At 37.6% G+C, this 281,271-nt stretch overlaps 2 protein-coding genes across 16 annotated transcripts; both read left to right on the forward strand.

Annotated features, from left to right (window-relative positions):
• The first annotated feature begins 16,149 nt into the window (after window positions 1-16,149).
• On the forward strand, window positions 16,150-178,433 carry ZNF385B (zinc finger protein 385B). Of its 11 annotated transcripts, none has more exons than XM_064660707.1 (9): window positions 16,150-16,254; window positions 47,759-48,061; window positions 126,842-126,972; window positions 143,245-143,355; window positions 155,798-155,960; window positions 172,848-173,093; window positions 174,161-174,339; window positions 175,434-175,535; window positions 176,962-178,433. In XM_064660707.1, the coding sequence occupies exons 2-9, from the start codon at window positions 47,761-47,763 to the stop codon at window positions 177,178-177,180; spliced, it is 1,452 nt and encodes a 483-aa protein (XP_064516777.1). In that variant the 5' UTR covers window positions 16,150-16,254; window positions 47,759-47,760; the 3' UTR covers window positions 177,181-178,433. The 11 variants fall into 11 exon arrangements, with proteins under 11 accessions (XP_064516777.1, XP_064516776.1, XP_064516778.1 ...); XM_064660706.1 differs by lacking the exon at window positions 16,150-16,254 and adding an exon at window positions 16,513-16,792; XM_064660708.1 differs by lacking the exons at window positions 16,150-16,254; window positions 47,759-48,061 and adding exons at window positions 55,707-56,193; window positions 56,370-56,438.
• Window positions 178,434-226,025: 47,592 nt separating this feature from the next.
• On the forward strand, window positions 226,026-280,433 carry SESTD1 (SEC14 and spectrin domain containing 1). Of its 5 annotated transcripts, none has more exons than XM_064660718.1 (20): window positions 226,026-226,157; window positions 229,317-229,376; window positions 230,037-230,139; window positions 238,239-238,318; window positions 241,688-241,796; window positions 245,393-245,483; window positions 247,513-247,626; window positions 256,838-256,951; window positions 259,111-259,208; window positions 259,563-259,618; window positions 262,085-262,296; window positions 265,956-266,078; window positions 269,416-269,610; window positions 270,232-270,346; window positions 271,422-271,581; window positions 274,198-274,279; window positions 274,607-274,729; window positions 275,603-275,794; window positions 277,612-277,733; window positions 280,197-280,433. In XM_064660718.1, the coding sequence occupies exons 4-20, from the start codon at window positions 238,264-238,266 to the stop codon at window positions 280,324-280,326; spliced, it is 2,091 nt and encodes a 696-aa protein (XP_064516788.1). In that variant the 5' UTR covers window positions 226,026-226,157; window positions 229,317-229,376; window positions 230,037-230,139; window positions 238,239-238,263; the 3' UTR covers window positions 280,327-280,433. The 5 variants fall into 5 exon arrangements, with proteins under 5 accessions (XP_064516788.1, XP_064516792.1, XP_064516790.1 ...); XM_064660722.1 differs by having other exon boundaries at window positions 262,085-262,287; XM_064660719.1 differs by lacking the exon at window positions 226,026-226,157 and adding an exon at window positions 226,387-226,467.
• The last annotated feature ends 838 nt before the right edge of the window (window positions 280,434-281,271 follow it).

A 281,271-nucleotide genomic window follows, 5' to 3' on the forward strand; every position in this document is an offset into this window, starting at 1 on the left:
TCTTCAGCATCGGGTGCCCGTGACAGGTAAGGAGGTGTGGTGAAGGCTGTTCTCACAGGGGGCTGCTGGCACAGGGGTGTGCTGCAATGCTGGTTGTATTTAACTTGGTCACTGGTATTGCTCCTTAATTACTTAACTGAAATGTGCTTTCTCCCTTTAAAATTGGAGGTCCCATGGCTTTTTTTCCAGTTCCTTACCTATTGCTTTTGGAGGTACTTTATGCCTCAGTCACAGCGGTGAAATCTCTTGTCAGAGATTCTAGGCTTTTTCTATAATAAAAAGCTGTGTAAAAAATTCCTTTGGTACTACCTTACCTAAAGCTTAGTATAACTTGAAGAAGATTCCTTTTATTTTCAAGTCTCCATGGATAAGCTCATTCCATCCCATAAAAACTGGAAATTTTCAGCACCCTTTTTTTTGCCCTGCGGTAGTACTTTAGATAATTGGAGAGATACTCATTGATTTAAAAAGGAGAAGAAGAGTAAGATGGTTCATATAGTCACTTAGAGATTCTGCTCCTATATTGCCTGTATTTATTCTGCTCAGTACTTAGTCTCATTAGGCTTTTTTTCTTTTTCGCCTGCTCTAGTTACAGGTTTTTCATTTTTTTTCTCTGGCACTTCTGAACTTCATTGTTTATCACATGTGGTGTTAACCATTTAGAAAAGTATAATGTCAAAAATACATCAAAAATTTACTTTATATCTCTTGCATAATGCATCAAAAATAATCTTTAAAGGTAGCTTGGCTGAAGGAACAATGTGCATACCTACAATAAAGAACAAGCGTGCAGCATGCTGCTTGCCTTCTTCCTACCTTGGAATAATGAGTTACAGGACAATTGCAAATTTAATGAGGTTAATCAGTGTTAGATTTGTTAACATTTCTTTCTGATTGCCTTTATTTTGTACTGCCTTTGCTAGGAAGAAGCCTCGGTGGAGTTTTACAGGTCTCTGAATTTAGATAAGGAGATCTCGTGTATGCCAGTGTGCCCTCAGAGGAGCCACAGTGGTACTATTAACAACAGAAAAGGTAAAGAGGGTTCAGCATACAGCACAGAGTTGGATCCCATAGGCCTCTGTGTGCCTGTAGGGAATACCAAGAGTTGGTATCTTCTTACTACATAATCAGCCTGAGTCTTTTGACCGTAAAGATGCTCATGGAGAGAGATGTGCCCTGCTCAGCCAGTTTATCCGTCACCTACAGCTGGGCAAGGCTATGAGGAGAGAGATGCATCTTCCTGTCCCGTCCCTTTCACCCGTCATTGCACAAGTTCAGAGCTGGGTGTGTTATATTGATGTCCATTTTGGTGATCATTGCTCACCATATTTCAAGCAAGGTAAACAGTAGGTCTGGTCAGCTGTTCCTGCATACAATGGCTGGCTTGAACCCTGTGTGTCTAACCTGCTATGGATACTTTGTGAGTCATAAGCAAAGAAAACCTGCAGCATACAATGAACTAAAAGAGCCTCTCTTGGCTATAAAGAGAGCCCAGAGGGAATAGCTTCATTATACCAAGGTTAGCTTTTGCAAATACTTTCTTCCTTTCCTCCTCAGTCTTCTTCCTGATTTTCAGTTATGTGTGAATGTCTTTATGTGAAACTGTGAAGTGTCCCAGTTTTTCATTTTGTAAACTAGAGACACAATGAGAAATGCCCAAATAGTCAATGTGGAAGTTCCCCTGGAAAAATAATGTAGGCCAGTGGTGTTGAAGGAAGAAAGATTCCACTGACAGGTGGCTGAAAGCAGCCTTTTATTTTGCTGCTTCAGTCTTAATGAGAATGCCCTCCTCCCTTTCTTACCACCACTGCTGGGACCGTTAAACTTTTTCAAGGGAATGCATGCCAACAGAACTCTCTCAAACTGTCCTCCCCTTCTCATCTCCTGTGTGTCCCTCCTAAAGGAAAATATGGCCACCTTCTTCTGATTCCTATTTCTGTTCCCTTTTAAAAATGGCATCTCATGCCCTAATTCTGGTGTGTATATATACACTTTGAGAAGCAGGCTTAAGTAACCGACAGGTTTCATGTGACCTTTTCTAGGTCTCCTTTGTTGACCTGTATTAACAGACTTCAGGGGACATTTATGGTGAACAGAACGTTGTGTTAATTTGGGGACTGAAATAACCAATTGGAAAGTTGATTATATTAGATCATATTATGCTGGTGGTGCAGACAGCCTTTGTGGCCTCCCATGAGGAAGGAATACTTAAGTGATGACTACCTGGAAGGGAATGCACACTCTTAATGAATATGCTTCCTTTGTTCAGGCCTTGAGGTTGGATATCTGTTTCCGTAGGCTCTGGTTCTTTGATTAGATTCACAAAGTCTGCTGCTTCTTCTGCTGTACACTTTATTATGACTCACCAGAGATGGGACACAAAAATGCTTAAGAAAAAATTGAAGCCAGGTGACTTACTTGATCAGTGATTGAAATGAGAAACTGAAAATACACGTTTTGGGGGGGGAAAAGTCCCTTTGCAGCTCTGTTCCTTCCTGTCCTCTCTTCTCTGCACAGAAAAAAACCTTGTTATACCTCTTTGTAGAAGAGAGATGGTGCATCAGGCTGTTTTGATCACTGTACCTGTTTGAACTGGGAATTCTTTGAGATGTCATCCACAAGTGCTTTGCAGGCATCATTTTGTGCAGATTATGTGCATTTTATGATTATGGCTGTGAAGAGGAACTGTAAGAACAACCTCCTTGCTACATCCATGGCAGGGAAGGACATGCTCTTTGCAGAAGGACCCTCAGGATAAGTTCATCCCCATGCACGCAGAGTAGGTTTGTTTGGTTCATTTTGCAAAGTAATTCTTTCCTCCCATTTCATTTTTAGCTCTCTATTTTTAGGTGCAGATGTGCTGGAGAAGTGCATTTCAGTTTTCCACGTATGTATAAACACATACTTGCATGCAGTCTTCTATTTTCATTGTCTTGTTAAGCAAGAGTTTAAGATTAGTTGTATTTGTGAATTAATATAGTTCATTGGAATAAATTTCAGCTATTTATACTCTGTAGTGACCTTTATTAATATGCTTTCTGAATAGCTCCCAAAAATTATTTTTTCCTCTATGCACTGTTAACAGTACAAAATATTCGAAGTCTTGATGATGTGAAATCTAGCTGAGAGAAAAAACAGTGTGTGGTAAAATAACTGAGATTATGTGCTAATATATGGTGTGATATAATGCCACCGAAGTGGAAAAATGCCTTTTTATTGATACTACCTCATGACAAGCACTTCAAAAGGTGGGATTGCAAATACCAGCATTGCTAGTGTATATTTTGGTGTCACGTTCTGAGGTTTTATACACATGCAATTCTACTTTCCAGCAGTAATTGAAGCTGAAGCTTCACTAGAACAGTATGCATGTCAAGATGAGGCTTTGCCTTGGGATGCCAGGAAGATGGGTGGAGCATCCTGTGGTCAGTGTGCCTGTGATTACCAGTGTGTGGTAAGGAGCACTGACTGGATTTAGTGCACAGGATTTCTACCCAAGACTCAAGGTCTGCCTCATTTTGGTTGTATATATAATCAAAACCTTTCTTTGTTTCACAGTATTTATAGGAAGGCTTTATTTCCTTAATTGCAGTTTCACTGTAGTTTATAAAGAAAATATAGCATGAAGACCCATTGTTTTCATGATCTGTATATCATGTATTAGTTGTGTGAGAGTGAGTTTCAAGGTTAGTTCCATGGCAGTTGTCATCAGTCTCTGAAATTCTCGTTTTGAATGACAGCTTTAATTTGCACTTTAACCCTAGTGATGGTTTTAACTTACTGTTATGCCTTGTTCCTAGTAAGTCCAGTCCCTCCTTTTTCTGTGAAGACCATTTTCCTGGGTTACACAAAAATTCTGGTATCCACCTTTTCTTTTCTCCAAATATGCCTTTTTGGCTTTTTGGTGTTTTGTCTTCTTTAAAGAGACTGAACTGCTGGTGGTTAATGACTCAAACATTCAACCACCTGCCCAGATGCTGTAAGAGACTGGTCTATTGGTGCTCATGGCTCAACCAGCATTGTGCTTTGCTAAAAATGTGCAGAGTGGCCACCCAGGCCAGGGCCTGAAGGTGTGCACAGCCAACACCTCAGGCTACAAGCTGGGTCTTAAACAAGGTAAGGAAAGAGGCAAATCCTGCGAGTTGGGATAGTGTTTCTTTTTCCTTACACAGATGACTCAGCTGTGATAACTCCCTGGAACACTCACACCTAGCCTGAAGGTTTTCATCTCTTGTTGAAGAGCCATAATGGGTCATAACAGACTCGGCTGCACTGATGTAAGAGACAGCTGCAACATTTTAGAAGGTATCAAAGACTCCCGAAGTATCCCGTAACTCACTGTATTACACCATCCAGTGCGAAACTCCCCTCCCCAGGGAAGGTACCAGAGACATTCCCACCTGAACCTGAGTGCATATAACTGAGTTTTAGGGCTTCCCTCACCACCCAAGGCTTCCACCACCGCCTTGATGGATCCAGACTGCAACCACCACTTTGATCAATGAACAGAAAAGAATTTAAAGGGGGAGGGGGAAGCCTTATATCTCTAGGAGGCCCCTTTTATTTTCTTATTAAAGCTTTCTGCTCCCCCTGATTGTTTTGAATTATATGTGAAATATTTAGTTCCTTATCAGTCAGTGTTTCAGAAGAAGATGTCACAAATCTTACAGACTACTGTTGTGGAATTGTCTACAACATTAAAAGAAAAAAGGCTGTAATATGTTTTAAATGTGTTGTTTTCATTTTCACTGAATGTCTCTCCTGTTACAAAATAGAATAAGAAGTGCTCATTTTTTCTTCCATGTAAAATTCATTATTGCCCATGTCCAGGACTAAGTGCTTTTCTATTCATCTCTTCTGTAAACACTTCTTCAGAGTTTCACTTCAGAAGAAAAGCCTTCACAGCCTATAATCATATTTATTGCCTTTCCTTTCTCTCTCACACTGTCTCTGTGATTCTTTGCTGTTCTCTGGGGCCATCAAACACAGCATCCCAGTTGATGGGACCATACCACTAATTTTCAAACTGACATTGTATTTTCTGTTTTGTTATAGTGGTTTGGTTTTTTTTTTTTTTTTTTTTGTTTTTGTTTTTGTTTTTGTTTTTGTTTTTGTTTTTTTGTTTTTTTTGTTTTTGCTTTTCCATATGCTTTGGACCAGTCTGTATGTTTGCTTCTTGATAGCCACTGAATGGTGATCAGGGAGACTGAGCTGTCCACAGTGATGCACTGGTCCTTCTTCCACAACTAGCAGATGAAACTTGTATGAATAATTTACAAGATTTCATCTAACGCCAATTACCATGTTCTTGTCAACAAAGACTTTCAGCTGTCAGTGTGTTGTGCTTTCAACCAATTCAAGTTCTGTAGTTTCCTGTCACTTTTGTTTCAAGTAAGCTGAACGATAACTCGCTGTACTATATGACGTTAGAATGTGAGTTTTGGACTGTTTCACTGTTAATCTATTGCCATACAGAGTATCAACCATGTCTTTATATTCTTTATATATATATATATATATATATTTTCTTTATATATATCAACCATGTCTTTATATAAGCTTTATATTCTAGCACCATGTCTCAAATCACTGATCTCTTACCTCACAACTGGCTGATTTCCTTAATAGCCTGTTGTGCAGAAAGGCTTACTAAAGGCTTTTTAAAAGTCCAGAAGAATCAGATTATTCCAAGTAGGTTCCCTCCTATATCTTCTCATGGTTGCTATAATTCTAATTGCATTTAAGTTAATACTTTTACTTTTTACTGAATATCTATCATTTAACTAAAAATTAGGTCAGTAATTTCCCTAAAGACCTTTGATATACAATTGACTACTTGAATTAAAGGATTAAATTACTGAAGAAAAGATGAAAACCTTTTCAATGGGGTAATTCAAGGACTTTAGTTCAAAATCATTTAAAAAGGTATTTAAAAGGAAAGGTATTTAAATCATTAAGATAAAGAGACTGGGTGTGAAAAATCCTCTCCCTTGTTGTGAATCCAGGTGGTTGAGCAGCTTGGTTTGAAACTACTTCAAGAACAGCTTAATTTGTTTCATACCAAGGACCAAAAAAAGGTAGTGAACTAAAATATTCTTCTTAGTGAAAACTATCTTAATCCCTTGAACTGTTTAGTTCAATCACAAGTAGACAGTACAGAGCTGCTGTGTCCCTGACTTGCTACAGCAGGTGATAAGAGCAGGAGGAAGTGCGAAGACAACATTACTCCCTCTGGATTTATTAATCCACTGTCAGGCCACGTGTTACCACAGACACAGAGATGCAGCAGCCTGGTATGCAGCATAGGGAGAATGTCACATGCAAAAAGGCTTGAGAGCAAGGCTGAGGACAGCACTGCCACATCTCCTTTGCCTGCTCTCTGCCCTTCTCTGGGCCCTCCAGCCAGATGAAGCTGATGGCAGGTTGAGGGGACTGGCAGCTTATGGAAGCAGACTGCTGGGAGGGAGAGCAGTGTGGGAACCCCCGGGGAGACTGACACAAGCTCATACAGGCACAGGAAACCATCTCCTGGGCTATAAACTCCCATATTGTAGACAACACTGCATACAATGGGCTCTCTTTGGGTTACACAAATGCTTTTCAAGCACTCAGTCTATGCCAGAGGAGCTTAAAGCTGGACCAGGGTTGGCTGCATCTTCCCAATTTGTTCTACATATTCCTTGCTCTCTTTTCTGTGCAGAGCTGTAAGCAGCAAGTGACAAAGCTGCAGAGAGTTCTTGAGAATTTTTTTGTTTTTCCCCATTTAGTGTTCCTCATTGTACTGCAAAGAGAGAATGAATGCAGGTTCCTAGGAGGAGTCCATCTTCCCACTGCAGTTGCTGTCCTGAAGATTTTAAGCTCCAAAGGGAATTGGTGGACATTGTATGGTTTTGTGGGTTGATGGTTGGCAGTGGAGGCAGTAATGTCATATGTCATTTCCTTTGCTGAGACACAACAACCTGTCTCTGCCATGCAGTTGCCAGACTGTCACATATTTTCAAAAGAGGTGATTTCCTGTGCCTACTGGGAAAAAATTTGAAAATTTGTCCTTAATGAGCTAAAAATTGTGAGAGATAGGGACTTTGTGTAGGTGTAGATCTGAGCAGCGCATCACTTAGTCTTCCTCTCAGTCTGAACCCAGAATTAATTAATTTGTTTCTATGGTTCTTTCCAATAGGGATTTCTTGTTACAAAAAAGTGAAACTACCCAGCGCCTTGATTCTTTTTTATTTGCCCATGCTGTACAAATGTAAAAAAAAAAAAAAAAAAAAAAAAATCCTACTGTTTTGATATATGTGCATAGTTTACTGTAAGGAAGGTTGTTTTCGTTTCTGCTGAATGCTGCTGCAGCCATGATTGCTGATGGCTGCTGATCAACTTAGTCATTCATTTCACCTTTATAATGAAGTGAGAAGGAAAAAGGGAAAGACTGAATGCACATGAATCATTTGGTGAAAGATCCTGTAGGTTAATAGCTCATTTAGGTTAAATCATTCAAATTGCATCCAATTCATTTCTCAGCATAATTACAGAGTGGCCCAACTTTGATAAAAGCTCCCTAATATATAAACTGCATTTGTTGTTTCATAGATAAGTATGCATCTGCACACTGAAGCATTCTATTATCTATGCGGAGTGCAGAATACTCATTAGTGTTCCCCTTGGAGCTTCTATCAAATGGACACGGTAGGAGCTCAGGGGGAATTTCCTTCCCCTTTCTGGCACAGGCAGTAAATCTGGTACCAAAATGTGCACATCCTCCAAAACCTACAGTAGACCTTAAAAAGCCCACAGAGATCCCTCTACCTTATTGTTATCCCTGGGACTGCTGTTGTACTTCCTTACAGCCTGTTGCTGGTACTCACAACACCCAGGAGAGAAACTTGTTCTACAGCAAACAGAGGCTTCATGAAGTAGAAATATCCTGATATATTTTTCACTAGTTCTGAGGAAGCACAGTGCCTGGCACAGCTTATAAAGAGTGCCTCCAGCCTGTCTGCCCTGCAGAGATCCTGGCTCAGCCCCATGTCTGACTAAGTTATGGGAAGGGTCTCACAGAGACCACCTTCCCTCTGCTCTGAAGAAGCTGTTGCTCTGTGAGGGGCTTGGCACGGTAAGAAACCCACCAGTACAGGATTAAGTACAGCCTGTTTTTTCAACTGTAGCCTAAGCAATTTTCTTCTGAGATTTGAGAGCTTCCCATTCTGCTTTCTCTTTTGACAGTGCTGAAGCTACGCTTTTTCTGGCCATGCTAACCCTCCTCTGAGAGAGAAGGCAGATCTCACACTAGTGCACATTTTACATTGCACATGAGGCTTGATTTGCTGTTCTGTGGTTACACCAGATGCAGTTTGGTTTGGTGGATACTATTTTAGTGACTGTTCTTTTTCTGGGACTGTGTAATCATATGGAAGAAGGTTTTGGTCTGTTTAGTATATAATTAAGCTGCATCTATTGCTGTCTTTTTTCTACAGAATGAGCGAGTAAATGAATGAATGAAAATGTGCTGAAAAAAAAAAAGAACTATTTTTTCAGTTGAGTTATAAACCCCAAGAAAATCAGGTATAGAATTGAAATGTTGATATAATTTCCATTAATATCCTACTACAGGATCCATCCGTATAATCTAAGGAAAGAATAAATGTTTAAAAATTGTTGTGGACCTTAGTGGAAAATACGGTAATTCTAGGGCTGTAATTTTGTAAGACTGTGGGGTTGTATGTTTAATAAGCAGCGATTTAATTATACATTGTCTTAGGTCTTTAAAGTATATAATGTAATTACAAAGCTGCATATTAAAATTAATCTTTAAAATGAGTAAGACATCTTAAGTTTCCCAAAGTTACTTTACTGTGTTATCAGCCAACTAAAATTCAGTAATCAAAATATCACTCTTTAACCAATAGAACAACTCAGTCTCAACACTATGCATGAAATCCCTGTGTATTTTAAAAATGGTATGCCCACATAATATATCAATCCCTCCTACTAGTTAAGCAGAATTAACTTTCTGCCAATTAAATGAATGCGGTATAAAACCCCCATGAAAGTAAGAAATCAGAATAATCTAATTCTTGTTCCTGTTCATATTTTGTTTCTCTTTCTGTGCTGTTCCTATGGCACAAGGCTGCTCTTGGAGGTGTCCAATTACTGTGCCCTGTAGACTGATTCATATGACTCATTCAGTGTGTCAAGAGGCATCCACCCTATTGATGCAATTTCTCACATTTCTGCTGAAATTAAACAAGCACAGCTGCAGCTTGTCCTTTAAATATTCTTAGAACTGGTCTCCATTTGGATTTTGTATGGATGTAACTATTTAAGTTGGTTTGCATTTTGTTCTGTATTTTTCTGCAAGAGCTATCTTTTGATAAAAAAAGGAAAAGGGGGAAAAAAAGAAGCTTTAATATGGAAAAGTTCTACATGAGAGAGAAGTCTTGATATGCTGTCTGTTTGCTGGTGGGGGGAAAAAACCAAACCAACCAGCCAGTAGCCAATTACTTGTAAATTTTCAGAAAGGATAGTATGGTACACCGTGTGCAATAACACAGGTAATGCTAGCACAGATTCTTAGTTTGGATCTTTGTACCAGTAAAGCTGATGTGTACACATATATCCTGGTATAGAAATGCTCTGGTACCGCCTTCCTATACTGGAATATGCTGCAATACCAGCATAAAGCATCTAATGGATGTGTCTGCTTCCATACATAGAGTTTTATGGCATGCTATACCAGCTCAGTGAAGTAGCTAAGTAGTGTCACCTGTGTTGCCAAATCTGCACTTGTTTAAGGGAGAGCTGCACCTGGAATCAAATCCTATTCTGCTGTCACTGGAGTAATTCCCCTTGGGGATTAATTAGAAGGACTATTATTTATTTTATGATTCTGGATGATGCATTGAGATTTCACACTGAATAGCATTCATTCAAATACTTGCAATCAAGGATACAATGCATTTTTGTAATACTTTCTTTTATTCTCATTTTCCAGAGAAGGTCCTGAGGCTCTTGTAAAGAAAAGTCTGTCTTCCACCTACATCCTTCTTGTTTTACTCTACACTAACTTTTACAAGGTAAGCTCTGGCTATGTGAAAAATAAAAGATTATGCTTATCCTTGGTACCTTTTTCAATCCACAACCCAAGACAGAAGATTACTAGTTTCCCATATGCTCTAAACCACTAGCACTTATATTGGATTTTGTATTTCATAGTTTCCTATCGGGAAAAAGTGGCAAAATTATGCTGCATATGCTTGGCTTCTTGCCTCTCCTTGAAGTGATAAATCCCTTGGAAAGAGACCATCCTTAGACAAAGAATGATCTTTTCAAATCAGATTTTCATGGAATCGTAGTTAGTTGCACTACTTTTATATTAATAGAAAAATTTTCAATATATAGGCATATGTGATACATCATCCTTTTTACTCTGTGACACCAAATAACAAATTCAATAGTTCAAATGCCTTATACTACCCTTTTCACAGTTCTTCATCTCTTATGCTGTGCAGGTAGTATTATTTTTAAAAACAGATGAGAACTCAGGAAGTGATTGACTTTTCACCTGTACTGCAGAAAAGATACTGCATAGTTCTTACCTGGAAAACCCTGGATTTTTAATGGATTCTGGTTTAGGAACACTGAGGGAAGGAAATATTCTAATTGGTTTTGGTTTTCAGCTGAAGAACAGTTTGTTTCTATGTTAAATGAAGTAGTGAAAACAAATAGCATGCCATCTGGCTAGCCTACCTGGGTACTTTACCAGGAGGTTTTCAGATGTTCTCTCTGCCAGTTTTCAACTTCTTAGGTTCTATTTTACTAACATGCTTTCTCTACCTGATTGTTCTTTCCTATCTAGGAATTATCTTATTCCTTGGACTGAAATAGAATTTTAAAAATCTTACACTCTTTTGCAAAGATTTTCCCTGTCTGTTTTTGAATTATTTATCTTCTAATTTACAAAATCTCTAGTGTTTCCAGTATTCACAGTAAATTAGTTATACAGAGAAATAGTCCTCCATGTTATCTGTGAAGCTGATATTCTCAAGGGACAGGATAAAAATGAGCAGTCTTAATATGTACCAGTGAGCTCTCATTCTTAGAACAGATTGTGACTGAAAGGAAGGGTTTAGCAGTTTTCAAGTGCTTGGAAAGATGTCATATGTTTTTCTTTAGATCACTTTTTCTGCTTCAGTTTCTCAGAAGCAAGAACATCCTGAAAAAAATAAAAACATTAAACATAGCTGAGAAAGTAATGAAATACAGGCAACAATAATTTCATAAACCCAAAATATTTATTGCTGACTGCAACTTTTAATTTTTTTTTTTTACTTAGTAGAAAACAAACATGTTCACAAATATTTTTGAAAATAACTGTGAGTATATAAATAACAGCATATTTGGGAAGAAGCATTCATATGTGTATCTGATTAATCTGTTATTTATATTGAAGGTGCACATACAACTCTAATCATGACTTAGAGATGTGTTTTTTTGAGCATGATGTAGACAGATAATAAAGAGACTTCCTTGTGCCAAACAGCCTAAAGTTTAAATCCATGTAATTTTCCTCAACGTGCAATCAGGAAATGGAAATGCTATCATGGACCCGTCACACAGTACAAGTAGCATAGTTATGTAAGATTGAATGGTTGGCAGATAGCTCATAAAGTGTATTCATAAAAAGAACTTATCAAATAATTTGAAATAAGGCAGATAATGTGCAGGCACCCTCCCCATCTGATACCGAGCATTCTAGCTATAGCTAGCAGACACAACTTTAAAAAAGGGGTAACTTTGAGTCATTAATAAGACAAGTGGGACAGTTAGACACACTGTAAAAACTCTATGAAACTGGAAATTTATGGAAAAAAATAGAGAGCAGTAAAGAGTTAATAGCAAATTGCAAAAAGCATCTCAAGTAACAAGAACTCCATCAAATATAGATGCAAGGTAAAAAAAAAAAAGAACAAAAAATCAATCATTGTGCTACTTAAAAAATAAAGATAGATTGGTTAGCAAGTAGCAGGGTGGCTAAGTAGCTCCTTTGTTTGTTTCTACATGGGAAGCAGATGGAGATCTGCTTAATCTGGGATTGTTTCCCCAGAGGCAGTAACAGGGAAGCTAGAAAATGTACAGGCATATAAGATACCTGGTTATAAAATGTCAGATTCCCTTAGAGGAACCGCAACTCAAGACGTGCATACAGCTGTGAATTTTAAGCTGAGTAAGAAAATCAATGAAGTTACAAAAGTCTTAGAAAATATGACTTGATCCAGAAACGACTCTAAAGAACTCCTTTATTGTAAAAAAAACCCCCAACATTGAACAGGTGACAAACAAGGAACTGCATACCAGTGGGAAAAACTCTTACAAAGTCTTTGGAAGCAATGTTGTGAGAAAATATCAAAATCTCAGTTTGATTAGGGACAGGGACATGGATTCAGGCATGGAAGATCATACTTTGGTCATTAGAGGGACTTTCTTTCCCCCATTTTTCCATGCATGTAAGTAATCGGTTAATTTCAAGCTGTGTTTTATTAAAACTCTGTTTATCAGGCCTTCATTTTGAAGATATGGAAATGAGTGGATATTTTCAGGGAAAAAAACCAAACCAAAACACCTTTCAAATTTTTTCTCATCTCATGGTGACAAGGCTGTTACTGTCTTAGAATGCGTAGAGTGCAAAGCAAACACAGAAGGCTGTCCCTATTCGGTTAAAATCAAGCAAATATGAGTTTAGAGAATCTGGGCCAACTACCCTGGGAAAGAAGACATGATGAGGTAATCACTTAGAATCATCTCCTATTATAGGAAATATTGGTACTCAATGGAGGGGAAATATTGAAGTTACTCTACCTGCAGTTTCTGTGTCTAAATCTGGTCTCCCAATTTCTGAAATGTCTTTTACCAACACACTTCTCAACAAGGCTAAGATTTAATAGGTACTACTGGAGAAGCCAGGTGAAAGGAGTACTGGAAACACCTAGGTTTATTTCCACAGAGGGACACCTGTGTAACATGCCTTGAAACTATTTATTCTTGTTGTTATTCCTTGCATTATTGGCCATATGGGATCACCAAAAAGGCAAATCAACATTTGGAGCATTAGGACACTAATTTCATATTTTGTATAGACTACAAACAAACAAACAAAAAGCCTATAGTCATACCTCAAATGCCCTGTGGTACTTAGAGGCAGCTTATTTTTGAAATGGATGATAATAAAACATTATTGAGCCTTAATTCTGAAAAAAGTACAACAGTCAAATAAAGGAAGACTTTCTCAAAATAAGTGGCAGGTCTCCCATATGTATTAGAAAAATAGCTTACTGTGGAGAACTCAGCAGTTTCCTTGTTTTCTAGGGACAGAGAAAGAGTTAGATTTCTTGCACTATGTCTCTTGTAGGATGAATCATGTCTGTGAGGGTTTCTTGAGGCCTCCCAGTGGTGACCTCTCCTCATAATGTGATACAAAATGTCACCCAGCTGTAATATTATGGTTCCCTTTGGTAGAAAAAACTTCTTGGCTCTTGGGACATCCCAAACTGATTTTGGGTTGCAGGCATCACTAAGAGGTTTGTTTGCATGCACTGTTCTGCATGGATCTATTTCTTTCAACGACAAACTCATGTCACACTGAACCTATGTTCGGTGACAGATGTTTTAGAAAACTAAAGCCATCTAATTTTGTTTAGGTAGAGCCAAATTTAAAGTTCTGAAAAAACTGAAATGATAAAATGGAATTCTAATTCACACTCAGCATGTCTTCTTCCTACTCTACATATTCTTACTTTACTCAGGGTAGGATTCCACCTCTGTCTGCTTTTATGTGTTGGTTTATGCAGATTTTAAGTGGGAATGCAGCAACTAGCAGCCTCTGCTTTCCATGAGGTTCCTCTGAATTTACAGACCTGTTACTTCCTTATAAGGTCTTTCTGTTGGTCACACCACTTTTACAGTTGTTTTCATATTCTACAACAATTCTATGATTTCATAACTGCTAGTGTGCTTTCAGCATTTGGTAGAGATGAAATATGACACTTTGATAATACAGATCACAAGGCATTTAAAATTTTCCACCTTTCACCCCCATACCATTTTCTAGACCACAGGATTTGATAGGGAGCTGGAGTTGCACAGTGGAAGACTTAACTGCAATGCATCATAAAAGTGTTTACAATTATGGATTAAATGCTATTGTTTCTGATGAGAACAAGTTTTTCAAAGGCAGGTCCAAGACATACTTTGACATCAAGTGTTCAAAACCATATACGATTATCTAGCTGCCATTACGTCTCTCTGTTGGAAGCTGATGGGTAGCATTCACTGAATTTTTTGGGGGTAAAAAGTAATTAATGAGCCTACTCAGAACAGAATGTGTATTTGTTCTGAAGAATGTTATAGCATTCGCAGGGGTTCTTAAACATTTTTATCTTAACGGCAAATATGGTGCATGGTCATTTGTAGACCACCTTTCAATCTGAGATTGAGTAACATCTCTATGGCAACTACAACAGCTGCTTACATAGGAAAATAATATTGCCTGAATATAACATTCTTAGTTCTTAACAATAGGACTTTAACAGCTGGATATGGAGAGAAAAATAGCTGATTATTTTTTCCAGTCCTCAAAGATATTTTGAGATTTCTGAATGTATTTTGGATACCATTGTTCTAGCTTACTGCAAGTTTGTCTTGAAAAGTGCTAAAAGATAGACAAAAGATAATCAAATATGAAAATATTGGATATTGCTAATGAGCAATCACACATAGATGTTCCTTTTCAAGATAATCAGTTTGATGTCTGATTGATCCCAAATCCTGTCAGCCTGGGTAATTTTTTCCTTTGTTTTTTGGTGAGTTACTGAAGGAGTTGTGTACATTCAAAATCCTCTACCATTGGTCCAATGTTCCCAGTTTCAGTAGTGGATTTTTCCTACCATGCCATCTATTCTGCTGCTACAAGTTCAGAAAAATTCAGGATTTGGGGGGAAAAAGAAACGTGTCCTGTTTTCAGCTTCTTTTTCTCTCTGTAGAAGACCAGCAAATCTTTCAACAAAACCTAGTGATACCTTAGAGTTCATATTTCTTCTGAGCATGAAGTTTGTGGTAGGTAAAGCATCGGAAGACGGGCTATATTCATGTTTTTATGGGATGATTAATTCAAACTCTCAAAATTTCCTGTCCCGAATTCTAAAAGAACTTACTGAACATAAAACTGTAAACAAGGTATGATGCAATTCTTAACAGTATTAAGTAGCACTACTCTTCTCCAAAAGTTGAAATTAAAGTAAAGCAAGAAGTTTTTCTCCAGTGTTAAATGTTCTTGTTTTCCTTTCTGCAGGGGAATAACAAATTAAGTACTGTAGGATTTCCCCTGTTTGCATCACATTCTACATGAGAAATATTTGACTGATGCTATAATTAATATAATAATGCTATATTTATACTTAAGTTTGCATTGATTTTAATGTTTCTGCCATTTATATTACTATTTTTCTCTTAAGTACATTCAAAATCTTTTTGAAAAAAAAAAACATTTTTCTCTTAAAACCTGCTGTCTTCTAGTGTAATGATTATGTTTGGGATACAGTTTATTACAGTTGACAAAGCAGAACTGACGAGTAGTGGTTATTGTTTTGAAGCCCTCGCAGGTGGGCTGGCAAAGCCAAAGGGCCGGGAGTCCTGCTAGCGGTTTGTTTAAATTTAGGAAACACAGAGAAACTCCTGACGACGAGAAACCGAAGGGGGGCAAGGAAAGCGGGAGACGCGGTGGTTTTCCAGCTGGTTGTTTTTTGACAGCTGTTGCCTCTGGGACGCAGAAGTCTGGCACGGGAAGTCCCAGAGGGATCGGGAAACACTGAGGTAAGCGCGCTGGGGTTTGCCCAGGGAAAACAAACACGCTCCGCTGGCACAGGCTCCCTCCAGCAGCCGCTCTCCCCCCGCTCCCGGGGCGCGTCCCCTCAGCCGGGGACACCCGCACGGGCCCGCCGGCCCCGCCCCGCCCCACGCGCGAGCGCGCAGGCTCCGCCCGCGCGGGCGACCCCGGCCCGCGCGCGCCCCACCTGTGCCGGGCGGGGCGGGGGCGCGGGCAAGGACGGACGGACGGACGGACGGACGGACGGAGAGAGGGGCCGGGACGGCGGCGGCGGAGCTGAGACGCGGCCGCCTCGGTCCGGCCGGAGCGGGGCTGCGGCGCTCGCCAGCCGGTGCCGCGCTGCGTCCCTCTTTCCTCCTGTCCGGGAGGCAGCCGAGGTAAGGGCGGGCGGCGCCCCGCGGCTCGGCAGGTGCCGGCGGGGACCTTGCTCAATGTCACGGCACCGGGAATGCCCGGGCTGCCAGAGCCGGAGCCCCCGGTCCAGCTCGCCCGCTCCACGCCCGCCGCCGGGCGAACTTTGCCGTGTCGGAGCCGCAGGTAGCGGGGTCCCCGCCGCGCCCGCCCGCCCGGGCGGGATGGGTGGGTGGGGTTTGTCGGCGTCTCCGCAGCCTCGTCTGTTTCCAGAAGGGATAAAGCGCGTCTCTAAATAGGTCAGGGGCTTCGACAGCGCGGGGGATTTGCGTAACGATTTGTGTTACGTGGGAAAGGTGCGGGGCTGCTTCTCCCGGGCTCCGAGGCTGGACGGAGCGCTGCTTTCCTGGCATACCGAGGGACTTCTAAGAAAAATAGTTGCATGAGCATAGCTCGGCTTTGTTGTGTTACAAATCCGTAGGACTTCGGCAAAGTTAAATTTCTTCAGCAAAGGAGGAATTAACCTACATGGAGGAGTTATCCTTGATGAGCTAATTACCCATGGTGAGTGTAAGTGCTTGGCATCGCAAGCCCGTTGACGGTGATGACGTGCTTAAAATGTTAAAGTTTGCGTCCTGGTGACATTGTTTCAAAACGTGAAGGAGAGGTAGGTCCAAGATTGGGTTTTCTGTGGCTATAGGCACGAAATTTCCTTGTTTCAGAGGAATTGTTAGAATATTCATGCTTGTGTGAAGGCTTGTGTTTATTTTTCTTATTTTTGACTCCTGAATAAACTTTGGAACTCTCTTCATGGGTTTTAAATCTTGTGGGCTTGGCACTAGGTCTTTATTGTTATGTTTGAGTCAAAAAGTCTGTAAATGGAAAAGTTAGAGAAGCGTGGCACTGTGAGCGCTCAGAAGTTTAAATAAATCTCCAAAACAAACATTTAACTGCAGCTAACTACTACTTATAAGAGGAGGGAGATGATAATTTTATTTCCCATACTCTCTGCTGCTGTTTTAGTGATGTCTTTGTCAAAGTATAAAAATGAGGTGCAAAACAAGTCCTCTGTTGCTGTCAAGAACCTGTATGGTTTTTTATCTGAATTAAATGTAATGTGAAACAGTAGTGTAAAAACCTGAAGTCACTGGGGAGACATCTGTGTGATTGCAAGTAGATGTAGACAAAGCACTGCTGCTGCGGGTCCAGAACAAGAGGCAGTGGCAGGATACCGGTGAGATGCTCAGGCTGGTGGATGGAGGGAGAACATGCTTTTTGAAGCTTCTGCCTCTCATGGCAGCATTGTGCTCGGCCGTGGATGCAGCCACCCCCTGCCCTGTTATTGCAGTTCTGAAAAGGGGAAAAAGGCGTCTCTTTGCGTAGTCCAGAGCTGACACTAGATTGGTTCGAATGGGTTATGCCGCTTCTCCTTTCACAAAGAAGTAATTTGGCTGCTCCTTTCAACTGACCAGATCAGTAGACGGCTTAGAGGGATGAGGTTTTCCTTCTCCTTTGTTTCTAAGGCGTTCCTCCGTAGTTGCAAACTTTTTTCTGGTGTTCTGTCTTGCCAGATGGGTTTTCTGTACCTCACACCTTTTGCAGTGAATGGGAATTGACAGGCCTGTGGGAACCTTGAAAGCAGAAATAAGCTGGGTGTTGTGAAATTGATCACATTACTAATGTTTCTTTCAATTGTTTGGTTTAGTAATCCATAAGGAAGTAAGAAATTAGAAAGGAAACAATCCTCTAACATGATATTTTCACTAAGTTACCAAGTTCTTGTATATTTTTCCCCCCAATTAATTATGTAATGGATGCTTGGTTAAATTTAGCAGTTTTAACAAAAACTAGCAGGTGTCAAGATCCTGTGTTGTTTTTGCCTCTTCCTGCACTAGCGGGAGCTGTCCATCCCTCTGTGCTCCCTCTGCACTGCACACATTCTCACAATAGATCAACATACATCAGCACCAATTTCTCTTAACCAACTGTTTTTCACTGTCTGCATGTTTTTTGGTTTTTTTTTTAATTGTTTGGATTTCTCAGTTAAGTTTTAATTGAGACAGTATCTTCCTACTTGAGTACAGTTGCTCAGGGATAAGGCAGTATAAAAGCAGGAAAAAGCCTTGTGGAAGATAATCTTTTGGGGGAGTGTAGGCTTGTTAGTTAATTAGCTCTGGAAGTCCTAAGATTTTGAACAGCAATGAGGATTACTGCATAAAACGTAACAGATGCTTTACAGTTGTTGCAGTTTTTTCTCTTCAGGTTACCACAAGGGATTGTGGTTTGAGAATATTTGCTCTTAAGAGTTTGAGAATTTATGAAATGGGACATCCACATTGCTTTCAAAATAAGCATATGGTACAGCTGTGGTAGTCTCCAATCTTGAAGCATTCATCAGGCTGTGTTGGGATGTAACTGAGTATGGAAGTGGAGTGCAAGGTTCTCTCTAGTGTACTGAAATACTCTGCAAAGCTTAGGTCATCTGTAGTTAATGGGAAGAAAAGATGACTTTGCAGTCTGAATAGCTTGCTTTCTGAAATTCTGCTATCACTTTGTGTTATGCTTTAAACCCTTTGGAATTCCTTGAATGACAACTTAGGTAAATATTTTGTTTCTGTAACTTTTGTCTTACATTCGAAAATTGTGGTACTTAATATATGTCACCCATTAAGATACAAGTGTGAATATTGTATCTTATGTGATCCTGAATCACCTCTGATGCAGGGAATGTAGAGGCAGATGTTAAATGCCATAATATTCCAGCTAACAAAGGGGAAATTTACCCAAATCCGTAGAATGCACTTGACATCTTTTATCCTCAGGCTGATGAATGCACAGAGAGTTGAAGGAATTACAGGAGCTTCACTCTCCTGTGTGACTGTAATAACCCTCTAGCTGCGTAGGTTCCTAGATTTTCACCACATGCTTGCTTGCCTAACTACAGATGCAGCTCAAATGTTGGTTGAAGGGCTATTTTCTATTGTCATTTTGCCCACAAGTGCAAAATGTACAGGTTCTTTTCAAAGGTAAAATTTCTCTTTTTACTGCAGTTTCACAAAGCATGCATAATCTTACAATAGGAAGTTTATGGTTTTCATTATTGAACAAAGGCCAGTGTTTTTAAAACAAAACATTTAAGACATTTTGAAAATTTGTGTCCTAAGGATTTGTTAATTTTTTTTTTTCCACAAAATTAGTATGTTTTCTGATTTTATGTAATGCACAGAGTGAGCAGGGTAATTATGACAAAAATCGTATCTGCACCATGCAGTCATTTGACATCATTCTGTATTGTTGGAGAAAGTGCTGCAAAACAGTAGCTAGTACTCTAATACAGTAACATTCATTAGAATCTATTAAGTAAGCATTGCTTAATTTATGGCATCAATATTGTGTTGGTAAAAATAACAAAATATTTGATAATTTGGTTTGGTATAATGTGTCTTTTAGTGATAGGAGGTGAGGGTCTTACTCTGCCATGAATAAAGCCTTTTTTTTTGATGTTCTGTAATACATCACATTTCATGAAGTTGAGCTAATATTTTGAAGAGTGATGGATCATGCCCATGAACTTTCACATTTTTGTTATTTCCTTTCTAAGTGATTGTTTTTCTCAGATCATTTGCAATAATTCTTTTGAATTTCTTAAATGTGAAGCTTAGTCTTAACATGCTGTACATTTTGCGTGCAACTGTGATTTTTCTTATATATTTGCTAAAGTTGACATTGCTTTCTATAAACATATTAACTGACATGTTAAAAATTCATTAGACAACCTGATCTTCCAAGGCTTGTAAAAATAGAAGCCTTGTAAACCAATCTAACTATATCAGTGCAGTCCCAGTCCTTTGCTTATCAGTATTGGTACCTTAACAATTTGCTCCTGCTGAACTGCCAGACAGATCTTTTAATGACAGATGGTGCAAATACACATCTAGGCATGTTAGAACTGTGCGGTTTACACTACTGAGGATTATTTGAATATGAGCAAGTTAGGCTGTTAGGAAAACACTGTTAATGCTTCCTTCCTCAGTGAAATTATTCAATAAAATTTTGTTTATTGACAACAACTTTTTTTTTGTTATCAAACATTTAGAGTAAGGAATTTAAGAGGGCAGTAGCTAAACATGAGTACAAGCAGAAGCTTTAGACAGCTGAAGTCCTTCTTTCCTCACTTTATATACCTAAAGTCGTTTTGATTACATAGCCTTCTGTTTAAGTTTCACAGGTTTTAAAATGTTGTAGGTTTGCCTTGAACACAGAGATAGCATTAAATAGGTTTCAGTTTACAAACAGGTGAAAAGCATTTTCTTCTGCAGCAGAATGCAGGCTCTGCATAACTATCTTGATTCATAGTTTTCCAGGCTTTTCCCTGGTGATTTTGCTGTGTGACAGGATGATGGGTTGTGGTATTGGTAAAGTGCTATGATTTTGAAATAAACTGGACAGCATTTCATTACTCTTGGCTTTCTACTGGCAAACTGTTCAGTGCAGTCATGCCAGTGCTGAAAGTATGGTGAACTTGGTGCACACCTGCAGCTAAGTCAGTCATTCTGCGTGTGAGGTAGGGTAATCTTGTCTCCTAGAGCACACTGATTCACTCCGAGAGATGTCTCACAAAGTCTCCACTTGAAAACAAACCACAGAACTTAAAGCCAGTGTGCTCTGTTATAGTATCCATTACTTGCCCTTGCATGGCAGGGAAGGTGATCCTTAAGAGTGAGGTAGGTCTTGTGTATAGAGGAAGACTATGTAACTACTTACTACAGGCACTGAAGAACAGTAACTGAAATGATAGTGTTGATGTCAGGAGAGCAAAGTAAAATTAACTTGAGGTGAAACTTGAATTATATTGTGACTTCAAAAAGAACTTTTTTTTTGTTTGTTTGGTTTGTTTGTTTTGGGGTTTTTTGTTTGGTTTTTTTGGGATTTTTTTGGGGTTTTTTGTTTGTTTGTTTGTTTTCTTTTTTGTGTGTGTGTATGTGTGTGTGTTTTGTTTGGTTGGTTTTTTTCTGTGCCATGGTATTTTTAAGTTTTATGAGGCTTTTGGTGCATCACAGCAGCCAATATGCTGCCATTCTACAACCAGTGCAGTCTCATACTGAGTGGTTCCTAATCAAGTTATTTCATGGTGGCTGGTGTAGTGCTGATTCCCAGCAGAGGATGTCCCCTGCTGAATCTTTAACACTTCTCAGTGTTACTGAACTTGTAAGATCTAATGAGTTTATAGCATAAATGATTATGGCTGTAGGCCCTGTTGTTCTCTCTATAAATACTTGTGCAGGTACCAGAAAGTTAAACATATGGTAGGAGGTTCTGTTTAATAACACAGCCTGTTTTGTTTTAATTTGACACTTCTCAGTACATCCCATCTAAATAGAGTAGACTGTCAGGTCACCTTAGTCCTATTATAATTTGATATAATTTCAAAGATTAATTAGTTTAAGGATCAGTGATGTGACAGGCGCTGTTAGTATAGTATGCATTAAAGTGGGAGGGGGGAAAAAAGTTTCATGTGATTTGCATGTCATTTAGTTTATACCTTACAGTGTTTATTTGTATCTCTCATAATTTCGAGCTTTAAAAAGAACCTTGTTTTCCTAAGCCAGAAAAAAAAAATGAGCAGAGACTCATTATCAAGGTGTATTCCAGAGAAGATGAGTTTGTGTAAGATATTAAGTAAACACTCTAAAAGCTTTTACTCTGCCCTGTGCAGCAAGATTTTCAAAGAAGATATAGGAACATCCTAATAGGATTTTATAATAAAAATGCTAATAAAAGCTAGCAGAGGAGTAGCTAGTCTCTTTCTTTGCATGACTGCATATGACAAAAAAACCCATAAAATTACATAGTCTTTCTTCCTTTGGCCACCTGATAATATTAGGATGGTAAGTCTTTGCCTTTAAGTTGTGAATGCACATAAGTGCCTAGGTGCACTGCAATTTTCTTTTAAAATGAGATTATTTAATACATGTTACAATTAAGAAAACCCCTTATAAGTCTGCATCAAAGCTTATGGAAAAAGATTCTGCCTTTGTCTACTTGTGCGGTCTGTTATCTGCAATGCAGGTGCACTCTATGCCAGACATGCATATTTGGTAGATTGTGGGACCTGTGCATAGTCAGTACCGTGTTTGATGCTCATCTGGGTTCCTTGTTAATCAGAGAAACAAGAATACCCATATTATAGACCTCAAACAGCATTAAAAGTTGCAAAGTTAGGAATTTGAAAATTATGAAATGCCAGAAAGTGTTGCCTTTACAACCATAGCTGAACTCGTTGGTGTGTATAATTAAGAGTAATTTTTGTTTTGTTTTGCTTTTTCTTGTAAGACTCTCATCAGGCTTTGTGCGCAGGATAGGTAGTGTATGCTTCAACAACAGTAAAAAAAATAATCTTTGCAACACTTTCATGACATGAATAAATGTAGGGGAAACTTCAGTGCAGAGATGGGTCTTCAGCAATGTCAGATGCTCAGTTTGAGTAGTGGGGACTGGTATGTCAACACTTTGAATGATGCAGTGCATTCTCACAGCTGAGCTTCTGTTGTCTTGAATGGCAGCATGAGCATTCAGTGCTTCTATCAACTAGAGTTTGCAGTTACCGAGTTAGGCTTCCAGGAAAGGTGTATGCAATTAGTGATTGTGGAAGGATTGATTTAAGCAATTTGCCCAGCATTACTTGCAGCTCTGTGGTAGAGCCCAGGTTGTGGATAGATTGTGCACTGCAGCATTTAAATGCCCTAACCTTGAGAGAGTCTTTTTCTCTTGCAGTCTCCTGCTTTTCTTCCAACTTCTACAGCATAGGACACAGGGGTTTTTTTTCGGGAGATAGCTGTTCTTATGACTTACGTTTTTTGTCTTGACTACTCTCCTCTGTGAGGAGAGGGAAAATACGATCTTGTAATTTAGAGAGCCTATTACTTGGGTTTTGTAAAAAAGCAAGCTGTTCTGCCCTAAGGAATCATGGTAAATCTTGAATTTTTCATCAGTGAGTGCTTTTCAAATGGTTAAAACTAGAGCCTACCTTCTTGAGCTTATGGAGTGACTAAAGAAATAGATTTCATGCTACTGTGTGGCATAGTGTTAGAGGCTTGATGTGCTTTGTGTTTCACTGGTACTTGCTCAGGTATTGTCAGATCCCACTTTGAAGAACTTCAGCACATTCTTTTAGACAGGTGACATCAGAAGCAGCAGAATCTTATTGTCAAGTTTGACAGCCACAATGGGGTTATGACACTCCTAAGTCCCATAAGTAATATGAAAATTATTAAGTACTGTAACATATGGGTTGGGATATTTGGTCCTATTGCCTTATTCTATATAGACTTAAACTGCTGAAAATGAATATATATTGTTTGTAAATATATACCATAAATTTTGAAGATGGAAATTACTCTTTTTTAGAAGTATATGACAGTCTTGAAGCTTCAGAGAGTAAGTCCTATGAGGAGCACTGGAGGAAGCTGGGGTTGTTTAGCCTGGAGCAAAGGAGGCTCAGGGGTGACCTTATTGCTCTCTACAACTATGTGAAGGGAGGTGGGGCTGGTCCTTTTCTCCCAGACAGCTACTGCCAGGACAAGAGGAATTGACCTTAAGCTATGGCAGAGGAGGTTCAGATTAGACATCAGGGAGAATTTCTTCACTGAAAGGTTGGTTAAGCATTGGAATGGGCTGCCTGGGGAAGTGATGGAGTAAGCATCCCTGGAGGTGTTCAAGAAACAACTGGACATGGCACTTAGTGCTATGGTTTAGTTGACAAGGTGGCGTGTGGTCAAAGGTTGGACTTGATGATCTTGAAGGTCTTTTCCAACCTAAACGATGCTGCGTTTCTATGATTTTTACTGATCAAGATTTGAATAAGACTAAATCCACTATACTCAGGGACCCCTTCTTTACTGCAGGCAGGTTACAGATGCTCTGGAACAAGTGAAATACCTGAAAGACTAGACAAGACCCACCTACACTGCATTTTCTTTCTCTTTCAAACAGGTTTGAGAAAACATTTCAAGGAAATTCTTTGTCTCTCCTCAGCATATGGGTTAGTCTCACCAACTCGTGAATGTTACAAAAATAGCTTGAGAAACCAGACAATGGAACTTTACAAACTTCAGCAAGTATCAGAGAAATGTGCATTGCTGATCAGTAATAACAAATGCTGACAGAACTAATGTCAGAATCCGATTATGTTGTCAATTTCCTAGTTTGGCTATATTGTCAGCTATGTTGCAATGCCTTATATTAACTCTGTAAATTTGTTGAGTCTCAGTTGTCCCCTCATAATTACAATGTATCATGTAACTCAAATAGGATAGGGTAATGAGAGGTAGACAAACCAGGAATGGTGTAACGCTTGTTTTTAACTGAGTGATTTTGCATCAGCCAATATTTCTGCATAGAACTTGGTGGTGGCTTGTTGTTGCAGTGTAAAAGATCTGGAAAAATCATGCCCTTAAAGGACCTCTCTTAAGTGTTATTTGTAGTTCTCAGAAGCTTTTCAGCTTTTTTCTTAACTGTAAATTAGAATGTTAATCAAGTTTCTGTATCATAGTTTTGTAAGACAGGATGTGAATTTTTTTTCTCCATTTGTACAGCGGACATCTAGATCTTGAGCAAGGATAGGAAAACTTCCTTCTTGTTGAAAGGAAAAGATTTATACTAACCTGATTTGGTGAATGTTTAGAAAAAAGAAAGGAAGTACGTGCTGGCGTTAAACCCCAGATGCCATGACACGGAAGGACTGAAGGAGTCTGTGGCTGACAGGAACATGTGGGGTTTGTAATCTCCACATGCAGCACCACGACCACTTCCTTCCTCATGCTGTATGCAGCTGATCGGAGGTTGTTTTACCATGTGGTTGTGATGACTGTGGGAACTGTCATGGAGAGTCAGGAGTCAACATCACATTTCATACTGAGCATGGGGGGCTTGGCAGATTTGCCGTTGTACGCTACTACCGTAAAAACGTTCTTGTAATATTAACATGATGGAGCAGCTCTTGTTTTTAAAGAGCTGGAGATTCACATTTTGTGAATCACAGTGTGACACTGCATCAAAGTTTTGACTGTTTCTGATTGTGTATTTTTTTACTAAATACATATATTCTTGAATCTGTTCCTGTCATTTATTGTTGTGTGGCTTCTTCCATCTTATGAGAACTCTCAAATTCCTTTTATGTCAATTTGTTGCAAAAAGCTGGTTTATTTTAAAATTTCTTATAAGGTTGAAGTAGCTGGATTTGGGCTACAGAAGTATTTTATGTTGTTTAAAGGGATCATTTCAGCTTGCATTTCCGAATGGACTAGTTTCCAAAAGTGAGCATTGCTGGTTTTTTTAAGAACTGTCAGAATCTCTCTAAAATGCTTGTTACTAGGATTTGTATTTCATGTTTTTCCATAAAGCCATAGGCAGAACTTAATTCACTTATCAGAGTACTGCCAAATGCTTCTTGGAATTAGTAGGATAGCATGAAGATTTCAAACTTCCTCAAGATTGCTTTGAATTTTTCAAGTTGCAGGGGAGTAATGAGCTGTGGCTTTTGTAGGCTGACTGCAGACAGCCCTGCCTGGTCCTTGCTGCTTCTAAACATCCTCTACACCTTCCTCTTTGTTGTCCCCTCAGGCAGATTTAATGTCTTGGTCTTTGGCCTTTCCTTCAGCAGCTGTATTTCTTGGCTATTCTAATTTCTTGACCCCTGTGTTGGCTTGGTGAGCTTAGTATCTGACCTAGTTGTGTATTTTATCCATGTCCCCCTTCCTGATTACAGCCTAGCTCAACAAATTGCAAGAGTGGCCAGCAACTCACTGGGTTTCTTGAAATACCTCAGTAAAATATGGATGCTGCCCCATTTTTAATAAAAATTATTTTGAGCCCCTTTTCCGGTCAGTGAAGCCTGAAATAAAAGTGTATTTTTAAAAATTTCACATACCCTTCTTTTTTTTCTTCAGTAGAAAAAAAGAATGCCCTTTAAAAATATTAATTGTCAAAGTTATGTATTCATTTAGAGTGGAAAAATATTTGTTCTTCCTTGTTTTAAGATATTTAGTGGGAAACCACAGTTAGGAAAATGGAGTATAAGACTATCATATAAGCACTTGACTATTTCTTGCAGTTACACGTTGAGACTGATGCCTGTGTATATTTTGAGAAAATAAATATAGGTAGTAATTACTTTGAGATTCATTTTCTTGTGTTTGATGAATTGCTTCAGTAGCTCCAATTATTAGATCACTTAGAAGAAGTTGAAGAAGGAATAAAAATTTTACATGTATCCATAACTAAAAATCCTTTAGAGAAAAAGTTCTTGGACTTAGAGGATCATCCTTGTGTTATTTTTATAGGGCCTTGGTATAAAAAGTTTCTCACCTACTTATGTATACTCTCAGTATCACAGTAATATTATGCATACTTAAAAGCCTTCTTGGGTTGTGAGATATATATATATAAATTTCAGTTAACATGTCTGCATCAAATTTACCTCTAACCCTTCAATGAAGATCTTTTTTAAGACATAATTGCATTGACTGAGAAATCTAGTATAAGTAAAAAGATTGTTTTTTCTCAAGTGAGGATTATCTTATTGACAAAGAAATTCTGTAAATAGCCTGAAGTTTAGCACTTAAGTTTAACTGCTAAATCTAGGTACATTTGTAGAGCATATAGAGATTTCTTGGGTCGTGAATGTCTGTCTTCAGAAGCACAGGAGTTTGTTCTAATTAGAAAACAATTGACTAAGTTCAAAGACTGTATATGAGACTGCACTGCAGCACATGTGTGCAAGGCAGAATGGTCTCTTATTAAAAAGAAAGAAAGGGTGAGTCAGGGTTTCATGGTGCTTCCCTGCCAGGAAATTAAATATTGATATTTTTCAGATAGTGATGCTCAACTCTTAGAGAAAATACCTATCTACTTGAAATGTCTTTTAATATTTTACAATATATTATACAAAATATGGCCAATTTTAGAGTTGTCTGATATGCAACAATGCAAAATTTTACGCTTACCTGACTCTTTAATTAGCTCTCATTCTGTCTCACGTGATTTATAGCTCCATGACTCCTACGTAAAAGTGATATATAACTTAATGAAGCGGAAAGCCAGAGTGGGCTCACACCTCTAGTTGTGTAATGGTTTCCTGTAGCTTGGTAAATGGTGTGCTGGAGGAGAAGCAGCCGTAAGCATCTTCTCATTTATTATGGCAAGGATGTAAAAGTCCATGTTGCTGTGACTTGTGGTTGTTTGCTTCCTTGTCACATACACAATTCATTGGAGTGAGGAGGGAATGTGGCTCTTTCATAAAGCATAAAAATAGCAGGTAAGAAAAGAAATGCAGATGTAATCTTTCTTGCTCAAACTTAGTTTAATGCAGCTGTTTGACATATTTGGAATCTAACCTTTTCTTGATACTAGAGAAATAGTGTTACAGCATGATTTAATTTCAGTTACAGGCTGTAAAATCCTTACCCAACTGTTTTTCTTAGTTAAGGGGTTTTGGGGAGGTTTTTTCCAAATGGCTACTTTGACTGTTTATGTAAGTTTTTTGAAGAAGAGGTAATTTTTTGCTGTCTTACTCTTACACTTGAAGTTTCTCTAGTTATGTTTCTGTTAGTTTCAGGATATTTGTCATTACAGCATCTTTGATATGGTGGTTCTGATATATTTAATTACAATACTGTAAAGTCAAATTAATTAATTCTGGATTCTTAATAGTTTAAGTGGTCTAAGCATGTCTTCTGGAATGGAAAAGGGAAAAAAATCAGGAATATCAGAGAAATGAGCTGACTTCAGCCTTGTTTGGATCTCCAGAAATAATTTGATTTCTATTTGGGGCAGCAGCTTTCAGGAATTACTGTGGGGAGTCATCTGAAATACAAGGACTGGAATGAGACCCTTTTTATTTTACTGTACAGCTGCATAGCTTAAAGAATTACCACCTTCTGCCAAAAGTGCAGTAACATTACAGGTATGTTTCTGGCACCTGTGTGGGACAGAAACACACACACTTATTTCTGAATCTGTTGTGATCTACAGCCATTTTCCTACATATTCCAGGAAGTGGCCATTCCTTATTTAGTCTGTGGTCATGTCTCTATGGAGCCACAAAGGCTAGAGTCTTTCCTGGCTCTCATCTGAGGGTTGTGGTTTGCCCTTAGAGATTTGTAGTTTGTAGATCCATCTTCACACACCCAGCCCCCCGCCTTGTGAAGTTTGGACTTACTGCTATGAATCTGCAAAGAACTGTGTGGTATCTTTTTAGATTACACATGAACTACTGAGTTTGTAAGTGAAGACCGTTGCCTGCTCCCATGACGGGAGAGACGGTTTCTGACAAATTCTGGAGTTCAGAGGTGGTAATGTTTTGCTATTGCCAGGTGTTTCTAGGTATCTGGGGAAAAAAATAACAACAACATCCCGTCTTCCAAGTGTTCTCTAAGCACTGGCAGTGGGTCTAATTGGGCAAGTGGGTTGTGTGAGTCATTGTTGCATTTGAATCCCTGGCTTTTGGGTTCTCATCGTTCTTTTAAATGTCTGTAGAAGAGAAACTCTGCTTTGCCATTTTACAATTGCAGTTTGTGCTTACTTCATATTTGCAGTTAAACAGAAATACAGTATTCAAGGAAATATGCAACCTTATGAGATTGTGGTAGAACTTTAGAAATTAGTGAAAAGCGAAGATTACTGCTCTTGGAAAGGTAGATCAGTTCTCTGTATTTGGTGATGTGTTAAGTTGTAATTCCAGAAGTGAATTACAGAAGCTTTCCCAGCATTTTTGAAATGCTTGCAACTTTTCAAACAAGCTGTAGTTTCTGTTAGACCTTTGAAGGAAGATGTTTTGTAATGCATAATAGGGGTCTTGCTCAAAGTACAAGGAATATCAAAAGGGCAATTTAGAGAGCAAGGAGTGTACATGGCATTCACTGAATAATCCTGGAAGTACTCACTGCCAGAATGGCAAACTTCATAGTGCAATCCCCCTCATGCCCTATGTGCTGCTTTGTAAGATGATATGCCTCACTCCTGTCAAATCTGGATGGAGGCTTTTTAAATGTTTATGTGACAGGTGTGTGTCTGTTGTGACAGTTGTGATTCCTGATTCTCTGTGTGTGTGTAAGCTCACGCATCACTATGAGGTAGGCTGAGGACACCAGCTGAGAGCAGTGCTGCATGTGAATGAGGGTACCTTAAGAAAGTGGACTTTTTCCTAGTTGATGACCTGAACTAGAAAGATTTTTACTTAACATGAAATATGAGCACCCGTGTTGAGGTATTTTAAGTAAGCTTGTTTCTATTTGTGTAAGTTAATAGCTACAGATGCTATTAAGATCATCCAACATCTTCATTTCATTTGGTAATGTTTTATCCAACTCTGAGTAAGCTTGTCCTAGCTTAACTTGGGATATAATAAGTTATATTTTACAAAGTGATATGTTTTGTAGGGAGTTGGCATTTTTCTACGTAAGAAATATACATGTTGGTGAATATAAAAGAGTGACACTGATAAGACCTTTATATACAAAGGTGTTTGCAGACTCGCTGTTATTACTGAAGTATTCAATTGTTTCTATTCCCAACTCTGACATTTTTTGAGATACAGATATACTCAAAAGAGTACTCGAGATGTACTCGGCTCCAATCATGCAACTGTATTTGCGTTTACTTCTCTCATTTTCTAGGGACACTACTGCATGCTCACTGATCCACCTGTGCAGAAGCATTTGTGAGATCAGAGCCTAAGCATATTACTGCTAAACGTAATTAGGTGCTAGACTTGTGCTGTAGTGCAGTTTCTTCCAAGCGAAGATTAACTGAAGAACAGGAATGACTGAGGACACTTTAAGTGCTGAATCCTTGGAAAACCATTCTGAAGAGGCAGATTTTAAAATTGGTAACTGAGAACTGTGAGCTGTTACAATGTGTAACTCCTTACTGAACAATGACTTTTAAAATGTTCCTCTTTGCTCAGTCTTATTTTAAAGAATAAATAAGATTTCCTGTGAAATAATTTGATCAAACAGTAGTATCTGTGTATTAGTAAATTGGCTATTTGCTGCTAGTTTTGCTGACAAATCTTTCTTCTTTGTTTGTATAAGAAATTTGAAATGACTATGTAAAAGGCAGGGTCAGTATGATCAAATCAAGTATTTTGCAACTTGAATGGAATATTTTATTAAAATGGCAAACAGTAGATGCCAGTATTGGCACTGTTTAGGCTTCTTTTAGGAACCTTGGGATTAGTGTTCATCTGTCCCATAAAGGACACAAATCATTTAGATTAGAAGTAATCTGATTGCATTGAAGTACAAATTATAGCACAAAGGCCATTCAAGTGGGTTAAGTGACCAGGGTTGGTAAACACCATATGACTGCTGATTGGTCGATGAAAGAGTATTAACTGAAAGATAATGATGGATTTTAATCCAAATCTCTAAAGCGCAACAGCTGTAGTTCCCAAATGAGTTCACTCATAGACAGACTTTTAGTACACCGATTTATTTGTTCCTATTTCTCTTACACAAGAATTAATTTGAAATATAATTCATTTTTCCTATATAGAATATAGCTATTCCACACAGCTTGCTTTGATTAGATTTCTAATCTACTTTCAGTTAGTGGGTTCACTGTGATTTTTGTGTGCATTGGAGAAATTGCAGTGTTTTTATTTCAGTGTTCTGCAATATGGTGAGGTAAATTGTTAATGTGACTTGGTTTAGGAAATTCAGCTGCTGTTTTTCCTTGTTCATGTCTCTTATGAACATAGTATGAAATCTAGTTAAGTATTTAAAAAAAAAGATAAAGGCAAACTGGATAACTGGTATTCCATATGAACTTGTTTCCAGAATGCTTACTAGTAATGCCTAAGAATGGCAACTAAATGCTTATCACTGATAATAAATTATGTGAATCTGTGTAGTGTGTTTTATTTCAGTGCCTATATGTAGTTTAAAAATGGAAATTGCATTGTATAACAATTAATTTATGATAGCCCGGGAGCAAGGAGTGGCAGCTCTTTAGGACTGCAGTGTAACATTGTTTAAGATGTGAAATGAAAAATGTAGGCAGGCTGTATTTATCTGTATTTATTAATGATTTCAGTGCTGAAGTTGCTATTGCAATAAGAATTTTGGCTGGAGAGTTTCAGGTTAAGTTTTCCCTGAAAATTTGTACTTACTCTGAAATAAGCACTTTCATTAAAGGAATCAGATGAATGTCTGCAAAAAAAAAGTAATTTAACTTTGTGGTTTGCTGGTCCATCTCTCTATTTGATTTTGAAGGCTCAACAAGAGACCAGATGAAGTGATCCTTAATTATTGTTTACAGTCCAAGTAGTCAGACACAGGAAAAGTAAAGTCTTTCAAAATTATACTGTTTCATCTTATTTGTCTTTGTATCTAAAAAATGTGCATGATAAAACCATTCCTCTCTTGTTATTCAGGATTTATTCAGATAATCTAGATAAGATATACCCTGCTGCCAAGAGCAGGCATTAGATCTGCCTGTGTACTATACCTACAGATTGTTTTGATAGCAAAAACGGAGTCATTAGTGCCTAGGTCATGTTTTGTCCTTTTGATGCAGACACACCTAATGCTGTAGCACATGTAAGTAACTATGGAACTTCTCCTTTGTATTTACAGTTAATTCAAAATTCAGTTAGAGAAACTTTGTCTGGTAAAAAAGTTAAGACCTTTGCAAAATTGGGAGGATATTGGTCACTGCGTGTTGAAAGGAGACCTTGAATGCAGTTATGTTGCAGAAATGCCTTTAGAAAATCATGACAAAAAATGTATGACCTACCTCTGCTTGGTTTTGGAGCCTATGAGGTCTTTTATTTTAATTTGCTTTCTTATCAATGTAATAGATACTTCTTAGTTATTAAAACATAATATTTTCTCCCTGAAAAGCTGGATAAAAGAGACTTCCAGTAAATGGTAAATATACTGCAGGTGCTACCTCGAGAGTTAAAACTATTTAAGTATGTGTAAGCATTTGGATAACTACTACTACTTCATGGAAAGGGTAAAGCGAGAGAATCTGACAAGGTGCCCAGAATATATTTTACATGTGTGCATGTGTCTTGTGTGTATATGCTTGGCCCAGCAGAAGCAATGGAAAATAATGGTGTCACGTATCATATTTGCTCAAGCAGTTGCCCAAGAACTTTGGTCTGCCCAAAGTTAGCATAGGAGATAAAATGTAACAGGTTATTCTATCCTGTTTCATGTGTTGACAGACTAAACATGTCTTACAGTTTTTGAAATTTTGATTGTGGTTAATCGTTAGATGATTACCTGTGTGATTTTTTTGGTTATTGGAGTTTATGAAGCTGGGCAAATTAAATCTAAAGGTAGTGGGAATGAGATTCCTCCCCTTCTTTGTACCAGTCATCTTTTGGAAACTTTGCAGCGCGAGGAATGTAAGGCTGAGCCACAAGTATGCAGTGAGAAACTCAATAAAATGCAAATGGTGATTGTTCCATGAATTTCTCCTAAGAATTTTTCATGATCCAATGTAAACCTTGAATATCTTTAGAGAAAAAGATCAAGATGGATCAGTCCTAGGATATAGTAATACTGGCTGAAGGTTCTACTACAGTGTCTGTGGTTGCACTGAGCTAGAGAGATAGCCTTTAAGAGGCTTCTTTCTCCCTATTGCCTTTTTTTTCTTGTGTTTTGGGTTTTTTTGCTTATTTTTCAAGAGATATTTTTCATATCTCAAAGGAGGAGAGCAGGGATTAGGATACAGCCCCATTTCCTGAAGAATATTTGTTGATCATCTCTAGCACAGCTACACCTGCCACCCAAGCCATGCCCGAGTTCAAAACATGAGCAGGATTGTGGAGACTGTCACAGTATCAGCCTGGTTCACAAAGAATCTCTGTGTTGAAAGACCTTATTAGTTAAAAGTGTTTGAAAACCAAAGCTGCTACCTCACTTCTCAGTTTGATTCCTACCCTGAATTTATGGAAAAATTTCTGTTAAACAGAAACAAACAAAAAACACTTTGAAAGTTGCTTCTGTAAAATTCTGAGTTCTTAGGTTTTCAATTTTTCCATTTTTGATGCCTGTTTGACAGTGCTGAAACAGATGCTCTTGATACTGTTTAATGACTATGCAATTTCTGAAAATAACATTTTGACAAAATTGATTATTTTCTAGAGAAAACTTTGGCTACAAACCAGAATTTTACATAGGGAAGTAGAAAATGTAATTGGAAAATTTTTTGCTATATATATTTGGAAATTTCTTCTGGAAACTAAGTCCTTAATATCCATTCCTTTATAAGGATATTTTGTGATATCATTGAACTCTGCTTGCTTTCCTGTGTGGTCCACTGTGGCAGATGAGTCTGTTTCTGCTGACAATTGAACTGGGCTTTTTTGGTTCATTTCTTAGCTAAGGACTGATAAATATTTAAAAACAATAAAGTGACATTTAATTGACAGTTTGGATTACTGATTGAATAGGCCATTTAGCATAAACAGAATGAATTACAATAGCTGAGAACTCTCACTTAATTGCTATGACTAATGAAGCATGATTAAACAAATAAAAAAATTGACTTGTATATGGTTTAGAAGTATTTTGTAAAATGAACTAGTGATTCCTAACCTCCCTGCTTTTCAGGAAGCATTAAATGCTGCAATTGCAAAACTGATGAGTCTCCATCTGGTATTCAGGAAGCTGATTTGATTACTGCTTGTGATGAGTTCCAGCTGAGATGGGTGTAGAGAAGGGTTCTGGTCAGGGAAAAGGAGATCCTGTTTTTCCTCAGTTTTGGAAAATAAAGGCTAAAGGAATCATATAATCATAGATTAGTTTGGGTTGGAGGGGACCTTAAAGGTCATCTAGTGCAAACCCTGCCGTGGGCAGGGACACCTTCCTCTAGATGAGGTTGCTCAAAGCCCCATCCAGCTTGGCCTTAAATACTGCCAGGAATACGGCATCCAAAACTTGTCTGGGCAACCCGTTTCGGAGTAAACTACACTCTTTCAGTTTGAAGCCATTACCGTGTGTTCTGTCACTATATGCCCTTGTGAAAAGGGGGAAGTTGTGGGAACATGGGGGAAGAGAAAACACCTGCCTTCTGATGCATTTATGGACTGCACACAGCAGAGAAAGAGAAACTAAACTAGCAGCCAGCGTTTAGTTGGCTGGAGATCACTCTGAAAAACCTTCTCTGACCAAATACACGCCTGATTATTCAGAGTTTATCCTGGCTGAAGTACATGAGGACTTAAAGGTCTTTTATTTTAAGTCTTAAGATTCTTACAATGATAAAGCAAAGCAGCAGTCCAGAACTTGTTCAAGTGTGTGGCTGAAAGAATATTAATGCTCCTGCCTAAACATGGTCAGCTCTGAACATTCAAAAATCTTATCAGATCTAGAAGACATGGAAATTGGTTTCTCTTTAGTTCTCTTCAGGGTTCATGTTTTCAGTCAGCTCTTCAAGGATTAGAAGGGTATTTAAAAGGCTAGAGATCCTGGGGATTTTTGACTGCATGACCCAGGCTTAAGAAAAATGCCTAATACTTCAAGATACAATTCTGAGAGCTAGCAGCCTTGAATTGGTGAGAGGAGTGTTATAAGTAAAAGTGACATCAGATTGATAAATTGTTTTTTTCCTAAGTGAACCTTTCTAAATGTTTCATGTTTCAAAATCTCACGTTTGTGATGTCAGCACAGGAGGCCTGTTAAACCTGCTGGGTCTATTAAGGCAGTAAGTGTGTTTAAAATTGTGTTTTAGCAGAAATTGTGTTCAGTTACCAACTATTCAGCAAAGTATAACTTGAGCACAGGCCAACCAGATAAGCTAGTATGAGAGAGCAAGATCTTCATTAATTGGAGAATTTATGAGAGGAATTGTTTATCATAAGGATGTTTTGCGTTATGAAGTCAACTGTCTGATTATTGCAAAAGGAATGTGGGGTTTTTTTTATTTCTTTATTAATAAAATATTTAGGAATTTGAAAACCACCAAATGTATCCAAGGAATGCGACAGCTCTGACACGGGAGGGAGCTCTACTGAAATAAGGTATAAAAGTCAGCTTTATTGCAATCTTAAAGTTGCAAAGGGCTTTGAAAAGTGAATGACTGGAGAAAAATATCTTATGAGAGTAAAGTGGGCTTCTGAGGGATAACTTCAGCTGAGAATGCTGAAGTAAAAGCTTCTTGTTGTGCATCTCAGCATTTTCAAGTGCAAAAAATATATATTCTGCTCACATTGTCATCTTTCTGGGGGTTATATTTATTCAGAGGAGATTAACAGGCAATTTTCAGTGTGACTGCCTTCATCAAAAGTTTATCCCTTTGCAAAATGACGTGGTTTTTTACTTTTTATAGAAGCAGTATGCTTGAATGTCTGTGAAGACTTCAGAGTCATAGTTGTAAAATGAAAGGTGGAATAATGGTTATATTCCTAAGGAAATGCCAGTTTTATGCAGGATGGCAGTACAAGACTAACTGTGACGTGTATAATTTTGTTTGTCAGATCTTTTTGTCTTAAATAAATTTATTGTGATATTGAGTTTTAAATACATTTATGATTACATGGCCATTCGATAAAGCCATGTGTTCTGCAGATACCTGCACTAGGATGCATAGATTAGTTTTTGTGGTTTCTGCAGTAGAGGAAGCAGTCTGGGATGACTTAAAAACAACCTACACTTTGTTCTGTTTTTGGCTGGGGTAGAGTTTACTTTCTTCACAGTGGCTGGTATGGGGCTTTGGTTTGCATTTGTGCTGAACACAGGGTTTATAGTATAGAGATGTTTTTGCTATTTCAGCACAAATCCAAAACACAGCCCCATACCAGCCACTGTGAAGAAAGTAAACTCTACCCCAGCCAAAATCAGCACGCAATTTTGCTAAGTCATTTAAAGAATAGTAAGGAAACGTGCTTAAGGAGAATGGAGAAGCTCTACCTCATGCCTCATATTGTCTCTGGTTGCTTGTGAGGGGAGAAAGGAATTTTATGTTGTTTGAGTGCTTAATAGTCTGGATTGGATTCACTGTATTTTCTATTAACCATCTATAAATGGATATGACAGATGAAGCAAGTAAGAGGGAGTTTATGCTGTTTGTGAGGCACTCAGAAGATATCACACTAGTTCTCTTTTCAACTGACTTTTTATGTATATATAGTATGAGCAGGAGGATAAGAAGACTCTACAGAGACACAGAAGTAGGAAAAGAATTGGGGTGGGCTAGAATTAATATGGAGACCAGCTATCAAAATGATAGCAGTAGATATATTGCAAGATAAGGAGGCAGAAAAAAACATCCTCTCGGCAAGAAAGAAAATTCTTAGAATTTTTTTTCGGGTCAAGGAAAACTGTAGATTCTGCAGAATTTCATCTTGCTTTGTGGTCTCAGGTTCCCTCTGAGCTCGTGGGCTGTATGTGCCTTTTGCCACTGATCACAGTGAGAAACCTTAGCTGCTCTCAGGGTGTTAGGTGGGCCCAGCAGAACAGTGTAACTTGTTCTTGATTGACTGCATGTCTTCTACAGTGCAAATTACCCTTCTTTTACTGGACATTTAGAGAGCTACAGCCTCCTGATTTGTCTGATTTTAAAATAAACCTAAACTAACCTTGTAGGTCTCAACAAATCTTATAAACTTGACAGCAGATGGTCCATGCTTTTTGTTTAGCCCTGCATATACTATCTTGGTGGGTGGTAACTGCCTTAGGACAAAATCAGCATCCCACCAGTCACCATCTGGGATGGCAGATGATATGTGGGACTGTCATGAATAAGCATTCTGATGTTTGTAAATGTCTGAAGGAAGATACTGCTCGTTAACATGGCAGTTGGTATGCAGTCGCCACCATGAGAAACTCACTTTATGCAGTAATCAGCAAAAGCTGAATTGTGTGCCTTGGGTCCACCTCCTTAACATGGGTGGGTGGGATTCCCCCATAGTTTGTTCATTTTGATGGTCAGCTTGAATGGCTCTTGTTTTGGCAGATCTTTAGTCTTTGTCAGTGCTTTTGTGCTAAAAAAATTTCTTCTCTGAGGTACTGTGCCAGCAGTGATATTTAGATGCCTCATATTGGATTATACCTGATGCTGATAGTGAGCACAAATGCATGCTATGAAATGTGCCCTTGCTTTAACAGTGTAGCCTGAGCTGATGGGGAAAGGGAGGAGACAATTTGGAGACAAAGGTGTAAAATTGCTTGCAAAAGAATACCCCATAGTTTTGTTCCAGATGCAGGAATGGAAATACTCATCTCTTCTACTTCTGTTTTCCCTTGTCCCGTAGTGGGGATGCACAGACAGAACACTGAACCACGAGGATATCCACAGACCACTTCCCTTCTCCTCTCTGTTCCTGGCTCTATGCACTAAACCTCTCTTCCAAACATAAGTGCTTTGAGAAACACTATTTAAACTAGTTTTGTTTGAAAGGGTTGCTTGCCATTCATGTGGCAGGTTCTTTATTTAGAGTATTTTAGACAGTAAAGCTGGTCTTGTAGGAAACTCTGAGTTGTATCACGTACAAATATCTTTGAAAGGAAGAAATCTGTGCATCTGTCATGCAATTTGATTCCTACTGCAGTTAGAACATCCATTTTGGTTTGTGTTAAAGCATTCACACTTAGCTGATCTGTGTACCTGCTGAAACAGGTATTGTAGAATGACAGAATGGTTTGGGTTGGAAGGGACCTTAAAGTTCATCTAGTTCCAAATCCACTGCCACAGATAGGGGAACTTTCCACTAGTCTGGGTTGTTCAGGGCCCCATCCAATCTGACCTTGAACAATTCCAGGAATGGGAAATCCACCACTTCTTTGGGCAAACTGATCCAGTGGCTCACCATCCTCATAGTGAATAATTCTTCCTATTATCTAATCTAGACCTACCCTCTTTCAGTTTGAAGCTGGCTTCCCCTTGTCCTATCACTCCATGCCCTTGTGAAAAGCCCCTCTCCAGCTCTTTCGTAGCCCCTTGAGATGCTGGAAGGTGCTCTAAGGTCTCCCCAGGGACTTCTCCAGGCTGAACAACCCCAACTTTCTTAGCCTGGTATCATAGGAAAGGTGCTCCAGTCTTCTAATCATCTTGTGACCCTCCTCTGGACTTTCTCCACCAGGTTCATGTCCTTCTTATGTTGGGGGCCTCAGAGCTGTATGAAACAATAGTTTAATGAAGTGCCATCTACAAGCTGACTTGACTATTAATTTCTTCAGGGCTTCCAGGATAGTTGGTGTAGAATATCTATGAAAGTGCAGGGCTTAAAATGTTTATGCAGTTGAATGCTGTTGGAATTGCCAGTGGACCTTTGGTATGAATGTTTTGGGATGCTGAGTGTCTTCAAGTGTTTTTTCTTATTAAGTATGATATGCAAATAGTATACTGATTTTATACAAATGAATAATAAAAGGGAATAAACCCAAACAACCTCTCACATGAATTTTTAATTCAGGTACTACTGTTCAGCTTAACTCTAACCTTTACATTTTATGTCTAAAAGTTTATAAAAGCTGAATTAGATTAATGCAATAGTATGGTTGCACTGGCTGGAATGCACAGAAATGAGAAGCGTTTGTCAGCCAGATTTGTATGAGCAAATGCACTCACTCTAATAGGCTCATAATTGAGGGGAGAGCAGTGTGGATTATTTACAGCATGAAAGCAAATGCATAGGCTATTTCTGGATCAGGGTGTAAAATGTCAGCAAAACTAGCAAAAGGCTGGCTTTTTTTTTTTTTAATGAATGGAAGGGTGTATTTTTTTATGGAATAAGACAGGTATTCAGAATGGATTTTGCAGGCAGGAGTCACTTCAAGCTTGAGGTGAGTGGCAGCTCGAGTTTAGGAGAGGTCTGTGCAGGTCTCTGTATGGGCAGGAGGAATTAGGGAGTGGCTGTATCTTCAATTTCACCAGAGGCCTCTCTGAATTCATTATCAGAACAAAATATGCTTAGTCGTGGTTCCTTTAAACACGGAAAAGGGGAGAAATGAAAGGTTAAATTCAGGTCAATGCTGACTTTAACCTCGTCTGTTCCTCCAGGTGACTTCAAACTAGGTGATGCACTTGCCTATTCTTATGGGCTGTCACTACCAGTTGGATGATTCTCTTATAACTGGATCATAAATCTTAAGTAGTTAATAACAGAAAGCAGGAGTGATGTCCCTTTACGTTGTACTATAAGGGAACATTGGTTTCAATATCTCTTCTGTTCCAAAAGAGAATCAGTAGTGTACATGGACATTGACAGCCTCTTACAAATGACTAATTGGGGACCATCTTTTTAGGAGCACTTTAGGAGTGACATTGACTGCCACTGATTATGCTTGCAGTTTTCTGTTCTTTATATTCTTAGTGCTGCCAATCAAGCCGATATATCTGGATCTCACACTGTTTCTGAATGTAGCTAGTTCTTTGTTCATGCCCAGCTATTATTTTCACACAATCCTCACACTTCTTGTCCTTGTATCCAAGAGCACTTTCACAGCATTACCAGGCTTTACGCTGAACTAATGGTTTCCGGTGCAACTTATATTCATCTCCTACTATTGTCAGACTTACGAACAAGACAGCTGTCTACCAGGCCTGACTTTCTGTTGTGACTTCCTTTTATGCTCAGGTGAATTCTTGATATTTTTAAGAAAGGTAGGAAATGATTTTTGCTTCCTGAGACCAACCAAATATTTATTTACTCTTCAAATGTGATTATGCTCAAGCAAGATAAAACAATAGCTAGGTACAAATACCCTGGAGGAACCTCACATTACATCAGTGGGTTTTGATCTTTATTTGTACAAGTTCATGCCCTGAACAGGGTTTTTTTTATACAAAATTAAAATAGATGCTTCACTAGAAGTATATTACATCTTGAACCACTTCTCCAGTTAGTTAAAACCCATTTGCTAAGCAGTTGGTCTTAGGTTATCTTAGGTTTTAAGATATGATTATTAAATGTAGAAAAATAATTTGTTTTTTTTAAAAAATCCTATTTTTTGTAGTCCTTTTATTGTTGAAGGCAGGTTGAGACTATATTCTCTACATTATTTTCCCTTTATAGGTCTATTTTCAGCCCTTCTAAGTTGTAAAATCTGGTGAAGATCCATCTAATTAAAGTTTTGTGTTATTTAATGTTTTTCTGTGGAGAAATACAAGGAATCCTTTGATTTAAAAGAGTATTTGGATCTAATATTTTGAAAGATAAAAGTAAAAATCCCAGTCTGGAAACTTTGTAGAACTCTAGAGATTTAAGAATAGTCTTAGAAAATTATCTTAGAAGCGGTATAATTCAATTTATTTATAGACGGTTCCCTGGTCTCAAGGAAGCAGATTGTGAAAGTGGGCAAAGATGGGAATACACATAAGAAAACTCACTTTGCTCCTTTCTACTTTGAAAAATTTAGCTTTTTAAAATTTTGAGGATTTGCTGTTAAAATGCTTCGTAATTTTCACATGTTCAACCTATTAAAAGTATCCTATCTATTTTTTTAACTCTTTTTTTGATGACTGCTCGACATTTTGGCATGTGTGATGTTTTAATCCTGCCTTTTTCCAGCAAAGAACTCATTTAAGTCTGTCTATTTTTGTGGTGTGGTTTGGTTTTTTTGTTTTTCTTCTTCCTGGGTGTTGCTTTAGAAACACAGTGTATTTGGGATTTAGGTCTTTAACAGAAAACTAGAATTCCTGGATGAAATAGGATGTAAATATGACCAGATACTGACAATCAGTGATGGTTGGCATGAAATGGACTTTTTTTTTTTTTTTTTTTTTTGATGAGGACACTAGAACACAGACTGGAGCATGTAGTACAGGATTGAATATGCTGCAGATAGCATACTAGGGGTAGCAAATGTGGATATTGGGAATGTTGTGTGGATTTATTCAACAGACTTGATGTTAGATAAAGCTAAGGGAGCTGAGTGCCATTTTTCTGGAAGGTCTGTTGTCTCTAATAGGCTTATGTATGTGTAGGGGAGGACAAATGTCTAAAATGACATAAAAAGCCATGTGTTGGACACCTTGGGCATTTAGATATTCTTCTACAATTAGCTAAGAGTACTTAGAGTGCTAGTTCACTTGGAGGTAAGTAGTGACTTAATGACAGACTGCTGAGTAGAAGGCACCAACTTGTCAAATGGTTCATCAAGCAAAATCATATTATGATAATTCTGGAAAACTATCTGTTCCTCTTGAAGCATAATCCAAGATAGCTGTCTGGACTCCAAACTTGATTAACCTGCTTGGCAGAAGTCTGGTATGTCAGGTGAGGATCTATCTCTTTGGCATATAAGTTGATGTGTAAATAGATTCTTGTATTTTTGTTAATATTAAGATGCCAGATATCTGTAAGTATGGGGGCAGGAAAGGACCAACCTTATAATCAGAGCTAGCTACAAACATCGACACGTGCCAATGCAGTCAGTGATAATCTACGTTGAGAGTGATTTTATTTACTCCAGTTCAGCTGAGCTCACAGTCTAGTACAGTAGGTCTAATTTTAGGTTTCTTTAACATGGAAAATTTCAAGGCTAGTGTAAAGCAAAGCAAAATACTAGCTACTTGAATGTTTTCAGTTTTCTGAATTACCTTGTACTGAACAGCTAATGTTTGTGTTGTGAAACAACCATCTGTTTTTATAGTTTAAAGAGAGTCTCCTTCAAATGTTAAATACTCTAAAATGTGTTAGTGAAGAGGCTGTCAGCCATTTGTCATACTACACCATTCAAAACTTTTCATGCACAGTGATAGCAAGCTGACTTTCTATTCCTCTTCGTATTGATAAACTAGCAGCAAAATAAAAGCTAAAAAATTACTTAGCCTGGTTTGGTCAGTGTACCATGACTGACTGATTATTCTTTACCTGTTCTAAGGAATAAAAATGTGTTTAGTTTCCTGAACCATCCGGTTTTTACTGTAACTTTGAATTAAAACATTCCATGTATTTTGGGAGCAGAGATGAAAGACGTAACACGTAACAAAGAGTTCATCAAATGTGTATGGATGGGTAATAAATACTTTGACAGGTAGAGATGTTGCTGAATATGATGCCTCCTTGAGGAATTTCAGAACAAGATGAAGATTAAACAAGGCAGTTCTCTGTTTTAGTTTGTACTGAAAGAGAGGGGAACACATCTTCTGAAAGAAACAGGTCCCTTAAACATATGGGGGTTTTTCAAGGTTGGCTTCAAAATAGTCTCTAGTGCTTTTTTAACACTGTAGGATACTGCACACAAGGCACTATGCATATGCTGTTCACCACAGTATCCCAATAGAACTTGTTGCCCAGATGGTGCAAACCATATGCCTCTTGATAGTTTATCTGTGTTTGGGAAATACTGCCTAAAAATATAAGAAAGGTCATAAGACTTCTGAAAAGCAGCTCTAGGGAGTTTCTTTTAGTTTCTTTTAAATAATGCTCTGGAGGTATTCAAGCTGGTTGTTTCCTCTGTTTTTTTTTTCCTCTCCTTTCTTTTTTTGGGGCCGGGGGGAGGAGGGTGTGCATAAATGTTTTATGATAGAGATATGAGGAACTAGGGAATCATACTTGCTCCAGTGCAAGGCTACAGCTCTTAAGGCATGTCTGCAGACTTCACTAGTCCACCTTTCTCCATAGGAGTTGCTTAAGAGGAGTACAGCACTTTTTCTGTCCTTCCCCTCCAGATGTCTCAATGAACCTTTTTGGAAATGTAACAATCTAGAAAGCCACTTGATTTTTATATTTGTTCCTATGTCTTTTGTAACTCATTTTGACTGTTTCCAAAGGCTAAAGGAGAAAATTCTTCTTGCCTATATGCAAGTTGTTAAAATACAGTTTCTATTTTGCTTACCTGGCAAAGATCCACAGAGGAAAGGCAGTCTAATAACATTTCCAGCATCATGGTTCTTTGAAGTATCAACTAATTAGGAATGTGCATTGCAAAAGTTTAGATCAGCACTCAGGAAAAGAATGCATTGTGTAACAATCGCTAATTCATCAGGATAACCAAAGCTTATTTCCTTTGAGTAAAGATTTGCATATTCTCACCTACAGCAGTGTACCATATATAATACTTCTTTGCAGCTCCTCTGAAAACACAACTCTGTTTAAAAGTAAATTAGCCAAATTGAAAGGCTAATTTCCTTGAGCTTCAAGTACAAAGATATCCATGCTTAGATTTCTTTGCCAGCTGGAAGAGGCTGAGAAGATGTGGTTTCTGAAATCCTAGGTATCTCATGACACCTAAGAATTTTAATGTGGTGTCATAAATCACTAACTTATTCTTGCTCCAGTGTTGTTTGCGGAATCTATTCAGATAGATCAGTTCTGTGTACTGTGGAGGAAATGTGATGGGGGGGACAGCCTGTTTAGTCTGGTCACAGCTTATATCAAATACCTGAAAAGGTCTTATGCTTGCTTTGCTTCCTCTTACGATTTTGATCAGAATAAAAATGAGTATATCTGGTTTGAATCAGAACTTACTTTTGCAAGAGAAGGATTGATATGGCATAAAATCCCTCTACAGGCTTACATTTTTCTGTATCATTCCAGCTGGATATGTGGATGCTCTTCTGCATTTCTTACTTTTTCCCCCTTTTTTTCACATTCTCACCTTTTAATTTTTAATTGGGTCTAATCCTCTTAGTCATTGAGTAAATATAGCTACAGTGATATAGCGTTACCTGTGTACTGTGTGTGTCACTGCAGTGTGATTCACAGAATCATGTCCTTTTTGTATGGGACATTTTAATTTGTGGATATTGTTATGTATGAGCTGCTGCAAAGACTTGGCTTACACTGTGCTGCGTTCAGGTTATACAGAAGTGGGAGCTTACCGGGTTGATCAACTGTATTTTATCCATATGATGCTTTCTATCCTTTCTCCCTTTTAATGAACTCATATTATTGTTTTTAGTCTCAAATCTACTTCTAAATACTTCACAATCTGATCTGTAACTATTACTCTAAATTACTTTTTGGTTTTGCAGAATATAATGATCGTGTAACTTCTCTTTATTCTCAGTTCACTGACTGTAGTCTCAAGTAGCTGCTTCTGTTACATGATAATGTTATTGAGCTATGTGTAAACCTGTGGGATGAAATGGCCCTGTTTCATATCTGACTCCTGGCGAGTGAGAACAAGTATCCAGAACTCTTCAAAATTTGTCTGCAGGGAAAAGCTCTTTTTGAAAGAAAAAGAAAAAGACACTTGACAGATGTTTGCTTGCATAAATTTGAGAGAATAAGAAAAAGCTCAAGCATTTTGGTTTGTGTGTGGTTTTTTTTTTTTTTTTTTGTTGTACTTGTTCTGTACATTCTAGAAACAGGACATTTCAGTGGAGATTTTCAAAGGTGTATTTTTCCAACCTAAACTTTAAAGAAGAAAGGATGAAGACAAAGTTTTGAAAATAATGGAAACTTCCCTTGCATGCAATAACATTATTTTTTGAACAAATACATACACCACAAGAAGCGATCAGTTATAGTAAAAACTGTGTTACTGTGTGCAAGATGGGCATACTTTAAAATCTCAGTGCCTGTTTGCCACCAACGTTTTCTTTTAAAAAGCCTTTAGAAGGGACTGAACAAAGCTTTTCAACACAAATCATTTGCTTTACCAAATGTTCAGGTCTCCAGATCCCAGGAAGATGAGGGCTGGGATTTCTCTGTAGGAACAGGCAGACATCTGAGGGCTGGCATGGTTGGGTCTCTGGCTGCACATACAGGTTCTCCCCAGGGTTGGACCAGTCAGAGTATGTTGCCGCAAGCCCTCCTATGCCCAGGGTAGGTATTTTTTCAGACATGCTTTGCATCTGCTGCTCCCATCAGTTGTTGGGAAGCCATTGCTGCTTATAATCAGGCCACCTTTTAATTTAGATGCAGAGCTTTAGGCAATGAGGGTTATTTTAAAATTTCAGCTCAGGTTTTCTTAATTCTTAAATTAGTAGCAAGAGATTGCTTCAAGGACTCCTTTGTCCTGTGTATGCAACTAAGACAGCACTTTGTAGTAAAAGTGAGTTTATAATTATTTCGTTTGTTAAAACAAAAATGAAACTTGGGCAGTGATTTCTTTTTATTTGTTTGAAGGTTAATTTCCTTTCTAGACTGGCAGCTGGGATGCCTAAGGGTGCAGGCGCAGTGTGTGAGTCCTTGCTGCGCTCAGTTGTTCCTTCTGGGTGTGTCCATACTAAAAACAATTGTGGTGACGTCAGGAGTACACTTTTGAGGCAGATGTTCTGATTTTCCACACTTCCCCTGCTTTGGTTCATATTTGAACAGTCTCAGACTTTACCAAGGTTTCTTTCCTTTGGAAGACAGTGAACCAAATCATACAGTCCAGGAGTGTCTGTATCTCATGCTGCAGTGATAATGTTCTAATGCAGTACCAGGCTGGTGCTTTCCAAAATAAGCCCCCTTGGAAAGGCTTTGGTGCTGTTTCAGGTACTCAACAGCAGCTGTCTGCTCCAGCAGTCTGCCTTCTGGTCCACACAGCTTCCTAATGCAGATGTTTGCCTCTGCCAATTTTAAATGTACCCAAATCAGCTGAGTTTCATTAAGAACTTTTAGATAATTGAAATAATTACTGAATTATATTTTGAATTAGTTTTCTTCTGCAATAAAACTTAAGAGGTTTCTGACAAGCCAGGATTCTTTAATGTTACCTATTTTATCATTATATAATTATGTTTGTATGTACAACTTGTAAAATCATGTAATATGAAAATACTTTTGTTTCAAAATCTTTTACTTCAGAGAACAAAACCTATAACAGTGCTGTTGAAATAAAAATTTACAGAAAACAAAGGCAGTAGGAGAGGTTGTTTATGGTATAAAAATACATTAAAAAGTAACAAATACCAAAGCCCTAAGCAGATTAAATTTTCAGATGAAAATGTCATCTTAGCTCAGCTGAGTCAAGGATCTTGGTTGCTGGCCTTGAAATATGATACTTAAGCTTAAATGATTTAGTGCGACAGTCTCTAGCTTAGGTTTTCAGGATCACCAGTATTTTGTTTTTAAAAGCAATTAGGTACCTGTACTCTACAATTATTTTTAATAATTATTTTTATTTGATGTGTTGTATATCTTAATGTATTGTTTATATTTTTTTTGTTTGTTTGATGACAGAGCTGTCAGGTGTGTGAAACAAATACATGACTATGAACTCAGAATACTTGGTCAGTGAATTGTATTTGAGGAGGAATCTGTACAAATACTAAAATGTTAAACATGGGTTAGAGTTAGGAAGGTGATGAGATGCTCTATCCCACCATATAAATGACTTGAACTTATTTCTGAAGTTTTTTCCATTTACATACCTGTGCCAGAGAACGAAGCAGACTTTCTCTTGGTAATATACTTACCTAGATAATGAGAGGAGTGTTCAAGTGTTGCTTGTGAATACTACAGTTGTTTTGGGGAGGATTGCTAGCACTGCTTGTGGTTTCATTGTTTGCATCTCTCATTGTTCCTGCCTAACAGGGTGGTAGGTGTACACAAAGTTCTGTGCTGCTCTGGTTCCCAGGCTGAAAAAGGGGCCTTGTGTTTGAAGGCTTTTGCTTTTGAAAGCTGAATATGTGTGCACTCTTGCCTGGAAAGAGCTGCTCTTCTGCGCAGCTCCCTGAGACAGCCTTTGGCCCTCCAGAGTATTTGGGTAGTAGAGGAAAAGAAAAAAGTGTAGACAGCAAGTTGTATATCTAAGAAAACAGAAATATTTTCTATATGAGTTACCCTGGACCCCTTTATAAAGAGCCGTGCCTCTCCCCTCCTCCCCACCTTTCCTTATCTGCAGATTTAGCAGCATACCTTAAATGGAATACACACCTTCCCCACATTTATATAAAACTGTTCTTTTTGCAGCTTGATTCATTTATCACGATGAGGTTTTTATTCTCTAGGGTAAGTTAATATTTCAGGCTCTTGGATTGTTGTTCAGGGACTGTCATTTACCGTGTATTTATGTAGCTCCCACAAAACTAACTTCTAGCTGGTGTTTCTCTGTACAGTAGTTTGAATTGTGAAGGTATTGATGGACTCCTATAGATAATACACAATGCTTGTATGAGGGCTGAAGATTTGGGTATATGTAAAAGTGGAAAGCATTCACTGGTCTCATTAAAACAGTCTGCTGTCTTCCACTGTTTCTGTAACGTCTCTTGTTGGCATCCTTTTTGCTGAATAGTTGTATTTAAGGCAGTGGGTACTGCTATGGGCACTGGAAAGTAAAAAGCTCTGGAACCAGTGTTTAGTAAAGCGGAAGAAATGTATTTGAAAATAATCTTAACCTCTGCTAGAGATGCAATAATAAATCTGCTTTAAAATAGAGAGCTTGCAGAACAAAATAATGAGTTGTTGCAAGATGCTGTGCACAGACTGTGATATATTGCCAACTTATTATTTCTGAGCTCTGTGGTGTGTCAAAAATGCGTGTATTTCTATATTAAGCAACACCTCTGCAGTTTGGAAGCTTATTTGTTAGAACTGGTCTTTGGCTCATGCTGTGTAGCATTTTAAAAAAGAAAACACAGTTTTAATAGTAAGGATTAGTTGTCTTCTAGTAACACTTTAGTCTCTTTCCTCTGTAGGTATGAAGCATCCATTAACTTCTGACCACGTCTTTGAAGATGGGATTATGAATCAACCAGCTGTTCTACGGGTCTTGGAAGAAAAAGGACTGAGGAACGACAGACAGGATTATCAATTAAGTAAAGAAAAAAAGAAGATACTGTTTTCCTTCTGTGAAGTGTGCAATATACAGCTGAACTCTGCGGCTCAAGCTCAAGTTCATTACAATGGGAAGTCTCACCTGAAAAGAGTGAAGCAGCTAAATAATGGAAAACTCCCTACAAGTACAGCTCCTGGCACTTTGTTTGCAAGTACAAGCACAGGTACATAATTAGTTTGAGATGTTGGATTTTGGTCCAGAATTCTGAGGAAGCTTTTAAGATCTACCTTCCCCACCCAACATAAGCATTAAACTTAATATAGATTAATACTAGTAGTTAATAATATTTTACCATGTTCAGAATTGCTGGTGTATTTCTCTTCCTGTGAGGCCAGTTGTATTGAGGCAATATTGCACTAATGTGTGATTAATTACTGTGTTGTACCCTGAGATATGATCTATTTAAAAGTAACTGTTGTGGATCCAAATAGTTACAAATTTTATCATCTGCTTTTGTTCCCAAAATAATGTTCTGGAGGGATGCTGTGTGTAGAAGAGAAACTTTTAAAAGAAATCTAGTAGTAGGAAGATGGAGGAGGAGAGCTGGAATTTACAGGCCTGGCCCTTTCATTATTCCTACTTTCAGTTGTCAGGGTTTTAATTACTCTTATTCACGAAATCATTTAGGTTGGAAAAGACCTCTAAGTGAGAAGTAATTTAAAATAAGACTTTTTACTTACTGGGCAAAACAAAGGTCCCAAATGCTTGGTCAAAATGCATTTAGCATGCATAATGTAAAGTGAAAAAGCACATAATGTGTTTTTCTGGGTTTTATTTATTTATTTATTTTATTTCACATAGCTATTCTGAGAAAAATATAATGGATCTCAAATCTTCATAGAAGAGTTTTCTGTATTGTATTAAAGCTTTTTAATTATTAGTCACATGAGGGCATTTGCCTTGGGTTCTTTTGTTTTGTATAGAAACAGTCAAACTGCATTAAAGGATTTAGCTTTTTGTTATTTCTGATTTTGATTCTTGTTAACTGAATTTGACTTATTTTGATGTCTGTAGTATTGTTTTGTTTGATTTAGAACTCAGTAGTGTAAGGGTATCACTAGTGTAAAGCCTGTGGTCCATAAGATTAAATTCCTATTGAATAACATCTAGATCAATTAACTGTGTGCATTCTTAAAATAGATTAATTAAGATTCCTCTGTGTGCTGATAGAAAACATTTTCAATGTTTGCATTATATATTTTTGTTGCTTTTTGTTAGCTGAATCTCCTCATCTGATGTCTTTGGTGTCATTCCTGGGGATCACAGCTGATGCTCTGGCACCACTGCTTAAAGAAAGCTCAGAATACGTTTGTGTTTGCTGAAGCACATGCTTTGGAGTTACTGTATAGCTTAGGAGTTGAAATTCATGTTTCTTTGTGCTTTGTTCACCTATCTCTATAGTAGGCTATATCCTAGTTATGTCCTAGTTACGCTGGTCTATCCAGTGCATGTTGAAATAGGCCTTCTCTTTTCTTCATAGCTGAAGGATGGTGTGTTCATAGCATTTAAAAGAAAGAAATACCTTGTATAAACAGTTTATTATTATTATGATTATGTAGATGATTTAATATACTGCTTAAGAACTAGTAGGAGAATAAGATTTACTGAAATGTAGTTCTCAAAGAACACTTCACAAAAATAAGTAGAAATTAATTTTCTTATAAATTGACATTATCCAGGCTCAGTTTTAATCCATGTCCTCTGGAGTGTTATTACTGCTTGTAATGGAAGCCTTCCTTCCCCATTTCTTCAGCTACCATTGTGAACAGAGGTAATTGTGCAGATGGTAAGAGAGCAATTATATTAATCTCACCTCACCAGTGAACAGACTTTATTCTACATACCAAGGAAGTAAATAGCCCCCCTCAGACTTCACTGTTATAACTACCTACCCTTTTAACAAACCAACTAATGAACAGCTCAGCACACCTCAGGAAACTTTTTGCAAAGGTTCCTGCTAATGTAAGGTTGGAGTTTTCCTCTGTGTTCATAAGATGAATGTGAAATTAATAATATTCCCACTGGCAGATAAGGTGACTGTAAAATACACATGACTTAAATTTTCATTGCCAGTACAGAAACCAAGATTACAGACCTGCCAGAACTATCTTGATCCTGTGTGACAGAATTGATCTGTGCACCATCCCTGACACCAGACTCCTTGACTCTTGGTGGACTTTTTTCTAAATGGAGATGACACAAAGGAGTCATGAGACATATTTTCATATTCATTCTCTTTGGAGGTCCTCTCTGGGACAGGTGGCCCCAGGTTGTTATAAAATATCCTTTTAATTCTTGACTACCACTATGTTTTACAGCTATAACCTCGATTTGTTGCTCATAACTTTCAGTAATTGGTAACAGTCATTGTTGTACCACTACTGGAGTGTGTCGTGGGTTGACCTTTATTAAGATTTGATAATGGTGTAATTCCAGGTCCTGGCAATAATACTCTACAGTGTATAGATGAGGGGCTTTTATATATTTAAAGTCTAAATATCTTTTTAGAGATAAGTTTAAAGTTACTTCTCTATATTTAGAGTAAGGGTACAATGGTCACAGGATTTAAAAAGATATTTAGCAAAATATTTTTCTGAAAAACTTACTCTATTTTTAGTTTATTTTGGCTCACTACATGGTTACTGAAATACAGTAATTGCTATTGTATCTCTACCTTCAATTTAAATTACTTCATAGCAAATAAAATGAAGTTCTAGAGCTGCTTTCCTTTATGTTGCCAAATCCAAGAAATTAATTGACTACATTAGGCGACTTTGGTGATTTGATCCATTCATTGAACTCCTCCTTTTCTTTACATCGGTGTTGAAAATTATGTGTTTGAAAAAGAGTATTCTGCTTAGAGAGTATATTGCACATGGTGTTAAAGCCTTCACTATTGCTTATGTTAGCGACTGTTCATTACCAGTCATATGCATCATGCCTTACTGCAGCCCAGGCTGAAGTTTGTCAGCAATGCCATTTCCAGGGATCATCCCTACCCTTGTGACAGGCATAAGTGATGTATGGACGGGCTGTTGCCAGAAAAAAAGGGAATGTAAGAGAGAATGTGTGTTTGCAGCTTAAATTGGTATTTTTTTCAGTTATTTCCTATAAGGAAAAAGGAAAATAAAGGATGGTTTCCTGCAGCCTTGGGGAAATGTATTTTGGAGTGAGATTGTTTAAAACTTTTCATCAGCAGGTCTTGCTGGAGCCTGAAGCGGCAATCTCGTGGAGCAGGTTACAGGTGTGTGGGGTACCTGAAACCCCACCTGCCACAGCTAAAAACAGGGGCTCAAGTATCCGCTCCTCAGAGGGGCCGGAACCACTTTGGAGAATGTGGTACGAACTTGGCTAATTGCTAAATCAAGACTGCTCGCTTCCCTTCTTCTGAGACACAGCTAATGAATTAATTGTTCAGGAAATGAAGACAGGAGGGAGGCAGTATTTTGGAGGCTGGGAAGGCAGCGGGAGTGCGGGATCGCAAGGCTTCCACGAGATGGTGCTGGAGCCCGGGCCATGGAGCGACGAGCCGCGGCTGCTGCCTCTGGGGCTCGCTTGAGCCTTGTTTGTTAACCGAGGTATTGATAGGGATAACTGCGAGTGATTTGCTGATATATGCAAATATATGTGGGCACTTTTGTGGATGACTTCGTTTTATTCCTTCCAGTTCTCCTTTGGAGGTGACACCGATTTTGCTCCACGAATTCTCTTTGCTTGTTCCCTGGTATCTCCTGGTGAATCTCCTGATTCTCTCTCCTTTGCCCCCGTGCTAACATGGGGATGGTTGGTGTAGTTTTAAGTGGACTAGAAATAACCTATTGAAGTCCAAATTTTACACATCCTGGAAACGGGTAGTTTCATTTTTGCTGCGTAAGGTGTCCAAATTTACAAGTGGGCACAGCAGAATCACTTTTTCCTGGGTCCTGGGCTATTTTAAAGACCAGATGTGCTTTAGAGCCCAGGTGGCACTCCTTTAATGCCAGTGTGAAGGTCTTGCTGGCGGTTTGGCTGGAGGTGTGATTGGGATGTCAGTGCATTGTGGTAGCAGCTCTGTGTTTTTGCTCTTGCAATCTCTGCCCTTGCAGGACAGTTTTGGAAATGCAGTACCCAATACCATTCTTTGTAGGGAATAGTCCTACAAGTTAATGTGTTAACCCTGCAGTACTGAGGAAACAAGTGCAGGATGATTTCCTGGGAGATAATAAACACACAGTTGTGTGATCTAGTTCACAGCAGTGACAGCCAGAGATTTGTTAATATAGCCAAGCAAATAAATAAGTAAATAAATAAATGAATGAATAGACTTCAGTTGTGTTTGTGAATTAAATCGTGTCTCAAAAAGGGCCTGGTAGTGGAATGGAGAAGGTAAAACAGTAGTCTTGGCCATGGGAGGAGAATGAGGGAGAACAGAGAAGGCAGGATTTCTTTCCCTTTTGGCAATAGAAATTAGAATTTCTTTGCCTCCTTGTGCAATACCATATAATAATAATACCATTTGGAAGTCTAGGCACCCTAGCAAGTCAACAGAGGCAGGGAGGCTTACAATTGATAGCTCAGAATTATATTTCATAGGATCCATGGACTGTATAGCTAACTTGCATATTAGCTTTCCAAATTAAATATATAGAGATAGAAAGTGTGAATAGTGTCTTCAGCCAAAAGGTAAAAATGAGTATTGGTAGATGTTGAGAAATTATACTGAAAATATTCCAGATAGCTTTAAATCTACATCCCCACTTTTGGCCTCGTGCGTACAAGGAAGACTTTTTTTAAAATGAAACTGTAAAAGAAATTAGCTTGCCAGATGACTAGGTCAGTGCAGGATTAAATGATGGGTGGTCATAACAGAACAAAACTGCAGTGCATTGTTCTGATTTCAGTGGAGCTTTTTCTTGGTTATTGAAAGAAGAATCTAATCCTAAATGCAGATCTTTGTATATAGGTTTGAATCCTTAACTGATCCAAGACTAGCTTTCTGACAGGTAGCTTAGTTGTCATCTAAGACTGCTTTGTGCCAATGTGATGGGGAACAGAATTTTTTCTTAGTTTGATCTAGGTCCTCAATTCCTTCTCAATGTTTATCTTTCATTAATCTAAAACAAGAACAAGAATAATCTGATTTTTATTGCAGATCTTTATGAACTATTCTACCACGTGCTCAGAGGGAGGGTAAGCAGCAATCAAAAGTATCTTGAAAATGTTTGTGAGCTGAGTCCTATTAAATGCAGGCATTCATAGCTATGGAATTAGTGCACAACTCTGTAGAGAAGAGGAGAAGAAGGATAGTAGAAAGCACTGTGGTCTTACTCTTTTTTCTGTGTTATGCCAAAACCTTAGGCTTGTAGGTCAGCACTTGTTCTGCCCTCCATGTCTGCTGCCTACAGCCCAACCTTTTGGAAAGCAGTTTCAAGGCACTGTTGTGAGGGCACAAAGTGGAGCAAGTCCTCATCACTTCTGCTCTCTTTACCCCTTAGAGAGGGAGGTTGCTCCACACTTTGCTATTCTACTCTAAGTAAAATCCATTTTTCTGTTGTAAAAGATTAGACTCTTGCTAAAAAGCGAAACTGTTACTTTCTCCAATATAATACCAATGATAACAAAAAGAGTTATGTGCATGGAATGCAACTTAGCTTAGTGGGCTATTGAGAAACTATTAGTATTTCACTTCTCTCTACAGGGTATGTTGACTTCTCTTCTTATTCAGTGGTTTGTTGAACAGGATTGGATTTGGTAGATTGTACCACGTTGTTTGTGTCATTTGAGTCTCTTTCCCCTTTTACATAAGAAATAGGTGATGCTACATAAGTTAACATTTTTCTTACAATATGAAATGTATTTATAAGTGAATGCTATTTTTCTTTCACGGAAGTCATGATAGAATCATAGAGTATGCTGAGTTCAAAAGGGACCCATCAGGATCATTATTAGCTGCTCTGAAATTAAGGGGATTTATTATATTTTGATGTGCTTGGTACTCCTTACAAAATGTTGACGATGAGAGTTAATATCAAGGGCCAGAGCTGATATTAAAGTTGTTTTCTTATTTGTCAGTTATTACACACTGTATCCATAATACTTGGTTCTACATTTGAGTAGTTGCACTGAGAAAGTAATGGTAAAATTATTAAAAATAGTAAGTAGATGGTATGTGCACTCACTGGTAGTCTTCAGGAGAAAAGATGGGAAAATTACAGTTTCACTGAGGTTGGTTGTTTTTAAGTAATTGGTAAGTTGCATTAGAGCAAAACATTCAAAAATTCCCTAATGGCAAATAGAAAACCCTAACTTTTTTGAATATGGTAAAGGCTATCAAACCAATTATTCATTTGTAGCCTCCACTTGGTGGAGAGCACATGAATGACATTTGTAAGCAAACAAACAGTATATAACTAGTATGGAAAAAAAGTTGTTTATGGGGGTGGTACTTTGGGTGAAGTGTGAAAGGATTTCAAAATAAAATTGGCTAATACATTTGGCATTCTTTGCCACTACTTTGCATAAATATATTCTTGTAGCAAAATTCCTTCCTGGAGAGTTTAATCTCACTTTAAGGGCAATTATGCTGTGGTAAAGAACCCGCATTTAAGACATCAGATAATCAGGTGTTCTAGAGTCTAGGACCAAAAATACAGCTGTTCACCAGCCATGGTTTCAAGCTGAGAATGGCTGCAGGAGTGGTAATGATACAACTTCTGCTCCAGTTGGAGCATCTCCCTTGTCATTTAAACAGTTTGGGAAATGGCCTGGAGAGCTTCTTAAATCAGTTGAGTTCATGTTGCTGCAAGGATTTCTTCACTGTCTCATGGAAGGATGTGATCCACAGTTTATGGGTGTAGATAGACAGCTGAGATGAAAATGGATCTGTAAATGCAGACTTTTTTATTCATGTGCATTTGTAACCATGATTTCTATGTTAAAACTACTGAAAAATTAAAATAATACAGTCAGATTTGTTTATTATTTTTATCCCACAAAAGGAAAAACTGATACTCTCTCTGTATGGTGAGTTTCCCCATCTGGGATCAGATCCTGTCAAAATTTCTTTCATAGTTGTCTCATGACACAGCAGTATATTTGGATAACTGTACAGGTATTATAATAAAAAACTCCCGTGTTTTTCCATTTCTTTTAAAAACTAAACCTAGTTATGATTACATCTGATTCTTATACTGCGTGTCTCTCTGTGACACGTGTCCTCTTACCTTTTCTTGGGAAAGAAAGCCTATGAAGTACCTGAAAAGACAAAAAGATTTACACAGTGAGAAGTCTATGTGGGAGTAGGAAGAGCATGAATTTAATAAGCCATGGACATTTTTCATACTAAGTAATAAAAAATTACTGTTTTTTTTAAAGACAAAGGCATTTCTTCATGTAATGTCATGCTTTTAGTGTTTTTTTTGTTTTGATTTTTTTGGGGTTTTTTTGTTGATTTTGTTTGTTGGGTTTTTTTTGTGCAGGTACTTAATCTGATAGACCATACAGGTCTTAGCTGGGTCAGTATTCAGAATTTTTCATCCAAATATTTATTCTTCTTTTTAATAGATATCCTATTTTTTAATGTAGAATAGAGTTTGTCTGTTATGTGGTTAAAAAGTACTTATTTGTTCATTTGCATAACTGTGAATTAATCTTATTTTAAAAAGCTGTAAGAAGTAATTAATTTTTACTGCTGAATTTTTTTTTCCTAATCACGAACCTCATCACAATACAGGCTGCTGATTCTCCTCTGTCTTGTGCTCATTGTAGGAAAGACAGAGCTATTTTTAACATTTACACAGTCTAGATAGATGATTCCTCATTCTGTGTGGTTTGGAGCTGAATCTGTAGAGCCTTTCATAATCATATTCTTTTATTTTTTTGTGGTTTGTTTGAATTTGATCACTGTAGCTGATTCCATGCATTGATAATGACGGCTTGGGTTGCCTGATTCTCAGCATAAATTCACGCAGACTTCTACTTTGACAGTGCTCTGTGTTTCGGCACGCATGAAGATACAGAACTGAAATTGCTTTGCTTTCTTTACAAATGACTCAGAGCGTGCTTGTCCTTCCCTAAAATGTTGCCAGCGTGTGAAGGATTTTCAATGAGCAATGCAATAAGCCGGCATCTGGGAAGGTTTGAGGCTGCACTGGTATAACAGTGTACTGTCACACAGATGATCAGGGCTGGAGCCAAGACTCTGTAGCACCGTAGATCATATTGGTCACATATTGGAAGTTTTGTTTATGTAACTTGGTTGCTGTTTAACCTGCATAAATAGTATTGCCATAATGTGGAGTGGACTTCCCAGTAGAGGTGAGTCTCTTTTTTATTATTAAACTTCACTGAATTGCTTTGTGCTACGACATTAAGTGTTACATGTTTGGCATTATTTCTGTGTGCATGTCATTTCTGTTTTAGTTATTCCAGTGGAAAGGGTAACAAAAATGGCAATGCATATAATGCATCTTTTTCTTTTCTTCTTATTTCAGTATTAAAAGTAACTAAATATGTGGCAAGCTCCCTTTCCTTGCTTGCTGTTTGCAGAGGGCATCTTTCCAGTAGGTGACTTCCTATGCATTTTAAATTTTTTTTGAATGTCAGTGATGCTGTGTTATTGTTGTAAAAAGAAGCTTATTAGCAGTGTGACTAAATATCTCTTACCATAACTTGCATTCTGGCTTGTTAATTCTCAAAGTGTAGTTACAATGATGTGTGAAACACAAGAGCTGTCGGATTCTCCAGATAAACTAAGTACAGAATGAAATAAATTGTATGCTGGATTTGACGTCTTAGATATGTCTGTCATTGTTAATATTAAAAGTTATGACCTGTCATGCCCAGGATAGCTTCCAGTAATTCATTTGCACTGACAACTTGCTTTGAGAGGGGTATAAAATTAGTGTCGCTTCTCCCTAACCAGTTAAATTTGAGATTTAGTGCAGCAAGTTTTATTTAAGGGAACAGATAGTGTGTTAAAGGTAGTCCGTGAAGTTCTAGTAGTAAATCTTTAAGCTTGAAAGAAGCATTATCATAAACTAAACAGACTTTGTACCTATGTGTTTAAAAAAAGGTTTTTTATTGAGAATTTCACCTATAGCAGAACACAAAAAATTAGTTCAGCTGAGTTACTTATTAAGCATTGCTGTTCTGCTAATATGTTTAGTTTGTGAGGTGAGACCTGCTATGATTATATTTGCATATGCTGACAGTAATTTTTTTAAATAAAACAGGGAAAAATGTTGAAAAATATTATTTAAATGTTTTTCTTTCTTGCTGTAGAAATGTCTGTGCTTACTATGTAAAGACTGCTGTGCGTTTTTTTGGGTTTTTTTTATGAGGAACTAGGACAGCTCATGCTTTTTCCTGCTAAATATATTTATGAGGCAGCTGTTTTATAGCTTTCAGCTCCAAAGTTATAGATAAGTGTGTATTTGTTTGACAGAAGATTCGAGAATTTCCATTTACTGCCAGTACATGTAAAGCTTGGCTAAGCAGACTGCATCAGGAGCACACACCATTTGTATTAGCCAATCTGTCTTTGCAAGTCCCAGGGCCACTATCTTGCTAGAAGCCACTGTGTGCTTTTGAAAGCATGAAATTAGTTTTATACTGAGCACATAGCTTCTCATTTAGCAGTTCTTTTTATGGTAATGGTCAATTTATGGTTCAGTGCCAGAATTTTGGTGTTCTGTCAAAGCTGATAGCTTCTGCTAAGGTGTTCTTTGGAGATAAAGACAAGCAAACAAAATCCAAAACAACACCCCTCCACTCCCAAAAAATCCCAACAAAAATGCAGTTTGTCGTGGGTATCCTAAGGAGATGGTAATAAAGTTCTCCACAATGAGCTAACTACTGACATTTCTGATAGCATTTTGGAGTTAGTTTGTTGTAGTCTTTCAGATAACATTTGTCATTCATCAGGTAAAATTATTAAATTCATTGTCACTTTTTTAGACTTCATGAGTTTGGAGGGGAGGTTATGACATGGAAAATTGCTCTCTCGATGCTAATTTGCTCTATGTGCTTATTTACTGATCAAGGATAAAATACACTTGAAAAATGTACATGAACCACCCTAAACATTCAGGAGAGATAATTTTTAGATAGCAACTTTAGAATACATTGCAAACTTTGCTCTTTCTTAAAATCTGTTATTATTTGTAAGTAACTTTGTAAAATGGTCTTTAATACGTATAACTCATGATAAGCCACCTTTCTCACCTGTGTTTTGTTCTTGGAAGAGTTTCATTATTTTTTTAACTCTGCCAGATTTCTGACTGCTCCCTCACTAGCAGCTACGTTTAATGAAAGATTGTGCACTATTAGGCTTCTCTTGGGTTACTTTGTCCAGCCTACCTTAATCTCTCTCGTATAGTAGGCAATTTAAAATTGCTTTGCTTTTAATCTAGGACATCACAATTCTGACTTGATCCTGTAATAACCACTTCTAATGATCTACTTCCTTGCTCAGTTCTGTCTGCAAGGGGCAAAATTTGACATGGCATTTTGTGTGGAAAATGTGGTGGGCTCTAGATCTGGTGATGTTTCTTCTGTTAAGTGTTGAGGAGAGATCCTGATCAGCTACTGATATGCCTTCCTGGGAAAAGAAGAAGCTGCAGGTCATAGCTTCCAGAATTTTACTTAAGAAGCAAATGTAAGCTGGTGTACCAGTCTTTCATTATTGCATCATCATGGAGGAGAAAGAGAAGTAGAAGCTATGGAGACTACTGCCTTTTGTCACACGTGCTTGGAAGGTGCAGCAGAATATCACCAACAAAGTTCCTTTTTTGAAGCCATGTTGTTTGGATCCTCCTGTAGTCACACAATAGATGCAGACTGACAGCTTTAAACAAGTATATTGCTGTCATTTTAGGACCTTTGAATAAATTTTCTTGCTGTTCTTCAGTGTGTGTTTAAAGGCTACCAGGCCAAAAATACTGTTATGAACATTTGGAAAACAATGTGTGACATGTCACTACCATGACATACAAAACATGTTTTATTTCTCTAAGTACTTGAGCTGGAATGCCTTTCTTTGTCCTTTTATTCTTTTGGGGATTCTTTTTATGCATACTTTTTGTCTCTATGAATTGTGATTGTCACATTTCAGTCTGGTTAGTTCTTTGTTCCAAGATGATGTTGTTTGCAAGGTGCTTCCAGCTTCAAAGATCTTGCATCCTCTTCCAAGTCTTTCTTGCTGCGTATTTTCTCTCCTGCCATTTCATATTGGCAGTTAAAGTGAGAGGCAAGATCTGGTGTGCTTGTTATGCTGGACAAAACTACTTCACTTCCTGGTATGGAGCTTTACTCTTTCTGTATCCATTCTATAGCCATTTCTGTATCAAATTGCCAGTTATCACATTTCTTCTCCTTTTGATGTCTAAAAGAAAATTCAGGGGAGAAAAAAACTCCGAGACAATTTAGTTTCAAAGGTGATATAAGGAAAGGGTTTTAATTTGTGCCTGGGCATAAGATTCCAAGACGTGGGCACAAGTCCCTCTGTACAGATGCTACAATTTATAATATTGTCTGTCCAATCCCAGATGTTTCCACCCCATGGCTTTTGCCCTGATCCACCCTCGGTCACATCCCTTGGGAATTGGGGCTAGGGTCTCTGAGACCCTCTCTTCATCAATCATCTTTTCAGGGTACAGGGGGCATACAGTTACCCAGAGTTTGACTGTACTCTGCGGTTTAGGCCAAGGTACAAGTGTTCTCTAAACAGAATAGGCCTATCTTAAATAGACTAAACATTTCTATTGGAATTCAGGGGGTAGAATTGATATGAGGAGCATAGAATGGGGTAATAGTGTTGGAGAGTTTCTGTGCTAAGGGTAAAGGAATGAAATGCTGCTGCTTCTAAATCTACTTCTACTATATAGCTACTTATAAAGCTTATAAAAATTAGAAAAATCAAAAAACCAGATGGACCTTAAGGCATCATTTAGAAGACATCACTGTTAATGTATGGTGATCTTTTGCACTTTGAGAGTGTTTGGGGGCAGCAGCCTCCCTACTACCAAGGTTACTTTACAAGGAGATTCTGAAGGAGAAGAGGACTCTGTAAGCTAAATGGAAAAAAAAGTACTGGGGAAGTGGTAGTTTGTGAGCAATTCCATGTTGATCACTTGACTTTCAGATCCAAGTCTAGCCAAGGTCTTTGTGGAAATCTTGAATTTGCTTTTTTTTTTTTAGTGAAGGTCACTGATGAATCCTGCCAGAGAAGCTGAGTACACTGAGAACTGTATTTCACTGTGGAGGTCCTATTGCTGAAACTTTTCCCTGTCTCTAAGTTAAAGAGGCAGAGGTGTTCTGGAGGTCTCACCCAGAATGTTCAGCCAAGAAATTATATCCTTTTTTTTTAATATGCTTTCTGTTCTGTTGGATTCTGAGCAGTGCTCATAACATGACTTTGGAGGGAAAATTAACTAACTTTCCTATTTCACATACGCTTTTTGTTCCTGTAAGGATTTTTTTAAATTATTTTTTATTTGGAAGTGAGGAAACCTGTGTACTTTTTCATCTCTGCAGGTGTAAGGAGAGTGCTTTTGTGTTGACACCAGCAGCCCGGGCAGATGAAAGGCTAAATTCCTTGGCCTTGCATACACTAAAAATTTCTTTTGCCTGTGATTGGGCAATACAGATCTTGGGATGAGATGAGGTCTTTTTAATACTCTGTGAATAGAGAAACACAGCTTCTTTAGGGACAGATTTTAAAATTCATATAGTGTGTTATAGGAGCTAACTTAGGGAAAGGATATGAAAGCTCAGTGGACAAAACTTTTCCCAGCAGGGAACTTGTGAAACTGTCAGACTTTGGGCAGGAATTTCTGGCATGATGGATTTGGTGACACCATTTGTTAGTTTATTGTGGTTGCTCTGGATGGTGTATAAAATCTGTGTTCAGATCACCTATGTCAGGGTGCTTAAAGGATATTTCCATGTCAAGGGACTTCCGAGGTTATTGTGGTATGTTCAGTTTTGGAGTTTTTGGTTTTGTTAGCTGTTCACATTGGTACTGTTTATACCTTTGCTGAGCTAGAGGAAGAGACAGAGCAGGTCTCTGGTGTGCAGGTTTCACTTTTACTTGCTTCAAGCATTCTGTAAAGGCAGAAGTCAGAGCATAGCTCCTGGAAGTTTGTAACTTCCACCCAGGGGCCTCTATTTTCTTTCTTCAGGATATTTCAGAGTAGGGGGTGGAGACAGGAAGGGGAGGTAAGAAATCCATGTGGGAAGTTCTTAAAATTGTCTGTCTTTCTTCTCAAACTGGATAAAAAATTTTCACATATTTGCATCTCCTCTTGCTCAAACTGGGGTATTTGCAATGATGACATCCTGAAATGTTTTGTGACTGAGCATTTAAATGTGAGCAGAAAGAGAGGCTTTTTTTTATCAGCTGACCAAACTTAAATGGAACATACAGAAAATAAAGAGGTGAGGAAGATTTATAGGCTTTAGAGTGGCACATCTGGATAAAGAGTCACAGAAATCACTTCATCAAGAAAAAGCAGACTAGCTGGAAAGAACTGAAGATTATTGTTAGGAATTGCAATTAGTGTATTGTGGCCAGCTCTGTTAGTGGTACCATTTAAGCCTGATGCACCTCTAGTAAGGTTGAATAGTAAAAATCGATCTATTAAGTAATCATTGTAACAAGTGCTTTTTAGCAAACATAAATAGCACTTGGCACCTGTGAACCCAGGTTATTTTTGAAAATAAGATTTAAGTTTTTCAGTCACTTTGGCTGCTGAGCAGGGCAGAGACTTTCAGAAGATTCAAAACTGGTACACCAGAATATTACTTGCTGGGGATTAAATTTTTGTGAAAACATCCTGAGGTTTTTTTTTTTTTGAAACATGATTATAAAGAATGCTTATATGAAAGTGGTGTAGTACCAGATTTGTTCTTGGTAACTATTGACAGAAACAAGGACAAATCTGGCAGAAACAAGTAAAAATATTGTTGTGCTTTTATTTTGTTTGTCAGTTGCAAACACTTGCTCATTTTAATACTTCATCCTCTCTAACGAGTATTTGTCCTTCAAGGGGAAATTTTTTTTTTCTTTCATCCTTCCTCAAAACAAACAGCTTTGTTTTACAAATTACTTCAGATTACCTTTGCAAAAAAAAATATTTAAGTTGACATTGTTCTGATAATTGTGTACTAGACTTCTACTCTGGATGTTAATTTTACTGCATGGTATCTATGCTATTGATATTCTGTAGTTGAGAAAAAACTGGAAAATCAATGAAACTTAAAATCCAAATCAATAAAGTAATAATTTATCAACAACTAATTCATTAAATTTGTAACCTATACATGCCTTGCAAGAAAATACCCATGATTATTTGGGTGACAAAACTATTTACTTAAATACTGTATAAATTCTCAAATTTTAAGAGATTTTCGTTGCAAATAGTCAGTTTTTGGTATTTAAAGTGTTTCATGTTGTTTTGTTAATCATTTCATTAGAGACAGGAACAGGCTGTTGCTTATGAGTATACCTGAATACCCACTAGCAAAGAATTAGTAAACATAAGAAGAGTATCATTTATTGAAAGATGAGTCTGGAATGTGTATCCAACTATTCAGTAATTATGAACAAATCTTTGAATTGATGTGATTTCATGTGTGATTTCCTGAGCAAGGCTATATAATTTAAAATTTATAAAACAGATCCTTGATTTGTAAACATCTGTCAGATAGTTTGACCAGCTTTTATGCAAGACTCATGTTGTTCACAACATGATATTTATTCATTGATCAAGCCCAGGTTTAAAGGAGTCTTCTGAGAAATGGCACAAGAATGAGATAGTGCAGTAATGGATAAAAGCTCCTGGGGATTTCCATGCTCTGAAGGTGCTCTGCAACTTAAACATATGGCTGCTCCCCCTGCTCTTTCATGCTCGTGCTCACTTGTTGGAAAGATGTTAATAGGCTTGGTGGTGAAGAGGGAGAGATTTGGTTTGGTGCTTAAAAATGGTGTACCAATTAACTCAAGAAGTAAATTAAAATAAGAGGAAAGAATTTGTGAGAGGAGAAGGCATTGTTGCATCCTGATGCATGAAATGAAACAGTGGCATGGCTGCAGTCAGGGTGTTCCAGACTTTTCAAGGGCCAGCTACCCTCACAAGTGCTTTATCTGAGACTTTAGTGATGCTTAATCATGCGCCTGATCATGAGGTAAAACATTTGTGTAGGTGTTCGCAGATTGGGTATTGTTCATCAATAGGAGTTTGAATTGGAGCAGAAGCAAATACAATTTCTGGCCATTGAAAATTCCATCCTAAAAACAGTTGTGTTAAATCAAGAGTAAAAGTAACACATATTTTTGGGGGATAGGCCTAAAAAAATTGAGGAGATGCGCACTGGATTTTGATAATTTTTTGTTCTGATTTTCACTTTCTGGCTGCTATTTTGATCAATTCCCTTGTTTTCCTGTCTGCTGAACATGAAGCTAATGAGAGGTGTGCAGTGGTGCAGTACTCTGCCCCAGAAGGTGGGGGATGCTGAAGCATCATAGGGTTTTGCCCCCCATCAGCTGTGCTTGTAAACTAGAATTGAAGTTGATCACAACCGAAGAGGCAAATCATTAGGCAGCATGAATTCTGTGGTGTATTTCAGAGGTTCTGTTCTGCTTTTAATTAAAAAAATTTTTTGAAATCTAAGAAGCCTTATGGATAAAAATTGAGGAAGTGTACAATTCTGAAGAAATGTACAAATGTTAATTTTTTAAATATTAACAGGAGACTGCTATTTGAATAAATACGGTATACTGTCTTTATATCTGTGTTTAGAAACACAATTTAATATACCAAAGTAAATTTTTTCATCAGAAGTCCATTTTATGTATAACAGGCATGTTATTAAATAAAAAACCAAAAGGCTAAAAGTAGATTTATAAACAATACTTTTGTCAGATTATTTGATTTTCATTATTGTTTCAAGTAAAGGTTCCAGCCACCTTTACTGAAGCCACTTTGAAGAGATGCTTTGTTAGTTCTTTAATTACTAATGTAGGTTTCTTTGAGTGGTGGCCTTGTTTATACAAGAAATACATTTGAAGGGCTGTTAATTTATTGAATACCTTGAATACCAAGCATCACTGAAATTTAAAGACCTGTTTGAAACTGAAATTATAGATTTCAATAGCATTTTATGTCAAGACTCCAATACCAAGAGGAGAGAGCAGGTTTTAGTGGACAATGATCCTGTCTGCATACTATTGTAGTGGACATCCAGCCTGGCCAAGACAAGATATGTTTGCAATCATAACATGCTTATTTTTTGCTTAAATTCTTGGGAGGTGACGGAATGACAGACACATACTTTCTGTCTTAGACTAAATACAATTATCTTTTCATCTTTTTACAGTTTTGCTTCAGAAATACTTGTTATGATTATCCAGACTTGAAATCAGTGGGTGAATTGGGTAAATAAGGCTATCTATACTTTTAAAGTATTTCTACTTTATACTGCTTTCCTCATTTGAAAGCCTTGTGTTGCTTTGACAGATTGTGAACACACTACCCTGGCTGCTTCAAGTCATCCCTTTGCGAGGTTGATGCAGTGAATCAAAATTATTTTAACTGCTTTAAATAACTAAGATAAGAATCCTAATCACAGAAATTGTCATTCATTAATTGAGTATCTACAGAGCGGAGAGCAGGAGTGTGTTGTTTCTGCTGGTTGCAGATTAGCAGTCTGTTCAACTGCTCAGTCTCATCCATCCCATACACAGGGTTATCATTCCCAGAACCGACAGCTGTGCCCCGTGCAGAGGGAGCTGATCCAGCCCCTCTGACAGAGCATGTGCCTTGTTTGATCAACAGTGATCCCTCTGTGGCAAATGCATACTGCTGGAAAAACATTAGGAGTTGAGAAAGACTGGATGTAAAAGACAGAGAGTGTGCATGGAATCTGGATGAAAAATGGCAGGTTTTACTCTGTCTTGAGCAGTCAAAAACATGTAGCTAGAAATTACATATCCTAAAATATGTCGAAATAGCAGCTTTTACTAGGCAGCTGAGCGATGATAAACTGCGAGAAACTGATGTACTGCTGTAAATATGCTACTTATCCTGAGATTGAAATCCCTTTACTCACTACATTATTTTCTAGGCCATCTATTGCATTAAAATGTTTTTTATTGCTTCCCTCTAATAGAGTTCTAGGGTCAGTAGAAATTGTTATGCAAACTCAAGGTTTCAGAAGTTATATAGTTGTTAGAACAACAACCAGTAACAGTGCAGACACACAGTAGAGGAGGCTTCGAGGAACTATAACCTTGTAGAAACTTTTTTTTTTCCTTCCTTTCTTCTTTTCCCTTTGATCTTGTTGCTGAATGCTAGTGGAACATGACTGTACTGTTGTGGTGTGGAGCAATCAGCTGCCAGAGCCAAGTGAAGTCTGAAGGGACATCTACCAATTAACTGAAAATAATGAGAAAAATATTATTGTTACACTAATCAAAGCAAACTTGTTACCAAGAAATTTGGAAGTCAACAAATTTGTAAGCTATGTATGGTCTAGTCTGACACTTCTGGTATAAAGATGCACTTTATACCATAAGTATATGGTACCACACTTATGGTATAAACCCCCATCCACAGGGGTTTATAGACTCTGAGGAGTAAAGGAATCACCAAGCCTTATCTCTTCTACAGTACTGGACAAAATAATCTCAAGCATTAATTCCTTTAGTAGAAGAAATTGCTTTACTAAATATGCCAGTGTTTGCTGCGATTAAGCTAGAACACATTATTTAGAGACACATCCAAGTTCGATTTAAAGACTTCAGGATGTGATGAATTTACTTGTTACACTGTTGAACTGTTTAAATAAACCTTTACTTTTGCAGTTAAGAACTGCACCTAACTGCCAATTTGAATTTTCTAATTATGAGCCAGGAGGTGCCTTTTCTTCCCTACTGTTAAGGAACCCCTATTATTAGATGTATTCTTACTTTAAAATGGCAAGGAATCTTGACTTGAAGTCCAGCACGGTTTGTATTATGTCTGCAATTACAAACAGATTGTGTAACATTTGAAAAGGTTATGTGTTACTTTCTTAATAACATGATTTGCATCTGTGGCCTCAGTGACTCTCTGATGAATGAGAACAGTAACTTTGCCTCCTCGATAGTGGACTGTTGGGTCCTGGTTTTTAAAGTCTGCACAACATACTCTTAAACTGTAACAAATACTCTTTCAGACAGGTCCAAGTTCATAAAGCTCTCTTTCTTTGCATCAAGTTAGAAGAGTGATACCAATACTTGTCAAGATTTTTCTGGACCTCTACTGTCTTTTCCTCTCCTCCAGTTATTTTCAGCTGGCAGGATGAAGATTTTCTCTGAGTACTTGTGAAGCGAGAGTAATTTTCCAGGTCAAATTCCTTGCTTATGGTATGGACTGCTTGTTTTGCTCCTCTGTGGAGGCTGGCCTTCATTTCTAAAACTGTATTTTAAATACTGAAAGGCAGCTATGTAGCAGCTACTTGTCTGCTTCTTGGTACCATCTGGGATGTGCAGTGAACTTTGCACTCAAGGTATTTTAGCAATTCTTTAAAAACATAATATCTTAAATTAGCTTAATACCTATGAAGAGATTCAATTGACAGTTTTAGTCTGATTTTCTTTACATAATGTATACTTATTATGTCCCCTAATTTTCTTGGATTAGTTTCAAAGACTTTCATTTATCTAAAGCATACCTTCAGTGAAGACTTAGAAAATGGGGAATACAGAATCTTCTATTTCCTAATCAGCTTGTAATGACACTGCATATATGATTTACCTGACAAGCTGTTTCCTTACAGTTTTACCTAAGTTTTGGGGCAAGAATATCTGTAATCTAACCATGTAAATAATTTTGTCAAGTCTGTATATTTTTCAGTACGCTTGTACTGGTATCTGATAGGCATGCTCATTAGCTATTGTGTTTTTTCCACTTCATTGGTATTGTTTGGAGACAATATCATACAGTGTTATATTCAGACTATTATCCTTGGGATGTTTTTAACTCCTCTGGAGCATGTCCTCAGCACCTACATCCATGTATTCACAAAGACTTCTTTCTGTAGTTTGTGGAAAGAGTGGAAAGCACAGCATAATAATTTAGTTGGATGACCAATTCCTTCCTGTTTTAGCATTTTACTTATGGTAAAATGCTTACATTTTAGTTGCACAAAACTGTCTTGACAAAATGTACTGTTAACAGGCTTGCTCTTAAGCCTGTGACTGTAATACATAATACTAATCTTTCTAATACCTTGCAAGCTTGTGTTCTGACTGCAAAGAGTGTGCTGCCAGAGTACAGCTTTTTTTTTTTTTTTTATGCTAAACTTTCTTCCACAGAAGTGGAAATGTAAAAGCGCTATGAATTTAAGTATTGTTTTGAATTTATTTCTGCAATTTGCTTGAAACTTGACCTTTATCTAAGCTCCTCTCACTTCTGCATTGGGATAACTCCTGATCCATATGCGTACCTGTATTCAGGATTGTGAGAGTGTTATCTGTGAATAAATCCAAAAATATGTTGCAATTTGGGGGTTTTTTTGAGAACTGAAAGTCACAGCATGGTTTGAATTAAAGAAGATTATACATTATATTGTAGCAGTATCTAAAGTGGGAATGCTCGAACTAAAACAGGAGTTCTTCTGTTCTGCACATCACTGAATGTCTAGGAAGGCTGGTCACTCCTGAATCCCCTGCTTTTTTCCCTGATGTGTAAGCCTTCCCTCTACTTCCCCCTACTAAAGTTGTTACCTCAGGTCAGTTACTTATTTCTTCTGAAACATCATCTTACATTCTTTTAGTTGAAATTTTATGTAATCACGTGGTAGTATTTTCTCCCTTTCTCTTAGATTTTTCTTTTAGAGTCAGAGTTTATAATTGATTTTTCTCTATAGCGAAGTAAAAAGGTGGTGTGCCTTCCTGTGATTTATGTTCCTTTAGCTGCAAAGTTAACTAATGTGTATAAAGGTTCAAGATTTTTTTAATAAATAACTGTTATTTTTTGTGGACCTTTTGTTACAGAAGTTGCTAGTAACTGCTGAGCAAAGAGACTTTTTTTGTAAATAAAACGTTTATAGAACGTGAGAAGTTGGAAGGAAAATATTTTCATCTAATTTAGTGAGCTTGGATTGGTTTCTCTAAAATGACAACACCTGGAAGTGTTTTTCCTCTTTTGTTATCCATCAGACATGTACATCTGAGGTTTCTGATCTTTGGCTTAAACTACTGTTAAGTTTTCATTATAAATGTACCACCTACTGGAGCAAAAGGCCCATCAGCAAATATTTATTAATGTTATCTTCTCCCAGACACATTTGCATAGTAATTTCTTGCTAGATTCCTGTGCTTCTGGTTGTCAAATCTACACTGCTTCTTGTCAGCCTCACCATAGGGTATAAAAATGGTAATAAGAATTGGAGGGGATGTGGAGCATGAAGGCTTAATAAAATTACTTTAAAAAAAAGAAAGAAGAATTGATATACTGAATTGTAATGAAAAATACCTGCCTGGAATGAATGCCCAATAAGGGAATCTTACATTCATAGGTACTCTAAGCCTTGATTTCATGATGAAAAAAAATCACATAATTGTTCAATATAGCCTTGTAGCAAAAAGAAATTTTAAACAAGATTTTAGATTATGCTGTGGTTCTCAGTTGTTTTTAAAAGAAATCTTCAGCCTCGTCTTGGCATAGGATTAGTCATGATCATCTTTACAAATGAGAGGCATTGTCCTTGGAGCTTCTTGTCTTTTATGTTATAGTAATTAAATGAATGATTAATTGTATTGCAGATATGTCTTAAGAGTTCTATTGTGCTAGCCTTGTACAGAATTAGCAAAAGACTTATCACCAAAATTTTTAAGTCTGCTTTGAAACACAGGGAATGAAGACAGTAGAGCAAATGGGAAGGATAGGATTATCTAGAAAATATCGCTCTGCGAAGCTCAAATGATTTTCTTGATGTTCCTCATGAAAGTGAATGCTTGTTTTGGCAACACTTGATTATATCATAGTAGAAAAATATATAATATATATTTTAATATATAATTAAAATATAATATATGAACAAGAACAAGCATAATGGCTTCCTGAAGATCTGAAGATCAGTCTGTTTTGCCTTATGTTAAATCTGTGTGTTCCATTAGGACAATCATTGGTTTGGTCAGGGTTGTCCTTTTTTTTTTTAATTGGGGTAAACATGATCTAGCCGATATGTTAATGAGACAGCTATAAAAATTTGGTGTTTTTCCTTACACAAGTTGCTAGTTTCTTGCAAGTAAAGCTGAGCCATGAGGGCATTTGCTTTTGAAAAGAAAGAATGAATCAATGAACCACCCTCAGAAAATGAGTCTGGCAAGCTATGAAGAAGGAGATAGGAAGAGATCAAAGACCTCCTAAGTCCCTAACTCAGGTTGTGGTGCACAAGCCCAGGTTTTCAGCAACCCAGTACCAGCTCCTCAGTGTTAAATGCAGGGAATCCAAATTTTATCCCTGTTAAATCTGCTATACTTATATATAAATATAAACATGCAGTTGCATAAATTTGGAGTTTTTAACACAGATTCGTAAGCTGCTCACCATAACCAGTGTCCTTGTACACTGCCTGTTCATTCTTTTCATCTGTCAAATGCTGTTAAACTATATTTGGATCTGGACATGTTGGGATAGTGTTAAATAAATGTTTAATTTATCATAGATAACTACAATGTAAGTATCTACAATAAACTGTAAAGGAAGTTGGAGCGACCACTGATGGGCCTACATGACATGTCTGGGATGACACAGTAATTGGAAGGAGGTAATAGCAGGATGTTTTTCTTCAAATTTGGCACTTATTTATCTGTTCTTAAGGGAGAAGATTGAATTTCTTAGTCTTAGATATTTGTTGCATAAATTCTCTTTTCAGTTCTTTATTTGGTAATTGAATGACCAATTTCATATTGCTGGGTGAAGGAAATTTAGGCTTTATGTTGAGTAGTTCTGCTTAGGAAAAATATAAATTACTTCTTTTTCTTTGGTAAGCAACGGACTGTAGTCTTCTATGATTTTCTGGAACAGGCCAGTGTATATGTCTGGCATCACTCCAGGTGGTGAGCACTTGGAGTGAGCTGGGACTGTGCTTCAGGAAACATGCTGCTTGCAGGAACAGTGCTCACATTTCCATTGGCTGGAAAAGTAGGAACATCAGCTGGAGTCATTAATACTGTTGTCTTTAGGGGTGACTGTAGCTGATCTGCCTGCTTTCCCAGAATGGGACACTGAAGCCAGTAAATAAGGCAATAAAATATTTCACACCTAATAAATTTCATAAACCAAGAGAAAATAAAATCCAAACAGTTCTAAGAAGAACACAGTTGTTCCAAAAGTTAAGAGATTGAGGTCATATAGAAAGCAAAAGGATAAGAAAAACCCCTACTATATATATAGGAGGAGGTAAAGATTCTGTCTCAGGAAACTTCTGAAATGCTTTTAAACACTTCAATAATGAAAAAAGCAGAAAAGGGAAGTAAATTCTAAGCAATGTCCAAGAGTGAAAACACTTAAAGTACATGAATGTAACTCAGGGAAATAACTGGCTACAAGAACATATCCCAAGGAGATACTCAAAATAAGCACAGTACAGCATTACAGAACAGAAATGTAAAAAAAATCAAGTTCTCCTTGCAGTTTTATGGGCATATGGAACTGATTCAAGGCCCATTTCTTCATAACTAGGCTTTAAGGATAAAATAACTTTATCTGTTACTAAAACTTATTCAAAACATGATTTTTTTTTTTTTTCAGAATGATTTGGTTATTAGTCTTTCGTCTAATGGGTTAAATCAGCTGTGTTTCATTTTATAATCTTGTACGGGGACATATATGCTTCTGTGTAGTATACACACATGTAGAATTATAAAATAACTCAAGAAGATTCCAGAGTACAAAACTGAGGTGGGCGAAGTGCTATACTTGTCATCTAAGCAGTGATAAATTATTTCAGTGGATTGCAATTAATTTAGAGTTGTGTGTATTCATGATGACAGCATAAATTATTCGGTTCTTATTTCAGTTTATTTTCTGTTATGCCTAAGGGGAGGAAATGTGCTTTGGGATATGAGAAATTCAGGACTACAGAATCTAGCCAGAGTGGAAAAGAAAAGCTAGTTGAAGTAATTGAGAGACTTGCAATACCTGGATGTCTTTCATAAAATATTGTGGCATCTTAATTACAGCTGTTAAAAATATGGCAATATTTTTGTAACATTAGCATAAACTACTAAAAAAATTAAAATTTCTGGAGGAACATCTGGAAGTGTTTTGATAGTCAAAGGCCCAAACTTTTGACTCCCACAAATAATGATGCTTTTCTAGAGTTACCTCAAAATAAGCAGGTTTGTTTCCCAATTGTATGTTATAGCCATAGATAAAACTGTAATTTTATTTGTCTGCCCACTAAGAAGAATTGTTTGATAGCTATTTTTGGTTGTTCATATGTAAGCTAAACAAGTGTGCATAAAATTAAAATATGGCATTATATGCTCCTTATCACTGTCATAGCAAATGACCTTAGAATTACTTGGAGATATTTGGAGAATTTTTTTGTTTGCAGTTCTTCCCTCCTATGTATGGGAGGAAATTGCAATGAAGGTTTTAAGTAATAAAACCATAAAGGTATGGAATGTATTTTAGTGTGGGGGCCTTAAATATAACAAATTTGAGTGAAGTGTGTCTGTGTCTTGTGCTTGTGGCATTGTGGTGGTTTTGGGTTGTTTGGTTTTTTTCAGCCTCGTAAAATTTATGGCTCTCATCAACCACTGAAATCACTTCCACTTTTGTCAGCTGAGAATGATGACTTGGCTGTGGTTGTCAGCACCTTGGCAGAGGTTCAGACTCTTATGCCATTAGAAAAACTCCTTCCAGATAATATTCCTTGTGAACGAAGATGGCTTCAGCTGTGGTAATGGATATTGCTGATCATTTTTGTGGTGTCTTTATATGCTGAAGAACTAGGATGGTCCTTAGCTGCATTTGTAAAGGAAGTGACTGCCTTAGTTGTTTAGTATGTTAAAGGCTTTCCACATCTGTTCAAATGCAATAAACTGCAAAATTTCTCTCCTTATGTGAAATGACCTGTACCTAGATGATAACCCTGGATTTCCCATGCTGCTAAATGAAACCTGTATATCCAGTCCTGTGAGTTCAATCTTCTGTCTAGATTATTTATTTTGAATAGGTATTTTAACATTCTGCATTGTTCACAAACAACCTTTTTTTTTTCTTTTCTTTTGTCTTTTTCAAATGTAGCAGTTAAGCACCGTAGCGTGTAAAATAGAAGCTAGGTAGGTCAATTTGCATCCATGGTAGGTGTTGGTGTCTACCCCTCAAATGTTTTTTCTGGTATATCATCAAGCTCAGCCCAGCAGTATCTGTTTAAGGGTGTGCACATGATAAGCATGCATGCTCTGCTGGCATTGCTGGTACTTAGTCCCTTTATAGGGAGTACTACTGTTCTGAGTTTATTAAAGATAAGCTGCTCTTGTTCACATAGCTTGTTTGTATTTTGAACATGTCCCGTATAGTTGCCTTCAGATATTCACTGTTCCTCAATTATTTTCTCAATTTAGATCTTAGCAAAGAATCACCACTTGCAAAATTAGATCTGTGATGCGATGTTTCAGTGTAGCTGTGATCAAGCTGCCCTTCACGAACCCCGAGCTGAATCACTGCATTTATCATATGAAAGTATTGTGCACAGCTAAGTGTTTAGACAAGAACAAACTGCCGTTGTTAATTAGTTTCTAAATTCTGTCTCTCTGAGGTGAACTTGCAAATCATCATGCCCCACATCTAGAATCCTGCATTTCAGCCTCTCAGATTTCTGAAAGGTTTGCAAAACTGCCTGTTGCCAATCTGATTTCTACTGAGCATACCTCTCGGAAGATTTCTGTGTCTCTCTTCTTTTATCCAGTAGAGTCTTGAAACAGTTTCTACTGTTTCAAGTAATTTCAACGGTTTATACTCCAGATTTCCCTGTTCAAGATGGTAGTCTGCAAAGAATTGAGTTGAAGAGCTTGAAACTTCTACTTTTGGCCAGACTGGACTGTCTACAAACACCTGTGGAAAACATTATGGTTGAATTGGGTCCTGAATTTTGAGTCAACTGGTATATTCATTTGTGATAGACTACAATAGCTACTAATATGATAATCTTATCTGATAAATGTGATGCCACAGGGCATGTTGGCTTACCATATGTGTTTAAAAACTCCTGAGTTTCTTGCATTTCATCTGTTAACATGCAGTATGCTTCTTTGATTTTTTGTTCTAAATGCTGTGCTTCAAGTTACAGTTGGGGTAAAAAATAGTTTCACTGTAAACTTTATGAAGATTCATATCCACAGTATATTAAAATTAACAAAACCAGGAAAACTCAAGGTAAACTTGTATGATAGTTCATTTTATGCCTAATGGCTTAGTGGTTAAAGACATTGGGATACATTTGGGTTTCAGCAAGGACTTAGTCTGGCAAGGTGTTGTTTGCAATCCAACAGAGCACTTGAGAACTTAAAATTAAGTTTTTAAGTAAGTGTCCTGAAGATTTGTGATTAAATATGGGTTCTTCTTCAGTGAGTTTGCCAAGAACACCAGTGCAATGTCATGTGCTCTGGAGCTTCACTGGTACCGGGTACCACTGGGGTTCTACATCAGAGCAAGGTCAAACACTGAAACAAATTCTGTGAGCAAAGTGTGGTACTCCAGTTTTTATTGGCAAATTCTCAGTAAGATGTGGAAAATTTGGTGTGTTCAATTTGTCATGCTTGGTAGTACCCACATCAGTTAGCTAATTCTCTTGATTTGTGACTGTTTGTATGAGTTGCTTTCTTCGATAGACTGCTTATGCTGTTTTGAGTAATGCTCTGACATGCAATATCATTGAAACATGCTGCCATCAATAACCACATGAAGAGGCACTGATATGATTAAGCTCTATATAGTTGAAGGAAAATGACTTAATATGTTTCTAGATTCTATTTATTTTTATTAACCACAGTTGCTTAAATAAATAAAGGCTAAAGTAGTAGACTGAATTTCTACAGGAACATAGAAGATTTTTGATTTTTAATATTTAACAAACCTTGACTTGTATTAGTGTCTAAATGTATTGGCAGTATACTCCAGGCAATATTTTCTCTCTTCAGTTACTTTCCAGTTTTGAAATGAGGTGACAAAACTTTTAGCTTTTATCACCTAATTGGTTTCTAAACCTAAAGGTTTCTTTATCCTCACTGTATCCAATCTTATTACATTGAATAATTTTCAAAAGAAAGAATGGAAGTTCAGTGCTGAAGTTTGCATTTTATATTGAAATAACAAGTGTTATGTTTGCTCTGGTTGATATGAGTGAAGTATGTAGCATTGCTACATGCTGCTTTTATCATTGCACCTACAAAAAGATATACCAAAATCTACAAAGTGTGAGAAATTGTTTCCACACTTTCTAGACTATTTCCTAGTCATCCTCTTTTATCAATAAGTAGCATTCACATTTATTAAAACTATACATTTGTTAGAGTAACAGCTTTTTGCCCCCTGTTCCTTTGAACTATCAACCTTTATAAGGCCTTGAATCCTTACAATACAAGGTGCACCTTTTTGAGGGAGATTTCATTTAGTTAATGAAAATTTGCTGGCTTTATGATTATGATATGAAATTTAACTCATTATTTCTGTAATATTAATGTAGTCGGTTAAGGCATGGCTGATGAGAATTACATAGCATTTAGAAACTTTCTTTGCTCTTATTCCTAAAAAAGTCTATAACAACACACGAATCCAGATTAAAATTGGTGTACTACACCTATTAATGGGTTATGGAATAATCTTTTCAAATTATAGGGGTTTTTTAGTTAAAGGTCATATCCAGGCAGTTTGTGTTAAAATGTGAGTAATTCATGATAATCTGTTGCAGTGTTTTTTAGTATTTTACTACTTGGGAGCTAAAAGGTTCTCATAGTGCTAATCTACTTAATTATCACCTACGTTTGAGGTACAAATATCAATAGGATATTTCCATTCATTTAACATATTGATAACTCTAAGATTGAGAGTTTCAGAAATCATAGGTTTGTCATTTTCCCCAGACGGTGTATGTAATATGTGCATGTCTCTCTGAATCAGAACAAATAGCTGAATTACTTCCATAATTATTTATGAAACAAATTCGTAACATAATCTTTTATACAATTTCTGTGGTGTTCAAATGGGTTTTGGGGGATTTTTCCCCCTGCAGTTGATGAAAGTCAGTTTCTTCCTGCATAAAACATGACTGTTGCTTTTATCACGTTTTGTTTATATAGGAATGTATATAATGGGAATTTATTCATATCCTTTATTCTATGATTTAATTTGAATGTCCAGAGATCATTGGTATACTTTGTGTAACACATTTTCTGAATTCTTTTACAAGCACTTAAGTAAATGAGATTAAATTAAGCAGGCACACCCTTTTTACAGCTTATATGGTAGGGGTGGGAAAGGATGGGAGGAATCCTCAAAGCAAAAAATCAACAAACAACTTTGAGTTAAACAATGCAAATACATCTGACTATTTCTGTTAAATTGTCCTAATTTTTTTTCCAAATTCTTACTTTTGGTATCTTATGTTCATGGCACTAACTTTAATATCCTGTTATAAAAACATTGTGTGTCATTTTTGCATTTGGGCAGTCAGAGTTGTGTTGTGGTAGAGGGCACAAGACGGTACTGACTTACAGCATGCTTTAAAACCAGGCTCAGGAAGTATGGAATCCCAGGTATAAGGAAGGAATATGGTTATAGGCCAAAATACAGAAGGTTATTTAGAAAACATCTGATGTTTGTATAGCTTTGATACATAGCACTGTTGCCTTTTCACAAGCTGTACAGTTTTAATTGGTTAATTATTAATTCCCTCATGAACCATCTACCTAGCTACTGGGAGGTGACAGTTTCTTTAAAATAATCCATTAAAAGGTTTATGATGGTAAACAGGGTGTCCATTAGACAGAAATTTCCACTGTCAGGAGTGCCATAAGGAGCGATCTACAGGTGAGAAATTAATCAGTTGATGCTCACATTAGTGGCAGAAGGATTGACAAAGGGGAGTAGAGAGCTTGATTTGCAAAGAGCCTTGAAAGTTACTGTTCAACATCTAAACATAAGCTATGCTAGTGCTCATCATCGTCTGAGGAGAACTCTCCCACCACTAGTTCATACATGCAAGTTTTGGTGGTGTTCAGAGTGCATCCCTTCCTTCAAGTGTGCAGTAGGGCTCCTCACTGGCTGCAGTTCAAGAGAGTTCAATATCTGTGTTTAATGAATTAATGTGAAGCCTAATGTAGATTTTCATTCTGACTTATAATTGTTGGTCATAACTATAATATCCAGATGCTATCTTCCATTATCTGAGCATTATTTTTCCATTCTCATCAGCAAGCCGTGCATCACACAGGCTTGATTGGGATGTTATGTATACTGAACATGGTCTTACAGCAGTATGGTCCCACCAGATGCAAGAAGTGGTGCTATAGTCAAAACCAGAACACTGATACCTTACAAAGCAAACCAGAAGTTACATTGCAACCAGGGTAAATATTTGATTAAAAATGAACCAGTATTTTTACTGTTCTGTAAAACTGTGCTGTAGAGACGATTTATCTGTATCTGAAAAGAGCCCAGAAGGACAATCCTATTGATTTTATTCATATCTTGATGACCCTCTAGGTTGAGTTAATGGTTTCTAAACTCAACTGAAGAGTTTGCAGGACAGTCCTGTTTGTCTCCAGTCAAGGAGAAAGAAAAATAGTGTAGAGCTGAAAGATGGACTCTTTAAGATTTTGTTCATTCTCTAAATCTTTAATATGTATTTTAATTTGTATGGGTGTAGAGTCAGTGAAAACATTGTGTAATCTAGACAAAACTGAAATGTAGTTCATCTGTGTTAAATTATGTATTTCTCTTATTTGGAAGTCATCTAGAATTACAGTTGGCATCCTTATGTGTTCTCGTACCTTGCTGGAAGAGAAGAGAGCGAGCTCTCTTATCTATCACATTATGATAGAAATTGCCTGATAGAAATTCTCAAAGAAGCTGCAGTATGATGAGGATGGGGAAAAAGCGAGTTGGATTTAACTGATATAAAAGCCAGGCAGTTTCTCACTGTGGCACTCATGGTGTGGCTTCTAAGGCAGCATATGTTTATGCATATCTTTGGATACATGCATCTAGTGAGGAAGCTGTTCTTTTGGGAAAGCAGGGCTGCAGAATCATCTGAGGATCATCTTTTGTGCCAGATCATTAATTGATTTTAAAATTGTCACAGCTTCTGTAAATCCAGACATAAAAGAAAATATGCAGCATTTCACGTAGCTAACGCTAAGATACATCCTGATTTTCATTCCCAGATGGCATAGTGAACTTCACCTCCATACATAATGTTTTTAAAACTTGGATGCTCACTGTTTTATAGATGAAGAGGTGGTTGCTCTCTCATAAATGTTAACTGTGAGAGCAGTCTGCATCAGATCAAGAGGCATCAAGGGATAATGTAATTGCAATTTTCCAAACAACTGGATCTGAATGAAGATTCATTATAGAAAAAAATAAGACGAAATAGATCTCACAGTTTCAGCATAATTAAGATTTTTGCCAGTGACTGTTATGGGAAAGGTTTCTTAAATATTTTACCCTTAAACCTTTGAAAGATGTGATGTTAGATGAGCAAGATTTTAATTCTGCAGCCACTTTATTAAGCAAAAGCAGCTCTGATTCCCAAACTTGTAACTGACAAAGAGGACCAGAACTGTAATTACCATATTTAATTACCTTTTTTGTTTGGCTTTCCTAGTGGAAAGCTTCTTAAGTCAATCAAGATGAGGAGAAATTATGTTAAAGTGTAAAGTGTTTTGTTCTTACTAAAAAGTAAGAGAGAGGAAAAAAACCCAGAAACTGCTCCTACTAATACATAATTATATAAAATATATATGAAAAAGTAAAATTAGGTTTGAGCATTGCTTTTTATTGGATATGGATTTAAATTATGCAAATAAGTCTGCTCTTGGGAAATCACACATTAGTATTCTCTTCAGCAAGGTGGTTAAGCATGCCTAAGCATGTCCTCTGCTTTGCACAGGCAAGGAACAAAAAGGAAAACAACCCAGCAAACTTATAGAGGGTATAAAGGGGAAATAGGGCTTGCATTTTTAGTTATTTTTGGTTTAGTTCAAGAAAGTTTAATGATAAGTGTAGAGGCTTCTCTATAAAATTTCTGTTTATTGTAAGCAGTATTAAAGCTCTAATTTAACAATGTTAACAAGTAAACATGTTACTGAGTAGAGATCTTTTTCTGAAAGAGTCTTAGCAACACCCACTTGGTTAATTTCTGAGCAGCAAGCTATGTCTGTGTTTTAAGGTAGATTCTTGTATTAGTGAGCTAGTCTCTCATTTCCTGAAGCAGTATCTTCTAGCACAAGTTTTTTTTAATGCCTTTTTTTTTGGTTATTTCATTTAAGTGCCAGTGCTAGCTCTCAACTGCACAATAAAGAGCTAAACCCAATTGTAGACGTCTTGGAGAGTTGACTGTGATTTTATTATGGTGTGTCTTATTATGATGTTACTTTATCTTAACATGTAACAGAGAGGAAATGATTTAAGTAAATCAGTAACTGATATTGCATAATGAAGTTCACATGAAGTAAGGTAGGGAAGAGGAAAGAACTCATGTCAGAATAGTGCAATAGACTGAAAATTGATAATAGTTTTTTTCTGGTGAGTTAGATTTCTTCTGGATAGACAATACAAAAATGGGAGCTACAAGATGACTAAAACATTTGGGTTTTGATCTTCTGTTTCTAAAACTAAAGACCACCACCATTAGTGTCATAATAAGACACTAATCTTATACAGAGTAATAATGAGGCCATTCCCAGGTGAGTATTACTGTCTATTCTGCTGCAAAAAGTACTTTGTCTGAGGAAGACGAGCACAGAGCATACAATGTGAAGTGCTAGCACAGCTAGTTATAATACAAGAGTACTTTCTTGTCAATATTATATGAGAGAAAGTAAAACCTGACAAATTACAGTGGGTTTTTTTGTGTTTCCCCTTATGTTTCAGCATATGAAGACATGAAATTCCCGTTTTATATTCACCTTTCCAAACCCTGATGATATGTGTAATAATTTTATTTTAATACAGAAATGGATTTCCTATGTCACTTTCATACTGCAGCTTCAGAGACTACATGGAGCGATGCAAGTCTTTAAAAAGCCTCTTAGCTGAATCACTCTTGAAATTTTTATACCTTGAGAATTTTGTCACAGCATTTTGCGTTATGATCATTTAGTAATAAGAACAATAGTTTTTCCATCTCTCAGAATTCTCTACGAAGAATGAACTCATTTCACATACTCTACAGGGTAGCTGGCCATTAGCAGTATAGATGGCTACTTTTCCTTATAGATTGATTTTATGAGTATAGATTTAATGAGATTTCTTAATGTTATTTTTATGCTCTAGAATTGTATATATAGATCTCCTATCTATTATTAGATAAATCTGTTGATCTTTGGTGGACTGTGCTATATATAGTGTCTGTGATCTGGAACTGGCTTAAGCAACAAACACTGCACAAGCGGAATTGCAGAAATCATCACCGAATTTCAGTGGCTATTTTGAAAAAGGGTGAACAAGAGAGAAGTTCTCTGATATTATTGTGTTATGTTAATTTAACATTCTTGTAACACACTTTTTTACTACATCTTTTTATTGTGAGTCTTTTGACATCATCAGCATATATGTGCATACTTATAGCCTTTATCACAATATATTCTTGCAAAGCTGGTAAATTGTAGTATTGGAGAACAGTCCAGGTTGTAAGGGATCTTGAAAGACCATCTAGTCCAAGCTTTCCTGGGAAGGGGAGCCTAGATGAGATTGTCTAGCATCTTGTCCAGACCTTGAAAACCCCCATTGATGAGGACTCCACCATGTCCCTAGGGAGGTTGTTCCACTGAATGATTTATCTCACTAATTTTTTCTCATGCCAAGATGACACTTCTCCCAGTGTGGGTTGTACTCCTTGCACCTTGTCTTCTCCATGTGGTTCCTCATGAAGAGAGAGCCTCCATCCTCTTTGTGACTGCCCTTTAAGTACTGAAATTCTGTGATTAGTTCCCCCCAAAGGGGAACTCATCTTTTCCAGGGAGAAAGGGCCCGAGTCCTTCAGTTTTTCCTCATAAGGCAGATTCTCCAGGCATTTGATCACTTTCAAGGGCTTTATTTGGACCTCTCCAGTCTGTCCCCATCTTTGTTGATTTGTTGGGTCCAGAACTGTAGACAGTAGTCTGGGTGCAGCCTAACAAGCACTAAGTAGATTGGGATGATCATCTTTCTCTCTCTGCTTATAAAGACCCTGTGGATCAAGGATTAAAGATTAATCTTAATTAAGATTAAAATTATTTTTGTTTCATACTGAGATTTTGAAGTGATTGAAATGACCAGGGTTTGTTATGTTGTTTGTATGTCACGTTTGTTATGCAATCTCTCTGTGTTTGGATTCATGGCCAGTAGTGTCAGACATGTTTCCTATTTTATTCTGTTCTTTATATGTGAATATAAATATATATGAATATATTTGTGAATATAATGAATATGTGAAGTTGCAAAAGATATATTTCGGTGCTAGTCTTCATGTCACTGGTCAGCCTTCATAAATTAAAGTAGAAGGTTATATGAAGGATTGTGACAAAGATGCTCTGGCTCTTCTTTGCCTCTCAAGTTTCAGTCTAGATCCAAATCTGGCTCTGGTAAGGAACACTTGTCTCATTAGTCAGTTTTTCTCTTGTCAGGAGCCAGCAATGCTGACTGAAACAAATTAACAGGAACTGTTTGAAAGGGACAGACAGAAAAGTGCTTGTGTGACTGTTCAGAGATGTCCAAGAAAAAAATTGAGTTACATTTCTGCTCATTTCTTAATGTGGAAATATTAATATTTCATGGTTCTGTTGCTGACAATCTTTCATGTTTATTTACATTGATGGCAGACAATTACTTGGCTGAAGGTTCAGTTTATTGCCAAAGACACTAGAAATTTTCTGTAAGGGTCCTTTTCTAGATTCAGGAGGTACATCTTTCTCATGATGTATTTGAGAATGGCTGCCCTGTGCAGGTTAAACCACTAAAGAGAGAATATGGTCTGGGACAAGATGGATTTTGGTCTGTATTCTTCACATTGGTTTTGAATGATGTAAAATTCCTGTCTTGTAGTATTTGACATTAAGTTAATTACACGGGGCTTTTCCTTTCTGTGAGTTACCTTTTATGTGAAACTTATACTTCTTTCTAAAGCAGTTATTTTCTCATATATAACATATATTTGATGATTTGAGATGCCAAAGGAATCACTCATTTACCTGTATGTGTGGTGTTTTCTGTAGAAGTCCAGTCGGTTTTACTCTTTCTCAAAATTCCTTCTAAGGAGTAAATTTTTTGAAGAAAATTCTTAAAGATGTTATTTTTTAGCTAAATAATATGAAGTGGAGAAGAGGAAACCTAAGGTTAAGTTATTCTAAGATCAGCCATTTCTTTTCCTCTTCTACTGAGTCTGCTTAACCACCTTGTACCCATTAAATTTTCCTCTGAAACTTGTGAAATGAAAGAAGATATCTGACATGCTCAGTAGACCAGTGGGTGTGGAGACGTAGAAATATGTGCAAATACAGAAATAGTAAAATAATACCCTAATTAAATTATTGCAGACATGTTGGGAGTGGGCGAGATTGTTTCTCACCCTGCCTCCTCCCTAAGTGAAGACACTTGTTAAGGTTGTTTTAACCAGCAATACTGTAGTGCAGGCAACAAACTCAAGCTACCCCATTAATCTACCCAGACAATACAGATATTTCTGTATATTGCAGGAGGAGGTCAAAATGACATTAAAATACAGTCCCCCATTATTCATCTGCCTTTAAAATGAGACAGTGTGATCCAGCCTTGCAGGCTGCTCTGTGCAGCTGTATTTCTAGATGCTCATCATGTCTGCAGAGCACCTGAGGGGAACATCCCAGGTAAGTAGAAACCCAGCAAAGTAGTGAACTGGAGCAGTGCAGATCATTAAGTTGCAGGTAGCTGCTACACCAGTCAGCTGGTTTGGAGAAACAAGAAGCAGATGACTTTTCTATCCCAAGTTCATTGACTAAAACCACGCTTAACTTCTTCACGAGCCTGACCTGAAGGAAGATGTGAAGACATGTGAATGAAGGGCTTTAATGTCACTCAGTTGGATTTGCAGGCAGGTGTTGGCTTCATCTGCTGCCTGGTAGGTCTTTTACAGGTCATGTAGTCTCATTTTCACTAACGTGATGGTCCTAATATGTGGTAATTGATTTCCACTGGAGCACCGGGGGTGGGTGTAAAAGCATTTTTCTCCACTGTGATCCTATCAAATGATTGCTGCTACCCTGAGGATTTTTGGAATGGTTTATAAGAACATTATGGACATAAGTCTGTATTAAAAAAAAAAAGAAAAAGAGAAGGGAAAGGAATTATATAATTTATGTAATTTAATATTTTATTTATACAATCAATTATTATATAATTTGTTGCTAAAGGATACATAGAAGTGATCTTATTGTAATTTTAAATATATTGATAGTCATTATGATATAACTTACCTTTCCCAGATGTTTAGTATGATTCTACAGCTGTCAAAATGAGCACACGTCAAAAACTGACTCGTTTACAGAAAGTGGTCTCTTGCTTAATTAAAACTGCTTTTCTAAACTTTCAGCTTTCTATTTAAGAACACAACTATTGGGATTTTATTAAACTGGAAAATATTGAGTGATGTCCACCACTTTTTTTTACTGAGCCCATGAGGCCAGATATAACTTTGAAAAGTGAGAGACTTGGGAATAATTTGGTACAGTGGCAGAGATGACAAATCTTGAGATGAAATTTTGATTTATCTGGAGTACTTTTTCAAGGAAAGCGTAAAAAAAACTTTTATGTGTTTAAAAGACAAAGTAAATAGTTTCTGATTTCCATTAAATCATGTTTAAGTGCTGTTAGTTGCCAAAATGCTCAGTGGCTAAAGGGGATACTGGCTGTACTGCAAAGTTCATCTCATTTAGCTGCTTTTAGTTCGTCTTTTCCTGAATGCTTGTTATTCGTGTTTCATTGTGTACCAATGCACAAAGCTTCCCTAGTGAACTGGCTTGCTTAATAAAATCTGTCTTGCAAGCAGGACAGATGTAAGCCTCATTCACTGGAGTAGGTCTTGCCTGTATTTTTTTTTAGGAAACGAGCCTATCAGGGCAGACTGAATTAGTACTGTATAAGCAGGTGTGATTGCAGTCGTGGTTCTGTACCAGTCATTTAAAGAGAGCTTGGGTTGTAATTTCTTTTAAGGGTTTCTCAGACTTAAACTTGAGGTAAAGCTGAAGAATTGCAAGTCCCAGAAAGACAGCTGGCCTAGTTTCCCAAGGACACACTATCTGCAGTTTCTTTTGGCTTCTGTACAATTTCAGAGGCTCAGTGCTTTGAGAAACTGGGTTGAGTGACAGATAATAGTGAAATAGCCCTCAGGAATAATCATCAGATTAGGCTTAGTCAAATGGCTTTACACTTCTGATATTTTTATTTAGTTAAGAATGCAATTAAAATAACCTAATTCGAATAAGATTTTTAAATGAAAAATGCCCATGCATGTCTGTTTAAAAAAAATACATTGTGAAGCTTATCTGTTTTCTGTATGACAATTAAAAACTCATTTATGTTTTTATGGGCATAAATCTGCATCCTGTCATGCAGTGCAATATGTTGGTACTTTGCCAAAAAGATGGCACACTGCAGTGCTATGAATCTGTTGAAGTCCAAACAAATTTGTCTCAAGAAAATCATTGAAAATACATGCCATTCTGATAGAACAAATCAAAATTACTTCAATCTATTATTAATTAAATTAGGTTGCTTCAAAATTCATAGCAGATGCCTGGAATGACCTTACTTAATGCTCTCAGGGCTTTAAGTATCTTCAGAGAACTTGGATTAGCTGAGTACACTGTTAAAGAAAGAATGTCCTATGTGAGCAAGTTGTCCCGAAGGGATAAAACTGGTACATCTCAAATGCCCTGAAGGAAATACATACCTAAATGCATGTGATAAAAGGCAGCTAAGGTATCAGATAAGAATCTTAGAGATTCAAATTTCAAGATTAGTATTTTATCCAGATTGAGAAGTAGAGGATGTCATGCATACATTGCAAACATAACCTGTAAGGAATGCTTATAAAATATAACGTGGTTCAGAGTTAATATTTCAAGATGAAGTAATTGATTTGAGATGTCACTGTGATTTTTGAGCTGTAGCAACATAACCTACACAATTCCTGTGATGCTTTTAGAACTGCTAGCTTTGGAAGCTGCAGAGCGAACTGATGGAATTTTCCATCAAAATGGTATAGGTGGAGGTCTGAGAGTGAAGCCACTGCTGCAGCACTGTTCCTGGAGTCGAGATGGATTGTTTTTCTTCTATCCAATGCCTGGAAATTTTCAACCAAGCTTCTGTATATCTTGCACTTGTTCACACACAGCTTTGGGAGCATATGCTTATGTTTATAGTAGATATAAATACTTATGGAGTCTTAGAAATATTTGAATGACTGTGTGCATCTGTGAACCTGCAAACCTTTAGGGATGGATTTTAACAGGTGTAAATCTGCTTCTAATTCTGATGTGTCTGAACACATGCCATCTCTGCAAAGCCCATGTACACAATTCGATGACTTTGTAGAAAGAGAAGGCTGGCTGCCAAGAAAAATTAACCCTGTGTCTTGTGTCACTTAAGCAGTTTAATTGGCTTTCATACCTAAGGCTGAAATAAAAATGAGCTACTGCTTGTCACCATGCTCTGAGAGACTGGTCTCATTGTAGAGTAACAACATTCATCTGCTTCAGAAGAAATATATTATAGCAGACTGTGCCCTACTACACTGGAATTCAACTGCCTGACCACAGAAACAAGCCCCCTGGTGGAGTGCAGAGCCCTGGATCAGCTTCTCACATGCATCTTCCATGTCCAAAATAACCCTGACGAGGATTCTTGTATGCTGGGTGGTTCCATTCCTTACAGCTTTCTTCCTTTCCATGGTCTGCAACATAGTTACGGTGATGCAAGAGTGTACTTTCTTTCCAGCTGGCTCTGAAGTGGGTGTCACTGATCTGATGTTTTGCAGAAATACTGAAACCGAGACTCCAGGATTAGGTATTGTGCAAACCTGGGGGGAGGAGAAAATGAAAAACAAAAAAAACAAACAACAAAAGAAGCAACTGAAAACCCCCCAGGTGCTAACTGAAGCAACACCAAAAATGAAAAGGATTCGGTGTGCAAGAAGAAAGAACAAAAGAGGAGAGGCCAGTATGATCATAATTATCATGCACAGTGGAGTGTGAATCAAATAAAGAAAGGATAGATGGAAAGACCAAGAAAAGAAAAACAGAGAAAGTGGTAAACAGAGGAAGGACTGAAGGGTAGGCAGCCTGGGGAATGTGCAATTCCTCTCCAACTTGAAGAGGCTGTGTGGGAGAAGACTGGAGCCAATACAGTCCACAGAAGAACAGACATCTCACTTCACATTTACAGAGTGTGGGTATAAATCATGTTTCTTGGATTGTGCCAATTAAGCAACTCAGCCCCCGAAGGCAGGAGACTTTCCTCAGCCTCAGTTTTATGGCTCTGTTTGAACACTGTTTTATTCTTGAGTCCAGTTGAAAACCCTGGGTTAGAGCTAGGCTGTACAGGCTTCCAGCCCTGAGTTTTATAAGAAGTGATTTCATCTGTAGGAGCTTCCTGTTGTGCCCTGCCATTAAATGAGAATGTCCATTCAGGGAGGGAGAAGGATGGTGGGGGATGTACCAAGTTAAAATATGAACAGAAAGAGGTATTAATATCTCAGATAAGTCTGCCAATAAGAGCTCCCTTATTAGCGAGCCTGTGAGTCAGGGATGGTGTTTCTTGATATGGTTTAATTTCTTTTCCTGTTTTTTCTTGCATCAGGATGCTACTCTTTTTGTAACCAAAAACTCAGACATCAGAAGGTAATTTGGGGCCATCACTAGGACAAATTTTAACAAGTCGCTGGCTCAGTGTTGTCATCAACTCTGAGTACTATTTACAAAAAAGGCTTGTCCTGCCAAAAATGTGAGCTTCAGTTGATCAATGTATCATTATCTCCTTAAAAAGGAAAATGAAACAAATCAGTTCATCAGATGTTTTTTGTCTTTTCTATGTTGCTGTTTCTAATTTAGAAATTTGTTCTGAAACACTCCAGGGAGAGGGAGAAGGATAAAGGAATAATTTTTATGAGATGGCTCTTAAAATAGGGGATTAATGAAGTTTGAGATGTGAGCCCATATTATGATATACCTGGATGTGTCACTTATTTCTTAGGGCTCCATTTTCTGGAGCCATAAAAGTAAAACTGTCTTGATGCTTCCTGCCTACTTTTTGGATATTAGTCCTTGCAAAGAGTATGTATGTTTGCTGTTGGCTTTTATTTTTTTTTTTTAATCAGTTCCTGAGGCTTTTAGTCATTTGAGGGATTTGAATATGTTTTCAAACTAAATAATGTCTCAGAAGGCTGTCTTAAAGTTGCTTTTTCACATTGGTGCTAATGCCTTTCTCATTTTTGTATCATTAATCTAACATTTTTGTGACTGTGACCTACTCTGCTTCCATTTATGTCATTTGAATTGACTTGCTAATGCCTATTATCCCTTAACAACAGAGAGAAGCATGCCGATTAAAAAAAAAAGTTATCTACGTGGAACTTATTGCTCCTCTCCCACAGCCTTTATTGTATTTTCATACTTCTGGTGTCAAAAGAGTGGATTTCAAGTTAAAGACTTTTTTTCAAGGTATTCATGACATTGAAGTCAAATACTATCAGACAGTAGCTCTTACTGGTATAAACATATGCCACAATGTGCTCCCCTGCCCAAGCTGTAGACACTTCTTTCAGCAGCCTGAATCTGTGTCCTCTGCTCCCGTTTCCTCTTCCCTTTTTCTCTGAAAGCACTTATGCTTTTGTTTAAGCCCAAAAGTTTCCCTAGCCTGACCATGCAATACTTTGCACTAGAATTGGGGAATTTCTGGAGCATGTGTTGCCTCTTCCTCAGTGACAAAGTGCTTTGCAAATGGCATTGGACTGTTGAGCTTTGAGGGATTTTTTTGTGTGTTTGGATTTTTTTTAATGGTCTGTCATGACTTTCAAAAAAAAAAAAAAAATTTATATTTCAGGAGTAATGTCACTGGGATTTATCTGTTCTGATGGAATAACAGTTTTTCAGCTCCAGTTAAGATGTCTGAACTAAGAAAGATGATCAGAATAGAACATGCTTAGTAGAGAAATTTGTCATTATGAAGCAGGACATATCGCATACTTTCTTTTTAACTTCAGGAAATTCACAGATGCTTTTATTTACTTTACATAAAACTTGATGTACTTGCCATATGTATCTCTTTCTGGTATTGCTTACTTGAACTATAGTCTCCTAGGTCAAGGATTCTTTCTTAACTTGTGTATGTTGAGCTCTTGGTACTGTGGAGCTTGATGTCATTTGACACCTCTCACCATTACTGTAATACACGCAGTCAGAAATAATCAGGGATCTTTTATATGTTTTTTAGACAAGCTTGCAGCTGCTTAAGCTCTCTGATTTCCCATTGTTCACATTATTTAGGAACCCTTTGTTGTTAATATTATGACAAATGTACATGTATTTGAACTTTGGAAGCAAAAGCTGGCAGAGATACATATATATGTTTGTTAAGCTTTTGCCATTTCCAAATATATCATTTTTTCAATTATAAATTTATGTGAAGGCTATATAGAAATGCAATGAAAATGGCGTTTAAGAACTGAAAAGTTATGAGTCTTCCAGAATCTGTACTCATGATAAAGAGAAAGGGTTAAAGGTGCCTGATATACTGCCTGCGAAACATTCCTGTTCTCCAGTGTTTGGAGAAAACGGAAAAGTAAGGTTGTTCTCTTTTTTCCAACTGCAGTGAAGTAGCTACTCACTGGGATGAATCCTAAAACACTTGCTGTCATCTAGACCTTATAATGACAAATTCTTGGATCAAAATAGCAAGTGAGTTGGGACAATGGTGATTAATGGCTTGAACAAAAATAGGTTTTGCTGTGCATTTATAGCTGGCATGTCATGCCTTTGATATTTGTTAGGACATTGAAGACTGCATACCTGTAGGACCTGTTGTGGTCCTTGAGGCTGCAGAAAGATTTAAGAATTTGTCTGTGAAGATCTGTGTTCAGGGGGAGAATTAAACTGACACTAAGTTCTTACAGCTGCCCCATTCCTTACAATGACAAAGGTGCATGTCTTAAATGGCATGACATCTGGTTGCTGAGTATGTGCTCCATGAAAGGGGAATACATTTGTCATCTCACCTGTGTCCTGAGAGGAGTTGTTTAAGTTAAAATGTCATCTTTGCGGGTGCAACGTAGGTCACCTCTCATGATGGAGTGTCACACCGAAGATCTAAGGAGCTGAAATGTAATGACATAATTATGTTTTCTTTTTCTGAACACCATAAACTGGAAGAGGAATACTGTTTTATTATTTCATTTGGCATGCAACAGAATACGGAGTGCTAAGTTTAATGAGATGTATAGGCCCGTGTGAATATATGCATGTAAGTTTGATGCATCTGGGTGTAGATATACAGGCAAGTAGCAATAAGCGGAATTTGCTTCATGTAAGCACAAGTAACAAGATACCAGCATGAGCTGGTAGTTTCTAATAGTCCTTTTATTTGCATTTCAAGTACATGTTTACCATGAGAGATCTGCCTTATCCATAAACCGGGGCAGAATGAAATGTTGCTTTTCTAAATCCTCTTAGAGCAAAACTTAACAGTGAGGGCTGGATGACAGGAAAAAGAAGAGGTGTAATACATATATGTGCTTATGTGCTGGTGGGAGTTATGATTTAAGAGTTTGGGAGACTACAGTTGCTTGCCTCTGCTTTGAATCTGTGTCTGTATGTATTACAATTCACTGTAATTAACTTGATAAGCGGAAAAGACTCAGAGGAGAATAATTGAACTGCTTTGATTCAATGTTTTTCTATTCTGAGAAATTTCTAGAAAGCTCTGGGAGTTTGTCATGTTTTGTGAAATTTATCTACTGAGAAAGGGATTTGACTGTTACTCACTGGTCATATGCTTGACCACATCTTTTGCCTGTTCCTGTATGCCTGTATAGTAGGATCAGGTTGTTCTACCTCACTTCTAACTTGTTTTTCCCCTTCAAACTGGGATGATTCTTAGGGATTGTATTAAGTGTTTTGTATTAAAATACCGTGGCCAGCAGATTCCCCAGCATGTTTGACATGTATTCAGAGGCTTCAGTATTCTCCTGACAAAGTAACCTCACCTTGGCTTTGATTACTGCCTTGAATTTTAGAAGTAAAGTGTGGGATTTGGCACTACCTGCGCTTCATAAAATGTGGATTACTGGTGCTGATCCTTTATGACAAGAGGTAGGGAGGGTAGTTGTGTTTTTTATTGAAAAAAGGTCCTTCCTTTCACTTACTGGTCATTGGTTTAAGTCAATGTCTTGGAGGGTGCTTGTAGTTCATTAGTGTGATATTACACATATCGTTATAAATTCATTGAGATATTAGTGATCTTCATTCTAGCTGCGATTTTAAGCAGCAAAATGCTACTGTTACAACATATATGCAAAAATATTTAGTGAGAAAAGCTGAGGATTAAAAATCACAATGGGTAGTACAATAACAATAAGGTCAAACCTTGGCTACTAAGTTTTGTCTTTTTCTTAACTTTATGTTTTTACTAGATGTAGCCCGTTTGTTTTCTAGAGTTGTTTGTGCACAAAAAGCAAAGGACAAAACCTAAAGGATCCAAGCATGGCTGTGCAGAGAAGCCTTTTATGAATTTGACAGTAGAATGCTATTATTGCTGATTGACACTAATCTCTACAGAAGTCCAAACTGCTAAATTTTGGACTTCTTGGAAAGATGATTTTTCTTGCTGATCAAGCTGAAAATACACCACATCTACATACACAGTCCATTTTTCTTCAGTGACATCCAAACAGTACAATTCTCCAAGTTTCTAAACATCAGCCAGAATATAAGCATGTCATACCTCAGTCTACTAGGGAGAGTTATATCAAAGCAATGTGGGAGGAGAGCATGAACATAGGAAGAATCTAAGTGTAAACACTGTGTTTTTTGTATAAGTTGATGAATTCTGGCTGACTTCAGTTTGTTATTAGAAGTTGTTAGCTAGAGATAGTAAATAATGTATTACAAGTGCTCAAAATGTCGCTTCTCCAGCCTCCAGATACAAGAGAGAAGATACGGGGAGGGCGGGGAATTTAAAACATGAAAAAAAAGCCACAATCTCAGCATCTTAGCAGTTGAGCTGTATGTCAGCTTTTCTTTCTTTGACTACAGGAGCTGCTTGTGAATGAGACCTGAGTGCATTTACCTTCAGATAATCTCTTCAAGAGGTCTTTCTTTTGTCATTGCTCTGTGGTTCTAGTGTGCCTGCTTTTGTGCTCTCTCTCCTCCCTTTATTTAGATGTGTGGTGGTAGGTATGACACAGTGAACATTGTACCACTCTATTATTCTGGAAGGTCAGCACCTGATAGCTTCTTGGAAAAAAATGCATTCACTTTTATGTCTAATTTACCATTGTTCCTTGCCTTGTTCCTTGTTCCACTTTCATCTTAATGTTTTTGCTTTCTTTTCATCTCTCCTTCTGTTATAATAACATTCGCCCTTTCATTACTTTCCTCTCATACATATTACTGTCTGTAAGCCTTTCCTGTTAACCACCTTCCTCTTCTGTATTCCACTGTTTCTTCCAGCCACCTCTCCTTACCCTTGTGACTTCCTTAGCTCTTTAGCACCATCTATAATGCTGAAGCTGTGTGATCACCTCAGACTAGTGTTCCAAGAGGAGGTGCTGTCACCCTGCTTTCCTCCTCACCCACAGCACCTCTGTTCTGTGCTTGCACAAGTGCATTGTGTGCCCTCATACCTAGAAAGACCATCATGCTAGTAGTGTGAAGGGGCATTCTGTGCTTTTATGGATCTCTGAAGAGGCCTTCTTGGACGAACATGGAAGTCAGGGTGTCTCCAAAACCTTGGGACAGTGGGTGTTAGTCAAGTAGATGGGAGTTAGCAGTTGTTTTAAAGAGAGGGGGAGGAATTAAAACTGTGACTGTTTGTGCACTGAAGATCCCACTTTAGATATGAGCTAGATGGCAGGCAAAAATATTAAATCTGTGATTAGTGTGTCCTAAGGCCTTCTGCTGCAACAAGGGTCTGGTCTTCTGTGAGACAGGATATTATATGCTGTTGAGAGGGAAATAGAAAGGATCTACAATGCGTTGAACTAGATAAATGGTTAAAACTGAGCATGCTAGTGCACTGTAATGGTTTTAGCCAGGAACTGTCAAACATTGCCAACAAAGAGACATTACAGTCATTGAACAAGTGGTGGGAATGAGGGAAGTATGCCTCCCGGTTTGAGGGAGAAACAGTCCTTGCTGTTTTGTCTTGCTGCAATGCATAAACCTACTACTACATGCTTATGGACCATGTGAGACACTTCTGCAGTTAATAGAGAAATTTAAAAAAAATAAATTCCTCCGGTCCTCACAGAACATACAATTATTAATATTATTATCAGCATGAGACAACGTAGTATTTATTGAGAATACTAGTCATCTTGTGAAGTCATCAGACTCTATATAAAACCCAAATAAAGTTTCATAGAAGTTTGGTGTTGCCAATCCCAAGTGTGCAATGAGAATGAGTCACATCTTCCAAGATTTGCTTTAAAAATCAGAGGTTTATTTTTAATTGGGTTTCATTTTTATTTGCCTTTTTATTTCAAAGCTGATTCATTTTTTCCACTGTTACCAATGCCCACACCCCTCCCTTTTTTTTTTTTTTTTTTTTTTTTTTTTTTAAGAAGGAGACTCTTAACAAGAGTACCAAATATTTCTGGACATGTAACAAAGTTATGTAATTGCTGCCAAGTCATGTTGGCAGGCAATTATCGGAGTAATCCCCCTTTAGTGGAAGGGAGGAGTGGGAGGTTGTAGAATAAAATAAGATTAAGCTAAAGTTTCATGTGTGCTGTTTTGAGTAACCAACAATCACATACAAGAGAAGAGTGTTGTCACTGGAACAATATGCTTTATTCAGAACTGGGTACAAAATTAACCTTGTCACAAAAAATTTGTCTAGTATTTCTAGATATGTGGAAATTTGTTCAAACTAGTTTACTTTTCGGTGTTGTCTTTTACCCATCCTCTCATCCCTTCACTTTTGTAAAAAACAAATTAGGAGATCAAGTAAGTCTTAACTCTATATATTTAACACAAAGCACTAAAGTGGAAGAATTATATAGATTACTAAACTTTAGTTCTCCATGAGGAATTATCTGACATAACTGCAAATTTCATCAGATAAAAATCTGTTCCTAATGATCCTGGATGTATTTTTTTTCCCCTGAATAAAACTCTTTCTCTCGAGTATCCTTACTAGGATGTGCTTGAAAAAAGTCTGTTAGACTCAGAAGTTCTGTGCAGACCCCAGTTGTGGCATACTGACACACCATATCCCAAAGTGAGGGGCTGCAGGTTAGGAAGGTTCCTCTTTCAGTTAGAAGCTTTCAGATTATGGACATTTTTTCTCTTCATAGGGAGGTTAATTTAAATTTTGAGCAAATAGTCTGTGGTAGATTTTAGTGGACCATAGGTACTTGACGTGGTAGCAGCAGCATTCTAAATGTTTTTATTCCATGTCCAGTTTGGTCTTTGAGCTAAATAAGAAGTCCCAAACTATCTCCCTATTTGGATGTCTTTAAAAAAAGTCTTTTGTATCAGAGCAAATACAGCTGTGATGAAATCAAGCATTATGGAAAGATGGGACACTTACTTTTGCAAAACTTAAATTTAGCCTACCATTTAGATTTTCCCTGATACACTGTGTTAGTTCTGTGGGGAGTATTTCTCTTGGTCAAAGATAAACAACTAGTTTAAAACCAATTTCCGGACAGATAAATTAAAATATGTTAGACTTTCTGTGAATTGATGACTTTCCCTTTTTTTTTGTGGTTTTGTTACCTCAAGTTAAGGTGGCACAAGCTACCGCCCGTTTGCATCACTTCTGCATAGCCTGGAGAGGTATCGTTCACCAATGGGAGTGAAGTAGCTTTATGGGACAAGACATATTTCTAAGCAGCTCGAGTTCAAACTCAGACCTTGCACCAAGTCAAAAAGGAGCTTGTGAGAACATTCCCTTTGCTAGATCTATTGTGCAGAACTTGCTATTCTGCTGAACTAACTGTAGAAGAGAAACATGCTTTTGGGTAAGTAATTCCATGTGGAGGTTGAAATCTGTCTTTCAACCAGCTGCATAATAGAACGCTGTATGCTTGCTCCAGCTGTACGGAAGGAGAAATACAGACAATGTTTAGCTGATTTATTTTTAATAGCAATCCATTAGTGAAAGCTGTGCTCATATGCTGTAGTTTAGGAACTGAGCAGTCAAATTAGGAAGTATTAGCACTGTAGGTGACTGTGATCTGGTTTTTTTAGATACTTTTTATCTTTAGGTAAACTGCGACAGAGAAATACAAATGCCAAAATCAGCATTTGAACTTTATCTTTTTTTTCCTTGCTCAGATGGTAATTGTGACATTTTCAGAAGGAAGGCTATAAATAAAACTCCTTGTTAGTAAGCCCATTGGAAGAATATATTTCTTAAATATGAAAATAAATTTTTCTTATTTGTGAGCATACTGATGGTTCACTGTAGAAAATTAATGCGGGATTATTATATGTCTTTAATTTCCTTTTATCATTTTGCTGCTAAATCCTGTTGACTGATATTATGTTATGTAATAGTTTCAATAAGCATAAACAGTAGTAGCATTTGAAACAGGGAATGCTTTCATGTGCATTTTAAAGAACAACTTCAAATTTTTAAGCTTCTGAAATGTTAATGTGTTGCAGATTATACTGTATATTGCTTAGCTGCAATGTTAAAAGTGTGCATGATGCATTCAAAAAGTTCCTCTTAGGATGCCTTGCTAGGTCAAAAACATAAATGCTGTCTGTTTATATTTAGATGATTAGCTTGGAGAAAACATTTTAAATTACCTTTTTTTTTCCATGCAAGGCAACCTTAACTGGAGGAATGTCATTGGTAATTTTTTCAGATGATGAAATAAATAATAATAGAGTGCTCATTTGCTATGAATTGAATGTTATACTTTCTGCTATATGCAACTATGATCATCCTTGGACTGTGGTAAATTCCATTTCATAGGATTCCATTGCTTTTAAAATTACTATGTTTTTCTCTCTCTTTTTTTAACTAAAACTGATGTGTATCCACTGACCATAATTTCTGGTTACTGTCACCTTATTTAACTTTCTAAAGACAAGAAAGTGGCCTAGAGAGGTGTTTTTGTAAGGCAGAGTTTAAGATTAGTGCAGTATTTAGCTTAGTCTAGCTGAATGGATTAGATTTCAGCAAATTAGGTTGCATGTTTGTATATGCTTCAGGACAGCAAATAGAGCTACTTCATAAGCATTTATCCCTTGTTCTGTTCTCTCATTATATGTGTCTGTGACACTGTTTCTGTGTTATGTTTGGTGATCATAATTTTACACCTTGGGTGCTGTGTTCTTTGTGGTAGGGAAATGCTTTCTGATTTTTCTAGGCTTTACTTCTCTTTGTCATTTTGTATGTTCAGGTATAGTCACCATAATAATTTGCTGTGCTGCACAGAAATACATGTTGTAGAAGGTTTTAACAGAGAAGCCTGGAAGAAATCTGGTGACTTGGTTATTCCTGTTTCTCATTTACTTGATTTGCAGCAATCTGTACTTAGAAATATTAATTCTATCTGAAGTTGGAGCAGTGCACACCTTCCCTGCTGCCTTCAGGATGCTTTGTTAAACATCACTAGACATAATTTCCCTGTGCTGCCATTATCATGGTAATGTTTAGATTCACATTTGTCTTTCCTTTTCCAGTGTGGTTCATCTGACAACCCATGTAAAGGGCCACTCTGCTGTGCATTGTCTGCAGCAAATGGCTACTGGGCAGTGCACACAGCCTAAAAATCTTGGGCTGTTCCTGACTCCTAGGGAACATGGCATAGGCAATGGGCAGTCCATGCTGGCCAGGCATCATCTGTCTGCAGCTCTTGGCTAGCAGATAGCAAGTCAAGCTGGCACAATTCTGGCAAAATGGTTTACAAGCTGAGAGAGAGAAGTGAGAGTCCAAAAACTGGTATCAAGCCTTTGGAGACAGTTGCAATGCGATGAAAACAAAAGAGAAAATTCTGTCTATTCAGAAAGTGGAAAAAACCTGACAAAAACAAACAAACAAAGCAAAAAGAAAAATCCAACCAACCAAAGAAAAAACAAACCTGCCAAACTCAACCAAAAAAACCCCAGTTTTAACCCATCAAACTGCTTTATGCAGAACATGCAGCTCTGTTACACCAAGAGAGACAATGTGCTGAGATGGGAAACCCAATAAAACTTGGAAACTTGTGCACCAAGTATGGTACAAATTTTGGCAAGAGCTGAGCAACACAAATGCTGGCAGATGAGTGACTACCTGTGACCCTGCTTTTGAGGAAGCAGGCACAGGGCTCTGAGTCATAGGGACAAGAGGCAGCAGTGGGGGTCAGAAAGGGTCCTGGAAAGGGGGTGTTTGAACAGGACTCTGAATTTGTAGTAAGTGTCTTGGTAAAGAAGGGTAGTCCATAAGTACAGAAGTACCCTGCCATCGCTTTCCCAATGATATCTCCTAAAGACAGTAATTTAAAAAGGAAAGATGAAATCAGCTTTACAGGTAAGCAAGAATTTCTGTGGTGGGCACTGGTAATGAACAGTGTGCCAATAAAATTTATGTCAAAGGTTTGCATTTACATAGGTGAATATTCCAGATGCATGTACAGATTTCTTGATTTTGCAAACAGATATTTGGGTTTAGTCAGTACTTGAAAATTTGGCCTTTGGGGAAAAAATGCTTTTATGTTCTGTAATACTAAAATGCTTTGAGCAAAGTTTAAAATTATTATATTCTATAGCTGAGGGAACATTGAGATCTTTTGGAATGACTTATTCAAATATCCTTATGGTTGATGGTGTATTTGTATTTGAATAAATTCAGGAAAGATTCGTCCTAAGCTGTTTCTATCCAGAACTGCTTTAAAGAAACAGGAAAATATAATCATTTCATCACTTAAAGCTGCTTAAACCTTCAGGGGGAAAAGGGTTACTACTTAAATTTCAGATGAAAGGAGTGTTTTGTGAATTCATCTGTGTCATGTATTCATACCTGAATTAAAATGAGCCATGATGTACTGCACTTTCTCAGGAACATTACATAAACTTCCTTGTTCTAAACCATGCACAAGTTGGAAATGTGCATACAGAACTGAAAGAAACTTTGCAGTAGTTTCTCCCCAAGCAGGAAGCCTAATATTTACACAACAATCAATAGAGTAAAGAACACGGAGACAAGCAGCACTCTCTCCTACGAAACTTGGTTTAACTGGTAAAAGAAGGTAGGATCTATATGAACAACAAGTTTCTTTTTAGTAAGACCTGTACAGTTGGGGATGGGTTTGGCTTGAATTCTGCGGAACCTTGTTGGCCAACGTTTGGAGTTGTGCAATTAAAACAAGGGATTGTTTTTAAGTATGTTATATTTGGAACAGTTTTCTCCTGCTTTAGTTTCTGGGATTTTGATCCCAGAAAACTACTTTCAGTAGTGTTTTGGTGAGACTCTAAAGAAGATTAGTTGAGGAAAAATCTGATCCTGATACAGCTTGCTTTGCAATAGATAAGGAGTTTCTTTGTGTATGATTAACTTATATCTTCCTCTGATTGTTTCCTGTCATTTTTATTTGTTTGTCTTGTGTGCTTTTAGGGAGAATTTTCCTCACTGTGGGCAAATAAGTAAAGGGAAGCAAGAATGCCTTGACCTCAGTGCAATTAGAAAGGGACAAGAGGTGACAGGGACAGTATACTTGTTATTTCTTGTTATTGTCTGATCTACGGGGCTAATAGTATTATCTGACAATAAAAGTTGGCAGTTTTCAATTGAAGCAAAAAGTTTCAGGAACTTTTTCAACATCCTTCCTGTGAGGATTCAGGAAAATATTGTTTTTCCCTAAGTTCTGTGGTTAGTCACATATGCTACCTACAAAGAATGGTTGACAGAAGGACCTGCCTGTCCTCATACCCCTGGAAGAAACTTGTCCATTGGAAGGGAGCTGGAGTATTGAGACTGTGCTAAATGTTTTGGTTTTGAGAGCAGACATTTTGCTCTTTTACCCTGCCTGTCTTTTTCACTGCTCTAGTGTTGTAGGAGACCAGGTGTGTGTAGGTGGCAGGTATGGCATGAGCTTTAGACGTAGCATGCTCCTTTCCCAGGCTCGTCAAGAGTTTCTGGTAGGTTGTTGAAATCTCGCTGAGGATAAGGACTGATGATTTGCAACACTTAAGAAGGGTACATTAATAAATCAAAGATTAGGTGGATTGGCTTAGGAGATTCTTCCATACACAAAGAGTATATGAAAATATCAGAAATTCCCTCAAAATTTTAAGAATTCTTCAGAGTGGATAGCATCAGGTAACCTTAATTGGGTTTTTCTTCATTCAAGCGTATATGCCCTCAAGTTACTCATAATAGCTCTTTGCAGAAGTGACTTGAAATTTAAAACAATAATAAAAATTTAAAGTAGGCAAGAAATACTTCAGCTAATAGACTGACAAATTAAAAGTTACTGAGGAATGTGGTCTTGCAGTAAGATGTAGTGTGCAAACCTGTTGCTTTTTGTAGTAATGCAACCCAGACAGTGAAGTTCAGCTTATACTATGAAACCAAATTTAATTTTGTAGTCTTAGTGATTGAAATCTGTTTTATTAGGTAATTTCATTAACAGTTATTACCAGAGAGAAATGTCTTTCACGTTTCAAAGGGCAGTGTTCCCCAAAGAACTTATATACACCCTGCAGGCATAAATCCAAACCAATGTCCAGTGTTCCTTGATAAAGTAAATTGCTTTGTTTGAAGAGGTAATGGCTGGTACAACAGCGATAAGTGCAGTTATCCACAAGTGATGAAGCATCTCACCAGCATTAACAAAGGGTACTTCCTGTATGTTATTTTCAAAGCCCACCTGCTGGCCATCTGGATCTTCATGTCCATGCAGAACTTCATTTGATACTGCTTTCTTTTTTAGCACCCTGCTTGTATGGGTGTGCTTGTGTGGTGGTAATATAAAAAGAGAGACTTTGATATGTAGCTAAACTACTACTTCCAAAGTGATTTTTAATCTTTTCCTCTGATTTTAGCAGGTATTTACACAGTAACTAAAATATATGTCCCTGGTGATGTTGTGCTTTGTGCTAAAATGAAGTTGATAACTAGAGAATCAGATTGTTCTTTCTATATTTTTATGACGAATCTGAGGAAAGACAGAGCTTTCAGAATAGAGGACAGAAAATTTCTTTTTGAACTCTTCCCCTTTGTCAGTGTACAACAATTCATGCATTGTTAAATGTCAAGACATTTGCTCAATGCAATGCCCAAGTTTGTCTCACCGTATCTTGCTCCTTCTTACCTGTTTTTCTTGTTCTTGCTCGGTAAAGCACACAGTCCTTTCACCTTATTACACAAAACCACAATATTGCTTAACAACTTGGAGTGGTGTGCTCCTTAAGCCTGTAGAATAGTCTGTTTTGATTGATTGAGAAAAGGCTAATACAATTAAAACCCCAAAACAAAACACTGCCCCCTGAAAACCCTAAACTTGTCATATACTTCTGTTGCATTCAATTTAGAGTACTTTTTGTTTATGCTTGTAAATAAGCCAAATTATAATATATCCTTGGATATAATATGTAAATTTAAAAATAGAATTATAACTATTGCAGAGTCTGGAGAATTAAATTACTTTTATGTTGCTTAAGATTACTTAGGGATACAGTCCTACTGTGTTCTTAGGAAAGTAGTTCTTGCTGACGTACCAGGAGGCCTTCATGAAACTAGACTTAAAGGGCAGAATGCAACAGTTACAGCAAGAGGCTAATGAGTCAGCCGCAGGTCAGCTTTTCCTTTAAGAAGTGTGATATATTTATAAAGCAACATCCAATGATTACTTTAAAATAAAGATGTGTAAGGATACAGTTTTGGCTAAATTCCTTGGCTTTTTTAGTTTGGGAGGTTTTTTTTGTTTTTTTTTTTTTTTTTGCTAGCTCGTGTCCTCAGTGTAGATACCAAATTAGAAGAATTCTCAAAAGGTAGCTAATTCGTAATCTTAGTAGTGTTTGGCAATGCTTCTGGGCCTTGCTATTGGGTTGATTAATGTGCTTTGTCTCCAGTGTAAAAATTAATCAGGTTTTTTTTGTATTAACAATAGCTCTTTAGGGACTTGAGATACCATATATTGTATCTGTCTGTCATGATGTTGTGGTGGCACAGCTGAAAGAGGTAGAAATGTCAATAATAGGTCTTAAAAAACAGTTCTGAAGTGGTCTTTGAAAAGCTAGTGCCAACTTCCTGAAATGACAAGTAGTAGCACAGCAGAACAAGAAAGCACATGAAAAGAGAGTAATTCAAAGTGTTTAAAGCTTTTGAAAAGATTGAGGAATAAGGATAGATTCAATCCTATGGTTTAACTGAAAAAGCAATTTATATGCTTATGTGATTTTGATGGCACTGAAAGAGTAGCTGTTCAGCCAGTAAAAGATGTAGGGAATACTGGGAGTAGGGTGTCCATCTCTCTTTTCCAGTCTTTTTATAGCTTATGGCGTGTGCTAAGCTATAAAGCTGAGTGACCAGGTTTTACAAGGTTCCCTGTGAATATTGTTCTTTACCTTTAAATTTTTATCTTATAATTCCATTTTTGTTAGAAACTTTGCTACTTGGTGCACTGGAATGAGGAGTTGGCCTCTGAAGTGATATATTGTATTTCTGACATGCTTTTAAACAAAAGGCTGATCACCATCTCCACTGCCTATCAGTTGCATAATGTGCTGTAGGTCACACTCTGTCACAGGCACATGCTTCAGCTCAAAGTGCCATGGCTGGCTTGCTCAGTCTTTATTTTTTACTTGTGTGGTTCCTCTGAGGCTGGTGAAATTAATCTAGTGGACAAGACCATATGTGAGAAATAGGTTCAGCAATCCACAAAGTCTGGTCTTTGTCCAATTTAAATGAAAGATAAGTCTTAGAAGGGGGGGCATTTTCATTTTAGTTCTGCATCTTGAGTGCAAAGGAGTCCATGGGGAGTGATGTGCATTTCTGATTAAATAGAACTCCAGCTATTGAACAAAATTAATCAGCTTTTCACTGAGCATACTCAATAGTAAAGGTATACTTTAAGATCAGCACTGTTAGAGACTATATGATTACTCTGTGGCTCTTTGCTCTTTAGATTTTTAAATTATCATAATTATCATATTTAAAATACATTTTATAAGTTTTAATATTAAAGTACTATTGAAAAACAAATGAAACTGATATTGAACACATGAAAATAGGCTGCACTCAGTTATTTCATTACTTTCTGATCTTCCTTTAAAAGTCCTAAGCCATTTGGTCTTCCTGACTTTCCGTTTGCTTTATTGAATAGAATGCTTTGGTTATTGGTTTTCCCAATATTAAACCTTTGGAATACCATTCATTTCTTCCATCTTATCATTCCTAACTATAACTCCAGTGTATCAAACTAAGGGACACACTTAGCTTGCAGTATTTATGCCTCAAACATTTGTAGTGCAGTGAGGGCTTCAGATATAAATTTCCTTTTAAATTAGTCTTAGCAGTAGCAGTAGGAATGGTGTTCTATGGTTGTGTCTAAGGGTCTTAACAACCTCATTAGAATGTTTATTTCAAAATTGTCTATATCAAGTCAACTCACAGATACCTTTCAAGCAAGGCTTTCCCTGCAGTGGAGTTAGTCAGTGGTTCTGTGTCACCTGGTCACCAGGTGACATTGGGTATTCTGCTGTTTGGTTGTTGCTGTTCCTTTGCGTGCAGTAACCTTGGAGCTACTTTTAGTGACATACTTTGTGCATGTGTGGTGCTTTGAAACACATTTCATTACATGAAAGGTCTTTAAGCCAAATGCTTACTTCCAGCAGCTGTAAATGGTATCACTTTACTGTTTTAGCAGTCTGCTCTTGGGACATTAAGAGCAGTATCATTTTACTTTTTGAGTCGCTGTTCAAGTTTGGCCATTGAGAAATAATATCAGATAATGAAAGGGATGGGGTCCTATTACAGCTTAATAATAGTAAAACAAGCAGATAAAACCAGCTAAATAACCCTTTTTCTTCTCCTTATGAAGCCAATTAAATTAAAAGTAAAGACTTCCTATACTATGGTGTGATACTTAAGAGGCTACTAATAGTCTTAATGTTTCAATAATACATTACCAGGATCCGAATAGCTCTTTGAGTTAAAAGGAATGAGCAGTTTTTGTGGACTGGGAAGGTGAGCTGATTACAGAAAAACTAACCACAGAACAAACATTAGAACTTTCTAATACTTGGTCTAAATAGGAAAGATCCATCCAGATACATTTAACATGCAAAGTCCATAAACCTGGGGATTTATTTTGCTAATAGTTGGAGGGCTAGTTGTAAGATTTGGGAAATCCTTCTGTTACAGCTGTTTGAGAAGTACTTCGAGTTGTAGTTATGCAAGTCTAACAAAAGGAGGATCTCAGCACCGTATTTGCTTTTTCAAATTAAACAAAGACTTCTATTGGAAAGAGAGGAATTGTTTCTTGTAAATCCAGACATCAGGGATTGAAATCCTAGACCCTTACAACAGGGAACGTATAAGAAATATTAGGAAGCATGACAAAGTTTCTATGAAGTCAGTATTTTGTATCCAGTTGTGAGTCATTCTGTGCTTAAAAATGATATAATTCCATCAATTGAGAATACAAATCCAGGGGGAATTTTAAGGCCTTTCATCAGAATTTTAAAACCATGATACCCTAAGGATTACTTCCCAATGGAAACATGAATGTAAATAACGATGAATCTGATAATGACCTCTGCAAAATTACACAAACTCCTATTAAATTGCATCTGGAACAAATTGCTCACACCAAAAGGATCAAAAAGCTGAAAGATGGACTTACTGGAAAAGCAGCAAAGTTTCTTAATTTGAGCTATTACATGGACATTATATGGTGGCTGTAACAGCTTTGCCATGCTCTGTCCAGAGCCCTTTGCTCCCAGCAGCAGTGCAGCTTCTCTCTGCCAGACTCCTTGAGGGAAGGCTTCCTGCATCTGTGCCTTCACACCAAGGAAGTCCTTTTCTCACTGACTAAAGTGCAGCTAGGAAGTATTAAGCTGGTATAGCAAGCTAAACCAGTTAAGTCTCTGGTTTTTGTGTTTATTGCTAGAAGTTGCTAGATAATCTGTGGGCGTGTTTACCAGTTTCTGCATCATTTTTCATAACTTGATTGAATACCTTCTAAAATTTTGTTAGAACTCTATTTACCCTTTGTCTTAAATGCAGTTCTTCCTTTGCACTTGTGTATTCTGGGTACCCTACTCCTTCACCCTCAGTTTATCTAGATATTGTTCTTCTTTATAATTATTTCAAGGCATTATTTTTTTTTTTTAATCTTGTCACATGAAAGACAGACTCATATTTTGTCTGAGGAAGTTGTATGTCTGGGTTGTAATCAGGTTTCCTTAAATGGATTAAACTGGATGCCAGTACAGTGCATCTCACAATTTTGTGTGGATAGCTATTAAGTTATAAATGCACACCCTTTCATATTCCTCATATTTTCTGAATGTGTTAATCTTCAAATACAACTTGTCCTTGATGTTATCAGTTTTTTGCATTATTTCTTTTTGAGTTTCATCTGAGATATTTTTCGTTGAAAATTCTTTTCTAAAAGTCTTTCCCCTATAAAATGATCTTTCCATAACCTTTTAAATTGAAGCCTTTTATTTCCTGCCCCATCACATCTTTTTTTTAGATTGTGTTTCAGAGGAGATTCTTCTCTCCCAAGGTGGGAGCAATTCCAAACATATTTGATAAAAGTGTCACTGGGACTGAGTCTGAGGCTGCCACTCAACTGTTTTCCTTTTCCCTTTGAGTTTTACCTCATTTCATTGTGTGTGGACTTCTTTCCCTTCCACTCAGGCTTGACTGAGTGGAGATCTCATTGCAGTTACAACTTCCTCGTGAGGGGAAGAGGAGGGGGGCAGGCAACTGATCTCCTCTCTGTTGTGACCAGTGACAGGACCCCAGGAAATGGCCTGAAGTTGTGTCAGGGGAGGTTTGATTGGATATTAGAAAAAGGTTCTTCACCCAGAGGGTGATTGGACACTGCAACAGGCTCCCCAGGGAAGTGGTCACAGCACCAAGCGTGACAGAGTTCAAAAAGGATTTGAATGATACTCTCAGGCACATGGTGTGACTCTTGGGGATGGTCCTGTGCAGGGCTAAGGGCTGGAGTCAATGATCCTTGTGGGTCCCTTCCAACTTGGCATATTCTGTGATTCTGTGACTATGGGGGCACAAAGATCAGAAACTTGATTTTGTTCGCAGATTTGTCTTTTCCCTTCATGCCCATCTTTGAGAGATGTGGAATTGGACTTGGCAATCTGTCAGAGGGGATGTGCCAGACTGCATTTTTCTGTCTGTAGCTGGAGATCAGTGTGTTTGGTGGCTCATGCTCCCTGAATCCAGCAGTTGCTGCAGTACTGGTGGGGTGGTGCCCAAGTCCTAGCCTTCCACTGCCCCTGATGGATGCTTTTCCAACAGGGATGTTGTGTCCTATTATCGGGCATCTCTGTTAGAGGCTGTTGATGCCTCTGAATAAGACTCATGAGAGGAGAGCACTCTCTCTTTTTGAAATGAGCTCCTGTCTTGCTGGGCATCTGCCCAGGTCATTTGCTTAAGCTGTGCAATCTCTGTGTGATTGAAAAAGTCCGGAGCAGGACTTGTTGAGGCAAAGCTGAGGTTGGAATAATGAAACTTCGTGAGAGTGGGGAAGTAGCTTATTTAAAATATTGTCATGCCCTCTTTTTGATGAAATTGAAAATTTGAGGAAATATTTGATTAATATTTTGATAAAATATTCCCACTCTTGTTGTTTGTTGTGATTGTTTGCATAATGTCCTTTAGTAACTGTAGATGAGTGATGGCTGAGGTGCTGAATTAAATAATTGTAATAAAAACTTTTTTTCATCCTTGTCTCTCTTCTTCTCCCTTAAGCCATGGAAAAGTATTTGCTCAAAAGAACAAAAAAGTAGTGTTTTTTAAGAATTTTTTTTCCACTTTAAGCATCTTTGCTATAGATCATTGAATTTGTAAAATTAGAATGAATCTGTTTTTAATTTCAGCTTATCATTAGAATGTTCTCACTCAGCTGGAAACTTCCAAGCTAGAGGAACAGACCTCCGCTATTACAGCCTGCCTGTTCTTTCGTATGTTAACATTTAATATTTTTGCTTCTGTGTGAGCTCCAAAGTCAATTCAAGGCTTCTTAGCAAAAGCAGATTTTGTCCAATGTGAGTAAAAGATCATAATCCTCGGTGTAAAGTGTTCTTTCTGAAGTGTCAACAAAATGTATTTTGGCATAGAGGCCAGGTTGTTGAAAGCTGAGGGTTTGCAAGAGGCTACTGTAGAGGTAAAAGCAGCCTCAAGTGGGATGTCGGGGCTGTGGGGAGCAAAGGCAGGGGGACGAGACAATTCAGTGAGTGGGAAAGGGCATGCAGGAGTCTTTCAGCAGGGAAATCTGGTGAGGAGGAGGAAGAATCATCTTTCTCAGTCTTCCTTCCCCTCCTGTCCCTTATCCCCTTTCACTTGCTCTCTTGCTAGAACATTTCCTCCTGACTGTATTATCCTGCCCCATGGGAACAGACAAGTCAGGGGCTGCTCATGGGGCAGGAAATTAAGGGGCTAAAGCTACTCCTGCTGCTGGGGGAGGATCAGGCAGCAGCCCATGGGAATAGGTTTTGTGTTCATGCTGCCACTAAGGTGTTGGGAGCAAGGCAGCAGTGTCAAGTGGAGGGTGAGGGGAAGGCTCTTGGATAGGAAAATATTCCTTCAGCTGTCCCTGACAGCTGCATACTTTGTCTGCTAGTTGGCTTTGCAAGACAAGACTCTGCTTTACTGCATTTTGTTTGTACCAAACCAGGGATAATCTGCTATTTATAATCATCTTTATAAATTCTCTAACTCACCAACAACAGAATTTAAGATAGAAAATGTAATACTTACTTTGATCCCATGTGTTCTGTCCAGTCAGGAGGGAGCTGTGGGAACATGGAAGGATTTAAACATCTAGGACTGGAATCTGAAAGGTGCCAAGTATCCCAGGGCTGAGTGCCCTCAATTCCCATCAGTTGCGAGTTACACTGTAATGTGAGTTAATGGATTATGAGCAGAGAGCAGTGGGATTCAGCTGTTAGTCTGAGCTTCTGCACATAGTCTGTGTAGGAAGGGTTATACTAGGGAGAAAACAGATCTGTGTGGCTAGAGGAAAAAGTTCAAGGAGAGGATCCTCAGTTTTTTTCCTAAGTTGTGTTGTGTTCCTGTCATTGGAGCAGCACTTTACTTGAGGTGGTGAAGCACTTGGTGAGGAAGATGAAGCATGGAACTTCCTTATTCCTTCCCACTTTGAGTGTTTTTGCAAATATGAAGAGATAATAAGGTAAGCACCTTGGTGTGACAACTGTATCTGGGATATGGGACTGGAGTCAACTTCTGTGTTTATTTCTTGTGCCACAGCAGGCAGACAGTCTCCTCTGCCTCTGTTCATTGCCAGCAGGACTAGGGTGGGCAGGAGGAAACACAACCCTTTTGTATTTGTCTTTATTTTTGAGCAAGGCTTTGATTCAAAACTTACTATATAAAATAACTTCCATTAAACCCATAGATTCCATACCAGCAAGTACCATTCAATTACTAAAGAATAACCATTTCTCAAGCATTAAAATTGCTTTTCAGCTGTTCTTTTGTCTCCATGGCTACTTGAAGTGTAACAACAAAGCAGTAGGTGATGTTGTCAGCCAAAAAAATCTGTAACGTTCAAGTGACTGTTGATAGCAACAAAATGGATGCCAGTGCAATGTCACTTAGAGCCAGTAATAGATACTGCACTTATGCTGTAGAATAACAGCATGGGACATTTTGAAGGAGAAAATATACCGGAAAAAGTAAGGTTGATACAATTGGCAGCTTTTATAAATTATACATGAAGTACTGCTTTAAAATTCAGCAGGAAACTGTAGTTTACCATCTCTAATGGAATGAATTGCATGAAAAGTGAAGAGCTCCTTGTATGTACAATATGTGCCACCTGGAGAGGAGCTCAAGCTTTTTTCTCAGTTTCTTGATGGAACAGAGAGCAAGAGTCGCTTTAGAAAAGTGAGATCCATTCCTAAAGGGGATAAAAGTTAAAGTTCTCATCTGGCTTTGGTGCTCATCTGAAAAGGAAATATGTTTTAACAAAGAAAGGGCAGTGCTTTTCTTACAAATAATAAAATAAAAATCGATTTGGGAGGAATTATCATCGGGTTTAGATATCAATCCCATGGTGGCCAGGGGTTTGGATATTTTACATGTAAAATTGAAAATAATTCATGGAGAAAAAGCTGTGAGAAAAATCAGACTGAACGCTGCTGAGACTAGTGCTAGAAACCAACTATGAGAGAAAAATTTCAAAAAAGGATGATTGATGTTAAAGCAGGGAGAATAGAAATTATAGTAGGTTTTATGTAGTTGAGACATGCTAAATGAGGAAATTCATTCTTAAAAGTAGTGACAGATTATTTAAGGGAAATAAAACTATTATTTTAAGTAATTAGTGTCTGATATTTGACAAATCTATATGAACTGTTGGTGCTGGATGTACTGTGGGAATTCTGCCTCTTAATATGTATGTATGCATGCTGTCAGTGCAGCGTGTACCAAGACACCTTTTGGAATCTTAAATTAGCTGAATTGGAGTGCCACTTTCTCCAGTTAATGTATCATGTTATTGCTCCACATTTTGTAAAAGTGTCACCTCATTTATTGAATATGAAGTTCTTGAGTGTTTGAACTGTCTGTTATCAAAGAAGGCTTTTCTCCTCTATGAGAAAGATGGAGAATGGAAAGTGCAACCAGTTGTTCTTCAGAGTCTGACTTGACAGCATCACACAAACCCTCTCTTAATGCAGGCAAACAGAACAGCTTCATTCACTGACAACAGCACAGGGTACCATCTGATGTCTGTTTTAGACTTCAGAGAACTGGACAGATACCCATGTGGTGGTTGGTTACTCGTGGATCCAGTTATACCTGTTTGTGTCCTTCCTTAATGAAGATAACGTTAGTGTATTTTATTTGTTTTATTCCAATAATTTAACTGCTTGCACTTTGAAACACATCCACCACTTGATGAAAGTTAATTTCCATTTTTATTTTAATTTTTTTTCAGATATAAAAGCTTTCCGAGCAGTCTTTTGGTTTTCAAAGTCTGTAGATGAACCCAAAGCATCCATGTAATTCAAATAAAATAAGAGAGTTATTGACACTCCCAGTTAATTAGACTTAAAACTCTTAGTGAAACTGAAATTCTAACCTACATCATCCTCAACCTTTCATATGTTGACTTCTTGTGTGACAGAACTTAAGCTGAGATCTTACAGCATTTATTCCTTTGTTTGCTTATGACTTCTGCTGTACAGTTGGAGAGCAGATCCTGCTTAAGGGAGCAATGCAGCCACTGCTCTGATTAACATTGGAACATTTCAAATAGCACTCTTACCATATATTTCTTACTTGGTGTTAACAGTTTCATAGCTGTCCTGTGAAAAGTTCAGTATTAGTTTGAATGAACTAATGACATTTTTGTCTCAGATATTTTCTCCTATATTTTTTAAAAGCTTATTCAAATATGTACCTTTCAAAATATGGACTACTTCAGGAAGCTCTATGTGGGAAGCACTCATGTGGCTCTCTGCAAGGGGTGTCTTCCAGATCAGTGCTTGAACTTATTTTGTGTTAAGCTGCAATGATGCAATGTGTAATGATTACAGGAGCAGGGTCTCGGGACAGCAAGTCACCGTGGGTGGGGTGGGGCCCCTCAAGGCAGGGTCTCCTGCTGTGCTGAGAGTTACCAACACCAGTAGGCACGTGGTGCTGAGGAGAGATACCAGTCAGATGGGGAAGAGTTACTCATCTTGCACACTCTTAGCAATTCTGCCGGCAGCACATTGGTGTGATGTCAGGGCAAGCAGCTGAGAATACAGTACGTGCTTGACTGTCAGCTGAAAGGCACTGCAGAGAAATTCACAAATATCAAGATTTCTGTCATATTTACTTTTAACCTGCTCATTCACTTGTCAGATATATTCAACTATCTGTAAATCAGTAAAAGAAGAGAGAATAGTGGAAATGTATGTGAGACTGAAACAAACCTGGGCAAATAAATGTTCTTGATGAGGTTAATTGGTATGGGTCACTAGAAGTGTGGGACTGTAGTTGCCAGGTCACTTAATGAAATAAATTTATTTTTTTCATTAGAGACAGGCTAACAGCAGCACTTTGGACTGACAGGCTCCTTTTTGCACAGTGGTTATAATACAAGTGCTGAAGGCTTCTCTGTACCTACGTGCTCTCCTGAGGACAGGTACATATGTAATAGTGCCAAATGTGACTGTATGTCACTGAAGGCCACCAGGTAACTCCAGACTGGCCTCAAACTGAGCAGTATCTGCTTAAGTCAGTATCCTCTCAGGCTCGATTCTGGGAAATCAAATCTGCTCACTCAATCGGTGAAATTTTATATCCTATTTCAGCCCTCTTCCCTTTACTTGAATCTTTTGGGAAGTGTTTCCATTCTGACATGTTGTGTGTGTTTAATGTCACTGTGCCAAAGTTGTTCAACCTACAAGCAAAGCTATTAGTGCCCTTAAGTCCAGTCCTATAAACTCTTCTGACAACTGAAATTTATGTACAATTCTTTTTTTTTTGCTGTGATTTAGCACCAGTGACAATTTTCTTTGCAAGCCAAGTATATGTTTATACTTTTGTAATGTAAAATTTCCATTATGATTGAAACTTGAAGCAGTGGGATTCCAGAACTTCAGGGAAAGGTGGGCCGTAGTTCTATATTGTTCTCACCACTATTAGACAGAACAGTTCTTTCAACATCTAGTTGCTGTTGAAGGATGAGCTTTGAAATGCCTCAGCAATTGTTATAACTCCATCAATTAGTCTGCACAATTAACAACTATGATCTTTCTAGTTATTTTCCTCTATATTTTCTCTCAAGTAATTAAAGTTCCAGACTATAAGCAAGTTCTTGACACTTGTCATTATTTGCTATTTACTCTGCAAATATCACATAATTTTCCTTACCTTTCTTTTAACTAGGAGCTGTATTAGGAATTTTTGTAGTTTCTAGTCAATAGATCTGTTTAAAGATGTGATTTTCTTTTTGAGATACACACATATACAGAAAATACGCCAAATTCCATGGAGCCATGAGCAGTCTTTTTTTTAACTTCTCCTGCCAGCTTTTCACTTTACCTTTACTTATTTTCCCTCTGTTCTGAGTGCTATTTATAGTAAAGCAATTTTCAAATAATGTGGAGTTTGACTGACACTGTAGATTTAAGGTAAAATTCTTGTTTTATTTCATGTAGATGGATTGGGTGATTTGAGATTGGCTGTCCTTACTTTCCATGATTCAGTGATCAGCTTTTAATCAAAATGTTTTGATGTGTCCAGTAATAATGGCTGAAAGTTGCCTTCACTCTAGAAAAAGTAAATATAAGTCCTTTGATAGATATCTTGCTTTGTTGCAACTTGCACAAATCCTAATGTCCTTAAATGAAAGCTCTTTCTGCTTTTTGTTGATTCAGCTCACAGTGCTTTCCATGCAAGCAAATTCTTACAGTAGGTGTAAGGGGCATGGCAACTGGCAGCTGTGTTCAGGGTGTTTTATCATGAACTTTGCTGGGAATGCATTATGGAAAATTAGCATTTAAAATCAGATACCACTGATATTTAGGAATAAAAATGTAAATCTTGTATTTACTGCAAAGATTAGCAACACTTCTCTTGACTATGATGCATGTTTGTCCTTAATATGAAAATATAAGTGTACCCTGAGCAAAAGTGCCCAGTTTCATTACAACTATGGATCTTCCCATTTCATGGGCAGTGGTAGCATGACTGTAGAAAATGCTTTGACAAAAATAGTATTTATATAAAGTGGAAAATTCCACTTGCAGGATGGGAGGGAGTCTTAGCAACCTTTTTGTCCCAGAATTTACAACTGCTGCTGTATTGAGAACTACTAAACTGTTCAATTGTCAACAACCAAATCTCTGCAGGATTAGGTATATAATTCCAGAGTAATTTTGTTAGTGTTTATATTGTTTTCTGCACTTCAAATGCAAAAAACTGCAAGTACCATCAGAAAATAAAAATGCAAATTTCAGACAGTAATAAGTGATCTTGTTTCTTAAACTAAAGCCTTTTACTACTTTATACAAAGAAATATTGAGCTATTTCTATGTTATAATGTTAAGCTTTTGACAACTTTGTGGAGGAAGGACCTAGTTTTGTGCTGTAGAATGGACCCAATAAAATACACTGCTCTGGGAACATCACTGATGTTAGCTTGTAACATATGTTTGTGGTTTTGTTTGCATCTGATAACTTTTTTTTTAAATTGATCTCTTGACCAAAATGATAAAACTCTTTGTGAAAGACATAGCCTCCTTGAAATCAAGCAAGACCTAGCTTGTACATCATAAAATAAAAGTTTGACGCTGACTATAAATACCTTATTGCAAATCATGGTACCCATTGCTGGTCATCTAATCCTCTCCTCGTCAGTGTGGAATTGCTTCTCTTGGATATACAGCACCATTTTATTCAGTCTTGATACAAATACAGGTGTGACTGACAATCTCAAATTCCCTTGGGAGATTATTTCCACAATTTGATTCATCTAAAAAAGGCTGCCACCGTGAACATTAGATATCACCCAGAATAATCTTGATGTCAAGAAACTTTTTCAAAATGTTCAGACCTGTTTTTCTCACTTATATCCTTTAATTTCAGTTCTCTCTATTCTCCAAAGCTTTTGGAATTCTGCACCTCAGAAGTCTTTTAAATAACTGTACCCCTCTTGCCTCTACATCTGTCATGTATTGTTCCAAGAGTGTCCATATTTAACTTTTTGTATTTTCTAGACTTCCCAGAGCGTGCTTTACCTCAGTCTCTTTTCAATTTGTAAATCCTTTTCCAGTTAAAAGATACCTACTGCTCAACACAATAAGGTTTATCAGAGAGGGACTGATAAGTCCTTCCTTCATGTAAGGGGTACATTAATACTTTGAGATTTGTCCCTCATGCTGTGGCCAGATTATTAGGCTTCTATCAAATGGGCTTTTTCCTCCTTCACCTTAGTTGCTACTCTGGCAGGTCAATCCCTCATTCTTGCAACTCAAATACTATTTGGAAACACATCAAACGTTTTTATTATTTATGCCTTTTTCATTTTTCTCACTGCATGACCAAGGGCACTAAAGATTTTTCAGACAAAATGTTCAGATATTTTTTTTATTTTCTGTAGTTTTTGTCTAAGTCTTTTTAACTCTGCACCACTACCTGATGGGGGGATTTATCAATCTATAACTAGCCCAATATATAAAGACCAGGTGGTTTTAGATTGATTTACAGATTTTCCCCACTGTTTTATTTGAATATGTACATACACAAATAGAAATACTGGGCAATGATCATCTTGTCCAAACCACTGTTCTTGTCGGCACAGAAATTTACAATCTCAAAATTAGCTGAGTTTTCTAAAGCTTGCCACACTGGAATCCAGTTGCTTTTATGATTTCCTCTTATTCCCATTTAAAGTTAATTTTTCCTATCCTTCATCATACCAAGAATTAAATACTGTGCTGCTGATGAGATCTCATGCCACAGGATGACTGCTTCTCAGTTTGTGTTGAAGAAATATTTCCTCTATTTTTTTTCATGTTGAAAGATTGCTCTTCTGGAGTCCTTTGTTGCAATCAGTGATGTTAAATGTGGGGAACAAAAGGAAAACGTTTATAGTTATTTTCTATTCTGGCTCCAGTGTTGTCTAAAGACATACCTATCTCTTTTTTTTTTTAATTGAAGTGTCAGTCATGGTACTCAATTCAAATGTGCATTCTGTAAAGCATTTGAAATATGTGACATACATTTCCATTCTTTAATAATAGAAAAGACATCTGAGGATTAAATTTCACTTCGTATGACTTTTGTTTTTTAGTGTAACTTTTAGAAGTGTTTAATAGATGATGTTTGAATTGGGGAAAAGGAGTTGTACAAGCCTGAATTTCTGTGTTGGCAGAAAGATGTAAGATTAAAAACTGTCTTTGCAAAACTTATTGTGAAATGGAACTTAAATTAAAAACAAACAAAAAAACCAAACAAAAAACAAACCCAAAATTTAATACATGTCAGATCTTTGAAGTAGATTTAGAATAAGTTACATTTTCCTCATCAATCTAAACATTCTACTACTGGCAAATGGACTTATTCTTGTATTTCCTCCACTCTGACTATACTTTTTCAAATGTCTAAGAATCTTTTCCTTTGGAACCAGCTGAGGTCATCATGCATTTTCCTGATCAAAGTCCATAAAAGCAAGTTAATGGTAAGTTCAGTTGTCTGATCTCCTGTGCTGACAGGCATATACTATAGCGATGGAGAAGTTTCACCCAGATTCTTATATCGAATACTTCCATAGCACTGTGTTGAAAATTCTGGAAAAAGGGCACAGAAGTTCCAAGGGTATAGGTACTGCCAGTGGAGTGGAGGGGGATCACTTATGCTGTCTCTTGAAGGTGACCATGTTAAAAAAATTTGGGCTCCTGTTGGTGGTTGAACTGCAACTGCAAAATGCAAGTTCAGAGCTGCCTACTTAATCAGCTGCTTAAGGAGCTTCAGCTCCTGAATTAGGGACTTTGGTTAGAATCCTTAGGTTATACGGCAGTGAGGGTATTCTGGGGTATGGTTTCACTCTGAAAGACCGTATCTTTGGGGAAATGTGTCCTATTTTAAACCCATTCTGGAATGCATGCTTAACGTGAAACTGTGTCTGGTGTATCCACCGGAACGTATAAGCCTTGACCTTAACTAAGGAGCCAGTCTTTCATCCCTATCTTTGCAACCTTCTCTTGCCAAATTTAGTATGCTGCTGTAGCAGATACTTATGCATGATGTTATAATACAGACATCTGTATAGAAATGGATGGAGAGCTGCAAAGTGTAGTACAGTATATGTGGTAATAAATAGAGGAGCGGGTAACCTGCGGTGCTGTTCCTGCACAAGTCATTCTACATGACTTGCTTGCTGCGTTCCTCCTACTACAAATGCTGCTATCTGTGTAACATTGTAGTTGTTCCCCTCTTCCCATTCAGTGTTTGTACATTTCACATCCTCACTAAGTTTCTCTGTGCAGCAGTTTGAGAACTATTAGTCAACAAAGAGCCTGTGGCAATTTCTGTTGATGCAGTATCAAAATGAGTGACTGCCAACAAGTACCTTGGTATCATCCTCTTACCATTGCTTTGCATTGGGAAAGGTTAGCTATAGTGTCTGACCTGGCAGCTGCTGCTTCTACACAGACCTCCTCCTGCTGAAGTTAATCAGCCAAATTTCACACTTGTCCTGCTCCTAATCCTTGTGATTCTGTCAACTTAAAAGGAATCATGGCAGATTTGCACCAAGGTAATAGATTCAAGTTTTTGCTGGAGTTTTGTACATCACACGTTGTACCTCCATGTTGTAAGTTTATAAAAGCAATCTTGCTTCCCTTGGTTTCACAAATAAACCAATTATCAGGGAAAAGCAGAGGTTTATTATAGAGTCTTTTTTAAGATTTCTTTATGTCTAAAAGTATACTCATTGAATGCCTTCATCTGTGATTTCAAAATCTTACGCAAATAATTCTCTCCTCAATATTCTGGGTTGCATTTCAGAGTTTTTGCTCTCCCTGTTGCAGTGAGTGGCATTATAGCTACTAGAAATGTCACTAGGGGGAGGAAGCCATGCCTTTGCATGAGCAGTATTTTTCTTCCTTGATGACTTTTGCCAGTTCTTCCCACTTCACAAAACGAAAACATCCTTTCTTTGAATTACATAGTTTCAACTATCATTGTTAAGTTTTGAATTGTTTAGATATAGGAAGTCACATTTCAAACCATAAACTTCCTGTAAAATTGGCATTGCCTTTCAGTCAGAAAAGCCTCTCTTACTACAGAGAGCTGATGAGGTCACAGTAATTTTAAAAGAGAGGAATGAACAGACTGACTTTAAGAACTAATAGATGGTCTTCTCTTTGAAGAACAGGACAAATGAATTATGCCAAAGTATACAAAGGAGAACGGGAACTGACTGCAGTGCAGCACAAACAGGAATCACTATTCTGTGAATGCAGGACAGGATTTCTCTGTTCATAAGGTGAACTCGAGTTAACGCTACCATGTTGTCAGTTCAAACAGATACCATCCTGAGAGACATAACCAGAAACACAGTGTGGCAGGTATGAAATTTGTCTGCATGAAAGATGCAGGCTAGTTCAGATGAGCCTGGATGAGAATACAAAACATCGGTGCTCACAAAATTTTTCCTTTCAGCTGCCCCATCTTGGTACTCTCTATTTCACAGCCATGACATCAGCTCAACCTGATCTGGTTGAAGGAAAGTTTCTCTTCCATTGGCTTGTGCCAGTTTGTTTACAACTAGTCTGACTCCCTGCGCTGCCTCAAGGGGAGTGTGGGGGTGGCAGGGATGCCCAGCCTGCTCCTGGTGTCAGGAGTCGTAATGGAAAGTAGATGCAGGCTTCATGGCATGTGTCTTAAAAATGCTTTCATTCTTTTTTTACATTGAATTTCGCCTTCTGTTTATTTGCCTTTATTTTCAGTATACTGTTTGATTACATTTAATTTGTGCAATAAATCATATTAAAGTGATATTAATTAGTCTCTGGGAAACTAGAGGTGACTTTTTTTAAAAGGCTTGTATCAGCTGAAATCCTGTTAAAAGTCAGTTTGAATGTTTTGTTAAAAAGATTTCCCCTTTCGTCCAATGTCAATTCAATTTAACAGAAACATTCTGCTACATATTTCTTTTGTTTTTTCTCTTTCTGAATGTAACTGAGAGTAGAATTGCTGAAATTCATGTCGTGCATTCTTTGAAAACATAACAGCATCAAAAGGGCTGGTGCACTGTGGTTCCCAAAAGTAGAATAAGGTTTCTAGTCAGATACAAGTGTTTAATTAATGTTCAGTAACATCACAAATGTGGCTATCTGTGCTAACAGATCTGTTAATTTGAAATCTATTGTCTTCATTCTCCCTCAATAATAGAGGGTTGATAGCATATGTTATAGTTTTGTCAGTTTTCAAGTTCTTACTTATTCATCAATGCTGACTTTGAGAATAAGTAAAGCAGTGCAGCTTAATTCAGGAGAGCCGAGATTCATGGACTTTGATCTTCTGAATGTCATGACCCCATGCTGTCAGTAACCCTGTACTCTGAGGTCCTCTTTTATGAACTCTTCAAAAAATTCAAGCAGACACCATTTCTTCTCATTTTTTCTTTTTTTTTTTCCCCAGAAGTTACCTAAAATGCAGCTCTACAGCAGCCAGCTAGCTAGTAACCCTTTTAAGTTAAATTCGAAGAAAATTCCACTGAAATAGAGTTTTATCAGTGTTTTAGGTTATATTTGATCTGGTGATGTCAATAGCAGGCTGCCCTCCCTCTGGGGTGAAGTTGAAAACCCCTCTAAAATCACAAAATCACAGATTATTCTGAGTAGGAAGGAACCCACAAGGATCATTAAAGTCCAACTCCTGGCCCTGCACAGGACAGCCCCAAGAATCAGGGGTACATTTCAGACACATGGCGTATTCTTCTCAAGGATAATTAAAGCTAAGCACACAACTACAACAGTCCAGATTTGTTCAGGCTTGCTGGTTGCTTGCTGTCCCATAGCACCCAAAGTCACAAAAGCACCTTATTGAAATGAGTTATTTACTTCTAAGTCTTAAGCTGTGTTTAAGTGCTGCAGGGGAGGTGCGTTATAACCTTAGGGACTAAGGTAAGCATCATGGCATTGTTTAATAGTGGGAAGCCTTTATGGGACTACATGGGGTGTAGTGTTTCATTATGCTTTTGGTTTGCTAAAATGATTTGTGATTGTGTGGTCACAGCAAAAACCTATGCAGCTTCTAAATATTGTAAGGCACTGGTGAACTTGTAGTGTCTGTCTTCAATTTTTAAATGGCCTTAACTTCAGTCAGAAAGGCAACTCTTGTGCTCTTTTCACTGGCAGGTTAAAGTACCTTTATTTGTATTTTTAGTTGATAGAAGTGCTGAGTCTGGCTCCTACTTTCTTGCGTAGGGTGAGGTCTCTGCACTTTTTGTGTTTCCAGGTACAGTGGTACAGAGTGCTCTGGTAACTTGTCAAGCTTGAGAAACAGAGCTCTGAGTTGTCCCTTGCTGTGGCTATTCAGAGAGTGTGGGCTCTGAAAAGAAAATGTAGTATAGCATCTGATTAGGAGAAAGTTGAAATCCTCCAGGATATCCTATGAAGATGTTCATATGGCTTTAGTGAGGGGCATCAGTTAGAGCAAACCTTTACATGTTTGATTTCTTTTGAACAGGTGCTTGTATGCTGCATGCCCTGTGCCATGGCAGAGCAGTTAAATTCCAGGTGGAATGTAGGCTACATGGACTATATTATGAAGGTTTTTAAATCTGCCTGGCTTCCCTGTCTCATAGTTTTTTATTTCTAAACAGAGAGATTGTGTTTCTTCTAAAAGCATGTACTTAGCTATGGAAAAGATAGCAAGTAAGGAGAAGATCGTGACTGGTATTGTGACTTTTTGCATAGAAAAAGGGTGGACTGAATGTTCAAACTTCTTTTGACATTTCTGAAAATTTGAAAATTTTCATTGGAAGGAAAATGGATTTCATTCAGTGGAGGTCTGGATTTCCATTGCCGATATTTTGAGACCTTTTTAAACAACCTAAATTAGTTGTTGTTGCAATCTTTTATCTGAAGGATATTTAGGGAGTGATACCAATAGAAGAAGTTACCAAAAGAAAAGCAACTTGGGTAACTGTATTTTTTAAAGGAGATTGTGTATTATGTGGGAAAAGCAAATGAGGCATGAAATTCTCTGAGCTATGACTTTTATGAGCATTGGAAATCATCTAATGTGGTTAAGTGATTAGATACATCTGTGAGGGTGCATATGTGTCTAGACCTCTGTTGCCTTTGTGTGTAGCATTGCTGAGCTAGTGGGTTGGCATATTGAAGCGGAATAAGGAGAAAGAAGACAACTGCAGACATAAATCACCTAAATTTAAAAGTTAAGTATGATGGTTTTGACTGACTAATAACAAAACCGTCACCGAGCAGCATTCCCAGTGACAGACTTGTTTGGTTTTAATGGATAGCAGCTCAGTACCTCCTGAATGAAAGTCTATGCTGAGACTCACTGAGGGTTAGATGATGAGCTCAGTGGTGACAGAATTCAGAATAAGAGATGGATTCTGAGAAACATCAGGTTATATGAGAGTTGAAGTGATAAGACTCTCTAAAAAGCTAACTGCAACTAAATCCCGTCTTCAAAATTGTGAAACTTTCAAGGTAATGTAAAGTGGGCTTTTTTGCTCTGTTTTTCTTTTATCAGTGAAGCTTCAGTTTGTAAGAAAACTTGTGTTAATTCACAATCCTGAACCAAGAGGGAAGGGAGTGCAGTGCTTCATCCTGGGACACTCGCGTGCGTGATGCGCAGCACCTCAGAATGTGCACTGAGGAGAAAAATGGAGACTGTTCAAGAAGTTGCACCATGCTCTGGACAAATTATGACTTCAGTAGGCATTAGGTGATGTCATGTTTTCAGTTAAGGCTGACAGCAGAAAAGCAAACACTTTCTCTTACCGTGCCTTTTTATTGGTAGAGGGAAAAGGCAAGGCAGGGGGTGAACTGGTTTAAGTAAATCAAGAAGAAGGATCCTAAGGATTTCAGAAAGTTCTCCATTAGTCCAGATGGCAAGAGAATAAAGAGCTGAAAAAAATGCAGCTGTTTTTTCTGTCATACTTGGAAAACTTCAAAGTGAAAACAACTCCAAAGCAGTGTTTCCTAGAAGCAGATAAGAACAGAGCAGGGAGCAGAGCTGCTCAGTCAGAAGGAGAAGCTTGAGCCAGCCAAGAGATTCTGAGAAAAAAAACAACAGGAATAGACTGCAAAACTCCAGCTGACCTAAATGCAGGCAGGGTTAGGGTTAGGGTTATTAATAGTTGTTTTTGTTTTATTAGAATAAAATCCAACTTACTGAGCTCGATAGTGTTAAGCTGTAACACAGCAGTCTTTCGCAGTCAAACAAATAGTCTTGGTTGCTTAAAAGTCTAGAGAATTATCTCTTTTAAGAAACTAATGACTAATACTTCCATACTATCTATAGATAATAGCAAATTGCAGTTGTACTGCAGCCAGCGTGTTTCTTCTAAATATAGTAAAGGATGTTCCATAATTTATTTAATTGCTTAGACTTGACAAGGAGCCAGTGCTAACAAACATTAGATACTAGTATAGTACTTCTGGAGATCACTTGATTTGGGAATATAAATACTGAAAAAAAAATGTGTGGAACAGTGTAGCACAATAGCTGAAAAATCTTGGCTGTTGGTTGTGCAGGTGTGCAAGTCCTTTCTCAGCTGCAAGAACACAAAATAGATGAGAAAGAAGACAGGAGTGTGAGTCACATGTTCTGCAAATCCAGGGCTCTTCCAAATGTTGTGATCAGGCAATTATTTAAGGAAAAGGCAAGATAATCTGTTCCACTTCTAATTATTGGACTTCTCTTCCCACTTCATCTGTTCTGGTATCTTCTATACAAAACCTATGGGGATTCCTGTTTTTATTGCAAACTGTTAAAAAGGCAGTACAACTACAAGGAGAATGAGAATTTTCTTGATTAATTTTCTGATGTATTTGTCTCTAAAATACTGAAATTCCAGTTTCCTATTGTTATGTCTCTACCCTCCCGCTCCTCACCCTTCCCCCCTCCCTGGAGGACATCATTATTTGTCCACCTACATGATTTTGATATACTAAATGTAGAGATGAAGGCAATAAATATTGACACATTTCTTTTTAATATTAATATTCAAAATAATAATATTATCATAGCAGAGGTATTCAATATCAGTTGACTATATACATATCAAGTATATGCCTAATATTTATGATCTATAGTCTATATAGTTGACTTTTTTTTTTTTAAATTATAATCCTTCAGTCATAAGGCATTGGAGGTAGAAAACAATTAACTAAGCAGAGGAATATTAACAAATGATGGAAGTTAAAGTAATTCCAAATCAGCACCAAATATTTCAATGAGGAAGGATCTGATCTAATGAAGATATACTGACTTGTAAGAACAAGTAGGTTTATCTTTTTATTTTTAGAATTCTTATGTGAAATACATGTAATATATAGCTATACTAGTTTTCTGATTGTAAATGAGTTATAAATAATCATCAGTATTAGGTAAGTAAGTGATGGTTGACTTTTTGGATTGAGCTTCCATTCATTTCAGCAGCACCAGATTTCAATTTATTTTTGGTGTTGACCTATTTGGTTCAATCCTACATGTATTTGAAAAATAGAAATACCTCATTTCACGGTATCTGGTTTTATACAAAAGGAGATTATGGAAATCTGTTAGTAGACCTTTCTAGAACATTCATTTCTCTATGGATAATAATGAAAATATTAACTTCATGGTCAACCATGCTAGAAATAATGTTTTAATTTGTAGGGAGAGAATTGTTTTCATAATCTGCCATATTTTTTGGATAAGTCATTCTTGAGCGCAAAGAGCTTAAACTGTACAATACGTCCGTAATCTGTACGTTGCAGTGAAGTTGTATCAAATGCCTCTGGGCTTGCTGAAATATCTACTGAAAAAATAAACTCTGAATGGAGAGCAAAATATTTGGCATATCATTTTGTATCCGTATGTTGCTATGGAAGGCTGGACCTGGACCAGTGCTTTCTTATCACTTGCCTTCTGAGTGTTCCACGGAGGGATTCTTCCTTTGTGCTGTTGAGTAGCTGTAACTTCTACACCAGTTACTGTTGCTTTTCCTTGTAGCTTCTGGGGAAAAAAAAGACAGGCAGCGCATCTTTTAAGGATTTACCTGTTTTTTATATGCCAAAACGGATGGATGTGTGTGTTTTGTGCTTTTTAAATTCATTAATAAGCCAATGGAAGGTCTGACTGTTCCATTGATATCTTAATAAGGTTTACACCTCCAAGTTTTGAAAGACATGTATCAGTAGCTCTGGTGGTAATCATATCAACTCCCAAAGCAGCTGCACCCACATTCATTAGTGTGTTAGTTTGTGTGGTACTCAGGGGGCAGAGAATTTGTTAGCATTTTTCCTATTGTCTACTGTGTGAGACAGAGGCTGTACCGTGTCTCATATATGCTGGGCTTCTGCTTCAAGTTATCTTTAAAAATAAATTGCCTGGATAGTAGGTTATCTCTTAGGATTATGTTAAATTGCCATTTGGGAAAAATTTTGAAGTGTAATGGTCTTATCTTTCCATGACTTCTTTTGACAGACTGGAATCCCTATGAGTGCTATAAGTCTCTTATCATACCACCGTATTATAAGGAAGAAATGTTGGTTCTGCTGAGTGAAACATGAAGAAATCTACTAAAATGCTGTATTTATTAACTTTTTTTATTTAAGAAGGGCGAATATGTTAATATTCACATCTATGAGTCTTATTAATGGGATACTTCTAGAGTAGATTTTTTCCTTAAACGTTTTGATATCAGCACCTGCTGTTCAGAAACTCTGAATTATTTTACTTGCACTTAACTGTTTTTTATCAGTTTATCTTAGGCATAAACAGAAACAGACGACACCCTCTAATACCCATGTAGAGCTGTAAGTAAAAAAGTTAAATTAAAAAATTTCTAAATCCTGATCATACTGAAAAGGAAAAAAGGCTAATATTAAAAATTGTGAAATATCGGGGGGGTTAGTGTCAAATGCCTAAACAACAAAATGTAGTGACTTGCAAGTGATTGGTTTTTACTTGTCACATATGGGAAAAAAAAACTGTGGTGGGAGCAGATACATCTTGGTCTTGGCACAATGGGGGCATCAAATAAAAGGGGAGGAAACCCTATTCATTTTTTATGGTGTAGTTAGGTGGAGATTTTTTTATAAACATTTTTTTTTGTGGCTATCTTCCCATAAAGCTCCATATAAGCAAGTGTAGGAGATTCTTGTGCAAGTTGGGGTTTTTTAGCAATGGTGGGGTTTTTGGGGGTTTTTTGCAAGTCATAGGAAATAGAGCTGAAGAGATAATTTTATTTGGTATGAAAGCCCTAGGTACTACCTCTGGCTCTAAACTGTTTATAAACTGGATTTTTGAACCACATGCTGAAGTAAATATTTCTGACAATGTTCAAAATTTTGACTGGCAAATTAATAGACTGTACAGAAACTGTAGGATCCCAGAAAAAGCTCATAGATGAACACATGCAGAATTGTCTCAGAATCCTTCCAGAGAGCTGCTTCCACCTTCTGGAGCTCTGAAGGAAAGCGCTGTAAATGGAGATGGCAGTGTGAAGGCAGGGTGACTGTGCACACTCTGGTTGCAGCCCATAACTAATTCAGCCAATATGCACAAAAAAGGGGCAATTTGTCATCCACCCTCAAAGGCATACTGTTGGCTCAAGCAGTGTCTGAAAAAAAAACACTTCTAAAAAGGTCAAGGGAGAAGAAAGCCCAGAACTTATCCCTCATATCCGTTGTGTTGCTACTGTTCTGTGGCTGGATCAGACTACTCAACATTACTATGGAAAATAAAGTGATCAGGCAATTCAGGGATGAAAAAAGGCAACACAGCCTGTCAATAAACTGAAAACTTGCAGTGTAATGCACATAAGTAGTGATGGGTATGAATATCTCAATGTCCCTTTGAAATTTTCCCAGATACTCTCCATGGCACAAGTTAAAACAAATGCAACCCTGTGCAATCTGAGGTAGATGTAGATTGTCTGGTTCACAGAAATTTGTACACAGAGTACTTTTATTCAGTCCTGATAGTGCTTCAGTTACTCTTCCACTGCTCTTGTTCTGAGTGTGAATTGCTTCCTTGGATGGGAGGATTTAAACATTGTAGTAACATCTTTTAGGAAATAGAAAAAATGGAGAGACTTGAGTATGGTTTCAGATTTCTCTATAGTTGCCTGTAATGAAGACTTTGGAAGAGCAAACATTTAAGTCTGGAAGGTATTTCATTTCCTTAAGCTGAAATAGTTCACAAAATGTGTTTTAAATGAGTAAGTTTTGTGATGGAATTGGGTTTTTTTGTGTAATGGTCTAATACTGATGAAAATCAGAGGAGTTAATGAGCAGACATTACACCTTTTTGTGTGTTTTTCAGTGACAAAGAAAAGCAGTTAGGGAGGAAATCACAGAAGTAGTACTGTCACAAATAGTTTTCAGGAGGTACAAAGAGAGAAATTGCTTTGATTGAACTTGTCACCACTCTTACTTGAAAAAGAGGATCAGTGACTGTTAACCATGGCCAGAGTTAATTGTGATTGTCTCTGCCAAAACTGCAGTCTTGGTAGTTTTTCCTGTGAGGCTGCAAAAGAGCTGTGGGGGGATTGTTGGCAGAGATTCTTCAAGACCCTGTGTTGTCTGCCTCCTTTCTGGCACCTGACTAAGGGTCGTCTTACTGGCCCTGGGGACATGTCTTGCACAGGAGTGGCAGATGCAAGACTTTCTAACTGCTCCCCAAAAATATCACTTTCACTGCTTAATCTATTTGTTAGAGACAGATTAAAGTTGGGTAAAGATTACCACCTTTCATAACTTCTGTAAAAATGTAAGTTCCCCAGTGTGTTGCAGTGTACGTGAGGCCAGATGTACGTGGTTGGAGAGGAGCAGCACCTGTTACACAGGGACTTGTTTTTTAGATAAATATGTGTAGGAGGAAGAAAAACTTTTAATAAAATGAGACATTTTGGATCATCTGATGGATGAAAACCTGTTTTCCCCTCTTCTTAGACAAGGGTAAAAGGGACCAGTGAGGATCAGTGCCTTTTGGCAAAGTCTGTCTGCGGCTTGCGTTTCCAGTACGTAGATGACTCCTGCTGTCTGTGGGGATAGGTGCAGTCATGCAAGAATGTGTAACAGAAAGCTAGAACTTGTTTCACTTAGAAAAACTGCAAAATGCCTTTTCAAATGTGTTAGATGGGTTTTTCCCTTCCTTCTGCATTTCAGAGAAACTTGCAGGGAGAAGCTGTGAGCAAGATACCTCTCTCCGTGTGATGCAGAGAGAGAACATGTTTGCAGACATGCGCAAGGCCTCCTTCTCCTTGGGCCAGAGAGAGTAGGGGAGGAGAGAGAGAAGATACAAAAAGCCTAGGAGGAGGTGGAGCATGGGCTTTTGCCCCTGAAAGGTCTGGTGTTCTGCATTGTGAAAAAGTGGTCCTTGCATCTGAAATAAGACTTTTGGATTTTTTAATCCTTCCACTGCCTCGGCATTCTTGGGAAGAATACCTTACACTATGGGAGTCAAAACTGAAGTTATGAATATAATATACTGTTTAATAATTATGAAGCTGAAGTAAGCAAATGAATTTACAAGAAAGTTCAGTTTTCTTTATTCCAAAGATTTACAAGTAGTTTAAAACAATGTGTTTGACATGAGAAGTTGTCCCTATCATTAAAATGCTAATGAAACAGTAAACATCTGTTAAATTTATGAAGATAATGAAGATTTTTAGCGACATCTTTGTTATGTCAGTATTCCTGCTTAGCTCAGGCCTGCATACAGATTTAGTGGAGTTGTGGTTGTGAGAATTTATTTGGCCTTTGGGAGCAATGCCAGTGCAAAATTGTCCTATTGCATTTGTTTTGATGATTTTGTCGTGAAGTGCTTCTACTTGTAGTTTAGGTCACCTTCATCTAATAATTCTTTCAGAGGCTTTCAGAGGTGGATCTGAAAGTCAAACTTCAGTCCAACAGGGTCATTGATATTGGATTGGCAATTGTTGAGTTAGTAAACTGGGAAACAGAAGTGAACAAATTTCGTATGATTAATGCCTTTAGCAATCAGTCTGGTAGGTATGTATATTTTCTGTTCTATATAGACTCTGAATGTGTCCTAGTTTCCTGGTCATAAATTACTCTGGCAGCAGAAACACCATGAACTGCAAAACTAGAGAGATATTTCAAATGTGTTTTCCACGTGAAAGGATCTGTACTCACCCAAGGGGCACAAAGAAGGTTGCATTGTTTTCAGGAGTATGCTAATTGTTTTTTAATTTTAAGGATTTTATGCCAAATGATTTCTATACATTGAATAAAGACAACATCAGAAACCTAACAACTCTGATTTTTAAATGTCAGTCACAATTTAAGTCTATTCTGTTATATTGTTTTTCTGTAAAATTGATTAAAATATGTAACCATAGCTTCATTGAAGTATGTACATGTAAAGAGAAAACAGGTCTTATTTAACTTCACGGATCTTTAATTGCGTATGAACTTCAAAGAGAAACTTGTGGAAGTTAGATTGATGATGGCGCTTTAGGTAATTGAATGCAACATCGCTCCTCTTTGAATGCAACTCTGAAATCCAAATTATGTAAATCTACTGTTTCAGAACCAGTAGTAGAAACAATCATCATTTTTGCAGTTGAAGATACTTTCTTTGGATAAATACTCTGACACACTTCTTTCCTATTGATGCATCTTTTCCATTATGGATATGAATAAGAAACTGTAGGCATGTTAGCCTTTAGCTTGTTGACGTTTGTGACTCCACTTGAATAAGCTTTGACTTACAGTTAATTAGGCACAACTGTCAATGAGTTTCATGAGCTTATGCAGAAACAAACCTGACATTTATGAAAGTGTTTGGATAGAAGAAGGGAGAAAATATTCTGGGAAAGTTTCTCAAGCATATTTTTCCTTTCAAGTTGTGCAGCTCATTTGGGGTGGTGTGAAACAGTTTTCTCTCCATTGCTGTCAATGGCCCATCATTGTGAAATCATCATGTTTTTCCTATGGAAGAAACAGAGAACAGATTATAGCCTGCTATTTATCTGCTAGACCATAATATAATATTTACTGTGTTGCAGCTGTGATCAAAATGACTGTCTCTCCAACATCTACAAAATTTGAGCTCAGGGCTAGTTATAAGTGTTTGGTCATCCAAAAACTCCATGCAGCCCCATCTGGCTTCTGAACTTAGCTTTCCTCTTGGATACCACAAGATGGGTTTGAAATTGTGCCTATGGAGGCAGAATAGTTAAAAGAAAAGGATGAAAATATCTACTCTGCCTTCAGCTTTGCTGTTTATCCTTAACAGGCAGGAAGGGAGATCCATTAATGGAAGACTGGTACTCAGGCAGCCCATATGGATTGCCTTGCTACTTTTTGCAAGTAGATTGAAATGATTTGATGGCAGAAGAGAGGGAATATTGCTTGATTTCTTTTCTAAACCCCTTCTTTTAGCCCCCTCTCTCTTCCCCTCTCCCTCTCCCATATCCCCTTCCTGACCAAGTTAAAAAAGCTCAGATGAATTCTATGAAAAAAAGCTCAAGCTCTGCCTGAGACCAGGGAAACTCCTAAGAGACCTGTTATGCTGCCAGCTCCTGGCCACTAGTGAGTGGGAGAAGGAGGTAGTTATGAAGAAATTGTGACAAAGGTAGGAGAGACAGAGAGTGACTCATGCTCCTTTAGAGGTGTGGGACACTTGTGTTCCACTGCCTGCTCCAATTGGTGTTGAATTATTTATTCAACCCAGGAAGGAGAAACTGAGTTTAGGGGTTTGTGGTCTTTTGGGGGTCTTTTTATTTCAATGAGAGAAATTTTATTTGAATCTCTTTTGTATAATTTCAGGAAAAAAAATACTCCCACAGGCATAGCTGGAAGCTGTGTACTATGGACACTTATTGCATGAAGAGGGCAGATAACTCATTAAAAATGAATATTTGGACATCTGTACCTCCCCATTCCTTCAGGATCTTGCTGGGCAGTGATTCATAGGCATATACAGAAAGTGTTTCAGCATATAGATTTCTGAAAAAATTTTGTTTGTAGGGAAATATCTGGGCTCCAATTTAGAAAATGCTAGTTTGCATTGCATGTAAAGAGTTGTGTTCATTTATATGCTAGCTGATTATTTAATTGTTGGCTATTTTCTAATATTTGTCTTGCACTGTAAAAGAGGCATTTTTACACATTAGTTGAAATGGTGTTTGTGCAACACCTGATAGTTACTCAGAAGAGGGGAAAAAATAAGATGCAGCTCACTATTTGGAAACAAACCTCTGGATTTCAGCTTACATGTATTGTCTGTGCTGGCTGATTTAGTAGGCAACCATTAGTTGCAAAAGCATCTTACTTTCATGGGCACTCATCCTGGCCTTTTTGGCACAGAAGAATTTTTCGGCTGTAGAAAGGATTTATTCTACCTGCCAGTGTGATTTATATACCATATGTCTCCTCTTCAGCGTCTGAGTATCCATGGCCATAGGGAAGTGCTCTGCCTCATCTGTACTGTGGGTAAATAGGTTTCTTTTAATGATATTGACTCCTACAGAGCCTCTTTATCACCTCCCTGTATTATTTTTTCTTGGCAGCTGTGTCAGCTATACTGTGTGTGTTGTGGAAAGGAGAATACTATGAATTCCTGGTTTTGTTTGCTCTTGGCAGGCACTACTACACTTCCCACCCTTGTGCGCACACCTACCTTGATGATGCAGCCTTCCCTGGATATCAAACCCTTTATGTCCTTCCCTGTGGACAGCAGCTCTGCTGTTGGATTCTTCCCAAATTTTAACACAGTAAGTAAAGGTGTTTCCACATTTGGTTTCAGTGTATGCTTTCCAATCTGGTTCTAGTATCCAATATTGAAGCTGCCTTAAAACAGTGCATCACTGACACAGTTCTAGGGAACCCTTTTTGTCTGTGCCATCATGGTTGCTTTTCCCTTGTACTAAAGGCTTGGAATGGTATCCAGCCTTTGCACTGTGAATGGGGCTGATTGTTTTTTAGCTTGGTCTATTGAGGTGGTGTTTGCACGTTGAGAAAAACAATCCCATGATGGAGATTTGAGAAGCGGTAGAATTATTTTGAGAGTTAGTCTGGGCATGTGTGTTTCCATATGCTGTCAAAGAGGAAGAGACAAAAGCAGTGGAAAGACAGGTAAGACCTAGATCCTCCAGTGACATGAATCAAGCTAAGTCTAATAGGGCCAGTAAATCAACTGGAGGTTATTGTTAATTCTGTGTAATTACAACTTTAAAGTGTAAAATTGTACAGCCAGCCAACGTGAAAAATGTGAATCTGTTATTTTTGCGTTATGGTAAAGCATCTTGGTTAAAAAAAAAAGTACTGCCAAAATAATGCTTCTGTAGTTCTTCATGTTTATCAGAGCAACAATAACAAAAATAATCTCTTCTGTAGTTCTCGCTTTTTTAACAGCTCATAAAATAGCACTGAGTGTTACCAAAATGCTTTTTTTGCCATCACACTTTATCATTAGCTTAAATGTTTAGGCTAATGGCAACAGGAAGGAAACTGCTCTGAGTCATTGCTGCCAAGTCAGCGAGTACAGTCTGTTCATATGTGACCGTCACCTGAACTGTAGAGCATCACGCTTGTCACTGTATTTGCAGGGGGAATGGAAAGGGAAGCACTGTCATCACCACCAGACAGGGATCAGCTGAACCACTGCCAAGTGTTTCCTTTCACAGACTAACCTTCTGTCTGAAATTAAAACAGCAAGAGTATTCTTTTTTCTTCATGACTTGCAAATACATCTTGCTGACAGGCCTTGTGCTACAGCACACAGTGATGTGGGGTGGTTATGAGGTGACATATCAGTCAGCTTCTTTCACATGTCAGCAGCCCAACATGTGGGCTGCTATAAACAGTAGCAAATATTACTAATTGATTGCAAAACATGTATGTGAAATTGTGCATTGATGAGGGAGATGTGGGAATGTGCATGTGTACAAAGAGATAAAAGATCAAAAAAAAATCCCTGTATGTTTAAAGCGCAGGCCCAAAACTCAATACAGTGTTAAGAAAGCAGTGTGTTGTTTGCATCTTCTAGGTGTGATGCAATTCAGATTAATTTTCCATATTATTTGTTACTGATTTGTCTGCTTTTCAGTTGCACAGGTTTTATAGATGATCTTTTTCACAGAACTGGTCATTAAGGTTCAGAGAAACTTTTCTTCAGAGATGCAGTAGTTTCAGAGTCAACCAACATTATTTGCTTACTGGTGGTATTACTGAATTTCTGAGTCACAGTAGCCTCTAGAGACAGATTAATTTGGATATTTACACTGATTTTTTCTAGCTTATATTTTTCTGGGTTACATTTAATTTGCCTTATTCCTGGAGTGTTTATCCTTCACTCTTGTCATTCCTCTCCAAACTTCTATGGATTTTATTTAAAAAAAAAAAAAAGAGAGACCTAGGGTAATCAGCAAATATTGTCAACTCAGTGTCTACTTCCTCCCTTGGAATTCTTGATAATTATTTAAAATTATGCTACTACACACCACCAACACTGCATGTTTAAACCGTCTATTTTGAGGAACAGTGGTTCAGTACTTCTCTATTTCTAATTCACAGACTTTGCCATTTATCTTGCAGGTATTGATTTTCCCTAAGAGTCTTTCACAATGGACTTCAAAAGCTCATTGGAAACTAAATCATTCATGATTATCTACTGACAGGCACAGTGAATGCCAACTGTTATGGGCTTCCTTTCTTTCTAACTTAGCACAAACTTTACATATGTATACTTCTAGGTTTGTATATATTTTTTTCCTTTTTCACTCTAAAATGGTGGCAGAAGTACGTAAAAGCGTTTAAAAACTTTTTTTCCTGAAGAAATTTTGAGCTATAAAAGCTAAATCCAGTTGACGCATAACATGCATCATCTAAAGTGCCACAATCTTTTATCTTGGGCAGGAAGTGAATATTAGAAGAGCCAAAAAAAGCCATCATTTGCCTTATGGATCAGTTAGGAAATCTAGACATTTCATTTGAGGGAAAACTTGTCAAGGACTGCAGACAGTAAAACTTCTAGTGTGCAGCCCTTCATCTCTGAGGACTGAGGGGACCCTGCCAGGGTGCTGTTCATGCTTTCATGTGTTCACTGAAGGTGGCAAAAAGAAATGGGGTCTGAAGAGAAAACTTCTTTGGATCCACCTGTTCATTTTCAATGGCAGTCAGATACAGAACATTTTTCTAAACCTTGCCAGGAGGTGGTTTCTACCTTAGTATCAGTTGCCTGAAAAAAGAAGTTTCTGCATGGGAGCTTAATACAGTAACTACCAGGGAAGAAAAAACAAAGTAAAATGTATTAACTACAAACATCTTTGAAGGAACACTCCCTACAGTTTTTTCCCAAAAGAACTTCTCTTATTTATGGAAATATATTTAAAATCTGGGGTAAACCCTTTCTTATATAGTTAATTTTGACAGTTTTCAATTCTGAAACCATCTGTGATGCTCCAGATAAAAAAATCAGTGTTCCCATTTTGTTCATGGAAGTGTTCTGATCACTAGCTTCTCTCCACATGTGGTACTTTCAACTGAAGCACTGAGCAGACCCTGATTTTTTAAAAGAAATTTACAATTATATCTTATTTTCTTGATGGAATTGTGGGATATAGTTTCAACTGTCGCCCTTCTGTTTCTCTTAAAAACATTAATAGTTCTAAATATGCTGTGGATGTATGTGTAGTAATTGTAAATTCATGCCCCAATTAAATTAGTCTTTGTTCATTAGGACTTGTTCATTATATAGGAAAAATTAATTGGGGAATGATTGCACTAACTCCTTGGATACCTGTCTGTATTTCTCAGTATGGGGAATAAAGCTTCAACAGATCAGCCAGAAAGGGATCTTCTAAAGACAGAATGAAGCAAAGAGGTGTTGTAGGTGCTGTCCTTCCTGGTCTTTTCACAGCAGCAGCACACATTCTTGTCAGAACAGGACAAGCATGCTCAGATTGTCAGAACCTGAACCTGAGTTGCTGCATGGAAGGACAAACCCTCTCTCGGAAATGCTGCAGCAGCGGATCCAAAGGTGACATCATGTTGTCCTGGCATCAAGTTCTTCATGCTCTTGCTCAGTTACTCATATCCCTCTGTCTGAAACACAGAGCTTGAATCAAATTATTAGCTGTTATTACTTAAAATGTTCTTGTTTATAAAAGAACAGGAGACATCATTATAGGAACTTTCCAAATTGGTACCTGCAGTTTGGAATGGATGTGTACCAAAAAGTATTGTCTAAGCAGAGTTCTTTTACAGCACACTAAAATGACTCTTAAGGTTTTTTTAACAGGTAACACCTTACATATTGATTACATTTAAAAATCTGTAAGTTAAGTACATAGTCAGAGGAAATCAAAATTAAGATTACTGTCATCCCCATTGTGTTTATTATAATGTAATCTTTCTAGCTTCCACCATACAGCTTTACCTTCTGTACCATTCTCTCCCTACATCTCCCTGATTCTTTGTCTCCTGTCATCCATCTTGTGTACTGAATGAAGAAAGGATGCTTTGTGATCACAACATGGGAGGTCATCAAGATGCATGTACTAAAGTGGCTGAAAGCCAGGATTTATCACGGAAGGCAAGCTTCATGTTCACCATCTGCATCTCCCTATGAAGATTTTATACTCCTAAAAAAAAAAGAAATCTCAAAATTCCAGCATATTCTACCTTGTTCTGAATTGAGAGCAGCACTGCATGACTCATATTTAGTTGAAGTGGTAAAGCCAGGGACCCGTCAATCTGCACAAAAGCATTATCAGCAACTTCTCAGATTCTATCATCATAGAAAATAATCAGCAATTCATATGCTTCCTTCTGAGTTTGTTATGGCCTCAGGGGTAATCAAAGATTAGAGCATCTCTTGTAGCTTTCACATTAGTGAAACATTTTCCATCGAACTACACCATGATTGGTTTCTAAATGCTAGTTCATACCTTTGTGTTTTAGAGGACACATGGGTTAATGTGGCCTAGTTACTGCTTCAGTATCTATTTCTCTTCAAGTAGGTTTATGCTGATTCTTTATATTAGAGTTCTCTCAGTCCCCTTGCAAAGTGGACCAGAAATATTTTACATCTGCAAGTGAAGGTGAGCCAGCTGGAATGGGCTACAGGAAAGGAAGAGGATCTGAGTAGTAACTTGGAAATTTTTTACTCTTCTCCAGCATTAACCCTGCCTGGACTAAGTATCCCTCGCCTACCCCCAAGACAACTACTGGGAGGGACTGATTTGCCCTTTCCTCTTGTGCATTTTCAATTATGACCCACATTTTTATCTGCTGCCTATCTAGTTCTCATTTGAAGGGCCCAGCAGTCAGTCAAGGCGAGAAGCCGAGTTCAGCAGATAAGAGCACAAGGCACTCGTATCGCTGGCTTCACTCACCCCTCTGTGCCAAGTGCCTCTTCTGCCTTTGGCAGGACACTGTGGCTTGGGAGCTTTCTCTTTCCTTAGCAGGGTCTGAATTCAGCCACTTAACACCCTGCTACATTGCCAAAGTACTCTCTGGAGCACAGCATTGTATATGGCAGGAGCAGATTACAAATGCAGCCAACAGGATGTTGCCAGCCCTTTATCTATGGTCCTCTTTATCTAAGTAGCCTGTCCCTGTGCTCTGATTTCCCTTTTCCCTTTTATGGAGTGCTGAACTGAAGTGACCTGTTCTGGTTCTTTCCATCTGACTCCAGAGAGCAGGTGAAGCTTTGTAAAAGCCATACTTTTGCACTTATTAACAGCACAGAAAGGAAATTTCAGCAATTGACTTAGGAGAGGTTTTTTTGTAGTGTAGGTGGATATTATGCTTGAGGATTTTTATTGGTTGTTTGTTTTTTTTAATCAAGAAATGGTAAGTTATTTCTTTCCTTGTAAACGTTTTATACCCTTTCTTATAGCCGTGCAGGCACAAGAGGTACTCCAGGTTTCCCTTTTATTCCTGTTTCAAACACTTAAAAACATTCCAATTTGATTTTTATTTATTATGGATACAGTAGTTTGTGTTTTCCAAGTCCTAGCCAGAATCATCCAAATGACACCATGAAGAGTCAGCCTGTGTACCTTTTATTAAGGGAGTAAAAGAAAGTAACTGGTATTTTTTCTCGAAGAGGAATTGGATGGATTAACTTCCTTCTGTCAGTTGGCAGATCAGCAGGCAGATAGGAAACCCTGTCTTTCAGGAGTAAGTGCACTGACATGCACTGGTGAAGAACAGAAGTCCCCAGGTGCAGTAACCTTTCTCTACCACTTTACAGGAGTCTGTCATCCACAGTGTGCATTTTGAAAAATGGTTCCTAAATTGTTGCAAAACATCCATTATTATGTGTAAAAGTAATTAGGTCATCAGCCTAATTCTTTAAGGAAATACAGTTTCTGTGTACAAATCCTGCCATTTGCTGAGTCCTCCAGAAAATCTGTTCCTTGGCTATGTGTTTTTTCTCTGTCTTTACAGAAAGCTTGGAGTTAGTCTTTCCAACACTTCAGCATTATTTATTTCTTTTACTAGTCAGCACAGGAAAGCTCAGAAGCCTTTATCTTCATTGAATTGCTTTCTTTTCAAGTTAATAGTATGTTCCTGACACAAGGAAGCTGTTTAAAGGGAGAGGGTTGTTAACCATAAATATTTTAGGCATTAGGCAACTGAAGGATGTTTTACAAATAGACTGTGATAAAAACATCTCCCCTCAAAGCAAGCAGTTGCAGAATCGTAGTTTAAGACAAGGGACATGTGTTGCACCACTCTGCTTACAAAGATTTTGCTAGTTTTTGATTATAAACCTTGTCCTAAGGAAGATTCTAGAGCAGCTTCAGAGAACAGTATTTCTCCATGTGTCTGATGAATACAGAAGTGGTTGCTTTTACAGCATCTTGACTGTACGTGTCTGGCTTTCCTGCCTTCCCTTAGACCTTTGTCACGTTGTTCTGTGAGAAACTGAGAATTGCTGCAATAATTATTAATTAAGAAATTATAAAAATGTACCTAAAAGGTAATTCTTGTCATACTCATTCTTTCTGAATGTGGGCATACCTAGTGGTCTTTTAATCTAGTTACAGCCAATTTTATGACAACCTAAAGGGACTGCATGGCAGTTTACATTCAAAGCATGAAACTTGTCATTCTTTTGCATACCTGAAAACCAACAATACACAGGTCTGAAGCATCAACCAGCTCATTTCAAGTAACAGAGCAAGGCTGATTTGAAGATCTGTGCCTTTCAGACCAGTCTTCTCTATATTCAACCTGTCTGGTTTCTCCACAGACTTCAGCTACTTCCCCAAGTTAACACTAGGGAAAGCCTATCACATTTCTTGCTCATGTATTTGTTAGATGAGACAAGTTTCTGTCTTGTTTTGTGTCTTGTTTACTTAGATTTAAAGAAAAAATCCCCTCTAAACATAAAAAAAACCCCAAAACAACAGTCTTTTATACTACATTAAGTTTCAGAATAGGCTTAATTAGAAGAATCCTATAAAGATTCATATCTAAATACATTGCTTTTAATCAAAAGCATTTTGAAGATTGTATAGTATGTGGTATTGATAAAAGACCAAAAACATAAAACAAAACAAAAAAAACCCCCATCCAACCAAACAAAAAACAACAAACAAACCAACTAAAACAAACAAAAACCCCAACCCCAAATCAGAAACATCATTATTGATTTTTAAGTGAAGAAGGCTTTATTTCTTACATACTGTGAAGGGCAGAAGACAGCTGTCAAAACACTTAGCAATTCTCGGTTCTGATTTGCTTCTCACATTCAGCCATCTATATGTTTATATTCAAATCTATATATAACACTTAAAATTTATCCTCGTTTTAGATATTTCTTTTCAGTATGTGAAAAGTAATGATACTAATTCATTTCAGAAGACTAGATTTCTTGTGTCTTTATTCTCTCCTGGTCACAGAATTAATCAAAAGCTCTGAATTTGTCCCTAACCTCTCTTTTACAGTTCAGAACTGTAAAAGGAGATGCAAGTCTGTGTAACGGTATAACTTCATCTTTGTGTTTTGGTGTTCTTGAGCAGCCTGGGAGCAAGAAAACTTGAAACTTAGAGCAGACTCTTAAGAAGAAAAGGGTCATATCTAAGGACCATCTCAAAGATGAAAGTAAAAATCAGGAATCTTATTTATCCTGTGTGCTGTCTAAGCTCCTTTTCTGACTACAAACTCCTAGGCTTGAATCTTTTGGCAGGATTCTGCTGAAAGGTAATTTTTCATGTTATTTTACTTATTTATATTATTTTACTGTCAGTTGGTAATATGTAGTGTAACAAGAATAGTTTTGCTCTTAAAGTACATTATTGGTTTGCTTTTCATTAAGTCTCAAACTGTAGTATGTTTTTATTTTTTACTGGATTTGGAGGCAAGATGATAGTGGTTTTTTTCTAGCTGAGCACAGCTGAGTGCTCTGAATAACAGCAGTTTTAATAATAAATAGCAGTTATATAGCACCTTCTGTTAGATGATGTCGAAGAGTTATAACGTTATTTAGACCTGTCAGCTTTTTTGTGAGGTTGCAAATATTTTTATCTCCATTTTACAAATGAACAATATAAGGCTCAGGTGAAATGACTCATGTACAGCTAAACTTGTGAGCCAGCATAGCCACAGAAGGAAAGTAAATTGTCATATATAAGCATTAGCGTAACCACTGGGTTTGCACTTTGTTCTTTTTCTCAGGTTTGGTCTGTCATGGTCCTAAAAGTTCATTCTTTAGATACAAAGTATTGCAATATGGCAGAGGAGTAATCAGGATGGATTAAAAAAGAAGCTGCCAAATACTTAAAGCTGGTTCAGTTTAGTATAAGAAAAAGCATTGAGCCTCAGATACTTATTTTTTACTTATTCTCCTTTTCTTGATGGGGAGTTCTCTTTTATCCCAAACCATTCTCAGCAGCTTTCTGTTTCTTTATTTCACCCTCAAAAGTCTCCAGTCTTGTATGGAGCAGAAAATTTGACAATTTTTACCATAAAGGTTAAAATATATTCTTGGTGTTCTCATAGCAAACTCAATCCTTTAATGTATTTATATCCTTATTTATAAGCCTTAGAAAAAGCATAGACCAGACTGAGAATTATTTTTTTTCTGTGATGTCTCATCAATTCTTTCTTTGCTTCAAGTATTTCTACAGGAATCAAATGTTAAATTTTCATAATCTTTTACACAAAAATTTCTAAAACAGCAGTGGTATTTAATTTTCAGAACACTCTTTCTAAGACTATCCTAGTTATGGTTTTCTAACCCAGAAAATGTTTTTAACAGTCAATAAATATATACAAGGATGAAGGGAAGGAAGGGCAGAGGAAATATTCCCAGCATGGGAAAAATAGTAATAAACAATAATTAAAGGTGTTTTCTCAATTATCTTTTGATCTTTGTGCTTAATCATAGCATGTTATATGGAGAGAAGAGATGTAGGAATAGTTTAGAGTTATTTACCAGATTTTCATTTTTATTTTTAGTACCAGAGTCACTTGATTTAAGCTGGAGCAGTGCAAAGACAGAGGAGGACAGAAAAGCAACAGATTAGGAAGTCCCTGATTTTGTTTCAGTTGTTCATTTTGCTTATGTTGGTATAAACCATGATTTTGGACTGGTTTAGGAGAAAGAAAATTCTGCTGAGAAGGCTGAGTTTCATCACTGTTCTCCTGAGCTTGGTCCAACAACATTTTACCAATTAGACTTCCTGAGTGTAAACCCTACCTGAAAGCAGTCTCTGCTTCAGCATAAGATTCCCAGTGTGGTGCTATTTCAGCCCTCTCTCAGGCTGGGATATCTCTCAGATAACATTCTAAGACAGAGAAGGACGTGTGGTGGTTAAATTACCTGCATTACACAGGATGGATGAATGAGCATGTCAGTAAAGATTTAGGGCTGTGCTTCCCAAGTCAATGCTGAGGCAAGATGATGAATGCATTTCTTGTTAAAACAGAAAGGATCTAATTAAGCAGGTAGAGGGAAAGTATATTTGAACATGTTCTGACTTCTAGTACCTGTGTTTCAATGGCATACTGAAAATCTGAGAAGGAGTCAGAGGAAAGCTACCAAATGAATCACAGTTTTTATAGTGAGAGGCTTAAGGAGCTTGGTTTATCAAAGAAAAGGTTAAGAGCTGATATGATTGCAGTGTGTGAGTGCCTGCACTATTCAAAAGGTATTTGAGGTTAGGGTGACCTTGAAAGCACAACTAGATTGAGTGGCTTATAATAGACTTGGTAAGCATTGCTTCCACAGTGATGTAAATTAGCTTATTTCAAAACTTTTAAATCAAGCTGTTGAGGTGGGTTTTTTCCCTAAACCTCAGGCTTTGGTTGACCACAAATTATTGGCCTTTGTAATAGGAAGGGCTGAAGCATTTCAGTGAATGAAATTTTCATAAATTTTTCAGGAAATTAGATGTAATGGTTCCCTCTGGCCTAAACCAAATCTGTAAATGACTGCAGACATCGCTTGCAGTATTGTCTGTGATTGTGAATGCAGACATGCAAAGAGAATCAGCCCCTTCTTCATTTTTCCGTACAAACTTGACTTTAAAAGGGGAACATACAGGAGGGTAGCACACCAAGTGGCTCTGCATTATGCCATAAGACTGGACATAAAAATGTAGGGAGAGAAATCTAACTTCTAGTGTCTGGAGATAGAAAATTCGTCTCCCAGGTCTAAGGCACCAGCCCTGCAACTCTGTTAACAGAAATAACATGGAATTTACCAAAAGAAAATTAGCTCAACCTTAATCTCTATAAGGGAAATGAGGAAGCTGAAATTATTAGTATTTCACTTCTTTTAAGACACAAAAGCTTGTTCCCAGCTCTAGTTGTCCTTTTAGTTGTCTTGTACTAAAAATGAAGAAGTGTAGACTCCAAAAGTGTCTCTTTCCTAGGCAGTCACTCTTATTTCAGCAATGACATGTTAGCAAGTGAATTACAGCAAGATTTTTGGTTTGCTTTAAAATGCCTCCAGGCTGATTTCACTGATTAGTAGTAGTGTGTGGAGGTCACAGCTATCACAGAGACTTTTTTCCTCAGGGAACTTGGAGCTTGCTGCCAAATTGATCAGAGCAGGAGAGACAAACACAGTGAGAAGTTGCATTCACTGAGATTTGCCTTCAGAGTACAATGTTCTTATTGTGTTTTGGGAACCTTGTGTAAAAGAAGGGAGATACTAACCCCTGTGGTCCAAATGTTTCTTAGTGGATGCTTATGTCTTTCTACAACTGGGGAAAGACATATACTCAGAATTTTAAAAAGGGAAAGAAAAAAAATCATTAGCTTGTTTCTAGCTGAGTGTGGTTGGACTTGATTTGAGTGAGATCCAGATTTCCTGCTCTATGCAAATGTCTAAGTACATTAAGAGAGCCTGTTAAACAACAAAAAGTGTGATTAAAGCAACCCTCAGACCACAGGATTATGGTAAAAACCCTATAATGTTATAAATTAATTTTTATTTTTATTCTAAATAATCATTTGCACAAGTCTTCAAATCAGTTGCTGGGAATATGACAGAATTGCACTCCTGACTTGGTTGTTGACCATTTACATCTGGCTGTTTTTTTCCAAACCCCAAAATGTTGTGAAGAGCGTAGAGACAGAGGTGCGGGGAGATAGTATTTAGAGAACTGCAGGCTCACTGTACAGAAATACATCTCTGTGGGCACACTCTGTGTTACTCAAGGAGAATTGATACACAGAGAATATCGATGGCATTCCCACAAGAAAAGAAAGTTGTTTGCATCATAGAGTCTTTAGGTTGGAGAAGACCCTTAAGATCATTGAGTTCAACCATTAATGCAGCGCTGCCAAGTCCACCACTAAACCATGTCCCTCAGTGCCACGTGCTAATCCTTTACATGCCTCCAGGGATGGTGACTCCACTACCTCCCTGGTGGTCTGTTCCAGTGCTTGATAACCCTCTCAGTAATAAATTTCTACTTATATCCAACCTAAGCCTCCCCTGGGTATGACTTGAGGCCGTTTCCTCTTGTCCTGTCACTTGTTACCTGGGAAAAAGATACTGACATTCACCTTGCTGCAACCTCCTTTCAGGTAGAGTTACATCAGTAGAGCTGACTCAAGTGTTCCTGGGGATGCAAAATAAGCAAGGAAATCACAGAACCACAGAATATACCAAGTTGGAAGTGACCCACAAGGATCACTGAGTCCAACTCCTGGCCCTGCAGAGGACCATCCCTAAGAGTCACACCGTGTGCCTGAGAGTATTGTCCAAATGCTTCTTGAACTCTGTCAGGCTTGATGCTGTGACCACTTCCCTGGGGAGCCTGTTCCAGTGCCCAACCAACCTCTGGTTGAAAAACCTCTTTCTAATGTCCAACCTAAACCTCCCCTGCCACAATTTCAGGCCATTCCCTTGTTCCCATCACTGGTCACCACAGAGAAGAGATCAGTGCCTGCCCCTCCTCTTTCCTCTCATGAAGCCATGGTAGCCGTGACCAATGACTGCATTGTCTTTCAGGTGTTTTTCAGAATCTTCTTAATGCCTGCTGGTTAAGTGATAGTCAGTTAAATCTCTTATACCCACTTATTAATATTCTGTTTACAAAAGCTTGTCTAACAGGCAACTCTATATTTGACCAGAATGATGAGAGTTAACTGAACCGAGGGTGTACATTGCCAGACACAATTTTAAAACCTTACTCAGATTTAAGGTTATGCTGCTTTTAGGAAAAGACAGACCTTACCTCTTCACAGGCTCAGTGCAATTTATTTCCGAGGCTTACAAGTTGGTGTTTGTACTGTCTGCTGTGTATAGAGGTTTTTTTAAAATAGCCAGAACTTCAGTTTCACTGAACAAGTTCTCCTGATGCACTTGCCTTTTTTTTTTTTTTTCTCCCTCCTCTTTCCTTCTGATGCCTGCTTTCATGTCTCTTTGTAGTCTGGTTCATTTCCCGGAAGGCACCAGAAGAATCTGTGGTACCATGACATACAGCAGGGCAGGAAGAGCTTCTGGTAGCATTTGACTGAATTTTTTAAATTTTGGTAGAGTGGAGGTGGGCAACAAGGATGTGGAAAGGAATGGAATGACTCCATACACAGAATGACTGAGCAAGGCAAAGATAACTTGGGCTGTGGTACAGGTCTTATAAAATTGCATGAAAATATGTTTAAGCAAAAGGAATTGTTTCTTGGTGCAGCAGACTGTAGGCATTGGAACTCCATGCTAAGAGTGCAAAGTGTTTTACATCAGTGTCGGGGGTAGCTGTGCAAGAAAAAGTCACTGAAATTTACCAAATACACAGAAAACACCTAGCTCTGGAAAATTTTAGGTGGAAAAATATGAAAAAAAGCAGCAGAAAATACAATGCCTGTCCTGCTCTTGTTCTGTCCTTTGTGTTGCCACATTCACATTTTTAATGTGTTTTGAAAGTTACTGTTGCAACTTTTAGTAGTTGTAGAGTATTTCTTACATTTGCATGTTCTGAGATTGGAAAGTCACAGAATCACAGGCTGGTTGTAGTTGGAAGGGACCTCTGGAGATCATCTGGTCCACCCTTCCTGCTAAAGCAGGTTCACCTAGAGCAGGTTGCACAGAATCGTGTCCAGGCAGGTTTTGAGTATCTCCAGGGAAGGAGACTTCACAGCCTCTCTGGCAACTTAATCAAGTGCCCTGTCACCCTGAAAGTATGGAAGATTTTAATTGTATTCAGATGAAATGTCCTGTATTTCCATTTGTGCCCGTTGCCTCTTGGCCTGGGCACCACACTTGAGATATTTGTGTGCATTGATAAGATCCCCTCTCACCCGTCAGTCCTCCAGGCTAGAGAAGAAGTAGTAGCAGACTACTGCTGAAACCTGTCTGAATTCTCTCAGTCTTTTCTCACTTCAGTAGTTTGGGTGATTTTAAGGAGACTCATTGCAAAAAGATAGTATCTTCTACTTTGTTGGAAAGACATTTTTAAATTTAACTTTTTATTAAACCAATTGAAATAGGAGATCAAGACTTAAAGGTTGTTAAACTTAGTTATGACTACTAGAGCACTGTGAATTGCTTTGTTAATCCCCCCTGTAGCATAAACAGCATAGTGCAGATTTTTATTTGCATTTGTGGTAGCTGTTGGCTTCTGTTATTATTTTGTTTTATAGAACTGATTCTTAAATACTGGTGCTCCCCACTGGGCAAAGTATGCTGCGTCATTTCCTAATGTATACCTCAACAAATAACTCCCTCCCTCTTTCCTACTCCATTCCCCCCTTCTCTCCCTCCCTCTCTCCCTCACTGTATTGAAGAGGATAATTTTGTGTAATGATCTGAGATCAGTTTACTCTGCAACATTAATCTTCTAACAGAGAGATACTATTTTATTTTTCCAGCATGCTGTAATCCATCCCAGTTTCTGATATATTTAAAACCTATTAATTGTTAATGTACACTTCTTGAATTCTAATCATGACCAGACTGCATGCAGGGCTCTGTTTTGGGAAGGATCATTAACCGTTCCCCTGGGGATCCCAAGTGGTACTTTCTGGAGGCAGTGTGAGCTGTATTATTTGTGTAGATTTTGTCCTTGTGCTGCTACATCTGTTTGAAACTGGGACTTTGTGCATAGTCTGCATTGTGTGGTTTTGAACTGCCTTGCCTAGCACTGGCACTGTGGATTGTTATCTGGAATGCACAGAGGAATCATTGATCATTGCTTCTTCTTCTCTTTTTATTTTTTTAAACGGGACTGCAGACGCTAGTGGGTATTTTTGCTGTTTCTTTTCACCGATCTCAGACACTTCAAATGGTTGAGGTACTTTTCAGCATTACTCTTTTCTTCTAGATTAACTGATCTAATGATTAGTAACTACTAATTGTTGAAAAGTAGTTACCAGCAGGTTGAAAACTAAAACGTATCTTCCATTTAAGGAAAACTCCAACCATTTCCTAATAATACAACAGTTTTTTAACATGTATTATAAACGTAATAATGTATATATCTATATATTTATAATACAATAAATGTATTGACTGTCGTATCTATATGCTCATAAAACTTCTAATCTGCATGTATAATTGTGATATATTACGCAGGGCAGTACAATAAATGGTACAAGTCAGAAACAGAAATTTTTTTTATGTTTTAAGCTTTTAAACTTTGGACTGTCGCTATATTCTAGAAACAGAGGAACAATAAAACAAGGATATTTATTTTAGGTTTTTCTTAGGTTTATCACATTCATTGTGACAACACTGCATCATTTAAAAATGCAGTAGTTTATTTTAGATGAGGTGCTTTTACTTCTGTAGTTGTCTTAATATGGTACCCCTATGGCAGTGAAATATACTATTTAATGGCAAAAGCTGATAAAATTTAAATCAGCTCTCCAGAAAATTTGCTTCTAATGCCATTTACGAAGTCATGCATTTGATTTAAAATGAATTCAACAAGAAACCTATGCAGCCATCATCAAAAAAATTTGGGCGTTTAATGCTAGGTAATAGATTCAGAGAATGTTTTCTTTGGCAGATACAGTGCAATATGTTTTCCTTGTATTTGTTTTTGTGTGTGTGTGCATATATGCGAAGAAAATCCTCATTAGTACAAGCTTCTCTGGAAGCTTAAAATTTGTACTAAGGAGAAATTACAATCTTTATCCTGATGTTTGGAAAGTCTGGAAGCAGCTAATTTACTGTTCTAATTCTTTAATGAATCAGTTGCTTTAACTTTTATCTCTTCCTTTTGTAAGTCAGCTTAGCATCAAGTATGTGATGTGTGCCACCTGAGATTAAACATTCAGGTTTGGTTTCTTCAAATAGTACTGTAAAGGAAAAAAACCCCATCACTGTGACTACAAAGGAAACTTCAAAAAAATGTAACTTTTTAGCAAATCAAACTATTTTCTTCTGAGCTGGTTTTAAAACAAAATGGTGAATGAGCATTCATCTTATGTTATAAACTGCCATTTTTTACCCTCTCCAGGATCCATTTCTCATCTTAGATAAGGATGGAGGGCCACATCTGCGCAGATGCTCATAGGATAACTTGGGTTGGAAGAGATCTCAGAGGTCATCTGGTCCAACCTCCTGCTCAGAGCAGGATCAGTCATTAGAGCAGAGCAGATACTTTGGGTTTTTTTAATTAGAAAAAATAAATTTGAATATTTTTGCATCAGGAAATTAATTTTAATCTGTATTCATGTCACATCAGGAAGAATGACAAATTATGATTAATTGAGGCCTCGACACACACTGTTTTCTGAACATCCTGTGTTATTCCCCAGCTCCTGCAGTGTTAACAGCAGAGCACTCTGTGATCCTGAGGATATTCTAAACTGGTGACCAACAGGTATTTAGCAAAGATGTAATCAGTTCTGAGTTCCTGAAAAGGTTCAGTCAAATTTAGGATTAATATATTCAGGTTTTCACTTATCTCACATTTTTCAGAGTGTTGAAATGTTTTCTGAAGCTTGGTAGTTTTCCTGGTACAGACACTCACTACATGTTCTTCTGAACCTAAGCGTTCCCATGGGCTCCATCACTCATCACTTCTGCATGGAAATGTTTGGGGATTGCAGCCTCTTTTCCCAGCAAGTGGTATTTCTAATGGAGACTGCAAAGGACCTCCTCTCACAAAAATGTCTCCAGGAGAGAATATTTTACCAAATAAGTGCTAATATTTGTCACTGAAGGAAAAACATGTAGAAATAAATGACAGTGACTAGTCAGGGTGCAAAAGTGGTTCCTGTAATGTGTCACTTGGATCATCAGATGACGGGGGAGGGCTTTCAGGAGGCTTTTTGCAATTCAGATGTGGTAGTGGGGCCCTGCAGCCCAGAGGATGTGCAGGTTTGGGGAAGGAACTATTTAGTAGCCTGGGGATGGCAGCAACAATGAAGTTGCCTTTTCTTCATAAGCTCTGGTGTGCTACCGATTCCCTAACCTGTGTTAAATCTCATTTTTATGAGGGTTGGAATCTTGTTTCTCCTGTTTATCTCAAAAAAAGAAAAATCTTCCAGCAGAAAGTTGTGGTTTTTTTTTTCTTCTGTACTGTTTATTGTCCTGAAAAGTTGTAAATTGATTATTGTTTGTTCTCCAGATGGATCCTGTGCAAAAAGCAGTCATAAACCATACATTTGGAGTGTCCATTCCCCCAAAGAAGAAACAAGTCATTTCCTGTAATGTCTGCCAGCTTCGCTTTAACTCTGATGTAAGTATGGCCTATTTTCTTTTTTTTTTTCTTAGTACATTAGGTATAATTAATCTAAACTTCTTTTTTCTGAAATAAATCATTCCAGTTCTGTCTACATTCTGCTCAGCCTGCTGGGTTAGTATTTTGTTCACTCAGAGGTGGAAGTCCATAGAGGACGGACTCTTGATTTTCTTGCGTAGGTCTGCCTTGATATCCAGTTTCCTGTCCATTGATGATACACCATTTGATGATGCAGTAACCTTCAAGAGGTATTGCAAATAGAAATGCTTGTTTGCTTGGTTTTTTTTAAAAAAGGAGATGAAGCAGACAGAAAAGCTTCCCCATGAGTTCTCCATGTCATATTTGCCCTTCTTCCAGAAGAAACAGCTTTTTCTTGTTGTTCATACATTCTTGGTGATATGTCTTTAGATTTCTTAATAAATTCACTCTTCCAATAACTTTCATTTGTAACAAATATGAACACTTCTTACTGTCTTCTTGAGTATGATAAGGTTCAAGGAAACTGTTTTCTGAAGTTTAATTAAAAAAAAAAGCATTGCCAAAGAGTACCTTAAGTGATATGATTAAAAAATATATACCTAATTAATGTTTTTCCTGAATGGCTTGAAAATTAAAGAAATTCAAGAAAACTGTGTATAAGAAAATTATGAGCTTTGACACTCTAAGAATATGTACTTTTCTGTTATAATTTCAGTCTCAGAATTAGTTTGCAGACACCTCCTCAAAACCTTCAAGATCTTGGTGCTCCCAGAGATTTACAGTAAAGCACCCATACCTATTACCCTGTTTTTCTCTGCCTTTAACATCCCACTTTGAAAAGTGTCTTGTAAAGTGTTTTTCCCAGTTTGGCTTTCTTGTCTAGGCTGGTAAGGATTTTGAAGTAGTGCTATGTTAGCTTCAAATTGATTTCTAAATTTGTCATCTTTTGACAAGCTTATTAAACTTTCTTTGAAGTGGCAATATGTGCTTAGTTAACTGATCTCAAAAGTCATTATTTTAAATTTAGTTGCCTTTCTTCTTTAAGGTTAAGATTTAAGGGGGAAAAAAAAAATCTTTCTGCTCTTATACTTGGTCCAGCTATCTACTTTTACTGATTAAATCAAGGAAGCAATAAAAGTTTTTAAAGTTTCCTAGGACTTCCTGGATCTGAATCTTGCTCCTGAACTGTACGTTACTCCATCACCAGGGAGGCAGTTCAGCCTGTCCCTGCTCTTCCCTCTCCTCATGAGGTCAGGATCCCTCTGGTGATGGGTCCTGACCCTAGAGGAGTCGCTCTGTCTGCACTGACATTCAGGTGGACAAACAGCACTTCAGGCAGACAAACTGAGTCACAACTGAGTGACTTGAAATAAACAAACAAAGAAATACAGCTGAAATGTTATAGCATTTCATGCATCTGTCAACCAAGCAATTTTTCCTATCTAGCCTTACAAAGTAGAACAAAGAGTGCATATCATATTCTGCTTTCATAGTGGCACCACAAAAGCACAGCCAATTATAGGCACGTTGCTTCTTCTGGGCTGGGTATATTCAATATGGTGTCATGCTCTTTCTAAATGCGATCAATACACTCAGTTACAGTTGCTAGAAAATATCATCATCCTTTTGTAATGAATAGTTTTTAAGAAAGGATGAAGCGCTATGACTGTGCTGAAATGCAGCTCCTTACTTTCCACAGCAGTTTAGTTTACCAGAACATTATTAAACAAGATGGAAATTTGGTTTTAGAATGCGCGAAGGTTATAGCAGTGTTACTAATACCAGAAGACACTTAAATATAAATGTAAGTTTCACAAATATTTCATAACCACAATGTACAGGAATATTTGAAAAATGAGTCTTCATAGTGTAGCACTTCTATTATAAAAGCTATCTAGCCATTCATTGGATTATTCAGCCTCTCCTGAGTAGCTTTTTATAAGATTTTAAATCTTTCATCCAGGTTCAGTCATTTGACCTTAACAATTATTTATATGAGCACGTGTTGCCTTTTCTGAGAGAGTGAGATCTTATTTTATTTGGATATTATTCTCACCTATATACACAGACACACATACCCCATAATCTGCACTGTTATAATTTGACTGAGGTAATACTCATGGGGTTTCAACTAAGCTCTGCAGACCCTTTTAGTTCTTTCTTAGCTTCTTAAAACTTCTTCACACAAACAAAAATGTGGACTCTTTGCTTGTATTTTTCTTTTTGGTCCCTTTATAGTGTGAAATTGTGCTTAGTGGGTGGAATGGTCTTTACAATCCATCCTGTGTTTGCTGACTGGGGAAAAAGGAGGTCAGATATGTGTGAACCTTGTAATTGCTGAATCTTTCAGAGAATTGGTTCTATGATGTGACATCTTAAGAATGTCACAAAGTTATTGAATGCCTTTTGAGTGGCATCAAATTGTCTTAACTTGCATTAAAGCTTCAACATAGCACATTGCAGAATGAGATTCGTAGTACAGCCACTTTACACTTGTAGTTTCTTCTAGCTCTACAAGGCTGACATGCTCTTTGTTGATGATAGGCATTTCATTTCTTTGAACTTTCTTTGACCTAAATTATGCAAGTAAATTAAATAAAAATGACAAAAATAAGTAGTTTTGGTGATTTTTTTTTTTTTTTTACTTTTGTTCTCCCAAATGAATTTCATTTTCATGGTGTTTGAGGACTCTGACCTCATTCTAGTACTATTTTATGTATTGCATGAGTAGCATACAGACCAGTGGATATTCATCGGTGAGAATAAAATTGGTTTCTTTGCCTGTAATCTTTTCCTTGTGCTATGGACAGTCACTGATCTGGATCAATAGACAAAAAAAAAATCAGACTAGTCAATTTATATTTGTCAAACCTCCCTCTAAATTAATGCAGTAAGTTGCAAAGGTTTCAGGTTTCTTTTGCTTATGTTTAACTCTGCAGGTTTAGCTTTAGTGAGTGTGTTCTGCCATCAGATTTGGAGGCAGGGATCTACAGCAATCTGCAGGAAGAGAAAGTCTGATATCAGGGGTGGAAGGAAATTTTAAAATAGGTTTCCTTGAATGTGGGAGTAACTCATATTGAAGTGATACCTTCTATATTTTGAAAAATTAAGTTGCTAGGATGATGCCATTTTTTTCTACCGTATTATAATTTGAACAGTGTTTCCTAACTGTTTCCTCCAAGTCTTCTGTACTTTAAAAACAATTTTTAAAAGTACAACATGAGGAAAACCTTTGTCTATAGATCCCAAATTTGGTCTAGTTTTAGGCTGATATGTCTAGCCTTTTCCAAAAAAGAAGTGATGGGTTTTGACTCATGCTCCCAGACATTCACTGTCACACTCTGTCTGTCCTTTTCTAAAGTTCTTTAGCTGCAATTTGGTCAAGTTGTATTTTTCTGCTAATAAATTCTGGCACAGCTAGCTTGAGCACCCCTTCCTATCTCAACTCTCAAAGAAACTGTAGTATAGTGTAGTACAGTATAGTATAGATGATCCAAAGTCTTGAGAAACAGAAAAATAAAATGCCATCTCTGTGAAGTAAAACCAAACTAAAGTTGTCCTTATAACCTGCATAAATTGATTCTTTTTCTTACTCCTTTTGTTATTAATGTTATTGCTGTTACTGTTCATTTTCTGATCTCATTGATGTTTCCAGTAAATTGTTCTTATCTCAACCCATGATAAGGCCTTTTATACCTTCAGTGCCGGGGGGAGGGGAAGCGGCGCATGGTTTTAGCCAGAGTAGTAAATTGGAGAATACCATTCGTAGACCACAACAGGGAATTTGCCGAATCCTACTGGTATCAGTAAGAGGGTCCAGTAGCAAGAGGGCAAGGGGAAGAATGGCTGTTTTCTATCCCATATAGACTCTTTCTCTTGGCTCGTTCTTTCTCATTCCTTCTGGCCACTAGATGAGTATGGAGCATTTTCAGCTGCTGCTGTGTTGCAACAAGTCTTCCAGCAGCTGTGGAGCTTTGGTCAGACTGTCCCAGAGATGTCTATTCTGTTATGGCATCTGACACTGTAGCTTGCAGCCATAAGAGAAGAGTGATTTTTGATTGCAAGGATACCTGTTTGGCTTCTGCAGAATTGCTCTTTTCTCTGTATCTATGAATCATCATCTTGTGTTCAAGTAGTTTCTCTGCTTTTCTCCCTCATTATTTATATTTTATTGTTTACTATGGAGGTTTTGGGGGTTGTTTAGCCTGGAGAAAAGGAGGCTTAGGGGAGACCTTATCTCACTCTATGCCTGCCCGGAAGGAAGTTGTAACAAGGTGAGTGTCAGTCTCTTCTCTCAGGTAGCAAGCAATAGGATGAGAGAAAATGGCCTTGAGTTGTGCCAGAGGAGGCTTAGATTGGATATTAGGAAAAATTTTTTCACCAAGGAAGGTTTTCAAACATTGAAACAGACTGCCTAGGGAAGTAGTAGAGTCACTGTCCCTGAAGGTATGTAAAAGATGTGTAGATGTGGGGCTTAGGGACATTTTAGTGGTGAACATGGAAGTGCAGAGTTAATGATTGAACTCAATCTTAGAGGTCTTTTCCAACCCAAATGATTCTGTGATTCTCTTGATAGTCCACAGAGTTTTTGGAGCTTGGGCACTAGACAATGATGTCAGTGCTAAACCAGTCCCTTTTCTCAGCAGACAGACTTCTCTATAGTCCAAACATGCAAATATATTATGCCAACAGTCCATATGTGTTATTGTTCTGATTTTTGGTAGTCGGGTTGTTTTGAAAACAGATTTTGTCATCTGTTGATCATGTCTAAAATAAGTATCTGCTTCCTTCTGCATGCTTTTTGTTTCTTATAGAAAGGTCTTTGACTGGTAGGGCCTGGTAGGTACCATCTTGTTAATAGGATGTAATTCAATTGAAATAAACTTGTGTTTGCACAGTGTGTTGCTCTGTGGTTAAAAACCACAAGTCAATTCTGCCTTTGGTGTCACTTGCATAGACTCAAAAATCAAGAGAGAACACCTTGTAGGCAGATAAGAAAAAGCAGACGTAACAGTTTGGCATTAAGAGATGCTGAAGGTCATCTTATTGTTGAATGCATTTAAAGCTAATAAAAATGATGTGGTGATAGACCATCATTTTAAAGAGCCAGAAGGCAAATTTTTGAAGTTTAGGTAAATATTACAGAAAGTTGACTTTGCAAATTTCAATGAATCACTCATGCTGTCAAAAAGACAATAAACAAAATAATCAATAGCATCAAATAAAAATCTACAGAACTGTCATTGTCTTTTGTCAAACATTTTACATTTTCCTTATAAATAAGACTATATTGATTCTTTGGGTATGGAGGGTAGTGAAGCGGAGAGGAGGTAATTAAAAGCATAAATCTCAGGAACTTGTGAAGGTAATTTTCTGTTTTGTAGACAGAACTGACAAAATGATGAAAGTTGTTAGCTCCAACATGACAGAAATATTGCATGATTATAGAGTACAGGGTTATAACATGATGAAAGTTCTGTTCAAATAACAGCTATTTAACAGAGCTTTTAACTAAGTTTGATAAGGTATTTAAAATACATGGCTGATCTTCACAGTTTTTTGGTTTTTCTATGTTCATTTCAATAGTAATCTGCCTTGCTATTTTGAGCAATTAGTTTTTAGAAATTCATAAGGACTGAATTGAAAAAATAATGCATAGCTTTGGTGTAAAAAATGTATGAAGATTTTGCAGATATCTTCAATTACATCTATTATTAATAAGAAATGAGATATAACTATATTTTTCAACACTACTTCCTAATTTATAATTTCATGTAATTTTTATTGGAGTTATGATTCTAGTCTAAATTCTTCTTAATTTATACAGGATGGTTCTAACAGGTAAAATATGTGATCAAATATTCAGTAGATATCTTACTATTAAGAAAGGGAGCTTTATAGTTTAAGATCTGCTGTGAATATAAATGCTAACAGGTTATAAACATAAATACCTCTCTGTTCCTCCTATCTTGCACACTTAGTTGCTTTCTCTAACAGGACCACTGCTATTGTAATCAGCTTGATGTATAAAAGTGGGCAGGAACACAGGTGTTGAGAGGTGATCTTTCTACAGTTATATTTATGACATGTTATTTTTTTAGCTGGAATTTATGTAAAACTTTTTTATGGTATGCAGGAAAAATTAATCTTTATGGTTACTCCGTTACAGAATAGAAGTTTTCAGGATTATTATATCTGTTCAGTCTTTCAGTTGGAAATTTTCTATGTGGTTGAACTCTTACTGGCAGAAGCTTTTGTGGTATTTTCAACAAAATATTTTTCATTAGAGATCACCTCTGTATTAACACCAAATGAATTTATTATTTGAGATAGAATCATAGAATCTATGATTAAGATTGGGAAAGACCTCTAAGATAATCAAGTCCAACCGTTAACCCAGCACCACCGTGTTCATCGCTAAACCATATCCCCAAGTGCCACACCCAGATGGTTTTTTGATGCTTCCAGGGATAGTTCTGCCACTTCGCTAAGCAGCATGTTAGAGATACAATTGCTGTTGAGAATACTTCCCATCCAGGGTGAAATTCCTGCTTTAAAAAGGTGCAGTATCAAATGAGAAGGAATAGGAGCTACAGGCCACCATGTTCACTTCCATTTAGTTGTGGCACTCACCTAGCATTGCACTGCTTAGGGCATGAACCCAGATTTCCCACGTGGATACTTCAAATTGTCCCTTTATTTCTGTACTTCTCCTTCTTAATGCCATGCAGCTCTACATATATTTAATTTTATATGTTAATTGCCAGACTGAATAATGTGGTACCAGATTCAAACATTTAGCCAAAGAGTTGATGTTACAATTGTTTGATTTCCATGAAGACCTGTTGAAGGGCTACTTCAACTGATCTTGAAGAAACCTGTAAAAAATCTTGGTCTCACACACATATGCACTGAACCTTTAGACTTAGTCAAGCCTTGCATAGGTTAATATTTCATCTCTTTGTATAGTAATAAATTCAGTTAATTAGACATTCACAAATCAAGTAGATTCTAAAACTCAGTCACTTGTCAACTGTCAAAATGAATAGTGCTGGTTTCAAATACATTGTCAGTCATCGCTCCTGACAGGGGTAATATTCTGATATCCTTTGTACTACAGTCTGGCCTTTATTTCAAAGTTTTATTAAAGGCAGTACCTCTATCAATGAATCCATATGATCTGTATGTTTCCTGGTTATCTGTATCTATCTAAATATGCATATCTGTACGTATATATAACTTTAGGCAAAGTAAAGCTACTGAGGTTATTTTAAGCATTATAATATGCTAACAATATGCACATTTGTTCTCAAAACCACATTTACATGTAGAAGATGATTTGAATTGCTGATCTCTTATTAGATGCACTCTAGTATATAAGGTTATTGTATATGTATTATATGTAGTCTCAGAGTTTAACATCCTGATTCTTAGATTTTTAAACTTAATAATTTGTAGTTGAAAGTAGCAATTAAATTAAGATTTTAAATAAAATACAAAACTTGGATCATTTTTAAGAGTGGAAAAAATTATCCTTTCTTACAACCAAGTCATTAATCCTTATAACCTAGAGGCTTTCTTAAAAATTAAAAAAAAAAGTTCATAAGCTTTGATTGATGGGGGTTTTTAATTAATACTAAAAGACTAGGAATGGAACTAAAAATCTAGTTTGCTTAAAGAGAGAATGGGAGTCCTGCCACCATTTTAAGGTGTAGAAATTTGAAAAATTATGGGAGAAAATTGCATAATTATCTGTCTGTCAATTATATTATTATTTGCAACTTAATTAAAATACAGCTTTTCATGATCTAGCAAAGATGCAGACATATTTTTAGTGTAATAAAATATTCATCCTGTTGACCAAAAAATACTGCCAGACAAATGCATGAACACTTGTGTGGAATTTGGCCTGTCAGTACAAAGGTATTTTTTGCATTCTGATACATAGTGTCACATTTATAGCAGTTTAAAGTTTTTCCTGTTCATTGAATCTTAGTAGTCAGTACTTGACAACTTTCTGGGCTGCCTAATGACTAAGGGGTTTCTATTTTAAAATGTACAATGTATGTGTATCAGGTTAGTAGACCACAGTCACTTTAAGAACCATGTGGAAATAAGATTTTCCTTTCAGTTGGTGAATTCTTTCATAGAAATATTTTATTTCACTTTTTCAGAAGTGTCCTCCTTAATGAAGTATGCATTTTTTTTTAAAATTTTAATAATGTTAGTTCCATTATGACATTTAATGTTGATTATATAAGCAACAAATTTAACTTAATATTTTTGAAAAAAAAAATTAAGTATTTAAATAATATTGATTTGTGAGAGAGTTAAATTATTTTACTGTAGAGTGTATTAAACCCTACAGTAAATGCAGCCATATACACTGGAATAAAATAGTGTACCATTAAAATCATAGTACATGAGTACAGAGAGATTTCTTCATTTTGGCTTTTCCTAACTTTTTTATTTTCTCAAATATTGTTTTACTGATACAGAATTTGCATGCATTAGTTGTACTTAATGATGATCAAAAAGTACATTCAGTGTCCATTTAAAATATTGCACCCCGAAGAGATTTACTCTTAATTTCATTTTATATTTTATTGGGGTTTTATATTGAAACTGGTAAATTATTTTTTATGTGTACAGAACTTCCCCTGGACTATCAGAGCAAATGAAAATAAATGTTCAGCTTCTTGCCTTAACTAAAAGTGAAAATTTTATATGTCATAGCTTATTTCAAAGATATGTTTAGTATCTCAATGATATATTCTACAAAGTTCATAAACTGTGCTCTATTGCTGTATTTGTGTCACCAGTAAGTTTTAAGGAGGACTTGGAACAAGTATCATAGAATATTCTGAGTTGGAAGGGACCCCCAAAGATCATCAAAGTCCGACTCTTAGGTGGATGGTTTGAACCTTGGTGTTACTAGTACCAGTCTCTAACCAACTGAGCTAATCTCAGGGTCAAATATGTTTGCCTTTAATGTGGTACTTGTGCAAATATTTTATTAAATTAGGGTTAGTAATGATCAGGAAATTAATAATCAGAAAAGTCGGTACCAGTAATAACCAGAACTTACATTCTAATTTCAGATTTCCTCGGCTGCCCTTTTTTATTTTGCTTCCTGTGACTCCACACAACTCCAAAGGCTTATGTAATGTAGGGACACTGCATTTCAATTACCAAAAGGCAGCCAAATCAAATTATTTATCCCACAATGGATAAAAAGTAAACTCTGAACTTCAGGTGTATCTGCAAAGACTAGAAAATAGAGCTTATGTGGGTAGAAAACATTGCTTTGACACCTCGAGGAACAGTCCTCCAGCTTCATGCTTAAAAAGAGTATCTGCATTTCTACTCACAGAACAGAGATGAGTTGAAAGCACCTAAAATTCCAAGATTTAACAAAATCCAGCCCCTAGAATTGAAACTATACAAATAGTTTCAATTTCTATAAATTGCAAAAATAAATATTATGTACTTAACTGACAAAGTGAACCAGCAAAATCATTTTCCAAAGGTAGATTTTGCATCCATAGCTACTTTCAAATCAAAACTGGACAATTGCTTTTTTTCCCTTCGAAGGCAAATGGGCTAGTTTGAACAGTATTGGAAAGGGCTGGCATTTTCAAAAACCCTAGTTAGATGGTCATAGCAATACTTTCTGGCCTTATAATGTACAACTATGAATTTAAGAGATTGTAATAATTACAAAACTTAAATAAGAAGTTAGTCCATTGACCATGTTTCCATGAAGCTTTGCTTGTGTTTACGGAAATCTGAATTTTAATTGTGCCTGGACTTGTTTGTTCTCAACAGGTCTCATATACACTGTATGAAGGATTGAATGAAGGGAATCAAAGACTGTAGTAGGTTATTACTGATATTGCAGGCATTATTATTGCAAATATCAGCAGAAAGGCTTATTATCAAGGAATTGACTTACTAAGTCTTTCTCTTGAGTGCATTTATGTCTCTTATGTTATAGCTTTGGCCTCAGGCAGCATATGATCCTATCGACAGCAAACATATGCGCAGTGCATAGAGTTCAAATATTTAAAGGGACATCATCAACTTGAGGATGCTTGAGTGAAAAATCTTATACTTGGTATTATTTAAATTTAAAAGTATTGGAATGGAAAGGGTATATATACACCTCAATTTTTAGCTTCACTTTTTGTACGCTGTAATGTTTGAATAGTTTATTTAATTTCGGTGATGGAAAGCATTCCTTCCAGTGCATCATTTAGCAACAGCAAAGCCTAAGAGAAATGGAAAAAACCCAGCAAAGGTGGAGAGAGACAGGGCGAGACTGCTGTGCCTGCATAAGGCCCATTGACATAACAGGGCACAAACAGAACTGTGCTCCTCTGCCCACATTCAGACTGAAGAGGTCCAACTCAGAAGTTGACAAGTGTCCCTTTAAGTAGTGCACGTAGTACTAGTGGTATAGCTCATTAGTTGTTTCTTTATAATCCTTAAATTGTGTTTTGTATGCGTGTTAATATTTCAAAGGTTTTAAAATCAATAAAAAGTTTAATAGTAATTGATGAGTAAACTCTACTGGTTTTGTAATAAAGTTTTTTAAAAATATCTCAATTTCAAAGGAATTCAATGTAAAACTAATCTGGCAGCCTTTCTTACTGAATGCTTGCTAACTGAAATAAAAGTAGATGCAGCCACAGCGTCACATACACTATCCTTTTGAGGTGGAAAGCACAGTGTTTCATGGGGTGTGTAATTGCAATGAGAAGCTTTGTTGTATAAGAACTTCACTCCTCTATTTTAGCAACAGTTCTCCATCAGTTTTATAACTTGTGTGAGGACTCCAACATGCTCTCTATTCTCTTGTCTGGTCCAGCTGTTTCTACTCTTCACTTCCACTCTACCATATGATAACGCTGTTATTACATGCTGTCCCAAGGTGACTGTATTGTAATGCCTACTTCTGCTGATCTTAAAGCAATTTTCCTCATTATAGCAGCACTCTTTATGGAATTCAAGCATCTTAGTTATTCTAGTTGCTCTTTATAAAAAGCATGTGACTTGTTTCATGGCTCGCTTCATTTAACACAGTGAACTAAATAAAATAGTCCTAATCAATTAAAGAGAGAGAATCAATGTGTTTTTGCATGAACGTAGTAAAAGTTTATTTGCACTGATGTTTTTATATGCCAGGTGCCAAGATGTGGTTACATGAAGCATGCTTTCTCTGAGTGTTTTAATTTTAAGTAAATGACAATATTAACTTCTTCAGTTAATATATAACCTTCAATAGAGGCACCTAGTGGTATATCTGAAATAATTTTTTTTTAAACTGTGTTTGGAAATATTAATAATGCAAAACTGTTGCTGAATAGTACAGTGTTATGAAAATAGACTGTTTTGGATAGGTTTGTTTCTTACTCACTATTTGGTAAATTCATGTGTTAAAAAGTCAAGAAAAAAATTTAAATTCATTAGCTGAAATTTCCAAGCTCTAGAGTTCGTATTAAGCATGTAGTTCCTTAATTTTGCTCCAAACAAAGAGGTCTGATTTGTCAAGGTCAATGATTATATAGAGTCAGGAATGATAAAGAGAACTCAAAACCACTGAAAAAATGGGCGTTTATTTATGTGTCTAGCTTTAGCCTAGCAACTTCAAAAACACTGACCAAGTTTCTGAAGATAGTTTTAAGACAACGGTGAAGTAAACATTGCATCTCAGTACATATTTCTACTGCTCTGTTTGGCCAGATTAAGAAGAGTACATTATATGTAAAGTACTTCAACCAAAATAAATAATAATAATTAAAACAAGCTCCTCTCCTTCCTATCCTTAAGGTTCCAATTTTCTTAGTCTTTAATAAAAAATATTCACGGCAATTTATAAAGCAATCAAGGCTGATAAATATTTAGTTTTTGTGTTGTACTTGATGTTTTTTCATTTTAACCTTTCTTTCTTGAAGTCATAATTTTTCAAGTTTCAATTGCTGTTAGTGTAAAGATGAAAATACTTTATGACATTTGTACGAGATCAAACAGAAAGTAAAATGGATTATTTAATCTTGTCACAGCATGGTACATCTTTCTAACTACAAGCAATAAAGTCTAAGGAACAGTACATGCAAATCGAGTAGTATCTTTCTGAATTGGATGTGTTTACATTTGTATAGTGCTTTAAATCTTTAAGCACCAAGGAAGAAAAGAATTACATTAGGAGTGGCAGAGCTTTATGTAATCTCAAAGCCTCTTTTACCAAGTTGCTGAAAACATGCAACTTTCATTAAAATCCTATTATTTGAATATATAAGAACTTACATCCAGGAAAACTGTTAGGATAAATCTATGAAAATTTTTTACGTGGAATATAATGGTGCCTACTATTGAAAGTGTCACTTTTCTGCCTTGTCATCCATTGTATTATATACCAGTACAGAAAAAAGTGAGCCTGATTTGTTCTCCTTTGTAGAGCCAGGCCGAGGCCCACTACAAAGGAAGTAAACATGCCAAGAAGGTCAAAGCACTAGAGGCAACGAAAAATAAACCCAAAGTTGGTTCTTCCAAGGACAGCGCAAAGGCTAGCCCAAGCTGCTCCACCACGCCAGTCACAGCCAACATCTCTGACAAATCAGGTCAATGAAAACTTTTTGTTCTATACATTCTTTACTTTCTCCTTTTTTTGTGTTTGTGTGAGAGAATTTGGTTGCATGATAGTGATCGGTGACTTGTCTTTTCTGAAATATGTACTGTGCTTTCTTGTACAGAATTTGTTTTGATATTATCAAAGTGCTTTTCATATCTGTGAAACATCTGGTGCCCCTGAATACTAAAGTCAATTTTAAAAAAACTGTCAAATTTACTCTTTTAAAGTATGGATGTTGTTCATATGACAATAGTAATTGATGGATTGGGTGGAGGGTTAAGTCTGAGATGTATATATTTAGCTAAAGCTCAAGACACCTTTGTAAGAATTTTTTCTTTTCTGAAGAGGATAATATTGCTTGAATAGGGAAACACACCTACAGAATTATGAAACCTTGTGGCTTGGGTATTTTCTGACTTTCACAGCTCATTAGTGCTTCAACATCACTTCTTTTTTCTTACCCCTCCTCTCTTCCCCCTCCAGATTAGTAAACTGAGGAAGATCAGCAACACTAATAGCAGTGGAACTGCTTGAGTCTCTGTTCTGTCAGTGTTGTGTTACTGAATGAAACAGGAGAATTCCATGAACTCGCTGACAATCTGAAATACTGTTATGTATTGTCCAGGAGAGGGCACCTACTGTGGGTTACCCAACTGTCAGTTCAATAGACTGCTGCTGAAAGATTTGCTTCTGCCTTGGTAGCCATTTAGTATCCTCTTCACCAGAGCTGATCTTGACTCAGGTGCCATGAGGTGAATGACACATTTTTTGACATGCACACACACACAAAAAACCTCACAAACCAACTCAAAAAAAGTATCGGTGATTATTTGTCATCCCAACTATCTTTGGGTCCTTAGCAATGACAACGGGTCCCAAATTTTGCCTTGATTTACCTACCAAATCACATTTTAGGTTTGAGAGAGATAACATAAATCCAAGGAGCATCTTCAGGTGAACAAACCATGCTACTATTAAACAGTAACAAGCTACCATTGATCTAAATATAAGGTGGACTGTTGAATGGAAAAAGATTTAAAATATTTCATAAGTATCTTAACGCTCTGAAAAAATATCTTTGGTTAAAATACCTTACTGCTCCAGGTATGCATGGTGAGAACTCAGTCAACTGCTTAAGATATCAGTTAAAACTTTAAAGGATTTAACATGTTGAGTGTGTCTGATAACGTAGTTGTTTAATGCTGTCCCTCTCCTATACCAAAGGTTGAGGTCCAAATAACAAAAATTTCATCATCTTTTTACAAACTCCATCATCTGTCTGGAGCTGTCTCTTGTTTCCTTTGCCTAACTGTGAGTTCTGAATTGAATTAATTTTTTCTTTTCTGTACAATGTATCTAAAATCTACATTCAGTTTTTGATTAATATAACCAATCAGAAGGGGAACCTTCTCTTGATTTTTTAATTGCCCTGCTTTGACAGTGTATTGTTTTATACTATTAATTGCTCTCTACTAATTAGACAGATTACCATCTGTGTCTGTTGGATTTTACCACTGCAAGTGTTTCTACACTAAAAATTAATCACAGTGGCAGTTTAGTTAAACACTTTCTTCCCATTAGGAGAACAGTGGGATTCTCTGTGGAGAGGAGGCTCCTCGGAGCCTGTTACTGCTGTACAGGAGATTACAGATGGGATGTTTGTGAGGAGAAAAACTTGAACCTGGAACAGCAAATTCTCTGTATATGTAGGGAAAGTTGGTCCCAGAGGTGGGGAATGGCTTGAAGACTGGAGGTTTTACCAGGCTGTGGACTTGAAACAAACCATAATTTTGTTCAACTGCACTTTCCCTTACAGAGGCTATTGTTCATCTATTCTTTAGGATATGTTTAGCTGCTTAACACAATGCTTATTGCAACAAGAGCAATCGTCGTGTTTCTTCTGGGACTTGGTGGGATTTTGGGTTTTTTGCCGTGGAGCAAATTAACTGATGCAATTTTTTTCTGAATATTTTAATACAACTTTCATTCTCTGAGAAATGGATTATTACAATGTATTAACTGTTCAGGAATATTTTCATTTTCCTTAAAAGATATTTAATACTGAGAGTTTCAGTTCATGTGTGTATTTGTAGTCTTGGTTTTTTTATCCTGATTTCCAGAGGAAATGAGACTTACAATCACATCATCTATCCTTGTCTTTGTTTTCTATGGCTCTGTCTTCACAACTTTGACTATATTGCCTAGTGTCAAAAGAAGAGAAAAAAAAAGACATTAGGAGATTTTAATGAAGGTCCTATAAGTTTGATGAAAATTGGCACATAAGTAAAAGAGAAGCCCTAACTTATGGTCCATCCTGAACGATGCTGCAGTTTTGCTTGGCCTGCTGGCTGGCCAGGGACTCTGCCTTCAAGGCAGAGGATTTAAGAGTGTGTGTGGTGTAAGTCTGAAAAAAATTGCATTAGAAGTGCATAAGATAAATGAAATTAAGGAAGAGAATTTAACTCCACCACTTGTGGAGCTGTTGTTTAGCCACTGTACTCTGGAGATTTTCTGAGACATGTTCATCAAGCAGTAAATAATTTCTGCTGTCCTTTTCTTGTGTATGGAAGAGTAGAAAGAGAAACTAAACAGAGAAGACAGTTTTAAGTTCTTGTGTTCTTTTCTATCTGCTGTACTTCCATGGGTATTAGTGCAGAATGGGTAGGAAATATTATAGTAAACTGATAAAACTACAATTACTTTTCTCTTATTTAAATCTACTAATAAAGAACACAACAAGCATGACTTTGATGTGCTGCCATTTTGAGTGAGGTAACGAATGATTTGGAGCTCTCCAGACATAACAGTTCTTATATATTGAAATAAAATGTCAAGTTAAGTTTGCTACAGAGCCATATGGGTTCTATGGGTCAGACATAGCATGAGATCCAAAACAATTACTGGTCAGAAGTCACCACCATAGAACTTACAGAAAAAATAGTTGTTAGCTCAGCTCATGTGAGGAATCCATCAAAGGCAAAACCCAGATTCATCCAGTTCTTATCTTTCAAAATTTTTGATGCAGTGGTCTCTCTACAGCTGTTCTTTTCAGCTTGAGAAATGTGACTGCTGGTAGTGCTATGAGAGTTATATTAATTTTTAAGGTCTTTTGGGATGTTTCCAGAAGAACGTAGTTTCCTGCAGACAAAAATTACCTCAGCCCAATGGAAAGGGGTGACGGTGGGACTTGATCTGAGCATGACAATGCCCACATTGTGAGAGAGTGATCTTCCCTGATAATATTAATAATACAGTAAAATGGCATTGGCATTTGTAAATTTGCCATCAGGAAATATGTAATGATAAAGCATTGTACAGGAGTGGTACAGGTGGCCTGCAACCTCAGGTAAGTGGATATTGATGGGTTGAATTGCACAAGTTTGCATTCTAACGTGGTTAGGCTACTATGTGATTTTGTTTTCCAAGTTCACAACTCTTTGCTATTTAGAAAATACTTGTTTATTGGTAATTGTAAATACCACCATCCTATCCTGTTCACTCTGCAGACAGGAAGAAAATGCCACAGATTATGTGAAAAGGTTGTTGTTATCCCACTTCTTGTTGGGTCATCTCTGCTTGTCCAGATGGGTATTTGCAGATTAGAGGTGGCCATAGGGGACCCTTACGTAGTATGTCTCCCACACAGTTTCTCAAACCACACAGGAAAAGTCTGGTGATGCCTATAAAGTAATTTCATATGCTAGAAAATCATTACTGTGACACTGCAAGCCTTTTTTGTAGCTGCTTTGAGATGTGGTTACAGAACAGCTGTGTTAAGAGCACTGGGAGCTGCTCTTTCCTGTGGGTCTGTGCTCGGTTGATCCTGGATGATGGTGCATTCTGGATCCTGGTGGCCTGGATGCCAAGTGCCCCCCAAAGCCACTCTGTCACTCCCCTCCTCGGCTGGGCAGGGGAGAGAATATATAACCTAAGGTTCATGGGTTGAGCTCTGTCAAACATAAGGGAAGTTTCTGGCAGCTTCTCACAGAAGCCACCCCTGTAGCCCTCCCACTACCAAAGCTTAGCCACACAAACTCAGTACAGTGGCAAAGATTCCCTTCCCTCACTGTGAGGGGAATTTTCTGGATGGCTACACAGAAGTATATGTATATATATGGCATTGCTTTAGAAAAGGGCAGGGCTAATAACCAGTACATAGCGTAGTTTAGAATATTTAAAGTGTGGTTTAAATATAGCTCTAAAAATGCAATAGAAGATGGTGTCTGTGATCCCAGGTTAGCATAGTCTAGGTGCTTGCAGTGATGAGTCCTTTAGGAATGCATATAATAATAAATGGATTTAAGTATCACTGTTTACTTATCAAGCAAAGAGGAATTCTTTGATCATACTTCCAAATCAAAATAAATAATTCAAAATGAAGCAGACAGATGATGTGGTATCACCTTTTTTGCATTTTGCTTTGATATGAAAATCAGGGAGTAACTCTTACTTTTAAACTACTCAAGAGTCAAAACCATATTTCAGATTATAAAAGGGTTGTTTTTTTTTTTCTGTCTTTGATCGATTCACTGAATGCTCTGTCTGCCCTGTGCCTGTTTGTGAAATGATAGGTATTGGCATTTCAAGTTCAGTCCTTGTTCAAATAAGAGCAGAAGGCTCTGCTTCTTGGGACTTAGTAGGTACAGATAGACCCTTTGGATGCTCTATGAAACCCCCTTTTTGTTCAGCTGGTACAGGAACAGGCAACCTTACCCTCCTAACTAGGCCAAATACTAGAACCTGTTTCAAATCCTGACCCTTCAAGACAGCTGCAACAAGCAGCGCACAGGGTCATGGTGATGATATTTCATATATGGGCAGTCCTATCTTCACCTGCTGTGTGTGGCAAGGATGGCAGGAAAGGGATGGGACTGGAAAGTTTTTTGCCAGCTTCTTGATCCTAAGCAGGTCCTGTAAGAGTTTTTCCAATCCTTACAGCTGCATAACTAAAGCTAACACTGTCATGCTGGAATGTGGTACAGTATCTGACACTGAGTGAGCTAGCTCATGGTTTGAAAATAACCTAGAGATATTGATGGACCTAATAAATGCCACTTGATGTCATGTAACATATGGTAATTAGTTGGCCTATTAGACAGGACTGGCAACTCCAAGCTTTAGCAGACTTAGAAAAGTTGATCTTGAGGTCTTGTCTGTGGGTTTTAGTTCACCAAGGGCTTTCTGTGGATGTTTTGACAACAAAACTGAGTGGATTTTCCATTTATTCCTAAAGGAGCAGGCAACATGTTGAATCACATTTGCTGGGAAAATGTATGATGGGTTGGATTTCTCCAGCATCCCAATTGCCAATGCTGTTTATTCATCAGCTACCAATGATGTGTAATGTCCCAGGGAAGGGCTCAGTTTGTATTTCACAAGTCCACTGTCAGGACACTCCCTTAGTCATCTTGCTTTCATTGCTTATTTTAGAAAGCTTTCTGCCAATGCTTAAGTTCTAAACTTTTCCATATGCATCTCTCTAGTTGGTATCATCCTAAGAATGATACTAATCTCTTAACAAAATCCCTTTTCATCTTAACATTTGTTTCCATTTGTCACCTTGTTTTCTACTCATTTTAAAGGAATGGCTTGTTTACATAGTTCTAATAAACTGTTTTTTAGATAATCCTTCAGAAGGAGCTAAGAGCCAGAAACACAGAGGTTCCACAGCTAACCTGTTGTCTTACCTGTTCTGGGAAATTCTAGGTTATTTGTCATACAGATACCATTATAAGAATCTCAAAGTTTAGGGGGTTTCTAAGGCAATTATTCTTCAATTTTTTCATTCTATATAATGTACCAAAGTCCTCCAGACCTCAAAATATGTTGTGACAAAGGTGTCAATTTTGAGGGTGGGGCAGGGATAGGGAGAGGCTCTAGGAGAGGAACACCACGAGGTGTTTGGCTTGCTATACCCAGTGTCAACATGCCCTCTTTAGAGGTTCTATCTTATGCCCTTGAAAGATGCTTGTGCTTTATGTCTAACCTTCATCAAAAGCTACTGATGAGCCTCATCAGTTCTTCACATTTTTGCTTACATAAAGAGTTCTGCTGAAGTTATACTCTATAAAATAACCATGTGTCTGTGTTTATGTGCATTCAGATAGTGCCTGCTAAGCACAGGCATATTTCTGTTAGATAAAGGTATTAGTTTACGGTCAACTAAGTAGTAAATTCAATCTGAGTCAGCTACCACAGAGAGTCATTTCAAGGGCATTTTTCATTACATGCTCTGAGGATCGTAAGTTTTGTTCCCTTTTCATTCAGTGTTTCACAGCCATATGAAGACCACTCTGTATTGCTGTCTGTTGAAACTCTGCCCCCAAAATAGAGGTAAAGTCGCAGTATAGGGTTTGCTGTTTGACCACAGTGCCTTTATAGTTGATAATATAAAATATGATTAATAAATGCTCATAAATTCACCACAGATACACTGTTCCGAGTACCATATGTGTATTTACATCTGTGGCACATGTAATGCCTGTATTTGATTTAATAGTAAGTAACTTCTGGGCATTTGGTACTCACCAAAGCTGCTCTATCATTTGCCTCGTCCTGGACAGAGGAGAGAAAATACAGCAAAAGACTCATGAGTTGAGATAAGGACAGGGAGAGACCACTCACACATTATTGTCACAGACAAAACAAACTTGACTTGGGGAAGTTAGTTGAATTTAATACCAATCAAATCAGAGTAGGATAATGAGAGGTAAATCCAAATATTAAAAAAGAACACCTCCCCCCGCTCTATAATGAACAATTATAGATGTCATTTAACCAAAATGAAGATGAGTGTTTCATAGCTGACTTCAGTGGCAGTTCTGCTTGGGCAAGTACTGAGTAAGTAGTTCAGCCCATGAGACTGTACTTGCCTACAGTTTGTCAGTTCTCCTTGACTCTGTTATTCAGAGACCCATAAATTTTGTATTGAGTTCCAACACACTTCAGCATCTGTGGGTAGAGTTTTAAGTTTTTTGGTTTGTACAAACAGCAAGTGAAATATGTTTCTAGTAGTGTATTTCAGATTCATAAATGGATGAGCCAATGTTATAGTTGAGAAGATGAACCAAGACTATATAGAAGTGAAGGATGTCTGGGCAGAATACAGTATGTTTGTTGAAAGTTATTTTTCTAAGCATTCCTACATTATTAAAAAGTTTAAAAGACAATGCAATAGTATAGAAAGTTTGCATTCCAGGACCTCTAAAAAAAATGTAGCAGAGTCTGGAATGCGAGTATAAAATATTTTCAAAATAATAGATGTCTGGTGTCAGAAAGAGATAAGTGTATAACTAGCAAAAATAATTTACTCTTACCCAGAGGAGAGTCACATTTCATAATAGCAGATCTTATACTGTATTTCAAGCTTGGCCCACGCTGTATTATAATTTTCCAACTTGCAGATTTTTCCATTTCAGCCAAAACAGACTGGCATAGCTCAGAAAAGATGAAAGTAAATTTACCTAGCTATACAGCAATGGGACCCAGGAAGACTAAGCTTTTGGGTGGTCTCACATTATGGATATTCTTTAAATTAACATTCACACTTGCTAGCTGTGTTTTAGATCCACCTTGTTTCCAGCACCATAGTGCTCCTGATCTTGATGAGTTTTATGAACAAACTTCTAGTGAGAGTTTTCTCAACCTATCAATGTGTCACTGAGAAAGTAGATGTTGGTACTATACACTAGGAAATTGCTCTGAATTGGTGTTTGTAGACAAGTTGATTTTCTCTGGAAGTAACATGCTGCATTCACCATAGTTATCTGTTCACCCTATTAAGTCTTAAAACTGGGGTGGGAGAAGGGGAAGGAGGGGACAGAGAAGCTGGGACTTGTAATAATCTCTTTTCAGATGAGGAAAAGACAAGTCTGATATAACCTGCATTCTGTAAAAAATGGTTGAAGACAAGCAGGTAACATGGAGATGCTACACAAATTGCCTTAAGCGAGTGTTAGAAGTTAGTTTGTTTTCTCCAGACATACTACATACACTCCTGCATTTTGGCTAACAGTGCAAAATCAACCCTTCTTATTCTTCTTGCTTTTGCAGAGAGAAATTACATTATGTTGAAATATTAAATAAGAGGCTTTTTGAAATGTGAATGCCCTTTGTCGATACATAACAATTTTTGCATAGTTATTTTGCTATATGCTTTTTATGTGCATGCCAAAATACCTCTTTTTTGTTGTTTTTTTCGTCCGCCCTGGTGAGTGCATACAGATTTTTCTTGATCTTAGTCTGTAAAACAGATCTAAAACACCAGCCAGCCAACCTAAACCAATCCCCTAAGAATCTCAAACTGTGCAAGGAATTGATTAAAAATCATAGGCAATACAGCAGGATCATCTCAGACACTCTGGTAATTGGAGCAGCAGGCATTCTCAGTTTGGGAAGGTGTACAAATAGGTACAGAAATATATTTTGCAGGGCAAGGTTTCACACTTGCAGAACTATGTGTACTTCTGAATATTTTCTAGTTCTCATCAATCCACTTTCATAAAAATTAAAACCATTCAAAATTGCAAACCTTTGTAACATTACATCTTTAATCTGATCAGTTACAAACATTTTTGTACTCTGAAAAAAACACAACTTCCTTTGTAAGAGTCTTTGGTACACCAGATCAGAAATAAAGTACCAAAAAAATTGTCAACATCACTGCTGTACCGTAGCCATACAAGCAATACTTCTGAAGTGAAAAAAGATAGCTTTGGCTCAGCCTGTTGAAGAGAAGTGATGCAGTTAATCAAATAATCAGTGTAGCTACCAAGTTCACCTCTTATTGCACAGCCATCCAGACATTTCCTGATGTAGCTTCAGTATCTTGAGAAAATATGTTGTAGCTTACTTCAGGGTACATTTGTGTTTGAGATGAAAAGCTGTATATTTATAGTTTCTATTTGTTTCTCATCTTTGTATAGAGAGAAAATTAGTTCTTTTTAGAATGTGACAAACAGATTTATTTCATTATGTAAAACTTAGCTGGTTTTCGCACAGCCTGAAGTGCAAGAAAAAAGATTTTACAAAAAGTAAAGGTTACCAAAGGGTTAATAGATGAACTGTGCTGTCTGATTTGAATGTAGGTTTGCAGTGGAATTTTTCTAGAACAGAGCCCTACGGGTTTTTCAGCTTCATTTCTCAGTAGACTGCACAACTGGTGAGAAAGTAGGTATTTTGTCTGACAGCCATTAGAGACTCATTATTCAGCAAGTGTGGAGATAAAACAAAAAAGATTTTAAAATACCTTATCAAACTTAGCTAACTCTGTCTTAATGAGTGTCAAGAAATAACCTAATGCTCTTTGTTATTTGTTTTATTGGGGTTTTTTTTGAGTGATGCTGAGATGCAGGCCAGAGTACTTAAAATGCTGTAAAGGTTGTGACCATTAATGACTTAATTGCTCTCCTGCTATTGTCTTTATGGCATATATTACTCATAGTGTTCATCTTCTTCATAAGAAGTAATTGTGTGTGTGCTTTATTCCTCTATAGTAGTGTGAACCAGAATAAGATAAGACTTTCTGTGAAGCACAACATTTTGAAACTTGCTTTTCTTACTGGAGCTATTGTCTGACTTTCTATTCAGTAGCTTTTCTGCTAATAGATTGAAGGAGGCCCTTCTTGTCATCTTATTAATTCACTCATTGATCATCTTCTCCCTCCATATCTTATTTCAGGGCAAAGAGATGTAGAGCAGCTCTTGTTTCCAGTATAATGACTTGAGGATGTTCTCTGTTCCCCGACCTGTGTCCCAGGGTAGATCCTAAGGTTTGGTTAGGCAGTACTACAAGTACAGTGTGACTAAATAAGTTTTCCCCACCTTGATTTTATTTTGGTTTGGTTTCTTAATGTCTCCCTTAATTCATTCAACCAGGCTTGTGACCTCTTTGACTGTGATCTCTTTACTTTTAATGTTTTTGTTTTGAATGCTGCAAATTTTGTTATAATATTTCTATGGTACGGGTAAAGCTACTGATTTTTTCCCTCCAAATTTATGTCCTTCACTTTCAAAGCTCTCCATACCTTTGTATGTCTTCTGTAATATATTTCAAAATGCTGTCTTGCACCTACCACCCATCAACCATTAAAAACAGCTTCCAGAACAGCTTCCCGCTTTTCCTGGGCCTATTTGTGAAGAGTTCTCTGCAATTAGCTGCCAAACTTCCTTCTGTTATTCTCAACTCTGAAAATTTCTCTTTCACTGTGATGGACTGAAAAACAGAAAAAAACTTGTGAGAAGTTTGACTGCCACACCAGTGCCCGTGTTAGTTGTTCTGTCTCTGTGATTTCATACCTGTCTGTCTGCAGCTGTCATCTCTGCTCTTAAACTGAACATCACTTGGTCTGGGGGCCACCTTCTTGTTTTGTGTGCAGAAAGCTTAGAACAGAGAGGTCAAACACTACATTTGAGTAATATCAAGTAACTCGCCTCTCTTCAGCATCGTCATAAAGAAATGTAGGAAAAAGAATGTAGTAGGAAATGTGTCACTTTTTAGATTTGTGTCAGATGTGCCAAGTATTTCACATGTTAAATTTAAACTGAGAATTTTATTTTTCAATAGACACACTTTTACTTTGTGTTTATTGATGCCAGTTTAGCTACAGTGATAAGCTTTTCAGCAAAATTTCTTGGATTGTCTACCACTGTAATTAATGCAACTGATTTTACCTTTCCCACACAGTCGATCAGGGAAAGAGCATGTAATAAAATCGGCTGGCAATCTCATTGATTTCCTTGTCCCATTCTGTGATCACGGTGGGCTTCAAAGGTTGTTTAATGCAGCCCAATATTCACAAGCATATTTGGAGCTGTTGAAATTATAGGGAGAACCTGAAAATCTGTTTTACTCACAGCTTTACCAGTTTTGGAGATATGTTTGTTTTATTCTCTAAAATCAACACTTCAAACTAATGGTAGGTCCCTGTAGCACAATTTATGTGAACTCAAGGCTATCATAAGACAATCTTCGCACCACACTTTCAATATCCCATAAGTAAAACATGAATGTCTCCTTTCAGAAATCCCTTTTGGTTTTAGTTACCATAGGAAGTGACAGAGTCAGAAGTTAATTGAAAGTGTTTAGAAACATCAGGTTGCTCATGTTTTTAAAAAGTTCTTTCAGTAGTGATGTGGTATTGTAACATACCAGCATAAACAAGGCTGATTGAAACAAAGGCTTTTCACCTAACTGTGCATCATTTCTGCTCACCAGTTGTATAGCCTTGATGACCATGCTGTGATTGAGTTACACAGTAAATTATTTTGTTGCTGTGTTTCCCTAGCACAGCAACAAAATTACGTGGCTGTTTTAGGTTGGAAATTGCACTGAAAATTGCATGGCTCTTTCCTTCGTGTTTTTCAAGAAGAAAAGAAGCACAAGTGTTTACTACTTCCTTACCTCTGCGACAGAGAATAATAAATATCTTACTGCCAAAAATAATTTGTCCATTATGCTCTCTTCTAACTTGGCAATGTGTTCTGTTGTGTGAGCAGGTAAAAGAAATATAAAACCAGATTTCTATATCTAGGATGGCAAATGAGCAAATCTCTCAAAAGAGCCTCAGTGTAGGGTTGTAGAGCAGCCATGGCCACTTTGCAGTGTCTGTGCTGCCCTTTTGCTGTACTTTGTGTACGGCTGCCATTCAGTGCCTGAAGCTGGGGCACGCAGAAAAGGACCTGGCACAAGGAAAGGTGGGAAGCTGAAGCCTGGCGGTGGGTGGTGATAAGCATGGCATGGTCTCTTCCTGGTGGGGAGCCTCCTCCATTGCAATCAGGGCTGTGCTGGGCAGCTGTTCTCTATCCCAGGATCCTTTACTGTCTGCGTGCTCAGCTTTCAGCACAAGTCATGGGCAATGGTCCCAGTTTCTGGTGGAGAAGAGAAGCAGGCAGGTGCAAAGCTATACTTTTCATCACATGCAGATGCACACACAATATTTTCAGTAATTGAAATATTATTTCTTCTGTTACTGTTACAGTAAGAGCAAGTTTATTTATTTATTATATACTGGCAGAAAATTTACATAACAGTTTTGTAAGGGTTATTAGGACCATAGCCAAATTTCATATCTAAAAGATTTTAGAATACGTATTGGAAAGGGTTCTTGCAAGTGTGTCACGTATCATGTGTACCTTGGATAATCTTTTAATTCCAGCTGCTATTTGAATAAGCTGTTGTGGAACAGAAGTTTATTGCAAAGTTGTTTTGTATATCATCAGTGATAACTGTGCAGATAGGCGTGTTGTGGGGTGTTAGTAGCAATGGATATTATTGATACAGAAAAACTTGTTCCATTGACATTCTAGATTTATTAATGAGATTTAGAATTCTCATTGTTTTTATTTTTATCAAGAATGTAAATTCTGAGTTAAGGATTTGAATTTTAAGTAACTTTTTTGTTGAAAATAGCATGTATGATATCGTCAGGAAGTCCAAATTAGAACTTCTTCCTAACAGGCACCAAATCATCACTCTCACTCGAAAAGGTCTATTTCCTGGCTATAGAAATCAATGCCTATAGGCACAATTTAGTATGGTATGAGATAATTGTAAAATATATATTTATAACATGTAAATATATATATGTTATAAAATTGTAAACACTTCACACAAATCACAAAGTAAAATAAGTACAGTCTCTTAAAGGTGCCTTATAAACCAAACTGCTTAATGGAATGGTTAGTAAGATTAAAAAATATCTATTTGCTTTCTTCATGGCTTGCATTGATCACTGAACTGTGAGCTGGGGCAGAGTGCTCATATTCATTTTTTTGCCAGGAAAGAAAATAATTGAATAGAGGAGACAGAGGTTGTTTGTCATTGGGAAGAAGTTTTACAGTAACATTTTTGCCCCTTTTTGGGCTAGGAAGTAAAACCCCTTCACTTAGCTGGACTAGGACTTCAGCATTAATAGGTAGGTCCTATGAATTGTGCCATAGCAGCTATAGTGAGAGTCGTGTGACCTGCAAAGGTTGGTAAGTCAGTCCAGCTGGTCTTCTATTGTGAGGTAGAACTTGTAGATTTGAACCTGTCAGGTGTTATCATGCAGTGTCCTGACCTTGGTACATATGGTCAAAGTGACTGGTCAGATTGAATTTTAACATGGAGCTGACACAAGCATGAGTCAAACAAGCAGAAATACATGAAATAAACTTCAAAGCAGAATTAAAACAATGTAATGGGTGACAAAAGCATGATATTACTGAGCCCAAAGCAATACTTAATTAGCTTGCTTTAGTTTTTTTTCCCTGGGCTCTACTTCAAAATAAATTCAGGCTTCAGTAAGAACCTGCGTCATCAATTTACTTTTCTGGAATCTTGAAGAAAAGGAAGACTTAATTTAAAGACAAGAATTTAACACAGATGAAGTATGGCTTTTTTTAAATGGAAAAGGAACGTAGTCAGATACAGTGCAACAGTACAAATTAGATTTTAAATTAACCTCTTGCACATGAGTTTTGATGTGAGCATTTCAACCTGACCTGATGCAGATTGAATCACAGCTACTGCTTTCAGGGAAGAGACTTCTATTGCCATGGTCTAATGCTTCCAGCTGTGCTCATGCAGCAGAAGCTGCTGTGTCAGTGGTCTGGGGCAGGATGGACTCACTTCTGCACTCATTTGGGCTCTTGCTCTGTTGGTCTCAGCCCAGGTGGAGATCAGAGCAAGTTTGAGCCTATTCTCAATAATACTTGCCTTCAGAAATAGCAAGAGGACTATAATCCTACAGCTGTATTTCACCATCCACATGTATTTTATAAGGTGATTATCGTTTGGAAATATGGCATGCAGCCATTAACAGTTACATTTTTTGATTTCTGAGTGCAGATATTATTTTTTAGCTCTGTGCTATAAGTAGAAAAAAAAAGAATAATCTTCTTTGTGGTTTGTATATACATGCAATTTGCATTTCCTGTGCTTTGCATGATTGAATACTTGGCATTTATGTCTCACACATAAAACTTTAAGTAATGGTGTTTTGAATTCTGTGGATTGAAAACAATAAGCTGTTATCAAAAGCCCATTTGGAGAAGTGCAATTTTCTGATTTTAGAAGCCAGGAAAACCCAGTTCTGGCCCCACTGCAGTGACAAATATGCACTTAGCTCTATGTACTTTCTGTGGGAGTTAAACTGTATAATAACCTTACAATTATGATCTTTGAAGATGTTCTGCATTAAACATTTAGAATGATGGAAGGAAACATTAATTCATAGAGGGGTGTATGTCTCTCCTTATACATCCCCATCGATGAAGAGCTTATTTGCTTCAGGAAGCTTTCCAAATGATGGAGTTATTATGTGAACTGAGGTTCATTCCAAAAGCTGCAATACTGGCGGAATTGAGCCCAGCTGGATGCTGGTAACTTATCTCTAGTTTTCTGGAAGTTTCTTGTTAGTTTGTTACACATTGTATACTCTAGAATTGCTTTGTATTATAAATAGTGAAAACACTGTAAATCTAGGGAATATAAAACCCTACATACTACATCAGCTGGTGGCCAGCTAGGTGAGAAGTGAAATCTGTAATTTTTCAATCAGCTGTTAAATTCAACATTGGAAAACCATCAGTCTGTGATGGTAATTGGTGACCTGCATAAAATGGATCTTCTGTGTCTTGGGATCTCACTCTGCAGACACTCGATGGCAAAACAAAGAAATAAAAATCTGCTCCCTCTTCTTGTGGTCAGTGAGAACAGTGCAGGCAGGGGCTGCAGGCAGGAGTGTGAGCGTGTGCTCACAATGCGGGGTTGTCTCTCAGGCCAGGGGTCCGCCTTGCGCCCATCATCTGCTGTTCCTGCTGCCCCCTGCCACCTCCTCTCTCACTCACTGCAGGAGACGACTTCTACCTCTAGGAGATGTTTCAAAAGCACTGAGTTTTTATGCTTACATTAAAAAAAATATATGGGAAACAACATAAAAATCCAAACCCAAACTAGAAGGGTAGTCAGTAGTGTAGCATACAGCTTGCAGTTCTGCAGGTGTATTTTTCTTTTAAGGCCTGAAATGCAAAATACTGAGGAACGTTCCTTTATTCCACTCAGGTTTGCATATGTCCTGGTGTTGTGCCTTTTGCAGTCTGGCATAATATTGCATACAACAACAACAAGAAGTCTATTTTTCTGTAATGTGAATTCGCAAATGGCAACTGTTCAGTGTGTTTCATTTGTAGATATTAGCACCTCTGAGAATTTTCCATATTGAAAACTCTTTAATTTAAAATGCTAGCAAATGCTATTTATTAAAACTATATTTTATGAAGACTCATGGCTCACATAAAGTGTTCTAGATTTTTGCAGATGTGACTTATTACTATAGAGACTTTAAAACTGAATAGCCTATGAAGTACAATTTAACATCAGTTTCTTTTGTCATACTTTATCCATCAAAATACCTTCAGAATCTGGTTTTAACATTAATTTGGTCCTAATCGTAGTCTTTGTACTTGACCATTTTCAGTGCTTAGTACTGTTCATATTGTGTAATTTCAAAGTATTTTTATTGCTATTTTAAAAAATAATTGTTGTTTTATTAGAATTTTTTTTCTCCTCATTTATAACAATCTAAAATTGATGTACTACAATGCTCTTCTGGGAAATACGCCAACAACTGTGGGTTTTAGTTTCAGAATGGCTGTTCATAGATCATACACGCTCTCAAGTGTTTGTTTGAGTGGGTACAATCCTGTTTTCAGAATTCTTGGTAGCAACATTGGCCTGATACACAGAATCATGTTAAAACAGAGTCTTGTAGCTGTAAACATAAAGTGCAAGTATCCATGTTTAAAAATAAATTCTCAAAATAGAACCTAGTTTTTAAAGACAGTTTAACTCTATTTAAAACTATGCCAGGGGTTTCAAATGGGATATAAGTAGTTTTTAAGAGGTTGCTCTTATATAGATGTTGTACTTGCTTAGATAATAAAATTTGATTCCTGTTGTTCAGAGTGACAGCTCAATCATTTCTCATGTCCATTTTGGCAGGGTTGCTCATACCATCACCACTGCACTGTCCCCCTCTCATCCCATGTTTTTTATAGGTGGAGCTTGTCTTACTGCTGGCAACTAATACGGCTTGTGGTCACAAGGCCTGCAATTGAATAGCTTAAAATGCAATGAGCTCTTGTGGGCAGCACTTTTAGGGAGCATTTGAATACTGGCTCTGGCACAAAGTTCCTCTTTAGGCCCTGTTGGGACATTTAATATCTTGCTTTGTGATTGCCATCTGCAAAATGAAGTAATACCTGCCTGTCTCATAGGAGCACAGATGATTGACTCATGCTTGTGAAGTGATATGGGAATGCATTGAAGGCACATGAAGCCATCTGATCTACAGATATATGGGGAATTTTCTTGGAAAAACTTAAAAATATTAGCAGCCATGTTCATGTGTGTTGTGTAGTTACCATAATCAATTCCTGTAACTGAAATGAGGGATATCATGTCAAAATGGTGCTGGAGCCTTTCAGTGTCCGCCCAGTGACTTTGAGAAACTTGACCCCTTCAAAAGGCAAATATATTGTTCTTGAGAAATATTTTTGTAATACCCAGTGCAAAGCCTTGCATGTTTTTCTGAGTGCTATCCAGTCCCTAAGCCTGTCTGCCTTTGGGCTTTCTTGGGCTTCTTTCAACTGGCAATACCTGCAGCATGACAGCAACAACAGTGGCATGAATTTTTTGAAGTCATTAGTATTCACTGGTAACATTAAAAACAGGAAAATCACCCCTTTTGTCAGATTACACAAAGGGGCTGCTCTCTTTTATAAAATGAAATGAATTAGGCCCCTGTTGTGTTAGGTTCACTAAATCCACAGGACTATTACTGTATGATTTTTTTGTTTGTGGCATATTATTACATATGTATTTTGCTTCTTTTAGAAGATAAAGGCAAAGCAAAACCCAATAGTGCAAGTCAGCAGTCCAATACAGAAGCGGGTCCTTTTCTTCCCAAACCTGGAGTGGCAGCAGTGGCACCTTTAGCACCTGCCTCATCCACCAAGAGCACGAATGGAGCTGCTAACACAGTTACTGAGTCAGAAGAGGAAAAAGCCAAAAAACTACTTTACTGTTCATTATGCAAAGTGGCTGTGAATTCTCTTTCACAGCTAGAAGCCCACAATACAGGTGAGTATCTGTATTGTACAAGTCAGTTGTGTGTTAAAATTTTTAAAATTCAGTGTAATAAGCTGGTAGCCACACTTTGCTGAAGAATCTTTTAGTTAAAACTTACAATGTCAAGTTACAAAACCAGTTTCATTAATGACAATTTCATGTGTGGTGTTTGATATTCTATTAAAGCACTCTGTAATATTTTTGACTGTCTTTCATGTACTCTATATGTTTTTAGTTGACAAAATCTTGACAGTTCATGTTACCTAATCAGATTCCATCACACCTCCCCAGTGAGGATCACAGTATGATCATAGTGGTTTCTGTAACACTAAGGTTTCTAAAATGTCTGTTCTCCCTCTCTTTAATATTTCATCTCACTATCACTGGTATCTGTTATTTTGCTGGCACAACTTATAGTAATTATTGTTATTTCATATTTTTGGTAATTTCAGGATGGGCTCATTAGATTTCCTAGATGTCCTAGAACCTTCTGATGATTGTTAGATATGCTCCCTTTAATAGGCCACAAGCAGCAATCCCTAATGTGCTCTGTCTGCTGTGTGTGTTGATGGTGTGCTGGTGATGTAAAGCTTGTTAACAAACCATTGAAGCTGGCTTTACAGCTGTAATCCATTCTTGAAATGGACAAAGCAGCCATTTCTTCTTCCAAATCAGAGGATATTTATTGAAGTATTACTCTTCCTAGGCACGTTTTGAGCGATTGCTGTGGTTCCTGTCCCGCTCTAGGCTAATACCCTTTTTTGTGATTCACTGGCTATATGGATTGTGGCAGAAGAATAAGCAGCAAACACTTGGCCATACAGTCACACACTGCCCCAAAACAGCAAGGCAGTGGTCCAGTATGTCTGTTGTTTGCTTTTTGCACAAACCCTTCTGGCTTGCCTTTAAATCATGGAAGTGGGAATTACTCTGAACAAAAACAGAGTAATAATTAGTCCCAATCTGTGGTGACTTTAACCATTCTGTCTTGAAGATAAATGTATTGCAAAGTCCCAAGGCTGATGGACATATATTTATGCTGCTGATCGTGAGCTCACCTGCATCTCCTTGCCCATTAGGCTCCAAGCACAAGACCATGGTCGAGGCTCGGAACGGTGCTGGTCCCATCAAGTCTTACCCTAGGCCTGGATCCCGACTGAAGGTGCAGAATGGCAGCAAAGGGTCAGGACTGCAGAACAAGACGTTTCATTGTGAAATCTGTGATGTCCATGTTAATTCAGAAATTCAACTTAAACAGGTAGTTTGCACGTATCTAGAGCTACTTTGTTGGTTTTAGCTGTATTGCAATATTGTAGGTGGGGATGTAGGGCTACATGAAGATGTTTTGGTGAATACTAAGTGAACTTAATATTTCTTATCTGTCATCCCATAACTATTTCTAAATAGTTCATCGTAGGTCAAGTTCAGCTAATTGTCTCAGCTGGGAAAAATGGGCTTGACAGTCATAAAGCAGAGGTATCAGTATCAATGAATAACATAGGAGATCTCATTTAAAAGTTTACTGTGGTTCAAGAGAGATTTGAACTTTAGTCTCCCACATATAAGAAGTTCTGTGTTGAGATTCCCTGAATTCCTCCTTCAGTGCTGTTTCAGTCTGCTGGAAAACTTTTTAATGCTATATGAGAGGGAAAATGTGACTCAGATCTATTTGTTTGGGACAGTCAACAGGAGGGTAATACTACAGATACATTTGAATTGTGTAGAACAATGTTATCGTTAACAGTGTAGCTTTATGAACATGCAGCTCTTCTCTGAGTCAGTTAGCCCTGGGTTCAGTGCTGTGCTCATACAGACGTAGTGTTGCTGATACCCAAATGGGAATCTCTAACTGGATGGTGCTGTGCTGTGTGGATGTGTCTCATTCCTTGTTATTTTAGTTAGTTCTAAGATAACATTAAATTGCATGGTGTAGACATATCCCTGGGTAATGGTTCTTCCTTCAGCTAATATTGAATTATTTATGCAACTGAACAGCATGAGCAGGATGGAAATTTACCTCCTACTTCTGAATATCCCTATGACCTAGTGCTTACAGCTCTGCCTGATTTGAAGGTCCTCAAGTGGAAAAAGGAGATACTAACAAAAATACTGATAATTTGCAGAGTCTGTCTTGGATCACAAAATACACTGTATTTGATTCGTTTCTGATTCTCTATTTGATGTGCTTCAAATTGTTATGTTTAATTTAGCAAAACTTATTTTTGCTCTCTCTAAAGAACCTACTTTATCTTACAAACAGGGGCTTAGGCATATCCTGCTGATAAATCAATTTCAAACTCAAAACCAAGAAATGTTTAAACAGCTAATTAAATGTGAGGATATTTATTTCAGCACATTTCCAGCCGAAGGCATAAGGACAGAGTTGCGGGAAAGCCTATGAAACCTAAATATAGTCCTTACAACAAACTGCAGCGCAACCCAAGTATTTTAGCAGTAAGTATTTTTATTTCTCCTCACTGTCTGTGCGAGTTTGTGACCTTGGGGACTCCCACTGCACAGAGACAGGAATATGACAGACCTGACGCTTCTGCAGCCTCTCTTCCCCCGCAGGCTGAGTCTGCACGGGGATCAGATTTGAAGATAGTTATGTATTCTGTCTGCCCAGTCAAAGGTATGCAGACAGCACTGTGAGTGTTATTTACTGCTAGGAAGAAGGGAATAATCAGCGGAATGGGGAATGAACCATGTCCCCTGTGGAAAGGTATCAGCTCTGCTGGGCTAGTGCACTTCTTGAAAGCAGCAATGGATATACTCTGTCTTTCTGCACACCTGAGATAACTCTCAGTTATGATGGATGCAGTCAGGGAAAAGGATATAGGATGTTAAGATATAAAAATACTAAGGTTCATTCTCTTCATACAGCAAAACAGAGTGCTGTGTGGATATATTAGTTGGTGCAAAAGAGTCATCAGGTGTTTAGGAGAATTGATTGCCTATCTGTATGTTCAGGCTGTCTGTCACTGGCTATCAAAACACCTGTCCTGTCTCTGTGCCCCTAGCCAATCCCTTTCACACCCGCCTGCATTTCCAGGAATCCCACAAGCTGGCTCTGCCGGTCAGCTGCAGCCAGAGTTCAGGCTGGCTTTAGCACAGCACAGTTTGTATGTTTATTTGCTCGTAAATAAAGCCTGTACTTTATTCATTAGAGAAAAGTGCTTGCCACCTATGGCACAAAAACAATTTATAGGTTGGGAAGAGAGAGATGAGATGTATGTGTGCATGAGGAAGCATATGAAAAGCTTTTAAAAGCTGAAATATTAATATGTCTTCGTAATTGTGTAGAGGCAAATGCAAATACTGCAGGCTTATCTGTTTCACCACAAGCACCAGGAATAATTGTAGATCATGAACTGAGTAATAATTATTTCAGGAAAAATTCTTTATGGTATTGATCTTAAAAAATATTTCTACTTTGAATAGAGCAGGTCTGCAGTGTCAGGTCAGAAGCTGACTGGACTAATCCAGCTTCCCATCTTGACCACTCTACTTTTCTATAATTCATTTTTGCAAGTGGAAAATTTGACTTTTGATATTGAAGTCTCAATCATGGTTTTTTTAATATTTCATGCACAGTTATAATTTATATAAAGTTGTTCACTTGCAAATTATGCTTCCTTCTAAACATCAGTGTGACTGTCTCTAGACTCACGAGATTTATGTGTCTTTAAATATAGGATTTGGTTGCTTTAATTGCCTTAGGAGTAAGAGGACAATGTAGGTAGCATTTCTAAGCAGCTGACATGAGGTATCTGTGAAAAGCCACAGCATGCTCTGTCAGAGTTCACTTTTTCCCTCATGTAAAAGTAGGCATGGGGAGAACTGTATTTACATTGCTTTTTTTGTGTGTGTTTTATTCCAGGCAAAACTTGCATTCCAGAAGGACATGATTAAGCCGCTGGCACCTGCTTTCCTCTCATCTCCTCTTGCTGCAGCTGCAGCTGTTTCATCAGCTCTGTCCCTTCCTCCCCGGCCCTCTGCATCCCTGTTCCAGGCACCAGCAATACCACCAGCTCTCCTGAGGCCAGCCCATGGGCCCATCCGGGCGACGCCTGCCTCCATACTTTTTGCACCGTACTAATTTATTGATGTATAAAAGAGATAACTATGGCCAGTACAAAGGGTAAAAGGAAAGCAGCAAAGGGGTCGAGATTTTAAAATGTGTTTCTCTTTTGCAATGCCATCCAGAAGGACACCTCATCCAACCACATCATAAAATCCATCATTGATGGCAGTGCATTTTGGAGTCTAGACAACTTTCTCAGTCTCTCTCTGTCTCTATTTTTTTAATCAAAATAGTGCTATTTGCTTAAAAATTAAATTGCTCATAACATTTATACCATTAAAGATTCATGCATCTATTCATTTTTTTCTTTTCTTTTCTTTTTTTTTTTTAATGTATTTGATGCACCTTGGAATCAAGGAACATAAAATATTTTCCTGACAGACTTGAAAACTAGGGTCTTCCTCACTCACACCTATGTAAATACTTCTCTGAAAACCAATGGGTTACAATCTAATATGGAAAAAAGTAGATGAACCAAATGCTAGATCATGGATAACATCTCAATAAAGAATTGCATCCATTTTTTTCCATGTGTTCTTGTTGACAGGGATTGTGTGCTGTCCTAGGCCCCAGTACTGGTGTACCTTGTGTAGTATTAAAGATGTATCACATGTCTGATTTTAACATTTTTAGTTTCTGTGCATATGTTTGAAAGCAATGCAGCGCTGAAGCTTTTAATTATTTCTTTTGTGTCACACTTGATTTAGAGAAATCAAAAATAGAAAGCCATATAACATAGAGTTAAGATTACTACTTGTTTGCTACTTTCATTTAACTTATTTTTGTTGTTTCCTCACTGGTGTTGCTAAGCAATGTTTAAAGAGAAAAAAAAAGCTTTTCAACTGCACATTGCCACAGCTCACATACATTGTTCAAGAAGACAATGGATCCATGTATTTGTACGTAAATATCCTTTTTTCTTCGTTTCTAACTAGTTTCCTCTGTAATGATGCTGCATAACATTGTGGCTTCCTAATGCAATAATGTACAGAACATAAAATATTTATAATTAATCATATTCTCTGTTTACTGAATATGTTGCAGTAATGCCCCACCTATCTTCTTACCTCCCCAACCCTTTTATAAAGGTGAATCAATACACAGTACTCAGACTGAAGTAATTATGTGATAATGGGGACAACAGGTGGAAGAAAGAAAAATAAGAAGAGAATTAAATTTTAGAGCATCTTTATCAGCAATCCATAATAGTAAAATGTCTGTGTATTTTTTTAAATGTACCTTTTCAATAAAATAATAAGAAAACTGTACATGCTTATTGTGTTTTTTAATTGGTACAGAAAAAAAAGTCTGAAACAAATTTAGCTAAAGGAGTCTTCAGGAGCAGACAAAGCATTGGAGTTGCAATAAAATATAATTACAGAACCTGTTTTTGCTTCCCATGTGTTTTAATGTCTTTTCCTCACTACGGCCTGTAATAAAATTTACTGGGGCTTTTTTGCAGCAAGACTGTAAATATTCACCACATCAGAGATTTGGAGGAAGAAGAAGCAGAGACAGGTGAGTGATTATGGTTTTATTATTGCACCACTGAAATGCTACACCATGGTTATGCTGTCACTAGTGGAGCTTAAGGATTAACTTTAAAACCAGCCTGGGCATATCTGAGACTGGAAGCAGGTCACTTTAGGGCCAGGACTTGCTCTGAAGCATGGGCAAAGTAAGCAGCTGCTTGATGCAGCAGCAGGCTTTTAAAGGGAGGTGTTTGGGAAAGCTTTGAAATTATCTATTTTTCACTGCTGAAAAGCTTGATCTATTCTTCAGAAGTCTTTTCTTTGTTAATACAAAGTGAAAAGTAAAGAGTACAAGAATAAAAGGAATCAACTGTAAGGCTATTGGGGTTAATACAAAGCCAACAGGGCCATTACAAATTCACAAAGGCCAAGGAAAATAACTTCAGAAACTTTATAATAGAGATTTTACAGACCAACAGAGTAGCCTCATAGTAGTATTTTAAAGACCATTTTCTGCAAATGTAATTCTGCCCAATTACCACTATTCTGTGGAGCTGTCAACGAGGATAATTTGCTGGAGAATCATCTCCCAAGCGGCAGGTAAGGGAGTCCAGGCTTTTAGCATCCTCTGGGAAAGCAGCTGCCTTTGTTATTAAACTTGTGGACTGTGAGAATTACGACGTAGTATGGGTAGACACTCTGCCATGTGCATCTGTTTGTGTCTGATTTTGTAGGAAGTCAGATTTAACTGCTCAGATACCTTCAGAGGAGTTAATTCCATGAGAAGCCTGTTTCTGTCCAACATGAGCAAGTTTTACAGAACTGTGTATTTTAACTGGTTCCTCAGGAAACCAGAGTTGTCTGTGTGTTGAACCACTATTTTGCCTGCTTTTTATAACCTACTGTTGATTATGAGACATTTCAAGCAATTGCAAGTTTCTGCAATTGAAAGTGTTCCTATATAATATACAGAAAACCTGTACTAAGGAGGGGTCAGCCAGGGGTGTGCAGATTTCTTGGACAGCTGATTATTTCAAAGAGCATCTTGCAATTGAAAAATATTTGGGTCAGTAAGGGTGAAAGAATGTATTATGTCAGTTAGCAATGAAAGAAATTAATCTATGAAATACAAGGAGCTAAAAGACACTGATTATGAGCCAAGAAAGAGTCATGTTAGGATTCGTATTCAACAGTCTTTGTACTCTTGACTGTGCTAACTTACATTTTGTGTACTGTAACTCTGCTTGCCACCAAAGTTTTGTCTGCAACATGCAGGACTGGGCATTTGAGATGATAATTACAGGATAAATGGCAAACCCTCTCATTTTAAAAATGAGCTCTACATGGGAAAGAGAATTTGTATCATACACAAAGACCATCAGCTGTTTTTTTTGTAATGTTAAGATATTTCCTCCTGAGGTGTTATATTATTACAGACAGGTGGCTATGAAATTCATGCATTCATTGTAACAGAGAAAGAGTGATGAAATACAATTATTTGCAGTGTTAGCCTTTTGAATAAAGGTATAAAATGTGCAAACCACTAAGGTAATAAGGTTAAAGTAACAGGATCATGTCCTCTTGTATGTGTATTATTCTAGGTCTGTTCACTGCACTCTGAGCTGCAAGTTGTTCCTGTATGAGAAGTCAGAAGCTATAAGGATTATCACCTGGCACTGCCATCTTTCTGTAGCAGAAAAAGAAGGATCCAGACCAGATCACACATCAGCAGGAACTTTCTTCTGGTACATGTGACTGGATCATGGTCCCTGTATTGCAAAAGATTTTCATAAAGGGTTATCAAGCAGAGATGTGGTCCACTAGTCTGTACAGGTTGATGATTTGTATAGATTGCTTTGTTAAAAACAAAAATAATAGCAATAAGACGTCCTATGACCATTGCATACTAGGATACTAGTGTGTCTGCCTCTCCTTTCTGCAGGTCAAAATGATAATGAAACTCTTCCCTCTAGTTTTGATCAGATAGCAGAAGGAAGAAGACAGGAGCTAGCACGCACATTGCCCAGTCGACATCACCTCTTGAACTCCTTTGATAATGTTACACTGGGTCTATCTGCTGATAAACTAATAGTTTCTTTAAGAAAGAGACTTCTTCATTAAAAATAAATTACCTTGTTTTACTTTCTTAAAATGTGAACTTGAACTACAAATTTTATGCTCAGAAAAGTTTTGCAAAAGAATTTGTCACATTTGTCTGAAAAAAAATAGAGCATGGTTGTTTTAAACTGCAGGAAGTGTTTCACTGTCTTTATTGATCTGGCAATAACCCAGTGAGCCTTAAGATATATCTTTTGAACCTTTCACCTTGAGTAAGTGAGGTACTGCACTATTCATTCATGGTTGGTTGGACATTAAATCTCCACAGCTGTCACCTTCTGGTGACAGTGGTCATGATTTTCCTACTGTGGCTAGAATGTTTTTTAAATTTTTTTTTTCTTAACATAGTTGTCTCAAGTGCCAACTTCGGCATTCTTAAGTATTTATTGGAATGACCAGCATTTCAGGTAAAGCTATTTTTTTGCATGTCTAGAATTCTTAGATATTACAATGTTTTATTATTAAAGTAACATTTTAGAAATGTTTCTATTTCTTTTAGTTTCATATCTGTTTATGTGTATTGATAGAGTACTGTGCTGCATGCTGGATGCCTACTGAGCACCAGAAGTGGAAGAGACCAAACTAAGACTTTTGCCTTTTAAAGGCTGCAGCTGAGGGAGGTATCCCAGGACAGGGAAAAGGACAACTTTATGCCTGTCTTCCAAAATGTCAAGAATGAGAATCTGGGCATGTGAAAACAAGTAAGTGATTGGGATTGACCAACACAGGTTTACAGAAGGCAAAATAATGTCTGAGTGGCCCAGGCATAACTTCTCTGCCGTGAGGGGCCTGTCTACACAGCCAAGGGGAGCTGGGTGCCCTTAGGCTGGCTTTGGTAAGGTTTCCAACACCAGCTCTCCCAGGATCCCAGCAAGCAAATGTGTGCAGCAAAGTCTGGGTGGATGGCTATGAGGTGGCTGTAGGAGTTCCTGGACTACCAAGCTCCAAGCACTGGGTAGCCACTGGCAGCCTGTCAGGGACTGTCCCTGGGGCCAGTTACACCAAACACACTCCCTGGTGACCTGTACAGTGGGGCAGAGAGCCCTTGGGAAGCTGGACAGTGAGGTGGAGAGCCCTTGGGAAGTACACAGGTGTGAGTGTGAAACCAGGGTCCTGCTTTTCCAGTGATGTGCTGGAGAGTAAGGCTGCCCTATGGATGGACCTTGGCAAGCTGGTGACGTTGTTTGGCGGGAACCCGATAGGACTCGGGTGCCGGGGAAAGGAGCTGGGGAAGGAGCCCCCCTTGCAGTATGGCCACATACCAGCAAGCAGCTCTGCAGGAAAGGGCCCAGGCAGAAGGGGGACATCCAGAGTTTGTGGTGGGCAGGTGGAACACGAGTCTGCAGTGCGCCCTTGTGGCAGCAGAACTGAGCTGAATACCGTGCTGTGTTAGCAGAACCACGGGCAGCAGGTTAAGGGACACATAAACCCGCTCTGCGTGGCTGCACCTGGAGGAATGTGTCCAGCTTGGGGCCTCTGGCATGAGAGAGTCACTGACAAATTGGAGCAAGTCTGGGAGAAGGCCAAGAGGCGGTCATGAAACCAGAATGGTGTGTTCAGGAAAGTGAGGTGGGTGTGTTGAGTCCAGAGAAGGCTGTGGCAGTTCTGGCCACTGTCCTCAAGTGTCTGACCTGGTGTCATGGGGAAGAGAGGTAAATGTTTCTCAGAGAAGCACTATGAGAGGATGAGAGGAGGCAGGCAGAAGAATATTCTGACCGTACGTAAGAAAAAAAGGGTTTGAAGTAATAGTGGGTAATCCCTGGAGCAGGTTGCACAGGAAGGTTATTGCAATATCCACCCTTGTGGAAGCTCTTAGATGGGGCTATGTGAGCAACCTAGTCCAACTCCAAATGCTTTGAGCAGTAGACTGGACTAGGTGACCTCCAGAAGACCTGTCATCTTAAATGAGTCAATAATTCTAAAAGATAATAAGGTCTTCTGCTGAAAAATCAAAAGTAATCGTTGTGCTACAGGGCAATTAGCAGCTGATGGAAACTTTGCAGCACTAAATACTGACTGATGGTTCACAATATGGTGGGCACCTCCTAAGCCTGAAAAAATGAAGACAAGCATCTTACCTGCAATAGGCTGAAGAAGGAGAACTGAAAGGAGGATTCATCTGGAAAGGTGAGAAAGTCAAAGTGGCAGGAAAGGGGAAATTATGTATACTGTAATATCGTGACTGGATTTTGGAGGGGCTGAGGCTGTATTTTTCAGGCCAAAAAAAGGACGTCGCAGTAATTGCAATGTGATGTGTTTCAAGCCTTGGCAGGTTTTGCTAAAACAAATACATCAGTCTTACATGAAAGCATTTGACTGTAGTGGTGCTGAAAAACACATTCGTTAGGAGATATTAGCTACTGTGAGCTATTTTCCTAGGCAAGGAACAGCCACGGCACACAGGCTTCTTTTGCAAAAACTGCGTTTTGTGCTTTAGATATACGATGTAATTTCTGCAGATTTAAATGCCCAACACGCGCAGCAGCCAGTTGGTGCTGTCAGAGTACTAAATCTGAGCTACAGCTTTTAGGATACTTCAAGCAATGAGCACCCTCTCTGGAGCTCCAGATCCAAACACGGCTCATGTCCATCAAGGAAAATTTCCATTTTGTTTTCCCAGCATTTTGTATTTCCTTTAGGAGATCTCTATGTGTGACCACATTAAACCACACCACTTGTTTCTCAAGCCCTCTATCAGCCTTTTAAGTATCAGTTCTCATCAATTTAAGATGTCAGCTCCCTTCTCCATCCCCTGAGTTAACTCTGTCTTCATTTTCCAGCCAAGTGCTGGTGAGATTTTCGATTCTGCCCTTGAACTTGAAAGCAACTCCCTAAACTATAAAGTTACCAAACAGTCCACCTTCAACATCTTTCCTAAATCTCACTTACAGCAGCAAAAACCCACCTCCCACCCCTCCCCCAAAAAAGAACCACCACCACTGCAGGAAGAGTAAAACTGGCATGAAATTTTGTGATGTCAGATTTTAGCACATAAGAAATCCTAAGAATAGGGGAAAACATAACCACAACCCTTCTTATTTTACCTGTCTAAGTTCTGTCAGCCTTGACTGCACTATGCACATTTTCAGGCATCTCTGATGCTTGCCTTAGAGGGTCAGTGATGCCTGCAAACACTTCCTTTTTGGGATATATTATCTCCTCAGGAAGGCAGGTGGTAGCTTCATTCAAAACTAATTTTCACGTTGAACAGTGCCAAATCAGATTTTCACATGCAATTTGAATTTTAAAATGTTCTCTAACGTTTTCTGCAAAGGCTGAGTGAAAAATGGATCTTTACTGCTTGACTTCACTGGAGCTGCTCTGAGGCTCTCATGGTTGAATAGTGTGAGCCTACCCATTGCCCAACAGGGCAAAGGAAATAGTGGGGGTTTAGTTTATATGAGAACAAATGCACTGGCTCCATCTTTGCTCTTTTCTGCCTGTATAACTCCTGATGGGAGTTATGTTCCTGTTCAGAACACAGTCCACCCACCCTGCAGAACAGCACTGTTCGCAGTGTAGCCACGCTATGGAGGCCACACACGTGCCTTGTAATATGTTCTACGCTGGATTTTAACTTCCTTTCCTGCAGAACGTCTGACTTTCATCAGATGAGAGACAGGAGATCTGTCTCTTATTGTCTGTCTGCACATGAGTCCAGGGCTACAGTAATCCCCTTCCATATCTTGAAAAGTTAATCCTCCAGAGTGTCTCAATTCTATGCCTCACTCCTTCCCATACACATTTCCTGTGTCTTGGCTTCCTGCCTCCCTCCCCCAGTGCAGAGGCAATCAGAGTTCACACAGAAGAACCCTCCAGTATGAGATTTACCTGTGACTTTCACAGGCGAGTGTTTCCTGATGAATTATTCAGGCCCCAAGGAAAGGAAGATGGGAACAGGAACACAGCATCTGACACCAGTTTGGACTTCATTAGGAAATGCTTTTTACCTGGGACAGAAAAAAAATCCATAAATCCCAGATTCCAGTTCCTTGCTGATGCTAAACAGACTTCAGTTATGTTCTCCTCCTTCTCTGCTACCCATCTTTGGAATACATGAGGAGTGAGAGACAATACAAACACAGATACTTTCTACCATGTGTGCCTTTTGTGGTGTGAGACAGGGCACCAGGCTCATAAATCTGCTTCAGGGGTTGCTCTCTGTAAATGATTTAGTGTGGGAGATACTGATCAGCAGCAAAGGCATCAGAATGGTTCAAATGTAGAGGGTGATAAAAATTACATCCACGTTTTCAAATGCAAAAGTTAATTTTAAAGTTATGACTCGCTGTTCCCTTCCTGGGAGTGAGTGCTGAGAATGCTCTGGTGCCTTCTAAATCATCAGAGCTGGCCATGCTCTGCAGTCCTCTGTCATGGGAAAAAAAAAAAAAGATTAAACAGTTTTAGTCTCTTTCTGAAAATACTTAACTCCTTACATATGTTGCCTGCCATTACTCACATCTTTTTTCCAAGGAAATTAATGGAAATTTGACATGCTTTATATTTAAATTTGCATTGTGACTGCTTGCTGTGTGCTAGGGTGATGCTCCACCAGTACAGAGAGGAGTCAGCAATATGAGACTGGGCAAGGTATGCTGCAAGAGAAGAGGGAGCTCTGCCTGCAATATGATGGTGTGTGAGCTACTGAGAGGTACAATGCACTCACAGGCATTTAAGGAGAAAAGCATATTTACAAAGGTGGGGTTTTAGACTGTCTTTTTCTCTCTACATTGTGAGTGATCAAGAATTAAGCTGTGATTTGAAATGCACTTCCATGTTGTCAGTTACAGAATATTTAACTGAAGACTTAAACTAAGAAGCTGTTTGATAGATGCTTGATAGATCTTATGAACTGGATTGTTGAGGAGATCATTCAGTGCTAGGAACTTCACTTGCCTACTCTAACCCATTCTACTAGCATCTCTTTTTGTGTCACCTATAAAATATATTTCCACGCTAAAACACTTCTTTTTTTTTTTTTTTTTTCCTTGCTAGGGCTACAGTTTTAACTGCCAAATTTTATTCTGTGACTTGAAAAAGCTCTGATGTGCAGTAAGCTCAGCAGTCCTATTCATTTTCTGCAAGGCGTATTTACATTTACTGTCAACATCTCCAGAGATGGCAAATATTCCAAGTCAAGGAATTACCAGAAAGTGATGGAGAAACTTGGGTGGTGATTGTTATTCCTTTCTATTCATATGACCCTTGCATATATTTACTCTAAAGCTGACATTCAACTCCATACTTCTGTAATAACATAGAACATTGATAATGAAAGTAGAACTTTAATGGAACCTCAACTGACATAACCAGACAACCCTTAAAATATACTGTGTGGAAAATTTATTCCTAGTTGGATCACATCTTAAGTTATCTGATTCTTCCAAAATACACTTAGAGGTTTCCAGAGAGTAAGGTCAATAGAAATGGACTCCAAATAGCACATAAGGTTTCTTTTGAGAAAATATGAATTAAAAAATTATAATCATCCTCTTTCATTTTAGAAATAGAGTTCATCACATTGTCAAAGGAATTGTCTTATCGTGACAGATAGAGAATATGAACATCATCAAACTTTTTTTGCTTGGTATTTGGAAGGCTGATAGCAGTGATTGTTCCCACCTTCCCTCAAAGCTTGGCTGCATGCTTTCAACAAGCAGTTCCCACAATGATGCATTTCCACAGATCACCCACTTGCTTTCTAGTTTCGCTTAAAATAAGAACATTCTCAATTCTGTGAGTGTCTCTTTCACATGCAGTTGAGACAAAGGGAGTTTTTTATATTGTGTGCTGATGGAAAGAAATACTAGGACCTTAAAACCAGCTAGTGATTCTTGGAAAAGAGGAAAACACAGGCAGTTCTACCAGGACTGAATCAAAGCAGTTTGTGAAACAGGCTGCCAGGCCCCTGTGCTGATGGGAAGTCAGCCTCTCTCCCATTATCTATTATTAAAGGGAACAGCTAAGAAAGTAAATTGGAGATCACACCACAGTTCTTTTCTTTGCCTTATAACAGCAAAGATGAACAGTGATGCCATTCTCTTCAAACAGCTGAGTGCCCTGGCCATAGCTTTTGGGAATCTTGAATGCTTGGCTTCTTTGATCTCTGGCACTTATCCTGCAGCTCGTGATTCTGCTGCATTCAGCCTGCAGGTGGGGCTACCTTGGTGTGGTAGAGGACCTGGGGCCATTTATAAGCTAATCTCTACGAAGTATGGAGAGGTATTGTAAAGAGAATAAAACCAAATTTTAAAGTTATTTGTATCTGACACATCTCATAACAGTAGAGCAGTTTGACTAATTTTCTTATTTCTGTGTACTGTTCAGAAGGCATGATAATCGGTCTGCAAATACTGCGGATGGAGGGATTTTTTCCCCCTATGTCCTGGGAAGGATCTTCTTATTCCTATAAGCATTAAAACAAGTAAATGAACAAAATTGGAAATCAATTTTCAGAGTTAAATGTTGGAATAACAAGAATCTGACTAGAGTCTCTTTAGAGGATAAAGAAGCCAAAAAATTGACACTGCCATTCCACAGGAGAAATGTATTTCTTCTTGGCACTGATTGAAAATATGGAGGGTAAATATGGAGCTCCAAAGAAATCTCTCTGTAGCCATTGTAAGGAATTGAGAGCTGATGCCAAGCATTTCTAAATTCCCACAGAGACTTAGCAGGAGAACAACAATGGACCCAAGAAAACCTCAGTAGAGCTTGTCACACCTGGAACAGCTGACTGTAGGTTTATAATAGAAATATTCAGTCTCCTAAGAAGCTTTCAGGTTGATTTAAGGAAAATAAAAAAAAAAAAGAAAAGAAACAAAAGGAAAATAAAATATAACTTAGTGTTGCCTGAAAACTTCACATTGATCATCTTTCTTGGTTTTCTTTTTTCTAATGTATTTTAATGTACTGAAAATAATTTTTAATATTCTTGAGAGATAGCTAACTTAAAAGAACTCTTCAAGCTTTTTAAATAGGTAGAATCTGATTTTGTAATGAATGGTATTTTTAAAGATTCCTCCTGTTATTGATCTGCCCAAGGCCTGCACTCAGAGATATAGCCTTGGCTACCCAAGAAGCCCAGTGACTGAAGTACACAGCTCAGTCTCATGTTCTCACATGGCCTCTGTCCTCCTTTGCTTGGTCTCCTGCTGAAGGAAAAATACAGTGGACAAAAGTGTCACAAAACTTCTTCATAAAGGAGTTTCATCTAAGGAAATTTGTTGTCTTCACTCACCCAGGAATGAAGGAAATGGGAAAGAACTGCACCCCTAAATTCAGTAAGTCTCTGATGAGCCAAATACTTGCAACCCCACTGCAGCAGTCTCACCAGCTGTGCTCTTCCCATAGACATGCCTGCTGAAAAAAAAAACAGGTATCTATATGTTAGAAATTCTGACTTGATATGCAGATAAAGACTAACAATCTGTGATTATTTCTAATGCTTCACGCTACCTTGAAATGCAAAACTATGAATAGAAGTGTAACTCTCTGTTGAGTTGCACTAGGGATATTTGATTGACTCTGCATCTTAGAGTAAAGGAAGTAATGCAGATAGATGGATTTTCTTATGGCCAGATGCTGTTATTTTAAGATGAGTGCAATTAAACTTGTGAATAACTTTCTTTTTTTCCTTTAGAACTACAGCTTCAAGTTATAGAAGTTCTGGATGTCTGTAAAACTGAGTCTACCAAGGCTGTGTTTTCATATGTTGCATGTGCAAGAATTTAATTAGGAGAACCAGTTGTACCAACATTGCTTCCCTAAAAACACAGACTAATCAGAAATATATAATTAAAAGAACATACCGTTCCAAAGCACTTTACAGATTACTTTCCTAAAGTAATAATAACTTCATATTTTATTGCTTGAAGTCAATGAAGTTGTTTGCCACTGAATGTAACAGGACGTTTAAAAACACAGTATACAATAGAATTCTACTTGTGAAAAGACCTATTAAAACCTTAACTGACATCTATCATGCTATAACAAAAATATGAGTGATCCTTTTTTAAAGGCAAAGACTTTTATAACTAATTAGAGCCCATAAACTAAATATAAAAGAAAAAGCCCCAAAATCAAAGACTCAAAGCCTTAAATCTGGAATTATATATCTTACTCTAGAACCAAACTACACTTAGCTAAGATCTCTGAACAATGGAGATGCATGGACTGTGATCCAGTTAGAAAATCTTTGTGCTTCATAGCACCAGGAAATTCTGTTGAAAATGTTCTGCTGAATGAAATTATGGCAGTTTGAAAAAATAAATGGAAGCCCAAAGCACCTTCAGATGGAGAACCAATTAGATGTTAGATCAAAGAACATCTCTAATTTGAATATGACATTTTCTACAGAAATTCCAAACATGACTCAGAGTTGACAATTGAAGAAGACTCAAATTTGAAGCAAGTTGAACACATTGGGTTTCACCCTGGATTAGGGCTTTCCCTAGAGCTCTAGAAAAGTGCAGAATGGTTGAAATGGTACCATATGATTGCAAAAGTCAGTTACCTACAGCAGATCACATCTAGTGCAGCAGCTCCTGCATATCAGCAGAAATACCCATAGGAAGCAACCTGTGATCCCTCTGCCAAATCCTGGCTTTTAGTGCCTGCTCGTGCAGGAAGAAAGCAGATACTTGTCTGCTTCAGCTACAACCTTTTAAACTATCCAAAGGCCCTGGAGGCAATTCCTGCCCCTTGGCTTCTTGTCCAAGTAATAAGTGAGTCAAAGAGGATGTAAATGGGTACGTACCTCTCAATATATATTCTATATGCCAATTTAGACTCATTAGCCAGCATGTAATTATGCCTAATTTCACATCACTTCTGAATTTGGTCCATTAAGAAAACTTCTTGTTCTCTGAGACAGCAATAACCTGACCCTAAATGAACTGAATATGAAATTTCCCAGTGATTGATTTTTTAATTCAATTTTTTTTCTTTAGAAGTTAAATTTAAATGTGGCACTTCACAGTGTACAGAATCTGGGTCAAACTGATGGGATATTAATAGTAACCCATCCTGTGTGAAATCTAGGGGTTCTATTTAGCAGTAAATTCAGTTTGTGGAATTCTATGAAGAATGTAAGTAGCCATTTCACGCAAGACAAAGGCATAAGCCAGGGTTTCCCAAACTTCTTAACATTCTCAATACTGACCTGGGACTCTTACTCCCTGCTGCACTTCCTTCCTCTGTACCAATTCTGGGCATCAAGAGCACAGAAAGCAGAAGTTTTCTAAATTCTCCTTATCCTTGTTTAATCAGTTTTCTTTCTACCCCCAAAGAGATTGAGTGACGGAGGCCTTGCTATTAGCCTTAGATAAAAATGACTGCAAATGAAGATGCAGGGTTGCTTTCCTTAAATCCCAGAAGGAAGTAGGATCCTGTGCTGGCCCAGCCAGAAGCCAGCTGAGCTAAAAGGCATTGGGCAGCATCCAGTCCAATTAAACCATCTCAAAAGGTAAAAATCCAAAAACTAGACCTTGCAGGAATGATGAATCAATGAAAATGTTGTGTGAGCTGAAACAAAATAACAAAGTTGGAAAGTAATTTATTTGCGTATAGGAGCTGACTTGCCTTTCTGAAAGATACTATGAACTTTGGTCATGCTGGTCCTTTCGTACTGCAACTTGCTTTCTGTAATTTGCTAATAGATGACATCTAAGAAAATGAAAGAGGGATGCTCTCCCTTAGTTTGGCTCTCATAACACACCAGTTTGGTGTTCAGTTTGGTGCCAGGCAAACTGAAACCCTCCCAGCAGAGCTGGCAGCAATGGGCTGCAGGGCACTGCCAGCAGGGCACAGCCCGTGGGGCCACAATCACGGCTGACCCGCGGGTGCTGCCTGACTGTGACCAGTGGTTCTGCCACCTTGGCACACCTGTGGCTGGGTTTACTTTTACTCCATGCAAACAAGTCCTACAGTGCCTGGCTGCCTAGTGAATTGAGGGCAAGGTTATTTCTACACTTCACCATCTTTGTATTGGGGATCTGATTAACAGCCCCAGGGAACACTGTAATTTATTCAAGCTTCTGGTCATGATGAAAAGAAAGAAATTCCCCATGCAGTAAATGAATGTAGAAATGGAGAGCTAGCCAAGTGACAGCCTACAGAAATGGACAGTTAGAATGTGATAGGTAGAAAGAGTGCTAAACATTTTTTTGTTGAAAAAATAAAAGTCTGGGGAGGGAGGAATGAAAAATGAAGATGAAGAGCTCCATTTGCTTGGAAAAAAAATTGCTTCACAACCCACCAGAAGGAGAGGAGGGAGTAAACATCTTTTGAGTGGACCCCTGGAATGAATGTGTCTTATCCGATGCCTCTCCAATTCACGTGTTTTTTTTCGTCTTGTAGATCTTGTGCAATTGGGAGCTCCAATGGCTGGTTGAAAAGCCTTGAAGGCCAGACACAAGGAGAAGGACTTTCTCCAGGCTTGCTTATGAGGACTGTAAATCCCAGCAGACTTTGGAATAACTCTTAGTGAAACCAAAGGTAAGCTGGTGTCACGCACCACGGTGCAAACATCTGGAGCATGTTGTTGCATCTTGTTGCTGTAATATAAAAGTCTAGCTAAACAAAGAAAACCATGGGAAAATCAGAAGTGTGGCCCCCTTACTACTGTGTCAGTTTACTGGCAGTTAATGATCTCCCACCGAGTTCCCCTAATCCTTCAGGAAGCACAAGCTGCGGTGCTGGTGTGCCTTTTGATGACACCTGGTGGCAAAATTGGAATAACACACCAGAAATAGAATCACATATGGGTATCACTATCCATGCTATTGTAAGTAAAGGAAAATGAGATCCATGGGGAGCTAATGTGAACTAGAGGCTGACAGCAAAAAGTGGAAAATAATGTGTTATGAATGAAGTGGAGAAGCTTAACAACATTATTTTAAGAAGCAAAACCAGCTCTGATAAATGTATTACATATCTTTATAAAGTATGGAGCAGCCATAATGGGCTCTACGGGATCAGTTGTTGCCTGCTTAAAAACAACTGTAAACAGCAGTAAGAGAAGATTAATTAGTTTAGTTCAGTGAAGTTGTCTCCTTGGATACCATTCAAGTGACTTCCACCATTGTTCATGTGAAGTAACTGAGAACACAATCTTCAGGGTAATAAATACCTGTGTTCCAGATAAACATTTGTCAAGGGAATTTGATGTGGAATAATCTCTTTTCAGAGGAGATGTTTTGGGGTTTGCCTTTAAACACCTTGTAGCAGGGAAAAGGGGGCCTGCCCAGGGCAGCCCTCCCTAGCCCAGCATTATTTGGGACCTGCCACAGTGGCCAGGGAAGAAGCCATAAGCCCCCCCCCAGGTACCTTCCATGAGCTATGGGTAGGCTGTTTGAAGATATTACCCTTTTATATCTTCTATTGCTAAGCGGGATCTGTGAGGCTATTGAAGTTAAATGCCAGCATTTCTTGTCCTCAGGTACAAGCCCTGAGAAAGCCCTTTCACTGAAGAAAGGGTTTAGTGCTTTTTCTTTTGTTTCATTCTTCAAACATAATCCTCCTGTACCTTTGCAGATGAGTTACTGAGAGAAGTCTGTCATCACTGTTACAGACCTCCAAAATTCTCCAGATCTCTACCCTACCTCCCACAACAATTCCTTTCACTCTAACAGTTTTTGGCACCTTGCTTTTAGCTGTTCTGTGTTGTGTGTTTATGTGCTATCTTCTGTTTTCTTTATGGATACAGACCTGAAATCACTTGAGGAGCTTCAGTTTAGCTTTCAGTTCCAATGTGATGTCTGCTAATGTAGATAGGGAGATGTGTACATAGAAAAGAAGGCTGTGGCAACCCTGCCATTCATATTATCCTCCTCATCTCCCACTGTATGTCACGCAATTGAAGTGCTGGGGCTGCATTCAGCCTGATATAGTTATTTCTTAGGACACAACTAAATTACCAGTTGGAGATTCCACAATCAATTGAACATCCATTTAAAAAATGTAATAGCTTACAGTTCACAGAGAAGCAGTGAAGTTAAATAGTTGGGTTTCTCTTTGTTTTAAATCTCTGAAAATTTTCTGACTAGTCAATTATCTGAGGGCACCAGTGTTAGTGATTTGTACACAATGACACACATAGCTCCATTTTCCTATCACAATGTCCTCATTTTCACTTTGCAATATCACAGTTAAAGGTCAGCAACTATTTCAGTTTCAGGTGTCTAAGCTAGAAAATAAAGCAAGCAGAGAACTTCCAAAAGCTTCTTCCTCCAACAAACTCTCAGTAATTTCTTTACTGTTGGGACAATATCCTGAACTTTAAAATCTCAGTTTGGGACTTTTTATCTCATTTAATTTTTTTCCCAAGGTTGAATAACATATCAGTGTTATGTGCATTTTTTTTATAGTTATATGATTTAAATAGGTCAAGCAGAAGAAGAAATACCTGGTGTGACTCTTGGGGATGGTTCTGTGCAGAGCTAAGAATTGGACTTGATAATCCTAGTGGGTCCCTTCCAAATCAGCATATTCTCTGATTAATATTCTCACAATATGCAAGTGAAGTCTTTGTCCAAGCTAAAGCAAGAGTTAGTTCTTTGTGCTTACAAGGAGTGAATTAAGTATGTATTTCTAACTTAAAGAAGTTATATGTAAGGCTGATACCTTATTAAGACTCAGTGACAGCAATTCTGGATTTTTGCACCCTCATCTATGAGATAAATGATAACCCCTGTCTTGGCTTAAATAGCAGAGATTGGATATGCAGAGATACGTTTGCCCTCAGGATTGAACCAGCTATTTACTTACATTCCTGGAGGTGGCGCAGCCCCCCATTCAGAGCTACTGCAGCCCCGACAGGAGCTGTAAGAGCAGTGACCAGCACAGTGTGGGGTAAGGGAAGGGTGCAGCCTTCATCAGACCCCGTGCAACATCTGCTTGTATGCCAAATCCGTGAAAGGCTCCAGCAAAAAATAATAAAACAACTTGTTCTTCGTGTTAATGAGGCTAGGAGAAGAGGCAATGAGCTTAAATTTGAGGCAGATTTAAATTAGATGTTAGGAAAAAATTCTCATGGTTTAAGTGAGTAAGCATTGGCACAGATTGTCAAGGCTTTGTTCTTAAAACCTGCAACAGAGGAGATTTCACAATCTCTCAGCAAACTTTTGCCAAAAATGACTCACTGCAGACTCATTTTTGTGTTGACTGATACCTTGAGATCCCTCACCACTCTCAGTTTTAATAATCTGTAAATGCACAGTTCATTGATTTACTGGTTTGTTCAATAATTTGACATCTAAGCCCCAGTAATTACATCAAAAATCCTGTATCAGCTGCTCATATGGTTGCATTGCACAGTACTTGGATGCATTTTTTTAATTGGCTGCTTCTGTATTATTATTTAATGTGTATTAACTTTTAGCCTGACTCATAGAGAACATTTCAAGTACAAGAGCCAAACAATAATTAATGCTGTTAAAAATACACCACAGCAAAAAGTAGAAACAAAGAGTGATGAGTGGCATATTTGCTGGTTTTTTTCTCAGAAGCTCCCAGTGTGAAAGATTATATGGTATGAACAGCTCAAATAACAATGGGGGCTTGTGGCCTTCCAGTTACATAAATGTATTTCTATCAAGGATTCACTTTTTTTTTCCTGGAAAATACCAGTGATTCAAGAGTTAACACTGACAGCTGTGAAGTGCTTTTCCAAGACTAGTAGCCTGGCAGAGCCACCAGCTTCTTGCAGCCTTTCTGTTCCTTATCCTGCCAGATACCTGGTAGCACAGAATTGATGTCAGATTACAGATGACCATTGAGGGCAGCTCTTGACTTAGAGGGACAGCTTGTTTACTGAAAAAGAAGTTGCACTGATATGAAAAGTCATCTTTATTTTGTCTACAGAAAAGATGAGAACAGCTGTCTATCTCGTGTTCTGAAATGTGTCAGGAAAGCCGCTGGGGCACAATTTTAAGAAACTCAGTCTCACTTTCCTGCTACCTCTAAATTAATAACGAACCCAATATGTCCCCATTGCTCATTTTGCAGCTGCTAGAAGGGTTTGTCACAAATACATTCTTCATCCTCAGTCCCAGGTCTGTCTGATGGATAGGGAAACACAAATTTGGAAATAAATATTTATGATGTATAGTCACTTGAATTCTTTTGTTTATATATTGCTCAGTACAGATGCCCATCACAACAGTAAAATTGAAACTGAGCTAGGTTTCAGCATTTGTGATTCATCCACTGTGGAAGACTTTAATGATTAGCCCACTAAATGGAAAGGTTCTGAACTAAATAATGAAGTCTTTTTAAGTGTCAGTCTTGCAAAGAAAAGAAATTTATTTTACACAGTTTTTGTACTGACCAAAAAGGCTATCTTGAACACAGGACTTACTAACTATCCTTTGAATACCAACAGCAAAGCTTAGAATACCTGATACTAGAAAAGTAGCTGCTGGAGTTGACATATTTCTAAGTCAGCCATGGAGTTCAGCAGTGATCTTCACCCAGCTCTATACCAAAGGCTTTCCAGAAGTTACAAGCTCTTTGCAAAATGCAATGTTTGTCACACATACTGTGAAAATTATTGTGCTGGGCACAAGGAGTTGATTGAAAACAGCTTTTGCCTGACACTTTACTTTTTCAAAACCCTTGGAGCATATTTTTTATGCAATTTAACTTTTAAGAGAAATAATCATATCTGGCCATCAGAACCTAACCTTGTGAGTCTTCAGCTCTCCTCTTCATAGGAAATAATTGCAGCTAAAATAACTTTAGGTTAGAAGATGGCTCTATGTGCCTGTAACAAAGCATTTCAGCCTCTCCTCCAAGGTCAAAAGATGCTACTTCGAATCTACTGACATGAACCAATCTTAACAGACAAGAAATGTAGTGTCTTACATTAAACACAAACAATGTAAGAAAATGGTTGTAAACAGTTTAAATGCCAACCTAGCAAGCCTTCTTGCTTTTATTGTAGTGTTGGGAAAGCAAAACTTTGTGTGAGGCAGAAGCATCAGCTTTTCTATGCTAGGCTGAATCATTCCTCAATCTCCCCCACAATATTTCTTAGTAGTATATTTATTTCAAGTGGCCTGAGTCAGCAATTAGGCCTCCACTGTGCTCATTATTGCTTGCACACAGAAAAGATGATCCTGTCCCAGAAAACATACAGCTTCGGCATGTGACACATAAGTTGATGTAAGAAACAACCTTTGGGCCTCTGGAGGGAAATGAATTGGAAAAAAGAATAGAGGATAATACATAATAATAGTAATGACACTCTGTGTAATTACTCTACCATGCTCGCATCTTTCTTCCACAGAAAGACCTGCCTGCTTTTGCCCATCCAGCTGTTGGGATTCTTCCTACCACTTCCAGAGTCATCAAATATTATCATCCTTTTCCACTGGTTGGAATTGGTTCCACCTGTTCTTAGTTGTCATTCACTCTTGGTCTTTATCCATAATTGTTCAGGCCTTCAGCCTGTGTAGGTTTTTAATCTGACTCAGCACTGTACATGCACTTGCTTACAGAGCCTGCTCACCAAGATTTCTAGCATTGTGCTTTATAAGATACAAAATAGTAAAGAGTTGCACTTCCAACATCATGCCCTCTTTCTGCATCCTTATTCACTCGTCCCGAGATGTGCCTTCCCCACTCTGAAACTGGGAACGATTTTTAGTATTTACAATTTTCCTTTTTTTTTTTTCTTTTTCAGTTCTGAAGAGGCTCTTTCATCTTTCAAGACTGGGATTAGACTACACAATCAGATTTATCTTAATTAGTGATTTTAGGAAGACCAGATCCCCTGCCATCTCTCCAAATGGCCCTTCACTTATAGGTAGGAACCTTTAGAGGTACTAGAGCAGAATAGTTTTTCACGAGAACATAATTAGCTCTAGAGATGTATGGATCTTTACTGAGCCAGGTAGAGCTTTCCCATTTGTATAATATATATTTGATTAATAGAGGAATGAGTTGTGCTTCTTTGCAATTAACTGACATGAGGTCTCTAACAGTTCACTCAGGCACATTGCCTCCAGCAGAATAATAGGGTTTGATCACTGTAGTGTTTTTCACAGACAGTAGTGGTATGTTGTCAGTTTGCTTTTTGTGTACCTCATGGCATTGCTATAGAAAAGCAAAAAAGTTGCCACTCAGGCCTGAGAAGGAAAAAATAACCCTGATGCTTTCATTTTGTCTTTGATAGTATTATTCTCGCTGACCATGATCATACTGAAAATGCACAGAAGTACCAATATTATTTACTGTATAGATCGTTTGAACAGATGGATAAAGAGCAGGACTTTACTGACTTGTATTTCTTTATAAGTATTGACTTGACTGTTTTGGTGTCAACATAAAGAGGAAAAGTCATTCTTGTCTAAAGAATTTTTGCAAACTAAAACTTAAAATGGATGTTTCTGTGAGTGGAACCCTGCCTAAGCCTCTGTGCCCTAAGAGAAGTCCTTTCCTGTAGACTCTTCTGGCTTGAAGTGTAGTCAGGGCTGGTTCGAAATAAGACATCTCATAATACTGCTTATGTGTCCTTATGCTGGTTCTTTGGGAAGTAGTTATTGTCTGGGTTTTGATCCAAGTCAAGCTGTTTGGACACATCTCTCATTGTGATAATTGACATGCAATTTCCTTTTTCTTGATTTAATGAAGTTGAAATCACATCCTTATTGTTGAATGTAATATACCTGGGTAGAAAAACTCTATGGAATTTTTATACATTTAGTCAGTAATTAACACTTACCAGGATGTAATGTCATTTGCTTATCTTGCCTTTTTTTTATTGCAGAACTGAATAGCACAAAAATAGCTTGGCTTGACTGAGGGAGACTGTTTTGCTGCAAGTCTAGAAATTAGCTTTGTCTGCTACTTGCCTACAGATGTTTGTCTAGGTAATAGGTTTGAAGGTCTGTGTTCTTCCTGAGGGTCCCATAGAAGCTTTTTTTCAGAAGGGTCCAAACAAGTCAGTAGAGATTTCACTGTTCAGTCTGCTTTCTCACTCTCCTGCAATCCTGAGTACCATTAGAGGTTGCCAAGTTCACCAGCAAACAAATTTCCTACCAAGCAGGAGTTAGTACAGGTGGTACCTCCACCTGTCCTCTTGAGCAAAAGAAGGACCCTCACTTTGTCCTATTTTCCTTGCAGTGTGGCATTGCCACCTCTGTATGGCCATAAGTAACTATGAATCTGGCCAGCTGTTTTGAAGGTAATTTTCATCCCTTCCTGATGACAGAGGTCAACCTGCTTAGCAAATTGCACAGAAAAGCTGCACTCTGAGTTATATGCTCTATAAGCGAGTCTCACTAACATAATGAATCACTGAAGAGGAAGAGTCAAGTCTAAAGTAGGAAAGTCTAACAATCTATTGTATCCTTGTCTTAATTAAAGGTTTGGAGTAGATGTGAAAAAGAGATAATGAACTCTCTCTAAAGAGTGTGAGGAAAACCAGCTGCGGGTAGTCTTGGCTTTAAACATGACTGGCAGAATACCAGCCTGGAACTCAAATCATCCTCTGTGCTTCAGTAGTCCAGGGAGAGCACCTGTTTTCCACTAGGATGCTGGTATTTTATTTACTTGTTTGTATGGAGGCCTATTTCTATTTTCTTGGAATTAAACGTAATTCAATTTCAGACCTTTCGGGATTTTTATAAACATTAATCCAGCTGCAAGTAACAAAAGGCAAAACAGAAATTCTGTAAAAAACTTTGATATGATTATGTAGGAAGGGTAGCAAATGCATGATTTAAATAAAAATGCAATCATAAGAAAGATCTCTCATTTAAGTCACAAGAGGTTTATAGGAATGAGATGATCACTGAAAGTCAATCTATCAGCTACTTGTGCCTATTGTGAAGGACTCGACCTGCTCTGTTCAGTCTGACTAATACTTTCATGTTTGCCATTGCTATAGAGAATATGCAGGCAGCCTTCCACACCTACACTACCTCAGTGACAATTCTTGCAGTGTTTAAAAGACTGAATGAAGAGATGATTATGCATTTATACTCATCTCAACCTCTTAAAATGCTCATATTTTCATCTAAGTTTTTGCAGTCCTGTTCCATTCCTCTGCTTACTTTAAATCACAACTTTCCACTTCAGTGAAACTTTGTATGCCACTGCAAGACAAACTTTGGAGGAATCTGTCATTTTTAAAGTCCAAAGGCAATGAGACCCTCTTTTGGCAGTGACAGACTGGGATAGGAGCAGCAAGCAGGCATTGATGCTGGGTACTTGTTAGCACCAGCAACTTAGTGGAGAGGGTTTCTTCTGTCGAGTGCAAAGGAGCATACAAATCAGACTGATTGCACAGAGCTGAGGTGAACACAAATCTTACACTGTTCAGCATCAGCCAAAATAAGACATCTCCTAACTTTTCTGTGGGAACAAGCTTCCCTTTAAAGTGGCTGATGCTTAACTGAAATTTTAGACCAAGAGAAGCCCAGCTCAGAACCCCTTTTGACCTTACTTTTTTTCTCTCTTTGATACTTGAAAAAGACCCTTTTATTTCTCTCTTGCATTTGACAAGAAAAAGCTTGTTTTATAGAAATGCAGAATATGATGGTGGCAGACTTGCACCACATCAAACATTGGGGAGAGCCCTTTAGACTTTTGTTCCAAGGTTTTGGAAAAGAAATTAAATTAAAAGAGAGTTTTTGAGGGATGTTTTGTCCTGAACTGCTTTTAGCTGCAAACAAATATGAAAACAAAGCCCAGTAAGTTTGTGAGTTCTATTTTCAAGAGAGTATTTTAATGGAAAACATGAAATGAAGTACTAATTTTTTCATTTTGATGCATTTGATTCCATAGAAAATGATCAATGAATTTTAACTGCCAGCACTTTTCTGAAATGTATCATAAAAAATAATGTAATAATTAAGTACAGAAATGAATGTTGGTCTCTGATATTTTATACTTAAGACTCTTCTTGCCTTGGAAGGTAATATATATCATGGCATCCTGATGGAACACTACTGTCTTATAAAGAAAACCGCAGTGCTAAATTTTGCAAATTACCATAAACATAATTACCTTCTGCTGAGAATCTAAGTGATTATTCATAGCATCATTACTTTTAGTAGTTAAGACTGTAATTTCCTTCAGAATATGATTCGTTCCTTCCTAAATTATAAAAGTCAGGCCAAAAAGCTATGTATGATTGGTCAAAATATAGAAATTTTATTATGTTTGTTCCATGCCAGAACACACATTAAATCTTCACCTTTTACTGTGAATCAAAGAAACCTTTAAATGCTGCCTGAGCTGGTAGGGATCTGTGACTTAGGAGAGCGATGTGGTCAAGGGAGAAGGAGATGATGTGTCTGTCCGTCTGAGCAGATTTTAAGAGTGTGCATGAAACCCTTTGGCCAGCAGACGTGTCTCTGTGCTTTCTTCTGCAGCAGCCAAGTTTCCGATCCTGCAGAAGGCCTATGAATATTTGTGGTGATTCTTATTGAATACAGGGAGCAGAATTTCATTCTCTGTAAATTGTTCCAGATGAGATTGCTTTATCTTAGTGCCAGGGATGGTACTCACCTACACAAACTTTTGGTCAACATAGCATTCTTCATTTTTGTTGTGTCTTTCTGATGTATTATGAAACAGAGAAGAGGTATAGTAATAAGATGGTAGATAACACATCTTCAAATCTAAGTTAGATTGAGCTTTGATTTTAATAGTAGAGGCTGATTTAGCAACGTGCAACAGTTGCTGGTGCATGCAGCAAAGTCAGCCCCATGTATTTATGCATATTGAATGTTAATATGGTATTTGCTTTTTTTTATTCAACTCAATTTGCTTCCAATTTTTCTCTTCCTTTTCATGATTTCTTTTTTTTAATTCTTGCTGGTTGCTAAGTAACTGTAGCAGTATTGCTGCAGATGTGTAATAGGCATATCTGCTTACTATGGCGGTCTTTCTTTTTAAGTAAAAGAAGTCTTTCAGCAAAATAAAAGCGATACTGAAGTAATGATAGCCTGATAAAAGATGAGTTTTATTGTGCCAAATTTTTGCAGCCATGTATACATTGCATCAGCTGACGGTAGAAAGTTTTTGTGAGGAGTGCATTATTCTCAAATGGATTATTTTAACAGCATCAACCAGCATAGGACTACCTGTCCCAGAGATTTATATGCACATCGGGTATGACATACAGGCAGTCTTGTCACACCCGGCGGCACCTGAGGTGGGACTCCCTTCACAGCATACTCGTGCTAAAATAGGATAGGCCAGAATTTGCAAGATCGTGGCCTCTGATTTCTATCAGCAGCTGTAGATATTTCTGGGTAGATCATTAGTCTTATCACTGGCCAAGCTCTAAAATTTCTGCCCATGAAGGCTGGCAAGTTTCTCTTTGCTTTCGTCAGTACAGCAGCACTCCACTTTAGCCAAAGTTTTATGGGAACATAATGTAGGTGGGTCTCATGGCAAAATGAAAGCTCTTGATTCATTTGCATGGCCCCTCACAGGTAGTGTGCTTGTTATTCAAGTGTCACAGTAGTCCTTTCTGAATTCATTTCCCTGAGCATTGCAGACCTCCTTGTGTTCTTGGTAGTCAGGAATCTCCTCACCAAGCAAGTTTTGCCTGTTCCATGTCACGTCTTAGCAGACAGGATGGTATACTGCAGTTTACTGACTGGTCCACGTGAGGGACAACACCTATCTCTGTTACCAGTTGCTCCTCTGTGTAAGAGAACTGCGTGTGAAGTGTAAGAGTTAAGATCCTATTGATCATTAATTTGGGAGGAAAATAACAGAATGCATAGTGAATGATTGCTCTACTCATAGATTTCATTTTAGCATTTACTAATTTGGATGTGTGTTACTTTGTACCTGCAGCAGAATTTAAATGTAGATTTTTAGTAGAAATTATATATAGATAGACTGTTCTCTTAATGTAAGAAGAACAGAAGAGTTGTAATTGTTGACATTATTCAAAATGAATAGATGGCATATTTTGGATATTTTGTTAATATTTAATTTATTGTATCTAGGTTAGGACAGTTCCATTTATTTTGTCTTTTTGTCTTCAGTTTAATCAAATGTGTCCATTAAGTGCAGGATGTGGCATTTGAATTCTTTTAGGGCATGCTTGCAGGAGATTGACTTTTGCCTGTGTTTGCAGAGAGTGAAGGAGTTTACCCATGTAATCTCCAGAAAGGTCAGATCATAAGTGTATAATTCAGGAACATAAACCTCATTCTTTAGGACATCACATTAATATTTATTGGGGTCTGAATACTACAAAGACTGACTAATTAGGTACAGAATCTTTTGTGTATTGGTTAAACTGGCTTAAATCCAGTTTTGCTCAAGGGGGATTAAAATTGTTCCCATTACTATAAATCTGCTAAGCAGGGGACTCATATTCCCATTAATTCCTATGGTTCAGACTACTGTGTAGGTACACCTTTCTGATGACTAATAGTTAGTGGTAGTTGACATTTTTAATACATTCAGTGAAGAATATTTCTGAGAGGAATCATCCCCTATTGCTGAAGGTAGAGTAAGAAATAGGCATCAGTCAGGGAGCCCAGCACGAGCTATGCAGCTGCATCTGGAAGAGATGATGACTGTCCCAGCCTATGCAGCATTTGTCTTGCGCAGGAAGCGAGAGAAGACCAGAAACCTGGGCTAGGAGTGGCCTACAGGCCAGATATGCTAACAGAATGCTAACAGTCAGGCCAAGTTTTAAATGTGCAGAAAATTAAGATGGCTACTGTATTGAGACAGTGACAGAAAAGCAACTCTGAAAGTAAAGCAGGGAGTCGAGGCCACTGTCAAAATAAAGCACTGCTATGCACACCTACAGTCACAGTACTGCCTAGGTGAGGGAGGATATGTCTGTATATTGTGCAAGACAATATGGTACAAACACCACCAGGCTGAACTGAGCCTGTAAATCCACAAGACTCAGTCTGGATTGGGCCCAGAATGAGTGCAGCTATATTTACATAGTGCCAGCCCTAATCAAATATGCCCTGCCTCTGGGCTCCATTCAGCTGTTTCTCAAACACCTTTGATTACAAAGTTGTGGGTTGGAAAAGATAAGATTAGGTAAAGCAACCAGTAATCTCAGTATTTTTGTAAAGTGGGAAAGAGAATGTATGCACTGTAACAGCCGAAAAAATTCCTGGTGCCCTGCTAGAAAATTCCTAGAATGAGTGGGCTTAAGAAACACTTGCAACTAAAAGCTCATGCCTTATGTTAAGGGAAGAAGCCACAGAGTTAAAACTGAATTGAAAAATTAAGGGTGGGAAAGACCTAAAAAAGAATCATATGGTGCGGAAGGACACTAAGCAGAATCACCAGAATATTTATTTTTTTCTGAAGAAATGTGGAAACTACTGTTCACAGACATGCCACTAAAAGGTGCAGAGCCATGTGGGGATAAGAGTATGTTCTGTCAGCCCAGGATGCTCCAGCTGATCCTGCTTCTTGACATCACAAATGGTGATACAGGCCAAGGGAGGAAGCAGGCTCATGTCTCATGGGAATGCTGAGGTGAAGAAATGGAAGTAAGCACTATATATGCTTGAGGAAATTGAAGAGAATGCACTCAAATGTACCTGTGGTTGATCAGCTTGGAGGCACTTTCTGGACTAGTCAGTAAGAGATAAATATTGATGGAACTTGCCTGACCTTGAATCAACAGAAATTTTGTTTTCACAGAGCGCATAGCAGCTGATAACAGAGTGATTCAGCTAAAGAACTTTGCACCTCTGCACAGTATCGTCAACATTGTGGTAACTCTGGAGGGATAATGAGATTTTAAAAAATACTTGGATGCAGCTGCGGGAATCTTAACTCCTGTAATCTTTTTTGTTTGTTTTTCCTTCTGACAGGTATTATTCTGAAATAGAAGAATATTATTTCATAAAACTTCACTTAAGCCCCATGCCCCAAATCTTCATGACTCTCATCTCTCACTAAAAGGGAGAATAATGGGCAGGGAACTAATCCATCTGCATAAACTATTTACCCGGAATTCCTGATGGGGTAAAACCACAGAGAAGTGCTTTCTACTCTTAGTTATTGGCACACAGGGAAAAGTCAGCCCTCAGAAAGCTTCATTTGCATCAACTTTCAACTCAGCCCTTCCCCACTGATGCTCTTGAGCCATAACAGGAAGCAAATTAAAAATGGGTTTGAATAGCAAAACTGAACTTAATGCAGTATTCAGTTTGGAGTCCTTCTCCAGAAGGACTGCAAAGAAAGTGAAGTTTCTTCCAGAAGCTGAAGAGCGTGATAGCAATTTTGGATTAGCTCCAAGAGAGCCTCTTTTGTCACAGAGCTAAACAGAGCTGAAATGGTCATCATTGGCTGAACTGAAGGACAGGGATGGGCAGTGTTCCCAAGGGCCTGAAGCCTCTCTGTGAGCCCTCTTGGACAGTACTACATGATGAAAACCACACGCCAAACAGAGAAGTGGTAGGTAAAAGCATATGTGCCTCCTGCATGCTCTTTTTGATGACAGAAAAATTAAAATAATGGAATATTTCTAACACTGGCTTAAGGGAATGCATTATGTATCATCATAAACACATTGCTGGCAGCAGTATTTGGGTTGAAGCTGTGTTTCTCTATTAATGGTAATCTCTCTTCCCTGCCCCAGGAATCCAGGGCTTGGAAGCAGGGAACAATTCAAAAGGTCTCTCAGGGAATATGTTTAGTGGTTCCAGAAAGCCTGGGTGAGGGCTTGAACTAATGGTATATAAGAACCTCGAGATATTGTTGAACTGGGCTTTTTTTTCCTGATTATTCCAATCAGCTAGGAGATAGCTTGTATGATTTGAAGCTTTTATTTCTTGCTAACACATGTTCACACAAACAATGGTATTCTGTTGAGTTGCATCCAGAAAATTAATTGTTCTTCAGAAGGATTTTGTCTTTCTCTGAGGACAGTCACTACTTTTTTGCATTAGAGAAATCTTTTTTCTTTGTTTAACAAATAGGTGCAGTGGGGAAACACTTGCCTGGAAAATTCCTGGAGGAAATAAGATGTACAAAGAACTTGATGCCACAGTCCAAGATAAACAGGATATTTTAATAGACTTAGCAATGAAAATGCAAATCACAGAAAAGTAAAGGAGGAAAAAAATATATTCTCTTGCCTGAACATTCAGAGAAAGGGAGCGGGACGGGGAGGTGTTTGACAAGTACATTATTTGCAGTCTCCTGCTAATTTAGTGTTATCAGAATTGCCTGTGGTTGTCATTCCATGAGCAAATATATTTGTAGAAATGCCAGTAGTTTCAGAGAGATGATGCACTTACCAGAAAAGAAATGTGAGTACTGTAGGGAGACTACAAGCAAATGGTAACTCATAGAAGAGATGTCTAGGAGGACTTCTTGTGCTTATCGGGAGTCTGTCCTTAAAACTATCAGCGTGGTGTTAAACTATCAGTTACAGCTAAAGAATCTAGTCAGAGTTCTCTTTGTTTGTATATGTGAGTTCAACTTATCAGTGTGCTTGGCCTCTCTACAACCTAACAATAAATTATCATCTAAGCAATGAGATGTAGATGAGGCCAATGCAGAGAGGCAGCTGGCAAAGAAGGAAATATTTTTAAAGGGACTCAAGAAGTAGCCATACAACTCTCTGAGACATAAGAAGCACAAAAAAGAAACAAACAAAGGATAAAAAACATAAGGTGAGGGAAGAAGAGATGTGAAAATAATAAAGGAAGAAATGTGAGAAAAGAAAGAAAGAGGAATAGGAGAGAAGGAAAGGATTGTGGTAAAGTTTGGATCAGAAAGGACAGAAGTAGCTTTGCAAAGGACAAATAGAGAATGGTATCAGAAAAGAAATTGAAATAAGAGAAAATGCAAAAATGAGAAAATAAAAACATATTAACCACCAGAATTATGGAATGCACAACCAAACTGGAAAATTCTTTGCCTACAATCAGGTGTGTTGCTATGTTATCCCAAATGCAGCTTGAGGGTACAAAGCTACCTTTAGGTGCCTTCAAAAGCATAGTGCTCTCTCTCTCTTCCATCTATCTTTGGCTGCTACTAAATCACAGACTTGTGACAAATATATGAGTCTGAAGGATTCTTACAAAATAACTACATCTCTGTAATTCATACTTTTATTCAGCAGAGGCAGTTTAACAAGATTTCAGGCACATATGATTTTACTCCTTGTAGGCTGAATGAAAATCTTATGTATATTTTTAATCCTTCTAATGACATCAACATTTACATTCATGTTATTTTTCAACTAGAGTTTTTCTTTTGGGAAAACCACAGTTTTATGAGGATGGAGCCATCCAAATTAATGCATCCAACAAATTCTCTTTCAAATTTTTACTGTGCAGATACTGAGTAGGTGGTTTGAAAAACAAAACTCCAAATATTCCAAATTCTTAAAAATTGGATTTGCATTGAGGGATCCCACTGCTAGCAATACCACTGTCAACCCCCACGATATATTGTATAGCTTGTGATGCTTTTGCCATGGATTATTGATTGGGCACTGTGGTCAGCAGAGCATTAGTGATTCTGCTTCTGCCTTCTGTTACAGCTGCCTGCAGACATGTGGATATTTGCACGCCTGCTCCAGCCATACCAGTGTGACTGTGTTTTCCAAAGCATTAATCATTGCAGAAGCATAAGGAGAATAATTGAAGTCCTGTGGGCATTTGAAATAGTTCAGCCTCACTCTATACTGTGAAGACTGCCAAGCTTTATGTGTTGTGAGACAAATAGAAAATGTTTGAATAGAATGAGTGGGGAGAGAGAAATAGATTGAAAGCCACTCACAGCACACAGCACCTTTTCCAAAGTGCTGACTAGCAGTTTGTGTTCAGACAGTAGTTTGGGGCCAAGAAGATACTTTAGATTTGCTCCAACCTAGCTGTGAGGAATGTGGAGAAGAGGACTTTATTACTGACTACACTGATGGCTCTCCTGCTTGCCAGCTGTGCTAATCTGGGAGGCTTGGAAACCTTCAAAGACACATGGATACCAAGTGTAAGATACAGAGGTCCAGGGTTATTTTTCTCTGAATTATAGGTTCTTTCATTTCTGTGCTCCTATAAATGGGGTCCATTTTAGGTATGTTACCTCACCCATAAAGCCTCTCAGCAGGTACTGCTAACTTGTTGTTTGGAAGATGACTTCTAGCACAGATTTACACAGATAAATTCAATAATGCAAAAACCTCACCTGAAACTGATAATGTGTATGTGCTCTAGATGATCCCAGAACAACAGTGCTACTTATAAGCCACTAATGTCTAATATCTCCCAGATAATGGGTAGCTGTTTTGATTCTAGAGGTGTTGTATCTCAAAAAAACCCCAAATAAACCATGCCACAACAAAAAAAGCCCCAAAGCCAAAACCACAAGAAACCCCAAACTCAAGTGAGAATGGTTTCTAGAGTGAAAATGGGTGATAGTTTTTGAGCGTCAGTAAGAATGAGGGATGTGTTCACAGTTGATGAACACTGAGAGAAGAAGACAAGAAATTAAAAAAATATCTATCAGGAATTTGAGGAACTTTGAGGTGGAGAGTATACATTAAAAACAAACAAACAAACAAAAAACAATCAACCACACAACAAAAAACCAAACCAAACCAAACACCCCAAAACTCAAACCAAACCCAAACAAAAAAGGAAGGGTATGGTGCTTTTCAGATACATATATCCTGGATCTCTGAATGTTGTAAATACACAGAGAAATACACACACACACAATTCAGCTTAAAAGAAATGACCCTCCCTATTCATATAAATGGAGCAGAAGTTTCCATTAAAAGCAACAAAACGTAATGATAAGCACTGCCTACTGTTATGACCAAACTGACCTCTTAATCTACACCACAATTTACGTTCACATAAGGTTTCAGTCAGCCCATTTATTTTTATCTGCTCTTTTGCTGTTTCAAGAAAGAACCAAGATCAGCTACAATCTTCTCTCATTTTAGGCAAATGCAGTCCTGATGGCTGTGGCCTGAAGGGAAGAGCTGCCTTCATGCCAGAAGAGGAGGAGGACTCTCTTAACATCTGGCGACAGGAGGGGAACAAAGGGGTGGCTCTGAGACACAGTTTGCTGCTGGTGTGTACTAGGTGAGATATTTCTCTTTGTAATAAGAAGACATATCATAACATGAGTGAAATTGTGTAGTTGCAATACTGAACGTACATCTGGGCAAATTGGCTCATGAAAATGTGATTTGGAGTGCAAAAGTTGTAGACTGACAAGGCAGGATAGGAAGTCTATGTAGTAAGCCCCCTTTGAACAACAAAAACCTCTGTGCAGCCTCTTGCTGGAGCGTAGAGGGAACTGAGGAGCAGGTGCCAGTAGCAGAGCAGCAGTGATTACTCACATCAGCTTCGAGCTGCAAAGGCCATTTGGAGCAACAGAGCAGCCAAGCCAAGGGGCTAGAGCCACCAGCAGAGATGGCAAATGATCATCAGCTTTGCACCTGTGGAGCTTCAGAAGCTGTTGGCCTTGCTCTGCCTCCTCAGCAGTGTAGGTAGCACATTCCCCCAACCCAACAACCATAACCTGCAAGACTGAGGTGTTACTATGGGATGAGAAAAACAGCCTTGGGGCCCAGCACAAGAGATGAAAGAGAAGGAATATGTATAATATGCTTGCACTTCTGGAAAGCAGGCATTAAATACTACCCTTCTCCCTTACCACTTCTTCCCTGCTTCAGTGAAATATTGATTCAATATTTAAGTTCATCTGGCATTTCCAAATGGGAATAATTATCTCACTTAGTTTTCAAGTTTCAGGGTATATATGTAAACCGGTGTTTTTTAGAAACTTCTAAACTTAAAACTCATATATTTTGCTGCCATTAAAACTGTGACAGAAAGAGTTGTATTTCCCTATCTTCTTAAACATGGTATTTCCTGAAATATTTTTCAGTTAATGTTTGATAGTACTGAGAAAAGTTTGAGAAGTCCCACATGCTGCCATGTACTTCCATATACTGCAGGGCATTACTGAATCTTCAGATTTATTCTTATTTAAGTTATATGTGCTGATACCTCTCCTCTTATTACAGCTGGAATACATGCTCTAGCTACATGTATTACACAGTTGATGACCTTGTGTAAGAAGCACAAGGTCATCAACTGTCTCACAGTTGTTTACAGCATGCAGCATTATGTTAAATGCCTCTGTCATACTCAAAAGAGTGGCTCTTCCTTTAGTGGAGATTTTATAACGTCAAGAATGAGGCACCAGAAGTGACTGGCAACCTGAGATCAATTTGTGTAAGCAGGCAGCATTCCTCCCACCTACTTCCCTCTGGGGTCAGGAATGCAATTGGTAAAAATGCTTATAATGCATCTTCCTCATTCTAAGTGTGGGTGTTTGACAGGATATTCTTCACAGAGACCCCTGATGGCTTTGAGATGCTTTCTTGCTCTGAAAGGTTCTGGAGTTACTAATTTTGAGGCATAAGGCTCAGGTCATTTGTTCTAACTTTCCTTGAAAGAGGGGGACAAAAGCATGAAATATAGGTGTCCCCATCTACCCTGGACACGAGCTTGTGGGAGAAATTCAATAGATTGCATTTTCATTTTTGCAGTCTGTAACAGCTGATAGGACACATGGTAGTTAAGCTTTTAAAACTATACTACATTTCAAAAATAGGAGAAGAAAATCTTAACAGAAGAAAAACTTAACAGAAGTTACTGGTAGTTCAGGTAGACTTTTTAAAGATACTACACACATTATTGGCTTAACTTGCTTTTATTTTTCATTTAAATATTCATGGCTTACTGCATTAGTAATACACGAAAATATACCTTGTTATTTCTTAGAAAGGTCAAGTTTCTCTTAACACTCCTATCTGTAGTCTCTGCCTACTTTACATTTGGACCCCAACATATAAACCACACATTATAGTTTTCAGTGGTCATCAAGATATTAATTTGTAAAGCTGTGTTTCTGTAGGTCTCTGCCATGTACTAATCTCACAGTAAAGAATACTTGTCTCTTATTTAGCTAGGCATACTTTTCTAGCCCACTTTCCAATGTTCCAAAGTTTCTAAGTAATCAACTGTTACTTCCAATAATACAAAAATAGCATGTCATTACCATTAAGCACCAACTGCAAGGATTTAATTTTAAACCATTTCTCCTTCCCCTGACTGAAGAAATGCCTCTGCTATAATTTTTAACCTTTCATCAGCATAATTGCTAAATAATTAACAATGGTTAAATTATGAGAACCTGAGAGATTTGAAAATTATTACTGAAGTATGTATTTCACTGAAGCAATGACCTATATGCATCTGTTTCAAAATAAAAGTGATGTATATTCACCAGCAGTAGCAGCACAAATTCATTTTTTGTGCTAGATCTTCTGATATATGTTCTTATGCCTTAGTCACAGCTTACTTGGTCCTGTGTTAGGGTGTAAAGACCCATCTTGCTGCAAAGATCTGCTTGTGTGCTGAGGCTGAACTCTTCTTCTCCAAGGTTACCTCATAATGCTTTGCAATGTCTTCATTTTCACTAATAAAAATTACTTATTACACTGAATAAGCCGTGGAAAACAATGTAAAGGCTCTATAAAACCTTTCTATTTTTGTAGCAGATATTATTTCCTTACTTCTCTTAGCTGAGCTGATTTGCATTTGCATGCTGAGCTTTTCTGCAGTTTCTCCAATCTTCTCAATGAGCTTCATGTGCTGATTTTGGATATGCTTTTTATACACCATTTAGAAGCTGACAATCAGTCTCTCCATCCTTTCCAATCTCTATGAGTCACCAGGATTTACTCACTCTCCTTTATCTCCTAACTCGGATAGGTTTAAAAGCTGCACAAAGATCTGCTGGGATCCTGATGACCTGCTAATCTGGGTCCCAACAACATGTGGGCCCTTATGTCCTCTCCTACCCTTTGTTCCAGGCCCTCCCATTCATTCTCCATTCATCCCAGTCTTAACATTTCTACTACAACTCTGTGTAACAAGTGGAGGAACACAGGGAGGAACTGGAGGTATTTACTGGTGGGGGAAGGAGAGCAAGTGTAGGAGAAATCATGGGAGCATGACATGGACAGCATAAATCTGTCAGAAGCCTGGCTGATCCCTAAATTAATTATTTTTTCAGGTCATTCTCAAGTTCATTCTTTTCACAGATGTTTGTCTTCCTAACAGTTTTTAGTAAAATCATGGAAAGTTCTCAGTGACTTTCACTCACCATTTTGAGAGTGTGGATATGTCTTATATCTAATCACATATGTGCACCTCCCGTGTCCACAACATTCTTCCTTCCATGTACCTTTAGGGTGGATGTGATTCTGCAACCAGTGGTTGATGCAACTACCCTTTGAATTGCAATTTCCTCCAATTTGTTCCAAACATCTCAATAGCCACTTCTTTCTTCCTGCATTCTTTCATCCGTTGTGGTGTCAGTCAGTCAGTCAAATTTTATTCGATTTTTTTTGCTGAGGTTTTGGCAGTAGTGGCAGAGAGCTTCTTTTGGTTTGTTTTTCTGTTGGAGGTTCCAAGGTACATAGTATGCTGAATTACTAGTAGTGCCTATGCAATCCCAATGATCCTTCACACTTTATTTATGCCTTTGAGCTTTTTAAATCAGGGGCACCTGGCTGGAAACAAAGTGAAGTGGCTGCCTGAGTGTTTTCACAAATAAAAGTAATGTGTCTGGTGCTTCAGCTAAATCCTCACCACTTCCTCCCAGAGTATTTAGCACAAGGGTGTTCAGCAGGCTTTGGCTTTGTTAAGCACCTGCTCAGAAAATCTGCTGACTATTGGAGGCCACAGGAGCACAGCAGCCCCTTAATGTTTGCTTTTGAAAGTGCTGGTCTAACACCAGCACTTGATTCTCTGTGAGAAAGTGCTCTAAATGCAAATTTTAATCAATGCCATTTCCTCATAGATCAGTCCCTCTAGCTTCCTGATTATGAGCACCAGCTCTGAATTGTCATTATACTTCTTGTGTTGATGTCCAGATTGAAAGTGGTATCTTCCTGTGCTGCACAGGAAAGGATTATCATTTTGCTGCTCTATGAGGGATCTGAGCATACAATATGAAGCTGATTAGCACACCTTCCTCTCTCCTGTGCACAAGGTTCCACCACTGCAGCTTTCCTACTTTAAAGATACTTATTTTTTATTCTTCTTTTAAAACAACCCAAATAAACAAAAACTACATGATGCTTGTGCAGTACTCTCATGTACAGCTATTTTTAAGAAATGCCAAAATGAAAGTTGAGCCAACATCAGCCTTATTTTATGACACAGTTGTTTCCTTTTATTCCTGTGCAAACATTTTTGCAGCCTCCTGAAAAACTAAAAACCTCTAGATCAATAAAAAGAAAGTGACTTTTCACTGGTATGGCTTACAGGCACCTAAGCTTTCAATACTACTGTTAAATAATTTCCCTCTCTAGGAAAAAATATGTGAGTTTTGTTGGCAAGCAAGTGCATGTTCTGTTTTCTTTGTAGCTAGAATAGAAAAATAAAGTATAATTCCTAAATTATTTGGAAAATAACTTCATGCATCCTGTTTCCATTACCAATAAACAGAGCTGCTTTATTGATTTAATTTGTAAAAATAATCTTATAGGTGGTTTAGTTTCCTTATGATTGGATGTAACCTTGTTACACCTGTTTTATATATATATATATGAGCAATTTATTATTGCTGGTGTTTATTGTTAATATAATAATAAAAATGAGAATATGATTATATTAAAAATTAAAATCCTTTTACTGCAACAAATGGTAAACGTTTTGCACGTTTTAGAAATTTTGGTTTTGATTCCTTAAATGGAGAGTTTTAAGACTTTCACAAAGCAAAGAGAAATATCTATCCTTTTGCATTTAAATCTGAATTTAGAAATGCATATTGTATTTTTAAAAGACTGTATAGTGGCTCAGGACTCAGGATACCGTAGTTTATTAATGACTTTTGGAGGCATGCTCTGCCAGGGAAGCCTAAAAATGTAATTGAAAAAATGCATAGCAACCACTGATAAAAATAAGGACATTAATGAATATGCAGTATAGAAAAACTTGAAATCTATTTAAGGGGAGGGAAATTTTGAAGCATAATGTGGATTAAATCCAAATACAATGTTTTATTTACCAACTACAACAACAGAAAGACATTAGGGTTTTGTTTGTTTTCTGCTTAGCTTTGCTGCTGATTAACAGCTGCAAATGTTGAAAATTGCATATCTGTGTCCTAGTCCCTGGGAGAAGCAAAGAAATGACGTGCATTTTCAATTCTGATCTGAGATGGATCCTGTACACTGGCTCTGGGAAGTAAACTGCCTTTGGTAAGAGCAGCTTGAGTCTCGACTCTAACATATGCTTTACAGAACAGAGATATCCAAAACCAGGTTTGTCAGTTTAACTTATCTTTCATGCAGCTAAAGGCTCACTGTGCTACTCCAGGAGACTTCTGGTAATTAGAAATCCGATTTTAAATCACTCATATACTTATATGGTTTATAGGTGATCTAAAGTCCAGACCTCAGTTCTGCCAGTGGAACTACAGAAATGTGTGAAATGAACAGGGCTACTAGTCAATAGTTGACCACCTATACAGACCTGATTACAAGATTTTCACTCCAGTGCAAAAAACATGTCTAATTCTGCTGACATTTTACTGAAATAAGCAACTTCATAGATGTAAGTAGTCACCTTGAAATGAGAGCAGTAACTGTACTGATGAGGCTTAGCAGGAGTGGAACAAGAATTATGAAAAGGCTTGTCTTCTCATTCTATAAAAAATTGTTTCATTTCCTACATTGGGATGAAAATTAAAAAGAATGAGGGAAGGAGTTGTACATAACCGCCTCGGAAATGTCTGTGCAACTTACAAATTCTGGTTGATGTCAAAACATTTCTGTATTACTAAATATCACAGTGTAGGTGTAACCTGTACATGCTGCCAGAGGCTGACGTGCTCAAAAACTGGAATATTGGAGTGCTCCTGAACTTTGCTGTTGTACTCAGTGGGAAGGCCCTTGAAGAATGGCACAGCAGCACCTTAGAAAACCTGGGTTAGACAAATTTGTTGGACAACAGCAGAATGTTTAAAGAGAAGGACTGATACCAGAAAAGCCAAAATGGACTGACTGAGTAGCCTGAGGGAAGGGCACGTGTGACTTAACAGGAGGGCATTATTTTTTAACTCAAGGTAGAGTTTGATGAACACTTCCTTCAGTGAAAGTGCTGGATAAACCAATGTTGCAGAGAGGGAAAGGTTTGATTTTAGTCATTTCTCCAGCCCGGCTCACTGTGTAGCTGCACAAATTAAAATGCACAATGAAAGGGCAGTGGTGAGAGGGGCAGGTGCAAATGAAGTTAAGGCTTATCAAACTCTGGCTGTGGTGACCCCCCACAGAGGAGAGCCTGTCTGCAGGTAGGAGGATGCAGAGACATATGCCATCTTTTGGGTGACAGAGGCATGAGTAGACAGGCGGAATGGGTGTAGTGAGAACACTTCGAGCTAAGCCCAAAGCATGTTTGGTAGGAAGGAAAGGTAGGGAGGAAACATAAATAGGGAAATGCATAATGAAATTTCTACTGTTAGCTGAAGGCAAAGGTAAGCAGGCTGTTTGCCTCCCTTATGGCACAACACTGAAGTGTAAGCTCTAGGTATTAAACAGGCCAGCAAGCGTGGGTTAAGAAAAGGACTTCATTTGAGCTAGTGAGGATGCTGAGGAAGTTATAGGGGAAGAGTTGCCACCAGCACTGCTGACAACAACTGAGGGGCATAAGGACGTGTTTCTGTGAAGGGGTTATAGATGGCCTGGATGGTACAGCAATCAATGAAAATGCTTGGGGCTGTTTATCCTGAGGAAGGTTTAAAAGCATGCTGCTTTTGACTCCACACACTTAGTATGCTTATGAATTTTAAGAAGGAAGGTTCATTAGGACAATCTGCTGCAATGTCAAGATACAGAAAACTCGAATGTTTTCTTGCCAGTCCTGACAATTCCAACTTTCAGTAGGGTTTTTTTCATTATTTTATTCAAGTTTCATACAATATAGGCATTCATAAATACAGGGCAGCAAATTATAAGCAACACACTTGCTTTTAGAATAAAAAGGCAAACAGTAGTCTGGCTCTAGTTGCTATTTATAACTAGAGGGCACACATGTTGTACTTATGGATAAAGTACCTAAGATAGCCACAGTTACGAAAAAGGGGTTTAGGAGAAGGATGAATGAAAACCAATTTTTTATAAAATCATGGGAAACTACCAGAGTTCTTGCAAAATGCATAAGCAAAACGATCTCACAGCTCTGTGTTCGTTGTGTTGTTTCAAATATATCAATATTCCAAATATATTTCTGATTCAGTTAAACCAAACATTTCAAAAATCCTGAATTGTGAGCCTGTGTAGAAGCAATAAAAGTCAGAAATAGTATCAAACACTTAGCAAGCAATACATCCACCAAACAAGCACAGAACTTAAAAAACCCTAGCTCCAGATGGCCATTTCCTTAGGTATAAACACTGCTTTCTCTTCCAGCTCAAAATGCAATTTTGTAAAACCTGAAAAGTAATTAGAACCACCACAGTTTTTCTGAAAGATGCAAGCACATGATACTGCAAGTAGTTATTCCTTTTCTGTAGAGCCTGAGAACAAACATGGCAGCTTGAATAGCTCACTGCAAAAGGATCTACAAACCACACAGATCAGCTGGCCAGATTTGATGGGTAGGTATAGACAGGGTGTTGTGATAGTTGTGAGTCAGCCGCTGCATACCCTGCACTGGACTGTGGGAAGGAATTCACCTAACTCCTGCCTCTCTGAAGCTAAACCAGTTAAATACTAAGAAAGAACTGAACTTTAGCTCTTAATACTAAAAAGTTAAGGAGATTTAGAAACCTTTATGACCATCACAAGATACTATTGAAGCAATAAGGTACTCATCAATATTTATTGCAGTATAAGAAGTCAACTTGTATACAATCAAAATGATTAATACTAAATTTCTTACCTAATGCAAGTACAGAAATGTTTTCTCCCCCTGCCGTGACCTGAAAGTGGAGTTGCACAGATGTATTTGAGCTGCTTCTGATTGTGCTCCCTGCGATTCCTTTTCTCTTATCCATGTGTATTTGATAAATTTCCTTACAGTTTGTAATGCTGAAAGTTTAATTCCTAGTACATTGGATTTTCAACCTGATCACTGGTACAGTGAATATGAGGAGTTTTAACAATGTTTTCTTTAGAAAGGATCATTTACTGAATTAAAATTTGCTATGAGTCTCTAAGGGAAGGGGGTTTTATCTTTTCTTTTACATATAAAAATGTAAATTTATATGTTTTGTAAAATTTTGTTATGTATAGTAACTCAGTGCATGATAACATTCTTCAACAATATTTGTTTTTTATGAAAGGTTTTCAGTATTACCTTATTAAGTAAAAATTGTGGCACGATTTTGTTCATCGCTGCCCTATTTTTTCTATTTCTCAGTATGAGCTGTTCTGAAATTATGTTCATGTACTAGAATACAAAGTGCCAACTACCTAATTTAGTACTCAGCAGTTACATCCAAATTTCAGTTATTGTATAACACCAAATACTGTAAAGATGAAAAGCTCAAGAAATCTTTGCCTCAGACTAGAAAATTGTCAGCACTTTGGATTAGATAGTATTATTCAAATTCCATTTAAATAGTACTTTATTCTCAAGGTGGTCTGAATGACTTTAACAACCTATTTGTAATGTGTGTGACCTCCATGAATAAGATAAGTATTGCAGCCTGATTGCCCAGGACTTCTGATGCATGTGTTCAGAAAAGATATAGGAAGAGGTTTATAAACTAGTTGTGAACTATGCAAAACAACAACAAAACAAGGACCAATAGAGTGGGGTTTTAAAACACCTCTGTGGATTAGAAACATGTCACCTGATTTGGCTCACAGGGCTTTTGGATGCGTTTGAAAATCCTGGCCGTTCTGTCACATATTTTAGAAATATTTTACATTAAGGATAAACATAATTGATTATACTTGAGACTGCTCTTTCAAATTGCATTAAAGTAAAGCTCGTACTCCACAGTTTAGATAAGCCAGTGAGAACTAAACTCCACACATTCCAAGATGTTTTACTTTTTAATTATAGTTACAGATGTAATTACTTTTTTTTTTAAAAATAGTTGGGTTTTTAGCAATGATATTCTCTCTGCCTTGAAGAGGATTTCTGACTTAGGGTGAACATGGAATGCTGAGTAACTGAACACCATATGACATCGAATCTTTATAACTTAAGCTCTCTTCTGCGCAAAAGGATACAATGTAAGGCTTCTAAATGCTTAATGAACCTATAAACTATGAAGTCAGGTAGCTTTAAAGACATCCATAGACTAGCAGATACAATGAAGAATTTTAACCAGCTTAGCCACTCACTCCTAAAAATGGCTTTTTTTCTGAGAGTGAAGAGCTCTGCCTCTTATTGCCTCTAAAAATAGCTCATATTTCTTATCCTCTTTCAATTCACTGTTGCTAACAATGATTGTGATTAGCGTTAGTATGTACCCTTGAAGCAAGCTGCTGTTTGTAAAGTTGGAAATCCAAGCTATATGAAGAGGAATCTATACAGAGAATGTATTTAAAATCTGTAACTGACCAGTTCCTGTTAACATAGAAAGATCTGCTATTTATTCTTACATAGCTAAATATTAAGGGGTGTTGTGATGAAGCTCCTCAGAGTAAGGAGTTTCTCCCAGCTCCTGTTGTCCACGGCCTGCTACATAATTTTATTAGTTCCTTTTCTGCTGATAGTTCAGTTTCGAATTCCAACAAGCATGGATCTTCAAATATGGTTGCAGCAGAACATTAGGTGCTTTGTACAGGAGTCATTCAAAACGTCACTGACTATCAGCTCTTACTCTGTTACTTCTATAGTTAGCATTTCAGAGTCATGTCTTTTCAGAGCTGTTATGCCTCATATCATAACTAGTATGGTGAGTACAGCTGTTCCTTTTCTTCAGCAAACGCCATGGCAGTAATCCCTGATCAGATTGAGCCACCAGGCAACACAGTATGGCTGTAGACATCCCACCAAACCTGTTCAGTGGCATGGCACAAGCACCTACCATGACTGGCAAAGCGGTTCTCATCTCCTTCCCCTGCAGCCAAAAACACGACCTGAGACATGGCCATGTCCATTGTGCTGTCGTGTACCTTCTGAGTGAAGCTATAGTTTCAAGATCCATGCCTGTGTTAGTGCACATAAGACTCAAGCCAGACCCTGTAGACCAATTTCCTGTGCTAAAAGGAAGGCATTTTCCCTGTATCATGGAGGCTCAGGGTCTATTGCCAGTCAGAAACCATTTCTCCTTCACAAGAAGAAATAAATTTGTGAGGAAACCATTTTCATGTTTAAGAAACCTGAGCAGCAAGATACTGACCACAGATAGCTTTGCTTCCTATTAAACATTTCTCAGGGAACGTAGCCTTTAGGCTTCTATTTTATTTTATACAAGAAAGACCAAGTTATGAAGATTGTATTTTACAGAAAATAAAAAATAATTAAACAAAGTAATAAAAGTCACTGCAGAGTTTGCTGTGGGACATATAATTTAACAGCCTCTAGTACTTGGAAGGCTATAATGAAATCAGGGTACGCCTTATTGTTTCTACCTGAACACTAAAAAGCATATAAAAAAAAAATGCCCCAGACTCTTTAGAATCTTGTAAAGTTTCATACTGGTGTCTCTCATTACAGGCATGTCACTCATACAATAACTTTATAAAACAAAGACTTTTTTAAAAATAATTTACTGAAGAACTTCAAAATTATTGCCAAGCTATTTAAAAGCTTGTTTTACACACCAATTGATAAGTATGAATATAGTGAAACGTAGATTATTCCAAACCTGCTAGGTGCTGCCTACTCAGAGTGCTGGGCTTTCAGCTTGTGCTTGTCATTAAATGCAATCTCATGGGTTTGTGTTATTTGGGACTCGAGTTTCCGATTATTTTAAGAGCACAATTTAAGGCTTTGTTGTAATTGTTTCAGAAGAAACAATCACTCTTCAGTTCAGGATTAAAATCTACTCTTTGTGTTTAGAAGGACATTTCAAATCTTGATGCTAGTAGCAGGTGAATGTGCCTTACCTTCAGAAGCCAGTGAATGGTAGGGCACACACTGAGTTCTGTAGCAGATCTTTTGTTTGTTTCTGTGATGTTTTGAATGTGCACTGAATGCTTATATTTTTCTGTCACTTTCGCTTCCCAAACCTTCTGATACTATTTATCAACATAGAAGGGACTTTTTTCACTGTTTTGCCAATATGAATCTGTCTGTATGACAAACATATAAAGTTTTAAAGTAGTACATGCCTCTGCTGCTTACCTGTGAATATGATGGTGCCATCCTATTACGATCATAAACCTGCACATAAAAAACAATCTACAGTTTTTATTTAGAATTCTTTGCTGCCAGCCTACACTAGTTCCACTGCATATAGTTATTTGCTTATTTTCTGTATATGCCATTTATAAATTGGATAGTTCTGCAAGTTACATCTTAGGCAATACATCGGATATTGTTGGCTCATGCTAATTTAACTGCTCACATTCATTTTACTTGTATCATTTTACATGCTACAAGTAAAAAAAATTGCCTATCTGTTGCATGGAGATGTGGAAGCAAATAGCAAGCAAGGTAGCAAAGTAAATCACTCCAGGTGGAGGGTTTCCAGCCTGCCTGGTGCAAGGCTGTGCCCGGCAGCATCTCCCTGTGCCCAGTGGCAAGTGGAGCAAGAGCGAAGGTGTGTAGCAGGGCCATGGGGTTGCGCAGGAGGGCCACTGTCACAACTGGTGGCACCTGAGGTCAGTGTCACCAGTGCCATCATGAGCTGGGGTCCACTAGGAGTATATGGGCGTTTCGTTTGTTTTTCTTTGAAGGCTGATTTTTCTAGAAGTACAGCAACTGAAGCTGGAAGCAGTAACTGTGTTGTAAGAGCGCTGCTCTGCCTGTAACAAAGGCTCTGTTGTGCTGGCACACAGCACAGCTCCCAAAGCTCAGGATGTTTTCAGCCTATTTACTTTCATTTGTATTTGAGCTAATCTGACATGTCTGCTGGGGAATAATAGCATGTATTAAAGTCCATTTCAATCAAATGGATCCTTGATACAAAAATGTACTGTGATTTGTTCCTACTGGCAGTTTGCATGGAAAAGGCAATTAACTACAACTCTGAACTGATGGTATGACCTTAAACAAAATTAATCATGTCAGATTCTGTCCTGGAAAAGCATTCAGCAGAGTATAGACGGAAAAGGAAACTCAGAAAACTTGATGCAACATCTTGATACTTAAACTAGCACATCTCCAGCCAAAGTACAATTGAGAGTGGCTTTTGGGTTACTCTGTTTTATGGAAGCCACTGCAAGAGTTCTGCCCCTCCTGTCTGTAGGAGGAGTTTCGTTCAGTCATTGAGAAGACATTCCAGTTGTGACTGGAAACACAGAGAAGTAGGATTTATGTCCTTATGGCCTGAATTCTCCTCTCCCTCTTCCTCTCCTCTCCTCCCCTCCCCTTTCCTCCCCTCTCCCCAAAGTAACCATGAGAACATTTACTAAGATGAATGAGTTCATGAGTACTGAAGATTTTGAGATCCACAAGCCAAAACAAAAGCACCCAACATAAATAGGCACACTTTCCTTTATCGTATAGGCTATGTGATAGGTATGGTACACAGAATGTAATATCTGTACTAGGGAGGGTCTTAGAAGTGTGAAATAACAAAAGAAAAGCTCAAGCATGACGATCAGCCATAGTTTTCCCTTTGTTGATTTTAGTCTTGGTCCTTTTAAAGATTAGAGATATATATGTCAGTGAGTCCCACTGAGTTTTTACATGTGCTGGACATTGTTGCTGGGTATCAGAACACTTATCTAGTGTTCTGAAATAGTATTTGTCCTACACTCATAGATTACAAAGATACAGCCTGTGGGATCTCAAGTAAATATTGATGAGTAGTGAAAGCTTCTTTCTATTATCTTACCTTTGCCCCCATGTATGCAATAAGCATAAATGTAGAAGAATGACTTAAAAGTTATATCTAGCATATTCTTAAATCATTAGGGAATACGCTTAAAATATTGCTAAAATTTTCCACTTTTAATAAAGTAAAAATCTTTTTTTTTGGTTCTCTACAGCAAATACTTTTGGTGGGAAGATGAAGATCATTTATCCCTGTTTATCTCTACAGGTTGTTAAGGAAATCATTTTGCTCTTTCTCTTTTTTTGCTGCTGCTGTTTTAAGTATTCTTCCAGGAAAGAAAGACCCAACAGAGAAGATATGTTTTTGAGGCTGGCAGGCCTTGGCTGATAGGCCTCATCTGGAAATTTTGATAACGATTCTTTAGCTCTTACATGTCCAGTGGGTGGTGTTGCTGAGAGAGGGACAGCTTTCTGAGTCAGCAGAGGCCAGGGATGAGGTCAGTACCACAGGCATGCCCTGATGGTGATGCTGAGGGCGATGGCTGCAGCAGATGTTGACTGGGCAGCCACCAGGAAAGGTGGCGAACAGAGGCATTTCTGCAAACTCCATTTTGAGGGAAGAAACAAAGCAGTTGCAGACTGTGTGAGACAGTTTTCATATCTGGAATGAGATTCAGTAAATTATATTTCATCATCATCATCATGGCTGGGCTTCGCGAACGAAGATTTGGGAAGGCTCTATCCACATTTGCTACAGGCGCGCTGGTGGCTTATGAGGCCAATCCGTGACAGACATATCCGATTGCAAAAGGCACAGCAGAAAGACTCCTTAGATGGTGTATTCTGCAATACACGGTTCTTTCTGCGTTGCCTTTTTTCCTCGAGGGTGATCCTGCGTGCTTTCTCAAAGGCATCAGCTGCGTTATAGATGGTGTGTCTCCAGGCCTCCCGATTTGAGGCCAGAGTAGACCAGTTATGGTGATCAATATGGCCAAGGCTGAGATGTTGTTTCAGGGAGTCCTTGTATCTTTTCTTTGGGGCTCCTCTCATGCGGCAGCCAGTGGCAAGTTCACCGTAAAGCAAGATCTTAGGGAGGCGGTGGTCCTTCATCCTGGAGACATGACCTGCCCAACGCAGCTGTGTTCTCATCAGCATGGCCTCAATACTTGTGATAGCTGCTTGCTCTAGAACAGATGTGTTGGTGACATAGTCTGACCAATGGATGTTTAGAATTGTACGGAGGCAGCGTTGATGGAAGCGTTCTAAGAGACGCAGGTGGTGGCGGTAGATGACCCATGATTCAGATCCATATAAGAGAGTAGACAACACTATGGCTTTGTAAACACTGATCTTGGTGCTTTTCTTCAAGTGTTTATTACGCCATACTCTTTTATGGAGTTTTCCAAAAGCACTATATGCCTTTGCTAATCTGTTGTCTATCTCTCCGTCAATCTTACCGTCTGAGGAGATGAGGCTACCGAGGTAATTAAACTGTTGGACTGATTTGAGCTCTGATTGACCAATGGTGATGTGGGGATGATGGGGGACATCCTGAGGTGCAGGCTGATGGAGGACCTCTGTCTTCTTTAAGCTGACTTCCAGCCCAAAGAGCTCAGCAGCATCTGCAAAGCAGGATGTTAAACGCTGCAGAGCTGCTTCTGTGTGGGCAACAAGGGCGGCGTCATCAGCATAAAGCAGCTCCCGGACAAGATGGTTTAAGGTCTTAGTGTGGGCCTTCAGTCGCCTTAGATTGAATAGACTTCCATCAGTACGGTATCGAATGTAGATACCGTCCTGATCATTGAGGTCTGCTGTGGCCCTTTGGAGCATCATGCTAAAGAAGACGGTGAATAGGGTAGGAGCGAGAACGCAGCCTTGTTTCACACCATTCTTAATTAAAAAGGGCTCAGAAAGTGTGTTGCCATATCTGACTTGGCCATGCTGATCCTCATGGAGTGAGATGATCATTTTGAGGAATTTAGGGGGACAACCTAAACGTTCCAAAATCTGCCACAGACCTTTTCTGCTCACAGTGTCAAAAGCCTTAGTGAGGTCGACAAAGGTTACATAAAGACCTTTGTTCTGTTCCCTACACTTCTCTTGCAGTTGTCTGAGGACAAATACCATGTCTGTGGTGCTCCTGTTGGCTCTGAAACCACACTGACTTTCAGGAAGGATACCTTCTGCTATAGTGGGTATTAGTCTGTTCAAGAGTATTCTTGCCAGGATTTTGCCAGCAATGGAGAGCAGAGTAATACCACGATAGTTTGAGCAGTCAGATTTAATTCCTTTCTTCTTATACAAGGTGATGATGACTGCATCACGAAGGTCAGATGGTAGTTCGCCGAGTTCCCAACAGCGCACCACGAACTCATGGAATTTGGTGTGGAGTGCAGGGCCCCCATGTTTCCAGATTTCAGGTGGAATTCCATCAATCCCAGCTGCCTTGCCAATTTTCACCTGCTGTATGGCCTTGAGGGTTTCTCCTAAAGTGGGGGCAGTATCCAATTCATACTTTACTGGTTGTTGTGTGATGGACTGAATTGCTGAGTCTTGGACTGTGCGGTTGGTACTGAAAAGAGTCTGAAAGTGTTCAGACCATCGATTCAGAATGGAGGTTTTATCTGTCAGAAGTGTTTGACCATCAGCGCTGAGTAGAGGGCTTTGTACCTGGTATGTAGGCCCGTATGCTGTTTTCAAGGCCTCATAGAAGCCTTTGTGATCACCTGTATCTGCGCATAATTGAGTTTTTTCAGCTAGATCAATCCACCATTTGTTCTGGATGTCACGGAGTTTCTGTTGGAGCTTGCTGCATGCGAGACGAAAGGCTGCTTTTCTTGCGTGACAGGATGGCAGTGCAAGGTGTGCTTGGTGGGCGGTTCTCTTCTTCCTCAACAAGTCTTGGATTTCTTGGTTGTTTTCGTCAAACCAATCCTTGTTCTTCTTGAGGGAGAACCCTAAGGATTCTTCGGAGGATTGCAGGATGCTGTTTTTAATATGATGCCAGATTGTTTCAGGAGAGGAATCTGCAGAATTTTTGGGAATGTTATCGAGCTTAGTTTGAAGGTTTGCCTGGAAACTGTCTCTTACTGTGGCTGATTGGAGATTGTTAACTTGGAGTTTTCTCCTTGGGATGCTGCCCCTTTTTGGTTTGATTTTGATCTTGAAATTGAGTTTACAGCGCACCAGCCGATGGTCTGTTTGGCATTCTGCGCTGGGCATCACGCGGGTATGGTGGACATCGCGGACATCTCTCCGTCGCACCAGGACATAATCGATGAGGTGCCAATGCTTAGAACGGGGGTGCATCCAGGTTGTCTTCAGACTATCTTTCTGCTGAAAGATAGTATTAGTGATGGTGAGTTGTTGCTCTGCACAGAATTCTAGCAGAAGTCGACCATTATCATTGCAGTTTCCAACACCATGCTTGCCTAATACACCTTTCCAAGCTTCAAAATTCTTGCCTACTCTGGCGTTGAAATCACCAAGGATAATGATCTTATCGTCTGCAGGGACCTTTTGGGTAAGGAGGCGCAGGTCAGTGTAAAATTTATCTTTTTCAGCAGGGTCAGCTTGGAGAGTTGGGGCGTATATACTAAAGATGACAACATGTTGCTTGTTGTTTAGTGGAAGGCGTAGGGAGATAATGCGGTCAGAGTGACCTGTCGGCAGATTTTCGAGTTTAGGAACAATAGAGTTTTTGATCATGAAGCCGACTCCTGAGAGGTGTTTTTCGGTTCTGGGCTTGCCTGACCAAAAGAGTGTGTAACCGGCACCATGTTCTCTGAGGCTGCCTTCTTCATGAAGGCGAACTTCACTGAGAGCGGCAATGTCGATGTTGAGACGAGCCAGCTCATGGGCAATTAGGGCAGACCGACGCTCAGGACGTCCGCTATCTGCAGAATCGAGCATGGTTCTGATGTTCCAACATGCTAGAGTTAATTTAGGTACACCTTTGGAGGCAGGTGCGTGCCTTTGACTTTTCTTTGTGCGACCGCATTGGAGGAAGATGCCCGTTGGTCTGCGGTTAACCAACCGGGTGAAAGTGGAGATGAGCTTTGTTTAGGCCACCTTTTCTAGGCCCCTCTCCGAGTGGAGCAAGCAGTGCTGTCCTTGGAAAGGCTGCTTGGTCGTTCAGGGTGCTGCCTCAAGAGACTGTCATCTCCGGTCAGTCTCAAATGACCAATATCCTGAACCGCCTGCATGCAGGGTTGAGTCTGCGGCTCCCAGTGCATCTTTCACCTGCCGTTTCGACCCTCGCCCGTCGCTACAGGACTTTTTGCATGTGGGTAAAGCCTTCAAGCCTGCGCAATGGATTTTTTAGGTGAGATGCAGTATGCGCGGAACTGAACCCACCCTTTAGTCCTGAGGTTCATCTGCCAGGGCCAAGCGAGCTTGGACGGTGGCAGTGAGGTCCTCAGGATGTAGGTTTGATTAGAGTGACCTTCTCTTAGATGGATGGCCTTACAGGGCTAAGCGAGCTCCATCTGCCCGGGTTTGGGATTAGAGTTGTCCTTCTCCTAGGATGACAAGAGCAAAATTACAGTTAAAACAGAGTTTACAGAAGCCAACTTTTAAAAGATCCATTATGTAGCTTAACAATGATGTGTTCAGCAGGAGATTTAAGACTGACAGCAACCTGTCCTAGGGCAGTTAGGCTGAATGCAAGACAAGTGTCCTGGCCAGCTTTCTTCACAGAATTTCGTTCTGCATTTTTACTTGTATTATTTTAGTCTTGGCATGACAGAGTTTTAGAGTCCTTGTCCAGGAGCTGGGACAGACAACGGATTATTAGTGGCCATCGGAGGGGAAACAAAATATATGTCAGTGCCGAGCTGGACTCGATGATTCTTTTGTGGCCCTTCCAACTCTGGATATTCTGCAATTCCATGACTGCTGAAACACTGGTGGCCTCGCGGGTAGTCGACCCCTGCCTGAGGCACTATCAGCGGCCAGCGTTCACCTGTGAGCCCCTGGACTCGCTTTCAGCACGCACATGGGTGTACCTCCACAGAGCAAAGCACGAGTACTCTTATCCTAGCACGGCTGCCAGCGCTAAAAACTCCGCATCGGGCTGACTCCCGCTTGTCCTACGCCGAGTACTGACCGCGGCCCCTCTGCCAGCGACGGGCCCGGGCCGGGCGGTGCCCCGGCCTGCGAGGCTCAGCGCCGGCACGGGCGCATTGTGTGCCGGCGGGGCGGGGCTCCGGGCCGGCTCCGCGAGGGGCGGGCGGGCGGTACCGCGGCTCCGCGCCCGGGGCGGGGGCGGCGCTGGGCCGAGGGCAGTTGAGCGGGGGCGGGCTCGCCAGCACCCGGCGCTCACCGTCTCCTTGCCGACGGAGGAGGGGTCGGAGCCGCCCCCGTCCCCAGGGGCTGCCGCCGGGCGGGCGAGGCGGTGCGAAGCGGCCGAGGGCAGCCACCGCAGCCCGACTAGAGCGGGCGGGTCCAGGCTCCGCCCCGCGTCCTCCCAGCCCGGGCACCCGCAGCGCCGCACCGGGTGAGTACCCGCGTCGGGAGGGGGCTCTGCCCTCGCCGCAGCCCCGCGCAGGGCAGCGCAGGCCCTGCGGCCTGGCCGCGCTTTGTTCCCGGGCGGCGGCGGTGGCGCCGCGGGGCGCTCCGCTCCGCTCTGCTTTGCTCCGCTCCGCCGGGCGGCGGCGGCTCCCAGCCCGCCCGGGGGCTGCCGTGGCCCGGCCGTGCGGCAGGGCAGCCCCCCCCGCCCCGCCCGCTGCCCTTCGGCGGGTCCCGCCGGCTGCTCCCGTGCCGGGGGCACGGGAGGTCGGTGCGGCCCAGGGGAACCCGCGCAACAGGTTTGGGTATTGTTCGTGCCGCCGCTACATACGTGGCGGGGGGGCTCCCCAGGGGGGCTCCCGAGGGGCCGCCGCCGCCGCCGGCGGAGCTTTTGCCTTTGTGCGGGCGCGGGAGGGCGGCGGCCCCTCTCGCCGGGCCCCGCCGCGGGTGTCACGGCAGGCTCGGGGGGAAGGAGAGGGCTCCGTGCACGGGGAGCACACCGGAGGGAGACGGGGGCGGGAGCCGGCTCTCGGCTCGCAGATCCGCTTGGCTGCAGTGGGATTTTCCCGGTGCGTGGCCACTGGTCAGTCCGGCGGCGGGCTGGGGGGAACGAGTCACGGCCGTGTCACCGCCGAGGCGGCGGGCGCTCCAGGGTTTCTGGAAGCGCTGCCTGGTCGGGAAGCTGATTCACTGCTGAAGCCGTGGTTGCTCAGAGCCGTGGTTATCCTTGCTTTGATTTTTGACAGGTCTATTGTCTATCAGTTTTGCCATTTCCCCCCGTAATTGTAGTGTCCCTTGCTACTCCCGAGCAGAGCTTCTTAGCCAGGCAATTGTAGGAAGGCGATGCTCTAAAGCACCCTTTTTCTTAAAGAGTTTGAACGAGTGTATGGAAGGAAGAGTAGAGATAATTAGTGGAGAGTGGCTCTTTATTTTTTCTTTTGTAAGTTTTTTAATGAGCAGAATTGGTAAGGCTTATGTAGATAGGTGTTAATAGATGCTTTTTTTCCGTTGTTCTCTCATCTCTCTTCATCCCAAAGGAAATGGGGACCAACATCCTCTCCATTTTTAGTATTGCAATGTCTGCATTGTCCTAACAATTAGATCTCGATTTTGTTCACACATTAAAATTCCCTATGATGAAGAAATACTGTGAGTTTTCCCCCTTTTTCTCCATTGTGTGACATTGCCTGCTAAGATTCAGTGTATAGTAAATAATGAATACTGTTATTACATGATAGGATTACTGATGGTGATTAATTTCTGTGCTAATAGGGGTTCTCCTTTTTCTGAATGTGAGCTTTTATTGTCCTAAGGCTATTGTCTATACCAAGCAGAAACTTAATACGGAGAAAAGGGGGAAGGTGAACCACAGAATAGAATCAAAGCTTGGTTAGAGAGGCCTGCTGCTTGCTGGTGAGGTGCTGATTGTGCTTTGCTCTGTCAGGAAAAAAGCAACAAGGCAGAGCACTGGAACAGGCTGCCAAGGGATATTGTGGTGTCTCCTTCTCTGGAGATTTTCAAAACCTACCTGGACACCTTCCTGTGTAACCTGCTGTAGGTGACCCAACCTGGGCAGGGAGTTTGGACTAGATGATCACCAGAGGTCCCTTCCAACCCTAATAATTCTGTGGTTGTGTGAAAACCTCCTGTCAAAACTAAGAGGAATTACAATGTGGTTTTTACTGATGGATTTTAGGATTTTGCACAATTCTTTGTCATAGATTGCTGCTTGAAGAATCCTGTAAAATCATCTCAGCCAACTGTTTTTCCTAATGTAGTATGCTAATAGATGATATTTTATTTGCAATTTAGTTGATCTGTAACGTCAGTTTTGCTAGAAATACAAGTTAAGAAATAGAAATAGATGTATTTTTAAATTTCTTGTAAGAAGAAGTGGTGTCATGTCTCCTGGAGTTGTAGGCTGTAATTCTAAATGGGCTGTGGATTCATATTTCTCGGTAAAGTTTGCGTAAACAGGAAAAGTGTACATAGTTTTGTTATTTTCTGTCAACACAATAAAGGAGTCAGGTGAAGTTCAGCTCAGTTTCAGTTGTCTGCTGCATGAGAGTGGTAGTAGGAAGGGGAACTGGAGAAACTTCTGGAAGAACTTTAATACAATGCTACATAGCTGTCAAGAGTCCTTAGGAATAGGAAATAAAGGAACAGGAATAAATAGGAATAAAGAGGAACACCTTTATTCTCCAGTTACTATGGTTGGGTGGGGAAATACAGAACACCTTCAATAGGTAGCTTCTGATAAAATAAGCAGAGCCTACCCTAGAAATGATGTTGCAGGATTTCCACTCTGTCTGTACTCAAGCTGTCTTGAGCACTTGCTATTGATATTTTTGTTCCTGATCCATAGGTGTGTCCTCTTGCCTTCTCTCCGTCTTTTTGAGGCTAACTAGAAAGCTTCAATTTTTTTTAAATTTAAAACTTACTGTTGGCAGTCATTACAGTAATTTAACTGTTACTGTAAAACCAGTGAAGTGTGTTTGTCATCTTGGCTTCACCTGTTATACAGCATAGGCTAATTTTGACTTCTTGGGTGGTGTTGGTGGATTTCATTTGGTGGGTGGAATTTGATCAAAGTTTCATGCAAGTCTTAAAGCATTTGCTGAGGTTTAATGTTTGATACTTATATGTTAATTCTGCATCTTCTAATACAAATAGGGACTATTTACATTTTTTTATTCAAGTTATAATTTGCCTTTTTAAATTTTATAGCAGTGAGTAACTTTGTAGCAATACCTTCTTCCTCTTCACAAGAAAACCCACTAGCATTGTTGAATTTTCAGTTTAGCCTAAAACTCTGTGTAGGGTACCTCTGATTGAAAGCAGACTGCAAGGATTCTGGTTCTTGTTACTTTCCCGCTGCTTCCGGTGCTGCCTCAGGAGCATTGCCTGCTAATTGTAAACAATGTTGATGTCTACCATATGTTTTGGTGGGAAGTATTGGATTCCTGCTGTCCCACTAAACTCAAATGCCTAGCGTACAAGTATTTATGAATATATAATGGAAATGTTGACTCCCCTATCATGTAGCTCTGTAAGAAACCCTTGTTTTCAGCCTCCAAGGAAATAAAGTCTTCGATTGAGTATTAAAATCTAAAAATATAGTCAAATACTTTTTCATTTGAATTTGCAGAATCTGGGATCTGGAAATCAAACTTGTAACCCTAACAGACATTGCATTCCAGTACCAATGGTAAGTAAGATAAATCTCTTCCAAAACTGAGATCTCTACAATTTTCATTTCTTTGTATTTGGTCCTTATGAGGCTTTGACACTGGTGAATAGACTACATAGAACAATATTTTTGCAGTTGGTTTTGTAAAAACTTATTTAGGTTTTATCTCGTGCTTTCATTAAGTTACTTGCTTTACTTTGTTTTCATTTTGTGACTTTTAAAGAAATCTATAAAAGGCGCTATAATATAACTAAAGCTGGAGTTATGTTACATAGTTTGTGCAGCCCTCAGTGCAGCCTGTGTTACTGTGTCCTGTGCAGTGTTGGTGTCTCACAAAGAGAGGAGTGTCTGTAAATATATTAGAAGATGCTTAAGCATAAGACTGGAGATAAGTGAATTCTAATTTTAAGAGTGTTCTGTGGTTGTGGGTAAGAGGAAGGAAAGAAGTTTTAAAAGCGTGGAGTTAATTGTTGCTGCTCTAATGGTGTTGATAAGCTTGTGTTGGAAGATACATGAGAGATTTAAGCACATTGATTGAGCAGATACAAAAATGCATTGGCAAAGCTTTTTACTCTTAAGACTAAGAGTGAGAGATTTTTGAAGTAAGTAACTTTACAGCAGACTCTAAACAAGGAAGCAAGTTAAAATCAATCTGGAGTGTTGTTTTCCTGTTTTCAGGTGAGAAGATGAACTGCTGCATTTTGGACAAGCTGAAGTTTGGAATGCTGAGACATAAAGAACCCATTAAGAAGGAAATTACAGTAGTTAAGAGGAGATGAAGGTATGACTTAGGGCTTTGCAGAATCAATGATTCAGGGGAGGTAGATGTAGTAGGCATATGAGAATTTAGAGCCAAGATAAACACCTGTGATGTTGGCAGAGTTGTATTTCAGATGTGCTCTTAGAGAGGTTTCATGAAGGATAAGTGTTGACCAGACCAAGTAAGGCCAAGAAAAATTGTGTTGAAAGACTAAGACAAATGAATTTGATACTAACTTGATGTTTTGTTCACTAAATAATATCTGTGGCCGAACTTGAGAAAATAAATCCCATTCTTGAGGGAAAGGATCAGGATGGACACATAATGCATGGGTTGTCTATTGGTGTTGGTAAAAGTTATGCTTGCTTTCTAATCAGTATATGTCTGTTGTCTCTCTGCTGGCATTCTGTTTGCTAATTCTTTCATTTTGCATTCTATTTTGACCCTAGAAAATAGTGTAACTGAAAAGTGTATAAGTGGTGCATCTATGCAGGATGCTGCAGGTAGCAGTTTAGAAAGCTTGATTTTATATTCTCCGAAATGTGTGACCACTTATTTGTTTATTTTTCAGTAGTGGAATGTTACATGTTTTATTTTGAAGGGATAGAGAGGGAGAGGTGCTGTGGTTGCTGCAGGTGGTTGCTGTGGCAAATTTGTGATTTGCAGTTGAAATGTTCAGAATTTTTATCCTGAGTAAAAAAACTGAAGACATTCATCAAAGTGAAGGCAAGATTTATTTCTCTTGCACACACTAGTTCAAGGACAGCTCCGATAATGATTTTTGCTTTGTAAAGTAGTGAATTAATGTATTTCTGAAACATTTAGCAACTTAAAAATATGAACAAGATATTTATGTACCAGATCTGATATATTTCAATCTCTTTTACTTTCATGTTTGGTTAACATTAGCAAAATTCTGAAGTTATTTATTTATTCTTTATGAAGGAATTTTTATTATTATCCTCACTGTGTCTACCTTGTGCATTGAGGAGGAGACAACACACAACTGTAATATATTTGATTTTTTGATGCAGAGGAAATTGTGCAGGATGTTTCAAGGTCCACACAAAATCTTACTCTTGAGCTGGAAATATTTTGGTCATGTATCAAACCCAAAGTTTTAGAGATTTATAAATAGTCTTTTTATTAGTCCCTTGTTTGTTTTCTTCTTGTTTTGTGTCAGTTTTCTCCACCTAAAGGAGGACTGCTTTTGTGTCTGCTACACTTTTGTCTACACCTTACTTTTCTTTTCAAAAAATAACTTATCCTTTCATACCCCTGCCACTCAAGATGGCTTTCAGTTAAGAGCAGCATTTCTTTTTGCTTCTGTTCAATTGAGTGTCACTATACTGAGCTGAGAAGTGACTCCCGTGGCCCTGAGCCATATGCACTTGTAGCCAGTGCCGAATACGTGTATTGTTATGAAGCTGTAGATTGTTTTCTTATGTAAGTGTTATAAAAGGAACAAGAAGTTCTAATCTTGCACCCCAGAGGAAAGTGTGTTTTCCTTTACTCCAGACTGCCAGCAGTTGTAGTCATCAGTACAGCTGTTTGACTTTGTCTTTTGACTTGGCTGCTTATGGCTTGGACTGTCCAGTCTCATTCCTCCTACTGCCTTAGTTCTTTTTATGAAGTACTGAAGGCAGAAGAGCTCTCTGATCGCTCATCACAAACTGGTTTTGGACAGTTCCTTAAAGAACTGGTGATAAGATTTTTGCAAGCATTTAAGACTTGTTTATTTGTTTTGGTGGGGGGTTTTTGTTTGTTTGTTTGAATAGAGGGAGCTAGAAGAGGAGTATATAGTTGGATTTTACTGTTTGTTGCTTATTTTTCTTCCCCACAACCTATGACTCAAAAACTATTTCTGTGGGATAATTTGCAATCTGTTTGATTTCTGTATTATTTCCACATGACTTTTGATTAAGTAAAATTTTAAGAGGTAAGCATAAGATTTTTTTTTTTTAATAGGTCTTAGGCAAGTGTGACAAAGAAGAGCAAATGTCTCAGCCATGCTTTGAACATAGCATTTCAATTGACCTATTGCTATGTAAAAGTAGTGGAAGAAGCAGCCTCTCAAATTTCATAATTTTGTGTATTCTGTGGTAACTTGATAGTATTAAATGACTTGGGACTATACCAGATGACTGCAGCTTCTGCTGGTTCGACTGCCTGTTGCAAGGGAGGGAGGGTAGATTGGTCTTCTGTTGCCTGTGTAACACCCTACAAGGGCAAGTGGTAGGGTTCTGCAGGAAGGTAAGTATGGTGTCTCTCACTGTAAATATGACAGAAAAGGGAATATGGAGATGCATCCAAAACCTGTGACTTATTTTCTCTACTATTCTAGATTAAAGAAGCCTAAAAGCTGCTGTAACTTAGCGTAGACTTTGTGTGTTTGGCTTGGACTGAGGCTGGAAGGGGTAGAAAACTCTAGCAAGCTATCATTTTGTATGTCACCTGTTGTAGCATCATTATGAACGTCTGTGTGTATTTCTTTGGGCTGGAGCAAGCCTGCTCTCTGTGAACATGGCCTGTGAATCCAAGGAGTGCTCTTTGAAGTGTGCTAATTGCTGCACAGTATCCTGTGGTTGACCTTGTTGTATGGAAAGACTGAGGTGTTGGTATTGTGTTTCACAGCTGTACACGCAGATGTTATTGTACATCCTTAGTTATATTTTTTTCTTTGCTTGGTACTCTTCCTTCTTTTCTCTCCTTCTGGCTTTTGCTTGAAGTCTGAGGAAAAGCTCTGCCATTCTGTGAAATGAATAGTTGACTGAGATCAAAGTTAAAACTCAGGTGCACGATGTCTTTCTTCTCAGATGGCATAACCTCTTACTCACCTGTTCTCCATTTGCTGGTTTGCTATTCATTATATTGTTCATCACTTTTTTGTTGCTCATCTTTTTATTTCACTTTTCACAGAATGTTGAGGAGTTGAAAAAAGGGTGGGAAACAAATATGAAAGATGGGTTAAATAGAGGAAGTACTTAACAGGCAGCTCTTCCAAATTCTATTGTTAATTATAATTAAAAGACAAAGCCTATTATGAGGTAAGACTCAAACCTTCAGGTGAAAATGGAGCAGAAGAATTGGAATTTTTCCAAGCTTAAATTTGGCATGGGCGTGCCAATGTGCTTTTGGATCATGGCCTAGCATGCTGTTAACCCCACCTTTAACCCAAATCAGAGCACATTTTCAATCTGTCCATTCAACTGCCATAGCAAGTTACTGAGTTAACTAACTGTGTATGTGTAATGGAAATGACATTGTGTGGTTGCATTTTGCTTTAAACTAGCTTAAATACTCATGAAATCTACCGAGTCTATGGTTTTTATTTTCTTAATACTTTAGTGTGAATTAGCAGGTTATAGAAGATCAGGAATATTTTCATTGTGTGCAACTTCAAAATCAGACATAAAACTCAAGTATGCTTTTTTTATTGATAGTTTTTACAGATAGTAAAAAAAATACAAAAGTGGTTGAAAAAGCAAAAAGTTTAATTTGATCTTCCCTGAATATCTGGAGTTACCTTTTCTCCTGAGGTCTTAAAGGGCTCTAATGTTAAATATTTATTACTGCTGTTCGTAATATGTTAAAGTCAAACACTGCGTTTGAGTACATAAGCTGATACTCATCTGTCGTGTTTTATTATTATTTTGAAACTGTCCAGCTGAGTAGCTCACTTTCATGTGCTTTTTAATTGAAGACAGCATTAACTAATGAATATTTACAGCCTTTTCCTATTTTTTGGGGCAGGTTTGTTTTTTTTAAGTTACCCTGGGACATCAGCCCTGGAGACACCTTTGTTTGTGTTTTCTCTTAGTGCATCTTAACTGTGGGAGAGATGACATCCTTTAATGTAATTTTAAAGGAAGGTGAAATAATGATCTACATAGGTAATTGTGATATTCAGCTTTCTCTGTCTTTCACACCTGGGTTTTATTTCTGTGTGGGACAGATGAACTTGTTTTAAGCTGATGCAGCGAAAGAGTGGAGTAAGGCTTTGTGGGTTGAAGTTAGCATCTGGAAAAGCCTGCATGATGGCTTCAGAGAGTGAAGTTGTTAATTTTGAAGATCTGCAATTCAGAAGTTGATTTTAAAAGAAAAAGTATTTTCATCCTGTATGATTTGAGGCTTTTTTTTCTCTCGTACTTCAGAATGTCTATTGTTATTTGTGCTATTGTTTGTGCCTGGACTTGCAAGCTGCTACAGTTTCGAATGTAGCTGCCCATCTGCTGCTTGGTTATTTATAGGCAGATTTGTGGAGCTCCTTCTAATCTCTCAAGTCTTCAAAAACATTAATGAATTAAACATCACAATAGTCTTGTAAAAAGAGAATTAGATGGAGGGTCTGAATGGAGACTAAAAAGGATAAATGACTTGCTGAAAGCCACATGTATATTTCATAGCAGAACAGCAAATAGAAACCAGATTTTTTTCCTTACTTTTAGTCCTGTGGTTAGCAGACCAGCTACACAGTTTTGTGTGATACATGATAAGGGAATGAAGAAAGTACTCGTTCTCGGAAACTTGAAAGAGATGCTCGTGAACAGTCTAACCCATTTAAAGACCTTGCACCATGTACTGAGAGTATTAAATGTTTCAGGTCTAATGAATATGAATAAATATGTTAATATTTATTCTCATTAAGCCTGAATTTGTTTTGATTATTTTTGATAAGGGGTATCCACTGGGCTGCTTAGAAAGAAAACACCTGTTACTTGCAGGGCAGCTTTTCTCTGACATCTTACTTCCAGCCATCCAGTCAATGGGAGTCTGTCAACTTGTCCCTTTGCCCTCTGTCTTTAATAGACTTTTAGAATGGTTTTAAACAGAGTCTGGACATTGGTTCTTATTTTTTTTAGTGAAACGACATTAAGGATGGGTAGCACAAAATGCAGGTGATATTGTTCATTCATCAGAAATTCTGCTCTTTTATGATAAGTTACTCATAGTTCTTATTGTGTGTGAATTTTGTGGATTTTTTTTTTTAATTAACTTCTGAAATTTTAGACTTTGTGGAGTAAAACAGTGTACTTTATGGTCTTTCCAGAGCCTAGAAATGGCAGAGGATGCAGCCTACCAAGTTACAATTTGATTTCACATTGGAGTGCAGCCTGAAATATCATTTGTCTTTTTACCTGTTCTGTAATTTTTTAAACTATTTGTTTACTGTCTTCCCAACCTCCCATCCCCTCAATATATACATTTTTCATCTAAATATTTAAGAGAATTTTCTCCATAAGTAGTATTAGTTTCTACTTGTCAAGGGGATTGGAAGAGTTTTCTGTTTCACTGGAACATCTTTCAGATATTTAGGTTTGAAATACAAATATTATGTGAATTTAGTGTTGCTGCCTTTCTGTAGAAATTCTCAAAAGAATGAATGCATTGTTGGGGACTGACATTACTATACTGATTAAAAAACCAGAAAGGTTAGGTAGTTCTAAATAAGTCCAGTGAGGTTCTTCAGTGTGTATGCAGGAAACATGTTAAATGAAAGAACTACAAGGTTTACAGTTTGGCATATGGCATTTCAGTTGGCAAAGTAGGCTGCAGGTGGGCAATTTCTGAAATTCAGCAAACAAATTTAACCTCTTTAATTTGTTTTGTATCTGTAAAATTCCAGGATATAAAAGTTATGTCTTTGGAAGTGATAAAATGCAGCTTCTGAAGAATTTCACTTTCCTCAAGTGAAATCTGTTTTCTTCAGTGCATGTTTTTCTTCTGTAGCTTTTTTTCTATTTAATGAGTCCAAATGGGTTTTTTATTAATGAATAGACACTGAATCTGTTTCTTTCAGCTAAACAGTGGTACAGCTTTGAGCAGCAAATCATTCTTTCCTCATGCTAAATTGAGAGCTTGATGGACAGTTTTAAGAGCCTGTCATTTTGTCTTTCTTCAAACAAATTAAAATCTTTACATGTTATTTGTAGGTCTAAATACACTTGGATCTGCTTTTAAGCAGTGTACCTTTTGGTACCTCCCAGTGGAAAGTAGATGCCAGCTGTCTTGAAATTGTTTCACTTTCCAACATTAAAAAAAGACATTTTGTTTAATTCATCCTGAGATTCTCTGGAGTGTTAAAGGATGCTCAACTTGTTTTTTAGACATGAAGATTTTTTTTCTGGTATGTTCTGATAGCCTGCTCTGATGAGTTTTCTTCTAGATGAATCCCAATGGAGCTTTCACAGAAGAGAGGTTAATTGTAAAATTTAAGAGTTTCTGGAACAAAGGCCCGGTGTTTGGACTGATCAGCAATTGTTGTAATTGCTCTGACTCACCTCCCTCCACTCTGAACAGAATGGTTCATTTGGTTCCAGGAAATACTGAATAAAAGAACTATTTTGATCCATGGACAGTGCCACTGCTGTGGCAGAAAGCCAGGCAGTGCTTTCACATTAAACAAATAGGTCTTTTCAGAACCGCAAAGAAACATCTCCCCAGAGTCAGTAAGTTGATGCAAACTTTTGTTCATATGAGAAAGTATGAAGATAAAGTGTGTGTAGGTTTGAACTTTACTCCTTGATTATAATAAAGAGGCATTTGTAATAATTTTTAAATATAACTTGGGGAGGAGAGGGAAAAATCATTCAGGTACACTTTCCACATCTAAAAAAATAAAAATAAAAAAAAGTCCTGCCAAAGTTTAATAGCTTACACTGAGTGGTTTGAGAGACAGAAATGATTGCCTGAGTAATTCTTGAATTTTGTGATTTATGCAACAAATAGCATACAAATTTTTGTTCAAAGCATAAAGATAGCTTTAATAGGATGCTTTTCTGAGTAATTGTTTGAAGTGCAGGCTGTCTTGGGACTCAGTTTCCTGAAAGAACTGAAATTTGTTTGTTTCCTTCTGTAACATTTCAAATGTGAATTTATATAATTGGCAAAAATGACAAATATGGAGATTTTGAGATAAGAGATTGGAGTGAATATTGTGACACATTACACATTGGAACAGGTAGAGACAGTAAAAAGTTGTTGAAATGTTTTTTTTTCTGTTTTATGGTAATATAATAATAATTATTTTTTTTTGTTTGTAATGAAGCTCATTGTTTTAACATGAAAATGAATAACTATTCTGTTTTATCTCAGGCTCTCTATTTGAATTTCTCTGAGTTTGTTGGGTTTTTTTTCTCCTAGATCATTTATAGATTTGATTCAGTTAACTTCCCCCATGCCAGGAAAAAAACGTTCTGTTTGTGTGCATGAATGCTGAAGTATCCAGATGGAGAACTCCAGGTTGCAGTCTGAAGCCCTGTGTCTGGAATGAAAGAAAAAAAAAAACAAAACTTGATCTGTTTTTTATTTTGACTGGATACTGGTGCATGTCTTGGAATTGTATTTTTGTGCAGAATTAGGTTTTTTAATTAAATGGATTGATTTGTGCAAGCGTGAACTCAAAGTTACAAGCAGACGCCAGTTGCTACTTCGTGTAGGCTGGAAGAGGAGGTTGCAGTTCAAGCATCCTGTGGGTTTGTCAATGAAACACAGAAGCTTAATCACAGTAAATTGCTGCTCACAATGCAATAAAAATGGCATGAGGGTAGGAAGGAGGCAAAAGGAGCAGAAGCATTTCCAGGTATAGGTTAAACATAGTTATTCAGGCTGTTGGATGCTTTTCTTCAAATGAAGACCTGCTAATGGCAAGATAATGGCAGTGTCCTGACATACATGTAGCATAACATATTTAGAGAATTATTATATTCTTGGTAATATGAGAGAGACTGTGCAAAAGTGCAGTCTTGTTTGCACTTATTTTACATCTGAATGAGCAAACAGATGATCTACCTGTAAATTAATTGCAGTTTAATAAGATTGGGAAATGGGACTTATGTATAAATTATCTCGGTGTCCTTGGTTGAGATTCTGCATTGGTTTCTGTGGTTGGATTCTTTGTTCCCCCCCAGTGAGGAGAAAGAAATGTTTAACTGATTATTCACATGGATAAAGGCATATGATAATGTTTTTTCTTAAGTTTTTACAATACTTTGGATTTTGGTTACAATGTTCTGTGCTTCCTTCAGAAAAGTACAAAAGTGTTGTGTCCAGTGCTCACTGTAGTGAAACACTGCATTTGATTTCCCATGCTTGACAACTTTTAACTTCTTGTGTTTCAGAGCTGTGAAAATTATCTGAAGTAGAATGGAAGCTTCAGTAATATTACCCATTCTGAAGAAGAAATTGGCTTTTCTTTCAGGTATGATTTCAGTTTTCCTCAGCTGGTTCCTCCCTGCATAATTTGGATGGTGTATTTAAATTGGTTATTTGTATTTGCTGGATGTATTTAGTGGAAATATATTGTCGGTTAGTGCTTTGTCACATTTCAAAAGAATCTCTGAAACTTTTAATCTAGTAGCCAAGCTATTGCTGTTGGCACTCAGGAGTTGGTTTTGCTGTAGCCTGTAACTCAACCCAAAAAGTTATTGACAAGAAGTCAGTCCATATATAAAAGAGTGATAATATAGCAAACATCCAAAAATAATGCTTTCTGGTTTTTTTTTTAATGTGGTTTAGAAATATGGAGTGAATATTTTCAGGATTTTCTTTAGAAAATTTTTCCTTCGTTTTGACCCATCCAACACAGAAACAGGTGGAAACAGAATTAGCCATGCATTGCAACAGTTTGATTATTGCCAAGTAGTTAATTCAGGAAAGTAATTATGCACTGTAATTATCCTTGTATTTATTAAAACTTCTTGAATCTTAGTTTGAAGATAACTTTCTTCTCCCCATGCCAATAAAAAAAACAAAGGGAATACTTGAAATGATAAATGACATTCTCTGCTGTCTGGTTTCACTGCTGTCATAGGCAGCTGTGTTTGTTCTTGGTGTTTGATGGTCTTATTTAGTGTAGGTAGGTAACTTGCAGAACACTTGTCAACTTCACAAATTGAAGTGTTGCCTTAAATGTTCTTCTGGTTTAGTTTATTTTAGTTTATTTTTTTAATTAGTCTAGTTTAGCCAGCTCCAGTCACTTAAGAAGTGAAACCTGTTCTTTTTGTTGATAGAATGTTTTGCTTTGAATTTGCCTGCTGTTCCCAGCAATTGCAAATCAAACAATTCCTGTTTAAAAACAAATAAGCAAACCCCTAAAACTCAATTCACATTAAAGCCTGGGACAGTGGGGAGTTTCTTCCACAGGAACAGCAGATGTGTAGTATGGTGGCTGTTCAGTATTCTACTGCAAGGAGAAGTTTTCACTAACTAGAGTGCATTTTCAATTTGCAATTAAATCTGCCTGATCCGTTTCGAAATACAAACATTCTTAGTGGAAAGTAATATTATTGAGTGCATTTTAAATGTTAGGAACCTTTCTGAACCTACATATTTCTAAGTAGGTTTGACCTTTTTGGAATTGGTTGGTATTAATGGATGCTTTAATGTAATGAACGGTAAAGATTCATGCACTAGGTTTTTTTTAGTGTTCCTCAGTGTAAGTAAAGGAACTTGACAGAGAAATCAGTTCATCATGTCTCTTTAAATCAATTTTACTCCATATAGTTTCATAAGTAAAAACATACTAATGATTAAAAACGTATCATCAGAAAAATAATATTTAGGAAGGCATACTGCAGTGCTTATATGCTGAAATCCCTTGGCATTTTTTGAGGTAAGTTGGTACAAATAATATTGATCCTGCCTTTTTCTGGAAGCAAAACAGTGGTTTCTAATGGAACAGTGTCTCCTCAGATTTAGAATCCATGGCTGTGTAGGTTTCTTGCTGATAGGTCATTACAAATAGCAGGGGAAAAGAGACAAGCTACTAACTCAGCAGAAAACCTTGAACAGCCACTTTGGTGCAAAATTAATTATTTTTTTTTTTTTTGTGATGCTCTAAGTTCTTTTCCTTAACTTAAATGTATTTTCAGTGTAGCAGCGTTTACAAGCTGGGGGAAAACCTGTCAGTTGTTACACAAGATGACTTGTAAGGAACTAATAATTTAGATAATTGTTGTGGTCTTTTTGCGAAATGTCAAGAGATTATATTTTTGGGGGTTTGAGTTGCGTTTTGTTTAGTCAGTTCAGCAAATGCTGTTTAAATCCAAGTATTTTTCCTTCCTTTTCTCTGCTTCTTCACTCCAATTTTCAGGCTTTCTGCCATTCAGAAACAGAGAAGGGTGGACAATCTATAATAACTCTTGGTTTCAACTGAGACACAATCTTAATTTCTGCAGAAAGCATCTGTCCATTTGTCCTTTCTCATACATCATCACTCTTTAATTCTTCTGTTTAGAAATACAGTTATTAAAAAGTATGTTGCTGTTTTCCAGCAAAAATTCTCTCCCAGAAAAGAGAAAGGGAGGGGAAGACGACTATTGCAATGGGTGACTGAAAGCAGTCAGTCCTTTATGAAGATGTGGAAAATGTGTGTGTATCAGTGGATTTTTAAAACTCTTTGGAGAGTTTGCAAAGCTTTGGAAACAAGGAAAAAACCTGTTGCAATTAAGTGTCCAACATATGTTGTGCAAACAGTGTTTGTTCCTTATCTTGCCTGCATCTCATGAATGGGGAGAATTCTTATCAAATTATGTCAATGTATGTGTATGCATCTTGCAAGCATTACTGTGCTCATGTGGTTTATCTTATTTCTGCACAGCTATTACTATTCTGTAAAAAGTTGTTCTTACTGATTAGATAGAACTTCAGTTCTACCATTATTCAAGAACTTCTATGAGGCAAAAGCATGATTTAATTGCTTTAACAATGTGAGTTGCACAATTTGAGAATAAAGATGTTCTTTCTCAGGTTATGGAAATTTACTTTCCTTCTTTTTCATCCCAAATAAACCTGTGAGTATAGTTATCTTTGTACAGCTTTTCTAAATTATGGAGAAAATTGTTTAGTAACTGACTCCTACATGTGCTTAAATGTGTTGTGATTGTTTTGTTTCCTTAATAAAATGGATAATGTATTATGGATAATGGATAATGTATTAAATTACTGTTGCCAATATTGTTTGTGTAACTTTTACCAGAAAGGTTTGAAAATGCATGTGAAAGATTAAGGCAACTGGTTGGAACTATTTGTCTTAAAGAGATGACTGTTACCTGTTTGTAAGTAGGTTTAGAAATAGTTGTGTGTTTGACTGAATTACCGATTTCGAGTACCTGCCATGGGCAGCCTGTGTGGCACAAAATCCTCTTTTGTGTTGTCAGTGTTTCCAGGAGCTCCAGCTGGAGCTTTTGGGTACATGTTCACCTTGGAAGCTGACTGGGTTTCTGGTGGGCTGGTAGTGTAGAAGGTCTAAGAAATCCTTTTTAACAATATAATCTAGAGATACAAAAATAATGCTTCTGGAACACTTGGTTTGTGTTGTTTATATTGAAAGTATTAAATGAAAACCTGTGACAGCTGTGGATGTGGGCTATGCTCTGAAGTGTTGGTCTTAGATATCAATGTGGTGAATGAATCCTCACAACTGAGAGGTGAAATGTCAGTTGAGATTTTCACGGCAACTTTAAGGATTGCTTTTGTGATGTATTTTGAGACTACTTAACTAAAAAGTATTTATTTTACCTTAAACTCATCACATTAACTTTCTAATTACTTTCTCGTTCTGAAATAGGAGGGAAGGACAGAAGAAGTGGCCTCATTCTGACAATTCCATTATGCCTTGAACAGACGAGTATGGATGAGCTGAGTGTCACACTAGACTATCTTCTGAGTATACCAAGGTGATTTGAAAGGCATTCAGAGTTGCTTTTTCTTCCAGTGCTGGACGGGATCTTTCTTATTTTTTTTTTAATTTTCATTTGCTTTTCAATACCAAATTAATTTTACATAAATGTTTGTCTAGAATGTGCTACTGTCTGACTGAATTAAAAATATACATCCCGGTGAGCTAAGGGATATGTACTAAGGCTTGCCTTTGTCCTTCCATTCTGTATATCTGGCTTTTTTGTTTGTTTGTTTTATCTTCTGTATTTCTATCCTCCTTTCTTGGGATACCTTTCATAACTTTAATGACAATGCACTTAAATTACAAAGTAAATTAATGAGCCTTTCCTGTCAAACACCTAAATTTGCAAAGGTAACGTTTCTGAAAGTAAAATAGCTTCCTCCTCTTTCTTTATGTGCCTAATCTTTGTAGCTTGTAGTGCTTCAGTGTGCACTGTCTAAAAATACACAGTCTTACTGAAGTTAGTGATCAACTTAAATGTTTAAAATTAAAATACTGCTTAAATGTGCTGAATGACAACTTGAGTACCCTCTCATCAATACCTTGCTGTAAAATCATTGTTGAATCAAGTTCTGTGCATGTGGCACTGCAAGCTTATAGAAATAGTTTTTGGTCCTGGCTTAGTTACCTGCATTTCTTTTTTTCTTAATATTCAGAGATTGATCTTTATCATAACTTTGCTTTGTTCTCTTGTGCCACTGATTTAAAAAAGAAAGAAGCCTCTTGGATAAATGCTTGGTTTTGTATCCCTTTAAATTTCTCTTCTGGAAACAGAGCAACAGTGGCATAACTAAAGACTGTTCAGTGTACTTTGCTTAGTGTAATCTATAAATAGTTTTAAAACACAATTAAAGGATCCAATTTTTTTTTTTTTTTTACTTAAGGCTTTAAAAAAATCCGGTTGGTGAGAGAGAAGCAAAAAATAAATTTAGATTACTTAAAAATAAAAACATCAATAGGTATATGGGTATATTGCGCAATATTTTAGTTGTGGAAATTTTAGGGTTTTTCAGACAGCTTTGTTGTCTTTTGTAAAGTGATGAAAATACCAAATGGTCATCCACACAAGTCATCTCATTGACTTAAGGGCTAGGCCATATTTGTGGAACAGATGTAGGCATTCTTGTTCTAGTAAGCATTAATTATTCCACAGTCTCATCCTGATCTTTACATATATTAGTGTAACAATAACTGTCTAAAAACAGAACCAAAGTACTCTTTGTACTCAGTAGAAACTGGGAAATCTGTTTGAAAATGAAGTCAGTGTTCCCACATTTAATGTTCTGTTTGTCAGTTGTGGAAAAAATGACCTCCCTTTTATGGTGGCAGTATGGAAAAGTCATTGTTTTGGTTTGCATGTTGTTCTTCAATGGGAAATGCAAACCTTTTGGCCCAAGCACTTGCCTTTTTTGTTCTGGGAAGAACCATGTTTGAAAAAAGGAGGGGTGAAGGATGTTGCCCCAAGTTTAGATAGCTGTCCAGGAAACATTAATGCTACTTTTTTCCCCAAGTTCTATGTGTAAGGTAACCTTTTAATTCAGTTGTGTGTGATGTACATTGTAACTGGTTTGAGATTTGTGTTCTGGTGTTGATGGCTGGCTGCATCCAAAATTTGAGAAGCATAACTGCTTAAACTGTCTTGGGTGGAATTTCTTTGGAGTGTGTGTATAAAGCCATTCTGAAACTTCAGACAGTTTATTCCTGGTGTTGAGGTCTACTTTTTTGCCTTTCTTTGATGCTATTTAAAATTCTCAGATTCTGAAGTGGCCTCTTCAGAACTGAAGAATAATAAAAGTGGCAGTGTTATGCTGTTGTCTGTGTATACCAAAGTTTGCTTCCTTTGTTGTATCCTCTGTATTGTGGCTCAAATCACCAAGCCTTTTTTTTGTTTGTTTTAATTATTCTAACTTACATACAGACATTTATGTTTGTATTGGCTGAACTTTTCAAAAGTGGTAGCTCACTTCTGAATATGGTATGGTATGGTACATATGGTATGGTACATATGGTATGTTTTGTTGGTTTCTAGGTTTTTTTAATAGGTTTAGTAGTAGAGAAGAGCAGATGCTAATACTGCTAGATTCCAGTGAGCCTAAGGAAGTCACGTCTCTAGACGCTGTAGTAACACTATTCATCTTGTTCTTAAAAGCAGTGGTAATGTGCCTTTTGAGTTGATTCTGATTAAACATTGCAGTCATGAAGCCTGAATGTTCAGACTGCTTCCGGAAAAATCTTGGATGTTGTCTTAGAGGTTCCTTAAAACCAAAAGCATTCTCGGACTGACAGCCAACTTTGTAATTATTTTTTCCTAAATAGACTAGTAAGGTGCCTTTTTTCCTTATTTTTTTTTTTTTTTTTTTAATTCTAGGATAAAAATTTGTCTTCCACCCTTACCTGATGAAGCTCAGCTTAAACATGAAATAAATAACAGTTAAATTTGTTGGTGTGAAACATAATGCTTACTGGTACATGCAGGTTGCTTTTTTATTTTTAAGAGGATCGCAGAAATGTCTTTGTTTTCTAATTGCAGATTTGGGTAGTAAAGATTACATAATGCTTTCCTACATCATGTAAATGTAATGGGTTTTAGTTACTTATAACTTTGCCAGACACAAAAATTTCAACCTGGGGCATGATATCTGGTTTGATAACTAATGCTAAAACACGGGCTCACTTCCATGTCCGCTTTCCGATGCTCCTGTACTGGTTGTGAGAAGGTAACGCTTCCCAGATGTTGGTGATATCCAGAGGTTGCTGCCACCATTGAACATTGTCCAGCTGTCGTGAGCACCTTGTTGCCAGCCTCAGTTTGAAATGAGCTGGGAAGGTTTTTGTGGAAATGCACAGAGAGGAAAGTTTTCACTGTTTTCTCCCATTTGGTGTTTGAGCGGAAGTACCTTTGAACTTTTGGCTTTGCAGCTGTTTTTAGCAGGTGGTGTTTTTTGTTTTGGGGTTTTTTTGTTTGTTTGTTTGTTTGTTTTTTGGTTTTTTTTTTGTTGCAGTATACACAGACTCAAATGTTATTAGAAGGAAAAGAGATTATGTCAGTCTAAAATACTCTTTCTTGTAGATCTATATGCAAAGCTTCTGTCCTGTAGAGGCTTTTTGTACACTGAAATTCCTAGTTCATTTGTTCAGGAAAGAAATTTAAGCATGTTTAGATGGTTTTCTGTTTGGATATGCATCAGGTGATATGTAGCTCTATCCTCAAATCTGTGTCAATTCAGAAGTAACCTTGTGAAAACTCAAATCCCTTTGTCTTCTATACAACACTGTAAATTGATCTGTTTTCTGAGGCTTTTCTGAAGTTTATAGTTATGAAACCTTTTCAGAGTTGCTAAAGTTTAAAGAAATACTTCTATTATGAAATACAAGTGCTACTGGAAAATTGTAATTTGCAGTTTCTATTAATATGCTGGAGCATTAAAATTCAAAGTTATTTTATGAATAAGTAGACTTAAGGTTTGTAAGACAGCATTTTTATAAAGAAAAAACTATGTAGTTGTATTTTACATGAGCTTGAAATCCAAAGTCATTGTGATAAGACACTTGTTCAAAATGTTGTTTTTCTAATTTTTTTTCTTCTCTTAGTGAGAAGTGTAAAGCTAGGGGATTCACTGTGATAGTGGATGGCAGAAAGTCTCAGTGGAACGTGGTAAAGACAGTTGTGTTGATGCTACAGGTAAATAAATTTTATACATTCATAGTTGACTGAGTTTTATAGATGTGAACCCAATAACTGTGCTATTGTAGAGGCCGTAATTTCTTCATTGAGATATAGATATTTTATAGTCTTCTAAAATAACCAAATGTGGTTCTGTGACAGAGTTCTGTGCAGGAAGAAATTCTGAAAAGCAGATGATACAGCTCACTCAAGTGAGAGACAAATTCTTTATTGCTGAGAACACACAATTGTAGACCTTTTTCTAAAACAGAAATTTAGTAAAAAAAAATACAGAAATATGCTCCTGGCATTGCCAGCTATGAGCAGTAGGAATGTCTGCAGGGCAGCAGTTCACACTGATAATGTAGCTGAGCAGGTTCTGATGCAATATGCTGTACTACCCAGTTTCCCTGGCAATAGGATATAGTTGATTTTGTTGTGCATAACAGTTCAAATCACAAATTATGTTCTGAATGCTACAAAAAGGAGGAGAAGGAAAAAAAAGTGACAATTTCCAATTAAATAAATTGTTTAAAAAAATTATTTTAGCTCTTCAAAACTGTGGTTTTACAATAGTCTTGTTTCTGCTGAACAGTATATGTTATTTTCTGGTCTCAGTGGTCAAAGAAAATGCAAGATACAGCACTCCTAATACAATAGAGCACCTCAATTACTGGCTTTCTTACTGCACAGATGATTTCTCTTTATCAGAGGAGTTTTCCTCAGAGCTAGGTGATGCCTCAGAAAGTGTGTCAAACACAAGTAATTTCATATTTATTTTTTTGTCCTGCTTGGTCATTATTGCTTCTGGGTTTTGAAGTCTGTTTCAAGGTGTCTTTCACCTATTCCTGACTAAGATGGCTTTCCTATGAATAGAGTTACAGTATTTGAATCCACTGTATTCAGATTATGGTCTTGTCTGAGATTTTGCTTCAGCCAGCGTGAGGTGGTGGGTGACATTTGGTGGCAACTGCAGCTGATGGGAAGGATGCTGTTTGCCCATGCTCCGATTTCAGCACGCATCCTGCCGGTGTGCAGCCTGCAGAAACATAAGTTCCACATCTGTATCTTTAGTTTGAGAAGGAAACAATAAAGAACATTTTTCTATGTAAACTGATCACTTGTGCAGATCACATGAGATTTCTCTTTGTAGGTCACGTGAGATTTCTCTTTGCTTCAACATACATAGTTTCCCAAAACACTTCTATGTTCAAAATACTTTATACTTGTAAATAATTTTTGCAAATTCACTGAAATGGTGCAAGAATTAATTTTGGTTTTGGTGCTGATTTCTCTGTTGGAAGTATTTCACTTTTCTTGAATTATATTTTTATAAATAAACCAAAATATTTAAAGAGAAATCACATGGATTGTATCACCTATGTATCACTACTCTGATTATTTAACTCTTCCTGCTATAGCTGATGCCTTGGGAGTAATCAAGAGTCTTTGTTCCTTGATATACATTCAGTGTGACAGTATAAAATCAGCTTAGTAGATGAAATTATTGGTTTAGGCTGAGAAATGTTTTACTGGTAATATTGTAATGAATTAATATGTTGAAATGTCAATTTTCAGCCCTTTCATTCTAGTTTAAGCAATACATACTAGAGAAGTATAGGGTCTAATCTTGACATGTCATCTGGTAACAACGTATATGATTTTTTTTCTGACATTATGATTACTGTTTCCTTCTGCATGGTAAATAACATTTGTGGAAAGCCTTGGGTTTAATAATAAATTTTTAATAAAATGCCATAAATAAAATTAAGCCTAGCCAATAATGCATGTTTTTTCAAATTAACATAATGTCCTCAGGACTGAAAGTAAAGAGGTTATATTTTCTTTTCAGTTCTGACAGTTTTGCTACGAAATCCAGTGCAATCTGCTACAAAGCAGGATGGAGCCAATAGGTGACATAGATGCAGCAGACTTACTTTAATTTTTATCTGTAGTTTATAAGTTCTTGAATAGATGATGAAATGTAAATGTGGTAAATGAAGGTGTAATCTTGAATGTGTTACTTATTTTTTCATTTGTTTTACAGAATGTTGTTCCAGCTGAGGTGTCACTTGTTTGTGTAGTAAAGCCAGATGAATTTTGGGATAAGAAGGTTACACATTTCTGTTTTTGGAAAGAGAAAGATAGACTTGGCTTTGAGGTATGTAGGGCTTTTGTCTATTTCAGTCAAAATTACTGTTTCTCGAATACTGGATGACAATTAAGATGTCTTTAAATTAGTTCTGTTCCAGATACTTTGTGGATATCCTTAACAAACCACTGTGACTTTTTAACTTCTTCCCTCTTTAATAAGAGTATTAAATGAAGTAGCTCTCAAATTAGAAATGTGTGCCATTTAATTCTTTGTTGAGCAATGGTATAAGGTTGTTTGATACATATTGTGGATGATTTGAGTAAGAAATGGTTGTACAGGGTTTAGTGTGAAATTCTTCATGATTTCTGTAATGAACTGTGGAGGTACATGTTGTATGGTATCACTATATGAGTAGTAACAATTCTGACAAACATCTTGTTGCTACTACATGCATCTCTCATTTTTTGAGTTCTTTTACAGTAGTAACAAAGGTTATAGGTCCCTTCAGTTTGACAAATATAAGCTGATACTGTTCTAGTTGTGAGGCTGAGTGTGTACAAGAGACTACACACTAACGTTAGCAGTTCCATTGTTATATCTGTTGTGGAGGTTAATGGAAACCTCAATTTTCCATGTTTTTTAGAGAATTGTCTGTATTATCAATCTTTCCAATCATTTTCTGTGCTAATCTTTTTTGAACTCAAGCTTGCTCTGCTCATCACATACTAAAATATCTACTTGTTTTGTATAACAAAACTCTTAGCATCTTTTTTTGGTTTTCTTTATGAAAGATTTAATAGAAAAGCATTTTGCATCTTGACCAATGCTGTGTAATTCTTTCTGATGGTGAGATTATAACATTCTTGAATATTCCTGCAGAACACTTAGTTCAGGGAAAATGAGAATTGGAAGGTGCCAGCTGAAAAGTTTTGTAACTGCTAAATAATATAAAAAGAAATTCTCTATCATCTGGATATAATTCTGTTAATTCATGTGAATTTTGTCCTTAAGTCTTGTGTCAGACTTTACCTAGAATAGGTGGCTTCATTTTTGGAAAGAATTCCTGCAAGTGGAAGTGCTCTGAAGGAGTGTGGGGGTAAGGGGTAAGGTACCTCTTTTCAATGAGGTGTCCAAATATTTATTTATGTATTTATTTATTTATTTATTTACCTCAAGATTCCTTTTATTACATTATTTTTTTATGATCTACTTATAAATCTTACAAGTAAGGAAATTGTGCATGTTTGCCTTCAGGTTGTTTATTTTATAGATGAAGACCATATTTTATTTTTGAATACCTTTTTAGAGACAGGTTTGAAAAGTAGCCTGAGTTCAGCACAGCAGTCCAAAGAATCTCTGAACAGCTACTTAGGTGTTTGAAAGTCTGTAGTCAGGAAGATACTCAGTAAAAAAGATAGTCAAGTGCCTGAAATTTTGCTACTGGTTCCAATTATGATAATTGTGACTTCCATTACAGTTAAACACTTTGGGTTTCACAGAAGTCTGTCTATCCTGTCACCTGAATTCCTTAAGAGGACTGGCAGACTTGTGATCATAGATTATTTCCATCTTGAAGTTTGGCATGTAGCAGCAGCCCAGTCATAGCTTCTTTACTCAAAAACACGAGTGTAGTGGTGCCCACCTTCTATAAACTAGCCTATTGTTTTTAGCCACATCCAAGATGAGAATTTAAAAAGCGTCTGAACTAACCATCTGTAGTCAAAAAGAAGATTTAAGAGCTGCTGTTTAGAAAATGACTTAAGTTTGCAATATTCAGTTTCACACAGATTCTTTCAGGACATAAGGTAAAAAAATACCTCATTCTAGAGAGCAGCAGTAGTAATGGCAAAGCCTTCTCTTTAGAAGACTACTGTCTGATTTAGGCTGTGTTTTCCCATGTGCACACCTGTAAATATAGTGCTTGGACAAGTTCAGGAAGTCTTTGAAGTTGTGGTCTAAAAGAATTTTATACATCAGTTGTTCGTGTATGGTAGTACTAGTTTAGAAGTCAGTCCTCTAGAACTGAAGAGAAACCCTCTTCTTGGGTTTCTCTTCAAAATGACTCAGCTAGAATCCATTTCTAGACAAATAAGCAGAAAACCTACAGAAAATATATTAACGAAGCAGGGATAATTTTACATGGCTGCAATAATAAATGGATTTTTTGTTTGACTTTGAGGTTTGGCTAACAGTCATTAAATGATAATTCTTTAATTTAACAAGCTCAGTAATTTTACTAAGTGTGTTCTGTGCCAATGATCGTGTTGGCATTATTGGCATAGACCACTGGAGTTATGTAACTAAACCTTTTGGTTTCTCTTTCTAAACTCTTTTTTTATTACTGAAGTGTAAACATTTCTGTCTGACTTGAAATTTTGAGCTAAGATTCTCTTAAATTAATAGTTCTAAAGTTTTAGAAAGAAGAATATAATTAAAGTAGGAGAGGCACTTTGTGCAAATGTATCAAAGTATGTCACTTGCAAGAAAAGTAGTCAAGAGGAAAACTTGAGATTTGTTTTCTGATGCCTCCTTATATCTTGGCTTGATGCATGGGCAGGTCAGATGCTTGAATTATATATATACATATGTATGTATAATATAACAGGTAATTGCTGAATTCTCATTTTGGTTAATAGGTGTTTGCTCTTGAGTTTCCCTTCTGAAACAGGGTGAGACTGCTTGCTTGCATGAGGGGCTGCCATCAACTTTTCATCTAGCCGAGGTTGGACCATGAGCAGCTCTTGGTATAGAGTTGCTATAGATATTTTTAAAGAGACTGTGATACCATCCTAGTGCATGGCTTTTCCTTGTATCTTGCAATTTGTTGGTTTATGTTGGTTGATTGGTTTTCATTCTGTTCAGTAAGTCATATTCTTAAATGGCATTCTTCATTAAAGGACAGGAAAAGCTGAGAAGAGTAGGAAAAATCACATGCTTTCCCAGATGTTGAAGACTCACCCTTGGTATTAGACAAGCCTTTGTTCTTCGCTATTCATTAATTCTCTTGGTTATTCATTACTTGGTTGCAATCAGGAAAATTGTCTCAGTGAAAATGACCCACCTTCTCTGTGCTCCAACTAATATTTATATTAGAGACAGTAGTATGTCTTTCCTCTATTTTGGATAGGAGTGCAGATAAGACACTGCTAAGGCTGTGGAAGGCTCTAACTCATGCACAAATCTACAGCTGCATAATTTTGTATTACTGGCAGTAAAAACAAAGCAATGCCCAACTTGTATTTCGGATCACGGATCAGATTTGCATAACTATTAGGAAAATCCAGGATTGCTTTTGTACCAGTGAAATGAATATGATGTAAAATTGAAATGAAAGTATGAAATCTTTTTATTCACTTGGGTGTAATCACATTTTATTTGGAGTAAATGCTGTGTAACTGTGATTTCTAATGGGGCATTACATCTACTTCCTATTTCCTGCTACCTTATCTGTTCTTAATATCTTGCTTAATACTTGCTTTAATGGTCATATGAAGCCATAAAAAACAGTGCCTTCCTTTCTGTTCAGAGGCAGAGATCCTCTGCTTCAGAGTGTGATGTGGTGATGATGCATTGCAAAGCACTGAAAGTAAATGTGGGAACTGAGATCAAAGGGGCTACTGGGTGGATAACTACAAAGAGGTGGGCTGATTCAGCTAAGTAAAAGTGCATGTCCTTATTTCTGGTATTACTGTTGGTTTTGGACCTGCCTGAGGACAATTGCCATTTGTCTTCCAGCAGAATTTTTCTTTGTAACTTTATTCCTCCTTTATTAGCAACCAGTTCATGTGTTTGTTAATTGAAGCAGTTTTATCTGGTCCTGTGCCATGCTTCGTAACAGGAGAGTTGTCTTAATTGCTACAAGGCTGTCTTTCAGCCAAAATGTTGCATATATTACACTGCAATACTTAATACTGTTAATGTTTTAAAAGATTGAAGAACAGGATTTTAGTATAAAAATTTCTGTGCTTTGGAGAGTTCAGAGGTGTTGCTTTTTGCTTTTTTATTGTATCCGCATAGTGATGTGAAACAAATCACTTTTAGTAGCTGTAGTGTGTGGTATTTGATCACGAGCTTTTCATATGAAGACAATTAGCATAACTAGAAGAAAAAAATGTACCATACAAATTGATGAAATGTACAAATTTGTACACAGTTCAAAAACTACCGACAGACTGGTGGGGTTATTTTGTGTGTGCCATTCATTTAAGGAACCTGGAGGAAAAATGGTCTCTGAGCCTGAGTTAGGTATTAGATTAGTACTTTGAAAATTGGTTTGTCGAGAGCAGGGAGGAAGAAAGTGTGCTTGCTATCCTTATCCTTGTGGAAATCATGGAGAAAATCTTTAAAGTTCACTTAGGATTGGGAGATAAGAAATCAAGGAAATTAAAAAAAAAAAAAAAAGAGAAAGGGAAAACCAGGTTTTAAGATTGAGACAAAAAAATTTGTAACTTTCATGGACTTTCCCAAAAATGCATATAGGAGTTCCAGTCTTCTATCAAAATTATATTTAACTGCATTTCTCTTCTCATCTGCATGTATCTTTGCTGCTGCTGGAGGCAATGGGTCCTTTCTTTTAGAAATGTGGGCCAAATAAGGGAATTGTCTCTGGAGCTGGAGCCCATAAGCCTGCGTTTACATCATGCTCTGAATTCAGTCCTAAAAAAGGGTGTGTTGGAAAATACCAGGATCTGTGCCTATTTTCTTTTCTCCGGGATGGAAAAAGGACAATGTGCTGATTATCATGAGCCCTGAAGGGAAAGGTGAATGAGTGGGTAAAACCATGAGTGAAGGAGGCAGTGACTGGGAGTGGAGTTGACAGTTTGTCTTCTGTTTATCTAGATTCTGCTAGCTGCTCTTGGGTTTCTAGTGGGCCAGATTTCCATGATACTGGCCAGATAAATATTTAACTTGTGTTTCTTGGTGTAAAATTAAAGAAAATGGTCTGTTTAAATTACTGTTCCATATTAACAAATAACACCTTAAGCTACTCAGTTTTTTTTTTTAAATGTATTTCAAAAATGGATTGAAATAGTATGTAGCATCAAAAAATAGGATTATTCTCCTTAGAAAGAGGAAGTCTTCACTTTACAGTTCTCTGGCAATGAATCACTGTCAGAGTAGATATATGGGCAGCTATGTTTGGTCGCTTAGAGTGCCATAGTTATTCTTGCAAAATCACTAGGAAAATAGTTGAGGCTATACTGAAGTTTTTCCAGCAGATGAGTTTGCTGGAGAAGAAGCACAGTTAACTTTCAAAAAAAAAAAAGCCAAATATTGATTTGATTGTGCTTTATAAAACAATTAGGATTCGGTCCATATGGACTTCTCAGTACCTCAGCACACCTGGTAAAAATTCTTTAGAAAGTATTGTGAACATCATCAAACTTTTTGGTTGTTGGATATTAGGTTGCTTGACATGTAAAAAAAACTAAATTAAAAAAACCACCCAAAATTAACAAAAAAACCCAAACCAAACCCAGACCAACAAATTACGCCCAATATAGATATGTGGATGTAATGCATTATGTTCTCTGTTCTCATAAATTATTTTGCCAGGAATGCCTTTTTTTGTTCTGGGAAATTGAATGTATTTTTAGGCTTACAGTGTTGTGTAAATGCCAGTTAATTGTAATGTTTTTTTTCTAAATGAAAACACCATTTATTTTTTTAAACCAAATCTGATTTTTAAGACCTGACTCCTGAGATTACAAATAGGATTTAGTCCCCTTACAGTGTAGTTGTACCTATTTCTAAGTATAAAAATTTTGCTCTAATAATAGATGTAGAATATTACTATCCATTTTTTTTAGATAATTTTCTTAACTTATCCCAGAAGTGGACTGTATTACTCATTGATACCAAGCTGTGAAGATAAATGCGGATATTTACTTAGCTCAGATGATCATATGCTTAGATTTCAGTTGTTCAAATTTTGTATTCTTAGGGGATGTGTTCTCTTTTGGAAAGTAACTGCTCCTATTTTCATTCAGTAGTTTGGCTACTCTGATATTACACACTTATAAAAAAGCCCCTTGTTACTGAAGTTTTACAGCACCCTGTCTTCAGATAGCTCCTGTGTTTGACTCTGTGACATTTGAATTAAAGAGCTCTTTCATTACTTCCCTCAAGAAAGAAAGAAAGTTCAGATGGATGTATTTAACATTTTGGGGGCACTTTTGCATTTCCTATTGAATATCCAGAATTCCTCTCTCATCTGAACATCTGCCTCTTTCTCCTTGTAGATGATCAATGAAAATTATTGCAGAAAACAGCAAATGATGCAGAGAGAGAGGTCAGCTTTCTGCAAACAGTATTTGAAGCACTTTTATTACAAAAGATACATGTTGCATGGGTCAAAACCATATATTTTGACTCTTGAACTATAGAATTTTGCAGTTAAGGCACAAGACTTTGTAGTACAGACTTTCGGGTTTGTTTGTTGGGGGGTTGTTTGTTTGTTTTTGCTTGTTTGGGTTTTTTTGTTTTATTTGGCAGTTCTTAAAAAGGTTTTTTGATTTTATTACAAAACACAGCACTTCTACTTTTCCCAAAGCACTGTTCTGAGTAATTTCTGCAAAGGCTTTCACAATGTTTTAGCAGGCCAGTGTTCTACAAAGCAAGTTTGCTGACTAGAGTAAGGAAGAGAGCTTTACCACACTTCCAGGTTTTAAAAAGAACTCAGTGCAGATGATGATTCTATGGCTGTTTTTGTCGGTAGCAAAAAGGACGTGTTCGAAACCTACTACCACTGTCAGCTTTATTAGCTGTAGCTGTTGTTGGAAGTGGGTGGATCAAGTGGGAAGGGAAGCAAAGATTTAAGGATTCAATAAATTAGACTTTTTTTTTTTTCTGTTTTACCATCTGTTTGTTTCGCCCTTGGGAAGTTTAAGCTGTTCATTTTAACATCCAATTGTAATCTGCTGTCTAAAGACTTTTACTTTGGATTAAGAAAGCTTTTTTTTTTTTCTTTTTCTAGAGTCAACATAGTAAAATTACTTCAGAAAAAAAACCTAAAAACCAAAACATCATTTCAGTTGCAAGCAAACAGGGGGTTATTTCTATTTTTACAACTTATCTGTACCTGTGTTGAACTGTGGCATTCAAAGGCAAAGGTGGAACGCTAGTTCATAAGGGAAAACTCCTTTCAGGATATCATAATTTCACATTTATTTTCACAAAAGATCAAAGACAATTACTGTTATTGGATTTTGAAAAGAAGTGTCTCTTCATGATGCACATCGCATCTACCATTTTTCAGCATTTTTGTTTGCTTTGGTTATTGGTCTGTGTGCTTATGGAATATTAACCTGTAGTAGCTGATCAAAACATTATTTCAGAAGCTTCAGAGAAGCAAATTGCACTTCTGACATCTAGAAAATATCAAAGCTAATTTACTAATGTAAAGCATATTAAGGATGTTAAATTAGCACTGCACCAGTCTAGGTCTAGAGCAAGAGCTAAATTCTGTTCAGGACCCTTCCCTTCTGCTACCACCTAGTTAAAAATTCAAATATTTGTTTACTTTTTGGAAAGTCTTCAGACAGGATTTATGCAGTTAGCCTGGTGAACAGTCAATGAACAGTTTAAAAAAAGAAACAGTTTAAAAAAAAAAAGAAACCTAGAGAATGAATGGGTTTTGAAGTAATGTCTTAAGTTACAACAAGGCTTATTATTAATGAGGTGGAAGTTTTTCTTTTTCCAAATTTTTCTAATAAGGTGCAAAAGAAATTTGGTTTTGACCAAATCTCATTTTTGAGTGGGTTCTTTTGTCAGAGGATTATTTTTCTCATACTGCTAAATTATATTTTTCATGGAGGTTTTGCTTTGCAAGAGAAATTTTTTTTTAAAAGAAAGTCTCCCTGGTACAAGTTTACAAAGCATAGTCCTTACCTATTCTCCTTCCTGAAGGATCTTGATTAAAATCAGAAATGAGTGGTCTCAATACAGTCCCTCCATTTTTTTGAGCTATTTGTGTTTTTTTTAGACCAGCTGCCCTATTTACCTCAGTTCAGTACCAAAATTAATTTTCTTCTTTTTTTTAATGAACTCATAAAGATGAAAGAGAATGTAAAAAATGACCTAAAATATAAATGTGTGCCAAAAGAGCAAATGTCTTCTTTTTTTTTTTTTTATTCTTCCTTCTTGGACCTAGAGTCATCTTGGTTTTGCTGGCATTACTCTAAGAAACTACAGGCTAATTCCATTTACAGCAGCTACGTACCATTAAGAGTACAGGACAATAGATATATTTGGATGTTGCTGAAAGATTTTCCTGTACAATAATAGACTGTTTGTTTGGAACTACTCTGAATTCTTTAGTTTCAATGTCTGCAGGAACATGGAGCTGGAATAGAAGGCTCTTTCCAGTTGGCTCTTTCCACATATTCTTGTCCCCTGCAAAAATATGTGAATGATCTGATGGGTTATCAAAATTTTCTTTCCATTTTTTTTTTTTTTTTTTGCTTTCTGGGTATGTATTGCCAATATGTCTGCTTCCACAGAGAGGCTGGGGTTTTTTTCCACAGGTTTTCAATGCTTAGCATATCATACATTGAAGTAACCTGTGCTGCCAACTTTTCGTTTATGTGAATAAGGCTCAGCCAGGAGCCTTTAGAATGCAGAAATTGAGGCAAGAATTTGGTCTTCTGCCTAGCAGCAGACCTATGTCTTGCTGTATTTCCTGATGTAGTTGATGAGCTAGATTTGTCTCCTGGGTGAATGACACGAGCTTTTAAGCATACTAAGATTTGAATTTTTGATTACTCATGGAAAGGGTACAACTTTTGCTGAGCATATTTGCTCAGTAAATGCAGGCACTTAACTTTTACGGCACAAACTTACCTCTGGGATCGAAAGTATTGTAAGAGAGTGATAAAAATACTAAGTGCTTTGCAGTATGATAGCCTGCTACTATATTCACTAAAAATGGATTGCATGGTGTATGACTTAATCATGAAGCATTAGTTCCCACCAGAAAAAAAGATATCCAGGTAACACATTTCTTTTTCCTATTGTAAATAGACAAGGTGGTAGAGATGATGCTCTTACAGGATTATGCATGAGATATACACTGCATATGAGAATTACCTGTGAGTTAGGCCCAAGTTAACTGCAACCAGCCATATTTCACTTAAGCATTTAACAGTAAAATCTTTGGTCACTTTCTCTGAATCACAGAAAGATCTGCTCAGTATCTCTAGACATACTTAACCCAACTTCTCAGATACTTAAGGAAAATATAAGCATTACTTAAAAGTTACCTATTTTATTGTTGCAGGTTATTTTAGTATCGGCTAACAAGCTGACACGATATATAGAACCATGCCAACTGACAGAAGATTTTGGAGGAACTCTCACCTACGATCACATGGACTGGTTGAATAAGAGGCTGGTTAGTTATCTGTGTTTTGGGGTTTGTTATTTGGGGTTTTTTTAACGGCTCATTCTTGAGCCATGAGATTTTTATTTGTGTAGGAACTACTAAGTGTGTAAGAAATTGGCATATGTGTAGTAGTGCAGTTCATTAACATGAATAGTCTTGTGATAACTAACACTGGTCATCAAGGGATGATAAAGCTAATGTAATCAATTTGTTGAACCAACAAGTTCCTTAATGAAGCTCTCTTACACTAACTCTAGAAGAACCTGACTGTATGGTATAGTTGCTACAAAGGGAAATTGTTTGTCTGCTGTAGGAGAAGACCAAAACAAGGAGAAAATACTTGGAGTCTGTATATCCTCCAAGGTTATTTCATAATTCTTGGCTCCTGTGGACTAAGAGCTAGGTTTTAAACTGTCCTACATGAAAACTTCTGTCAGTGCAGCTTCTCCAGTACATAGAGGTGCAGTAAATGTCTATGAGCAACTACACCCTTAAATCATTAATAGACACAAATTGTGTAAGCAACTGCCAACAGTTGCGCATAGCTCTCCAGAATCTTTTTTCATGGATACTTGCTTTTCAGTTACTTAAATAGAATTTTCAAAACAGTATTTAATTTCCAATGGAACAGTGTGTTCCTTTCCCATGCAATTTGTTCTTAAAATGTGTGTCTTCATCTGGGATCTCCAGGTGGGATCCTGGACAAGGAATACACTACAGTGTGTTGCAACTACCTAAAGCCTTCAAACGTACCTTGCAGCCAATCTCACAGCAGTACTCCCCCCTTCATGGAGTCTGAGGACTTTCACCACTTTTGTTTCTGTTTTGCTGAATCTTAGTGAATTGTGTGTTCTCACCCAAGGCAGAGAAAGCATCGTCTACTGTGTGGGGTTTTTTTCTACTGGCCTTTGCATGGGCTTTATGTGTTTGTGGATTAGGGCAATGCAGTTTGTTTCTCTGCTTGAAATTGGGAGCACCTGGACACAGGGGAAGGAAGGGAAATCTAATGTCACTCTCCTTCATTTTGGTTTGATATACACAAATCTGGCTTCTACTCAGCTATTCCTGCACTCATAAAATTTATAAGAACAGTACTTCCACTCTCTCTGGGACTTTTGCTTTATGTTTTGTTCAGACTACAACTGAAAATGTCTTTCTCCTGTCTCTCCTCTCTTGGCTTATTTCACTTGTTTTGTATATTAATAAAGAATCTCATCCTTGCAACTCCTGAATTCTGAAACTAGACAAGTGAGCAGAAAGGTTGTTTAAGGTACTAGCTGAAAAATAGTTTACAACTGTTTATACATGTTCGTGCTATGGATTTTTTTTTTTCTTTTTTAGCAAATGAATTTAGCTTGTATTTTGTAAACCACTCTTATAAATTGGCTTTTAAGACTTGTCCATCTCAGATCCTTTTCGGTTTTCCTGAAATTTTAAGTAGTCCTAGATAAGTTAAGGAAAGTTCACTGGCAAGCTATTGATTATTAATTTAATAACACCAAAATGACCTGGAAGTTATTGTGCTTGTCACTTAAGGCACCCAATCATGCTCAGTTTTGTTAAAAAGCAAAACTGAAACCAACCCTCAGAAGTCAGGCACATAGGCATTATCTGAACAGTACCCAGTGTCTGACTGTACAGGCCTTCTTATCTGAAATCAGAAGCCCCTGTGTTCAAAGAAACTGATGAGGGTATTTCTTTCTATATAGTATTTCTATGTAATATGATACATTTTTCTTTTTCTTTACTTATTCATTACAATATAGTCCATTTCAATAGTGATTAGGAGCTGAAATCTTCACAAAATTTTAATCCATTCAAGTGAGCTGTCAGACGTTTGTGTAACATGCCTTGATTCTTAAAGGATTAAATGAAGATGTAGAATAAATATGTCCATAAAAACTTACAGGCTTTGCAGTAATCTCATTTTTTTCAATATTTAGAATTCAGTCCACCTTAGTTATACTCACTATCTCCCTAAGGAATCTTAGTACTCTTAGTTGTTCCCTTAACAAAACTAGGTTTCTACCCTACCATCTGAATGTCGGGAAATAATTACACTGTGTAAGGATTGAAGTACACTTACAGAACTAGTGGATAAATTTGCACTGAGGCCTTCAATACAGCTACTTAAAATTTTCTTAAATTAATACCTACCTCTTACTTAGGTATTTGAAAAGTTCACGAAAGAATCAACATCTTTACTGGATGAACTTGCTCTAATTAACAACGGAAGTGATAAAGGAACTCAACAAGAGAGAGAGAGGTGTGTGATTCACTTTTTGAAATCAATCCTTTTGGATTATAAAATTTCATTTGAAATCCAAGTATGGAAAATATTATATGCCTTAAATATTTTGAAATGCGTAAGGAAATTCTAAACATTTATAATGTATACAAGAAGATACACGAGTCTTTGTGTAGATGATGCTCATTTGACTATTTGAGTACATGCAGCTCCACTTTTGTTTTGATTCAATGAGTTGAAAAAGTGAGGACTTCACTGAGTGAGGGAGGAAGCTTGATCTCTTAAGACCATCAGGTAGTTCTAGCCTTAGTTGAAGTTTTTAGTGCTATTGTAATACAAATTTTAATAATTTGTTTGTTACTTTTTTTCAAGATCAATAGATTTGAACTTCCTTCCATCAGTTGATCCTGAGACGGTATTGCAGACAGGTATAGTAAGTCAAAAAACTAGAATGTTGGTGAGTAAGGAGACATAATTCATTTTAAGCCCCAAATGAAAGCACAGAGGGCACAATAATTATCTTAGCCGTCTTCACAATGTGACAAGCTTATCCTTTAATGTAATCTTTGGGTTAAAAAAAGGTGATGCTAAGAAATGGAAGAGATTGAAATGTGTCTTTTTAAATACATATTTTTACAATCCTACTAACATCTTTACAATATTACCGTAACTAATGTTTAATTTTGAGAATGCTTTGTGTCTAGATGATGTCAATATGTTTGCCTTATAGAATGAGTCTGTCTCAGTAGCCACCAAATGGTTACAGTACAGACTGGATTTTCCTGCACAATTCTAACAATTTACATCAGTCTAGTTCTGAACTGGTCATCTGTCAGAAAAGTGAAGCATACAGTCAGCATACTGACTCTTTGCTGCTTAGACTCTTCATTCAGCATTAAATGTTGGTTTTAGGGTGAATTTCCTATTGACAATGAAGTATAATAGACTCAATTTAGACTAGAAATTTGTTTTTAAATCAGTGCCTTTTTGGAATAAGAAAGCATAAAGTTAAGGTGGTGATCAGAGTCTGAGTGTTCAGAATTCTTACCTTATGGCCTCCTATAAACTAATGTGTGAATCACATGTAGCATTTGTCATAGAGAACTACTGGCTTTATGTTGCCCCCTCCATGAAAAATTTATTAAAAGTGGGATAATACTGTTTTGACTTAAAAGGTGAAACAGTAGTTTCTTACTCTGGTCTTTGAAGTTCTTTAAAATATGAACTGTCTGTAGACACTGTCACTGGATTTTAGCTTAATTGTGTGTCCTTGTCCAATGGTAAGATTTTTGGACAAAACAACACTTCAATTTTGTGTAAGCAGATGGCTCCTGAGCCCATTAGTTTATATGCATTCTCTGTTTTCTTAATTATGGCATAATGAATTTTTTTTTTAGCTACTAAGTTTCATAACTTCCATTAAATCATGGAAGTTCCTAAGAGGCAAGCTTTCTCTGTTAGAGTCACTGTATTGAAATCTTGAGGGGGGGAGGGGGAAAAAATCAACCCTCCCCAGTTAAACATTTCGATCTCCTAAGGATAAATACTAACAAACTGAGGATTTAGATAAAAGGCTTCTGTTTTCCATAATTACAAGTACTGTTCCTTTCACAAGTTCCAAATCCACATATATAGTTCTTAGAATTTGATAAGGATTTAGTTTAAAAAAACATTTTTACCTTGAAAAATGGTAATCCTTTACTGCTGAAACAATACAATTTCAAAATTATCCCAGTAGAACTGTAATATCTTGTAAAAGCCTTTAAGTCTGTTTGCTCCGAAGCTATCCGTGTAGTATTATAAAGGATGAAATCCAAGATGTTTGTTTCTATAGTATGGCAAAATGTATTTGAATTCTTAAAACATTTTCATTTCACAGTAATATATGCTGAGTAGTTTAAACTTGTTTGCTGCAATCTCCAAAGCTCTGGGCATTTTGATTGTCTAAATAATACCAGTTGAATTTAGAGTCTTATGCTTCTGCATTTTCCTTGAGGTATTACAATTACTCAAGTGGTAATTTTTTCTTTTAGTGAACTGGCATGTTACCATTTTAAGACCTGCAGAACTGATGATCTTGAATTGGCACACTTTCACACCAACATACCTTTAGTGACCAAACACTGATTTATTTTAACTTGTTGAGCTGTTGAGGAACAAATTGATGATCTGGGTTTACTGGTAGTATGGTGTTTACATCCTGAAGACTTTAACATAACTTAAAAATAACATTCTTCAAACAGTTTAAGTAGACGATTAGTCAAAATATACTATTTTTGCATATATGAAAGTCATTGCAGTGTAGAGAGCCTGTACCCTGATATGGTGCTTAAGAGCACAAAGAAAAAGGCGAGAGAAGTAAGAGCAAAATATTGAGAAAAATAGTATTCAGCTCCACACTCTCTATGTAAGTGTTGTACTTGCTATAAAAATCCTGAAAGACAACAGAGAAATTATATGGTCAGTTTTTCAGTGCTTCTAGAGCATTCATTTAATATAAGAAAATAAATTGTTTGAGAGAAATACTTCAGATGCTACTCACCATTTTGAAGAATCAGAATACTTAGAGTTCTTTAAGATTCCGGAATGTGCTTGCAATTGTTTCTTTACATTAATCAATGCTATTGTCAATTTGCATGTTATTCACAGTATCTCTTTTATATATCTAAAATATAACACCTTTCTTTTCTTCTACTTTATGACTGATACAGCCCCACAAACTGTGACCAGAGTTCTGCATGAAAACCATATCATTAAATGTGATCAATGCATGAAAGATCATTAGCTGCAAGAATGCACTGTTGGATGGTTTACAAGCAGGCATACTTACTACTAATTTTGGGGGGGGTGGATTTGAATCTAAATTAACCACATCATTACCTGTGTTCTTAAAGGTCATGAGTTGCTATCTGAGTTACAACAGCGTCGATTCAATGGTTCAGATGGAGGGGTCTCCTGGTCTCCAATGGATGATGAGCTGCTTGCTCAGCCACAGGTCATGAAGCTGTTGGACTCACTCAGAGAGCAATATACCCGCTACCAGGAAGTGTGTAGACAACGAAGCAAGCGCACACAGCTGGAGGAGATTCAGCAGAAGGTAATGCAGGTAAGCTTGGAGTTGTTCTTGAATACTGTGAGGCAGAGGTTTGAACTCGAGTCACAGACTGTGTTTCCTGTGAAACTAAAAATTAGAGGTGAGCCCTTAGTGCCTCCCTTCACTCCTCAAATGTTAGTGTGCTAGTTTTACTCAGTGCTTTACATTGTGGCTACCACAGTGACTTTCCCAAGGCTGTTGTCATATGTGGAGGTTATTTTAAATGTGCTCTCTTGCCATTGTGCTGAAGAACCTTCATGTTGTCCCTTTGCTGCGTGCTGTGGCAGTGTGTGGCTGCATTGTTGGAGGGGCAAATGCTTGACCTGTTGGCAAAGAGAGGAACATTACACGTGTGATTGTAAATTTGCTTGAGAGTTGAAAACCTTCCCCTGCCTATGTCATTTCAAGTTCCTGTTACTGAACATAAGCTATTATTTATTCCTTATTTTGTCTAATATTTTGTAGTTTAACCTAAGTTAAAGTGCTTATACTCTCTGTATTTCAAGGATACCCTCACAAGAATGAATATAAACTTCCTAATCAATTCTGTGTTAAAGGTCATAATGAATTGGTTTGGTCCTTAGGAAACAGGCATGTAATTAGCACTTTCAACATCATCTCAGCAGACTCTCACTAGAGAAAATCGAGGAAATGGAATTAATTTATTCCTCTTGTATTTATCACTTGAAATTAGATTTATGTATTTTTAAGATTCTGTGTAGTTTGAATATGCAAAATCTAATGGAATAGATATTGCTTTTGACCTTCCAGCACTGGCATTTCTAAGGCATGAGGAGTGCAAGTCAAGTACTTCCACTTGACAGCATTTCAGATATGGGCAGAAATAAAACCTAGCTAATTTTGTGTTATCTAGGAGTGAAAATACAAATCTACTGAGGAGATAATGTTCATTTTGTAGTAATTCAGATTATTATAAAAAAATTTAAAAAGCAAATGTCATCTGCTGGTATGCTGAGCTGGAAATAATAAAAATAAAAGAGATTAAAATAGTCCTATGTAGAACATATCAGCATAGCTGTGCGTATAATCAGGTGAGATTTTTTTTTTTTGCTGTGTTAAAGTTGTGATGATTGATTTATAACATATTTTGGCAAACTGACATTGTTAATGCATTTAAATAGACTTATTTATCATGACAGCCTCATTTTGCAATATTTGTAGTAGAAATAGTTATTGTTTGCTCTGTGTACAGTATGGATGTTACATGGCAGGGGAACTGAGTCTCAGTACACAGTAAAACTAATGAGTTTTATAAAGTGCATTTAAAAGCTTTCTAAGTGGCATACAAATATTTGGGAAAAACTTACTAAATCTAGAAATTATTTAGTTTCCTTTTGGTTTACAGGAGAAAATCAGGCTAACAGAAGGAGTTAAAGATGAAAAGTAAGAAGCTAATGATGTGCTGGAGGAAACCAGTAAAGGCAAAAGGCCACGGAATTTATTTTGACAAAACAAACAGAAGTTGCCATATAACATGCTTGCAGTATTTTCTGTTAGAATGGGTGTACAGAGAGAGAGTTTTTCCCCGGTGTTGCTGTTATTTTTTTTTCTTTAGTGTTTTGATTTTCTGTTAGCTTTCTTTATAGTTACATCCTATTTCATTCTTTGTATAGCATGTTGTATTGCTACCACTCGTGGCTTGCTTTTGTGTTCCTGTTTCATTTTCACTGTTTGCTTCTGCCTACTGTGACCTGCTTAGTTCTTACTCCTGTCTCAAAGCCTCTTATCAATAGCCGCTTCTCTTCCCTTGTGCCTTCACTATCCTGCCCTCTCCTTTTAATTACCTTACTTCTGTTCAATAGTTTTGTTTCCCTTTCTTTTGTCTTTAATTCTGCAGTGTAAAGATGACAATGATTTTCAGATGTTTTCTGATGAGCAGTTTTTCTAAACACTGCTTGGGAGCAGCTTTGTATGTTATGATAAATTCTAGCTTTGTCCCTCCTTAGGCAGAGGTGTTAGTTACTATTTTTCTAACCTTAATTAATTAAAATTAATGTGAGGCTTTGCAGGAGTCTAGTCATTAACCATTTAAAAATGCATTTCATGAAAAATTACATTACTTTCTGCATGTCCCGTAGTAACTCTGCTCAGTTCAAGCATCTGTCACAAGAACAGCTGTGTGCTAAGCTAAAGTTGCAGAGGCAATGCAGTAGTTGCTGAAAACTTGAAATGGGGAGGTGGTCTTGGTCACAGGGGGCACTGCTAAGCAGGAGCCTTGCACACTGTTTCAGACTTGCATGAGAACTGTCACTTCCATATGCAAGTTTTCCAGGCCACACTGACCTTACAGGGGGACATCTGAGTGCCTTCACTTCTAGGTCAGTTCCATATTTAACCAGCAGCAGCTGTGCAGAGGTGCTGAGCACAACAGGAAGTTTCTCTTTAAACAAAATTATCCTAGAACTGTTGTCTTAATTTGTCCTAGAAATTATTAAAGTGAGGAAAGCTCAGGATGCCTTTGGAGCAAAGAATATATGCTTTGAAAGGGGGCGGCAGGCAGGGGGGTGGGCAGAAAAGGGCAGTGGGAAGACAGTTACATAATGACTGAAAAATGGGGTGAATTCAGTGACTGTCTGTAATGGTGATGATCATTCTTGATTTACTGTTGCACTGTACTTTAACAGCACTAGAAAAATGGTCTGATTAGTCCCTGTTTCATTTGTCTTCATATTTATGGGGTTACATTGTGTATTGTATTGTATTTCCTGAAAATCTGTGTGAAGCTATTTTGTCATCCATGTTTAAACAAAAGTCACATTGAGGGGAGGAAGCCGACTTCCTATGCCTTTTTATTAAGGTTCAGAATGTGAAGGTATTCCTGCATTTCCTTACTCCAGGACTCTAGCAGTGACTTCTGCTCTAGGTTTTGTTGCAGCTGTCTCTATTTTCCAGATATTTAAAAAATTATCATGAAATTTTTCCATAGATATCTGATTATTCAAATGTGTGTAAGGAGCCCAAATTTTGAGATACTGTTTTGCTCTGAATAACATTTACATCAAACGAAATAGTTTCAAAATAATAATAAAAGAAATCCAATACTGTAGTCCAGAGTTGGACTGCTGTGACCTTGCAAAGACATATTCCATGAGTTGTGGCCACTAAAACTCTGTAACAGGTTTCTGTTATTTGAATAGAGCAAATTGAAAGACATAAATATATAAAATACTAAGTTCACGTGTAAATTTAATTTTGGAATAAATATATATTGTGTATTTGACTGTTAATATATTCAGCAAAATAAGGAGAAAGCTCTCAGGTGTGAGGTCAAATACAGCTGTGCATTGTAATCACTTGGGTAAAAAAAATCTTGTTTGAACACAAGAGGTCCATTTTCATGTAAATGGTATTTTGAGCTCTTTTATTGAGAGCTATGAAATGAGAAGTGTGTATATGAAAAAATCTTGTCCTAGTTGCCACTGTTTTCATGGAGCTGACAGGCTAAGGTTAATGAAAAGTAGTTTCTACTTAAAACTTTTGAGGATGTGGATGGATTCCACAACAAGACTTCCAGAGATCTAAAAAATATCTGTTTTTCTCATAAACATATACTTTTTTTTGTTTCTGCTTATATTAAAAAATTCTGTTTATATCAGTTGTCACATAATTGATTTGCTACTTTATTTTTGTCATCTTTATCTTATTGACAGGTAGTCAATTGGCTTGAAGGACCTGGATCAGAACAGCTAAGAACCCAGTGGGGAATAGGTGATTCCATTAGAGCTTCACAGGCTTTGCAACAGAAACATGAAGAGATTGAGAGTCAGCACAGTGTGAGATTTCCCATACCCTTTTCAAGTATTAAAATAATTCATGCAGTTATGAGGAGTGTATTTTGGTTATGAGGATCTGGGAACTTTGCGCAGTACACAATGTTATGGGTTACAGAGGAAATTATCTGAACTGTTTAAGAACTTAATGTGGTCATTCTATTTGCATATTATTTATTTTCTTTTCCATTGTAGAAAAATGTTAATTTCTATCTGTGATTTTTCTTGGATTTAGTATGTTACAGCAGTTCTTAAATTTTCATGTTGAGTAGGATGAATAAATTTACTTTTTCCTCTCTACCAAAATGTCTGAGAAATCCTGTACTTCTCAGATGAATAACTTAATAATTTTGTCCTTTTTAGACTACATTTGCCAGTAGCTGAAACTGGCTTAGTACTTGCATTGATCAAGATGTCAGATATACTTTATGTTCATAATGAAATCTTGAAGATGCTGTTTTGTATCTATACTGACTTGATGCCTTTGCTTCTATTTGGAATACTTCCTAAGGTTCAGTAGAATTTTGTCTTTGCATCAGATGATTAATTAGGTTACAAATATTCAGTGCTCCCAAAGGGAGTGTTGCTCACAGTACCATTCCTCTTTTCTGACTTCTCTTGTTGTAGACATCGACAATTATGTCCACTTTTCCTAAGTTCCCTTTAGTCATGGCAAAGAAAATAGTCACTGAGTTATAATTTTTCTGATGTAATTTAGAAAAAAAACAAGCCCAGACCTTTAGTCTGAGAAACACTGTGCCCTAGACTACACTAGTTCTATTGACTCCATCTCTACTGAGTATGGTTTCCTTGCTTGATGCAGCAGTGGATACTGTAGATGTCTGTGTTCCATCAGGTAAATCCCATCTCCTCTGTATTGTTCCTTTAAGCTCTTCAAGCAGTGTTCTACTCTGAAAACCAGTAGCTTCTGAAGTATAAAACATCTTGCAGTTAAAATCCTAATTGGAAAGAAAAAAAACCAAAATCTTTTGCCTACTTAATTGACAAAAATAAATATCAGTATCTTTTAGTCATATTGGCACTACAAACTGCAACTAAAAAACAAGATAGAACATACTTTGTTTTCACTTGGGTATCTATAACAGAGAACTGTTCTTTACCTGGAGTCCTTGAAATCCCACTGAAGTTTGCAGGTTGGCCTACAGTGTGCTGATCACTAAAGCACTGGCAACATGGAACACAGCTTAGTTCTCAGATGCTGGCAGAGTTTGCAGAAATAAATCGGAAAATATATATTTTATTTAATACTAAAAGAAATAATTGGGAGACCACTGCACTACGTTAAATTTAGATGCCTGTTTGGAGATTAAAACCATTTTTTCCCCAGCAGCACTGGAAAAATGTGCTTTACCCTCTTCTTTGATTTTTAAGCATTTCATAATAGCTGAGTGTAAACGTTCTCTCATTGTTTTCCTTTTTTTCTGTCCTAATAATTGAATTGACAGTTTGTATGCTTGCTTTCTTTCATCACCTATTTATTGTTGATTATACTACTTTGCAGATATTTGGAAAAACTGTGTGATTTGTCTTGAAAATAGGCCTTTTCACTTCAATTTACTCTAAAGTGAAAAAAAAAATAATTTCCATAGGGTGTTTTTTTTTGTTTTTTTTTTTTGGGGGGAGGTGTAGTTAAGTGGGGTTTTTTGAGGTTTGTTTTCTCATTGTTTTCTTCACGAGCAGTACATTAGAACTGCTGGTTTTGAGCAACTGTTGGTCTTTTCTCCATGGTTTTGAGCTGTCACATACTGTTGTGCCTAACTTTCTCCCATGGAAAGGATAAAAACCATAATTTTTGTACATGGTTTGCTGGTCTCTGAATTTCACTGATAGTTTGCTCAAATCAATTACTGCAATTCTTTTACTTATTTTAATGCTAAAAATAAAACCTAAAAGGAAATATATATAATATAAAATATGTAAAATAAAATATAAAACTAAAAGTATTAATCTATATATAAAAATTATTAATCTATAATTTTTTTGACTTCTCATATTATAGTTGACTTGTTACATTCAGTAGCCTGGATTTGTATGTTGAATGTGAAAGAGTTATGTTGTGTAAACTGACTGTATTGAATCCATATATCTATAGTATGTGTGTGACAATGGAAGATGTTTTCACATTATGTCATCTTAGTTTCCCCTTTTGGGGCAGATGAGAGATTTATTCTGCTCTTAAATTTTTGGCTGATTCTAATTTAACTGTTTCATTACCTTTATTTTTCCCCCCTCCTTGGTCTTTACACACTCTGTTCCTTCCTGTGAGCAGATAGCTTTGGGTAAAAGGAAAATAAATTCAGAATATGGGTATTTGTACTCTGTTTTTCATGCTTTGTAGATAAATGATGCAAAAGCTGAAAGTGTAATTTGGAGAACTCCAAACATCCCAATAGGAGCATGACAAGGATACAAATTAGATCAGATTTTGTAGGCCAATAGATGGTGCTGTTCCATAGCACTAGAAATGCATTGCACTAGGGCATTTGAAGGTCACTTCACTGTAGGCCAAAATAAGAGATGTTGAGCAAACACGTTTTGCTTTACCAGCATCTCAGTCATGCATGATGTGAATGTGATCTTGATGTATCAAGTTGTTTTTAAATCTCCCAAAATTGTTAAATATTTGAACTATTCTCTTCTGCAAATACACCACCATGACAACATAACTGACTCCCATATATGCATTCAGTAATCAAAGCATGTTAAAAACAACTGCACATTTTGAATTGAGTAGTATAAAGCTCTCTTTAAATAAGAAACAAGATAATTTTGAAGTTTCTGTACATGGACATTCTTTTATTCAGAAAATAGAGATTACTTTCACTTTGTCAACATTAGTATTTTTTCTAAACTTTTAAGGAGATTACTCCTGCATTCAATCCTGTCACTGAAAGTAACTCCTAGATAGCCCTGTCAACAACTTTTTGTAATAGGTGATCACTTGGGAAAAGGTCTTTTGTCTCAGTAGACCAGACATTTAAGCTTTAGCAATTTGTTTAAAAATGGTGGAGTTCCTCTTTTGGTTTGAGTGGAAGTTTGTGCTGGGATTAGTAGCCATGCCCTGTGATCTTCCCATATTTCTGTGCCAGTTTTTTTATAGTGCATACATTAAAATGAATTAAGCACTTTTTTTGAGTTGATTTGAAATTGGGAATGTTTCTTCTTCTTTTGTGATATCTCGTAATTCTATAACAGTATAACCTGTAACGAGCTCCTTTTTCAATATGATTATTTATTAGTTTGCAGTTGATTATATGCCATTTATAATAAATAAAATTATATTTGGTATTTTTAATGCTTCATTCTCTTGTGTTTCTAGGAGTGGTTTGCTGTTTATGTTGAGCTTAATCAGCAGATAGCAGCTCTTCTAAATGCAGGGGATGAGGAGGACCTTGTGGAATTGAAAGCATTGCAGCAACAGCTGAGTGATGTGTGTTACCGGCAGGCCAGTCAGCTGGAATTCAGGCAGAATCTATTACAAGCAGCACTTGAATTCCACAGCGTTGCCCAGGATGTAAGTTTTTCTGTTTCATTTTTCGTGGGCTCACCTATCAATATATTATTGCCTTAGTATTGTAAACGTTGAATACATTGGAAAAAAATTTAGGGAGGTGAGGGAAAATAAAATGTCACTTGGAAAATATCATAAGTTATCATTTATTATAATTGAAATGCTGAGAAAATCCATTCCCTCTTTTTTAGAAGGGAAGTACTTTATATTATGTCTTACATTTCAATAATATTTTAAATAAAAGTGTTACTAGTTGAAAAGTTGCTTTTTCCTCTCTCTTGTTTTTTTTTTTTTTTATTAGAGGTACATGCATTAATTGAACTGGAATTTGGTGTACTTTTCATAGTCTCTGTTTTTAAAATGGTATACTCCTTTCATATACTTGTCTTAAAAAAGAAAGTAGAATTTTGGCTTTCCACTCTCCCACTATCAAGGGATGCATGCCCTTGGAATTCTACAGCCAGATGGCTCCTTTATCTTTCATCTTGACTTTCATTTTCTTATAGCTGAAAAGAGAAATTTCTAAAACGAGAAATTTCTGAACATTTAGGAGATTGCAGACCCAGCCATCTGAAGCTCAAACTTCTTTTTAAATATTAGCATTTGTGTTGTTCTTCGTTTTAGTTGTCTCAGCAATTGGATGGTTTACTAGGAATGTTGTGTGTGGATGTAGCACCAGCAGATGGAGCATCAATTCAACAAACTTTAAAACTACTGGAAGAGAAATTGAAAAGTGTTGGTAAGCAAAATATTTCTTTGTTTCAGATGCACACACATTACAGGAGAAAAAGCAGTAATCTCACTACTCTCTTTAAAAAAAAAAAAACAAACAAAAAAAGCTGGGGGGGAAAAAATCTGTCTCTCCTGGCTGCATAATGCTTCACTGAACTACTTTTAGTACAATATAGTAGTTCTGATCTGAAACTAGTTTTCTTCTAAATATTTAACATCTAATAAATGTATTTGTTATATGCCGCTGTCATGCATTTTGTCTGCAAACAAACTTTTTTCCCCCATTAATCATCCTTAGTATCTTGATATTATAGTGCTTAGATGATCTTTTTGTCCTCAGAACTGACCCTTGATGATTAAGATTTTCATCCACTCCGTTTTAGAATGCTTATACCGAGTGTTTTGTAGTACTTTTGAACGTATATGTTAATAAATGGCACATTGAATGTTGTTACACTGTCAAGCATATGGAATTGAATATTTCAGTTGGAGAGATCTGCAATGATCATGTTCTTCATTGAGTTGTAGGAGAACGAGCTTTGAAACAAAATCATATCTGGTAGTAGTAATGATTGGAATATAACAGTTTGCTGCATAAATGAGATACTCCTTTAGGAAAACAGATAGTAGAGCTGCCAAAAATTAGATATAACAGCAGATTTTAAGGGTTGGCAAATCTCAGTGTAGAAAAGTGTATCAGCCATATCAGATGTAACTTCTGTCAGCAGTGGAAGAACATTTAGGCTACAGCTGCTTAGCTGTGATAAATATTTTACGTATTATGCAACTGTGTGGATGAAATACATTAATTAGGTATTTATATGCTGAAAAGCTGACTTGCTGTCAGCTTTTATTGTTATCTGCTAGGTCATAAAATAGCGAAGCCTTAGTTCTTTGTTAGTATAGACAAATGCTCACTCAAACTTGAGTTGGAAAGGGCAGTAAAAGACAGACAGTAATGCCCTTTTCACTTTCCAGTCTTCCATCTCAGATTCTGTTGCATTTTATCTCTCCATTGAGGGGGAAAAAAAAAATTATGAGAGTGACCATTGACTGTTTTTTTTTTCTTTTTGTTTTGTTAGACTTAGGCTTGCAAGGTTTGCGTGAGAAAGGTCAAAGTCTTCTTGATCAGATATCTAATCAGGCATCATGGGCCTATGGAAAAGATGTGACCATTGAAAACAAAGAAAATGTGGACCATATCCAAGGAGTAATGGAAGATATGCAACTTAGAAAACAAAGGTAAGAACAGTAGTTCTAGTCATTAAGATTTTTGTGTGTTGATAGGTAACTTTATATATAATTTTGCTTGTTTTGAAGAGACTGTTTTGTTTTATCTTCAGTTAAGGGATGCAGTACAACTGTCATTTATATTTGTAGTATATTTAAATGGGACAGAAGCTTCCTTGCCTAATCTGTTGGAGCATATTCCTAACACCAAGCACCTTTTGTATTTTGCTACTGAGTATTTGAATGCTTTCCTATACTTGTAAATGCTCAATAATTATACATTCCTTTTATATGTAATTATGAAAATGAGGCAAGAGGTATGTTTTATATGTTAGCAGTTTGAGATGGAAGTATAAGACTACGGTAGTGGTGATAGCTGTAATATTACCTATTAATAATGCACAGATTTGTTTATCCTCGTTTTTACAACCTCTGTCCTTTGAGCATGATATTTTCATTCCTGAAGATAGGAAGACAAATGAGATCATGTTGGGTAGGACAGCATACAAAATGGAGGCACAGAGTTCAGTTTTCAAAATGTTGGTTTTTATGAGTTTTGGAAAATGATAAAGTGGGGGATTAAGTTGCAGTAGAGAGAAATACTAGAGAGAGTGTAATTTGCAAGAAGGATGGATTATGCTATCATCCTCTTCCTCCAAAATTTCACTGATTATTTTTTCTTAAAGATGTAGTAGAACTTGATTGCCTGTAGTACTGCCTTTTTTTTCTACTCAACAGTGTGAAAGAATTCGGTGGCATTGGCAGTATTACTGCAGGAACCCCTGAGACAATGTAATGCTGTCCATAGAAAGTGCCTGAAGTTTGAGGGCCTTGGCTGAACAAAAAGGAGCCTCTAGGGAACAACAAGGTCTAATGAGCATCAAATTACTCATTTTGCAAATTAATTCTACAACTCATAAATTGTTTTATTAGGGAGCTTAGTGTAAGAAGCCATGTGTTTTGGTAGTGCCTAGAGAAAATATTGTTTTAAGTATGTCCTCTGAATCCTATTTACTTGATCAGCACTTGTGTTTAGAGGGCCAACTGCAAAAAGCTGTAGAGGACGTGTCACTGTGCAATAAAATGGCAGTTGGAATTCAGTACTGAGAAAAGAAATGTACGTGGGAGAAGGGAAGACTATATACATAGGAATGGACTCTGAACCATCTGTGAACTCAAGAGTAAACACTGGAAGACTTTTGTGGAAATTGCTTTAGTGTTCAATCATACTGTAAGAAGCAAGTAGAACTCTAAGGATTCTTAGGAAAGGAATAGAAAACTAAAAGAAAAATGTCATTGCATCACTGTGTAGATTGGTAGTCCATTTCTAAGTGTTACACAATTCTGGTCCCTATTCTCAGAAGGGATATAGAATTGTGGGAAATCAATTAGAGAACTAAAATGTCAATAAAATTTCCAGACAAAGGTAGGAAGCAGCTTTCAGATGGTGAGTGATTGAACAAGGTTCTTTAGCCTGTATAAGAGGAAAAAAGTACAATACGACTACTATCTCACTAGCATTTAATAGTAATTTTTACAATACTTTTTTTTTACAGATTCTATTGCACGTTTCTTGTTATTTATAAATACATATAATGTTCACTTCCAGGGGGATTTTGCTGCCTTAGTTATGCTTTTGGAACCCATAAAGTGTTGCCCTGCATTATTAGAGCAACACATTTTCTTTCTGTAAGCATTACAGGATGTGTAACAAAATGAAGCATGTTAACAAACTGTTCTTTGGAAGTGTTTATGTTTGCAATTAGTTTGGAAAAAATCATGCATACAGTCTTTTGCATTTGCTTATAAAGCTGACTGTTGTTGACATTAGTAATTCCATTTGCACTGGACAGGAGTGAATTGTACTGTCTGTTTAGTAGGCCTCTGAAATAGAAGTGGAAAGTATTCTGCTAAATGTAATTAGCTTAGCTCTCACTATGGAAAGAGAAAAACTTTCAATACTTTTTTTGAATTCTAACTGGAGAAAGAACTACAAAATATGCTCAATTCAGAATAAGATAGTTAGGATTAGTTAGATAGTTAGGATTAGTTTTTATATGAATTAGATTTTTTAAATGCTTCCTGACAAGTATAGCAAAGGATGTTGCAAGATATTACCATCTTTAGTAAGCTAAAAATAAAAATGGAAAAATGTATTATCTTTTAAACAGTCCTCATCATATTAATCAAGAAAACTTTGCCCCCAGCAAACAGTACAATTCAGAATTATGCTAGGGTGAAGGCAACTTTGATCTGAATTTCAGTAGGATAAAGTCTGTCTCAGCCACATGTGGCAGATCTTACCAGTGGAACGATGTAAGGAACTTGCAGTGCTGCTGCAAGATCTTGTAGCTATGGCTGGTGTTACTGTCTGCAGCTTACCCATATCAGGAATCTTGAGGATCGTGATTTCAGTGACTTGTAGTGCTCTGTTCTATTTATTGCATATTTCTTATTGTTGTGTGAGATATTATATATTTTGCCCAAGCTAAGCATCACAAAAATGCTTTAGTCAACTTTTCATGGGCACTTAAATCTTAGTGTTTCTCACTGAAAATGTTGTCAAATTCAGAGTGTATTGTGTCTGCTATACATCTGTTGGTGAGTCTTTCTGTGCTACTGTTTAAGGTGTGAGGATATGGTGGATGTGCGGCGACTGAAGATGCTTCAGATGGTGCAGTTATTTAAGTGTGAAGAGGATGCTGCTCAGGTATGAAAGTGCCTACAGAATTTCATCATTCTGGTCTTTGTAGTTCACTGGTTTAATTTATGGGGGCTGATGATTTCACAGGTTTTTGGTTTTTTTTGTAACTTTCAAATATAGTTTTATTTAGGGAATATGTCAGTGAAAAAAAGGCTTATAGCAATGTCTGCAAATAGCGTATTTGGTAATTGCATGCACGATCTACCAGTTTGTGATAGCTGATTTAACTTTTCCTATATCAAAAGCATATACTAGCACTGAAGTTACTTCACCCTTCTGGACTAATTTCTTTTTAATTTATTAGTTTTTATTCTTTTGACTGTTGTTTTTAAGGCAGTAGAATGGTTAAGTGAACTGTTGGATGCTCTGCTGAAGACACACATCCGACTGGGAGACGATGCTCAAGAAACAAAAGTTTTACTGGAGAAACATCGAAAATTTGTTGATGTTGCACAGGTGAAATGAGTTATTTTTTTTTAGCAATTTGGGGTCTGTACAGTTTCAGATAATCTCCTAAATAGAATTGATATCTGTATGGACAATTATTATACAGCTGTTACTCGTCTTAGTGGTTTGCCTCAATGCTTTAATGAAAAAATTGTGATTGCTGAAATTGGTGATAGGCCTAATGAGATTTTGCAGTTCTATCCAGAGTGGCAATGCTGCAAGTTTAGTACCTCAGTTAATCTTCACATAGGCAATGCAAAAGACCAAGCAAAATTGATTGACTTTTGTGAAAGACATATTTCAAACAGTCTTTAAAATTACTTTTGATAAGCTGAGCCTTTTTCAGGTGCTTTTTCAGTCATTGACTGCTTTTAGGAAGATCTAATTTGGACTTGTTAATTAACAGATGTGATGTTTTCTAATTGCACCTGTTACACTGGAACTGATGAATAAAAGCTGATGATGACAGGAGGGTAGTTTGCTGTTATAATGAACTGCCACAGTGCACCTGGGTGCTGGCTTACTACAAATGTGGTGACAGTGAAACAAGTGAAACAGTCATCTTGGCAATAGGTATCAAATGTCCTGTGTTAAATCCAAACATTTATTTGAAATTTTCAGGAAGCTCTGTTCTTTTGCCAGTGTGAACACTAGACAACAGGGCATATTTTATTTTTAATAAGAGTAAAAGCAGTCTTTGGTCATCACAATTTTATTCATACTTCATCAGCATTTTCTAGTAGACCAGGTTAGTTCAATATAGTTTGTGGACCTAAATTGCAGACAGAGCTTTCATAAACTTGACTGCTGTTGCTTTATTTAGCTGCTGTTAAGTGCAGAGTTTTTACATGCACTTTCTTTCCCATCCTCTCCAATTTTTAGAGTACTTATGATTATGGGAGGCAGTTACTGCAGGCAACTGTTGTTCTATGCCAGTCCTTGCGGTGCACTTCAAGGTCCTCAGGAGACACACTTCCAAGACTGAACAGAGTGTGGAAACAGTTTACAGTGACTTCTGAAGAAAGAGTACACCGTCTGGAAACAGCTGTTGCATTTCATTCAAGTGCTGAAAAGGTGAGTGTTGTGTTTTTAAGAAGAAAAATTTCTTACCCAAATTTAAGCAAACGAAATTTAAGGAAAGTGAAGTTGTCAGTGTGTATTTTTTTACCCTATCTAAATATTACATTAAAAAAAAAAGCAGAAATGAATTCAAGCATACTTTTCTAACTGTTAATTTCAGGTTTAATACCATTGTTGTTCACATACCTATATTGGTGTGGGGCCTGCTTAACAAAAAGAGAACAGCAGCCCTCTTTAAATGGGAGCTCTGATATTGATCATAAAGCATTTCTTTGTGTCTTTAAGGCCATTATTCTTAACAGCCAGAAACACTTCTTGATTTCCATAATACAAAGTTGTCAGGTCCTTTAAGTTCTTTGGAGAGTTAAAGGTGTATTGCCCTTCAAGGTGTGTGCATTTTGAATGCAGTATCCTTTTCACACACAGTGTAAATGAGGGCAACTCTTGCCAGTTAGTTTCTACCTCTTGTATTTTGCACCTGAAGGGATTTGAGTTGTGCTTTCTTCCTTTTGAACACACCTCTACCTTGGTATGGCTTTCAAACTCCTGTAACCCAACGTTTCACTGCTGTGCCCTGTCATATGATGCGAGAAGCCACAGAGGAGGCTGAGGAATAGTTGGTGCTCAGTAACAGTTTACTTAAAGGGGAAAATGTAGAGAGTTTTCAAATGCTTGAATTTGAGACAACGTCCACTAATGTATGTCATGAGAGGTAGGGCCTTTTTTGTCCAGAAACTGTTCTTTCTGTGAAGAGATACATTATAGAAAAGGAGTTTAGAGTATGTGTCTCGAATATTGACAATAAAATTGCATGTAACTGCAAATAAAGCCAACTTTACACATGGTAAAATAAATTCATTCTGTCATTAAAGGAGAGCATGGATTCCAAGTTGATTCATGTGCCCCTTGGTTTTATTAATTTCTTATTTGTATGAATGGAAGATACTTTGACTTTACAGGCATTGGGAGTTGATGGATGTTCACAAAAGCAGAAATATATATCATTTATGCTGTCAGAGGCAGCTAAAAAAAGTTTTACCTGATACCAAATTAGATTTCAGTGGTTCATAAACTCCTAAAAGAGTAGATTCTTTCAATCCATATTATGAGCATTCTTTCATTATTGCAGTAGTTAATTGCAGGTTTTAGGTAGTCATAAATTTAAAGAAAAGTAAATGGATGGCTGAAAAAAACCAGCCATGTTCAAAAACATAATTCTCCTAGCACTACTGGGACATATTACTGAGTCTGTGTGGAAAATACACTGTTAATATCCATGTTGTTTTGGAAAAAAGTAAGAAATGGCAAAGGGAGAAATGGAAGAAAACACAGTACTAAGTACTAGTATTGGGTCACAATCTCGTCAGGAAGGATTTGTGTTCAGACTCTTTAAGTCCCACCTGTTCTGTGCCAGATGAGGATTTTAGTTTTGAAATGTCTTGTAAGGGGCTCTTCATTAACTATGTTTTTTTCCACTTTATATGGCTGTCTGGTATGTTTAATGATGTAGGTTATGATTTTTATGCATTTTATATCTGTGGCTGGAATATTGTCCAGCAAGACTTTTTGTTCCTCTCAGAAATAATGAGACATTCTAATACACAGCAGTGGTAGCCCTGAACTATCATCTTAATGTAGCTTAATCAATATTTTCTTTTCTTGAATTGTATGAGTATGTCACTTAACCTCATGTAAATGTGATCGTGAAGATACTGAAAAAGCATTCACTCTGCCAGTTAATGGAACTTAAAAAACTACATGCTATCCCTTGTTTACTTTATTCTGTATTTTCTTACTTTTATTTTAAACAGATTTTGCAGGAATGTCCAGAGCAGCCTGAAGCTTTTAATGAAATGGAGCAATTTGATGAAATTGAAGCGGTTGGGAAATCACTGTTGGACAGACTAACAGTGCCTGTAGTTTATCCTGATGGGTATGCAGAATGTTTTTTCTAATGCCTTTTGAATAATGTTTTTGGTGAAGTTTCATAATAGACTCATATATGGAAGAATCCTGAAGGCTTATTGCTGAAATTGAAAAAGCGGGCGTGTTGTCTTTGGAAAGCTGGAGATTGGACCTGCCTGCTTTCTATAAAAAGATGGGAAAGAATTTTTAATGAGTACTGGTGTGCTGCCTTTTTAAAGTAGTGACCTTTTCACACTGAGTGATTATTAGATTTGTGCAGTTTTTGCACCAGCACAGTATGTAGAAGTAACAGAAGAATGACCAGTCCCAATCTCTTCTCCCTGAAAAAAAGATACCAGATGAGAATTATGGTATTTTGATTTATTTCTTTGCAATTCTATCTATCTTAAGTCTTAAACCAGTATATTGAAGACAAATTTACATTTGATTCAATCAGTAAACAAAACAGTACTTCCCTTAAGAACTATTCATACTAGTTTAAAATTGGTGGTTGTCTTGAGCTACAAAAGCAAATTGAATTTAGAATCTCAGCCATAATAAAACTCAGTTCTCTGTATTTAATGAAACAGGTGTGTCCATTGTTATGCTGAGCTTGTAGTTAACTTCTACCTGAGTATTACCAAGCCATAGAATGAATCTCTGGGTGTGTAGGATCTCACACCACAATGAAAGAGGTTTGAAATCACTGTTTTGAATTAGAGGCTGAAACCTTATGAGATAGTATTAGGCAACCACGTTATGGGTTACCTGAAGTTGATCTGCAAGAAGCTGGTCATGGAAGTTTATTGTCATATTATTTCCAAAATACCATATTTCTTCTGCAGTGTAGTTTCTTTCAGTAAGGAGTGCTAACCCTGAAGATGGACTCAGGCCTGAACTAGTAGTGATTTTTACTGCCCTTTTAATGTTTGAAAATAGTGGAGCATTTTATAGCTATGAAGAAAAACAAACAAACAAAACCAACCTAAAACCAGACCAAGAAGTGTTTGTTGAACTTCTGAATAGCAGATTTTAGGGACTTGATAAATGTAGCAACTCTTCATTTATTCTTAAAATGCATGTAATTTGCAGATAGACTATTAAAGTTAAAACAAACAAGGCATTTGCCATACTTAGTCCTAATGCAAAGCTCCTGTGGCTATAGGTATATATACACACACCTGTATTTTAGCTGTCTGACTGAATCCTGAATATTATTTCTGATCCCTCTGTCATTTCAGCACCTTCTCAAAAATAGTATCTTAGCTCTCCTACATCTCAGGATCCTCTGCTCATCATTCCTAAGGATTCTATTTTTGAAGCATTTAACAAACAATTTGCAAAGGGTTCACTCATTATTAGAAATAGTTTAATAAATTTAGAAACATGAAAAATGTCATAAAATGCATGGGGGCGTTTTCATCAGCCTGTTCACTTCTTCAGACCTTTATCAGTATCTTTTTGGAAGTTCAGGTCACTGTTCCCTGTCCTGCTCTTGGCTTCTAATCTGTGTCAGGAAAAACATCTCCCCATACTGTGATCCCATATGCAGTTGTGTAGTCTGACTTTGGAGTTCCCTAGTCAAACAAGTCTAACTTTTCTGTCCACTTATGCCTGTCTGAAGCAACTTACATCTGTCTGAAAGTTCTTTGTCCTACTACCATTTCCAAAGTTTACAGCTTCTGTACTCTTTAACTAGATTTGATTCCTCTTCTTCTGAAACACCTGTTCTGTTCAAATCCTCCCTTTGCTGACACCTTGGTTAGTTGTTTCCCTAACATTTCAGCTATTCTTTGTTGTATTTGAATTACACAGTTCTTTCAGTTTGAGAGGTAGATGGCATAATTTGACAGCATGTGGCTGACTTAACATTTGAAGAGTCCTTCAATAGTGCAGCAATTTTATAGCCTCAGAATTCATGTGCAGACAGATTTCATAGATTGTCACAGTATGCAAAATTGTTAGACTGACTTGGGGGATAGCCAGAGAAGGGAGGTAAAAAATAGTGTTGAGAAGTATCTAGTTGCACGTAAGGAATAGTGCCCTGCTGTTCAAATAATAGAATGGTTTGGGTTGGAAGAGGCATTAAAGATCACCCAGTTCCAAACCCCTGCTATGTGCAGGGACACATTCCCCCAGACCAGGTTGCTCAGAGCCCCATCCAATTTGGCCTTGAACACTTCTGGGAATGGGGCATCCACGGCTTCTCTGGGCAACCTGTTCCCGTCTCACCACTCTCAACCTTCTTTTGAGAGTATCTTTTGGGTATAAAAGGCTCATTGAGTATTTATAATAAATTCATCAAGTCAATGACTTGATGTCAAGTCTCATCGCTGAGTCTCCAAAGCCCTTTAAAGTTGGCTTTTAAATTGCAAGAGGATAAAAATGGCTATTTTTCCTGTCTGTTTTGTGTTTTCTAGTGCCATTCATGGGTATATTCATATGTCATACTTTTTGCTAAAAACTTTTTGTGGTTTGTGGTTTTTTTTAGGTCTGAGCAGTACTTTGGGAGCCCAAGTGACATGGCTTCTGCAGCAGAACACATTAGAGAGAAGATGAAGCTAGTTAGCCTGAAAAAGCAGCAGCTGAGACAACCAGAAGCCACTACCCCAGAGAGCTAATACTGACCCTTGTCTATGAATTCATAATAGGACTTAAGTTTGTAATCCAGCATGTTGTTTGCATATTACAGAATTTGGCATAATATATTAAAATGCATTTCACAGCCGTTACAAGTCTCATCTTTTTTTTGAAGTAAATGTTCTCAGCATCTTAATACTGTACATCTATCAAGCCATAATTATTTAACATGCTATGAAACCATAGACTCCAAGTATCTTATGAAAAGGAACTGTAAACTTTGCACTGAAATTTGCTGTAAAGCTTTACCTGACCTGTCAGCTGCTTCTTAGTTAGACAGCTGATGCAAGCTTTGAGTGGTGCTAATTAAAGTGTTAGAAGTTCCATACTATGAAATTCTAGTTCTTTGCTTCCCCCATGCCCAGGTGATGTAGTACTTCTAGACTGTAGGTAAGTTCCTGCAGCGTAGGCAGTGGTAACTGTAATTTTAATTTGAAATACTTAAAAAAAAGTCATTTTTATTGTGCCAGTATGCAACCTGCCCATCAAATCTTTGATATATCAAATCCATTAAAGAGATGTTTTCCTATTTGTATTGATAATGTATTAAAAGCTGTTTGTGCTTAATAAAAATCATCTTTTTAAAATCTAATATAAATTTGTTCTGGTCTGTGATAAATGGTAGTAAAAATCATTACTCCCCCAGTATATTAAGGGAACTGCTCTTGAACTATTATTAATAGGGGCAAGAGTTCATGCTATTTTTTTTCCTTTCTGATAGCAGTACTTGAACAAAAGTAAGGTAGTATTTGCTTAAGTCAGTGTTATATTAATAATAGTTTTGTTCCCATGTAAGACTGGCACACATCTCCTGTGCTTTATTTCGAAGTGTTTTGTTTCCCTTTGAATGGAGAATCCTGAATAATGTGAATATCCCTGTTAGTACCTTTGAGGTTAAAGCTTTTCATCTAATGAAAAAAAATTAA

Source organism: Pseudopipra pipra, chromosome 7 (genome assembly GCF_036250125.1).
Source record: "Pseudopipra pipra isolate bDixPip1 chromosome 7, bDixPip1.hap1, whole genome shotgun sequence".
Lineage (NCBI taxonomy): Eukaryota > Metazoa > Chordata > Aves > Passeriformes > Pipridae > Pseudopipra > Pseudopipra pipra.

Bases quoted from the DNA above. Each gene is read 5' to 3' on its own strand.
- ZNF385B (XM_064660707.1), top strand. From the start codon at position 47,761: ATGAAGCATCCATTAACTTCTGACCACGTCTTTGAAGATGGGATTATG. The intron at 143,356-155,797 runs GTAAGTATGGCC...TCTCCTTTGTAG, and splicing joins AGCTTCGCTTTAACTCTGAT to AGCCAGGCCGAGGCCCACTA. The intron at 174,340-175,433 runs GTAGTTTGCACG...TATTTATTTCAG, and splicing joins CAGAAATTCAACTTAAACAG to CACATTTCCAGCCGAAGGCA.
- SESTD1 (XM_064660718.1), top strand. From the start codon at position 238,264: ATGGAAGCTTCAGTAATATTACCCATTCTGAAGAAGAAATTGGCTTTT. The intron at 262,297-265,955 runs GTAAGCTTGGAG...TCTTATTGACAG, and splicing joins TTCAGCAGAAGGTAATGCAG to GTAGTCAATTGGCTTGAAGG. The intron at 275,795-277,611 runs GTGAGTGTTGTG...TATTTTAAACAG, and splicing joins TTCATTCAAGTGCTGAAAAG to ATTTTGCAGGAATGTCCAGA.